This window comes from Vanellus vanellus (genome assembly GCF_965231255.1).
Source record: "Vanellus vanellus genome assembly, chromosome: 5".
Taxonomy (NCBI): Eukaryota; Metazoa; Chordata; class Aves; order Charadriiformes; family Charadriidae; genus Vanellus; species Vanellus vanellus.
In genome coordinates this window covers 18,017,126-18,289,455 of record NC_138910.1, presented here as the reverse complement: position 1 = coordinate 18,289,455, position 272,330 = coordinate 18,017,126, and the positions used below count along the sequence as shown (strand labels likewise).

At 56.4% G+C, this 272,330-nt stretch overlaps 19 protein-coding genes across 31 annotated transcripts in view; 7 read left to right on the top strand and 12 right to left on the bottom strand.

Moving 5' to 3' along the window:
* The window catches only part of STK36 (serine/threonine kinase 36), a 13,833-nt gene extending 11,171 nt beyond the window's left edge, over positions 1-2,662 (bottom strand). Inside the window, exons 1-2 of the mRNA XM_082484636.1 lie at positions 2,564-2,662; positions 462-602 (exon numbers count right to left, since the gene is read on the bottom strand). Coding sequence (XP_082340762.1) covers positions 462-602; positions 2,564-2,647 — 225 coding nt within the window. The 5' untranslated portion in view covers positions 2,648-2,662. The remainder of the gene's footprint in view (positions 1-461; positions 603-2,563) is intronic.
* Positions 2,663-3,117: 455 nt separating this feature from the next.
* On the top strand, positions 3,118-9,758 carry RNF25 (ring finger protein 25; the record flags this gene model as incomplete). The annotated part of the gene is made up of 10 exons (XM_082483904.1): positions 3,118-3,155; positions 3,255-3,329; positions 3,434-3,536; positions 3,649-3,716; positions 4,414-4,483; positions 4,610-4,681; positions 5,419-5,553; positions 5,885-5,974; positions 6,329-6,463; positions 6,580-9,758. The coding sequence occupies 10 exons, from the start codon at positions 3,118-3,120 to the stop codon at positions 7,303-7,305; spliced, it is 1,512 nt and encodes a 503-aa protein (XP_082340030.1). The 3' UTR covers positions 7,306-9,758.
* A 1,112-nt stretch (positions 9,759-10,870) lies between these two features.
* Positions 10,871-15,846, bottom strand: BCS1L (BCS1 homolog, ubiquinol-cytochrome c reductase complex chaperone). The gene is made up of 8 exons (XM_082484135.1): positions 15,800-15,846; positions 14,575-14,943; positions 14,159-14,298; positions 13,848-14,042; positions 13,391-13,454; positions 12,848-13,017; positions 12,257-12,374; positions 10,871-11,579 (listed from the first exon to the last, which is right to left on the bottom strand). The coding sequence occupies exons 2-8, from the start codon at positions 14,892-14,894 to the stop codon at positions 11,327-11,329; spliced, it is 1,260 nt and encodes a 419-aa protein (XP_082340261.1). The 5' UTR covers positions 14,895-14,943; positions 15,800-15,846; the 3' UTR covers positions 10,871-11,326.
* A 696-nt stretch (positions 15,847-16,542) lies between these two features.
* ZNF142 (zinc finger protein 142) lies at positions 16,543-26,166 on the top strand (the record flags this gene model as incomplete). The annotated part of the gene is made up of 8 exons (XM_082484444.1): positions 16,543-16,825; positions 17,422-18,063; positions 18,318-18,581; positions 19,087-19,899; positions 20,168-20,345; positions 21,029-24,260; positions 25,125-25,230; positions 25,584-26,166. 8 exons carry the CDS (start codon positions 16,543-16,545, stop codon positions 26,081-26,083), a joined length of 6,018 nt encoding a protein of 2,005 aa, XP_082340570.1. The 3' UTR covers positions 26,084-26,166.
* Positions 26,167-26,344: 178 nt separating this feature from the next.
* On the bottom strand, positions 26,345-36,648 carry PLCD4 (phospholipase C delta 4). Of its 2 annotated transcripts, none has more exons than XM_082484346.1 (16): positions 36,549-36,648; positions 33,820-33,872; positions 33,314-33,472; positions 32,571-32,799; positions 32,219-32,348; positions 31,447-31,678; positions 30,839-31,040; positions 30,365-30,509; positions 29,731-29,883; positions 29,232-29,372; positions 28,709-28,865; positions 28,120-28,236; positions 27,667-27,845; positions 27,366-27,501; positions 27,122-27,271; positions 26,345-26,995 (listed from the first exon to the last, which is right to left on the bottom strand). In XM_082484346.1, the coding sequence occupies exons 2-16, from the start codon at positions 33,842-33,844 to the stop codon at positions 26,889-26,891; spliced, it is 2,262 nt and encodes a 753-aa protein (XP_082340472.1). In that variant the 5' UTR covers positions 33,845-33,872; positions 36,549-36,648; the 3' UTR covers positions 26,345-26,888. The 2 variants fall into 2 exon arrangements, with proteins under 2 accessions (XP_082340472.1, XP_082340473.1); XM_082484347.1 differs by having other exon boundaries at positions 36,581-36,600.
* A 1,881-nt stretch (positions 36,649-38,529) lies between these two features.
* CNOT9 (CCR4-NOT transcription complex subunit 9) lies at positions 38,530-52,172 on the bottom strand. Its single transcript, XM_082483922.1, has 8 exons — positions 52,067-52,172; positions 47,116-47,295; positions 46,006-46,121; positions 44,426-44,535; positions 43,554-43,663; positions 42,519-42,617; positions 39,911-40,002; positions 38,530-39,193 (listed from the first exon to the last, which is right to left on the bottom strand). Exons 1-8 carry the CDS (start codon positions 52,088-52,090, stop codon positions 39,025-39,027), a joined length of 900 nt encoding a protein of 299 aa, XP_082340048.1. The 5' UTR covers positions 52,091-52,172; the 3' UTR covers positions 38,530-39,024.
* Positions 52,173-53,143: 971 nt separating this feature from the next.
* USP37 (ubiquitin specific peptidase 37) lies at positions 53,144-89,558 on the top strand (the record flags this gene model as incomplete). Its single annotated transcript, XM_082483405.1, has 23 exons — positions 53,144-53,299; positions 56,826-56,997; positions 57,550-57,650; positions 59,248-59,429; positions 59,795-59,869; positions 60,444-60,541; positions 62,082-62,166; positions 63,097-63,258; positions 63,734-63,865; positions 65,839-65,962; positions 66,232-66,437; positions 67,458-67,575; positions 68,785-68,864; positions 70,229-70,393; positions 71,764-71,829; positions 72,487-72,637; positions 76,403-76,655; positions 79,055-79,221; positions 81,040-81,100; positions 83,306-83,421; positions 84,503-84,572; positions 84,952-85,090; positions 85,872-89,558. The coding sequence occupies 23 exons, from the start codon at positions 53,144-53,146 to the stop codon at positions 85,957-85,959; spliced, it is 2,967 nt and encodes a 988-aa protein (XP_082339531.1). The 3' UTR covers positions 85,960-89,558.
* A 725-nt stretch (positions 89,559-90,283) lies between these two features.
* VIL1 (villin 1) lies at positions 90,284-95,995 on the bottom strand (the record flags this gene model as incomplete). 2 transcript variants are annotated; one of them, XM_082484238.1, is made up of 19 exons in its annotated part: positions 90,284-90,397; positions 90,486-90,623; positions 90,814-90,882; positions 91,039-91,227; positions 91,517-91,661; positions 91,784-91,929; positions 92,039-92,218; positions 92,309-92,467; positions 92,631-92,768; positions 92,910-93,010; positions 93,116-93,269; positions 93,365-93,463; positions 93,609-93,687; positions 94,199-94,401; positions 94,497-94,607; positions 94,889-94,997; positions 95,277-95,473; positions 95,612-95,686; positions 95,921-95,995. In XM_082484238.1, 19 exons carry the CDS (start codon positions 95,993-95,995, stop codon positions 90,284-90,286), a joined length of 2,481 nt encoding a protein of 826 aa, XP_082340364.1. The 2 variants fall into 2 exon arrangements, with proteins under 2 accessions (XP_082340364.1, XP_082340365.1); XM_082484239.1 differs by having other exon boundaries at positions 91,784-91,921; positions 92,049-92,218.
* Positions 95,996-99,229: 3,234 nt separating this feature from the next.
* On the bottom strand, positions 99,230-104,798 carry CTDSP1 (CTD small phosphatase 1; the record flags this gene model as incomplete). Its single annotated transcript, XM_082484341.1, is given in 8 exon segments — positions 99,230-101,206; positions 101,324-101,509; positions 101,733-101,825; positions 102,368-102,424; positions 102,686-102,787; positions 103,008-103,150; positions 104,508-104,685; positions 104,688-104,798. Coding segments are annotated over 8 exon segments (999 nt in total). The 3' UTR covers positions 99,230-101,077.
* A 4,231-nt stretch (positions 104,799-109,029) lies between these two features.
* On the bottom strand, positions 109,030-115,261 carry SLC11A1 (solute carrier family 11 member 1). The gene is made up of 15 exons (XM_082483472.1): positions 115,231-115,261; positions 114,515-114,648; positions 113,614-113,736; positions 113,134-113,253; positions 112,176-112,282; positions 112,008-112,078; positions 111,841-111,908; positions 111,554-111,709; positions 111,253-111,411; positions 110,987-111,076; positions 110,692-110,811; positions 110,022-110,171; positions 109,858-109,931; positions 109,241-109,394; positions 109,030-109,151 (listed from the first exon to the last, which is right to left on the bottom strand). The coding sequence occupies exons 1-15, from the start codon at positions 115,247-115,249 to the stop codon at positions 109,041-109,043; spliced, it is 1,656 nt and encodes a 551-aa protein (XP_082339598.1). The 5' UTR covers positions 115,250-115,261; the 3' UTR covers positions 109,030-109,040.
* Positions 115,262-116,299: 1,038 nt separating this feature from the next.
* On the bottom strand, positions 116,300-118,843 carry CATIP (ciliogenesis associated TTC17 interacting protein; the record flags this gene model as incomplete). The annotated part of the gene is given in 11 exon segments (XM_082483448.1): positions 116,300-116,338; positions 116,340-116,540; positions 116,752-116,840; positions 116,944-117,020; positions 117,112-117,236; positions 117,414-117,584; positions 117,762-117,848; positions 117,964-118,091; positions 118,155-118,217; positions 118,334-118,546; positions 118,768-118,843. Coding segments are annotated over 11 exon segments (1,269 nt in total).
* Positions 118,844-119,223: 380 nt separating this feature from the next.
* LOC309672438 (putative hydrolase PNKD) lies at positions 119,224-123,513 on the bottom strand (the record flags this gene model as incomplete). The annotated part of the gene is made up of 9 exons (XM_082483962.1): positions 119,224-120,033; positions 120,241-120,356; positions 120,466-120,552; positions 120,665-120,828; positions 121,092-121,184; positions 121,320-121,378; positions 121,620-121,732; positions 121,987-122,102; positions 123,329-123,513. 9 exons carry the CDS (start codon positions 123,511-123,513, stop codon positions 119,860-119,862), a joined length of 1,107 nt encoding a protein of 368 aa, XP_082340088.1. The 3' UTR covers positions 119,224-119,859.
* Positions 123,514-123,860: 347 nt separating this feature from the next.
* TMBIM1 (transmembrane BAX inhibitor motif containing 1) lies at positions 123,861-130,178 on the top strand. Of its 3 annotated transcripts, XM_082483961.1 has the most exons (12): positions 123,897-124,072; positions 127,129-127,391; positions 127,504-127,586; positions 127,679-127,743; positions 127,875-127,928; positions 128,063-128,113; positions 128,294-128,333; positions 128,511-128,548; positions 128,749-128,836; positions 128,955-129,050; positions 129,353-129,406; positions 129,491-130,178. In XM_082483961.1, the coding sequence occupies exons 2-12, from the start codon at positions 127,157-127,159 to the stop codon at positions 129,632-129,634; spliced, it is 948 nt and encodes a 315-aa protein (XP_082340087.1). In that variant the 5' UTR covers positions 123,897-124,072; positions 127,129-127,156; the 3' UTR covers positions 129,635-130,178. The 3 variants fall into 3 exon arrangements, with proteins under 3 accessions (XP_082340085.1, XP_082340087.1, XP_082340086.1); XM_082483959.1 differs by having other exon boundaries at positions 123,861-124,072; positions 128,955-129,406; XM_082483960.1 differs by lacking the exon at positions 123,897-124,072 and having other exon boundaries at positions 126,629-127,391; positions 128,955-129,406.
* A 277-nt stretch (positions 130,179-130,455) lies between these two features.
* LOC309672439 (uncharacterized protein) lies at positions 130,456-131,523 on the bottom strand. Its single transcript, XM_082483963.1, has 3 exons — positions 131,493-131,523; positions 130,946-131,147; positions 130,456-130,744 (listed from the first exon to the last, which is right to left on the bottom strand). Exons 1-3 carry the CDS (start codon positions 131,518-131,520, stop codon positions 130,585-130,587), a joined length of 390 nt encoding a protein of 129 aa, XP_082340089.1. The 5' UTR covers positions 131,521-131,523; the 3' UTR covers positions 130,456-130,584.
* A 243-nt stretch (positions 131,524-131,766) lies between these two features.
* Positions 131,767-136,520, top strand: AAMP (angio associated migratory cell protein). The gene is made up of 11 exons (XM_082483901.1): positions 131,767-131,899; positions 132,255-132,407; positions 132,829-132,948; positions 133,099-133,238; positions 133,354-133,498; positions 133,656-133,739; positions 134,016-134,131; positions 134,520-134,623; positions 135,104-135,194; positions 135,514-135,668; positions 135,942-136,520. The coding sequence occupies exons 1-11, from the start codon at positions 131,812-131,814 to the stop codon at positions 136,015-136,017; spliced, it is 1,272 nt and encodes a 423-aa protein (XP_082340027.1). The 5' UTR covers positions 131,767-131,811; the 3' UTR covers positions 136,018-136,520.
* Positions 136,521-136,643: 123 nt separating this feature from the next.
* On the bottom strand, positions 136,644-157,317 carry ARPC2 (actin related protein 2/3 complex subunit 2). The gene is made up of 10 exons (XM_082483902.1): positions 157,149-157,317; positions 147,184-147,218; positions 146,043-146,155; positions 143,937-143,982; positions 143,179-143,365; positions 142,651-142,744; positions 140,242-140,368; positions 138,456-138,556; positions 137,867-137,967; positions 136,644-137,088 (listed from the first exon to the last, which is right to left on the bottom strand). Exons 1-10 carry the CDS (start codon positions 157,220-157,222, stop codon positions 137,064-137,066), a joined length of 903 nt encoding a protein of 300 aa, XP_082340028.1. The 5' UTR covers positions 157,223-157,317; the 3' UTR covers positions 136,644-137,063.
* Positions 157,318-161,256: 3,939 nt separating this feature from the next.
* On the top strand, positions 161,257-163,178 carry LOC309672641 (C-X-C chemokine receptor type 2-like; the record flags this gene model as incomplete). Its single annotated transcript, XM_082484195.1, has 1 exon — positions 161,257-163,178. The coding sequence occupies one exon, from the start codon at positions 161,257-161,259 to the stop codon at positions 162,328-162,330; it is 1,074 nt and encodes a 357-aa protein (XP_082340321.1). The 3' UTR covers positions 162,331-163,178.
* A 1,144-nt stretch (positions 163,179-164,322) lies between these two features.
* RUFY4 (RUN and FYVE domain containing 4) lies at positions 164,323-170,422 on the bottom strand (the record flags this gene model as incomplete). The annotated part of the gene is made up of 11 exons (XM_082484533.1): positions 164,323-164,535; positions 164,618-164,749; positions 164,988-165,134; positions 165,764-165,870; positions 165,947-166,982; positions 167,587-167,730; positions 167,885-167,991; positions 168,263-168,388; positions 168,731-168,837; positions 169,211-169,272; positions 170,253-170,422. The coding sequence occupies 11 exons, from the start codon at positions 170,420-170,422 to the stop codon at positions 164,433-164,435; spliced, it is 2,241 nt and encodes a 746-aa protein (XP_082340659.1). The 3' UTR covers positions 164,323-164,432.
* Positions 170,423-189,029: 18,607 nt separating this feature from the next.
* On the top strand, positions 189,030-244,759 carry TNS1 (tensin 1). Of its 9 annotated transcripts, none has more exons than XM_082483232.1 (31): positions 189,030-189,148; positions 197,151-197,189; positions 202,179-202,228; positions 202,561-202,732; positions 203,089-203,139; positions 203,644-203,766; positions 204,074-204,138; positions 204,250-204,333; positions 204,445-204,557; positions 205,189-205,249; positions 206,548-206,623; positions 206,761-206,890; positions 207,199-207,264; positions 207,815-207,976; positions 216,857-218,554; positions 220,956-221,039; positions 224,774-224,952; positions 225,160-225,235; positions 227,678-227,770; positions 228,689-228,724; positions 232,659-232,833; positions 233,481-234,349; positions 235,730-235,816; positions 236,498-236,629; positions 237,059-237,151; positions 237,615-237,692; positions 238,032-238,103; positions 238,182-238,350; positions 238,600-238,668; positions 239,023-239,055; positions 240,112-244,759. In XM_082483232.1, the coding sequence occupies exons 1-31, from the start codon at positions 189,122-189,124 to the stop codon at positions 240,254-240,256; spliced, it is 5,307 nt and encodes a 1,768-aa protein (XP_082339358.1). In that variant the 5' UTR covers positions 189,030-189,121; the 3' UTR covers positions 240,257-244,759. The 9 variants fall into 9 exon arrangements, with proteins under 9 accessions (XP_082339358.1, XP_082339355.1, XP_082339354.1 ...); XM_082483229.1 differs by having other exon boundaries at positions 225,160-225,298; positions 238,032-238,097; XM_082483228.1 differs by having other exon boundaries at positions 225,160-225,298.
* Positions 244,760-272,330: the final 27,571 nt, after the last annotated feature.

The window sequence follows — 272,330 nt, the reverse complement described above, 5'->3', positions numbered from 1 at the left end:
AATAGGGAGGAAAAAGACAAGCCCAGTGGTTAGAATCGCTCCCTTGAGCTTGTTTTGAACCTGCTGCCCAATTACTGTATTTCATTCTCCCATGTCCCCTAGCACAGTCTTCAATCCTTTCTTATCACACTCTCTCCATGAGAGTAAATCAGCAAAAAGTCGGTCTCTTCAGAGACTGATGAGGTGACTGAAGAGCCACTCTCATCCTGTGATCCTAAACCACTCCTCTTCATCACACATACACCCCACCCAGCTCCTTCACCTCTGCAGATGACTCAGTATACCCCACACAGCCCAGATAGGTGCTGGCTCCCCAAACATCACATACTGGAGGGCTCTGAAAAACACTGACCAGGTCCTGGGAGGGTGTCACCAGCATCTCGTGAGAAAAAGGTCCCTATGACAGCAGGAGCCAGCCCTTGTCCCACGGCCCCCATCAAGAAAAAGCATCTGCCCTTCACCTCCTTGTCAGTCTCAAAGCTGTCAAGCATCTGGATGATGTTGGGGTGACGGAGGCCTCTCATGATCTCAATTTCCCGCTGCAGGTTCTTCAGCTCCTTCTCAGACCGCCCCACCTTGGGGATGAACTTCAGGGCCACCACCTTTCAAAGCAGGTAAAGCTGGGGTCAGACCAGGCTCCTACCTGCCCAGACAGATGCCAAACTTAACCTAAACAGGACTCAGCATTTTCCAGCTGAGCACACTGAACAAGACATTTGTTCACTGGATCCCTTGGAGCTGGGGCTCCCCCCCAGGCCCTTGCACATCAATACAGGTGGTCACAGTACTTTGGGCACTGATGTTTAAAGCAAAGAAATGTAATCAGTGAGCACAGACAAAGCTAGGACTGCCAGAAACAGTCCAAGAATGGGACAGGAGCTAGAGATGCTAGCGGATAGTAAGCCTAACACAAGCCAGCAGCATGCCCTGGCAGTGAGGAGTACTAGCAGCACCCTGGGCTGTATCAACAGGCAGGAGTTTGAACGAGGTGATAATTGCTCTTTACTCTTGTTAGACCAAATTGGCAAAATTGTGGCTCATTTTTCATAGAATAATAGAATGGTTTAGGTTGGAAAAGACCTTGAAGATCATCGAGTTCCAACCCCACTGCCATAGGCAGGGACACCTCCCACTAGACCAGGTTGCACAAGGCCACATCCAGCCTGGCCTGGAACACCTCCAGGGATGGGACCTCAACAACCTCTCTGGGCAACCTGTTCCAGTGCCTGACCACCCTCAAAGGGAAAAACTTCTTCCTAATGTTTAATCTGAACCTGCCCTCTTCCAGTTTAAAGCCATTCCCCCTCGTCCTATTGCTATATGCCCTAGTACAAAGTCCTTTCCCAGCTCTCCTGTAGGCCTCCTTTAGGTACTGGAAGGCCACAATAAAATCTCCCTGAAGCCTTCTCTTCTTCAGGCTGAACAGCCCCAACTCTTTCAGCCTCTCCTCATAGGAGAGGTATTCCAGCCCTCGGATCATCCTCATGGCTCTCCTCTGGACATGCTCCAGCAGGTCCGTGTCCTTCTTATGATGGGGACTCCAGAGCTGGATGCAGTAGTCCAGGTGGGGTCTCACGAGAGTGGAGTAGAGGGGCAGAATCACCTCCTTTGACCTGCTGGCCACACTTCTTTTGATGTAGCCCAGGATATGGTTGGCCTTCTGGGCTGCAATTGCACAATGCTGGCTCATGTTGAGCTTCTCATCAATCAGCATCCCCAGGTCCTCCTCCTCAGGGCTGCTCTCCAGCCACTCCCCACCGAGCCTATATTTGTGTTTGGGATTGCCCCAGCCCAGATGTAAGACCTTGCACTCACTTGGCCTTGTTGAACTGCATGAGGTTGGCCTGGGCCCACCTCTCCAGCCTGTCCAGGTCCCTCTGGATGGCATCCCTCCCCTCCAGCGTGTCTACCTCACCAAACAGCTTGGTATCATTGGCAAACTTGCCGAGGGTGCACTCGACCTCACTGTCCATGTCACTGACAAAGATGTTGAACAGGTGTCTTTTCAGCCCGCAAAGACACCGATAGGCCAGACTGGGTATAGCAGAGGCCACAGGGATTGTGAGGAGGCTAAATCACGCGTACAAGCAAAGGTTAACCTGGAGAAAAAATCCTTAGGGAAGCTGAATAGTAATATTGCGATTCCAAAAAGGAGGTTTCAGAGAATATGGAGCAGACATGTACAGAATATGTACAGACATGCAAGGTGGGAGGATGACTACAAACTGAAATAGGGGGGGCTTTCAACTTGATACGAGGAAAAACCATTCACCCCAAGTATAGTCAAGCACTGGCTGTGGGGTCTTTGTCTCTGTGGTTTTGCAGGACCTGAATTTAGTGTTGACTCTGCTTTGAGCAGGGGATGGCCCGGAGACCTCCTGAGGTCGCTTGAATTTGAATGATTCCATGCTAGTAGGAGCTGGCCAGGGATGTCAGCAATAAAATGAATGAGTGCTGAGTCCCAAAGCCCTAGCAGGGCCTGGAACCCAACACCTGCCAGAAATCAGACTCCAGCACCACACAATAGAGCCCCAACCCTCTCCCCTGCCACCTCTCTCCTCACCTGGGCGCTGTGTTTCCGGCGCCCCTTGTACACGCGCCCGAAGGAGCCTTCGCCGATCATTTCCAGGACATGGTACTTCTCCATTGCGGGGAGGGGGCTGCCAAGCTGCCGAGGCAAAGCGGCCGGTGAGGAGGAACGCTTCACCCCCCTCTCCCCTCCTCTCGCCTTCTGCTGCGGGGCACCAACCCCCAACCCCAGCCGCTGTAGGCCACGATGGAGACGGGCATTGCCAGTGCTGGGAAGGCAGGGCTGCACCCGCTGCGATCCCAAATCCAAAGGGCCGAGGCTTCCCCTCCCCGCGTGGGCCTCTTCCCCAGGGCAGGTGTCGCCGGGGCCCGCCGGCTCCACCCTCGCTCCCCTACGGCAGGACGAGACCCAAGCCCCGGGCGAGCCCTCCCCCGCACCCCTTCGGGTGGGATTAACCTCGCCCCATACCGCTCCCGCCGCCGCCCGGCCACCCCCGGGCCCACCGCCGCCGCGTCGCCTAGCAACAGCCCCCGCCCCCTGCGTGCCTGCGCCCTGGCTGCGCTTCCGGTTCCGGGGCACGCGGGAAGATGGCGGCAGCCGGTGAGGAGGCGGAGGCGACGGACTGGTAACATACACCCCACCACCACCCCCGCCCCTTCCCTGCTCCCGGTGCCCCGCACCTCCATCCCAGCGGGGCCGCTTGACCCCCACCCGGTCCCCGCAGGGCGCTGCCGCCGGAGGTGGAGGTGCTGGAGTCCATCTACCTGGAGGAGCTGCGGGTGACGCGGGGCCGCGGCAGGTAGGAACCGCAGCCCACAATTCCTCCCCCTCTCTGCCCCGGGCTCGGCCCGGTCCGGCCCTGACCTGCGCCGCCCCCCGCCCTCACCTGGGCCTGTCCCGCAGGTGGGAGCCCTGGGAGATCAGCATCACCCTGCACCCCGCCACGGCCCAGGACCAGGACTCCCAGTACGTCCGATTCACCCTGCTGCTCTCCGTGCCCCCCCAGGTAGGCTGCCGGACCTCGCTCCCCTGTTCCTTCCTGCCCCGGGTCTGTTTGCCTTCCTTGTGCTTTGGGTGTTTTGTTTTGTTCTTTTTTTTTTTTTTTTTTTTTTTCCTAGTATCCCAGCAAGGCTCCGGAAATCTCGATCAGGAACCCGCGGGGGCTGTCAGATGAGCAAATTCAAAAGTGAGTGCTGGGAGGGGAGAGGCCAGTCCTTTCCCCTGGAGATCTGGGAGGCAGATCTGGTGGAAAAGCCTTCCCTCAAATTCACATGGGTCCCTTTGTCCACTTAACAGATGGACACAGGTCCCTAAGTCACCTTGTCTTAAATCTCATGGGAGCCACTCGTGCTGAGTTTGACACAGAGGGGTCCACCCTGTGCTTGTTCCCCTGTGGTTCCCCTAAGTTATAATTTAAATTATCTGGGCCTTTGAAGCTGTTGGTCCTGCTTTGACAGAGGTGAGACTGAACCAAGTCCTTGGGCAGCCCATTGTTGCCATTGTCCTTGGTGCAGTGGAGTGTGTGCAAAGAGACCGTGGTACCTGCCAGCAGCACAGGAGTAATGTGGCTCCCACCAGACCTGCCTGGGGGCTGCCGTCAGATAAACGAAGCCTGAGATTTACCAAAACTGAAGGGTGCTGGGTGAGCTGAAGCAAACCTGCTCTTGTAAGTCCTTGAAGGACAAAGGCTTCCTGTGCACTGTCTTATGGGGAGCACATGAATAAGGGTGTGTACATGTGCCTGTCTCATGCTGCAGGCAAAGTCTGAAAGGCAGTGCTCTATTTCTTCCTCCTGTTATTGTGGTGGGGTGACAGGTATGTGGGAGAGGGAAAGAAAAGGTGTGGCTAAACTTGTGTTAAATATTGCTGCTGCTTTGCTGTAGGATTTCCCAGACCCTCAGAAGCATTGCTGAAGCCAGGCTGGGGACAGAGGTGCTCTACGAACTGATTGAGGTAAGAGTTGGGGGAGGTTGGGGGTGGCCAGCCACAGATGCTGGTTCCTGAATGCCGGAGGGGTGAAATAGCTCTGCACCCATGGGCAGCCCAGTCAGTAAAATGTTTACTTTAATGCTTCTGCAGAAGGGGAAGGAGATTCTCACTGACAACAACATTCCTCATGGCCAGTGTGTGATCTGCCTCTATGGATTCCAGGTAGGAACATGTCGCCCAGCCCTGCAAGCTGGCTGGGAAGTGAGGCAAAAGAACAGGGAGCATGGGGCTTAAAGCTTGGCATAGCAGCCTGGGACTGGAGTGTGCCTCAACAGCCGCCTGCTCCCCTGGTCTGTAGGCAGTCCCGCTCAGTATGGACCATCCTAAGGCAGTAAATGCTACTCTCCCAGTCAGCCTGAAGACAATCATCTACAGAAATGGGGCATAGGGGTAGTGAGTGATGCCGGAGTGTCTCCAAGGGAGTCGGTAGGATCTGGGGATAGTTACTGGTGCATCTCGGCTTCCCTGTATTGGGTCAAACCTCACCTGGAGTTCGGCACACAGGTGGTCAGGAGGGACTGGAACAAACCTGTGTGGGCGCTGAGATCTGCGGGAACAGGGGAGTTTGCCTTGTCCAGGTTGCCAGGAGAGGTGGTGCCTGCCTGGGCACACATCAAGTGAGATTGCTGCTTACACAGGAACATATGCAGATAAATCAATCACAAAAAATGCAGCTTGAGAGTAGGAATATTTCTCACTCTCAGAATAGGGAGCAGTGTCCCAGTAAGAGCTGAGGAGCTAGAGATGAAGCCCAGCAGATGATGTTTTGTGTCTCTGCCAGCAATAGCACTAGTTCCCCACTGCCAGCGCTGAGATGGGAGTGAAAGCCCACCTCAGCTGGTCAGGCTACACAACTCTGTGCTCAGAAACCCTTTAAAGCTGCCCTTTCTCCTCTACAGGAGGGAGAAGCATTCACAAAGACCCAGTGCTACCACTACTTCCACTCCCATTGCCTGGCCCGCTATGCCCAGCACATGGAGATCCTCATGCAACAGGAGGAGAGAGAGCAGCACCTGGCGCCATCCCCCAAACAGGTACCAGGCCCTAAGCTCCCCCCTGCTGGCCCCCTCCACAGGCCCTCATGACATCTCTGTCACACCCTCTGGGACGTGGAGCAAGGGCTAACCTGACCTGGCAGTCAGCCAACGGAGCACAAATCCTGGCGTGCCTTGTGGTGGAGACACCTTCTGTAGCAGTCATTGGGACACCAGGCTGCTTTCATGCTTCTGGAAACCCCCTGAGCTTCCCTGCCCTGGCAGAAGAGTGAAGAAGGCCACCCTGTTCCACTTCCAGGCTGGGTATTATCCAGCAGCGCGTGGGCTGGGTCACAGCCAGGATTTGGAATCACCTCTTGCCTCCCTGCAGGAAGTTGGTGTGCAGTGCCCCGTCTGCCGGGAGACCCTGGTCTACGATCTCGGTGCTCTGAAGGCAGCACCACCCCCACAGCACCCACTGGTAAGACATTAGGGCTCACCTGCCCAGCTGTGCCCGTTTGCTGGGTACCTTCAACTGGGACAATAGAACGGATGAATGAACACACGCTGCATGCTCTCAGGTCTCCCAGGGCAGACCACCCAAAGGGCAGTTCATAAAACCTAGCAGTGTGTCTCCTGATTGATGTGTCCACAAAGAGCAGACTTAGATGTATTGCCCTGAGTTTTCTTCTCCTAGACCATGAAATGAGCTCTGTATCCCATGTTCCTTGTGTGATCAAAGGAGGGTTTGGGGAATAGCTCTTAGCACTGCCAGCTGCATACCTATGCTAGGTGTCAAGAAAGCCCTTACCCTGCGTTGCTTTTTGCCACTCAGGAGCCGTACAGGCCAGATGCCAAGACCCTCCAGCACCAAGAAGAACTGCGCTTAATTTTCAAGAGACAGCAAGAGAAAGGGGGCATCATTGACCCTGAAGCAGAGAGGAACCGTTACTTCATCAGCCTCCAGGCGGTATGGCATAGGGGGCAGAGAGCTGGCAAGGGGGACCCTGGACTGCAGAACCAAGTGCTGTCATCTGCTCTGGGGCCGCCCTGTCGCTTTCTTAACAAGTGGCTTCTTTCTTTCAGCCTCCAGCTGCTGTCGATCCAAGCCAAGCAGCCACTGTATCTGAGCCACCGGTGAGTGCAAGTGCTGTGGACGCGCCCCAGCTGCCCAGCCAAGCCTCAGCTCCAGAGCCAGCCGGGGTGCCGGAGGCCAGGGCAGAACCCGGGCGGCCTGAGAGGCCTGCTGTGCCCAGGGAGCAACAGAGCAAGAGGGAGAGGCACAGAGGGGAGAGGCCAGGCCCCAGAAGCCAGGGCAGGCAGTCATGCAGCAGCTTGCAGGAACCGACAGAGGAAGGCTGTCATCTGCTCCACGGCTCCAGGGGGCCCAGGGCCTTCAGCCGGAGACCAGAGCGGAGACCTGGTGGGAGGCACAGCCAGGAGTTTCCAAAGCCTCACAGCAGAAGCAGGGCTGCTGCCTTGACGGAAAGAAAGGAGTTGTGCCCTGAAGACCCCTCACTGGTAACAGAGGCAGTGGACTTGAAAGAGGAGCACCATGATGTGGAGAGATGGACCCCGGAGGAGGGGGCTGAGGCCCGGGGCAGGGAGAAGGAGAACCTAGCGTTCAACCGCAGTGACCACAGAGCAGCTCCCAGCTGGCAGGGCCACCACAGGCCCTGGGATTGTGGAAGGTGGGAGAGGTCCAGGGTCCAGGAGCGTGGTTCCTACCCCAGAGCACCAAGAGGGCGAGGGGTGTTCAGGCCCAGTGGACGTCGAGAAGCCCATCTCCTTGAGAAGGAGAGTGGCTCCTAGCAGGAGTGGTGAGGGGCTGGGCTGGGAGAGGGAAGGGCTGATTCTGGGGAGAACAGTGAAGGCTCTGGTGGAGCAGTAGCAAGCAGACACTTGGGAGGGAGGAGGCAGTTGGCATGCGGCACAGCTTGGGACAGGCAGTATTTCCAGGGTACGTGCAGAGTGAAGCATCCTGGCATGAGCGACTGGCTGTCACCAGCATTGGAGAAGCTGACTCCTGACAGATCATGTCAGCCTTGGCCTTGGAGCACCTAGAGGGCAGAGGAAGCCTTGAACAGGGACGTGCAGCCATCATCCCTGTATGTGAGCTGCCCAGAAATGTGCACGCCTGCAGAGCAAATGGACTGAGCCCAGTGTGGTGCCACAGCAGTCAGAGTTGTGGCAGAACCTTCCCAGCAGAGCCTTGGTGGTGCCAAATGATGAGGCTGTGGCAGGGCAGCAGCTAGGAGCTCAGCTTGCTGTGTCCCCGTGTGCTTCTCAGAGCACCTTCTCAACTGCTGTCCCTTGGAGACACCATCACTTTTCCTGCAGCCCTGACTGCTGTTCAGCTGATTGGCTCAGCCAGAAAAGTCCTTCGTATGACAGTACACTTCCCAGTCAAGCCAGGAGAGCTAGATTAAGCTTAAGTCAACACATTGGCAGGTCAGGGTTGTCTGGTGGCTGAGGTTTTCAAGAACCCTGAATATAGTTGGAGCTCCTGCCCTGTCCTTCAGCTACTTTTGTGCAGGCAGAAGCTGATGGGGGAGACCTGGGAAGAGCACTCTGCTTTGCAACCTACATCTGTCTGGATCTCCCTTTAAAGCCAGGCTGTTTCTTGGAGCTCCCAACAGCCCAGAGTGAAGACATGCCCCAATACTTTGGATACTCTTGCCCTCCTTTCATCTTCAAACTTGTTTCAAAGAAATGAGGATTTGCTGTTTAAACTAACTTGGTGCAGTTCCTTCTGCTGCTGCTTCACAGATTAAAACTGTGTCCCACTCCAGAGCCACGATGGGTGATTCCAAGCCTCTGAAGTGAGACACTGCTATTAAATTAGTTTGTTGGGTCTTCTCCATAGAGCCTGCTCCCTTTGTTTTCTCTGTTCTCTCACTCCTGTTCTTTGCTGTTTGGAGCGAAGGTGTTGATCCCTGGTATTGCTTGCTCCCCTGCCTGTTCCCCATGCCTGGGACCAGGGCAGAGACCTTCCCCTGGTGCTCCTGGGTGGCAGGAGCACTCCCCAGTCCCTGCTTTGCCTGGCTCAGTGTAAGCTATCTGGCTAACCCAGACAGTATTCATTCCTTCACACTTGTTTGTGCCTTGTGCCCTTGCCTCTCTTTTGGCCACACGTGGGTTGTTATTGTCTTCCTCTCACTGCTAAGTGCAAAAATGGCCATGCTGCAATGGAATTGCCAGAGCTTTGGGTGAGAAACCTAGGAAACCAAGTGCTTTGTGCCAGCTCAGAGGGCATTTGTGCTGCACCTGCCTGGCTGATCCTTTGCCACGTGAAGGGTGCACAAAAGCTGTCTCTTGAACGGGTCCTCCTTAACTGCTGCCCTGCTCTTTCCATGTCTGGCCTTGTCCTGAAGGGGTTGGTTTAACCCATTTCCCAAGAACCTTCTGTGCTTAAATTTCCAACACTGGCCTATTTTCAACCCTAATGCTCTAAAAGCATTTTTTTTTTTTTTCCCCCTCCATGGTCTGAGTCTACACTACCTGTACTGGGATTGGGGATCTGAGGGCCAGACGACGTGCCCTGCTGGGGACAAGGGCTGAGCACTCACTCCCTGAAGAGAACCCTAATTTTTCTTCAGTGCTCACTCTGTCCTTCTTCCAACTGGTTTCTGGGTGAACGGCCTGTCTGTACTTGGGTGAAAAGGTGTACACTTTTATCTGACATTGGTGTCTGTTCTGCTGCCTCCTGCCTTCACTTTTGAAATTGCTGTGCTCCAAGAAAGTCGTTTGATCATGTCCTGAAAGAAATATGAAGATCTCTGCCCCTCGCAGCAGCTGAAGCTCCAGCTTCTTGGCTTCATCCAGTGAGCTAGGCTTACTCTCAGCAGGAAAACTGCTGTGCCCGTTGTTTGAAGCATGGGAATTCAGCCATGGAAATTGCAGTGAGCACGGACTTGGGTAACTTAAATCAAATGCCAGACATGTTAAAGGGGAAGTTTTTTTTCCTGGGAGTAGGTATTTAGGAAGGGCCCTCACCTTTCTGACTCACTACTGTCACCCTGGAGCAGAAGACATTTTTGCAACTGCGCATGGAAATGAATTTGGGCTAAGCAAAACAAACCTCTCTGTCAGAGAGGAGTAATGGAGCCTGCACCCTGCCCTGGGGCTCCTTGCTTGGTGTCCACCTGTGTCACCCACCTACCTCACAGGGTTGTTGTGAGGCTTAACTGGCAAAAGTGCTTGGGCTGTGCAGAAGGACACTGGCAGCGTCTGTAGCATTAACACTATTAAAAGCATCAGAGTGACAGATGTTGCCTGTGGTCTTGTGTGATGACATTGTCGTGGGAGTCCATGTCCCCTCTGGCTCTCCCTCACCGCTTCCCCATCTTCCCAAACTGCTGTGAGGCATTTGCCAGTCGCTCACTGGCCAGTTTTGACCCCCAGCTTTGTGAGACAAGGCTGGATCTGAGCAGTCAGTCTCTGCGGAATGGCCAAGCACAGGGTTTGAGATGCCAACAGCAGCACCTGCTCTGGGAGTTGCCCTGAGGCCCTGGAGACACCCCACCACTCCCCCCCGTGGCCACAGGATCAACCCTTCACTCACAGAAACATTTGTGGAAGTAAAGATGGGGGCGGAGCAGTGACCTAATGGTTTGCTGCTCCCCCAGCCCTGCCAAGGTGACACAGCCCCTGAAGCAAGGATGTGAACATGGGACCGGTTCTGGGGAAGCTGATTTTGGCACTCTGAAACAGGGACTGGGGAGAGGAGAGGCTCTGGCTGGCTTGTTCTGTGGGTCAGCGTGCACAGCCTGACCCCTGGCTCTGTGGCATTGGGAAGGAGGTGCAGAACCTGCTTGCTTCTTGATTGCATTTCAGGCACCTGTGGCTCTACCAGCCCATCCAGGACTTTTGTTCCTGGCAAGAAGAAAGCCCAGCAACAGGGGAAGGCTGTAAGGCTGCCAGCAGCAGGCCAAATCCCTCCTGCAGCCACGCAGGGCCTCGCGGCTGGAAGGAGAAGAGTAGTCACCTCCAACAGGGATTTCTGCGCCTTGAACCAGCCTTGCTTGGCCACAGAAATTCACATTGGGGTTAACATCAAGCTCTTGGGAAGATAATCTGTAACCAGACAAAGCCTCTCATCTGCCCCCCCCCCCCCCCCCCACGCCTGCAGTAGCTCCAGGGCCCCACATCTCCTCCTCTAGCAGGAAGGACAGTCATGACCACCCAGGAATGATGTCCAAGCAGATCTGTGACTTGGCATCGCAGCCCAGCAGGGCAGGAGCTGTGGCACCAGCCCTGCAGCCCAAAGGACAATGAGCTGTCTCTTGGGAGCTGCTTTATTCTGAAACACTCTGGATTTGCAGTACTGGGCTCTGGACCAGCAGCTAGATAGTGGGGCAACTAACAGGCAAAGGGACCAGAGAACCAAGAGCCATGTTGTACACTTCACAGAAGGTATTCAAACATCAGTGAAGACTGTTCTCCCTTCAAAGACCAGCAGATCTTTAGCAGTGCAGCACCCCAGTGTCCTGCCCCAGGGAAATTCCCATCTGGGGCATCCCCAGACTGCCCCACAAGGAAGGGGATTCACATCCAGGAGCTTCAGCAGCTTACGGCAATCCCAACAGGAGGCACACACTGGCAAGCAGGGCCAGTGTAGTAGCACCAAGCCTGGGGAGCCGCAAGAGCCGATCCCCTCTTCCTGCTGCAAGGCTGGCAGCTCTGACTCTCCACATGTTTTAATAAAAAAACAAGACCTTGGTGAGGAGAGGTGGACAGAGAGCTGTATGACTGGGCAGCTCAACAGCATCCCCAGGATGGTCAAGTCCTTGTCGCAATCCTCACAGCGTGGCAGGGGCAAGTTGGTCCCTGGTCACAGCAGGATGGAGCGTATGTTTGAAATGGCTCCTTCGGGGTCTGTCTTGTAGAGCATGAAGTGGCCCTGCACCTGAGCAGCACTGATCTGTTTGGAGACCGCCAGCGCCTGCTCTGCAAACCGCTCAGCTGCAGCCAGGGGCTGCTCGGGGTAGAAGCGCTGGAACATGCAGGCAAGCTGCCAGCAGGAGCAATGGCCCACGTACTGCTTGAGATCCACACGGCCAGGCCGCACCAGCGCTGGGTCCAGCCTGTTAAGAGACACAAAGGCGCCTTGAAAACCTGATCAAAGTGTCACTGCAGGGTGGGTCCTGCCGGAAGCCACCTTCCACGTGAGCACAGCCAGTGTCCTATCTGCAAGGTGCTGCACTGTGAGATGGTAAAGGTGGGGAAGAGGTTTGGTTCCTGGCAGGTTGAGGGGGGGAAATCAACCCAAAAGATGTGAGACAGCTGGCGAAGGGCTGGCTCCAGAGGAGGACAAGTGTGCCCTGGGAAACAGCTCTGCCCATTGCTGTCCCCTGAGCAACCCCTCTAGGCCAGCTCAGTCTGGAGTGAGCCAAGCCTGCCACAGAGCAGCATCTGGCCCGGTGCCATGAGCCCAGGCTGCATCCTGCCAACTCAATGGGCTGCACGTGGGGCAGCGTTTCACTCACAGCATGGCCACAACCCCCAGATCCACATATCCCCACGGGCAGGAAGCTGGCACCTCTTCTGAAGGGCACAACCCTCGTCTGAACAGCAAGGAAGCATCTGAGGCTCCAGCAAAGGGAATCCCAATTAGAGATCAAGGGATTTGCATCCCGAGGGAAACCTGAACCCCAAGTCCTCATACTGGAGGATACAAATAGCCATCCATTACAGGTCATCAAAAGGGAGCAAGGTTCTCCTGTGCTACCCTCCCTGTTCCCTCCCAGAGGGCGGCTCTGACCTGTCCACGTAGTTGGTGGTCATGAAGACAATCCTGGCCTCCGTGGAGGCTACACCATCCAGTGCATTGAGGAGGCCGCTGAAGGTCAAGCGCCCCATGCCTTGGTACACAGCTGGGTCTGGAGATAGAGGTGTCTGAGTTCATATCCATTGGCCACTAACCCACACAGTCTTGTGGGCTACCACCCTACTATCACCTGAGGCTTAAGCCAAGCTCCCCGCTTTCTCTTTCCCCTGAGGTTGACCCTTTGCCTCTTCCTGGCTGACAGCACATTCACCTCCCCTACCCACCTGCAACCCCAGGACACCTGGGAACCCAAAACAGAGAATGAGGGGGAAAGCCATCCCTTCCCTCATGCTAAAAAGAGCCGGGCAGGAGAAGCGTCTTTGCCTGAGGATAAAGTACCCAAATTTCTCTTTATATAGCCTAGTCAAAACTGGGTGAGGTCCAGCCTGGGCCCTGAGGCCCCAGAAAGCTGCCCACTCCTGGTCTCTGCTGGTGTGGCAGAGCAGCCTGGAGTCCAAACCTCTCCCCAACACAGCCAGCAAACCTCCCTTCCACTGCTGGCCCAGGAATGGGGGCACCACTCACTCTCAGCGGCAAGGTCCCGACTGACAAAGGCAGCGTCCACATCCTCCAGCAGGATGATGCTCTGCTGTGGTGCCACGCTCAGGAGATGATTGAGCCGGTCATCAGAGAGGCTGCGGTCACTGAGGCTCAGCAGGCAGATACTGTACTGCAGCTCCCCAGCCAGGGCTGTGCTGGGAAGGACACAAACCACAGGAGTGAATCACAGCAAGAAAGCCTGGAGCAGAGGAAGAACCGTGTCTTTCTGCCCAGCAGCAGGAGGAAGGGCAGAGGCATCCTCCCCAGGCAGGGATCAGATATGGGAGGGTGGGAGTCCCTGCTCAGGTCGCTGGTGCCATGCAACGCTGTGCAAAGCAAGGGCATGAAAGGATCGTCACCCTGACCTGTCACAGTGCCAGCAATGCAAACACACCAGAGACCGTCCAGGAGGCACAGCCCACTCCTGCATTTCAAACCCAAACTCACCCACACCCTCTCACCAGACTGCTGTGCCCCAGAGCAGGCAGCTGACAGGAAAACTGCTGTTAGCCAGTTGGCAATACTCACATGAAGCTGCTTTTCCCACAGCCGGGAGGACCATACAGCAGGTAGCCTCTTCGGTACGGGATTCCTAGGAAGACAGTATCCTTTTAGGAACCAGCTGGGTTGCTCTGAGCTCTCTCCCCCAGAGCCATGGGGCTGTGCTGAGCATGCATAGAGGATACACCAGGGAAGGTAAGCAGCAGGAAAAAGTCTCTCTGCAGCCATCTCCAGAGAGGACCACAGGCATCCTGCCTCACCCAACAGCAGCAGCGCGGGAGCAACGAACTCCACGGCTTATGATGGTTTCCAGAATTGGACTGAACCAAAGGGAGCCTGTCCCTTTGCAGACCCAGGCCTGACCTCAGCACCTGGGCTCACTCATTTGTGGAATGTGCCCAAAGTGGTACCCCACAGCTGTGGCTGCAGTGAGGTAAGGAGCTGTGCTGGGCACGATACAGAGGACACCACGCCAGAGCCTTGCCTCTCTCGCTGTACCACTTGGGGTTGTCGATGAACTCCTTCACATCCTGGACCAGCCTCTCTGACACACCTTCCTCCAGCACCACAGAGCTGAGAGGGCGGCGGCGGCGGGGGAAGCCAAACTGCCGCCACTCTGCTCCCATGGCCGTGTACATGATCGTCCTCCCCTCCTGCTGCTGCAACGCCAACTCCCGGGCTGCAGAGAAAGGCAAAGGGGACAGCTGGCAGGGAAAAGGATCTCCCGTGAAGCTCTGGGCGTCTCCAGGGAGCAGGCTGTTCCCTAGCAGGGCCCCACACAGCTCCGCTACAGACCTTCCTGGAGGATATTGAAGAAGATCTCCCGGTTGGTGCCCAGTGCAGTGAAGGTGACGGACTCCCAGGGCGTCCCCGTGTGCAAGTCAATCATCTGCTTTTCCCGGTTGCGCTCAATGCGAATCCATTTCCTGCGATACCTGGGGCAGGAAGATGGGGTTGGGGGACGGTGGTCCAGCACCACTCAGCTGAGCCCAGCCCGGGTCATGCATCAAAGGGAACACTCATCTCAGGCAGAGAAATCACTTCCCACTGGTGAATACAGACTCCTCTCTCTACTGTCAATCTCCTGCCCTAATCCAGACCCAAGGAAGAAGCAGGATCCTCTCTGCTGCCTCAGCATGCTCCCCCCAGTTGGAGTTTCCTTGCCACAACAAGGGTCAGCCCCCAGACTGCTTTCTCCTGCCCTCCCTTACCAGATGAAATGGTTCCCAGGACTGGGGACAAAGTCGAACTTGGTGCTGACACGCCCACTTTCATGCTGCAGGTACGACGTCTCGACGCTGAGGTGCTGTGTGTGCTTGGCGTGGTGGGAGATCCAGTTCAGCAGCCAGTGGTAGCTCTTATCCTTGCTGGGCACCTCCAAGGTGATCATATAATGGCGCCTGAAAGCCACCAGCCCGAACTGGGCCCCTTTCCGGGCTAACGCCAGGGCTGTGCCCACCCCAACGAGGCCAAATCCAGCCCCAAAGTATGGGTTGTCCTTCAGTGCTAAGACAAAGTCAGAAAAGGGCATTGTGGGAGGTTAAGCCGCTCCTTTCCACAGCATCTCTCCAGAAACAAACCTGTGTGGAAAGATAAGGACTGCATGGCAGTGGGGGATATAATGGATAGCCTGCAGTTCCCTGGCCTTTATTGTGGCCAGTTCTCAAGGTGAAAGGCTGCATGGCACATTTGGATGTCTGACACCCGCGCTTATCTTATTACCGGGGGTTCAGACTGCTGCTGGTCACAGCAGCCTCCTCCCTCTCTGCAGCCTCTGGGTGAGAGAGGCAGGAGGGGGCCAGGAGCTGAAGGCTCTCAAGAAAGCACAGGCGCATCTGTTGTTCCTTCAGCCATGACAACAAGCCCAGAGTTTTACATGGTTTTATTCTTTAAACAGCTAGAAATCATGAGCACTGCAATTATTTAAGGTTTATTGTTTGAAAAAGGTGAAGCGCATCCCCAGGCTGAGCTGAGAGCTGGTTCTTTGCTGCTGGCAATGGGCACGTGACTGTGGTGGAAGCACCATCTCCATGTCCAGATAAAGGGCACCAGCTGCACACTTAGAGGGCCTGAAGTTTCTGCAGCTCAGGGGTCTGTCAGACACAGGGATGAGGGGGAGCCTCCCCCAACAGACACGCTCTGTTCCCTCAAGCAGGATCTCACCTCCCTTAGAACAGGCTCTGACCCCGCAGCAAGGCTGCTTCCCAGGGCAGGGCGTCCCCCGCCCCACGGTCCCTGCCCCGCAGTGGGGCCTTCCCCCCCCACCAGCCGAGCCTCAGCCCCGCGGCAAGAGCCCACCTTCCCCTGCAGGAAGCTCACCCCCACATCGGCCTTCCCCGCAGCAGGGGCCCGGGTCCAGCCCCCGCCCGCTCCCCTCGCCCCCATGGCGGAACCCCCCGCCAGTACCGGCCTCGGCTCGGCCACACCGCCCCTCACCTCCGCGCAGCGCCGCTCTGGCCCGCCCCGCGCCGCTCTCTATGACCCCGACCCTCACTTCCGCCCGGCACCGCTTCCGGCCGGCTGCCGGCTCGCACCATAGAGCGGGGCCGCGGGCGGGCGGCGGGGCAGAGCAGAGCGGCCGCGCGAGCGGCACAAAGGGTGACGCTCCCTCCTGCCCGGCGCGCACCATCGAGATGTGTCAGGGCTGGAGGTACCGGGGCCCGGCTTGAGTCCCAGGCCCGGGGTGACGAGGACAGGCCGGCGGTACGGTGCGAGGGGGCTGGGACGGCCCCGGCCGTGCGGGGACTCGCGGTGGGCACTTCCTCGCCGGATGGTGGGCTCGAGCCTGGGGGTTGGGCTCGGGCGTGTGCCCACCTGCGCCTGGGTCTTGGGGGGCTAGGCCCGGGTCTGGGCCAGCTTGGGCCCAGTGAGCAAGCCCCGGCTTTTGGGCTCAGGCAGAGGGCCCTGGGCGTCTTTCAGGAGGGTACAGGGGTCCTTGCCCCCTCCCCCATCTCCCCCGTAGCAGTGGATTTTGCCAGCAGCCCACTTGGGGCACGGCAGAAGAAAGACAGCGTTCAGATACCCCAGTTCATATCCCTGCCTGGGGATTGGCACCACAGGCTGCCCCCCAAAATCCTGGAGGATCCCTGGGTGTCTGCGTTCTCCCTCGTTTAAAGCACTTTCTTCTGTTTCAGAGTGAGAAGCCCTCCTGCCTGGCACCAAGCCAATGCTAGGTGGCAATGAGTGCAGAAGTGGCTGTGTCTGAGGGTGCCAGCAGAGAGATGGAGGCCCTGTGCTCAGAGCTGCTCCTGCCCACACCAGGAGAGGCAGGAGCCATGGGAAGCCCTGGTATGGCCAGCACCAGCCTTGCTGGGACACCACCACTGACGGCCGGCCAGGACTTGCTGCTAGCAGAGGCATCGATGCCTGGGGAAGGAGCTCACGCTGAAGGAAGCAACGTGGAAATATTCATCGAGGCAGTGGCTGGCAATGTGACACTGAGCAACACAGCCAACGCCACAGGTATGGAGTGCAGGGAGGGCAGCACGGGCCCCGTGATGCTCAATGGAAGGGGAGATGTCTCGCCAGAGCCCTTGTCCCCTCCAACTGACACCCTAGGAACACCACCGTGCCCTTGTGTCTCTGACCCTATGTGCATCATGAGTCTGGTGTCACCATTCAGTGCAGTCCTGGCACTAGCTGGGTGTGTGTATGGGGAGAGGTGGCTCTGGGAGTTGTGTGCTGGGTGAGGGGATTGGTGAGGGCTGTCAGTAGTGATCAGGTGGAGATCTCCAACCCTGACTGCCGCCCCCAGCATGCTTCTCACTTGGGTCCAGTGTGGGCACTGTTAGGAATGGAGCCAAGCTGGCCTTACATCTCTGTGTGCCTCAAAGGTGCTAAGGGATAGACCTGGTCATCATGGTCACCTAGGTGGTGGTGTCCCCTCTCTTATGGGAGATGTCTTGGGATACCCTGGGCAGGGGGAGGGCTGTGGTTCTCCAAACTGTAATTTGTGGCAACAGGGGTTTATCCTTGTCTAGAGCTGGAACTGAACCACCAGTCCCAAGCTCTGGGCCTGGCAAAAGCCTTTTCTAATGCTGGCCCCATGGTCTCTGCAGAGGTGCTGGTCAAAGTGGTGGAGCTGTATTTCTGCGAGAGGTGCAGCCAGAGCTTCCCAGAGGCCTCCCTGCTGTCGCAGCACCAGTGCTTGCTGCTGCCCCCCTCAGGGCACCTGGAGCTCCCTGGGGCACTGTTGGCTTCTTCCAGCGAGGGCCAGAGCGAGCCAGGGGGCTCGGAGCCACCTGGAGCCAGCACGCAGGAGGACTCCGCTCCTGAGCGCCTGCTGTGCCCCATCTGCCAGGAGGTGTTCACGCAGCCCGGTGAACTCAAGGAGCACTTCAAGACCCACCGTGTCCCACCAGGAGCCCTGCCCTGCCCTGAGAAGGGCTGCCACTTCGCCACAGAGGACCGCAAGCAATTGCGCAGCCACCTGCGCCGCCTGCATGGGACCTCCCCTGTGTCCTGCTCCTACCGTGCCTGCCCACTGCTCTTCCCCAGCCGCCCAGCCATGGAGCAGCACCACCGCACTCACTTTCCCTTCCACTGTGGCCACTGTGACTTTGTCACGGCCAATGCCAAGCTCTTCTGGCAGCACAGGAAGGGCCACACCACAGAGTCCCCCAACGAGATGCCTGTGACAGGTGGCCCTCCCGGCTTGGCCCACCACGGTCTTGAGCAGCAGCGCTGCGTCCTGCTGTCAGGTATGGCTGAGTGGGGGGGTTGGGGCCTGTGGGTGCTGCAGAGGCTGACTCTGTCCATGTGTCCCAGTTACAACTGGGAGGAGTGAAGGGCAAGGCTGTGCTGCCGAAGGGCCGGGGAGCCCTGCGTTCCTTCCTCCCTGTGGCATGGTTTGTGCCTCCCATCTCAGCCAGAATGTTTTTTGCACGTGTGTGGGTGAGGGGGGATGGTTCCCTCTTGCCTGGAGCATGACGATCTCTGTCTTTTCCCACTGAAGCAGCAGAACAAGGGCAGGAAGAGGCGGGGAATTGCCACTCTGGCTGGGAAGCCACCACAGCAGAAGCCAGGCCGGCAAAGCTCACAGGCACTGGGGACAGCTCTTTGGAGGGGCATAAAGCATCAGCTGGAGAAGAGGACACAGACAGCGGTGGGAACGAGTCGCCACAGGAGGATGGTGAGAGCGCCTGTGAAGGTGAGGCCAAAGAGGACAGGAGGGCAGCTCCCGAGGAAGCCAGAGTGCCACGGGCACAGCACTTCAAAGGTAGGATGTGGGGCCATACCAGGATCTGCTCGGGCTTTGTATTATGAACAAGCAGCATGGCCTTGAGACTGGCGGGGAGATGTGGGCCAGGCCGGTGGGATGTGGGGGTCCTGTGCCATCTGGTAACCTCATATCTCCTGCATGTACCAGTGCACTGTTACCCCCTCCCTTGCCCTCTGTCCAAGCAAATGCATGCCGCCTTCTGTTGTCTGTCCTCAGCTGCTGCCAGGCTCAGGCAAAAGCAGGCAATGGCTTTGTGGAACAGGCAGGCCTAATTCAGGCTGCACTGGATGATCTTTGCCAGTGTTGAGCTGGAAAGAGCCCACCTGAACCATGCTGTTGGCTTGGGGTGGGGACAGTCCCTCCAAGTAAATGGCTGCTGTGTGACTGTGTATATGATAAGCCTTCACCCTGGCACAGCTGGATCAGAGAGAGAACATCTGAGCCTGTGCTCTTCTTCTTTGTCTCTTCCCTGCTGATTGCTCCTCCCCTTCTGCTCTCACAGGGGATGTTGCGGAGGGCTCCGAGTACCTCTACAAAACCCACATGTGCCCTGAATGCAAGCGGTGCTTCAAGAAGCGGACGCACCTGGTGGAGCACCTCCACCTGCACTTTCCTGACCCCAGCCTGCAGTGCCCCAACTGCCACAAGTATTTCACCAGCAAAAGCAAACTTAAAATCCACATGATGCGGGAGACGGGCGAGAAAGCCCACCGCTGCCCACTCTGCCACTACAGCTCGGTGGAGAAGAACGCCCTCAACCGCCACATGGCCAGCATGCATGAGGACATCTCCAACTTCTACTCTGATGTTTACTCTTGCCCTGTCTGTGAGGAGAAGTTTCGGCTCAGCCAGGCCCTCAAAGAGCACTTGAAGACTCACAAAGCTGAGCCCAAAAGGCTGAGCTGCTTCCAGGGGGGCTGTGACTACTGCGCAGAGGACAGGAAAGAGTTTGTCCGTCACCTCAAGGATGCTCATGGCATCAAGGCGGTGGAGTGCAAGTACCATGCTTGCTCACTGCTCTTCGGCACAGCTGAGGCCATGGAGGCTCACCGAAAAACCCACTACGCCTTCCACTGCCAGCAGTGTGACTTCATCTGCTCCAACAAGCATGTTTTCCGCAAGCACAAGAAGCAGGGGCACCCGGGCAGCGAGCAGCTGCAGTGCAGCTTCTGCCCCTATGCCACTTTCAACCCCGTGGAGTTTCACGACCATGTAGGCAAGATGCATGCAAACGAGAAGATCCACAAGTGCACCGAGTGTGCCTTTGCCACTGCACACAAGAGGGTGCTTATTCGGCACATGCTGCTGCACACCGGTGGGTGTCCACTGCAGGGGTCCTGGGAGCCGAGCTGGGATGGGTGGGGTTCTGCCCCAGCTCTGAGCTGGCAGGGAGGGCTGGGTTGGGGCTCCTGGGTCCCATCACTGGCTCTGCCGCACTAGCATCACTTGGCTGAAGTCGTGGCATGCCCTCATCCCTGCAGTTACCCCCAGCTCCTGCTGAGCTGGTTTCCCCACAGGGGAAGGCCTTATCTGGACTGCCTTATCTGGCTGTCGCACTGAGGGCATTCCTGTGTTGCTTGCAGGAGAGAAACCTCACAAGTGTGAGCTCTGTGACTTCACGTGCCGGGATGTGAGCTACCTATCCAAGCACATGCTGACCCACTCCAACGACAAGAACTTCATGTGTACTGAGTGTGGGTACATCACCAAGTGGAAACACTACCTGAACGTCCACATGCGCAAGCACACTGGAGATCTCCGGTATGACCCCCAGCCTTGCTAGCCTGGCAGTTTAGTTGGGGCTCCCCAAATCCTGCTCTGGGGGTCTGCTGCTCTGGGCTGCGTCGTGTGCCAGACTCTCATGCCTGGGGGATGGCTACAACCTGCTCTGTCTGGCACGTAAAAAGTGCAGTACTTGAGCTTGCAGGTTGATGCCAGCATGGTGCTGCAGAGGCAGTTATCTTTGGTGCGTCTGCACTGCAAAGGAGGTGTATTACCACATCAGTGCAGCTCAGAGCTCAGGTTCGTGGGCTCTGCTGATGTTCGTGGGCTAAGGCCATCTTGGACATGCGCAGGACTGACAAAACCTGTTTTTACCTCTATGTTATCAGCTACTTTGGGTCCAGTCTGCCTCCAGGGATGCTGGAGGTGCTGCTAGTGTGATGTGTGTGCGTGGGGGGTGACACAGTCACTGTATGGGATACCCAGGGAAGCTACTTCCCGTCCCCAGGCTGGGGGTGTAAAGCACCAGTGGCACCCAGGGCTGCAATAGGGAGGAGTTGCCTGTGGTAATACCTGCCTGGATGGCAAAGGTCATATCTGGCAGGCCGGACAGTACCCCTTCCCCACGTGTCTGGGACAGGGAAGCAAAACTCAGTGTGTCTGACAGGACTCAGCCTGCCCCAGTTCCAAATGCTTCCTGACCGATTCTGCTTTCCCCACAGGTACCAATGCAACCAGTGCTCGTACCGGTGCCACCGTGCCGACCAGCTGAGCAGCCACAAGCTGCGGCACCAGGGAAAAAGTCTGATCTGCGAGGTGTGTGCCTTCGCTTGCAAGCGCAAGTATGAGCTGCAGAAGCACATGCAAGCAAAGCACTCCCAGAACTACCAGGTGCCCATCTTCCAGTGCCAGTACTGCACCTACCAGACAAAGTACAAGCAGGCGCTATTGAACCATGAGAACTGCAAGCACACCAAGCAGAAGGAGTTTCGCTGTGCCCTCTGCTCCTACTGCACCTTCAGCAACACCAGCCTCTTCTTCCACAAGCGCAAGATACATGGCTATGTCCCTGGTGACAAGGACTGGCTGGAAAACTACGCTAGCAAGGAGCTGGAGATCAGCTCATCTGAGGTGCTCTTCGGCTATGAGGTTGGTGCAGCCCTGCATGCAGATGCCAGCTCTCCACTTGCCAGCAAGGAGCAGTGGGCAAAGGGGAAGCCATCCCAGCTGGAGTCCCAGGGGAAAGAGGGCTACCAGCAAGCGTTCGTGGTGCGCCTCCTTGGGCAGGGTGCCGCACCATCACAGAGTGGTGGTGAGGTGGAGGGAGGTATGGGCAAGGGGGAGCAGAGCCATCCCACTGCTAGTGATGCCCTGGGAGATGACTGCATGCAAGGAGACACTCCAACAGGCTCGACTGAGCTCGCTGCTTCTGGGGACATGGCGGAGAGCTGCACGTTGCACTTGGAGGCACTGAATGTCTCATCTGACCCCCTCGTGGAGCATTTGAATGGGGAGTCCTGCACGGTGCAGCCAGAGAGCATGGAAATGCTGTCCTGCAAGGGGCCTCCCACAGCCTATGAGATGCTGGACTCCCAGGATCACCTTGACTTGGAGGACAATGACAATACACTCGAAGACATCCCGGACTTTGAGGAAGAGGAGGCAGATGTACAGCAGGATGAGGCGGTGAGGCTGGAGGACAGGGTAGTGGCAGGAGACAGCCAGGAAAAAGATGCCCTAAGAAAGGCCACAGGCCACCTTGAGGGGTCGTGCTCAGAGCGCCACAAGCTGATGGCAGACACTGAGATGAGAGAGACAAGCCAAGCTGAGCTGCCAGAGGCCTGGCTCAGTGTGCTGAAGATGGCCAAGCAGAGCCACCCACCTGTCCCAGAGGACGTGGCTGCCTCTGGTGATGATGCCAAAGGTGGCTCGGAGTCGGTGCTGAAGGCACTGCGGAAGCAGGACAAGGAGCAGGCAGAGACGCTGGTGCTGGAGGGCAGGGTGCAGATGCTGGTGGTGCAGTCAGAGAGCCAGATCTTTAAGTGTGAGAAGTGCTCATACATCACACGGAAGGAGAAATCCATGTCCCTGCACTCCAAGGCCAGCTGCCAGAGCCGCCGGGCCCCGCTCGTGTGCCGTGAATGCGGCGCCAGTTTTAAGCAGCAAAGGGGGCTCAACACCCATCTCCTCAAGAAGTGCCCAGTCCTCTTGAAGAAGAACAAGATCCTCAAACCAGCTGGCCAGGAGCCACCTAGGTTGTGCCAACCTGCTGACCAGCCTGGTGATAACAGTATGGAAATGGCAGAGAGTGAGAGGGGAGGCTTGGAGGAGTCTGGGCATGCTGAGAGCCCCTGGGAAGCTGAGCTGCTGCCTGATAAAACACAGGCAGCAGGCAGTCCTGTGGCTGAAGAACAGGCCTCGGGCTGTCCTGCCTCTGAGAAATCTCTGCTGGGTGACAGCACAGAGGTGGCAGAAGAGCCTCCCCAGCAAGGGGATGGGACTGAGCCAGGTGGACCTGCTTGTCCCCCGCAGCTTGGGAAACCCTTGGAGAAATACCGGCTGGAGGGAGGGAAGCTGCACTGCAATGCCTGCTCCTTCGTGTGCTCCCGTGTCTCCACCATCACCTCCCATGTGGAGGATGGGTGCCGGAGCCTGGAGCAGTTCTGGTGCTCCCTGTGCCCTGAGGCTTTCCGCTCCCGGCGAGCCCTCAAGAGTCACTGTGCTGAGAAGCACATTGTACATCCTGAGAACAGACCCCAAAGCACCGAGCTCCCTGAAGGGTGCCTGTCCAGCATTGAAACAGGCCATCCTGGTGAGCCCCCCCTGGATGCAGCCCCCCCAAAATCCACCCTGTCCAAGAGAAGGCGTTTCTCCTGCCCCACCTGCCCGTTCACCTGCCACCAGGAACGGGCCATGAAGACACACAAGAAGAGGGGCTGCGTGGCACTGGGCGAATTTCGCTGCTCCTCCTGCCCCTTCACCTCCAAGGTGGCCAAAGCCCTACGGCTGCACCGCAAGCTGCACCGCAAGCACTACAGCAAGCGGCCGCAGCTGCAGTGCCGCCAGTGCGAGTTCACCTGCAAGCAGGCCCGCTGCCTGCGGCAGCATGTCCGCATCAAGCACGAGGGGGTGAAGCCGCACAAGTGCTGCTACTGTGAGTTCAGCACCACGCGGCGCTACCGCCTGGAAGCCCACCAGTCCCTGCACACTGGTGTGGGGCGCATCGCCTGCGGCATCTGCAGCCAGACCTTCGGCACCAACTCCAAGCTGCGCATCCACCGCCTGCGGGTGCACGAGAAGACACCCACCCACTTTTGCCCACTCTGCGACTACAGCAGCTACCTGCAGAATGATATCACCCGCCACGTCAACAGCTGCCACCGCGGTGAGCTCAACTTTGGTTGTTCCCGCTGCGATGCTCGCTTCAGCTCTGAGACAGCCCTCAAGCAGCACATCCTGCGGCGGCACGAGGAGAAGGTGTCCTATGGCTGCCCACGCTGTGGCTTTGTGTGCCACAGCGAGGCCACGCTCAAGTGCCACGTGCAGAAGCAGCACCCGCACCTGGAGTGCAGCACCTGCAAGGAGACCTTTGCGACCCGAGAGGCTCTGGAGGAACACAAGACGCAGCATTTCAGCCACCGCTGTGAGCTGTGCAGCTTTGCAGCCAAGGAACGGCAGCAGCTGGTGCGGCATTATGTGGAGAGCCACGAGCCAGCTGCCCCTCAGGACAAACCCCTACGGTGCCCCTTCTGCGACTTCGCCTGCTGCCACCAGCTCGTCTTTGACCAGCATATGAAGGGCCATGGGGGCACCCGCGTGTACAAGTGCTCGGACTGTGAGTACACCACCAAGAACAGGCAGAAGATCACATGGCACATCCGCATCCACACTGGCGAGAAGCCCTACAAGTGCCACCTCTGTAAATATGCCTGTGCTGACCCATCGCGTCTCAAGGTGAGAGCCCTGCTTGGGGATATATCCTACTGCATCTACATGGGATGAGGGGTGATCCAGATATGGGGATTTGGGGAAAAAGAAGAAATTCCCAAGGGGAGGTTTTGTGCTTTTCTGTGGCTCTTACAGGAATAGGAGGTGAGGGGATAAAACTCCTGTGGGTACAATATGTTTCTTCCCTGCTCCCTGCTGTTGCAGATTAAGGGGAAGGAGGATTTGCAGCAAAGCAAGAAGGTGGGCAGCTGTCCGAGTTCACTCCTCTTCCTGCTGGTATCTGTGGTGTCCTCTGGGTGCCAAGTTTGGCTGCCTGCTGGGTTGCAGCATTGCTCTGTGACACCAGTTAGACAGCGCAGGGAAGACACAGCTTCCCTGCAAGCAGCACCAGACCCTGCCTTCGTTTCTGTAGGTGATTAGCATCCTCATGCATGGTAAAGGGCCCTTCCTAGAACAGGAGGGCCAGGCGTGGGGTAAGGGAGGGGAAAATGGTCTGGTTTTGCTAAAAGAAATATTGACTTTTTTTAATGGCCAAGCTGAGCTGGAGCCCTTTGGGGCTGCCTGGGCAAGGCTGCATAACATGCTCAGCTCAGGGCTAGCTCTGTTGGATTGGGTTTTAACCCCAACTTTGCCCTAAATACCAAACTGGTGAGAAAAGCCTCGCAGGGTGGAACAGAGCAAGCTCAGCAGTATGGGGGTCTCATCCTGACCTCTGCCCATAGTTTGCCAGGCAAGCAGTCTTCCTTGCCCCATGCAGTTTGAGATGTCAGAGCTGTCTTTGAGCCCCTCGCTGGCACCCCAGAGTCCTGCACGTTCCCAGGGCAGGGGACATAGCCCTGTCCTGACCCTGCCCTCTTGCCCTGTGCTCAGTACCACATGCGGATCCACAAGGAGGAGCGGAAATACCTCTGCCCCGACTGCGGATACAAGTGCAAGTGGGTGAACCAGCTCAAGTACCACATGACAAAGCACACGGGTGAGTGCAGCCCACTGGGGCAGGCCATGGGGCACAGGGGAGGGTGTTGGGGCTGCGGGTATCCCAATTCTGTGCTTCCTTTGCTACTAGTGGCCCAGCTAGAGGTAGGGGAGGACCCCCAGCAGTTGGGGCATAGCACGTTCCTGTGGGCTGGTTGGTTGGGGACAGAGCCTCCAGGGTGAGAGGGAGCATGGGGTGGTATGGACCCCAGATACTGTTTGGCACCTTGGAAATGGGGGTCTTGGGGTGCCTACTGACACGATGGGGTGTAGGGGGGAGTCCCTGGGGATGGGGACTGATGCTCTGTTACAAGGATGGCAAGACGCGTGGGATCCTCTTCCCTGTCACCACAGGTGTGAAGCCGTACCGCTGTGACGAGTGTGAGTACCGCACCAACCGCGCAGATGCCCTGCGGGTACATAAGGAGACACGGCACCGGGAGGCCCGCTCCTTCATCTGCGAGCAGTGTGGCAAGGCCTTCAAGACCCGCTTCCTCCTCAAGACGCACCTGAAGAAGCATAGCGAGGAGAAGCCCTATGTCTGCAATGCCTGCGGGCGGGCTTTCCGCTGGGCAGCTGGCCTGCGCCACCATTACCTGACCCACACCAATGAGCACCCCTTCTTCTGCCGCTACTGCCCCTACAAGGCCAAGCAGAAGTTCCAGGTCATCAAACACATCCAGCGGCATCATCCCGAGCATGGGGCTGGTGACCCCAGCCAGGGGGTGGGTAAGGACCCCAGCACGCCCACTGTCCACCTCCACGCTGTGCAGAGGGAGAGCCGGGCCAAGGGGCCCCCTGGGATGGAGCAGGAACAAGGGTGCCCCGTGGAGAAGGACAGCACTTCGCAGTGAGGCCAACTCCTGACTGCTCTAAGGTCCCAGTGGTGCAGGCCTGCTGGGGAGATGTATGTGTGTGTATAGGCATATATGTATATGGGATGTAAACTATGCGGCTGTATAAAAGGAATCTCTCAGCTCCTTTTAATCCTTTTTCTTTGGGCCATTTGGAGCTCTGGGTGAGCCATGAGGCAGATGCCTGCAGAGAGAGTGTAAGCAGAAGCCCAGCTCCTCATACTTGTCCCCAGTGCCACTGCACCCACACCTGAGCCTGCCTGTCACCGAACAATTTATTAAGTTGCTTACAGAGAAAGGACGTGGCAAGGGTTAGTTATGGGCGCTGGCCAGGAGCAGCCCTAGGGTCTGGGGGCTGTGATGGGGCTCTGCAGGGTCGGGGGGGCAGTGAAGACTGACTCCTCTCCCAGCTCTGCCCAGCCCTGGGGTTTGCTCGGCTCCAGCCTTGCTCCCCTGGCTGGGGGGGACCAGCCCCTGCGGCAGAGCCAGGGCGCTGTGCACCATCTCTCTTCCTCCAAGCTGTGCCCATGGGCCAGGGTGGGCTGCATGTCAGGGTCACAGGGGGCTGCACCAGTGCAGACCCCACACTTGCGCATGCGAGGCAGTTTCCCAAACCTGGGAAGGGAAGGTCAGTGCCTTTTCCCAGCCCCTGGAGGCCACTGCAAACAGGGGCACAGCACCAACAATGACATGGGGATGACACAAACAGCTCAACAAGAAGGCGATGTGGTTGGGTCTGCAGCCCCAGCTGCTGGGGGCTGGCTCTATGGCTTCCATCCAGGCAGGTCCTGCTCGCCCCATGGACTCAGTCCTGCTCCGGGCTGGGCGGCTCGGTGATGCGGATGTGGACGAAGAGAGAAGAAGGTGGGATGCTGGTGCCATCCTTGGAGAGGAGATGGATGTGGCGGTAGCCTGCAGGGGCACAGTGACGGTCTGGCTGATGGCTGCCCCCCACCCCACTCTCTAACACCCAGCTGAGCCCAGGCAGCCTGCAGGGCTGTCCTGCACCGCCACCACCACTGGGCTGCAGCCACTCACCAGGTTTGATGTTGGCAAACGCTAAGGTGAACTGGCCCACGAAGTCATTCCTGGAGGTCTTGTCATAATCCTCCACCACGAAGCGGACGAGGGCCAGCTCGGGCACATGGAGCTGGAACTGGAGCGTCTCATCCCAGCGGGGGTTAAACCCTGGGAAGGGAGAGTGGGTGCTGGGAGGGGGAGGGAGGGCAGGGACAGGGCCACGTGGGCACAGCCGGGTCCCTGGTACCACTGTGGGGCTCACCGTTGTTCTCTATGTACTTGGTCTCCCGGTGTGCCTGGTCCGCAGGGACCCCATGGATCTCCACGCGCACCAGTGGGTCGATGACAGCTCCGTCCTTGCTGTTGGCCACTTTAGGCAGCTGCTGCCCACTGATCACCTGTGGGAAGGGGCAGTGACCCCATCAGCCAGGGAGTAGCTGAACTGCTCTGCTGGGAGGCTGCTCAGCCCTGGCATGCTGCCCAGCGATGTCCCCACCTGGGTGGGACCGACAGAGCGCCAGGACACTGTTGCGGTTCCCTGGGGTCCCTCTTCAGCCCCATACCTGGATCGTCAGGGTGATGGGGCCAGGGCCCTCCCGGCTGCCAGGGTCACTGGGGTTGAAGAGAGTCTCCTCATCCCTCATGAAGGGTGGTTTGAGCACGTAGCCGCAGCGGCCGTTCTGGCTGAAGAGCCCGTCACACAGGTCCATCTCCGTGCCAGCTGTCTGGAAGTTCAGGGCCACTGGGAGAAAGCGGTAGGGAAAGTGTTCAGAGCAGCTTGGAGACAATGCTCTGCTTGGAGGTGAGAATCAGCCTGTCCCTGTGGCCAGAGATGTGGGGCCATACAGGGGGACAAGGCACTGATACCTGGGTACCCAATGCAGGACAAGAGCCTCCAGCCAGACCTGGCTCTAGCCAGGGTCATAGCTGGCACCAACATGGGTGTTGATGGTGCCATGTGTCACGGGACCTGGGGCATCTCCCCAGCCCACAGCCCTGATGACCCCCAGCCATACCAATCTGGCACCCCACGTTCCACATCTCCTGGGGGCTGTAGTTGGAGGAGTCAGTCCGCATCCCGCTGGGGTAGATGCGTGTCAGTTGCCAGGTGTTGTGGCGGACAAACTCATTCCCTAGGGATGGAGCACGAGGGCCAATCATGGGGTCGTTCCCCGGCCTGCACACCCACCCACAGCATGTGCTGCCCATCCATCCATCCATCCATCCATCCATCCACTCACCTACTCATCCACCCACCCATCTATCCAAATGTCCATCGATCCATCCATCCATCAACCCATTCGTATATCCTCTCATCCATCCAACCATCCATCCTCCCATCTACCCACCCATCCATCCTCCCACCCATCCACCCACCAACTCTCATCCCTCTCCCCTCCCAGGAGCCCAGGCATCCTGCCTTGCTTTCTAAGCCCCCCCTCACCCACCAGAGCTAAAACACAGGGTACAGCCCCACTGGACCCTCTTTCTCCTGGACAGGGAGGGAATGGCAGTATCTGGAGGCCCTAGCCCTACACCTGCAGAAGCTGACTGCCCCCTCCACCCTGGCCTGCTCCCTCCATGCCACTGTCCCCTCCACCTCACCCGCATCCCGGATGAGCTTCCTGGCCTTGGCCTCAGCGAGCGAGGAGATCTCAGAGGGCCGGGAATGGCTGCGCGCCTCATGGAAGCCCCGGAAGGACACGCTCTTGCAGTAGACGACACAGTCAGACAATGCCTGCGCCAGGCTCTCCTTGTCCTTCTGCAATGCAGGGCCATGTTTGGTCCCCCCAATGGGTGCACTGTCCCCCAGCACTCATCCAGGACTGGGGTTGTAGAGCTCGAGGCAGCTGAGAACAGTTGGGGGGTGCTGGGGGTGGCAGCATCCCCACTACTGGCAGCTTTCCTGCCAGGAGTGAAGCAGGCAGGGGATCCCCAACATGGTGCCACCACAGGGATGCTGTGCAAAGAGGGGGCTGACTTGGCCAGGGGCGGAAAGGGTTGCCCCCCCTGCCTGGTGATGTCCCTGCAGTCTGTGCCTCTCCCCTCAGCACTGGGATATCTCCACGGCCCATAGTTGTGTCCAGGGCCTCAGCACTCATGGCTAGTCCCCAGCCAGGCCACCCACCTTCGCCCTCCGCCTCTCCTCCTCTGCCTCTGCCCCATTGTCATCGTCAGACACATCAGGCGCCTCATCCCCCGGCCCATCCAGTGTGTCCTCCAGCCGACCTATTTTCTTCCCCTTCAGCAGGATCTTGTGCTTCAGCTCCTGCGGGGTTGGGGATGGAGAGGTAGGCATGTTGGTGTGCCCATCTCCTCCATGGGACTTGCTGTCCCATGGGACCCCACACTGCTGGGGACCAACACCACCAGCTCCCTTCAACACCCAGGAGGGGATGGGGCAGGAAGGCTCTGTCCTGCTGTCTGTCTCTGCAGAGCATGGGGAGACAAACTTGGGGACAGCTTTGGGACTTCTGTGAACATGAGGACACAGTGTCCCCGGGGTTCCCAAGAGCTCCAGTGGAGCAGGATGATGCTGGGATACAGGTGGCCTTTCCTCTGGACAGCAGAGCCACCTCCTCTCCCCACTCCCAGCAATGTCCAGCATGGCCATACTGTGTCCCTACCTCTGGAGATGGGAGCTGGGTGGGGACACGCCCATCGGTGGTGGTGGTGAGGAGCTGTTCCCCCAGAATGGTCTTGAGCTGCTGGGCCAGGACCTCCTGCTGCTCCATGCTGCAGTGATTCTCCAGGGACAGGATCACCGGGTAGTCTGAGGTCTGGGGAGCAACATGCCCAGCTGGAGATCAGCCTTGGTGGGGTTGGGGAGCTCTCGCAAGGGCTTTGCCCTGGCATGGTTAATGCCAGGGAGGAGTGCATTGTTCACCCTTGTATCCCTCTGAGACCTTCACACCCCTTCAGCATTCCCCCATATTCCATCTCACCCCTACACACCCCTGCATCTCCCATGCCCCATGTCACCCCTGCACTCCCAGCGGACCATGCCTGCATAAGGCCCCAGCCCCTGGCATGGCCCAGTGCAGGGCTGTGAGCCAGACCCCCCCAGTGCTGTTCCCTGGGAAAGGACACAGCCACCCTCCTTGCCCATGGTGGGGTCAGGCCTGATGAAGCACCAGGTGCATGAGCGCCAGCACTTCTTCCTCTCCAGAGACCCACCACACTGCCCCAAATCACAACCTCATCCCCCCTGCCCACCAAGGGCCACCCACAATGCCCAGCACCCGGGGAAGGGTGCCCTACCTTGAAGGCGTACTTCCCCAGGGTGCTCACCACCTCCCGGAAAGGGATCTTGGAGGTGAAGGTGTGGCCGTGGTACACCATGGGCTCCCCGTTTGGCCCGTCCCAGCAATCCACCTCCAGGCACCGGCAGCCCCGTTTCAGAGCCCTACGGGTGGGTGGTCACCCCTGGGACCCCACACCCAGGCAGCGCACCAGCCCTCTGCCACCCCCTCTGATTGTGGGTGTCACCCCTGCAGGGACCAGGGGACAACCGCCAAGGGTGAGGATGCTGCTGCATGCAGGGTAAGTAGAGCTGGGCTCAGCAATGCCCTCGCTGAGCATCACATGGCAAGGCATAGAGGTCCTGGACCATGGAGAAGGCAAAGGAGCTTCTGGCTTTGCCCCATGAAACTGCCTGGGGCATGGCGCTGGGGCAGGAGGGTGCTGGGGGCAGGAGGGTGCTGGGGAGCAGCCAGGAGGGAGTAGCCCTTTTACCTGATGTAGCCCTCAATGCTGCTCTGGCCCCGGATCTGGTCCTCTATCAGGTAGGTGTTGTGGGAGGAGGAGATGAAGTAGTGGCAGAGCGGCTGGTTCATGTCCTGCCACAGCGCCCGGTGACGGGGGTTGAAGATGGAGCCCTCCGGGGAGCAGAGGTACATGAGGAACCCATCGGCACTCAGCGCATGGCGAGCCCGGGCTGCAGGCGGAAGGGGAGGCTCAGCGACAGCCAGGGACCCGGAGGGGACAGGACCAGGACAAACAGGGCTGCTGGTGGCTCCTGGTATCCCCAACCTGGTGGGCACGGCTGCTGCCAGAGACTGGGGCACAGGGAGAGATGCCCAGGAGCAGCAGCCATGGGAAGATGGGTCGGGGACACCAAAGTCATAGCTTGCACTCCGTGGCTGGTTAACCTTCTACACCAAAATAGTCCAGGAATGGACCAAAAAAAGAGAAACTGCACCCAGATCACACCACAGTGAGCTTTCCCCCTGTGCCCACCCACAGCAGGATGGGGCTGGGGGTGTCCCTGCCATGGGACTGTGGGTCTCAGCCCTCTCCTTCCCCCCGTGCAGAGAAGAGCCAATGTCCAGGCTGGCGCTCACCTGTCTCTGATGGTTCATACTTGTCAATGAGCTCCATGGCCAGCTCCTCTGTGCCCTCATCCTCCAGCTGCTCCTGCCGCAGGAAATCCACCAGCTCCAGCAGCGTCAGCTTCTTCCCATCCTCAGAGAAGTCCTGGAAGAGGCTCAGCACCTCCTCACGCTGTGTGAGGGCCTTGTAGAAGAGCACGAACTCCTCCCCTTCCAGCGTCCCTGACTCCGACTTGTCAGCAGCCTGCAAGGGAGTTCACTCAGCACCCAGCTGGGGCAAAATGGGGTGTCCTAGCCACCCCATGGGGCTGGGGGGGGGGGGGTTGCCCACCCTCAACAGAGGGCACAGAAACTCCACGCCAGCGGCAGTGGTAGGCATCAATCAATCCATGAATGGATGGATGGATGGATGGATGGATGGATGGATGGATGGATGGATGGACAGTCAGCTGGCTGGCTGGCTGGGTTGATGGATAAATAAACAGATGGCTGGTTAGCTGGATGGACAGATAAGCAGCTAGGTGGGCAAATGAATGGAAGGGAGGAACAGCTGCCTTGGCTGGTTGAGTTGACAGATAAATGAACAAATGGATGTTTATCTGGGTAAACAGGTAGTTGGGTCAACAAATAAATGGATGGATGGATGGATGGATGGATGGATGGATAGATGGATGGACAGACAGAAGAGAGTGAACACATCCTTCTGCAGAGGGGCGTTGTGCAGCTTGTTACAGCCCCTCCAGCCCCTCCCCAGTTTCTCCAGGCCCTCAGGTGCAGTGTTTACCTGGAAGAGCAGCAGGGCATGATCTTCATTCATGTCCACGTTCATCATCTTGAGAAGACGCTGCACCTCCTTGAAGTTCATGCGCCCATCCTTATTCTTGTCAGCTTTCTGAAACCAGTCACGAATCCATGTGCAGGAAACCAGGGCAAATGTTAAGGAAAAGGACCTTGGCTAAGAGAGATGGAGCTGGGGAGCATCAGAGGGCCTCTTTTTCTTTTTCTGTGGGCTCTCCCTGCCCTGATGTAGATGGTAAGACTCAGAAGAGCTAAGACATGCTGGGGCGAGGCAGGAGATGAGAAGGGAAGGGAAGAACTGGGTGTGGAGGGCAGAGTGGCGCCCACAGGAAGGATATTGGTCTATCTTCTCTCTTTGGTCCATGCTGGTGGCCACCTCGATGAGCTGGCGCAGGCCCTGGACCCAGCACTGTGCCTCCTCTGCTGAGCCAGCAATGAGGTCCAGGTTGCCCCGGCGGCCGTAGAAGACAATGGTGAAGCAGCGCTCAGGGGGGAACTCCTCGGCCAGGCTCTGCAGCACCTCCGACTGGTGCCCTTCCCGCACAGTCTCCACATCGCTGATGGAGACTGGGACAGAGGGAGGGGAGGTCTGTCTATGGGCGACAAGGACTGCAGGGCAGGGGACACTGCCCACAGACATCTATCGTTCCAGTCATCCCTTCTTCCACTCATCCATCCATCCATCCATCCACCCACCCACTGAGCTACTCATCCATCCATCTAACCATTGAGCTATCCATCCATCCATCCATCCATCCATCCATCCATCCATCCATCCATCGAGTCACTCATCCATCTGCGTGTCTGTTTGTCTGGCTAATCCTACACTGGCATGCCAGAGCTTCCACTGGTATCATCTGCAATTTCTACTCAGCCCTTGTGACCCATGGGTCCTGCTGGGGACAGGATGCTTCATGGAGAAGTGTGAGTGAGAAGACCCCATGCACACACACAGAGCCTCTCTTGAATGTCCCAGCACGCTTTGCAACCATGGCTCCAAGAATCTCCATACATTCACACTCCTGTTCACTCTGAACCCTACTGGTGGCCCCATGGATAACACACAGCTGCCAGTACTCACAGGCAGACTCAATTTTGCCCGTCCTCTTGGACTGGTACCAGATGGTCATGCAATCATCCTGCAGCTTGAAGTAACGCTGCTTCTTCCAGCTCTTGGACTTGACTTTGCGCATCAAGGTCCCTTGCTGCATCTGTTCCAGCGTGTCTGTGAGCTGGATGCCTGGGGGCAGCGTGGGCTGCATCACTGAGGATGGGTTATCCAGGCACTGCACCCTGCGACCTTGCTCCCTCCTGCCCCTAGGATCCCACGTGGTCCCTCGATTTGGGATGGAGGAGGGACAGACCCAAAACAAACTCCCTTCGCCACCCAAGGGGCAGAAGGCAACTCCCCATCGACCCTTCCCACCCGCCCTTGGTGCTTCCAAGCCCAATCCCAATGGCTGTGGTGGGGTAGAGATGCTCCCAAGTGTGGTAAGGTGAGCTCAACCCACAGGCCAGATTTGCCCCAGCATAAATCCGGGTGGCCCAGTGCCCTGCCCCGCACCTCCCCTCTGCCAGGGCACTCACGGGCGTTGCACAGCAGCGATGCCATGGCTCTGCCTCCTCTGCGCTGGCCACTGCTGGGGAGGGAAGAGAGAGGGAAGCTGAGGGGAGCGGGACCGGACCTCCCCACGTGCCTGGGTCCCACCGGGTGGGCTCTGGCCATGCCCACGCATGTGCGAGGTATGTGTGCCCCTGCCCGTGTGCGAGAGCGCACCTGCGCCTGTCTCCTGCTGGGTCATCGCTTTCCTTAAGTGTCGAGTTCACCCCGCCGTGCTCATGAAATATTAATTTGTGTTACCGGGAAGCCAGAGCTCGAAAGGTGTTGGAGGAAAACAGAAAAACTTGCCAGTGTGGCTGCTGGCAGCCCGGTGGCTACCGGAGCCCTGGTGCTCCCCCGGTCACTGCTCCCAGGGGAGAAGCAGCTCCAGGAGCTGGGAAAAACTGCCCTGGGGGTACCCGGGAGAGCCAAGAACGAGCACCCCCACTGCCTGGGAAATGGCCCCCAACCAGCAAATTTGGAAGTAAGGGAGAGCCTGACTTGGTGTAAGAGTGAGGAAAGGGGTGCAGAGCAGGACCCTCAGCTCCCCCAGGGAACATCAGCACCCCGGGGCCGCAACCACACCAGGAGCCGTATGGGGAGCGCACTGCGACGAGTGGGACTATAAATACAACTGGACTGACAATAAGGCTTTGATTAGGCTGTAAGGCTTTAATTAGACTGACAAATCGCTGGATGCGCCTGTCACCTGGCTGTTGGAGCTGAGCCCTCGAGGAGCAGATGCCACCACAGCCAGTGAGCTGGGATTTGGGTGCAGGAGGGGACCTAGGGGGTCCCTGGGGGTGAAGGGCTCTGTGCCGGGGCGCAGGGGTGGCAGCCATGCCCCAGGCCCCTGACTCAGCACAGGCACAGGCACTGGCGGTGCGGGGCTGGGAATAGCCGGTGCCGTCAGCGTGCAGGCAGCTGCCAAGCCCGGCTGCCAGACCCTCGCAGGCTCAGGGGCCAGATGGTGACCATCCCCTGCTCAGTGTGGGGACAGGCAGGGTAGACACCCCAGCACAGCGCTGGCTGGGGCTGTGGGGACTGCCTGTCCACGCTCTTGGGGACCTGACGTGTTGCTGGAGGCATGGAGAGGCTGGGGTCCCATCCCAGCTGCCTCCCAGCAGCACCCAGTGCCAAGGCTGCGCGTTCCCAGCACCGGCCCTTCTTGCAGGGCTCAGACCATGAGGACTCGCTGCAGTGCCTGCACCCTCCCGCATCCAATGTGCCGGGGGGGGCACCGACCCACCGGCCCAGGGCTCAGGGTGCCTGCACCCACAAATGGGGAGGTGGCACTGTGCTCTTCTCAGGCCCTGCAGAGTGGGTGCCCTGATGCCTGCTGGCTTGCACAGCCCCCGAAGTGCCCCATGCACCTCCCTCCAGCGTGCTCTCAGCCCCCCTGCACCTCACTGCCTGCAGGGAACCAGTGGGGGGACAACCCTGGTCACCCATCTGCCTGCACCCTCCTGCATTCTGGTAGCACACAGCCCGGCATGGCGGCTTTGCAGAGTCACAGCTCCAGGTACCCACCTGCCCCATGGCCCCTGTGCTGCAGTGGGTGAGAGGACGGAGATGGGGATGGTTTTGGGAAGCTGGGGTGGAGGGAGAAGCACCGAGGCTGGAGAAGCATCAGGAGATGCTGGCCTGGGACAGGGATGGGCTTGGTGCCACCATCGGGTCTGTCCTCTCTGCACCCTGACACACGTGTGCAAGGAGGCAGCGTGCAAGGGAGCTGCTTGCAGCCCCCAGGCCCGTAACCGCGCAAAGATTTCAGAGCTAAACTGATCTCTTCCAGTGCCAGCTCTTCCCAGCTCCCAGCACAGCCCAAGCACGCCCAGCCTTGCCCCAGCTGCAGGAGCTGTGCCTTCCCTGGGCACACAGTGAAGAAGAGACAATCCCTTCCAATGCAGGGAAGATCCCGGGAGTGCGGATGCAAGGATGTGGCTGTTCAGCTCACCCCAGCGATGCCCCAAGCCCAGCGCAGCCCGGCCCCATGCAGCCCCCCCTTGTTCCTGTCTGAGTTACACTGTCGAGGAGAGCGGGACGGGAGCCAGGGGCTGGAGAAACCCAACCCAAGAGCTTCCCACAGGGCAGCTGCCTCCTGCCAAGGACAGCCCCAGCTCCCCCCAGCACACGCTGAGCCACTGCAGCTTCTCTCCTGGAGGTGACAGTCCCCAAGCAGATCTGGAGGGCCAGCGGGTGTGAGTGCTCCCCAGCCGCTCCAGCACGGAGCCCCCCATGCACAACTAAATGCCACCATGGGGGTGGCCGTGCCAAAGCTGGGAGGGGTGCCCCCCCCACCGGAGACCCCCCCTCACCCTCCTGCTGTCCCGGTGTGCCCACACTGCCCGTGTCCCCAGACTCTGCTCAGCCTCACTGCCCCACGCAGCCTTCCCACCTGCCCCAGGACACGCTGCAGCGCCCGGGGATGGAGCCTGACCCATGGAGCGTGACCCACGCAGGGGGACCAGCCGGCAGCTGATGGGGTCAGAGGTGTCGGCAGGAGGGGGGGTCCGGGATGGGGCAGCAGAACCCGGGGGGGTGCGGGGCTTGAGGGACAAGTGACACCTTAAAGCAGAGGAAACAAAACCGCCGGCACTTCTCCTTGTACCCCACGCCACGCCACCCGTGACGGCGCTGCCCGAGCCCGGGGGTCCCAACCCGCCCCGCAGGACGCCCGGTTCCCCCGCGGAGGACCCGGCGCCAAGCCCCGTACCCGCTCTCTGGTGCCGCCGTGCCGTGCCGTACCGTTCCGTTCCGCTCCGCCGGCGCTCCACCGCCTGCGGCCGCACGGGGCCGGGGCTGCCCGGGCTGCCCGCCCCTCGGCAGCGGCGGGGCAGCGAGCCCGCCCCCCCGGCCCCCCGCCCCGACGGGACGCCCCCCCGGCCCCCGCACTGCCCGCAGCCGCCTCCGCTCAAGGTCGCCTCGGATTAAGGTCATGCCGCTCCCGAGGAACAGGGGCGGGCGGGGGGGGGTGGGAGGGGGGAGGGAAGGCAGTGGCGGGGCTGGCAGGGGTGGGAGCACCTTACAGTGTCCCCCACTTCGGGCTGAGCCTCCGTTCCCACCCTCCGGCAGTCTGTCCCTCCACAGACCCACTTGCACCCATCAGAGGGTCCTCAGTATGTCCTTGTCCCCATCCCAGCACACGGCGGTCCACATGCACTCCCAGAGCCAGGGCCCTCCAGTTGGGAAGAGATGCAGGACCCAAAGAGCAGGGCACAGCTTGAGCATCCTGGGGCAAAACCCCCATGGGGGATCCAAGCTGGGCCACCCTTGTGTGCGAGGGCTGCAGGGCAGGGACCAAACTTCAGGTGGCTGATGCTCTAACAGACCTGGACCCTGGGTGACAGTGGCAGTGCTTGCAAACACACAGCAGGAAGGCAGCAAGCGCTCTTCCCCAGTGGGCTCCATCCAGACCACTCGCTGCCTTCCTGCAAAGCACGACAGAGCAGTACGTGCACCCCAAAACCCCTTACCTGCTCCAGGAGAGATGGGGTACTGTAGGGATGCAGCCAGCTCCCACCGGGAAAGGCCACACGCTCCCCCCTACAGCTCACATCCCCACGCTGGCACAGCCCCCCTCCCTTCCTCCCGCCTGCAATAAATCCCCCTCACACACACACCGCTCGCCCTCCCCAAGAGACCAGACCGGGAGAAATCTGTGCTGGCTGGGGGTTTTATTTGTTAATCCAAACATACAAAAAGAAAAAAAGAAAAAAAAAAAAAAAAACACAAACCAAAACCAAACAGAAGCATTTTCACACCCTGTCAAGGTCAGGGTGGAGGGGAGGGAAAAGAAGGTGATGGTTATAAAATGGGACCCCGGGGGTAAGGAAGAGGCTGTGCTCTGGCCTTGTTACGCAAGGCTGCAAGGGGAGGAGGGAAGGGAAACGATGGGATTTAAGACACTGTTGGCACGACACCGCGGATGATCAGCAAAATGGGCTACTCGAGGAGGGGGGAGAAATCGAGTAGCTGCCCAGGCTTGCCTGCAGCCAAGCGCAGGCAGAGCAGGCTTTGCTGCAGCAGAACCCGAGAGCTCCTCGGCTGCTTCCGAGAGCCTGCTGCAGCCATGCTGACCCCTCGGCGCAGGGAAGGCAGGTAAGCGGCTGCTGGTCCAGTTTAATTGCAGTGGGGCCAAGGCAGACGCCAAGGCAGGTTTGAAAGCTGAAATGGATGCGGCCGGCTGGCAGAGACGAGCTGGGGGGGGGGGGGGGGGGGGGGGCAGGACTTGGAGACGCCTGGCAGGCGGCAGCAGGCAGGGAACCCGGCATACCTGGAGCCTGCTGGACATTGCTCCCAGCTCTCTTGCGGCAGGGGATCATCGGTGGGTGGCCTGCTGACCACCACAAGGCAGGTTCTCCAATGCTGTGCTGTTTGACGAGCCAGCCAGCAGCCTCACCAGGAAAGAGCTGGGCTAGATGGGAGACCAGCACACATCAGCCCCTGGTCAGCTGCGGGAGTGCACTATTTACAGCACAAGAGCCACAGTCCTGCTGTCTTCTCCTCCCTCAGAGCCCTGGGAAGCAAGCTTATGACGTGTGGGTTCATCGCAAGTAATCCACCCCTCCTCTTGGGGCGAGCACCGCGGTGGCCTGGCTCCAGCCGCTGCCTCCGCACCAAAGGAAAGGAAGAGAGAAGCTCGCTGCGCCAGCCAGATGCAGAGCCAGGAGTGAGGATGTGCTGGCAGGGAAGAAAGCTGTCCCCGGGCTACCTGCAGCTGAGTAGCAGTCTTAAGAGGGGATAAAACAACTGGATCGGATTTTATTCATCTCACTCATCTAAACAGACGTGTAAACAAGAAGTGACAAGGTACTGGAGGGATGTGGTGACAGCCTGTGTCACGCACTGCTTGGGTGGAGGCTGAGCTAGCTGGAAGTGCAGATATCTGCACTACCCCCTGCCTGGCAGTGCGGGCAGAGATGCCAGCCAAGCCTCCTGGACAGACAGGGATCTTTACAGATTGTTTTTATTGATTTTTTTTTTTTTTAAGCTGTAGTATCAGCATTTGCTGGTGTTGCGATCCCCAGAGGCATGCTGCATTGCTACAGAGCAGCCCTTTGGCTGGGCAGGATGGTCCAACAGTCCGGCAGCCAGCTGGCATGCCCAGTTTGTTACAGAAGAGGTCACCTGTTCCTGGTTCTTTGTAAACCTGAGCTGTTTCTTCCCCGGTCCCCCACCTCCCCCAGCAGTCATTGCGGAGGAAGAGGGATGCCCCGCGGGTCAGTGACTTGACCCTCTTGCAGGTTCTTGACAAGCTGAGCCAGCCAGCGCTTTGTGGTGGTGTCATCCTTCAGGACCTGGGCGAAGGTGGTGTCCTTCAGTTGGTCAGGAAGGCACTGCCTGAGAGCTTCACGTGCCCTACATCAAGAGACAAGAAATGGGGCCCAACAAATAAACTCACAGGGGCAAGAGGGGAGCAAACCCCATGGGGACACGATGCTCCTTTGCCTGGGGGTCTCCCTGGCAGGGCCAGCCAAGGAAAGCACCGAGCAGCAGCACCACAGCACGTGGTGCTCGGCCAGCCAGCACAGCTCCCATCCCCCACAGTGGATCCCACTGAGCCAACCTCTGTGCCCTGACACCCGTCAGTCAAGAGCAACGCAACGCCAGGAGAGACTGAGACAACAAATACATACCCAGCGGCTCTGGGCAGAGCTGCTGTCCAGCTGAGGGAATACAAACTGATTTCAAATTGAATTTCATCTCTTGGCTTCTACTGCCAGCAGCCCATATGATGCGGAAGAGGGAGAGCACAGCGTACCTTCCACACCTCAGTCCGTCCCTCCCTCATACCTACTCCAAGCTACATTTGAGCTCAGGCAGTCGTAACCTCAACAGCTTGAATCTGCACAAGTCCCAAACTGTCACTGTTTCTCCCATATACCATAAAAACTCCTGGGACTGGCAATAAAAAATAAATAAATAAATAAAACCCCACCCACCCATTTTCCACACTGAGTTCAGACTGATGGAAGGACAGACAAGGAACATTTACCCTCCCCGAGTGGGCACTGTGGAGAACTGCACTTCCAAGGGAGTGGGAAAAAACCCTGCCCAAACTCCTAAAATGTTTACCTGGGGTTATCAGAAAGGCGAAGGTAGCAGCGGACAACATGTTTCAGCAGCCGTGCCGATGGCTCCTTGGAGAGCTGCAGGACCATTTTACCCTGTTTGATAGAGGCCAGTGCCACCAGTTAAAGTCTTTGTAAGAAGAGCTACACAATCAAACAGAGACTGGGAAACACCATTAAATCACTCGCTATGGCTTCCCACACATCACAACCCATTACCTTTCATCTAGATAACCCTGCCTGGAGCCCAGCACTCTGCTTTCCAAGATGCCTTTGAGAAGAGCAGCTAGCCATTACTTGGAAAGGATTCTCCCAATAGCTTGGGGAAAGCTTGTCTCATCTCTGTTTGGTTTTTACCTCCCTAGGACTGCTTAGTGGTCCAACTCTCTGCTAGATTAAAGAGAACCTGGGGTTTCCTCCTCGCGGAGGAAGGCGAACATATCCCAAACACTTTGATAAGCTCAGGCTGAGTCACCCCATGAGGTGTGTTCCCGAGCTCTGCAACACTCCCTGTTCTCATCTGCGCTGCCTTCATTTCAACGTCCTTTTAAAATGTTAACTATAGCTTGGGAAGCCATGCTGAAGGACTGGGCTCACCCACATCGTGTACAGTAAGATCCACATCTGGTCTTACCGCACACTCAAGAGTTGTATTATTTTTTTTTTTCTGCTACATCCCTCATTAAGCCATGACTGGGAAGCAAGACCAGGGCAGATCTCCCTGGCCTGGCCTCCATTTCTCACACTAAGACTTGGCACACAGTTGCACCTTTGCATGCACCCAGCCTACTGAACAGTGTGGATGCCTTCACATGCCTGCTTTGAAGGACTTCAACAGTCTGCTTCCTCATATTTAGGAGTCAATCAGATCTGCCCAACAAGTTGGGGTTTTTCCCCTGTAGAACTACATTGACTAGCACTAATCATTTTCTTCATTAGCCAAATTCACCTGTATTTGGATATTCAGGCAGTTAGCAATTAGCAGGGCTGCCTCATCTGCCCTTTTGCAAGCTTCCGGTTCTCAGCAATTCCCCAGGATACTAGTATTTCTTCGAAATAAAGAACAAGCCAGAGAGCTCTTCAGACAGCTCCTACATGGGAATTACAACTTGCTCTTTTAAAAGCATCTAATACTTGCATAACATCTTACTCCATTATCATCAGCAGACAAGGAAGTAAATCACCACCTTCATGAAACAGGAGTACACTATCCCGATTTTTGAAATACAGAAGAGAAGTGTCTATGAATATTTTCATCTTTCTCTGTAGCGTTATGGAATATTAATCATGTCAGTGCTTCACCCACTGGTGGGATTATACCACAGCTAGGATTTCTCCTGAGCTAACACAGCTTTACAGGCCCACATCCTTCCTTCCGTGTTCGTACCCTTCCCAGCCACAAATTCTTCCTTGGTCTCCTTCTCTCCCCTCCACTACCCCAGGGTTTCTAATTGCATTCTTCACTTTGCCTCCGAACCAGATGTAATTTCAAAGTCGATCCTTTTCTTGAATGCAAAAATTATGTCACATTGGATATTATGGACATCAGCTCACAAATGTTCATATTTTGCTGCCTGTGGATGAATTAGGAGGTAACGTTTTCTTTACATTTGGGAAAACAGACAGACAAATAACTATTCCCAATGAAAACATCAACATTTAGGCACAGAACCAGCATTGCAAAGAGCTTAACTTAATGCTGCATTTTCTTCTCCTGAGACTGCTGTTTAAAAAGCAAACAAGCAACCACCAAACACAAAAGCAGGACAATAGCTATTCCAGGGTAGACATGTATTCCCCTCTGTGAGCTCAATGATAATAAAGCTCAAGTTGGGACTATTACTCCTGGGACAAACAAATTGTGAGTGCTCAAACTTCTCCTTTACAGGAGACAGGGAATGGACAAAAATTGTCTGCTGTCTCTGTCTTCCAACACAAGAATTAGAGTCATAAGCAGCAGCTAGTAGGAGCCAGGTTCAAAGAGGAAAAAAAAAGAAGGTTGGCCTTCAAGGCAGCAAACAGAAAACCCATGAAACTCCTTGGTAAAGGACATTGTGGACACAAAAAGTTTCCATGGGTTCAAGGGGAGGATAGGACAAACACTGGGGGTTATTGCATAGAAAACCCACAACTGGCCCAGAAATACAAAGCTGAAAACAGATAGCAGCTGTGAGATTGTTACAAGGGCAAGTATCATATATGCTTGCCCAGCTCTCACTCCTTTGCTCAGCTTGCTGCTCTTTCAACCTATCGTGGGAGACAGAGATGGGAAATGGATCCATGGTCTGAGCCGCGTGATCATTCTTATATAAAATTAAATCAATTCACATTCAACCAACAACCCTGAAAACTCTTTTTCTTCTGTGGAGATGTTTAGCCGGTTTATCTTGGGGATGTAGTATATTACAACTAATATGTGTTCTCTTGACACACAAACCAGAGATATACAAAGGAAACAGGCAGGAACAGAGAGCTACAGTGTCGCAAGCAGTAAGCCCAAGAACAACTTGCCCCTCTCAGCCTGTGCTCCAACCAGAGAGCAGTAAAGTAGCTGCTGCAGAAGCTAGAGCATTTTTTTCTTTTTTTAAAAGAGAAGAAACAAATAGTCTTACCAGTATCATGGCAACATGGGAAAACCGCTCGTAAGTCTGACAAATATATGCCAGCCCTGTGTCATCCAGGAGGATTTTCTGAAGAATAAAGGTAGCAACCTAGAATGGGGAGAAAGCAGAAAAGAAAGCATATAAACAACTCATCTATCCTGAAAAGGGACAGCCTTTGTGCTGTGTTCTTTTCAAGGCAGTCCCAGGGCTGAAAGGCCTTTCAGCAGGCAGCAAATGCTTTACTCAGTGGAAGTTTAAAGCCAAAAGAAAATGCAGGACACTACACAATGCTTGGCATCTCTGGCTAAAGAAAAGACATGGACACAAAGCAGCGTGTACAAGATGATTGGATGCAGGTTGTGTAAGATGGCAACTACTGCCAGGCTGCTCAGGACAGCCTCAGGATTACAGCCATGACACTCTAGTCACAGAGCAAGCAGCAGGAGAAGGATCTGTCCCTTGGCCCTCCTATCTAGATGGAAAGCTGATTTTGGTTTTTGTCTTGAGTGTTACTGATTCATCATGAGACGCATGACTTTCTGGAAGAACCTCAGCAAGCCGCGTCAGCAGGCTTCACCAGAGATGCACACACAGACTAAAACCTGTAGCCAGCCTACCTGGGTCATCAGACCAGCCTGACCACAAACCTGAGTTCATGGGGGAAAGGAGCCTCTGATCAGAGGAGACAACAAATCAGTCTAGTGTGGTGAACATTCCCATAACCACCACTAACAGCTGCTGCCCAACCATAGCTACAGCATTTGTTCTCTCAGGCCAAGGAAAGTTGATCCAGCTCAGCCCTGAAAGTCACTCTGCAGGGCTGCAAAGGAGGAAATGGATGTTGAGAGCAGCAAAACTACCAAGCTCAGGAACTCCAGCTTAGTTTGGTGGTTTGGGTTTGTTTGGTTGGTTTTTGAGGAGGTAAAAACTCCACCCAGAGTTGCTGCAGCATTTGCAACAGGACACGAGCCAATTCTGCAGGTTACTGGCTGCCTGGTCAGTCAGAGATAAACAAGTCTTAATTAAGACACAAAGAGTAGGTACCGTTTTGGAGAGTTCACTGCCAGACTCCATAATGCGTAAGCACAGGGGGATAATTTCTGTTGTCAATAAGAAATTTATCACTTCTTGCTCATCAGTTTTCACCAAGGCCCCTCGAAGGAAAAACAAAGACAAAATCAATAAATGATAAATTGTTTCCAAAAGTCTCACCTGTCAAAGAGGGCCTGTGCTGTGTCCTCCCCAGGAATCGTTAAGTCTGCATGGCAGGCAAAGCAACTGTCATCCTAAATATGCTGCAGCACATGGCTGGAGAAGAAATCATTTTGGCAACATAAAAGTAATGAAGTTGGGTTTGGGGGTTGTTTGTTTTTCAGAAAGGGGATGCATTCTTGGCTCTTCCCCAGCGGTAACAAAACCACAAAAGGATCATATCACCCACAGCAACCTCTGGGAAGAACTACATTTTAAGACCTTCTTTCTTCATGTGTTGGGAGAGAAATTTTTGGGGCAGAAAGAAGAAAAAGCCCAAACAACAGGATAAGGGGAAGACACAGCAAATACACCCAAGCCAATCAATGGCAAAAATGCAAAGAAAGCCCAGTCTGCGCCCACCCATCCCAGTGTCTAGCTGGCTGGGCTGAGGGGCAAGGCTGAACAAGCCTGCAGGTGCTTGTACTCACAGGAAACATTTTTGGCAATGCACTCAACTTCAGTGTTTTGTTATTAGCGAAAAGTCCAGTTCCTACACACTAAGAGGAACCTGCCTCCACAACTGATGGAAAAGGAACAGCTCCTCAGAAAATCCCAATAAAGAGAGACCTGTGATTTTGGTTGTGCTGGTCTCTATACCCACAGCATGAACTGCATCCAACTTGATAAGATACCTGTGCTCCAGCATTAATCTGGCTGCTTACCAATCACTCCGAGGCTCGTGAGCCGCAGGTACTCAAATGGACGTGTCTTGCTAACTGTGTGCAAGAAGGGGTACAGGAAGAGAGGGATATGAGCTGCCAGAAAAGCTGACCTGTAGGAAAGTGAGAATACCCAATGTGAGAGACAAGGAAAACAAAACGAGCACACAGTCCAGCATTACCATGCAAAGCCTCAGTCTGTTCCTGACAGACACCATTGCTGCTGCTCCTCAAAAGAGGGTAACAGTTCGTTCTCCGATGGAAAGGTATGAAGTAAATTCTGCACTGGGTGTAGCACAAAACCTAATACCCAAACTGTCAGTCACCTGCATCACTGCTTCCAGCTGACCAGGAACAGAACACATTCTGTTGTTTGTACTATCTCTTCCTGCCACTGAGACCCTCTGCTTTGTACATTCACTGTTATATTTCACCTTGCAGGCTCCCACGGGCACTGACAGTCAGCCACAATTCATGTGCAAAGCCTCCGCACAACGGAAATCCAGACTGGCTGATCTCTAGGCATTACCAGAGTTTAAATGTGCACAGCCACCTTTCCGCAGAAGTCCTCACACCGCCTTCTGACAACGGTGAAAAATACAGACTGCAGGGAGAAATCTGAAGGTTGCTCTGCCAGCAGAGGGAAGCTCTCTTGCACAACCTTCCAACATTCTTCCTCTGTTTTCAGTTTTGAAACTTTAAATCATAGAATGGTTTAGAGTTGGAAAGGACCTTGAAGATCATTGAGTTCCAACCCCCCTGCCATAGGCAGGGACACTTCCCACTAGACCAGGTTGCCCATTGAACACCTCCAGGGATGGGACCTCAACAACCTCTCCGGGCAACCTATTCCAGTGCCTTACAACCCTCAAAGTAAAAAAAAAAAATCTTCATCCCATTTCTTTGGATGTCATCTCACGGAGGGTTGCTGCTTAACGCTACTTTGCAGCAGCTGAAAAACAACTTCAGCTATGTAGCACTCTCTTCTCAGCAGGAACAGAAGCATGAGATCATGGATCTCTGGGTAATTTTCTTATGAGTTTTAGCTACTGATTCTGGATGAACCAAGATCATCTTTTCCCCTGCTAACATGGGCTGGACACAGACTGAGAAAACTCCAGACATGGCTCTGCTATTGCTCCCTTGCCAGACACAAACTCTGGGAAGGACAGTCCTGCTCATTCCACCCTTTGGACAGCTGGTCTAAATAACTGTAAGCTGCTGATCTAAATAACTGTAAGCTCATTAAAACAAGGATCCTGCACACAGCACTCTGCACAAAGGTACCCTTATCTCTGGCTGAGATCCCAGGAGCTGCCACAACCCAGTGTTTTGGGAATTTACAATATCTAAGGATGACCCAGGGAATGCAATGCATTTAGGACCACCATAAAGCTGTCATCCTGCTAATCCGTGCAAACAAGTGAAAGCAGCAGGCAGCTGCCTATCTTCCAGCTCAGTCCTCTCTTCCACTTCTCTTAGTGAAAAAGAAGAGAGGAGCTTACGTACTTCTGGAGTCAAGCAGACCAGGTGAGCTGCCAACATCAACACCTTAGAAAACTCACTCACTTGAAAACACTTACCTCGTTTCAGGATGCGATGCAACACACTGTAACAGAGCTAAAGCATTGCATACTCTGTTGGACTGATGGGCTGTCAAAGTCGGAGGGTTAATCGATGGATAAATATTTACAATTTCCTAAAAATTAAAAGATGAAGAAAAGTTAAAGGCGAAAGCCATCAGAAAGCTGCACCAAAGCACTTGCCCAGCAAGGAACTATGATGACAGATGACAGTCTGCTTTCACTAAGCAGCACTTTGAAGTTACATGGTAGCCACCACACTGCTCAGGCAAGGGCAGATCTGGGTCAGAGTCAATTTGACAGGGAGTCAGAGGAATGCATTCAAACCTTAATTTCAGTAAAAAAAAGGGTTCATTTGATTTCCTGGCTCTTTACTAGTGTAGGAACTGCTTTGTTTTGAACTTTGGAGTGTTGTTCCTGTGCCTAGAAGCAAAACACACCCACTCTATTCATACGGTAGCTGCTGGTACTCTTCTAACTCAGTGCAGGGGAAGCAGCTGAGGGCGACAAATACAATTCAGAAATCTGCCTGCTTCCAACTACAGCTCCCTTCTAATTTGCTTCACTTGTTTCAGGGCCATTCTGAGAACAGTTTAACATTGCCAATCTTGCACTCTTTTCTTTCCTTCTTCAAAAGGAATTACTAGATTCGGCACTGAGAGATAGCCAGTCATCAGCTGTAGAGTAGTTTGCCCAGAGATAAGCTGAGCTGCTCGGTTTCACATGAAATGCAGGTACATTCCCTTGCAAGGATCTCTGGAGCAGTGAGTAGCATTCCCCTCATGCCCTTTCAGCACGCTCCCTGCAAGGGCAACCTTTTGACCCCGAAGCCCTCAAGCCCATGCAAAACAAATCAAACCAGAGATCTTAGGAGTAAGACTGTTGTGGCTTTGCTACAACATTGTATGAAAATAAGCTGAATGTGATCCACAGGGAGGTCATACAGTCAAGAAATTGCCTGTTCCCCTTCCAACTATGCATACATCATACTCCCAGCAATGGCAATAAGAGACCCCACCAGTGCCTCCCCAGATCTGCCCCATGGACGCACAAGCTCTGCAATGTGCTGGTGCTGCACCACGGAATAAAGACACCGCCAGTCCTACCCACCTGAAGGAGCGCTGCGATCGTGCCAAATGAGTGCCACAGCATCGGGGCAAGGTCAGGAACAGACTCACGCTTCTTGCTCAGTTCCAGCAGCGCATTCTCCCGTGTCTCAGGGCTGGACAGCTCATTGATCCACTGATAGATCTTTTCGCGGTCAACCTGAGCCAGCGCTGTTGGCACAGGCTGGGAGGGAGACAAAAAAAAAAAATCAGTCCAAACATTTTATTCAAATCTCACCCAAACCCTTCCTACAACCTGGCAGATAAGCAAAAAAGTGCTCAAGAAACTCGTGACTGGGGGAAGGAAGAACTAAAGCTGCATTAAGATGCTCTGGTTATGGATCCCTTCCTTAGATTAGTTTATTTCACCTATTTGAAACGCAATGATTTTACTTTCTGGCCTGACTTGTTAGGACAGTCTCTCTTAATCCGCCTGTCAAGTAGTATCTTGTAACTTCACTCAGCAATATAAGAAAGTCATGCTGCTGCCTGTCTGTGCCAGCAGAGCTCCCAGGTAGGTCACACATACTTTAGTCAGCTATCATTTGCTCCACCTGTATTTAGCACGTGTTCACTTCACGCTTCAAGTGCAAGCTTCCACAAATTCAAAGGCAGATGCTACCTCTCCAAAAATATCCGTGACATTGGAACCTGCCAAAGGGATTCACCCAACATACATGAGAAAAACATTCATACAAATATGAGAAAAATTCTCACTGCTCCAACATCAGCATGACACCATCCACAGCCAGTGAAACCTGCTGTTAGAGATGCCCTGTATTCATCCCATGTATCTTTTTACATGCATGGAGCTAAAAGGGAATTTTTCAAAACTGATTTTGTGCAAAATTTCCTCTTCAAAATAAATCCAGAGAAGGGCAGATCTGTATTCACAGTCAAGGCACATTTTCTACTACTCAGGAGAAATGCAGGATTTCTCTTCTGCCTTTCTTGGAACATCAGGGAAATAACAACGTCAAGGCCAACAAGTTTTCAAGCCAAAAAAATGAGGGAGGGCTGGGAAGGAAAGGAAGAGAAACAGGGACAGTGGAATTGTAGCACAGTTTCTGTGGAGAGGGCAAGACACGAACCTGTCAATGGAAGTTTGTCTCATTCCTCTGCTGGCACAAGCAGCACTCAAGGTGGAAACAAATGCTCAATAGGCTTCCTAAGTAGACAGTTTGGTGATTCAGATACAAAATTTTGAGGAAGACAAACATCAACATTAAAACCTCCTGTGTGAACACTTCCAGAAGCCTGTTCAGAACGTATCCAAACATTCTGCCACAGTGTTTACTATTCAAGTAAAGCACAGCCCTGTTGGTATGCTGCTGCTCCTGAGCTAGCCTGCAGGCAACCAGCTCAGCATCCCCACATGTATGGCAATCACAGCTGGGAACAGCGAACGGACAGTATTTCTTTTTTTTTTTTTTTTTTTTTAACCCAGACTAAAACTCTTTATGCGCTTACCACAACAGATGTGAGTGCTGCCTGTACTGCACTGACAGCAACACTACTACTAAGTGGCTCATCACCAAGGAGCTGAAGAGAACACAAAGGAGTTTAGGAATTGAAAGTGGCTGGAACCAAACCTGAAACCATATGCCAGAGGCAGGTTCCCAAAACTGCAGGAGGGATGGAGACTTTTTAACTTTTGGCAGACACCTCCAGAGCTTTCTGTCTCTATTTCTGCAAAGGTTTCCCTCCTCCATTCATCCACATGTTATATCCATAGTCACATCCAAGGACATTCTTCCCCAGTTGTGGGATTTCTCTCTCCCCCAGCCACTTCCATCATATTATTTAACTTAAATGCCTATATATAAGCCAGTGTGCTGTTATCAATCCCTATACTCTTAGGGCTTAAATACCTTTTTAGCTGTTCATCTTTCCTCCTATCCTCTTTTTTTCTCGTCTACTCAATTTTACTTTTTTTTTTTTTTCCTCAGAACCTCACACTAAATTAGTAATCCTGACAAATGCATTGTGCTCTTACAGCTGGGAGTGCAATTCCAACGGCAACTCCTACACTGGAGCACAGAAAGAGAGGGAGAATGAGCAGAGCTCATTTGTTTTCATTTGGGCTGGTAGAGTGACAAGCAGTGTAGCAATAATGTTGTTATAATTGTGTTATCTAAAGCTTTCATCTATTTTTCTAGACTCACTGGATGTTTCAGTTCCTGTAAGCTTAAATACATCGACCCTTTAAAAGCACAATCATGTGTTTGTGATCCCTAGAGAACACTAAGTAGATTTTCCACACAATTAAGTTTATGATGTCCAATATCTGTCTTAGCCAGAACCAACCGCTTTTCACAGGCTCTACAGTGGCTCCTCTCGTTTTAGTTTAAATTGAAAGATGTATTTTTCCCAATTTCCTACTTTATTGTTGTCCCCCCTTCTCCCTCTAAAACCTAAAATTCTGGGGAACCCTGAGGGCTACATACCAATCTTGCAAGGTCTGACACAGAACCCTGCCAGGCAGACCTTTTTGCACACAGGGAAAGCAAAAGTTACCAACAGTATCTCAACACAGCACAAACTAGCCACCTCTGCATCATAAAATATCTTGTAACATCTTCCTCAAGAGAAACAGCATTACCTCAAACATCCATGCTCAATTACATCTCCAGAAAAACCACATAACAAACTGAATTTAGGCAACTGGCTTTCTCTTCCAAGTTGAGCAGTTGCTGCTAGGCACACTGGTAAACATACTTGTCAAACAAATTAGAACACTGACTAACTGGATACATGTGCTTTTTAAACTATTCTGACAGATCACCAACTCAAAATGAACTTTGAACTTCAGTAGCAGCAAATTAGCTGGTTTGAGTTGGGCTTTCAATACCTTACTGTTAGTTACAGCTACATTTATTGGTTTTAGCCTGTTCTCGAGCCTCTAGCACCTTATGCTGTCTTCAGGTCTGAAATAGAAGTGTCAGCTCTGCCACCAGCATGACTGTTGTCACTGTTTCAGTTGGGACAGAGTTAACCTTCTTACTAGCAACTGGTATAGTGCTATGTTTTGGATTTGGGATGAAAACAATGTTGATAGTGCACTGATGGTTTTGGTTGTTGCTAGGCAGTCAAGGCTTTTTCTGCTCCTCAAACTACCCTGCCAGCGAGCAGGTTGGGGGTGCACAAGAGGCTGGGAGCAGACACAGCCAGGACAGCTGACCTCAATTCACCAAAGGGATATTCCATGCCATATGATGTCATGCTCAGTATATAAAGCTGGGGGAAGGAAGGATGGGGGAACATCTGGAGTCATGGCATTTGTCTTCCCAAGTAACTTTTAAGCGTGATGGAGCCCTGCTTTCCTGGGGATGGCTGAACACCTGCCTGCCAATGGGAAGCAGTGAATGAATTTCTTGGTTTTGCTTTGCTTGCACGTGCAGCTTTTGCTTTACTTATTAAACTGCCTTTATCTCAACCCACAAGTTTTCTCACTTTTACTCTCCTGATTCTCTTCCCCATCCCAATCAGTCGAGTAAGCGAGCAGCTGCACAGTCCTAACTGCCAGCTGGGGTTAAACCATGACAACTGTACAAAGACCAATGCTCTGGCTTACCCCAGCTTTATCGTGACAGCATTCACAACACCCAAATGGATTTCTGAGCCAATTCATGACCCTCCTAAGAGTTAACATTATTTACTGCAGCTCCCAAGCACAACTCCAGAGCCAAATACCCTCCCCTGTCACCTTTAGTCTATGCGTACAAACCAACTGTGATAGGAAACATTTCAATACAGAACTACCAGGTGGCGTGAATTATGTAGAAATTAAATATACAGTCAAATAAGTCCCAAAATAAAGTTGATTTCTATTCTTGAAACAGATTATTTTGTTAAAATTGTCTTTAAAAAAGTTCCTTTTATAGAGAGGTAACTAGAACAGATAGAAGATTAATGGGAAATACAACAGTTCCTCGTGCATTTTGACAAGCACTTAGGAATTACTTTGTTATAAAAAATGTAAATGCTGATTAAGAGAGTTCTCTATGATCTTGCACACCCTCCTATGCTCCAGAAAGTATCACTTTAAATCAGAAGTATTTGCCAGCACTCCAAGGACCAATTTAAAGTCATGAGCACTTAAACAAAGTGGGAAGACTTAAAAAGTTCTCTCAACTCCTGTTCATAAGTACTTTACCCGCTCTTGTTAGTCCAAGCAGACCCTTGAGCTAAGATCATCTGAAACCAGTTGTAACCACTGGTCTTGCAGTACACCTCCCAAACCCAATACACGCCACAGACTCAACCAACTCTAGAAAAAACACATTGTTCAAACTCAGCTTCCGTTTTTGAGTACCATTCTACTCCCACCAGCCTGAACATCAGCTTCCTGAGGGGGAGGATGGCAAGCACCAACTATGGACAGCACTGCAAGGTACTGGGGAGGGAAACGGCAGAAGGAACAGGCCGTCTCTGCCTTTCCTACTGCTTGCCTGCTGCCCTGAGGAACTTTTCACTATCTCCTCTTTCCCTCTGCAGTCAAGGCCAGAAATAAAAGTGCTCCCCAGAGGACAGAGTAGGTGTCTGGGCATGCAGGAGGTGTCCAGGCGCTGGGAGGGAGCGCAGTGAGCAAGAGGACGGAAAACCCTACGTGATACACACCGGGTGGGAGGCGCACAGCTCGGGCACTCAGAAGGGAAGCCCTCCAGGCCCCTGGGCGAGCCACCCCATCCACACGAGCAACAGAGCAAGGCACGGCCGCCTCGGGAAGGCACAGAGGAGTCCCCAAGGGAGCAGCCCGGAGCAAGAAAGCACTCGCTCACCGCCTGCCCACTACCAAAGACATCCCGCCGCCCCAGTCGGCCACCGGCGTGCTGAGGGGAGTACGGCCGCAGCCCCGCTCCCCGCGCGGCCTGCGCCAACAGGGCCCGCGCCAACGGGGTCCCCGTCCCCAGCCCCGTCCACCCGCCCCATCGGTGCACGGAGCCGCGCCTCACCGCGGCCGTGGCCAAGCTGTGCATGGTGGGAGCGCTGCCGATGCTGCCTCCAGACTCGCCTCAGAAGGCCGCCGCCATCGACCCAAGGCCCGCCCTGACCCCTCACCCCGCGCGCGAGGGAGGCTGGGATAGGGGGCAGAGCGAAGAGTTCCTCCGCCACTGCGCATGCGCGCAAGGCAGCGGGCGGCCTCCCCTCTCCAAGCCGGTCGGCTTCAGCGCATGCGCGCCCGGGCAGGGCGGTGCCGCCGCGCTGACGTCAGCTCATGCGTGCGTGCGTGCGTGCGTGCGTGCGTGCGGTGTCTGGCGCTGCTGGCCGGTTCCCGCCATCCGCCGCCGCCGCCCCCCCCTTCCCCTTCCCCCCCCCGTCCCGGGCCTCAGCGGCGCCGGGGACGCGCCGGGACGCAGGTACCGGGGCTTGGGCCCCCCTTCCTCTTTCCTATCTTCCCTTTCCTCCCGCCTCGCCGCTCCATGGCCGCCCCCGGGCCGGGCCGCTGTGAGGGGAGGCGCCGTACGGCGCCTCCCCTCACAGCGGCCCGGCCCGGGGGCGGCCATGGAGCGGCGAGGCGGGAGACGCAACTCTCACCCCCTGTCCGGGAAGGGGGGGCCCTCCTCGGCCTCCTCCTCCTCTTTCATTCATTTCTTCTAATTTCTTCTTTTTCTCTCTTTTTTTTTTTTTAATTTAAAATATCCCCTGTGCCGTGCTAAGCGGGAGCCCGCGGGGGGGGCGGTGCGTGAGGTTGGGAGAGGGGGGCTGTTTCTCGTTTTAAGTTGCTTTAAGGATTTGCGAGAAGTTCTGCGTCGGTGGGTTGGGTCTGATCGGCTTTCAGCTGTGAGGAGTCTTCGGCGCGTTGCTGCCCAAACTGGGAGAGATTTTATTAGCCCAAGTTGCCTTGTGCCTCACTTCGCTGTGTTTAAAAACATTAGCCAAACAGTTCTGCTGATCTCCTACAGAAACTTCAAGCTACGCTGGTGTCTGTCTGTAGAAATACTTTGGCCTGCCTATTTATGAATTTCTCCTTTTTAGCAGGTTTTAAAGGTGGACTACGCTTGCTCGTTAGCTCTTTTCCGTGAGAAAGCATGGCTCCGCTAAAGGTGCACGGACCTGTCCGGATGCGCAGCATGCAAACTGGGATTACAAAATGGAAAGAAGGGAGCTTTGAAATTGTGGAGAAGGACAACAAAGTGAGTCTAGTGGTTCACTACAATGTTGGAGGAATTCCAAAGACGTTTCAGGTACACCAAATATTAAGGCTTTTGTTTGAGCAGTGCATGGATTGTGCTCTTTTGTGAACAGCTGTACTCTTCAAGGCTATTAAGTGTCATGCAAACTTCCTTCTGTCACTGTTTCTTGTTCCTCGTTTCCTGAACACTAATCCCTTTGTATAACTCCCCTGTAAATTATTCACGTGTATTGTTAAAGGATCTGTTGAGGTCAGCATTGAGATACCACTGAATGGGAAGAACCAAAAAGCACAAAAAAAGTTACCAAAGTATATAGGATTATGGTTTACATGTTCAGATTTTTGGAATGTGTAACTTTCTGTTACTGGTACATTTGCAGAATCTAGAGGTGAAGATCCTGAACACTTTGTACTAGCAGTTTTCCCAGCTGAAGAGCATCAGTGTTACACACTTGTAACCTTTCTGCTTGTTTATACAAGACTTTGCTGAACAGCAGTTGTTCCAGTTTTAGGTTTTTAAAATGTGAGGCAATGTGGTTTCCTCGCTGGGGGACTGATGCAGATCACTGTTAAGGATTCTCTTGCAATCTTCAGCCTAAATTGTCTTTTTTTCATTCTACAGTCATTTTCAGCTCAGTCTTCCTATTATTTTTTTTTTTTGTGCAAAATGCCGCAAATTGAAAGAATGTGAAAAAGTGTTTTTCTGTAAGAAATTTTTATGATTTAAAAATATGTAGAGTATATAAGAGCGGTTGGGAAAAAAATCCTTATTTAGTAACTTTAGGAACTGATCTAATTGTTGGCTTCTGCTTTTTCGAGCCACTGTTTTTTTTTTCATGAGCAGTGTTCACCAGAACTTTCTCTAATCCATTTATTTTAGTGTGTGGACTTGGTGGAAAAAAGTTCATTTTATTTTTGGAAGATCAGGTTTTGTTGTCTTAATGTACTGGAAAGTATCAGCAAAGAACCTGGCAGCCTGTGTTGCCTTGGAATCAAGGTGTGAGAAAATCATTAGCTGTGGATAGTTCCTACCTCTGTTACTGTAGACTTGAAAAGAATCGTCTGCCTTCTTGCATGCGATGCTGTGACTGCTTGTTTGATTTAATTCAGCGTTGGACCACATTGTTTTTGAGAAGAGCAGTCTCTTCTTCCCTTTGTGCCTTCCCTGGGTGCTTGTTCTCACACGCTCCTTTCTGCCTGGACAAGTGTTGACATGGTGTGACAGTGGTTCGAAAGGTGATTCCATGGGGAGGATGAGCCTATAGAACAGCTAGCCATGGCCTAAAGGGGCAGGTTTTGCTCCCTGCCTCTTGCATGTGCTGGCTCTGGCACGCTTCAGATCTCTCTGTGAGCTCAGTGGAGGGTTTTCACGTGAATTAATTTGGGGAAAGGACCAAACACAAGATCTGGTGGAGGGGCTGATATGGCAGCAGAGGAGGAGAAGGGAATGCCGCATCTTTAGACCTATTGTTTTTGTTTGGATGGTGGTTATTTTTCAGTGGGATCTGCTTTCTGTTCCTGTTCATCTTGAAGCAACACAACGCACGAGCGAGCAGCAGGCAGGGAGAGCTGCCTGCCCCTTGCGCTGCAGGCTTGTGCTTGAGTGTAGTTTGTGTGAGCCGGCCCCAGTCTGTCACAGTGCTCCTGCGTGCTGCTTCAGGCGTGACAATTTCCTGATAATTTTGCTTTAGAAGTAGCATTCCCTATTTTTGTCAGGTTGCTCTGGGAGAACTGTGGGTGATTGCCCCATGTTTTTTTACTTTTCTGTAATGAAACATTTGGATGGATCCAGGGTTGTATTTCTTACTACAGTGACTGGTGTGTCATCAAATATCTTATGTCAGATGATATGTTTTACTGATGTTTCAGGGCTTTGACTAAGTTGTCCTAGAGGCTAGATATGTATTAAGAGAAATACTTTGTTTACGCCCACCTCCCAAGAATTTATGATGCTGGCTGGCTCGTAGCAGGTGCACAGAGAGTATGGATGGAGCCCTCTCGTGATAGCATTTTGAGTTTAAATAGGTTGTTTTGCACTGAGATGGTGAAGTAATGGTAATCCCTTTGCACTGGACTCAATGTTTTAGGAAAGGATGAAAACTTTGGAGCCTCCTTTTAAATTCTTAGGTCTTTGAAGACGTTTTTCGCTTATATTTAAAAAAAAAAAAAGCACCCTCCCCCTAAAAAAAACCCAAAACACAATGACCGAGTACAAAGTATTACAGAAGTGTAATTTTCCCAGTAAAATAGACCTTTAATTTCCAATTGAGGTGGTTTTTCAGCCTCTCTTATAAACTTCTCTTGTCTAGATTGGCTTTCCAAGAAGCTAGAGATCTGCATGGAAACAAAAGAAATCTCGCTGATGGACATGGAGGGCCTTTTACTATCACAGTCTTTCGTATACCTGAACAAATTTAAATAAAAATTGTGAACAATTTTTATTTTTAAACTTATGTATAATTTGAAGGAGACAAGACAGGTTCTAGAGCAACGTATAGCGAAACTTTGGTGTTAGAGTATAATTAGTGTTCACATCTATTAATTCAGCATTGTTATTTAGGTCAGTAGTATGGCAGTATGCAGGTCAGGCCAAATTAGGAGAAGACTCCAGCCTGATGGGCAGTCCTCTGTCCTGTGTAGTGCCTGATGACCTTGGCTGTGGTTTCCAATCTTGTATGAAGCATTGAGGATAGCAATATACTGGCACAGAGGTCATTGTGTAGCTAGTGCTTGATCTTAGGCAAGGCTAAAGAAGCCCCAGCAAAATGAAGAATTAAGCAAAAAAGGACAAGGGAATTGAAAATGAGAGTGTGCTTAGGTATGTATTGTCAAACTTCCATGCAGTCTGCAGATGTGAGAGATTCTTTTGCTTCCTCTGCTTTAGGAGTTACCCTCAACCTGCGTGAACAGTAGAGCCTTTACTGAGCAGCCAGTTCTTGTAGGTGACTTAGCATGAAGTAACAGTTAAGTAATGGTATAATAAAGCAGCAGCATTATTAGGGAGCACAATTTCTTATTAAAATTGTCTTTGTGCTTGACCATAACCCTGAAAGTTTTGACACCACTTAATTGTTATAATGTTGCACATAGACTAAGCATGTTTTTTATTGACTTACTCCCTCAGCAAAATTTTTTAAGCTATGTCAAATCTGTCTTCCCTGAGAGCAAATTATAAAGTGAGTAAAAGTTTGTACTTCACATTTAAAACTTTCCTCATCTTAAACTATATTTCAAACTTGATGTAGAAGTTTCAGACAGCTAAATGGGACTGTATGAAGCTCTTGCTCCTTTACATTCAAAAATGTCACACTCAATAGCAAAGCAAGTTTCAGAAAACTTTTCCAGTAATATAGGGGCTGTTGAGCTATAGTGATACTGTCCTTTCAGTTCTGTTAGCTTCCAAGATCACCAATTGCATTCATTCTGCAAGGCTTAATGTTTGCTCGAAGTGGAGCAAGGAGAAGTACTTTGGTGTGAGTGCCTCTTACCCTCTCTATTTGAAGTGTTTTGTTGGAATTTGTAAGTGTTTTGGCCTTTAAAAAATGGATTTATGTTTATAGTCAATTTCTTGTTTTCAGCTAAGCCATAACATTAAAACTGTGACCTTAAGACCAAATGGTAGAAAACTGTGCTGCCTGATGCTAACGCTAAAGGATACCAGCTTCCTGACAATTGATAAGGTACCATTTAAAGATGCAAATGAAATGCGGATGTATTTGGATGCAGTCCATCAAGACAGAGTTCACACTGGTAAGTGCAATTGTTATAAATCATGTTAATAACAGTTTGGAGAGGGGTTGGTGCTGTGTTTTCTTTTTTACGTCTTTAGCCATTTTGTCCTCCTTGCGTTACTGACTTTCTTTGCCTTTGTGTAAATGCTTCTTTCTGGCCCTGAACCCCAATTTTTGCTATATACCTTTCTCATCATGTGCCTTTGTCATGCTGAACAATAAGCAGAGATTAAACATGTAGGAATTGTTTATGTTGTAAGTATGTTGGTGTTTGAAAAACTCTTGTCTGTTTATCGCACATGCATAGTCTCTTTCCTTTTTATTTTACCTCTTATTTTATTTTGTTCTTTTTAAGGATAGGAACTTTACTGCCAACTGAGTAAATTACCAATATAAGGAATATCTGTAAACATGTGCTTATGTCTGCGCATTTGGAATATCATACTGTCTGTTGGCAAGAAATCTAGTGTGTTCCTTCCAAAATCAACTCCAGCTAAATAACATCTTACAAATAAAAATTCCAATCAGTTAAATGACAGTCATATCAAATGTTGTGTACTTTTCCTGTCAGCTGGGAAACCCTCTCAGGGATCTGGCAGCTTTGGAGGTGTGCTGGGCAGCAGGACCACACAGAAGGAAGCTAATAGGCAATTCTCTTATATAGAGAACCAGGTTTGTTTAATTGTTTGAATTTTTCCTCTCCCTTAATTTTATTTAATTCGTTTCCTCCTCTCATGCTCTTATTGCATGTTGTAATAGCACTGTAAATACTCATTTTGCATCCAAAGTCTTTGTAATCTAGAGGGCTTGGAATAGATGTATACCAGGTGGTTGGCAATGGTGTGTCTTGTTCATGAAGAGCCATGTATGCTGTGTGAATAAGAAAGGTCAGTGTCTGGCTGTTGAAGACAGAATGTTTTCTTCATGCTGAGCTATCAGTCAGGCAGAGAAGCAACAGAAATAGAGGAAAAGTACATGAGGGGAGACCTTATTGCTCTCTAAAACTACCTGAAAGACCAACTACCGTTGGTCTCTTCTACCAAGTAATAAGCGATAGGACAAGAGGAAATGGCATCAAGTTGCACCAGGGGAGGTTTAGGTTAGACATTAGGAAAAACTTCTACGCTGAAAGGATTATCAAAGACTGGAACAGACTGCCCAGGGAAGTGTTTGAATTGCCATCCTTGGATGTATTTAAAAGCCATCTAGACATGGTGCTCAGGGACATGGTTTAGAAGTGGGCCTGGTAGAGTTAGGTAATGGTTGGACTTAAAAAATAAGTCTTTCCCAACCATAACGATTCTATGATTAAGACTTGCTTCTCGCATCGTTCTGAATATCTCTTTGTTTATACTGAACACCTTACGTAGCAGCTGAACATGTTATAATCAGCATAGGTCTTAATGAGTTTAGCAGACTTCAGCCAAATGTATATATTGAAAAGCTGTTGACCTAGTTTTGTATCAGGATAAAGTTATTGAATTTCTGGCGTTCCGCTCAGGTTTTTTGTGTAAATTTTGCAGACTTTTCCCCAAAAGTGGTTTTCCTTCAAAATTTTTTAGTTCTTCTTTTTCTCCCCGAATAACACAGGTTTCATGGTGTATCTACTGGCTATAATTTACATTATCTCTGTGAATATACATGTATTACCGCCCTGAGGGAGAATATTTTTGATGTTGTCCCAAAACAAACTTTACATGTTGCTCAAAGGCAATCTCACAGTAAAAAACGTAAGGCTGTGTATACAGTGGTAAGATTAGATGTGTTTAATTTTCAAGTCTAAAATTGACCAACATTCTTTAGTCAACCAACTATTAGCTCTTTCCATTGCATTACATGTGGCACTTGCTTGGCCTGAGGCTGTCAGGGCACTGTTCTAATTGTGTGGGTTTTAATGTGGCTGCTTTTTTTTTTAATACCATCCAGGATTGATCTGGGGATAGTTAGGAATCGTGCCTTGGGTTTTGTAATGTCAAATGTCAGATTTTAAAAAACTGAAGTTCGACTGACTTAGCATTGGAAAGTGAGAAGGGAAATTGGTTACTGCAGTAGAGTTTCATGTTTATGACTTGCATCGATACAGTCAAAATTTTACCTATGACTAATTAGTGTTAAACTCTCTTAATCTGTTACAAGTAGCATTTTTCTGCTTTTGGATGCTACGCTGTAGCAAATAAAGCAGTGGCGTAAATGCTAGGTTAGACTAAAGAAGGTCATGTTTTTCACTGTTTCGGTTGTCTCCCTGACACACTCCCCTTGGGTTTTGCAGACTCCTCCCAAAAGAGTGACCGTGGAAAGTAAGGAGGAAAATCCGTTTCGCAAGGTGCTGGGTACCCCAGCAAGAGCGTCTGTTAAGAATTCTGCTGGAACTGGAGCACCTAGCAACAGGGTGAATGTTTCAGCATCTCCTGCGTCATCAGTCCCTCACAGAACGGGCTTGTTGGAGAATCGGTAGGAGTATTAGCCTCTTATTATGTTATTGTTAAATTTTAGCTCTTTATAGAGCTGCAGGTGGAACTCAGTATCCCTAGAAGTAAGAAGGGAATATGTTTCTTCCTCTGGTTTTGCTGTTGCTTTTAACAGGATGTTAATACGTGCTTTTCTAGCCTCTGGCTGGTACTGGCACTAGAGCTTTATCAACAACTTAAGAGTTGGGCAGACCAAATTCTTCTCTGTATGCTATGTTATAAAAGTGGAGATTGTGGAAGATAGGTGCAAAATGCACAGAAAGCATTGAGGAGTTCTGTTCAGTTGGAAGAGGATCCGTTACTAGCCTTTCTGAAAGAATGACCACTTCAAAAATTTTCTGTCATCAGTGAAAAGAGGAAAAGAACGCAACTTCCTGGTTCAGAAATGAGTGAAGATTATCCCAAAGAGAATGATTCTTCAACGTAAGTAACCGTTGTTTCTAGTTTTTGATTTTAAACTCTTCATTTGTTTGTAAAGGCAAATTTTTCTGAAAAGAATGCTTGGGTATTTCCTGTCTCAGCAACATGGTACAGGCCTGCCACTAGTGAACTTCTGAACACGCTGGGTGCTTGAAATGTGGTTTGCATTCAGGATTAATGAGGGACATACAACCTGCTCTAGTAGTTGATTTATGGGAACTAGCACATGCAAATTTTGTCATCTTTCTTTTGTCATTTTAGTCAGGATTGTCATATGTGTGTAGCAATAGGTGCCTTCTTTATTGAGCTTGCTTTGACCCTTTACAAAACAAAATTCATAAAGGGAAATTGCCATTTGGAGAATAAGCTCCATTTGTTTGAAATCGCATTTGATCCTAAGTAAGAAGGCTTGTTTAAATGAATTGGTTAAATTTATCTGCGCGTAAAGTTTAACTGTTCCATAGTCAAGCATTAAAGGTGACAGGAGAGAAATGCTTTAAAACAAGTTGTAAATATCAAGCAGGAATATCTTGTATCTTCTGTAACTGCACTGACTTCCACTTTTGTTTATCTGTAGGAATAATAAAGCCTTGAGTGATCCAGCATGGAAGTACTTGAACAGTAGCAGAGAGAAACAGTTGAATCTGAAGCAGGCAGAGGAAAATAGGACATCAGGTAAAAAAAAAATTAAAAAAAAAGAAGTAAAGCCAAATAATACCTGGCTTTGATTAGTACGATTTTACCCATTTGATATTAGTTTAGAAAGTTGTTGCAGAGGTGATTTTCCTAATCTGCTTTCCCTGTACCGCTAACTTTCTTGCTTCCTACAGAGCTGTGTATGAGACACAAACAACTTGCCTTCGTTTTCAAAGCCTCGAGTGTGACCCTGACCTTTGTACTTAGGTGCTGATGCCAGCCCGTGTGCCGCCTTGTTTGAAAATTCAATAAGCAGCTTCAAACTTTGCTCCAAGCTGCCCTTCCCCTTGAGAGGGGATTCCTGTAAACACCTAAGGGTTTTCTTTTTGCTTGATTTCTTGTTTATTTTTAAAGCTCTCCTTTGCTGTTAATGCCCACATGAATTGTAGGCTGGGTTTTGTGCTAAAAATGTGTACTGTTTGCTTTTACTTCCCTATCTCTTCCCCAGGGCTTAGCCGGGGAACTCTTTGGGGACAGGACTTTTTGTTCTGTTTGTACCAAAGTTCTATTGGATACCAGTGTGTGACAAAGCTTTATAGACAATATAGAAATATTGACAGTATGTACATATGCTATTAACAGCACCATTCTTCAGTTTTACTAATAAATACCGAGCCTCTTTCCCCATAAAGGGGAATGCATTCAAGATCTTGTTTTTACGGGGAATGTTGCTGAATGCCTTCTTTTTTTAGTGCAGCTCTGATGGTACAAACATGTTACTGGAGGATCCAGTAACGCAAATGTTTATCTCTGAATGAAAATCTGGTTCGCTCTTTAGAGTCAAAATTAAATCTGTGAGTGTATACCTGCAAGTTCAGGTACCAGTATTGCAAAATTCCTTCATATATCTGCATTTTTGAAAGTTGCATGGCTCAAACCACTTTGAACTGGGATAGAAGCAAGTGTTTATTCATTATCCAAACTGAATTACACTGTGATTCACTGTAATAGGTGGTTTTTTTCTCTTGAGAGCATTTTTTTTATGAGGCACCATCTGAGGCGTTAAGAGTCTCAGGATCTGACACAGTGATATCAGAACAATGAAACAATCCTATTTTGCCCCAAGCATATAGTAATTTACTGTGGAATTTGGAGTGGGAAGGGAAACTGTTCTCGTTTCTGCATATTTACCTTGAATTTTGAGAGCGCTGTACTGGAAACCATTGGTGAGCTTTGTGTTATGTATATCTTGTATATTTGAACAAAAGGTGGATTTTTATTATCTTTCAGATAGTTAAGATGATTCGATGACTTTTTAATGCTTCATATTGCAATTTGGATTTGATGAAGATTATGGTATTAAATTAAATTAAAACTCCAGCATGTCTTTACTTACATATTATTAATATTCGCATTAGTACTTCTAAGTATGTGTGTCAGCACTTTCCCAACCAATTCTGGAAAACAGTATTTGAGGGTTTTTAAACCTTTTGACTCAATACTTTTAAACAATTGTATATTGTATAAATAGCTGAGTTACCTGGAACAAAATGACCTGCCTCTCTTTCTGTTTTTCAAGGTATTTTACCACTGCAGTCATCATCCTTTTATGGTAGTCGGTCTTCATCAAAAGAGTACTCCACTGGCAGTTCCACCCTGGACAGGTAGGACTGATTCACTAGCATGAACTGCAAATGACAGTTCTTTCCCAGGAATTAAGATCTGCAGTTTCCTGTGTGTTTATCATGTGTTATATAGCTTATATGCATAAAACGTTTAATTTTCTTTTCCCCCAGGAGTACAACCTAGGTGTTCAGGGTGGCTACAATTGCTCTAGTTACATCTACAAACTCCAGTTACTGCTTGCAATAGACTTTCTAAAATCACTTAAGTTTCTTAGAGTCATTGTGAATGACTGATCCAGATGATACGTTAACTCTAGATGATTCAAATTCTATATAAACTCTGGAACTTTAGAATTAATCCTTGCATCATTTTTTCCAAAGTAGATAAATGGCATGAAACTATATTTTTAATAACAGTATTTTAGTAATACTGAATCCTGCTGAGGTTGGGATTCTTCTGTGTTAGATGCTGTGCAATCACACTGTCGGTCTCTGCCCTAGATAGATGAGATAGAAGATCAAGGAAAAAAAGAAGCATTGTCCATGCTTTACACATGAGGGACTGAGGTCCAGAGTGATTAGGTTACAAGAACAAGAGGCTGAAAATTAAGACTCTGGTCCAGATGTGAATTTTAAGCATATCTTAGGAGTGGTGATCTCATGCTATGTGATCATTCTTCCTCTCATCATACAGTGGGGGGAATTGTTAAATATCTTGGAGACAAAGGACTTGGTTACACTGCCTGCACACCTGTGGATGCAAGGAAATTTAATCAAACAAAGTATTTAAGTGCTCTGGAAAGAAGTTCTCTCTCTCTCACCTCTTTCGCATTACGGCACATGCCATTTATCTTGTGTGACTTTACCAGTCCTTGTCTCCTATAGTGATACAATTCCAGTGTCATGGAGTATGGCTATTTTAGGAAGAGTATTAGAAATCTTACACGTCTTATCCTTTTATGTTTTTAGGTCTACTGTATCCAACCAGACCCCTTCAGCCAAAAGAAGCCTGGGTTTTCTTTCTCAGCCTGCCCCTCTTTCTGTTAAAAAAATGAGATCTAATCAAGATTACACAGGGTGGAACAAACCCCGAGTGCCCCTTGCCACTCATCCTCAACAACAATTACAAGGGTAAATTTAATTTTCTTTATCTGACATGTACACTTTGATCATCAGAACATGCACATTCTTGTTGTAATTATTTAATGAAAAAAAAATCCTGAAATTAATGAATGCTGAGACAGGGAACACTCCTCCTAGTTTGGAAAATATGTATTCTTAAATTTACTTCCTGAGTATTTTAGAGATACAATAATTTCAGGTAATGCATACTCCTTTCTTACAGTTTGCTGATTCATTTCTCTATCTTGTGTATATGCGCACTTTTTTCTTTTAAATTTTGATTGTAGAAACTCATAGGTGCTTTCCTGATAAATGCCGCCTTCCATGAGTTTTCAGTTTAGTGTGAAAGGTGTGAGGACAGCGCCAAGAAGCAGCTTTGCGGAGAGTGGCTGGGATGAATGTCCTAAATGTTAGTAGTGCTGTGTTTAACATTGGCGTGTTTACACATTGACATGCATACCGCGTTCAATCTTCTTTTTTTCAGATTTTCAAACTTGGGAAACACCTGCTATATGAATGCCATTCTGCAGTCCTTGTTTTCAATTCAGTCTTTTGCTAATGATTTGCTCAAGCAGGGTATCCCATGGAAAAAAATTCCACTGAATGCTCTGATCAGGTAAAATTCACTTTCTGGGAAGGATATTTTCTCTTTCCTTATTGAGGAACTAGTTTTGTAATACTGAAGCACTTTTGTAGAGGGTAATTTGCATGTGTGGATAAAATAAATCCTAGAACTCTCTGTATTTTGTAGTTTTACTTTATAATAGGAAGTAGGCTCTTAAAAATTGCAATGCCTACTTACAGGCAGTCTTTTATATCTTCTGCTGTATTTCTAGTGGCAGAATTAAATGGTTCAGAAGAAATGCAAGAAACTGCAAAATAAATAGATGCAGAATAACTTCTTTTTAAAACATTATCAGCTTGGGTTTAAGCTGGTCACTAACTTCACCTGCTATATGAAGGCTAATGCCTTTTTGAAAAATATCCTTTGTCTAGTAGCTGTGGAGAGTGTTCCAGTTCTGCATACTTAATCTTTTTCTAAATTCAGCTGAACTCTCAGCTCAGTCAAACCTCATGTCAAGAAATTCCAAAGGCTTCTTTAATACGTGAAACTTTTCTATTTGAAATTTTTGGGTTCTTGTGCCGTTTAGATTCCATTATATGTCTCTCAGAAAGACAAACTGTTGTTTGCTCTACGTACTGCACTCTCTGCCATTTGTTTTTTTTTATTATATATGCTCTTGCGTACCTTGTTTCTTTTCTATCACTGAACAAGACTCAGGATTATCAGAACCATTTCTGTTTCCATTTTAGTGTTTTATCTCTTTTGGAGTCATTTCTATTTTTGCTGTGTTTTCTTGAACTCGTCCTACGCTACTCGGGATCGGAGGTTGTTCCGTGTTCCTCTCGAAATGTCCTCTCCATAATTTTTGTAAAAAGACCTCTGAAGCTTGTGCCCCATATACCTGATGGTAAACTGCGGGTAGAGCTTGTGCCGCAGTACCTCTGATGGAGGGCAGTGTGTGCTCCTGTGCCTAAGTACAAGTCAGAGTTGGTACTCAGTGGCGTCTACTTTGGCTTTTATTGGTTTGGGTATGGGCACCTGATCTAACATGATGAATGTTTTTCTGGTTGAAAAGCGATTGCCTGTCAACTTCTTTGTGGTAAAAAGGTGTGTTTCCTAATATGCTTCACTGAGCAGTTGTAGAGGTTTAGGAGAGCATGTAGCTCAGCAGAATAGGAGAAACTTGTTGAGCTGCAGTAAACTGCCTGGCTTCTTTGGGTAACTGCGTATTAGTTGTTGCTTTGGGATGGGAGGGGATTGCACAGGTCTTTTCTGTCTTTCTTTTTTTGCGTGTGTGTCATAGAACATGACATCTTCCTATCACCTTCCCATGTATGTATTATGACCAAAACTGTTGTGCTTGGAATATATTGGGTGTGTATTTCCTGTGAAAATGATAACTAATCACAATAACTGAGAGGCACAGGTAAAGTAAATTTCAACAGTGTTTTAACAAATTTCAGTAACACTATCTGTAGCTTGAACCCAGGAACTCCTCATGTTACAGCTTTTTCTACTCTGTTGTAATGTTTTACTTCCAAAAGAAGTACGGCTTAAAACAGAGCGGAAATTTAAAAATAAACAAATAAATAGAAACCTGTCTGACCATGCAAGTTGAATCTAATGATTTTGTGTTGCACCAAAATAGGTGCCATGTGATTTCATATCGCTTGTCAGTACAAATGTTTTAAAAAAGCATTGTGAGGGATTTCTTTCTCATTGTAAAAGATATAGCAGAAATAAGTTTATAGAGCTTTATAAGGCTCTTCTCTTTACGTTAAAAGATTGTGGAATTTTTTTGTTCATTTGGGTCCTGTTCCAATGATGGCCTTAAATGAGATTTCAAAATACTTGAAATGGAAAAGGTTAATTATATATGAGATATTTTCATACAGAACTCCTAAACCACTTTATGACAGGAGAAAAGCTTTTAGGGACTCTTAGAATGAGGTATCGTTAGTTTTATTTTGTTTCTCTAAAGTCCTGGAAAGCCAATCAGTGTTTCATTGTATTGACTTCTGCAGACGTTTTGCCCACCTTCTTGCTAAAAAGGATGTCTGCAGCCCTGAGGTTAAGAAAGAGCTGCTCAAGAAGGTGAAAAGTGCCATTTCAGCTACTGCAGAGAGATTTTCTGGGTACATGCAGAACGTAAGTACCACATTGTCTAGAAACAATTATGTGTAATTTGTTCAGTGTTTGGACTGCATTGAATTCCTGTCAAGCTTCAGCTCTGTTTGACAGTGACTGGAGCTTTAGATTGAATGACAACAATTGCCTGCTGTTTGGTAGAGCAGAACTGCCTTAGTATTGCTGAATGCAATGAACTAAAACATAATTTCCCCAGTCTGTTTGTGTGTTTGAGAGAAAGACACTGAATGAAGTTGTACAAAATCACTTTGAGTTTGCCCCATTTCTAGGATGCACATGAGTTCTTGAGCCAGTGTCTGGATCAGCTGAAGGAAGACATGGAAAAGTTAAACAAAACTTGGAAGAGTGAGCCAGTCCCTAATGAGGATAACTCACCTGGACGGGCTTCTGATGACCTCTCAGCCACCAAAGTTTATACGTGTCCAGTTATCAGTAACTTAGAGTTTGAGGTTCAGCATTCTATCATTTGCAAAATGTAAGTACACTTCAGAGCTTTTCTTGGACTTACCTTAAAAGTCTGGGAAGCGTTTCCATCTTACATGACTTTATCTGCAGTCTATAACTAGAACTAAGAACTGTGTTTTTTCCAAAGCTAGGTATTTAGGAAATATTCTGTGGTCTAGAAATGCTGTAACCTCACACCACGCTGTCTGCAGCTACAAGCCTTCTTTCAACGGTCTTGTACCATCTAGTTCTTCATTACATATGCAGTGGAAAGACTCTGTGATTTGCTTTTTGTGTACTGGTTGTATGAGAATAGAGAGAAAAGTGGGGTTCAGCCAAGTAGTGTTTCCTCTTAAAAAAAAAAAAAAAAAAAAAAAGCCATATTTTTAATTTGTTCTTTCTAAGGGCTTCCAGGGCAAAGCATTTTCTTCTGTCTCTAGGTTATCGTGGAAAAGATATAAGCCAGTATGTCTGGCCATTCATTGTGTGTGATCTATGCAGCCGATTCCCATTCAGGATACATTAGTTCCCTAAAATAATAAAAAGTAAATTGCATGCAGGTAATAATTATTGAAAAGAAATTACTGTAGGGTCTTCCCTGACCCCCTCCAAAAAAGCATAAGAAAATTGAGATTTTTTTTTTTAAGACGGACTCTACTTTTTTGTTTCTAAAACCAGTTTGAAAGTATTTCTATGCTTTCCCTTCCTCTGGGCTGGGCTCAATTCTTTTCTCATAAGAATGCTGAATGAAGGAGGTGTGTTCAGCTACGTAGCAGTCACTTTGACTTCTCGTATACCTGATCACTTTCCTCTCCAAGGCAGTCTGTTTTTTTGTTCTCACCCTTACACAAATGTTTCTTTCAACTTCTAAAGCATCAAAGTGAAATCCCAAAATTCAGCTTTTTTATGCATCAGTTTCATTTTGATGAGTAAAAATACATTGAGGTGTATATTTACTGAGAAGTTAGTTACTTCAGCCTAAAAAAAAAAAGTTGTCATTAATTTCAAGTATATTTTTCATCAGACTTACATAACTGTGTTTCTTTCTTAGGTGTGGTGAAACAGTCACCAAACGAGAACAGTTTAATGACCTCTCCATTGACCTTCCTCGAAGAAAGAAATTGCTTCCTTCTCGATCGATCCAGGATTCCCTTGACCTCTTTTTTCGGGTACATAGTTTTGGGATTGTTTTTATTCACTGTGGAGTATGTGTAGGTTATGTACCATATGGAAATTTTGATTGTATAGCTGATTATTAGTTTCTGTGACAGTGATTGCAGGCATGCAAAATAATTAACTTTGCACTTTTTTGAGGTTTGCACATTAATGTTATACAGGAATTTTTGTTGTAAAGTGCGGTGCAGAAATTAACTGATCTGTGAAACAGGTAAACTGCCCCATTTTTTGGTGGAAGAGTTGAGGCATAAACAAATACAAAGGGGAGAAGGGAGGCTGTCAGATTGAGATAATCACTTAGGAATTGCTGCTTCCTCTCCTGAGCTTCGATGCTTCAACAGCTTATGTAGTGGCCTAAATTAGCATACAGGAAAAAGGTCATGCAGATTTAACAATTAAAAAAATACCTGTAATGTGTGGATGCTCATGATGTAAGTAGAGTTTCAAGGTGAGGTTTCTGAAAGCTAAAAATGAGCCTTACGTCTGTGAATTAGTGTTGTATATGTTGGGACAGACCTGTGTTTTTTCTCCATTTACAGGTAGTGTTTTCAGCAGATAGAATGACAGACTTACTCTTCTAAAAGCTGGTGGAGGTCTTATGACTTTAAAAAAATCTTAAAATTATAGCAGTGTCGTTTGGCCTCACTTAAAGAAAAGGGCTGTAGAAATGTTTGATGGCTAAGTCATGTAATTTCAGCACAGTGGTGCTTCCCCTTCTGCTGTCTGTTCAAAACTCTACTCTAGTGCAGCACATCCTTGAAAAGTTCAGATGAGGATAGCTTTTCAGGAACAAAGTTGAGGTTTTGAACAAAAGAGAGAAAGCTTCATGGCAAATTATGTTCTACCAGAGGTTATTGGGGGGGAAAAAAACAACTGACTGTGGGAGAGAAAACTGTAAGCCTTGCAAGATTGTCCCTTCTTGTTGGAAGCTAATTTCTCTGAACTGTGGCTAATTCGCTGGTCTGCAATAGACTTGCAGTAAAAATTCCACCTGTATTAGTGGATATGTTGCCAAATTATGAGGTCTGCTAATTGTCCTCTTAGCAGATGCCCTCTTGTTAGGTCATGTTGAAGGTGATTATAATTTTAAGTGTGACTGCTGTTTGGAAGAGCTTTTGTGACAGCCAGAAGCAATGTGCTTTCTGTCAAGATCTGTTTGTTGTGTCTTCTGTTCTCAGTCATTTTTCTGTTCTCTTAAACAGGCAGAGGAGATCGAGTATTCCTGCGAGAAGTGCAATGGAAAGTCTGCTGTTGTCACACACAAGTTCAACAGGCTTCCCAGGTAAATGTTGACATCTGTTCCTGTCTTTTCTGGAAGCACATGTTACAAAATTGCAACCAAAAGTTCCTCTGAGAGTAAAGCTGGGAAAGCGGGTAGGACAGCATGCATGGTGGTCAGCGCATGAGAAGGATGCATGTGCAGACACTGGTCTTCATGCTGTTCTTCAGTTTCCCTCTAAAGAAATTCTCTTGGGCACCCTCCGCAACACTGCTTTCTTCCTCCTTATCACTACACAGGAGGCCTGAGTTTTCCTCTTCCCCTTTTCTTGGGGTTTCTGAGGTGTGAGGGAAGTGGGAATAGTAAATGTTTTCTGGGATTTTAATATTTTGTGCTCAGCTGACCTGATGGGCAGGACTGAGTTGGAGGCGTTAGTTCCAGAAGGTACATAGCGGGTTTTACTTTGATCAGTTAATTCTTCCCATGCTGATACCTGTTTTCTGTCTGGGTAACTATGGCACTTTGAGGAAGAAGGCAGACACTGAGGGTTAATGGCATGCTCAACAGTTTCTGACCACGTGGTTGGGTTCAGTTCATGATTTAGAGTGGAAGTGCTTGGAGGCAGGGATCATTTTATGGTGGGATGTAAACCTGAAAGAGTCTGTTGGTTGACTTTATCAGGCCTATGTCCTTGTCCCAGGTATACTCACACTGAACCCAGTAACTTGGTAGTTAGCTTGCATTTTGCTTAAATAGTGTATTTATGCTAGCACTGCAAAACCCTTGTCATAGGTTTTGAATATTAGCTCAACATAAGTGATGACACAGCTGCATGATCTAAATAGGCAGTACAAAGTGCAGCATAAGGGAGAAGATTCAGTGTAAGGAGATCTTTTCAGGCTCTTTATACTGTTGTGATCAAAAGCTCTTTCAAAGAGAAGGTGTCGTGACAGATAAACCAAGTACACATCTTGCCGTGGGCACAGTTCCTCCTCGGTTTTGGGCACCTGTGTGATCCCTACCTCAGTCTGGAATATCTGGGAGTAATATACTATCATTCTGGCCTATAATAGTAGTATTTCAATTGTTTCCTACCTGTCACTGCTTTCGAGAAATAATGAGTTTGGTAAGAGCTGCTTGCTTCTGCTTGACTGAAGGTTGACGTGATACGGATCAAAACAGGAAACCTCTTGAGTCAGCAGAGTCTGCACTCTGCACCTTGCACAAAGTTGAGTGATGGTCAGGAGAGTAATTACATGTCTCTTGCCAGATAAGAGGTGGATAGTGTTTCCCTACCACCCCGAAGTAATAATCTGTTTTAGAGTCGGGTGACTGCAATTTGTAAACAGGGCTACTTGGATTTTTGAATAGGTTTTCTCTGATGTCTGTCTTGAGATTAACATTTGTCCTTCTCTCATATCTCTCAGGGTCCTGATTCTTCATCTGAAACGATACAGCTTCAATGTAGCATTGTCTCTCAATCATAAAGTTGGGCAGCAAGTGGTTATTCCAAGATTCTTAACCCTGCTTTCACACTGTACGGAAAGCACTAGACTGCCGCTGACACTGGGATGGAGCGTCCATTCTGCAATGTGAGTGTTCAACTTGTGATTGATCCATGGCATGTTAAGCACATATACCACGAGGTAGGCAGTTGTCAGATCTCTTCCAGAAGATGTCTGCGCAAGGAAACATTACAATTATGCAGCTTCAGATGTGCACCGGTAGTTTGTAGCGATGCCATCAAAAGAACATGTATGGAAAGGAAGCATGATAAGAAGCAGTAGGAATAGTTGGGGCATTATGACTCTCGGTCCAAATTAATCTAGATTACCTTTCCCTTCACAGGGCACACAACTTTGCTTAGGAGACATAACATCCTGCCTCTTTCTGCTAATTTCCACTTGCACCTCCTGTGCAGTCATTCGTTTTTCATTGTTTCCTGTGCCACTGTAGTATCTGAGCACTTCACATGCTGAAAATACTCTCTCCTTTTCACTGTGACAATTTTTTCTGTACAGCAGCTTGTCCTGAGACACAAGAGATTAAATGTGCCAGTTGTCACATAGGAAGTCTGTGGCAGAACAAGGAACAAGAAAACCTCAGGTCTCTTGTGGTCCCTGCCTAGTTACATAACCACAGCAGCCATAATGAGTTAGGACACATCTGGTGTATGTGTTCAGCAATGTGGCATGTGTTCTGGTGCTGAAAGCTTAGTGGTGTTTGAGATTTACATGGATGTTTCCCAAGAGTTTGCTTTAACAATAGAAATCTTAAATGCCACAAAAAGCTTAAGCTAACCAGAGCAGAAATACTTGAAAATATGTTTGAAATAGCTTTCCAATGTTTTTTTTTTTTGACATTGAAATCATTCTGATTGACCAGAGAGTAGAAGGGTAAGTAGGCTGGGGAGAAGCAGCCCTGGTTTGATGGGGAAGATTAGAAAAGATTTCTGCATTGGCAGTTATCTGGTGGATAGATGTGTAGTGATAGTGGTGGACTTTGAGGAGCCCATGAAAGGATTAAATGGAGCAGGAAGTTTATTTAGAAGAATCGAGGTAAGGGAGGAGAAACAGAGAGGTGGGACATGCCAGAGAACCGGCTAATCCAGACAGCAGCAGGAGACTGTGGTTTGGGAGCAGGAACTCAAGTGTTGGTGGGAATAAAAAAGAAAGGAATGAGTTGTCTTGACATGGGAGCCCAAAACCTTTAATTTGTGAGCTTGTCCCTAAGGGTGCATCACTAAGAAGTGAATCAAGTTTAGAGGATTATATATGGTTTTGAACAACTGTTGTATATTTATAGCATGATGGAGTTATTACTCTAAATCTAAGCAATTAGCAAGTACATAATGGTATTCTACTTGTTTCTTTGGTTATGGATTTGCGTGCATAGCAGACAAGTAACCACTTATTTTTTAAAGAGACTAACTGCTGCAATAAATACTTTGCTTTTTTAATAGTTCCCGTCCATTGAAAGCCTCTCAAATGGTGAATTCCTGTACTGTAAGCACTTCCACACCTTGTAGGTGAGTTATAGCTCTGAAATGCCTATGGCCTGGGGTTTCATGGGATAATTTTTAAGGCATTTTAAAGTTTTCTAATTATGCTTCTTTAATTTTTCCACCTTTTCTATTTGTTTTCTTTTCTTTCTATTTTTTCTATTTTTTTATTGTAGTAAATTATTTCAGCCACTATTTTTCATATCTGAGTTTTATTGGTGTTACATGCTAGCTGAAATATTGATGGTACAATTTGCGTAGTTGGCATGGTCACCTTAGCATTTCATTGAGAACCTTTGGGGATGTGTAAGTAAGCAAAGATGATTTTTTTTTTTTTTTTTTTTTTTTTTTTCAGACAGAAGGTTGAGCATCAGAATGAGAACTTGATTTAGTTTGTACAGATGATGTGTTAGTACCAGCTATCTTAAACTAGCTTGTATTTGTAGTTGCAAGTTGCAGAGTTGCAGGCTTGAAGTAGAGATGTCAGTTAACCTAGTAAAATACACCTTTTCTGAAAACCCTGCTCTCTATGTTAATTAATTTTCATTGTCAATTGTTGCAGTTTGTTCCCCAAATTGTACTGGCCCACAGTGTGAAAGTTGGCTGTAACACTTCTTTAATGGTTACTTCAAAACAGATTTGTACAATGTTATGAAGTTTTATAGCCGTGTTTTTAATTTACAGAAAATACACTTTCAAGTCAAAGAGCTCTGCAGCACTCTATGTAGATTCTGACAGTGATGATGAGCCGTTGAAGCGCTCTGTCGCTCATAGCCAAAGGTTGTGTAACATACAGAGTAGAGATCAGCAACAACTGCAAGAAGAGCCAGAAAAGGTAAGGGAAAAAAAACGCAGACTTTCATTTACGTAGATCCTATGTGTGCTCATGTCTGGCCTGTGCTTTTCTTACTGTGAATAAAACTGATGTAAGATAATTTTTTTTTCTCCTAATTATCACTGCAATGCCGGAAGGGAGTGCTTGGCGAATTGACCTCTCTGTACACTTCTTTTGGGTTCCCACTGGGAACAGAGGTAATTGCGTTGCAACTGCACTTGAGTTTTCAGGTTGTGTATACCAGCTGCTTAGCAGTTTTGTCCCTTGTGTAACTTTCACCAATAACATTTCCAGGCTGAAATATAATGGGCTGTCCATAGTAAAATCATGCAGTAAAATCCTTCATGAAATTAGATCCAGTACAAGTTGGGCTAGGCAATATTTGGTTGAGAGAATGTCTTTCGCATCCAATCTGTGTCCCCTTTCAAGTGTGGCTTTTTAAAAGCTTTTAGAAACTGAAGCTATCAGTCTTTGGAGGTGGGCAAGTACAAGTGTGTAGAGATCAAGCACATTGACGTAAAGGCGCAGTTAACTTCAAATTTGAGCTCTTCATTGTGACTACTGTATTAATGTTGCCAAGATATTGTTTTGCCTCTATCAGGGCAGTGTATTAGCAGGTAGGTGAGTTGTCTGGGGAAGAATGGTGACCCAGAAGGGAAAGCAAGAAGCTTGGGGGATTATCTTGCAATACCACTTTCTCCTGTTAGAGTATTGCAGGCCTAGTGCTTAGGACAAGTGTCCTGAATCTCGGCTTCTCTGAAGTATTTGACAATGTTCATGGGGTTATTTCAATCAAGCAGAGACTTGTGGCCTTGATTGGGGCATGAAAGGACAGGCGTGAACCTGGCTGAATAACAAGAGGTAGATATCGAGTTTCTGATCTGATGGGAAGATCAAACCAAGGGAGGATCCTGATCCACTTAGTATTTAATAAATGATAAAATAGATAATGAGTATTAAATTTTCAGAAGATCCAGAGATGAGAAGGGCTGCAAGTACGTTGACACTCAGAACTACAGTTAAGAACAAAGTCTGGAGAAATCTGAGAAATTGGCTAAAAATAGGAGGGATTGTTCAGTAGGAACAGATTAAAGGTGCTAATCTTAGCAGGACTAACGACTGTAAATGCGGAGTGTGAACAACTGGGAAAGCAGTGGGCCTTCAGAAAGCCAAAGAGTGACAGTTGATGACAAGGTCTGGCTGGTTGAAAACAAAAGTTTATAGACAGAGGCATAGCCTGCAGGTTTGCATGAAGTAATCCTTTTTTTCCTCAGCATTGAGCTTCAGCTGGAGTTCTGCATCTAGCTTTGGGCTCTGGAGTCCAGAAGAGTTATAGATTTATTGGAGAGGGGCCAGAGGAGATGAACATGAATGGTCAGAGAAAGGAAGAATTCGGGGGGAAAGAGCAGGCAAGTGAACTTAGGTCCTTAGTTTGAGGAGAAACCTAAGCAAGGCTTGTGTCTTCAAGGAAGGGAAAGAAACGAATGGAAACGCTTGTGTTGTTTTCCATGCTCGTGATGGATAGGACAAAAAGTAATAGACTAAATTGCAGACAGTGATTTTTAGATTAAATATTAAGGAAAGCTTCCTGATGCTTAGGATGTGTAGGAATTGAATTAATTGCTTTGGGAGAACACAGAAAACCCTTTGCTGAATGTCTCAGGGACAAGGTAGGCAACTGCTCTCCTGCATGGCACATCTATAGCTGGCTGTGGTGGAGGAAGGAAACTAGCTTGTCTTTGAAGTCCCTCACAGAAAAAAATATTCCAAACTGTTCTAAATTATTCTTTCTTGAGGTTTTTTTGTGAGGAAGTGTAGGTAGTCTCTATCACACAAACCCTGTGAACACAGAAATTGTGGGAATAAAACCTATTAATTTGAATAGCAATTTAATTATAGGCTTTCCAGCCCGTTGTGGGAAAGAGACAGTGGTGGTGATGATTCCACAGAAGTAACTTTATTCTTTGTGGCCATGCACCTCGGCTACTCCTCAACCACAGGCCTGACCAGCCATCTGTTATCATTAACTAGATCCTCTGCCCTTCTCTGTGTTTTCTGGGGAGGACCTGGCCCTGGTCCTTGGAAGTGGCATTACTGCTGCTTCACCATTTCCCTTGGTGTGCTTCTTGTAGCAGCTGTGGATGGGGTTGCATTAGGGGCTTGGCAGTCACTTCATATGGCCAGTATATCCCCTGCGGGGCACTGCTTGCAAAACAGTCCTGCCATGTGGGAGAACAGCTGGATCAGCGGGTGTATACAACATTGGGTTGTAGAGGCAAATAGCAGTTATCCAGCTAAAGTGGGGAGAACTGCAATTTCTGTGATTTCTGCCTCTGCAGATGAAGTAGTATTTTAAGTACTTCTTAAAAATACTTATTTAAAGCAGCCTGTCTTAGAGCCTGAGCTACTTAAAATCTATGCAAATAATTTCTGATAGAAAAGTTGTATTCAAATAATGCACAGATGCTGCCAAGTCTTTAAAGTCCAGCCACTGAATTAGTGGTAATTGTTGGCAAAGTGCCCAGAACTAGAGTTTGCCGAACAGCTAAACCAGTTTTGACAGTAGTAGCCTACAGGTGCAGAGAAAGAAATCGGAACGCTTAAAAAGCAGGTACTCAGCTTTCCATTTTCAGTGCATGAATAGATGTGAGGAAAGAGGTTTAAATTTGTCAGTTCTAATTCTTGGAGGGCATGATGTTTAGAAACAAGCAATTTAGTTGGCTAATTCATTTGCTAGTCTTGTTTGATAAGTCAATTTTAATACAAAATGTTTGCTATATAAAACTAGTCTTGATCATCAAAAGCTTGTTGTATTTAAGTAAAAAGCGGCAGTGAAAATGTATCCTTGTTCATTTTAACAAAGTTCTGAGACCCGTCTAAATGCAGTTTGGAATAAAATCTGGATAAGTACATTCGAATAGAAACTATTTTCCCCAATTTTTAACATAATGTAGGAAAAAAAAAGCATATGGTAAGTAGTGTAAATATGTATACATGGAGGTTAACCACATGATTAACAGTTGATATCAAAATTATTGAAATTACTGTATTAGATGCAAATCAATGTGGTTTAGGAGTTGATAAGCGTCGGTTTTAGGAAAATAACTAAAAAAGGAAAAAATCAGATTACAACTAAAGTATTTTTTCCTTTCTTCCCTTTTAAAGTCATTCTGTTCCCTTTAAGAAAGGATGATCCCCTCTTTCCCTGGTTAACTGTTTTCTTCTTTGGTCCTTGTCTTGTAGACTCCCATCCCCGCACAAGATTTTGTATGGCAAGTCTGCAGCACTAAACTTAATTTTAATTGCTCTTCGAACTACCCTGATTTCAGTTCCTATTCTTCCATCCCTGTGTTCAAGTTCAATTACGCTCATGTTGCCGCTTCTCGTTGCTTTGTTAATAAACTTGCAGTTTTGCTCTTTGTGCCTCAGTGTTTTAGCACTGACTTGCCAGAGGCTTGAGGATTTATCACAACCTAAAGGTGGAACACATGTGTTGAAGGGAAGAGTTATCTTATGTATGTTAATCCACAGGGCCTGTAAAAACTGGTTGTGGTTTATATTTAAATATTATTCCTTGGAGCGAATGTAGCTACAAGGGTTGTGTCTCCATTGAGTCTCATATAACTCACTGTTTAACGTTGAGAGCGCCAAGCTCCCACTCCCTGGGGTTAATAAAATAAATGAAAAAAACCTCCACAGAAATGTAAAGCTGATGTTATATGCCTGTTTATTCAAGCACTTAATCATAACTCCATTCATCTCTAGGGTTCAAAAAGAAGTAAAATGGAGGGTGATAAACCTGAGCTGGGTAATGCTGGTTTTGATGGGATGAGCGAAGACGAGCTGCTAGCAGCTGTCTTGGAGATTAGCAAAAGGGAAGCTTCTCTGTCTCTCAGCCATGATGAAGATAAGCCCACAAGCAGCCCAGACACTGGTTTTGGAGATGATGAAATTCAGGAATTGCCGGAAAACCTGGAATCTATGGAGACAGAGAAACCCAAAGCAGCATTAGACTCAGGTAAGGCGAAATAACCACCTTAATTGGACTATAGCGAGCTAAAGCGGGTTACTGATAGCAGCAGGTTGGTAATGTATGGTGGCAGAATCTGGGTGCAAATGCACTGCTGAAACTGCCTGACTTCCTCAGTTTTCTTAGTTTCCCTGTGTACAAAGCATTTAATTCTCTGGACTGTGAAAATGTATGTTCTTGTGTGCCTGTCGCCTCTCTGATAAAGGTGAAGTCATCTTCAGAGTTAATTTCCATTTTTTTTCTCTCCTGATAAACACGTGCTTCTACTGGTTCTCATACCAGATGAGTCAATTAACTAAGATTTGGCAGTGTCTGGAATTTCCATAATCAGAAAGTATTTTCATTTCTGTAGCTGTTTTAGCCTGGGCAGCATGGTAGCGGTGTTCATATTACTGGTGTGCAAGAGTGATGTCTGGGGTGAATGAGACTAGAATGCTTTCATAAACACAGTTATTCTGTCACTAGTTACTAATGAATTTAGCTCTATCTCTGTAATTTTTTCTAATACTTCTTTATGTGAGGGTAGACCCTTAAGCATAAGAGACTCAGCATGTGAATTATGGCCTCTGACCCAAAAACACAGTTAAGTACAAGAAGGAATCTGTTTGATCTCAGTGTGGGGAAATTGTGTGTCTTCCTTTAGTTTGCTAAAGGAAATTTAAGTCTTTATCATTTGTTGTGTGCTACATGATTTTCAGTCAGATTTTTAATTCTATTAGCCTGGAAAAACAGGCCAACAATATGCCCTCTTTCTCGGTTAGGAGCCAGGAGGTTAAATATTAACCACAACCCCCCCACTCTCCTACCAAAAATCACACTTGTTTCAATGGACATCTCTTGACAGCTTTCATTTTGGAAGGCAGTGTATAAGAAAACTAAGTCTGTGGTCAGCCTTGTTTGTGCCCTCCTTTATATACACTACTGTTGTATCGTTCTGTGAAGGAGAGTTGTGAGACTGTGGCCACGTACATGTATCTCTCCAGGTTTTGTTTGGAAAGTATAATGTAATTATTTGAAGGCTCTATCGTGACACTTAAGCAAAAAGTGTGTGTTTAATTAAAGTTTCTGTATTTTCCAATTAAGAGTGCAGTTAAACAATCAACATTGCATTTAGCTTTCTGTATTTGGCTGTATATGACAGCCAAAAAACCCAAGTACTACTCAAAGCATACGGTTTGGCATTCAGATGAAGTACGTATCTGTATATGTTGAGGTACCAGTTATGGCAGCTGAATGTAACGCACCATGAGTTCACAATCCTATGTTCTATTTAAAGGAAAGTTAATTGCAGAGGGTGCTTTGCTATATCAGACAAGTTGCTTCTAAACATGATGGATTTGGCTTGGTTCATTTCTTGTTACCACTTGTAATACTATTTTTTTTTTTGTAAACACTGAAGAGTTTGTGATGCTTTCAAAAGCTAATTTAGATATGACAGAAGATGTCTTTTCTGCTACGTGATCCTCAGATAACAGTTGTATGAGTCAATTGAGAGTTTTCAAAGGTCATGTAATAAATTCTAGTTTGTTTTTCATCTTAAAAGGATTAGACTGAGGGATTATAGTTGTGGTTCTGGTGATCTTGTATTTAAGAGGTCACAGATGCTGAGACTGCCTTGTATAATCCCTGCTAATAACTAATGAGCAGATGTTGAAGTCTGCATAGGGCAAAACTATAAAGTTTCACGTGTTGCTGCATGATTGCTGTTGGAGCACGTCCTGACTCTTTCTCAGCTGCAAGCAAATGGAGAATCAAAGAAACTGCAGAAGATGTATGCAGTGGTTGAATGAATGTTCATTCCAGAACTTTTGTAAAATAATTCTGCCATAGTGTTCACTTTAAAGGTGAACTGAAAAATTACAAACTTCTTGTCCTTTTAAAGCTGAGGTTGAGACTCTTACCTGAAGCAAAAAGTGAACAAATTGAAACAGTGCTTGAGATTTGTGCTTCCCTCCATCTTACATATGATTTCGCTTTAATTGTGGCTTCATCTGTAGTACTCCGAGGTATAATATGCAATGCAAATTTTTATAATCCATGGTTCCTTCTGAGGAAATTCAAGCGTCAGCTTCATGGCTGCAGAAACCTAGTGGTGTGTGTGACATCTTCCTTTAACTAAAGTTGCTTTTTCTGAGTGATCATAAAAGGCTAAGAAGAAAACATGTTCAGGGATTAATGAAATGATTCATCTTACACCTGTTAAAATAAGTATAAGGCTGTGCTTTGGAGTTTTTTTCCATTTGACTCGTGTGGGTTTTTTATGGCTGGTGAGCTCTCCCTGTCAATAGATGTCACTGTGCTGCAAGGATTGTGGTAATTTGAAGAGGATTTAGCTGGTAACAAACGCAAGACCCGGGAATTCATAACTGTACTTTCTGATTCCTCAGGTCCTGCCAATTTCACAGAGATAACTAAAGATTTTGATGAGAATAAGGAAAACAAAACTCCGGAAGGCTCCCAGGGGGAGGTCGACTGGCTGCAGCAGTATGATATGGAGAGAGAGAGGGAAGAACAAGAACTTCAACAGGCACTGGCTCAAAGCCTTCAAGAGCAAGTAAGAAATAAAGTTTGCTTCCTTGAATTGCCTTCCCCAACACTGGAAACCTGATGGCTAAAGGTAAAGCCTGTGTTCAGGCAGTAACTGCAAGGGGATTCTGCTGCTTTTTTGTGAGAACGCGATGAAAAAAGGTTTACATTTCTTCTAGGTCCAGTGTCAGTAGAGTGATGGCACTGGATACATCTGGGTGCATTTTGTGTGTCCTTTGGAAATCATATATCAAGTCCCAGACCTGAAGATTTCTCAAAGCTTTCCATGCACATTTGTACACTGGCTTGTAACATTATATAACACGATGATAAACTGAACTAAACTCTTGCTATCTGTCACTGAGAACCAAGCCCACCTTTAGCTTCCCTGGCAGTTGCTTCTTGCAGCGTGTCATGTCAAGACTCGAAGTGAGAGAGGCATGTTTCAAAGCAAAGGCTAAGAACAGCTGTGCCAGGTCAGGTTAAATATCTGTCTATCCCGGTGTCTTGTTTCTGCTACTAGCAAGTAGGAGATGCTTAGTGAAGAATATAGGAATTGAGCATTTATGTGATCCTTCCTTGTTAGTAAATTGGAAAAAGGATCCCAAATAATTTAGTCAAAACCAAGTCCTTTAAATTAGACTTGGAAAGAATTGGGATCTCAGATTGTGCGCTAACCGTCTGTATTCCACTTGAATTTCAAGACCTGTAACTGATTTCCACAAGTTTAACTGAGCTGCTGAGAGTGAAGCAAGCGCCTAGCCAGGTCTTTCTTTAAGTAAGTGCCCTTGTCTGCTCTCTATTAATGCTAAAGCTGTCATGGTTTTCCTTATGAGATCTGATGTTTCCATGGCTCTTGGATTTTTCTCTCCTGTTACTCATTATGAGGTGCTGGTTGGTATGTTCCATGCCAGATGTAGCTTTGATTCAGAGATGCTGAGTAGTTTAACAAAGATTCCCAAATGCTTTAGAAATAGTAAGATAAAAGGCCTCATGCTAATAATGTAAAACTGCCCTTTGAGTGTTGTTCTGCTACAGTTCTGAAGCGAAAATCTGCTCTTCTAATGATTCAGGCATGGAAATGCAGTAGCTGTGGTTATCTTGATTTGAAATACGTATTTAGGGTTCTGTGTTCAGGTGCACTGAAAGCATTCAAACCCTGAATTAAGAAGCCAGCTCATTAAATATTATTGACTGGTTTGCTGCAGCTCTGAGCTTTCAAGAGTGGTGGGAGGAACAGGGGCATGATATTATCCAAAGATTAGAAGGGTTTGTTGACTTGAGGTTTCTTTGCTACTTGTTCATGGTAATATTTTTAATACCTGGTTGTTTAGTGGTGTCTTTTTTTGCATCCTGCCTTTGTGAATTACACCTGTTGCATAGAACCACTGGCTGTACTTTCAGATGGCTTAAAAATAATAAAATCTGTCGGGATTTAATGACTCTGTCTTCAGCTGGCTTTGGGGAGAAGAAGTCTAAATTTTGCCGAAGTGTGAGGAGCTTTGTGTGTAAGTGACAGCTTTCCTTAGCAAAGGGTTGCAAATTCATTCAGATGCTTTTCAAATTAACGATCCAGAGAAAGCGTTTGGTGTTACTAGAGACTCGCTCTGCTGCATACCAAACTTCAGGAGCTTTGAGCTTTAATGAAGGTTTGTCCCAGGTTCTGTTGCACGGGAACATTGGACTCTTGCTGGTTGCAAACATTCCTTCACACAGAACCTTTAATTTACAATGTCAGGTTTGTTGTAGAAACCAGAGCAGCACAGTTTCAATGGAAAAAGAGCACCACGAGAATTTTAAACAGTGAAGTGTCTCAATGAGCTAAGTTTTGTTCTCTTCCCATCAGGAGGCACGAGAACAAAAAGAGGATGATGACCTTAAACGAGCCACGGAATTAAGTCTACAAGGTGAAACTTATTTAACTTCTTCCAGGAGGTTGCTTTTGAGGGAAAATAGATCTGTATGTATGAGTGCAGCTCCTGAATGCCTGTTAAGACAGCTGGGATTTCATGCTCTTTTACTGTGCGCTTTGTTGTCTTTGGCTTTGCTCAGGTCGGCTTTCCTTGCTCTGGCTTGTGAAAACAAATGCCAGGAAAAACCTAGTATGAAAAATGACCCATTTCAGTCTCTTGGGTTCTAAATTTCTTTTTTATATACAAACAAATACATAATTATATATGTAATATTGTATTTATATAATATTAAATGTACTGTGTATAATTAATATATTATGTATAGGAAAATAGACCTTAAAATTTTGCATTCCCAGCAAAAGCTGGTATGCTAATGGCTCTAGTCAGAGCATAAGGATTATTTCTTACTTGCATTGATATTTTAGTGCTGATTAATGAATGCACTGGCCTTACCCAGGAAAATGAGTAAGTGCTGTCTGATACACGATGAGAGGGAGACAGACCTCACTGCAAGGTATAGCTGTTGAGGGTGAAGGAAGAAACCCAAAATACACTATCTATCTTCTCCAAATCCAGACAGTGTAATGAGCCTCAGGCGCTGTTTAACACTTGTGCGAGGCTGGCATGCGAGTGATTTCATACAACCTGGCAGAGCAAAGCGTAACCGAGAGAAAATTCCTGCTCCAAAGAGGGAGAGGGAAGGGTGAATGAAGTATTGTGTTAAGATACTCGCAGTTGCTCAGACACCTTTAAAGGCCCTCAGGTATTACTGGATGAACCTGTGTCTGCTTCTGAAGAGGAGTAAGTTGAATGCTGCTTAGGCATCCCTGAGCCTGAGTCCTGTCCCCTGATGAGCTCTGGCAGACTGAGTGCCCTGTCCCTCTCAGGTCTTCCTTGATTCATGGCCAGGAAGAGTTCAGCACTAGAAATCCTTCCTTCTCCTGATTTGCAGTCGCTTGACTTAATCATGAGCATTACCTTGTGCTTCTCAACTTGCTGCTGTGTCATTTGTAAGGCATCAGCCAGCAGTTGTTCAAGGAGACGCTAATAATCTTGAACGTATAGCTGGTAGTATTTATCTTAGGAAGGTTCCCAGTGGTGCTGCAATCAAAGAACCACTAGTCATCTGAGGACCGTTGGTGAAGTGGCATTTAGCAATACCCATGGCAAGTGCTTCATGCAGAGACCTACCCAAGTGGCTGCATTTCTTGGCTGTAGTCTAGTTTACAACAGCCCAAATCAGTGTGGAAACCAGCAGTAACATATTCTCAGTTAAAAGCATTCATCTATAAACTTCACGAGAAGATTATACTAATCCAGCATCTGATGATTTAACATAGCAAGCAGTATGAGAATCTCTTTGGCAAAACATCGCCATTATAACTGACATGATAGTCTCTTTAAGGAAAAAAAAAAAAAAAATATCCTGAGCAGTGTCCTGTTCATCTCAACTTCTCATCCACCCAGGACTTTGTAGCTTTAATTTAGGTGGTGAAAGCATAGCTACTTCTCATTATGAGAACTGTACAAAATCTTAAATTAGTTGGGTAGCTGCAGAATCCCAGGAAGTTTGGAACAGCATGTACAGGGAGCAGTGGTGCCTTCCGGCTCTTTACAGAAATCTGCCTGAGTTTTGCTCAGCCAAGCAAACTGGAAGTTCCTGTGGTGAGCAGCCTTCTTACCATTGAAAACAATGAAAAGATGCCTGCTGCCAGCAGTAGCATTTTGATGCCAGTTTTAATTAAGAAATGCACTTTGTTAATGCAACTTATAGTTAAAAATGTAATTCATAGCTTCTTGTTGCAGAAACTTACAGTTCACTGAACAGACTGGCTGTACTTCTTTTAATGTCACTTCTGGCTGCAGACCACTAGCGCTCTGAAGCGAACTGGGTGTTTAAATGCTCTTTTATCACCCAGCTGTCATTGCCATAGTGCCCTTTTGTAAAAGTATGAGAGAGATGATGCTAAAATTAATTCTCTAGTCCAAGATACTTTTCTTAACTGTTGCTCTGACAAGTTGGGGAAGGGAGAGAGTTTTTATTTGGAAATTCCAGTATGTCCTGCTTTCCTTGGAAAGGAAGCTTGAAACGCTAGCATTTTATTGTGTATGTTTGTGAGGGTAGATATACCTCAACCTGTTTTGAATTCCTGTGTGTTTCACAGCTTCTCACTCAGTATCGTTTCCATGTATCTATAGAGTTCAACAGCTCTCTTCTGGACAGTGTTGGTTCTGATGAAGACTCTGGGAACGAGGATGTTCTTGACATGGAGTATTCAGAAGCAGAAGCAGAAGAGCTGAAAAGAAATGCTGAGGTGTGATCTATGATTTCAAAAGCCAACTAAGAAATATACCCCTTCTTTACCATCGGTTCAGTGTTGGAGGTAGTTTTACAGAGCAGGTGTAGAGTCCAGAAAGGTCTTTTATGTTCAAAAGTGAAAAGAGAGAAAATTTCTATCCTTAAGAGTCTGTCCTGTTGTTAAATTTTTACTTGCAGAGAGAGAGAGGACTCCAGCCAGTGTGGTATTTTAGATGCAACGCCATGGGCTTCTAGATCCTGTACCACCGGAACTGAGAAGTTGTGGCAAGGCCTTATTCCCATTAGGTGAAATGTGACTGTAACCTAGGCTGTGCTGCCAGCTGCTAGCGCTCGCAGACTCCACACAGCAGCGTTGTGAAAGTTGCCTGCTTGCCTCAGTGGCAGGGATACTGTGTAGAGTGGAAAATGTGGAATAATTGGAGTTTCCTTGAGCAGTTTTTATTTTCTTACAACTCTTTACCAATTTCCTTACCCTTAAACCAAGACTTACATTTTAAGAGTATTGTCAGTGAATCATATCAATAACATTTCCTGGTCAGAGAGGATTAAAAACCAATTGTGAAAAGCCAATTACATTGTTTAGTTTTATTGCCAGTGAATAGAGAGAGATTGTTTCCTGCATGCAAAGAAGGCGTTGTCTGCTGACCTTACAGGTGCAGGACAAGAGAATCTGGATGGCATATCCAGTATTTGCCGTTAAATCTGTGTGCTGCTATCAAGGGTATTTCTTTGATATTGCAGAAGTAAGCATGGTGTGCCCTTTTGCTTTTCTCTGTTTATTTGGTTGATTAATTCTGACATCAGTGGAAGTCACTCAGGAAATGGTTGTTTAGAAAACTGCAGTTTAGAGCTCATGTCAGCATCTGTTCTGAGGTCAGAGTGGCTCCTTTGCGTTTTCATTGGCTTGCTGAAAGATTAAATAAGATGGGAGGCATTTTCCCACTTCTGGAAGGACTCTCTGTTTGGTCTGAACCAGGCTGTCTGTTTATGTACTCTTGGATATAAATCAGCTTATCCATAAGCTATGTGGGGGAAAAAGTGAATGCCTAAAAGCTTTAATTGGGCTTTATTTTCAGACAGGAGAGCTTCCTCACTCTTATCGTCTCATCAGCATCGTCAGCCATATTGGAAGCACATCATCTTCAGGTAAAAGATACCATGTTTTATTCTTCATCTCTTATCTAGCTTAAAAAATCTGTAATACAGAATTACCATAGCATGATTATTTGGAGAGAATAATTCAGCCAGCAAAGAAAGTCTTCCATGGTGGCTTGCAGGTGGGGGAGCAGGTTGAGGATGTCACGGTGGTGCCAAATTGCAGGATGTGGAATAGTACTGCTTATGGGGTCCGTGGAATTGTTTGTGCTTGTTACCAGCTCATTGACCAGGAAGGATGGAGGGACCAGGATCTTACGGGTGTTTTAGCATTTAAATCTGACACAGGTCGCTGGACTGGGGTATGTACCTAACCAGCTTACTGGTTGAACTGCAGCATGAAAAGAAAGGTGCTTTCTCTGTTTTTAAGGTCATTATATCAGTGATGTCTATGATATCAAGAAGCAGTCCTGGTTCACCTACAACGACCTGGAGGTGTCTAGAACTCTAGAGGCCACCGTTCAGTGTGACAGAGACCGAAGTGGTTATATCTTCTTCTACATGCACAAGTAGGTGTCTTGGGGAATTTTGGTGCTAGTAGTTACCTGATGTTTGTTAGGAAATGGGCTTCTCCTCTTCCTCTGGTCCTCTTTGCTGGGTTGAAAAGTATCTCTGTGTATTTGTCAGAAGAAATCTTAGAATTATATGCAAGACTGACAAAATTGAAGTGCTCTTCATTCTGAGGCATGGAGTTGTATGTCACTAATACATAGGGTTTTAACAAGATGTATTAAATCCTCTTTTAAGAAGGGGATTTAATGCCTCAGCTGTATGTTTTTTGCACCAGCAATCATAATGCAGCTTGGGGTTTTTTCCTTAAGTGCTGTGATATTTGTGTTGCAGCAGCCATGGTCATCTCAGGACATGGGCAACATGAGCTTTGTAGGTAGAAGTGATAATTTTTCAGGCACACGGAACTGAAGAAGGGTTTTTTTGCCTCAGTTTGTCCCCTTCTTCTGTCTTTACTGGTCGTTCTAATAAAGAATATTACAGGCTATCTTGTGTTACTTCTGATCTTTTTACCAGCCAGAACTTATTTTCACTATTGTTACTGTTCTCTGAGGCTTACCACTGACCTTATTCATTGTAATAAATGGGAAAAAAAAAAAAAAGTGCTTTGGGGTTCAAGGAGCCTTGCTTAGAGATGCCAGATAAGACACCTTTCTCTGCCAGGATCTGTGACGCTTGCGTTTGTGGATTAAATCCAGTTGCTGATTCCCTCAGGGCTATCTTATGTAGCAGCTTGTTATTGTACCTAAGTTTCACTGTTGGCCTTTCCCTCTGTCCTAGGGATATCTTCGATGAGTTACTAGAAACAGAAAAAAATGCACAGCCACTTAGCATGGAAGTAGGAAGATCGGTTCGTCAGCCTCTGTGAAGAGTAAAACACCTTGTTCCTCCTGAGGAACAAGAAAGATTCTGAACTTGTGCCAGACACGCAGGAGTAACAAACAGCTCAGGGCCAAAACAAGAGACAAAAGGTAGAAATATGGGACGCTCAGTTTGTTGAACCATCTGTGCAAGTCCTGGGCCTGAACCACGTGTTTAAACCTTGACATCCCAGAGCAATCCTCCTGTGGTGAAGTTTTTCTTGTTCCTCAAATAATTTTGTCAGCATGGAGCCTTAAAGAGTTGCATCAAGCCACAAGACTACAGCTGCTCATAAACTGATTTAAAAATAAAGAAGTGCAAAAAGAGACTCAACTTTAAAAGCCCATTCACCTGTGAGACGTGAGTGGCGAAGATTTACATATCACTTGGCTTTTTTTTTTTTTTTCCTCTCCGAGAGCAATTTAAGCAATAGATTCTGTAACCCTGGCGTGTGTTGTGTTAGTAATATTCACTGGAAGCCCACATCACTGAGTACACTCTTGCCAGTCATCTCGCAAACAGGCGTTTTGGAATCACTCAAGCTGGTGCGTTCTGACATTCATGGGTTTGTAAGCGCTCCGCTATTTACATACGGTTCCAGGAAACAAACTGTCGGTGCTGTGGAATGTATTGCATACCTGGTGGCAGCTCTGTTGGGTTTGTGTTTTGTTTTTTTGGTTTTTGTTTTTTTACACCATTCACTGTCATCCTCCTTTAGATGTGAGATTATATATGTGATTTCTTTTGTTTTACAAGTTCTATTATTTGATTGCATTTTCTTCATAAGGTTGTTGCGTTAAGTACCGTTTGGAGAGGAGAGGGCTCTCTTTCGGGACGTGCAGTGTTTCGCACTGAGGTTAGATCGCTTAAGGTCTGCTTCAGTGTTAACTCTGGAGGTAGGTGAACACCTGGAGCAGACTGAATGCAGTCGCAAGAGGTGAGCAACAGCCGCTTGTCATCTTTTGGGAGGAAAAGAGCATTCTAGTGTTACCCTTTCTGTGCAGGCCTGAGTCATCATGAAACGGGAACGGTGGGAAAAGGGTCTGTAGAATAGCGCTTGGCACATGAATTGCCCTTTGATTTGAACCGTGGTCTTGCCTTGGTCTTCCCCGTAGCCCAGGGTGAGAGGGTTTTTACTGCAGCTATGCCTCTGTTCTCCTTTCTGAGGAGCATGGAGCGCTCAAACTGTGAAACTAAACCAGGTGGAAAGCTTTCAGAAAGCCCATATTCAGCATTAATAGAACACGGTTAGGAAGAAGTGTTGCGTTTTATTGGATTTAGAGACATGATGCTTCTTTTATAGCTTGTTTCAAGCGGGGGGCGGGGAAAGCCTAGTGATTTCACTTTTTCAGCACCTTCACACTTGCTTAGCAGGGGCAGATGTTTCCTTTCACTGGCATTTACTTGTTTCAGAGAAATTGTTGCTGTTAAGCAGAGTACTTGCTCTTGTTTTGGCCTCTAGTTCTGATTTCTGCAGCTTGAGTTTCAGAGGTGAAATACTCCTTTTTAAAAAACAAAACAAAACAAAAAAAAAAAGAAAAGAAAACCACCTTTTTTTGCTGTCAAGATAGTTTCTGGGTTTTTTAAACTATCGTTAGGAGTTTCTCAGGAATAAATCAGCTGAAGCAAAGCAGACAAAACCATCGATTTAGGAGACAGCAGGCACCTCTTTCACGGACGCTTCCACACTAGAGTTTATCCTAGCGGGCCGGCAGGAGGATGCTAACCTCAGCGGCCTCTTCTCACTTCTGTGCAGCAGTGAACAACAGCCGCCGGGTGTCCTCCCCATGCCAAGTGTTTTGGGGACCCCAGCGTGGTGAAAAGACTGACTGACCTTCCAGTCCACAGGCTGGATGAGCCCAGTGGACCCAGTCAGGGTGACATCTTTCTGGTTTCCGAGCTAGGAGCGAATGTTTGGTTGTAAACGTGACAGAGCGTTTATCTTGCGAGATGCAGCCCGAGTGGGTGTATATGTTAATTTATTACAAAGCATTATACTTTTCTATTGTTGATACTAATTTTGGTAGAATCCTGGGCGATGGGAAGAGGCGGTGACATGGGAGTTGTCCTTTGAACTGATTGCCCCTGCAAAGGTGATGAAGGGACTGCTCCATCCAGCGAGCAAATCTGTTTTCCCCAAGCGCGTCCTATGCTAGTGCTGTAAATAACCGGTGTTCCTGTAGTTATCAGAAGTCAGCTCTGCTTTTTTGGGTGGCAAGGTTGTTTTTCCAAGGCGCTGCACTCCAGTTAATTTATAATAAAAGCAAACATTGCCCAACTTCTCAGTGCACTAACTTTTATTTAAAACCACTTCTTGTTTGGATCGAGGCGCAAAAGCTGATGCTTGAAACCAGCATTCGTTGTTTTATGAAGAGTTCTTGCTTATTAGTCCAGCCATTAAGAATTTGCAGGCATCTATTAATTAATTAAAGATTTATTTTCCGTTTGGTATATGGCAGCTCAGTTGCACCTTCACCCTGGCAGGAGTGTCCATGGAGCACCTTCCTTGCAGAAGCCGTCTCTCTCCCTGTCAGAGCACGGCAGGGGGGAAAATGGGTATGTGATCCTCAAGGGGTGTGCTGCCCATCAGCCCAGCTGGAACGTTTCCACCGCTCATGCTGTCACAGCAGCAAGTTCAGTAAGGTCGTCCCTTCCTGGTGGGTTACCCATCCTGGGGTATAGGTGAGGCAGGTGGAGAAGTTCAGTCGCGGTTCCTGATGACGTGCAGCCTCTTCCTCAGATGTACAGAGTCACAGTTAAACATTTACCTGCTTCCGAGTCAGCTTAGTTTAGTCCATGTGTGATTCAGCATATAAAAGCAAGGAACTCCCATCTTGTCGTTTCTCTCCCCCCTTCCTTTTTTGACTGCAATAGTTTGGTCTTGATTTACTCCCCTGCTCCGAGAGGTGCAAAACTGTTTTCGTGTCGATGAACTGGAGCTTGTCTGCGTGGGTCCCTGGGGAGCCCTGGCCAGTGGGGCTGCACAAAGAGCCTTTGCGAAACAAGGACTGGTTGCCCGACTGGTGTGGCAGCCTGAGACCGCTGCGAGGAGCTGAGCTGGAGGAGAAGCGGGCTCTCCAACACTTGTGGCTGTGGCATCGCCTTCCACCTCCTGTGCAGCGTGGATAACCATCGCCTGTGCATCTTCCTTCCCGTCCCGCATCCCGAGGAAGGGCTGATGTCCAGCCCAACGCTTCCTGCTGCGCTTCACCCCGGTGTGGGGCATGTGGGAATCGCTGTGCGTCGAGATGGGGGCGGGAGCTGGGTTTAACTCATTTGCTTTGTTTTCTTTTTAATGGAGGTAATTATCCCTGTAATCGCCCGCCAAAGAGAGAAAAAGGGGTGCGGGACCCCTGGCAGCTGCTGTTCGTGTAGCTCTGCTGCCGGACTCCAGCCTTGTCTGCTGTGGGGTGGCTGCTGTCAGTTTCTGCCTGCACCCCGACTTTGTTTCTTTACACTGTTGATGTGGAGCAGCACTTTTCTCTGTGTTTTAGCAGACCTGTTCCTCTCTATTCTTTGCGGTTTTTGCTCTTGGGTTCCCCCTGCCCCTTTTTAAATGATGTGTAGATAGATTTTTGTGAAATTAAAACCTCTTTATTAACCCTCTTTTGGTTTGGGATCTTATTTCCGTGCCACCTGGGCTGCTGCCTGTTGAATGCCGCAGATGGTGGGTACCACACCTCCACCCTGCGTTTGCCGTTGGGACTTTGCTCCATTGCCCAGGAACTTCGTCTGTGTGTTCAGCACCTCCTGGCAGATGCAAATCCTGGCTTCCCTGCTAGAGATGTGTCCCTGCGGGGGACCCCAACCCCTCTTCAGGTTCCCCTGGATCCCAAGTGGGAAGGAGACGCCCTCCTCCCCTCCCGGGGAAAGGACAAGTGGGTCCCTGCTGGCTGTCCCCAGCAGGTGCTGTCCCCACAGATGTGCCATCCCCTCAACCTGTGACTTGTCACTTTTACCTTTGTTACGGCACATGTTTACTGAGGTTCAGGCGATAACAGAGGGAGCGGCTCCAGCTGTATACCAGACCTTTAGCCCCGAGTTGCAGCTGCCGGGGTGGGATTGGGGAGCCCTGGCTCCCCAGGGGGTGGGCAGCTTCTGCATTGCCCCTGAGCGTGGTGGGGGTGAAGGACCTGGAGGAGAAGGAGCTGAGGGTGCTTCTCAGTGCTCAGTCAAGACCCATGTCCCCGGCGCGCTGTCTCTTTGCCAAATAAGCCCCGCAACTGGGCTGAACCCAGGTGTCAGGGAAGAAGACACAGTCCCGCTTTCCAAATATATTTTATTTAATAAAAATAACAAGCTGGGGCTGTCCCCGAGCGCAGGCTCTTGCCCTAGAAGAGTCCTTTCTCCTTCTTGAGTTTCTGTTGTTTCCACAGGGGCAGGTTGCCAAAGGCAGAGCGGTTCATGCCAAAGGTAGCCTGGAAGTCCTGGTCGGAGAGGTGGTACTGGGAGAGGAGAGAGATGGGAGGAGGCTAAGCCAAAGCTGGGGCGCTTTCCCAGTCCCCCCCAGTAGTCCCCCTGGCCTTGGCTCACCTCCTTCCTGCTGGGGTCCACGCCTTGTGGCAGATCCTCGGCCGAGGTGTTCACCAGCACATCCAGGGGGAAGATCTCCAGTTTGTCTGGGAGGAGGGGAGTGGTGGTGGTGAAGACCTGTTCCCTGGCCGTGAGCACCTGGATGAGGGAGGACAAGGTCACATGACGGGCTGCCTCATGTCCCCAGGAATGGAGGCACAAGGATGGCTGCAGCTGCCCCCTCTCTGGAGGACGTGTCCTTGCAGCTCCTCTTGCCACCTGCCAAGGGACAGAGGGGCTTTCTGTGCCCACTCTCACCCCAGCCGCCCTCTTTCTCTGTACCACTTACTGAGGTGAGGTGCCCGAGGCTGCTGTCGTCCCCCAGCTCAGCTTTCAGTGCCTCGTAAGATTTCTTGTCCTGGGAAGGGAACAAAAGCACTCAGCCCCTTGGCACAGACAGGGACCAAGCAAACTGCTGCCCATGCCCTGGAGATGCTGGCTGGGGGCCAGACCCAGACTTGGTCCCCTTCTGTGAAGGGCCCCCCTGGTCTTTGCAGCCCCCTCCATGACTCACCTCCCAGTTGAGAGGGTCCCAGGCAAGGAACCAGCCGGTGAAGGTGGGGGGCTCGTAGCCCTGCTTCACCACGATGATGGGGGTGTCGAGGTCGCGCCCACTGGGGTGGCTCCGCAGGTACTCCTGCACCATCACTGCCGCTGCCTCCTTCTCCGACTCATTGGCACCTTTCCCGATCCAGAAGAAAACCTGCAACAGGGTCACCATGTCCACCACTGGGGTGGGACAGGGCCCTCTGGGGCCGTGCCCAACCTATGGTTGGGGGCACGCAGGACCTGTCCATGGGAAGAGCACTGGGAGTCCATCCTCAGCCATCTCTGGAGCAAGGGGGCTGGAAAAAAACAGCATGAGGCCAGGAACATTGGGGTTTCCAGCCTCCCAGTCCACCAACTCTGGCTGCTGCAGGTCCTCTACCCCTCTGGGGATATCAGCTTGTGGGATCAAAGGTGTACCCTGGCCCTGTGCCTCCCCAGCTCACCTGGTCCCAGATGTCCAGCAGGTAAACGTCGTTTTCCTCCAGGTCGTCCTGGGTGAAGTCCACGATCTCCGTGGCCAAGAAGGTGCCTGTCTTGTTGGAGCACTCAAAGAGACGGGGGGACACGGAGGGGTTCTCCTCCTGTAGCCTGGCAGGGGGGGAAAGCGGTGGTGGTGGTAGGAATGGAGCTCACCTGGCTTGGAAAATGGTGGCCTACCTTACCCCTAAGGGTGGGTAGGGACAAGGGACCCCCAGGCACAGGGCTGGTACCTCTTGCTGTTGGCATACTGGGACTTGCCCCCCAAGGCCACCCAGAACTCGGGTGGCTCCTGTCCCTCTGCAATCACTGGCTTCTCTGTCTTGGAAATGATGTCGGCCACCGTCTTGCCCATCTCACGCTCATCCCCACTGCATCCCTGCCAAGCAAACATGGCTGCTCCATCACTGGCCCCAGCCAAGGAGGAGGTCATGGGGACATTTCTCTTGGGGGTGGCAGCACCCACCCCAGTGCCTGGCGGTACCTACCTTCCCATACCAGAGGTAGCAGCAGCTGGGGGTCTTGAGCACGAAGACATCGTTGGAGTTGAGGGAGGAAGCACGGACAGGTACCTCGAAGGCCTTGGTGTTGTACTCATTTGTGCCGTGGACATGGAAGAGGCGGGTGGAGGGTGTGGGCTCCTTGCTGCCCGCCCGTGAGGTGCCACCCTGGGGGGACAGAGTTGGGAACAGGAGCTTACCACCAGTGCCGCAGTCTCACCCACCTGTGGGCTTCCCCCCTGACAGCCCCGCACTCACTGCGTATACCACCATCTTGCCCTTGAAGATGGCCATCAGGTGGGCTGGCTCCTTGCCCATGGTGACGCGGACCTGCACGGGCTCGTTGTTGTACTTCTGGTCCAGGATGACTGCTTGGTAGGCGGAGGCGGCCAGCTCATCTGCACTGGCTTGGCGGCCCTGGGCAAGGCAGAGGGGGGCTCAGCGCCCACCATGGCACCCCTTTCCTTCTTGGGAAGAGGGAACCCTCATGCCGTTCCCATGGGGTCATGTGTAGGGGCAGAGCACCTCCAGTATGGTGCCCCTGTCCCCCACCCATGGGTCAGTGACCTGGAGGTCTCACCTGCCAGATGTAGATGATGCGGTTCACCTTGGGCCCCACGGTATAGGTGTAGAGCACCAGATAGCAATCCCCACCGTAGAAATGGCCCAGCCACTTCTTCTCCACAGGCACCAGCTCCTGGTTCTCCACACGCCAGACCTGGTGGGACAGGGACGGGGATGTGCTGCTGTCAGGGCTGGTGCATCTCCCTGCCCTGCAGCCCCTGGACCCAATGGCATCCCCCAGTACAGCCCAGAGGGTGGCCCAATAGGGTTCCATATTCTGCCCCAGCAACCCTACCTCCACCTCCCCAGATCCGTCATCCACCATCTTCTGCTGGGCAGCCATCTGGGGTTTGGCATGCAGCGTGGTGGCATCAAACTTCACCTGTTCCACCTTGGCTGCAGGGAAGGGCAGAGGGCTAAGCCACGTCCCGCTAGCTGTGAAGGTCCCCATACCCCTCCCATCCCAATCCACCCCCTCCGGCATCGGAGGCGGACACTCACCCACTTTGCCCACAGTATGGGTCTTGCCCAACCCGCTGGTCTGGTTGGGGATGGTCCATTTTTGGAAGAGCTGCCTGAAGATGGTCGACTCGGACCCATCATTCTCTGTCTCCACGCTGGTGCTGGCTGGGTAGTTCTTGGCTTTGATGAAGCCCTGAGGGGATTCAGACCCAGAACATGGGTATAGGGTGTCTGACACCCTGGGGAGCAGCCAGGCTATCCCATAACCAACCTCTAACCAACACCCACCAGTGCCCTGCTCATTGCCTGCTGCTTCTCCTCCTTGTTGGCATTCTTGCCCTTCCACACAAAGATCTTGAGACCTCCTTGATCAATGATGTAGCAGTCCTTGGAGAGGGAACAGCAGCAGAAATTAGGACTTTGGGCAGCTTTAACCCTTCAGAAGCCAATTCGGTGGGTGAAGCCACAGCTTTTGAAAGGTTAAAGCTGCCAAGGAAATTGGGCACCTCCAAGCATCCCATGGGTGACAGACCTCATGCAGGAGCATGTCTTGAATCAGGGGTCGAATCGCCACCTCCTGTATGACCAGGTTCCCGCTGGCATTGGAGATACTGGCAGGGGAAAAGAGAGGAGGAGGGGTTCGAAACAGGGCTGGAAAACCCTTTTCCCATCCCCACCTCGGGTTGACAGGGTTGGGTGAGGGTGTCCCCTCCCTATCTCCTTCCCCACCCTGATCATGGCAGAGGTGATACCCAGGGACCCTCTTGCCCTGACATGTTGGCAACCTGGTTTGCAACTTGCCCTGCCATGCAGCTCACTCACGGCCGTGAAGAGGGATAAAGTGGTGTAAGATGTGATGAGGCCACCCAGGGACATTGCCACCGAATCCAAAGGTGACACTTGCATGAGCATCTGTCCATCAGGTATCGACCCTATTGGCACTGGGGATTCCCCTTGCTCCAACGGCATCCAAAGGACCTGTCCCTACACCTGTGGTGGCCTTGACCCCTCTTGGTGGCTGTCCATGGGGATGGGAGTTGTGGGATATAGCAGAAATGGGTGCTGGGTCCCTCTGGCACCCTGCGAGATGGCCCCACAGGTGACCCAACCCCAGCAACTCACTGGTAGAGCTTGAGAGAGGACTTGAGCTTCTGGTCCACTTTGTCATCAGGGATGGCTGCCTTGATGTCCCTCTTCTCGCCCAGCACATGCATGAGGACCTTCATGAGCTCTGGCGAGGCACCCTCATTCTCACCATCCACTACGCCCACCTTGGCACGGCCCCCGCGCTCCCGGTCCCGGATGTCCTTGGCCAGGGTCATCGCCTGCACCGGGAAGAGAAGGAGTCAGCCCAGATCAGGGAGGGCATGGCTGGTCACCCCCTTCCTCCAGCGGGGGACCCTGGGAACCCCTGCCGTACCTTCAGCCTCTCATTTCGGTTGCTCTCAGGGCCATTCCACTGGATGATGAGCTGGCCCAGATCCAGTAGGAACACATCTCCCCGGTTGAAGCTTTTCCAGCTCATCTCCACCTGCAGCAGGACGGGAAAGCGGGGGGGACGTCAAGCAGCAGGACGCCTAGGTCTGCCCTGGCTCAGTGCTGATGCGTCCAGACTGTATTCCTCCTCCCTAACGTAAGAGGGGCTTTCTGGGATGAGGATGCTCCTGAGGCAAGGCAGCAGTGGTCCCATACCCACTCTGTCCCCTGCTTGAGGGCAGCTGTGTACGGGGGCCTCTGGCCTGAGCCTGACCCCAAACAGCATCTGTGCATCAAGGTTGGTGGCTAGGGACACCCCCATATCCCGTAACTCACCTCTCCTGCCACCACATTCTTCTTGCCCTTCACGTGCAGCAGGCGCTGGATGTTGTAGGTGTTCGTCTCCACATGCTTCATGCCCGAGGCCACACCACCCTTCTTATAGCTGGCAGGAGACAGACATGGTGTGAGCCCTGGGTTCCCCCGTTTCCCCCTCCAGCAGGGTCCCCCTCCCACCTCTGTGTGCAGGGAGGTGTTCAGGGACCCCACTCACCCACCCACATAGATAGATGGAGCAAGACCAGCTCCAGGTACTCCTCCTGCCTCCCCCATCCCACTGGGACAGGGCTGTCCCCATCTCCACTGGGGATGTCCCTTGTGGGGGGGCATGCAGAATACCCCCCCCTCCCCTGTGGGAACAGGTCCCTGGTGGTGACTGACGTACATGAGTCCCTGCTTGAAGTAGGCGCGGAAGGTCTCACTCTCGTGGCCCTGGACCTCGCGATGCTGCACGGCCACCATGCCCAGGTGGTCATCCATCTGGGTGGTGTAGATGGCAGCCGCCCCCTGCTCGTCCTGGGTTGACTCCTTGCCCAGCCAGTAGTGGATGTTGTAGCTGAAGGTGCTCCCAGTCTTGCGTGTCTGCAGGACACAGGTCCCTGCTAGAAGACCTCCCCATGTCCCCAGACCACCCCAGCCAGGGACACCCTTCCCTGCACCCCAGTTTCTCCTGGAGCAGAGCCTGTCCCCGATTCCCCATGGGACCCCAGGCCTCCATACCGACAGCAGGATGTAGCAATCCCCCTCATAGAAGTTGCCGTAGCTTTTGATGGGCACTGGCACCATCTCCAGGTTCTGCAGAAGGAAGGGAGATGTCAGCCCTGGCAGGGACCCCACCCACCCCACCCCTACCCAAGCCCCAAAACCTGGATGGGTTTAACCTTGGGTGCCACACTGAATCCCCCAAAACCAGGCACCAAGGACACAAAGGGGGCGTCTTCCCTCCCGCAGTCCGTGTCCTCGTCCCCCCCCCAGCCCGGTGATGGGTGCCTGGGCAATGGGTGCCCAGGCCGTGCCCCCTGTCCCCACCTCGATTCGCCATATCTGCAGGCCCGGCGTGGTCTTGTTGAGCGTCTTGGCGACTTTGGTGCTGAGCTCCACCATGGTGACGGGTGCTGCAGGCAAGGGGTCCTGCCAAGGTATCGGCAACACCCTCGTTAATGGCAGGCGGTGTCATTAAGAGCTGGGACAGAGCCAGCCTGACATGCCATCTGCTGCCCTGCCCCATCTTCAGCTGGACGGGCCATAACCCCCCCCCAGTCCAGAGCTGCATGGGGTAAGGGGACCCCCAGCACCCCGGTGCCAGGGCTGTGGGCACACAAGTGGGGCTACTGTCCCCCTTGGTGTGGCTGACACCGTGGCTAATGGGGGCTGTCACAGACAGGGTTCATGGTGGGCAGGAGCAGAGTCCCATGAGCACCCCGGTGCCCCGGTGCCCTGCCCTGTGCCCGGGCATGGGGTAGGGCTGTACAGGGCGTCCCCAGCGCAGCAGTGACAGCTAAGTGACACAGCTGTGCGGTGGCCTGCTCCTCCCCAGCGCCAGCAGGAACCGGCCCTGCTCAGCCTGGTCCCGGCACAGCTTGGCACGACATGGCACAGCGTGGCATGGCCACTGCTGGTGGCCTTGTACACACACACGCACACACACACAGATGCGTGCAAGCCCCCACCGCCACTCCTGACCCCACTGCCAGATCTGTGTCCCCCAGGGAGGGCACAGCCCGGCCCCACAGAGGTGATGAGCGTGCCAGGGCTCAGCCCCGGTGCTGCCGAGGTTGCCCGCAGCCACCCCGGCCAGGCTGGCAGTGCTTGCCCGCAAGTGGGCAGGGAGAGGTTGGGCAGCGGCACTGGGCAAAGCCCCCCCCCCCATGTGCCCTGGCAGGGAGAGCCAGCGGTGCCCGACAGAGAGGTCTCATCTCCCTCAGCCCCACTACCCCCCACCTGGTCCCACCGTGTTACCCCCAAAGCACCCCCATCCCATCCCATCCCAACCCTCAGATCCAGGGCAGAGGGTGACATTCCCCCCCAGCACAGCCCCACGGTGGGGCACAGGTGGGTCCCCAAGCCCCATCCCCAGATGACCACGGTGCCAGGATTTGTGGCGGCTGTGGAACCTGCTGCCTCCCCCCCACCCCATGCCCACCTCCCCGCACCCCTGCCCCAGCCCCTCACCTTCCCTGCGGTGCTGGGCACAGGTGAGCGTACCTAGGCAAAGTGCTCAGGTGCCAGCACCCAGCAGACCTTTGTCCCCTCCTGTCCCAGCCTATATTCACCATATAAGGGCAAGAACAGCCCAGAGTCAAGGTCCCCGTGGCCCTTCGAGGCTTCACGGGACCTGAAGAGCCCCCGTTACTCATGGGGTAATTCCCCCCCTTCCAGGTGCTATTGCAGCACCAGGGCAACCCCGGGCACACTGCCCATGAGCCAGCTGTGCCCAAGGTGGCACCTGCTGCCCTTTCCCAAGCCTGCTCCCTTCTTGTCCCTTGTCACCGAGCCTGTGGTGATGAGGTTTATGATGCCTCCCCCCCGCCTCCCAAAAAAGGTTCCCCAAAGTGATAGCAATAGGCTGAATGAGGCCATGGGTGGTGTCACCCACAAACATGGAGGTGCCCTCATGCCACAAGGATGGGCTCTGCCGCTGTCCTTGGCTCCCCGGTCCCCTGAAAGCCCCAAACCCTCCCAGCCATGGAGCACAAAGCCTGTGGCGATGGCATTTTTTGGGGGGCCACCAGCTCAGAGCCACCAGCAATGCAGCGCCACCTTCCTTGGGCACCACTTTCCCATCCCACATGTCCTCGCGTCCCACCCGTTAGCTGGCACATCACTTCCCTGCCCATGGGACTGTCCCCAGGCTGTGCCACCCCACCCCAGCTGGAAGCTGGATCCCTGCTCGCTACCTGATGGGCTTTGCCTCCCTGCGTCAGGGGCGTCTCCACAGCCTTGGGGACGGGAAGGGGGTGCAGGGATGGGGCTGGGGTTTGGGGACATGGGATGGGGCTAAAGCCGTGCCACCACCCTAAGCCCCGTCCCGTGTCCCCAAACCCCAGCCCCAACAGGTGGTACCTGATGATACCTTTGCTGTTGGCAGAGAGGAGAAGGGACTGGAGTCCCACCCAGTGGCTCCCAGCCCCGAAGGTGGTTTTGCGGGGCAACCAGGGAGTTGGGAGAGTGTGTGGGGGGGTTCCCAGCAGCAGGCAGCTCCCCGGGTTCCCCTTCCCCTTCTTATCTCTTCCCCAGCCCTGCAGGATTGCTGCAGCCTTATCTCAGCCACCTTGCTGAGCCAGCAGCCCTCGCCGGGAGCTCTGGGAGCATCCTGCACCCCGGCCGTCACCCCAGCGCCGGGCAGGTGCCCTGATGCCACAGGGATGGGCTCTGCTGCTGCCCTCCACTCCCCTGGCCCCCAACCCCCCTCAATCCTCCTAATCGTGCCACCCAGCTTCCACCCCCTGCACCCCACACCAGTGACTGTCCCCCGTGGGACCCTCACCTGGGTGCAGAGCCCCTGGCAGGGGTTGTGGGGCTGAGTTTTGGGTGGGGTGCAACCCCCAGGTGGCCGCTCTCCGCTCGGTGGCCGAGTCCCAGGGCTGAGCCCGCCGGTGTGGCACAGGGGTGGGGGACCCCACGCCAGCCCCAGAGGGCTCGCCCCCTCCCCGGGCCCCCCAGCTGGACACGGCTGGGCCACTAATGAACTCAGTAATTAGTGCAACCATTAGGGAAGACAGAGACTTCGTTAATGAGGGGAGGCACGGGGCCAATGAGGGCACGGGGAGGGGGCAGCTAAAAGACCCCCACTGCCTGCAGGGGGTGTCAGAAGTCCCTCCCAGTGACCCCCAGTCTACGCAGGGGGCATCTGACGCCTAATTTGGATGAAATTGAGGGAGTGCTTGTGACGCCCCCCCCCCCCAACCCTGCAAGCCCCAAAGCTGGGGGGCACAGCCCACATAGTAAATTCAGCCCCTCTCCCCCCTGCCCCGTCAAAGGGCAGGACACCCATCCCCGTGGCATCAGGGTCCTTTTTCCAGGAGGAAGGAAAAGGGTTTAGGATGGGGGTACCAGGGTGACCTCGGGGGGAGGGGGGTCCGCCCTGGAGCATAAGGGCATCCCCTTAGCACCAGGCAAGGGGTGACCCCCCAATGCTGCAGCCTGAGGGTGTTCCCCCAGCACTGACCTGCAGCATTCTCCCTTCCCAGGAGGATTTAGGGGATCCAAGGCAGTCTCTGTCCCCCCACCCTGTGCACACCCCACCAGTGACACGTATGTGGCACTTCCCCATACCCACACGTGCCCACACTCACGCACACACACAGGACACCCCTTTCCAAGATGGTTTGACAGCTTTAATCACATGAAGGCACTTGGATCTGGTCCCCCAGCCCTCCCCAGCCCACCCCACCCCCCACAGTGCTACCTCCAGTCCCCCACCGGACCCCCCCAAAGGGTGCCCAGCACAGGGGGCTGTGCTCCTCGGGTGCTGTAGCACCCACGGGTGCTCGCTGGGCATCGGGCTTCGCTGGTGCCGTTTGACTTGTCGAATATAAAGTGCTGAGTTCAACCCTCCTGGAGGGGCAGGATGAAGCCCGGGGTAGGCAGGGGTCCAGGGCGGGGGGGAGGGGGGGCGGGGGGGGGGCAGGTGTGCTGCAGCATCCCCCATCCCCGCCGTGGGGCAGGGGGTGGAGGCAGGGGTAGGAGCAGGCTTGGGGGACCCCCGCCTGCCCCCCGGCACCCAGATTCGGGAGAAGGGCAGTGCCGGCAGGAGCCGGCCGGACAGCACCGGAGAGCTAAAATCCCTCACATTATTTCCCCCCTCCCTCCCTGTTCCCTGGCACAGCGGTTAAAAGGCACCCATGATTTTTTGGGAAACCGTTGCTTTTCCCCCCTAAAAAAAGGTATGAGACATTGTCCATATTGCGATGCTAAAAAAAGGCCTGGCTGAGCTCAGCTGCCCCCCTCCCCCCCCCCAAAAAAAAACCTCCCTGAGAGCCCCTGACCCCTCAAGGCTGGGGGACACCCTGGCACGAGCCCAACCCCACGGGGGTCAGGGTAACCCCAGTCTGCAGGGAGGGGGGGGGGGGGGAGGCTGCTGTGCCCCCCACCTCCTGCCCCAGCTGGGGGGCTGGGGCTGGAGTAAGGGGGATGGGAGGGGGGCACGCTCAGGCTGGTACGGGGGTCCCTCCCCCCTGGGAGTCGCAGCCTTTGGTGAAGCTGCAGAGGGATGGGGAGGGGGTGCATGAGTCCCCCCGCACGGGAGGGGAACCCCCTCTTGGTGACTGGAGTGGCTCCCGCTGACACAGTGTAACTCGGGAAGGGGGCAGGAGGTGGGAGGCCACCAGACCCCCCCTCCCTCCATGGGAAGAAACCGAGGTTGGAGGGGGTGAGTTAAGAGCCCCCCCTCAGGCACACCCCTGACAGGGCTGGGGCACGTAGATGTGGTGTCCCAAGGCACGTGTGGGGGGGTCATTTGTGGCCAGAGGTTCAGCCCTGAGGCCAGGCTGCCCCCCCAAAAACACACCCCCTAGGCGGAGGGGGGGCAGCAGAAGGCACAAGGGAGGGGTAGGGACTTGTCCCCCCCCGAGGTGATCAGCTGCACCAAGGGCAGAGTTAAGGGTTCGGTGGTGGCCCCATGCACCAAGGCCAATAAGACCTGCCCCCCCCCCCATTTTTGGGGGGTGGTAAGGGGTTAACCCTTCTTGTGCCTCCCTGCAGATAGGGGCCGAGGGCTGCCAGCCCCCCCAGCAGGCAGAGCCCAGATGGGGGGGGGGGGGGAAGTCTAGTTCCCCCCCCCCAAAGGCAGTGGAAAGCAGCAGCTGCTGACCCCCCTCTCCCCACTTGGGGGGACACGGAGGGGAAAAGGACCTGAGAACCGTTTCAGGGAGGGGGGACGCAGGTTGTTGGGGGGGACAGGGGGATGGGGCAGGGAGGACTGGACCTCCACCCCCCAACGGGTCCCCAGCACGGCAAGGCAGCGGGTCACCCATGGCCCCCCCTCCTCCGCAGGAAGGGGGACACCCAAGTCCCCAGTGGGTCCACCCACATCTCCCACCACTAACAGGTAGAGGAGGGCACCCGCCCCCACGGGGGCTGGGGAGGACGATAGCGGGGAGGGGGCACAACATGGGGACACCCCCCTACCCCTCCAGGCCCCAAAATAAGGCACCCGGCTGCCACGGCGGTGCCGGGGGGGGGGCACTAGCTGTTAGTCCGCTGCTTCTTGAGCACTGCGTACACGTCCTCCACCTTGCTGAGCCTCTCGAAGAAGGGCAGCAGGTCCAGCAGCTCCGTGTCCGCCATGTTATCGAACCAGGAGGCCACCGGCACCTGCGGGCAGTGCAGCGGGCAGCGGCTGAGGATGAGGGGGGGGACGACAACCCACCCGCCACCTCCCCTCCATCCCCTCCATTCCCCCACCCCCAGCCTCACCCCGGGGTTACGCACAGCGTTATCGGGGTGGAAGATGTAGGATGCTGGCGAGTTGTCCACAATGATGATGCGGCGCAGGTCGCGGCCCAGGCGGCTCAGGTCCTTCACGTAGTTGCCGCGGTGGAAGACGCAGGATTCCCGGAAAAGCCGCGCTCGGAAAGCCCCCCATTTATCCAGCAGGTCGGCCACGGGGTCTGCATACTGCAGGCAGGGGATGGGGGGGGGGGTGTCACCAGGGCACGCTGTGCCACCGTGCCCACTCCACGGTGACGATGGCACCCAGCTCTCCACCAGTGCCTCAGTTTCCCTGGCCAGCCCCTTCGGAGGGGACAAGGGGCCGGCAATGCCCATGGGTGGGCAGGCAAAGGGGAGTCGTGCCACCCCAGGGGTGGCCGATGGGGGTGGTGGGGGTGGCAGCACCCACCTTGGCCAGGCTGGCGGTGAAGAGCACGCACTCAAAGAGCTCTCCCATGCGCTGCAGGAACTCGTCCACATGCGGCCGCTTGAGCACGTACACCTGCGGGGACGGGGTGGAGGGCAGCGTGTTGTGGCCATCACCAACCTGGCCCCCAGCCAGCACCCCCATTGCCCACCCCAGGGGACATACGTGTCCCCAAGCCCAGCCGGCGGCTCGCTGCTGGGGAAGCGGGGGGCAGAGGGCTGCCCGTGCCCCGCGCCGTGGGGGGTTTGCCCCGCATGGGCTGGGGGATGCCACCACGGACCCACTGGCATATCCGGAGCGAAGCATCCGGCCGGCTCCGGAGCCAAGTAACCAAGAACAGGCTGACTGCCCAGACCACAGCCTATCCTGGATTACTTGAACCCGGGGCCGGCCACTGCAGGAGGGCACCGTGCCAGGACCGACCTCCCCCTCACCACCCCCCCTTTCACCACCCCACCCCCACTGGGAAGAGGGACACCCACCTCTGCCCCCCCCAAAGTGCCAGCCCCGGCACCCTGATGCCCTCGACTGCCGCTCGGTGCAGCTCCCGGTTCCCAGGGAGGGGGCAGAGGGGTCCGTGCTCCCCCCCTGCCCCCTGCCGGGCACCCCCCTTTTACCTGGTGCATGATGCCATCGATTTCCACGGGGATGATGAAGTCGGCGTTGTTCACCGGCTGGGGAGGGCACAGGGGGGGGGTCAGCGCCGGGTGGGCACCCCCTGCCCAAATGCTGCCTGCCCTCTGCCCACCGCACACCCCCTGCCAGCCCCGCTGTCCCCTCGCAGGGACACCACAGATCACCCAGCAGGAGCGTGGGTGCCTGGGCATCATTTGGGGGGGGGGGGGGGGGTGGACACAGGACGGGACGGCAGAGCAGGTGGAGGGGGGGGATGGACATGGGGCAGGAGGGGTGGGGTGGGCCGGGGTGTCCCCCACCTTGAAGGAGCTGTGGACCAGCGTCTCGTCCAGGTCGATGACCACGCAGAGCTTGCTGGCGTCCTGTGGCTTGATCTCGGGCAGGAGGTGTTTGACGGCAGCCTGTGGTGATGGGGGGAGCATCAGCGGGGTGGTGGCAAGGGGCACCCCCACCCCTCCTACCCACCAAGACGGGGAGCACGGTGGGAGGATGACCCCTTTTCACCCCCATCCTGGCATGGGGGAAAGAAAGCGCTGGGGATGGGCACCACAGCACCGTGGGGGGGTGTGTGTGTCCCAATGCCAAGCTGGGGGGGCGGGGGGTTGCCCGGGGGGGGGTTACCTTCGGCAGGGCCCCATTCTCCTCCACCAGCAGTGGGGCGCTGGTGGTGCTGGCGCGGGGCTCCCCCTCATCCCGGCACAGGCAGCAGAAGAGGGACTGGAGGATGCTGCGGCTCCTCGGCTTCTTGGCGGGGGCCTGGGTACCTGGGGAAGGGGAGGGGGAAAGCGGGGGGGGGGGCAGGGGAGGTCAGGGGCACCCACGGGTGTCCCCCCACCCACCCCGGCACGGTGGGTGAGCCGAGGTTGGGGTGTTGGGAGGTGGCGGTGGCGCCCCCCCCACCCTTATCGGCCCCCGGCACCCATCCGCCCGCCCTTCCTGCCCCACCAAGCGCCGGCGCCGCGCCACGGACACGAGTGTTTGGAGACCACCCACAGCCAGCCCCCACACCCCGTCCCCACGGGTGACCCCCCCGTGGACACCCCCTCCCCACGCGGCCGGAGACTCTACAATAACAGAGCGGGTCCTGCCCCGAGGGGTCGGGGGGTCGTGGACCCCCGGCTCATCCCCGCTGTCCCTCCACGGGGGGCACAGACCCACGCGGGTGGGTGGGTGGCCCCGTGGGCGGGGCCTCGCCGGGGGAGGCGGGGCTTAGGGCCTCTCTTTTCCCCACCTCCAGCCCCCCACCCCCCGCCTCATTGGCCGGCTCGAGCGGAACGGAGGCGAGAGACCAATCGGGACCGAGTGCCCGCCCCTGGGCGCCGTTCCCACAGCCCCCATTGGCGGATCAAGGGGAAACTGAGGCAGAGGGGCAGCGCGGCGGCTCCGGCCCCTTCCCCACCGGCCCGATCCTGCCCCCAAGCCCCGGGCCAGGAGCCGTAGCTCCCCCCTGGTTGTGCCCCCCCCCCCCGTCCCCCAGCAGCCGGGCCAGGGCCCGTGGCAGGGCGCCCGTGGGGTAGGAGCCCCCTCCCCACTGGGGACGAGCTCCGTTCCCACGCTTGCACACACTCCCCCCCCCCCCCAGCTCCCCAGGCCGCGGGCAGCACCCCGACATCGCACAGAAGGACGGGCAACGCCGAACCCCCCTTCGCCGGGTGGAAGGACGTGGGGGGGTCCGGGACACCGGGCCGTGCCTCGGGTCACCCGGCGGCACTCGGACGCCCCCTCCCTCTCCCTGCCTCAGTTTCCCCACCGGCGCTGCCTGCACGTCCCCCCCCCCCCGCCCGCCTCCGGAGGAAACCGCGCAGATAAACCGAGCGCCCGCACCCGACGGACACCGACGGCGTTCGGAAGGAACGGGGCACTACACACACACACGTCCCCTCTCCGAGCCCCGGTCCCCCACCTACCCCGTGCCCCACCGCATCCCCCTCCAGCCCCCGGGGCAGCGGGATGCGCGGGGCAGGCTGAGACCGCCCGCAGCTCATCACACCCTCCGCCGGCCCCCGGATACCGCAGACGCCGGGAAGGGGGAGTGGGAGGGGGGTAGGGAGCGACATCCCCCCCTTCTCCCGCACCGGGGAGTAGGGGGGATCCCCCCCCTCCCTTCCTTTCCCGCGTTACCTTTCTCCTGCAGCGGGGCGCTCCCCTCCTCCCTGCTAACCTGGGCGATGATGGACTGGTGCTCCATGGGCGCCGGGGGAGGAGGGGGGGGGAGGGGGGGGGAAGGTGGGGGTTGGGGGGGTGGGAGGGGGCGGCCCCCCCCGGCGCGGCCCCCCGGGGGGGAGGGGAAGGGGGGGGGGAGGCGGGGCGGGGGCCGGCGGCGGCGCGGGGCGGCGGGCGCGGGAGCGGCGCCGCGGAGGAAACTTTGTTACAACATGGAGTTTCCTCCGCCCGGGCTGGGGCTGCAAACATGGAACCCGGGCGCGGTTTCAAGGAACCCCTTAAAAGGGCAACGCCGAGATGGGGACACACACACACACGACACCCCTCCGCCTCCTCCTCCTCCCGGCATCCGCCCGGGGGGAGGGTTATGGGGGGAGCGGGGGTCCCCGCCGAGCCGCCCCCGGGGTTGGGGGTGCAGGGGGTGGGCGGCTTCTGGGGGGGGCGGGGGGAGGGGACGGCTGTGCCGCAGGTTTGGCTGAGAAGGAACACCCCACCACCACCCCTTGCGCTACGGTGGTCGGTACCCACTCGGGTTCCCCCACGCACCCCCGGCTCAGGGATGAGCCCCCCCAGGTGTCACTTCCCCCCCAAGTGTCACCCCCCTCACGCATCACCCCCCCCCCCCCCCAAGTGTCACACCCCTTAAGCATCACACACCCCCCAAGTGTCACACACACCCCCAGTCCAGCGCGCAGCCCCGGGGAAGGAGGGAATTCTCCCCCCACTGCAGCCGCCCCCGGCATATGAGGGATGCCTCCCCCTCTCCATGCTGGGGGGGCATCCTCCCCTGCAGCAAAGTCCCCCTCGGCCCCGGGTGACTCCAGGCTGGGGGGGTCCCCGTGCCCCCCTGGGGACACTGGCCAGGGCAGGCCAGTGCCACCGGACAACAGGTGCTGTGGGGCTGCACCAATAACCGCCTGCTTTTTTCCTTCTTCCCTATTTTCCCTGCAATTCCCCAATTCTTTGGGGATTTAATATATATATATAATCAATATGTATAATTTCCCCCGCAATTCCTCCCCCGCTGCCTTCGGGGGCGAGCAGGGCTGTTCCCAGGTGCTCTCCGAAAAGCAGCTTTTACCCGGAGTTCGAGGATGCAACAACCCCCTCAGGAGAAACTCGTGTGTCCCCCCCAGAAGCTCCCCATGTGCTGTCACCCTCCATCCCCAGCCCCTTCCTTCCTTCCCCCCCCCCTCCCCCCCCCCCCCCCCCGCAGCCCCGGCCGGGCCCTGCCAGGGCACCTCTGCACCGCGGGTGTCCCCAGGCATCGTCTGGCCCCGAGGAGGTGGGATGGAGGGATGTTTCCAGCCGGTCCTGGTCACCATCTCGGTGGACAGGAGATGCTGCTCCCTCCGCCTGTGCTGCCCCGGGGGCAGAGCAGGTTGGAAATTCCCCATCTGAGCTTTTTTGGGGGGGATCTTTCCATCTTTCTCAGCTGCGGTTTGGGATTTTCAGGGGCTGGAATCGTCCTTTCTGGCCCGGAGCGGGGGTCACACATACGACACCGGGGGCACTGACGAGGCAGCCGGTGGCGGCATCCCCCCGGGTACCGCTCTGCGCCCCCTCCCCCCCCCCCCCCCCCCGGTTCTCCAGGACTGAGCCATCCCCCGTACGGGAGGAGCAGCCCCGGGGGAACGGGGCTGGGAGGAGACTCGCGTGGGGCACAAGGGGGCACGACACATGCCCACAGGTGACCCCGCAGGAAAATGGGGTCGGGCATGGGAAGGTGCCCCCCCGGGGGGAATGAGGATGCTGCGGGGCCGGCGGTGCAAAGGCCGGCGGAGCAAAAGCCAGTTCCCGCCTGCGTGCGGCTCCCGCTGCTCTCCGCGGGGGTATCCCGGCACCGGGAGCCCCCGCGGGAGCCCCGGCGGGCTCCAGGCTGCGGCGGGGAACCGGGACACCTCGCCCTGCCACCTCCCCCCGTCTGCTCTGACGGTGAGCGGCGGTCGTGCCTCAGTTTCCCCATCCCTTTGCAGCGCTGGACGGGGATGCAGCCTGCTCCCCTGGCCCGGGAGCCACCGCTGCTCCCCCCCCGGCTCTGCCCGGCGGGAGGAAGAGGAAGGAAAAGGCTGTACGCTTCCTCCGCTCTCTATTTTGGGCTGACCTGTGCTACTTACTCCTTCATCCCAGGTGGAGCCGGGCAGGATGCCTGCCCCATCCCCAGCGGGCTGGCAGGGCTGCCAGCGGGTACCAGCGATGCTGCTCACCCTGGGGACAGCTGTGGAGGCCACACACTGTCCCCTCCAGGACCCCCTGTTCGTCTGGCCGAACCTTCCTCTTGCCTCCCCGGTGAGCCACATGCGCAGGCGGCAGCAGCCCCATCTCAGCCAGGCCCCTGCCTGTCCTCTAATTAATGTAATTAGCAAAGTCTCCCGGCCAGACGCTTGCAGCAGCACTTGGAGCATCATTTCCAGGTTCACTGCCCACAGGCTTAGGGACAGAGCTGGCAGCAGCGGGGGGAGGGGGGGGGAAGATCAGGGGGATGTTGTCCTTGTCCTGGGGGCTGTGGGACAGGTTGGGGACGTGGGGCTTGTGTGGACAGGGGCCTCACCCTGCGTCCCCAGCCCAGGAGCAAGCAGAACCCCAGCGGGACGTGTGGGCTGCAGGGTGCAGGCACAGGGCAGAAAGGCATCGGGGTCCTGCCAGCGAGTCCCCAGGGACCCATCTATGCCACCCCACTGCCCCCGGGCTGGGGTCCCCGACGCTATTCCCCCTGTTCCCCATGGCCCTGGGAGTGCTGCCCCACGGGGGCACTGCCCCACGGCTGGGGCCTGGGGCTGGGCACCTCCTGCCAAAAGCTGGGCCCAGGAAGGTGCCCCCGGGTGTGGGGATGCCCCCAGGGTGGGGGTCCTGGCCGGAGAAGGGTGCTCCCTGCAAGCACAGCCCTGGGGATGCGCCACCCTCCCAGAAGAACCGCGCGACCGGTCCCTGCGCCCCGCAGACCCCACCACCCCCCAGCCCTGTGCCCGCTGGGGACGACCCCGAGGTCACCGCCCTGCCCCCCCCCCCCCCCCAGCCCAGTGTGCCCCCCCCCTCGGGCAGGGGCACCCCGGGGCTGGGGACGACTCCTGCAGGCGCAGTGTGGGGGTGACGGTCCATGTTCCTCCTCCTCAGAGGTGGTGGCAATTGGGGTCGCCTTAAGCCCTTTTTTTGGGGGAGGGGAGGTGGGGACGGGACACCCCACTTTTCGGTGGGCCCCACCACTCCGGCTCCTCCTTCAAGCAGCCAACGCGGAGGCGGGAGGGGGGGGAGGCACCGCCCCACCCCGTCCGGCATCGCCCTTTTAAGGAAGGGGAAATTCTTCACATAAACAAGCGCGGCCCCCGGGAGCGGGGGGGTGTCCCTTCCCGGGGGCGCGTCGGGGGGGGACGGGACCACAGGGTGGGGGGGATCCGCCCCGCCCCCCGAATTTCCCCCCCATTCACCCCCCCCCCCCCCCCCCCGCCCGGGCTAGTTTGGGAAGGGGGATTTTGGGGGTACGGGTCTGTGTGTGCTGGAGAGAGGGGGGAGCCTTGAAACAGCCAGGGAGCGTCTCGCAAGTGCGGGCCGCGGCGGGGGGCGAAGAGCGACAGGACCCCCCCCCCCGAAATCTCCCACCCCCCCCCCAACCCACCCGGGGCGCGGAGCAGGAGCGGGGGCGACGGCCGCCCCCGGGGAGGGCCCGAGCGGCCCCGTATCCGCATCCGGCAGGCGGGAAACGGGGCATCCGGGGCGGGGAGGGCACGGTGGGGCTCCCCCCACCTCCCCGCTCCCTCCCCCCCCCCCCCGGGGGAATGCAAAAGGCTGGGGCTCAGTCGTTCCCCCCCCCCGTGTTCCCACGGCCACGCGTGGGTGTATGCAACCTCCCCCGTCGAGCCCCCCCCTACCCGGGGGAAAAGGGTCCGGCCTGGGGTATGGGGGGGCCGCGCGTGTCCCCTCCCCGCCCCGCGGCGCGCAGCAGCAGCGAGGCTGAGGGCAGGTTACGAACACGCCATTTATCACCCCCCCGACTCGAGTTTAGGAGCCCCCCCCGTGGGGCTCCGGCCGGTCCGGGTACCGGGGCTGGGCAGCGGCGCTGGCGGCTCCGCCGTCCCCCGGCGGCGAGCGGTGAGGGATGGTTAGCGGTCCCGGGAGGTGATTAGCGGTCCCCGGCGGTAATTAGCGGTCCCAGGGGCCGGCGGTTCCCGGCACTAATGAGGAGGAGAGGTCTCCGGAGCGGCTCATTCACTGAAACCTCTGTGCCAAGGGCTGGGGGCGCCTCTCTCTGTCCCGTATCCCCGTGTCGTGTGTCCCCTCCTCCCTGCCCCCCATCCAGCTTGGACCAGCACTCCTGAATTGGGGGGGGACGCTAAAAATCCGGGGGGAGGTCTGCCCAGCTGTTAACCACTTCCTTGCTGGGTGCACCTTTGGCCAGAACATCATCCATGGGCTCGGCGTGGCATCAAATCAGTGCCCGGTGCGGGGTCCATGCTGGGCAGGTAGGGGGGGGACAGTAAGGGGGGACCAGGTCTGTCACCGGGTCCCTGCCAGCGCCGGCGGGTCAAGGGAGATGCCGAAGCTGAACCTGCTGTGGTGGCCCCGGGCCAGGAACCGAGCTCCGTGTGCGATGCTGCACGTCCAGATCTGTGGGGGGCAAAGAGGGCAGGATGATGGGCACCCACTGGGGACACTATCCCCCACGCAGCCGCCCCTTCCCGCGGTGCCAGCCCTACCAGGTAAGCGATGAAGGCCACGTAGACAACCAGCAGAAGGCCCAGGGGGATGTAGTACCCCAGGCCCTGCAGCGTGGGCAGAAAGTCCACCACGAAGTAGACGTTGATGGCACAGACCAGCCCCGTGATGAGGGTCATCAGCACCTTCCCTGGGCTGCGGGCAGGGGAGCGGGCGTCAGCGCCAGGGCAGAGCCCCCACCCCATGTGCCACCAGGCACAGCGATCCGGAGGATCTGGGGTTGGAGGTGAGCAAGACCCCAACTGGGACACCCCTGCACCCCGTGGCCATACCGCACCCCCATGATGGGGCTGTGGATGTGGGCTTTGGCCACCCTCTGAATGCAAGGCTAGCAGTGCCAGGAGGATGCTGAGGACCCAGGGGTACCCAAGGGGAGGGTCGGATGTGGCATTGGGATGAGGATGGAGATGACAGTGATGGCACCTGTCCTGCTCTGGCTGCCTTGGGCACGTGGGAATGAATGTGCACCCCCCAATGCCTATAGACATCTGCCCCCATGGCGTGGTTTGGGGGGGCAGGATGGTCCAAAGGGAGGGTGCCTGCAGCCAGGGCACCCCGCTTTGCCCCCCTGTGTGTGTCCTCCCGCCCTGGCACTCACAGGCCATTGGTGAAGTCCTGCATGAGTGGGCGCAGGCTGGTGAAGGTGAGGACGGGCAGGACGGCAAAGGGCAGCTGGAATGAGAGACGGGTGAGACGGGTGCAGCTGCCAAGTGATGCTGTTGGGGGCAGGCGGTGCCCCCCCCCCCCCCCCCCCCCCCTTACCAGGATGCTCTGGAGGACGTTAAGCAGGTCGTTCATGCCCGTGAGGTGGCTGACGTCCTTGAAGGCAGCCACGAAAACGGTGGGCAGGATGGCAAAGGAGCGGGTGAAGAGCACCCGGGCGAAGCGGGACCAGCGGAGCTGCAGGAAGCCCTGGGGACACGGCAAAACCTGGGCCCTTGCCCCTCACTGTGCCTGGGGCACTGCGCCAGGGTGGCCCCCCCAGCAAATCCTGGCTCGGAGGGACATGGGGGCATCACCCCCTTCTCTGTGCTAAGGCACTGAGCAGGCCCTTGCAGGGCTGCCGGGCCCCGCTAGATGTCAGCTCCAGCTCATTAAGCAAACAAACTCATTAGGGAAACACTGTGGGGCACCCATAGGGTGCCTCTGGGAGGAGGTGTCACAGGGGCTGGAGGTGGCTGTGCAGCGGCAATGGGTGGGCACTGTCCCCATCCCACCTCCTGGGGACCCTGGTGCCAGCAAGGTGCCACCCACCGGGGGGTAATACCCCATGCCCAGCTCCCTGTGGGCACTGGTGGGCAATTAACTCTGCCAAATACCCCTGGGGGGGGGACCACCTGCCCATAGGACCCCCCACCCAGAGCCCACCCGTGATTCCCCTCCCTCCCAGCTGCTCCCCGTGGGGGTGAGGACCAGCATCCTCATCCCTCACCTCCATGACGAACTGCCCCGCGTAGGTCCCGGTCATCGTGGAGCTCTGCCCTGCTGCCAAGATCCCGACGGCCCAGATGTACAGAGCCACCGCCCCGAAATAGCAGCCCAGGATGACACCCTGTGTGGGGACACTCACATGGGGACCCCAAAGTGTCCCCCTCCCTGACCGCCCCCATCAGCTCCTGCTCTCCCAGCGGGGTCGTGGCAGCCCCCAGACCCAGGGGCCAATGGGGGAGTGCTATGTCCCCCAAATGGGTACAGATGCCCACTGGGCACAGCCCGGGGCCACTCACCCCCTGGTAGATATCCACAGAGACGGTCTCGTTGTTGGTGGGGAAGATGTTGGCGTAGCGGCTGACGCTGCTGTTGATGCACTTGTGGTGCTGCAAGGCACGGCGGGCACGAGCGTGACGGCCACCTGGCAGCCCCCACAGACACAGGGGGACCCCCCCACATCCCAGGAGATGAAGACACCCCACCCTCCAAGGGATGCTCGCCCTGCCCATCTCCACAGCCCCGCACAGCCATCACCTCCCCGCGGGCGCGGGGTGACCCTCACCACGTCCTCGTTTCGCTGGCGGTAGAAAGCCTCGCCGAAGACAGCCATGACGAAGAGGTTGATGAGGAAGGAGACGAAGAGGGCCAGGCAGGACTCAATCAGGAAATACATGTTGGCCTCCTGCACTGCCTCCTTCTTGGACCGGTCGATTGCCCTCGTCTGGGCACAGTGGGTGACATGGGTGCCATGGGGTCAGGCGAGCACCCTTGGCCCCACAGCCAGGACCAGCTAGCTGGTCCCCACCAAGTGTCCCCTGAGACACCCTGGGATGGCAGTGCCCATGGCAGTGCCTTAGTCTCACCTTGACCAAGGAGGAGTGGAGGAAGATGTTATGGGGCATAATGATGGCGCCGACAATGCCCACGGCCTGGAGCAGCTCCTCTCGCCCGCAGCCCGGGCAGTAGGGCAGGAAAATGCCCTTCAGCACCTCCACCTGCCCCGGCCTCACCACCACATACTGGGGACCAGTGGGAAGGGGTACTGTGAGCTGACACCTCCCCACTACAGCCTGGTGCCAGTGGGGACGCCCCGTGGGGGTCCCCTGCCAGTGCCCTGCAGGGAAAGGGGTGTCTCCAGATCCTCCTTCACCTCATAGCCGAAGGTCAGGGCCATGATGGTGATGAGGAGGCCGAAGAAAGCCTCCAGTTTGCGGAGCCCTAGAGGGGTCAAGAGATGGAGTAGGACAAGATGAGGGACACCAATGCCACATTGACACCAGGGCAAGTGTCCCCCCGTCTCCCCACCCTGGCACTCACCGTACTTGTCAAGGAAGAGGAAGAAGAGGGTGTCCACGATGGTGATGAGGACCCCACCCCAGAGAGGGATGCTGTGGGATGGCAAGGGGGGGGGGGTGTTAGCTGTGTGACCCTTGGTAGAGCAGGTCCATTGGGTGGGCTGGGGGGGTCCCTGAGGGGGTGGCTCACCGGCCAGCCGAGAGCAGGCTGAAGGCGATGGCTGTCCCGATCACCTCCTGCATGTCGGAGCCGATGATGGCGATCTCGATCATGAGCCAGAGCAGCACACGAGGCACCTGGAGGGGCCAAGGCCAGGGCCCGGTGAGGTCCCCGAGTGTGCAGGGGGGGCTCGGCCCCAGGTAAGCGGGCACAGCCCCCAGGGTGGAGACCTCTGTCCCGTCCCCAGGCTGTGGCAGGCCATCTAGAGCAGCGTGGGGACCCCGGGAGACCGTCCCCAGCCTCTCCCACAACACAATCTCAGTGTGCAGGATGGATCCTAAATCCCAGCCCACCCCCCCCTCCCCATGCCTGCCCCAGTGGGTGCTGAGAACAGGACCCAGCTGTTCTGGATCATATGATCATATGATGCTCCTGGGGGGGTACTGGGGCGGAGAAACATATCCACCCCTCTTTTTGGGGATGTGTCATTCAGCCAACATCTCATCTCTTGTTTGCTCCCACCAGGATCCTGCCATCTTGATGGCACCCCTAGCTTCCCTCCTTCCTTTGCCATGTGACACCCCCCCCCTGGTCCCTGAGCCCCCCCAGCTCCCCACACCAACGCGCCCGGGCTCGCCCCGCGTCTCGGCTGTGCGTCGCTGCCCCGACGCCTGGGCTCACCCCCCCCGGGGGATGCGCTCACATGTCCCCGCATCGGACCAGGACACTGAGACAGCTGCTTCCCCCACCGTGTCCCCATACCAGAGGGGCGTGTGGGTGCTAGATGAGCGGGGGGACTGGGGGTTGGGGGGCTTTGGGGACCCCCTTGGGAGAGGCAGGTCTCTGGCAGTACCTTCCTGCCCCTCTACACCCCCCAGACAGTATTCCCCCCCCCCCCCCCAGTCCCTGCCAGGACCATCACAAGCCCAAATGTGTGGTCACCCCAGGCTGTGACCCCCCGGGGGGGTGTGTCCCCGCGGCTGCTCACCTTGGGGTAATAGAGGTAGCAAATCTCACCCAGGTCCTTCCCCGTCACCACCCCCAGCCGGATGGCCAGGCGCTGGCACAGCAGCCCCAGGACAGTGGCCCACAGCAGCACCCACAGCAGCTGTGGGGGGACAGGAGGGAGGGGGGCAGGTGGGGCTGGGCACCAGGCAGGATCCGTCTGCCCGGTGCTCCCAGCAAGGTTATCTGACAGCCCGGGGACACAGGGGAGGAGAAGTCCGGAGAGGCTGGAGGTGGTCCCCAGCCCAGGCAGAGGTGGTGGCTTTCCCGCACCCCAGGGTGTCCTCCCCCAGTGCCAAGGGCCCCCCCTTTCCCCGTTCCCTTCCCGCTCCCCGAGCTGGGGAAGCCAGCTTGCCATGGGGCTGGGCGGCCGTTGGCCCAGAAGGGGTTACGAAACCCCCGGCTGCTTCCTGACGCCGGGGCTGGGGGGGTGGTGGTGGGGTGGTGGTGGTCCAGGGCTCACCTTGAACCCCGCCACCGCCCCACACTGCAGGTCCGACTCCACATTGCCCGGGTCCAGGTAGGCGATGCTCATGAGGAAACCAGGACCGGTGAAAGCCCAGAGTTTCCTAAAGCTGAAACCGGGCTGGGACGAGGCAGCAGGTCAGAGCACGGGAATGTGTGTGCTCCCATTCAAAACCAACGTCTCCCAGTGGCACTCCCGGTACCCTTTAACCCATTGCTGAGAAGCCCTGTGCTGCCCACATGGGCACTTTTTGAACGCGGAGGATGTCTCCTGACTGCTTTGGGGAGGGAACCACTGCCCCCCGCCCCCAGCCCCTCTCTTAGCAGTGCTGGGGGGGTGGGGGGCAGCAAGACCCCCATCTCACACGGGGACAGGTTGGGCAGTGATTTGCAGGGGGGTCCTGGGGCTGTGAGGCACCATTAATTGCACCCTGTGGGATCCCACTGCCAAACCCGACTTTTACCACCCCTCCTGGTAGGGGAAATCCCGTCCCTTCCCCTTCTCCCTTCTGTTCCCCCTGGGACCGGCTGCCGATTGGGGGGGGGGGGTGTGGGGGGGGTGTGGCAGGGCGCAGGCTGCCTGGGGGTCCCCCGCTGGGCTGGGCAGGGGTGGCCGAGGACAGGGAGCCCGGGAAGCATGTGAACAGTGGGGTGATCCCCGTGTTTGGGTAGCACCTCACTGTGCCTCAGTTTCCCTATCTGGAAAACTTTAAGCATGGAAAAGCTCAACCCGGGGCTGTGATTTGCCTGAGCCAGGTCTGGGGACACTGAGGTCCTCAGGGCATGTCCCGGGCACTCCCCCTCCCTGTGGTGGCCCTTTGCCCCCCCCCGGCAAGCTCCCTGCGGTAGCCCCGTCTCTGCCCACCCTCAGACAGAGGTGCCAGCCTGGCAGCACCTACCCCTCTGCCCTTGGGGATGCTGATGAGTTCATCCAGGTAGGTCTGATCCCGGGTGCCAGGGCGCTGCGGGGGCACGGGGCTTCCAGTGGTGCTGTAAGTCTGGGCTTGGTCCCGGTTCAGGGACCCAGCGAGGCCTGGGGGAGGGCGAGGAAAAGGAGGAGGGAAGGTGGCAGCCCGCCTGGGGTACAAGGACTGGTGGGGTGGCAGCCCTGCTGCCAGCTTCTGTCCAGTCCCACCTGCCCTTGCCCTGTGAGCCCCATGAGGGATGACTCCCATTTTTCCAGGGGGGCTGTGAGGGTGGCTATATTTGGGGCTGTCAGTGGCTACCCAAAGGGTCAGATGCCACCTCCAGCTCAGACATCCCTAAAAAACCCTGGTCCCAGCCCCAAATTCACTAGGCTGAGAGCCAAGTGTGTTTCTGGGCAGGAGGGGACCCTGCCCCAGCTCCTGCTGCTGGGTGGGTGTGGAGCAGGGACAAGTGACTGGTACTGGCCCCATTCACCCCAACCCATGGACAGGTCCTGAGAGTGTGGGTGAATCACGAGTGGGCTTGGGGGGAAAAGAGGATGGGGCAGGTGGGGAAACTAGGACAGGCTAGGAGGATTGGTGCCCACTGGGGGGCGGGGGGGGGGCAGAACCAGGGGTCCTGGGGCAGAGGGAAGGGGGTCTGGGGGAGGAAAACAGGTGTGGGGGGACCCAGGTGTCATGGGGCTCACCTGGTTCCAAGGATGCCATGGCCGGGCCTGATCCAGACACGCTGCTGGGGAGCCCTGATCTCCACACTGGGTGCAGTGCCCGCCACCCAGCTTTTAAAGAACCCCCCCAGTTGCCCTCCCCCGAGGAGGAGGAAGTGTTCCTTCCCCACCCACTGACCTGGGCTGGGAAAGGGGCCCTGCCTGGGGGAAGTTGGGTGCTATGAATGTGCAAGGTCTCAGTTTCCCCACCCTGTGCCGGGAGCTGGGGGGGGGGGGGGGGGGGGGGGGGAAATGCAGTGCCTCCCTCTCCTTAGTGTGCACACGCACATGCAAACACGAGGCACCCACACCAGCGTGCCCAGGGGTGTGGGAGCATGCCTGCGTGTCACCCTCCATCACTTGTCAGGGGTCCTGCTCCTTGGGCAGTTGCGGGGGGGACAGGGGACAGTGTCCCACACTGTGGGGAAGGAGGATTGGTCCCATGGGAGTAGGGGAAAGGCCGGAGGAGCGGGAGTGAGGAGGAAGCAGGCGTGCGTTGCACAAGCACGTGAGCAAGTCAAAATGCATCCTCAGCTACTGGGGAGGGGGGGGGGGAGCACCCAGGCAGGCAGGCTCTGCAGCACAGGGTGCTCACACCACCCCCGGGTAGGGAGATCCTCACCCCAAAGATGGGGTGCTTAGCATCTTTGTAGGTCAGGATGCTCCCACAAAGCAGGACATCCCATCCTCAGGACCCTTGTGGCTGTGGAGGTGGGAGGTGCACCCATGGGTGCTCAGGCAGTACTGGCTGCCTCTCTGGGGCACCCCTCTGCCACCGGGCTGTGCCCCACAGAGAAGTGGACATCGGGGTCTGCCCCAGAGAGATGTGGGGTGCCCCAGCACAAGGGTGTGAGCCTGGCTCTGCCCCAGGGTATGTCCCTGCCACCCCTGACCCCAGGTGGGGGCCAGAACAGCTGTGAGGAGGGCAGGATGTCTGGGTTTCCCCCAGACTGGCATGGGAGGGGGTTAATACACAACTCGGCACCACCTGCCCTCCCCATGCCTCAGTTTCCCCAAAGCAAACAAGCTTGGACAGACAGCGCTGGCAGCTTTATTCCTCATTAGCCAGAGGGTGGTGAGGTGGGGGGCTGAGGAGGGGGGCTGGCAGCCCTGGCAGAGGCGAAGCGGGTCCCAGGGGGCTGCTGGCGGGCGAAGGGAGCGAAGAATTGGGCGGCGAAGGAGAGGGGGTCATGAGGCTGACGCAGGAGCAGGGCCTGGAGGAAGTCAGCCAGCAGCGCCCAAAGCTCGGGGTGCTGCCGGATGTAAGCAGTGTGGGATGCTTTCAGCTCCTCCTGTGGTGGGGTGGGCAGGGTGAGCACAGGAGCCGATGTCCTCCCCCAGCCACAGTGCCAGGGTGGGACGGGGTGGGGTGGGATGCCTGGGTACTCTTCCACACTTGAGGTGCTTGGGGGGGCTGCTGGCCAGCCTGATCCCCACTGTGCCACCTGGGAGACCCTGCTGGGGGGTGGCACATCCCCATGTCCTCTTGTCCCACCATCTCACCTTCCTGTCCAGGAACCAGGAGTAGAGCTGGACGTCCTCCTCCCAGTCCAGGGGCTGTTTGGGGAAGGGGGGTTGGGGCTCGACCCCACCTGGCAGCAGAAAAGCAGGGCAAGGTGTTCCCCACTCAGCTGCCAGACAGCAGGCAGGGGCTGCCCGTGCTGGGGGGCACAAGCCTCCCCCCTCCCCCAGTACCTGTCTCGTTGAGGACTGACTCATCCTGCAGAAGCACCAGCATCGGGCAGCCAACCTGCACCTGCCGAGCCAAACGCCTGCAGGGGGGAGAGCTGGTGACCCCCCCCACCTGGGTCCCCACCAGGCTGGCAGGGCTGGGGGTGCCCCTGGCCAGACCCCCACCCATACCCGTTAGGGAGGAAGCTGCTGTGCCAGATGGTGGAGATGCCCGTGGTGGTGTGCAGGGCTCGCTCGATCACAAACACCTCCGTCTCTGTTGAGCCCACCGCCTGCTGCTGGATGCCCAGGGCACGCTGGGGGGGGCACAGCCAGGAGTCACCCCTACCCTGGGGTCACCCCTGCCCTGGGGTGCCATCCCCATGGCTCCCCCATACTGTCAACCACACTCTGCTCACTCCCATCTCCCACACTGGCACCCTCAACCTGACCCAGACCCCCCAGCCCACAGGCCCTCCTGGCCGGAGGCTCACGTAGCTGGAGGTGCAGAGATGGCCCTCGGTGTCGATGGCTGGGAAGATGAGGTCAGGGTGCACTGCCCGTCGGCACGCCAGCACCCGCAGCAGCAGGATGCTGGCACCCTCTGGCAGCAGCCCCTGCAACTTAGCCCGGCCGTAGGAGAAGCTCCAGCACTGTGGCTCTGTCTGCGGAGAGACCCGGCCACCTCGTGGGACAACCACAGCCCCACTGTCCCCAGGGGTGGCGCCTGCTGGAGCCTAGGAGCACCCCTGGGTGGGACAGGCCAGTCATGCCACCCCCTCCCAGGATGTGTCCTATCTGGGGGGCAGAGGGGAGACACCTCACCCCACCCCCATCCTCACCTCTCCCTCCTGGATGGTCCTGGTGACAGTCATCCCATGCTGGTGTCTCACCATGTGAGTCCTCCTCTCTACTGGGTGTGTGCTGAGCTGTGGGAGGGGTGGGGGGCACAGGGTGGAGGGCAGAGCCAGGGCCCCCACTCTCTGAGGTGGCACCCCTTTCAATCAAGGTACCACTCCAGATGCATTGTGGGAAACTCCCTACCCTGGCTGCTATCCAGAGCAGGGGATTGGGACCAGGATGGTGGGACAGAGCTGCTGTCTGAGCTGGGGAGGGGGCACCAGGCTGCCCACCATGACCTCGCATGGGGCGCAGCCCCCAGGAAGGCATAGCTGCAGGGCACACCCCAGGGCAGGGGGGCAGAACATGGGGAAGGGGACACGCCACTGCCACACCAGTCACCTCCACACGCTCCTGCTCCTCCTGCTCCAGGGTCTCCAGCTCCAGTGTCACATAGGCTGGTAGAGCAGAGCCACACTCAGCCCACCCCGCTGGTACCATCCCAGCCGTGGGGACCGGTGGGATGAGGATGCTCCAGCCCCGGGGAAGGCGGGGGGGGACACCCCAAGCTCACCTTTGAGGGTGCTGGAGCAGGGCACGCCATCCTGCCTGCTGCGGGAGGAGGCTTGCACCAGGAGGCAACTCCGCACCGGCTCGTCTGCCCGCTTGTAGGGTGCCCACCGGGCTGACACCCACCACCGGCCCCCTGCCCGCTCCCTCGGCTGGTCCCCCGCTGCCACCACCGCCAGCATCTCAGTGAAGAGGCACCGCTCCAGGTCCTCCGGCCCTGCCCCGAGGGACGGTCACCCCTGCTCAGGCCACCTCCCTGCCCTGGTGTCCTCCCCTTCCCGTGCATGCCAAGCTGAGCCCCTTACCCGGCTCAAGCCCCCCCCCCCCCCCCGGATCCATCCGTGGACCCGGTGCGCCCCCCATCCCCGCACCAGGGACCCCCAGGGCACGGCGTGGGGAACAAGGGGGAGGCTGGGGCGGGGGGGTCACGATACCCACCGATGAGGCTCAGGAACTTGGCGGCTGCCTCCGTGAGGGATGGGGTCTCCTGCCGGCACTCGAGGGGGGGCTCCATGCCTCGCCTGGGGGGGGGGGGGGGGGGGGTCCTGCTGCCGGACCCTCGGGTGAGGGGGCAGCGGGTCTCCCCCAAACCACGGTGCCCACCTGCCTAACTCGGGGGGAGGAGCACAGCGACCACCACCCCCCTCCGGCTTCTGCAGCCCCTCAGCCCCTCTCGCCCCACGGACCCCCCAACACCTGCCCCCAGACCTGCCCAGGCCGGACCCAGGTGCCCCCTCCCCCAAAAACGACGCCTCAGCAGTCTCCGTAGCAACGGCCTGGCCCCGCCTCTTAAAGGGACAGCGCCCCCTCACAGGGGTTTCGCGCGGGGGGGGAGGGAGTGACGACACCCCCCTCCGGCCGCGGAGGGAAAGGGCCAAACAGGTAAAAATCCGATCGAGTCTTTTATTTTGGGGGGGGTTCCAGTCCCCAGTACAGCAGCACTCCCTGACACCCCCCCCCAGGGCAGCCCCATGGCCCCATCCCAGTGTGTGTGCGTGGGGGGGGGCTCTGGCACCAAGCATGGGGTCCCTTGCCTGGAGGTAGTATTGCCCCCCCCCCCCCGCCCCCCGCTGGTTCCATCCCAGCTCCCCCCCCCCCCCCCCCAAGCAGACGCACAGCACTGGGGGCTGTCAGGGGAAGGGGGGTGCTCCCTGAGTGCTGGTGGGGGGGGCAGGGGGGGGAATTAGGAGCTCCCAGAAAAACAGTGGGGGGAAAGTTAGGAAAAGCCCTTGGTGCTGGCTCTGCAACCCCAGCAGTGGGGTGGGGGGGGCTATGGACCCCCAGAAAGGGGATCGAGGTGCTTCTACGTGACGGCTGGTGACCCCCAAGTCTGGGGGAGCAGTCAGGGATCACTTACAGGGTGCCCATGGTGGAGGGGTGTTCACTCTTCCCCCCCCCAACCCTGTACCCCAGGAGAGAGATTCACAGCAAAACAAACCACACAGTCTCGGCTCCCGCTCCTGGCACCTGAGCGGCACCCAACCCCATGGAAATGGGGGGTGTCCAGGGAGGAGGGGGGGACAGATGGGTCTAAGTAGCTTTGTAGAGGTCCTTGCGCCTCCGCACCTCCTTGAGGACGCGGGCGCGGAAGGCGTCGGGGTGCTCCCCCCCACCTCGCCGCAGCCCCAGCGCTGCCTGCAGCTCCGGCCGGTGGGTCCGCAGGAAGGGGTTGTAGGTCTGCTCCTCGCCCAGCGTGGAGGGGCACTGGGGGGGGGGGGGGGGGAGGCAAACGCTCAGCCCCCCTGCCAGAGGCAGCACCCCCAGCAGGGAGCTGAGACCCCCCCTTACACCCCCTTCCCCTACGGCACCCGCCATGCAAGAGGGTGTCGGGGTGCAGCATCCCCACCAAGGGAAGGGGAACCCCACGAGGGGCTGGGGTGGGCTGCAGCTAGGAGACCCCCCCGGCCTCACCGTGCTCCTCTTCTCCTGCCGCTGCTGCGTCGCCCACTGAAGCTTCTGCTCCAGCGCGGGGTTGTCCAGCTCCAGGAGGCTGGCGAAGGTCAGGCACTCCAGCGCGTACTCGTGACCTGTGGACCCCCATACCCCTTAGCATCGCCCCCGCTTGCCCCCCCCCAGCTCAGCAGCAGGGGCTAAGGGGGACATCGGCGGCTCTGCCCTGTTGTTGGGGACACTCACCTGGCCACAGCAGCGTGTCCTCACCCAAACCCACGGCCACGTCCAGGGAAGCGAGCATGGTCTCAGGGGAGCCCTCAAACAGCCTGCCTGCACCCCCACGCAACAGACTGTCATGGTGTGGGGGGGACTGGGTGTCCCCACAAGCCCTTCTTAGGGTGGGAACCCCCTCCTCCAGGCACCCAGGTCCAGGCGCACTCACCGCAGCCAGCGAGGAAGAGGAGGTCCCCGGAAAAGAGGCAGGGGGGGCTACCGAAGGGCCCCCCGTCCAGCACGTACACCATATGGCCCACGGTGTGGCCAGGCGTGGCGAGCGCCTCGAAGGTCAGACAGCCCACGTTCACCTTCTCCTTGTCAGCAAGTGGGCTGTGCCAGGCACAGGGGAGCACCGGTCAGGGTGCCCCCCCCTCCCAGCCCCCCCCTCAGCACCTCAAAACACCCACCCTCCCCACACAACCCTTCCCTGCCGCACTAGTGTCATGAGCGTGCCAGGTCTCCATGAGGGGGGCAACATGGTACTTATGGGATGGACTGGTGCACCAGCGGACAGTGGTGGTTGGAGGTGAAGCTCCCCCCCCAAAAAAAAGTTTACAGGGATGCTGGGAAGGGATGTGGGGTGCAGGACTTACTTGGTGAGCTCTGGGATGGCATCCAGGGCGCTGCCATACACCTTGCAGAAGCTGTGCTGCTGGCGGAGCGCCGCGTTTCCCCCGCTGTGGTCCCTGCGGATGAGGAGGTCAGTGCCCCTAAATGTATCCCCCCCCCCCCCCCCCCCCACGTGGAGTGGGGCTGGGGGGCGCCTCAGCTGGGGTCCTTGGCAGCCACTGACCCCCCCAGGGCCCCCTCTTGTCCCTTACCAGTGTTTGTGGGTGCAGAATATGGCCTCCAGCATCACACCCTCTTCTTCAATGGCAGCCTGGGAATGGGGGGGGTGGGTGGAAAAAGAGATTTGAGGGCATCACTGACCCTGAGTACCAGTTTCCCCCTAACCCCCCTCCCCCAGGCACTGAATGAGCCCTGCCACCCTCCAACCTTGCCCTGGGCACTAAGGGCTGCAGATTAGGGGCAGAATTGTTGCCTTCTGCCCCCCAAAAAAGCAGAGAACCTCACCCGGGGACATCTGAACACCAGTGATGGGGGGGCTGTGGGGGTCTCACCTGCACGGCCAGTGGGTCAGAGGGGTCGACGACGGCCGCCCGGCCGGAGACAGTGTCGATGACCAGGTAGCTGTAGTTGTTGGAGAGCACGGGAATGGGCAGGATTTTCAGCCCTGTGGGGAGGACAGAAGACAGACAGACAGACATCCATCAGGGCATGACACACACCCCTCCCCCCCCAGCCCAGGAAAGCTGGGGGAGGTCAGGCCAAACTCCCCGCATCTCAAATCGAATTCTCAGTTAAACATGCTTCTGGCAATTTGGTGTTGGTAACCCCTCCCCACCCCAAAGTGCCGGTGTTGGGGGACACGACGTGGCCACGGCAGCGGGGGGTGGGGTGGGGTGGATGTGTCTCGCCAGGACTTACCGGGGAAGCGGCAGGGTTGGGCCACCGAGTGGCCGTGCGGGTACCGCTCCCGGGCCTTCTTCACTTGCCGCTGGTAGAAGAGGTAGCCCAGCCGCGTGTGGGCATACAGGCTGTACCTGGGGAGGGCAGACACCCCCTGGCATTAACCCCCAGCCCCCTTCCACCTCCCCAAGGAGCCCAGCTGGGGAGGGGGCTGCTACCAGGGCCAGGACCCCCATGGGGAACACATACAGGGTCACTTTCCCACACGTGGGGGTTGGAGGTGGTGTGCGTGTCCCCCCCTCCCCCCCCCCCAGATCTGCAGTGAGGGCAGAATCGGTTCCTCTGGCAGGTTCCCTCCCCCTCCCCCCCCCCCCCGCTGCAAGTAGCAAGGACTGGAAGGGGGGAGCATTGCTGCGGGGGTGTCCATCTGTCTGTCCGTCTGTCCAAACAGGCTCTGCTCACTGGGATGGGCTGGAGCCCCTGGGCTTTGCTCACAGCAGTGCTCTGGCTGCCAGGCGTCCCCTGCTGTCCCCCTTCTCACCTCAGGGGCGGGGGGGGGAGCGCATGCCCAGGGCTGACCCCGCTCCGAGGGCCTGCCCTGGGTGCCACGGCCCCGGGGAAGAGGGAAGCAGAACGGGCCGAGGAAAAGGAAAGTAAGAAATGCTCCCGTGGCATGTGCTATGCGGGGGTGCAAGAGACACAGGCTGGAGGGCTCGAGGGGACACCCCCCCATTTATACAGCATCGTTTCGAGGCTGGGGACAATGTTGCAAAGCCCATCCCCGGGCCAAGGGCATCTCCCTGGATGGTGACATCCTCCACGCTGGCACCGGTAGGGTCACTGGGGAAGGATCCCGGTAGGAACCGGGGGTTCCCTGCATTGGTGGGGGGTGGGACGCGAAGCCGGGGGGGGGGAGGAATCCTGCCAGCATCGGGCAGCAAGGCCACGGCCCGGGGCACCGGGCTGGGTTAATGAGTAGACCCGAGGGAAGGAGCCCCGGAGGGGGTGCCGGGAGGGTGTCAGATCCGAGTGTAACTGTCACCGTTCCGGGGGAGCCGGTGGCTGATTCCCGGCACTGCGAAGCCTCTCCGGTAGCCGGGCTGACACCGCCTGCCCTCGCCGCCCCCAGCTCAGGTGGGTTGAGCACCCGTGGAAGACTGCCTCCCCACTCCCCCCCCCCCCGCCCGGCCTCCCCGTAATAGCGGGGCTGGAGCACACTGGGCTGGCCCCGGTCCTTTCCCGGCGTGGGGGGGGCTCCGCATAAGCAGGGGGAGAACGGGCCCTTCCTCCGTGAGGCAGAACAAAGGCGGGCGGCGATGGCTCCCTCCCGGCGGGGGGCACCGGAGCGGCGGACACTCACCCCACGCGGAACAGCAGCGGCCCGGCAAGGGCCATGAAGGCGGCGGCGGCGCGGCGGGCGAGGCGGTGGAGGAGCAGGCAGCGGCGCAGGCAGGCGGCCCCCAGCCCGCGGGCACCGGCCACCACCGCCGCCCGCAGCGCGGACCCGCCATCTCCCGGGCGCCGCCCCCCGCGCCCCGCGGCCATGCCGCCCCGGCGGCCACGCCCCACTCCCACGCGCGTCACGCCGCCGCCCTGGCCACGCCCCCCCTCCGCCGTCGCCGTCGCGCCCCCTGCTGGTCACGCCGCGTCACTGTCCGCGGGAACCGGGGAAGGCGCGGGGGGGACGACGGACACGACGACACACACCGACCGCGTCACCGGCGGAGAGGAGGGGATTCCCCCCACCTCATCGCTGCAAAGGGTGTCCCCCAGCTGACGTCACTGCGTGGAGAAGGGGGGTCCCTAAGTGACGTCAGAGCCGGGAGGAAGAAGCTCCCGTGGGTCCCCGGGGAGGGGGCGGTTGGGGTCCCATTCGGCGGGCGGGAGGGGTCCGTCCCGGGGAGCAACGGGGGGGGGAGCGCCCCCCCCTCCCCCACCGGCTCACCCGACCCCCCCGGGGCGCAGCGGCGCGGAGCCGCCGCGGGAGGGCGCGGCGGGCGGGGGGTTTGGAGGGGGGCGGGCGGTGTTTTCCCCCGCCCCGGCTGCCCCGTCCGCCCCGTCCCGGCTCGTCGCGGCCGCAGCCCGGCGGGACGTCGCGCAGCAGGTAGGGCGGCCCGGCCCCGCTCCGTACCCCCCGTTCCCGCCTGGGGTGGGCCACGGGGACACCCCCTCCGTTCCGTTCTCCTGACTTCCCCCCTCCCGGTTGCCCCCGCCCTCGATCCCCCCCCGACCCCCCTGTCCTGGCCCCCTCCGGTGCCACAGCCGGTGGGGGGGTGTCCCAGCGCTGGACGGAGCGTCCCAGAAGGCGGCGGGGAGCGGGCGGGGGTGACGGGCTGGTCCCTGAGCCGCGGGGACGCGCCGCGACCCCCCGTAGCCCCATCCCCGGAGTGGGTGGGGGCGCTTCGGGTCGGGGTCCGGGGCGGCGGGGGGAGCGGAGACGGAGGGGGGTCCCGCGGGAAGAGGCGCGGGGGGACAGTACCCCTACGGGTGGGAAGCCACTTGGAGGGCTGGTGCCGCTTTCTGGACCCCACGGGATCGCGTGGAGGGGGAAATCGGCGGGCACTGTGGGGTGGTCCGGGGGTGGGGGTGGGGCACCGTCCCTTGTGCGGTGGAGGGTGTCCCCACGAACTCCGTGGGGTGTCTCGGGATGTGAGGGCACGGGTCTGTGCCTGAAGGGGTGTGGGGTGGCACCGTGTCGGGTGTGTAGGGACCGGCGCTGGGTGGTGTGGGGGCGCCTAGCCTTGGGGACAGGAGAGCACCTCAGTCACATGCCCCTGCCCCCCGGGAGGGGGCCTCGGATCAGGGGGCAGAGAGGTGGCAGCGGTGCTGAGGTCTTGCAAACTCATGTCCTGTGTGAGCAGTGTAGGGGCAGGCAGCAGCTGGGGCAGTAGTGGGGGAACCCGCCTGGGTGAGCCTCCCTGACACCCACCCACCCCGACCCCGGGGTGAGCCTTGCCGAGCTGGGCTGGGCTGGGCTGGGCTGAACTGGGCTGAGCCAGGATGAGTTGTGCTGTGTTGGGTTGTGCCGTACTGAGCCGTGCTGTGCCATACGGAGGAGCTGTGCCGTCCCCAGCCGTGCCGTCCCCAGCCATGCCGTGCCGTCCCCAGCCGTGCCATACTTGGTGGGACCTTCCTGGCTCTTCTGGGAAGTCAGATGCTTTCTCAGGCAACCTCACCGTGGGGACTCCTGGCCCCCTGGCTTCCATCCCAAACCCTGGTGTACCCCCTGGTGATCCAGGGTCCCCGTGGAGCTGGTGGCAGGGGCCTGAGCCCAGCAGGAGCGCTGGGCTTCCTATTGGGGATGCTGCCCTGTGCCACCCACGGGACTGTGCAGGGGGTGACAGCCGCCTGCCCCCATGTCCTCACCACATGGGCCTTATCTGTGCTGAGTCACGGTGCCAGCACAGAGCAGCACCCTGTCCCCAGAGACAGCGTGTCATGCCGGGGTCACCGAGCTTGCCTGGGTGAGCCTGTGGCTGGTGACCTCTAGTTTCGGGGCCCTGCTGTGCCCCGTCCCGGGGAGGCTGTGGGGTGCTGCCTGCCTCCCTGGGTGCGGCGGCCGCAGGGACCCGTCGGGCTGGTTCTTTCTGCATCCCCAAGGCCAACCGCTGGGGTGGGGACAGGAGGGGCTGGGAAAGCCGGTGGTCCCTTCAAGGGGGTGCTGGCCATGGGTGCAAGGTGGGACCCCCCGATGTTCGTGTGCCGGCTGGATCCACCCCGCTTTCCCCAGACACCTGCGCCCCCCTCCTGGGGACTCCGCACCCCCCCTGCCTGGGTGCCAGTCACAGGGGTTTTCCTGGGGTCAGGCTCCTATTTTGGACCCTTCCCTGGCACTGGGTGCTTTTTGGGATACCGCAGAGCAGCAAAAGTGAAACTTCCTGGCCAGGGTGGTCACCGCCACTCTGGTTATTTTCGGCACCGCCGTCATCGCCATGGCGGAGGGCGGCGCAGCCGTGGGAGCTCCACCATGGCTGGGACAGACGGACAGTGGGAGGGATGGAGGGATGGACGCTGAGCTGGGGCAGGCATGGGTGGCCCGGGTGTGCCCCCCCCCGCCATCGCTGCCTGCCCAGCCTGGCTGTGGGAAGCACTGGCGTCATGCTGGAGGAAGCGCCCGGTCCCCTCCCAGCCTGGTCCCGGTTGGGATCAGATCCTGGTCCCTTCCCGGGGTTGGTGCCGGCGTCATGTCACCGCTGTGGGCAGGGGGAACGTGGGGGGTCCTGGCACCTGCCTGGGGTGTCCACTGGTGCCAGTGCCGGGGGGGGGGGTGGCAAGCGCGTAAAGGTCTGGCACTGGCTCCTGGCAGCGCCATTGTTTTCCTGGCCTTGGAGATCCTGCCTTCCTCCTCCTCCTCCTCCTGGGGCCGAGCCCAGCAGCTGGCCCTGAGCCCGGACAGGCTGCTGGCGGCTGCTGGGGGCTCAGCGAGGGGGCCCGGCATGGCCGGGGAGGGGAGCTCAGCCCCAGGGAGGGGTCCTGGCTCCCTTCCCAGGGAACGCATCCACCCCCCTCCAGGGTGACACGGATGGCATTTGTCCCTATAACTCCTCCGGGGGGGACGACTCAGGAGTTCTGGAGCCCCTGCATGACCCACTGGGCTGCTGGGTTTGGGGCGCCCCCGAAATGAGGGGGGACAGTAGGGTCTGCGTGGGTATGATCAGTATAAGGCCCTGTGTTTCCATCCCAGGCAGTGAGCAAGGTGATGTTGTTTGTCCCCAACATGGTGCCACCAGGAGCCTGGGACCTGCCAGGGTGCAGGGGGGAGGATGCTCCCTGCCCCCCGGTGATGGCAGGGTGGGCTTTAGAGACCAGAGAGGTCACGTCCCTGCCGGAGAGGTCACGTCCCTGCTGCGGCTTGAGTCAGCGCGTGGCCGTGCCCTGCCCGTGGCTGGCCACTGACGCAGGTGCCGGGGACTCAGGGCACAGGAATGCGGGTGGCCCCGGCCGAGAGACAGTGGGGATGTCCCTCGCCTCTCATTGACCAACTGGCATTGAGGCCAGCTCGTCCTTATTAATTAGAAGCCGCTATTAAAGTGGGAGGGGGAGGTTTTGCGGTTCCACTGTCCCCTGTGTCCCAGCACCTGTGTCTCCACTTGCTGGGGACACGTCCTGCCTGGGGAGGGGGACCTGCACTGGCAGCCCCCTGTCTTCTCTCCCCTCCAGGTGACCACAGGAGACGCAGGGAGCCGGCATGGCGCAGCCCAACGCGCCTCCCCCCTACGATGACAAGAACCCCCTCTATCCCCCACCCCCGGGGGGGTACCCTCAGCCCCCCCACTATGCTGGGGGGTACCCGCAGCCCGGGGGATACCCTGCAGCAGGGGGGTACCCCCAGCCAGGGGGGTACCCGCAGCCAGGGGGGTACCCAGCAGCAGCAGGATACCCTCAGCCAGGGATGGCCATGCCCACCATGCCTATTCGATTCGGTAAGTAGGGGCATCTTGGTTTTTTTCGGGGGGGGGGGGGGGCACTAGAAACAGGGGTGCTTTGGGGGGTTGCGCAGCCCACCCTGGTACTGAGGGGTGTCCCCTGCCCCAGGTGACGATGGCATCGGGGACGGCTCTCCCCTCCAATCGGCTGACTGGGATGACAGGAAAGTCCGGCACACCTTCATCCGCAAGGTGAGACCCGGGGGGGCCGGGGGCACCCTGTCAGGGTGGGAGGGTACTTGTCAGGGTGGGGGACCAGGTGCTGACACCCCTGTCTCTCACAGGTTTACGCCATCATCTCCCTGCAGCTGCTGGTGACGGTGGGCATCATCGCCATGTTCACCTTTGTGTGAGTGGAGGGTCCCCCCTTAGCCTTGCCCTGAAAAATAGAGGATCCTGGCCTCATGTCCCCTGGGGGGCTCCCAAGGGGACAGCACTTGCTGTCTCCCCTCCCTCACACCCATCCCTCCTGTCCCGCAGCTCCCCCGTCCGCTCCTTTGTCCGGAGGAACGTCGCCGTCTACTACGCCTCATAGTGAGTAGGGGGTCCCCCGGCTCACGCCCCCCTGGAGGTGTCCTCTAGCAGCACCCCACAATCGCAGCCTCCCACACCAGGGGTTGTTCCGGTGCGGGGGTCTCAGGGCTGACACCTGGTGTCTCTCTCTGCAGCGCCGTGTTCTTGGTGACCTACCTGGTGCTGGCCTGCTGCCAGGGTCCCCGGTGAGTCACTGGTGGCTGGGACCCCTGGGGTGGGAGGGTGTAGATATGGGGGGGGGGCGGCATCTCCAGGGCATCAGGAGGTGGGTCTCTGTCTGGGGCTGCCCGCGAAGGGTGGGGACCAGGGGGATATGACATGGCCGGTGTCACCTGCTCATCTCTCTCCCCCTGTTTCGTTCCCAGGAGACGCTTCCCCTGGAACATCATCCTGCTGAGCCTCTTCGTGAGTGGGCCTGGGCTCGTTTGGGGGGGGTGGTGTCCAGCAGTGCCCCCATGGCACTCCAGCTCCTCAGGCAGGCTGGGAGGGATGGGAGGACATGTGGGCAGGTGAGGGACAGCCAGGAACTGCTGCCCCCCATGGTGCCACTTGTCCTGCTGACCCCACCCTTCTCTCCCACAGACGCTGGCCATGGGGTTCATGACGGGGACGATCGCCAGGTATGCCCCAGGGACCCCATGGTGACAGGAGCTGGGGTCCCTCCTGTTCTTCACCACGTGGCCAGCTCAAATGAGGGGCTGCTGGGAGCTGGGGGACACCACAGTCCCCTGGGCTTGGGGGCAGTGGAGACCCTTCCTGGGATTTGGGCTGGGGGGGGGTCACGAGCATGGGGTGACTCTGTTGTCCCCTCTGTCTACAGCATGTATGAGACCAGTGCTGTCCTGATTGCCATGCTCATCACAGCTATCGTGGCCATCATTGTCACCATCTTCTGCTTCCAGACCAAGGTGAGGAGGGGGATGTGCCCTGCCCTGCCTTGGGGGGGGAGGTCAGGCAAAGGGAGCCAGGCAGTGGGGACCCCCTGGGCTCTCCTGTGACATATGTGTGTGCGTGTGTGTCCGGCAGGTTGATTTTACATCATGTCCAGGGCTCTTCTGTGTGCTGGGCATTGTGGTCATGGTGACTGGGATCGTCACTGCCATCGTCCTCTCCTTCAAATATGTAAGTGGGGGGGGGACACAGAGGGGCTGTGGGGTGCCACGAGTGTCCCCAGTTGGGCATCAGTGTCCCCAGTTGGGTGTCCCCAGGGCTGGTACAGGCAGGAGGGGTTGGGTGGTCCCCCTTTGTCAGGAAGCAGGGTGGTGCCTGCCACGGCAGAGGCAGCTTGCCCGCAGGGAGAGGGTGCGTCAGCGTCGGCATCAGCGGCATCTCCTCAGGAGCCGGGTGCAGGCAGGACCTGCCCTGCCTTGCCCGCTGCCTGCCAGCACCCGGCTCACCCTGCCCGTGTCCCCTTCCCTGCACAGGTCCCCTGGCTCCACATGCTGTATGCGGCCATCGGCGCCATCGCCTTCACCCTGGTGAGTTGATGGCTGGGGTGGGCAGAGGGTGTCAGGCAGGGAACATCTCCCCCGGTCCCTGCCTGACACCATCTGCCCCCACAGTTCCTTGCCTATGACACCCAACTTGTGCTGGGGAACAGGAAGAACACGCTGAGCCCTGAGGAATATGTCTATGGTGCCCTCACCATCTACACTGATATCATCTACATCTTCACCTTCATCCTGCAGATTGTGGGCCGGGATTAGCCCCGAGACCCCTCCTTGTGTCCCCCCTCCCCCCTGACCCCCACTGCCCCTCACCCCATCCTCTGGCCTCTGTACAGGATACAGCTGCTTACTGTGACTCCTAACGCTTTGGCATCCCTACCCGTAGGCTGCTAAGGAAAGGGCTTCCCTTGATCACCCCCCCGAAAGCCTCCAAGGGCAGTAGGGGGGACCGGTTGCCGGTGTTTAGGCAGTGCCTGGCCTTGGCACCACTCACTGAGGCTGTGCCGGCAGTGCCAGGCTGGTGGCAGAGCACCACGGTCCCGCCTTGGCATGGGGAGTTGGCAGCGGCCGCTGGAATCGTGTTGGGATTTTTTTTTGGCAGAGCCCGGTCGGTGTCATTCACTCAGTGCCTTAAACGCAGCTCTGGCTGTGCCCCCCTCCCTGAGCTGCGGCGGTGCCCAGTGCAGGCGGGGGGCAGCTGGGACCCCTGTGGCGGGACTTGTGGCAGAGCTCACATCGCAGAGGCTCTGCAGCCACGGATGCGGGCAAAGTTGCACTTGCTAAATAAAACAGTACTTTTCCAGATGGTCCCAGTCTTACTGGTGTGGCAACTCCCCCCAAAAACCTGTGGGCAGCCTCAGTGGGGGCTGTGGCCCGGGGCAGTGCAAACCTTGCTTTGGGGCGGAAAAGCCAAGGTCGAGCTGCTCCAGGCCTGGCCTCTCCTCCACTGCTCGCACTCCTCCTGCCCTCGTGGGCAGGATCCCAGCTGGGGAGCAGCTGCCCCCCCCACCATCGTGGGGACAGGCAGAGCCTCAGGCTGAGTGCTGAGGGAGTGACCACAGTGGCACTGCACTGAGCTGTTCCGCTCACCAGGGATGAGGTTTATTTGTCCCCATCCAGCCCCATGACCACCCCCACGGGGCTGACATCCCCTTGGCCAGTCACTTCGAGGTGCCACGGTGCCAGGCTGGGGGCAGGGGGCAGGCTGGCTATGTCCCCCTGGCCGCCCGCTTGTATCGCTCCGACTCATACTCGCCCTGGTTGGCTTCCATCATCTTCCGGCGGATTTTGAGCTGCTCCAGACGGTTTTTGTCCACTTCCCGCTTTACCAGGAGGAAGAGGATGATGCTGGAGGGCAACCCGATGGCCCTGCAGGACAGCCAGAGGGCAGGAGATGGAGACAGCTGGTGGGGAAACATGGGCCCTGTGCCACCCTGGGGTGGCACAGACACCCCCCCCCCACCCCTCAGTGCTGCAGCTCAGCACTGGGACAAGAGGGTCCCACCCCAGCCCCTAAAGAGCTCCAGAGCCTCCCAGTGCCAAGCCTCTCCTGCCACCCTGGCCACTCACCAGGCCACCCCCACTGGTTTCATTGGGTTCTTGCCCTTCTTGCGCGTGGGGATGTACTCCACCCCCTCGGGGAGCCCCCCGCTGCTGGGCTCCGGCTTGGCCTGTGGTCCTGCCGGCCGGCGGCAACTCTGCCCCAGGAGCCGTGTGCCGGGGGGGGCCAGCCTGGCGGGACCCACTGCTGCTCCTGCGGCCGCCAGCAGCCCTGCGGGGAGAGAGATGTTAAGGAGGGACGGACATGGGGCAGCGTGCCGGCGTCCGGCCTGAGGCTCCTGCTCTGCCCCTGCCCCGGCGGTAGGGGGAGCTCGAGGGCGGGGCTTGAGCCGCACGGGGCGTGGCCAATGCCGAGGGAGGCGTGGCCAACTGCACCAGGGGCGGGGCTCTAGGACCTCTCCTCAGCCGGGCGGGGCGGGGCCGAGGCCCTGCGGGCCGGGTCTGGCAGCGTCCCGGGGCATGTGCCGGGGGCCGCGCGGTGAAGGTGACGGCGGGATGCTCCCGATCCCCCCTCCCCCCCACCTTCGCCGCCCCGGGGCCGCCCCCTCGCCGTTACCCCGCAGTCCGCCGAACGCCGCCGCCATGGTGGGCCGTGCCGGTGTGCGGCAGCCCCGCGGCATGCCGGGAGCTGCAGTCCGCAGCGTGGGGGGGCTGCCGGACCGCGGCTCGGTCGTAGCTGTGCGCGAGAAACTACAGTTCCCAGAGCGCACCGCACAGGGAGGGTGTCAGCCTACCCTGCTGGCGGAAGAGGCGGGGTTTAGGGGAGGACGCGGGTTCGGGTTGGCTGAGACGGGACGGCGGCGGGCGAGGATTGGCCGGGGCGGGGCGAGCGGCGGAAGCGGTGGCGGCGGGGTGCGGTGCGCGGGCAGGCCGGCATGGAGCCCGCCGAGGGCCCGGGGGCGCTGGGCTTCCACGGCGACGAGGAGATCATCGAGGTGGTGGAGCTGGGCCCGCCCGGCCCGGGTGAGACGGGGCGCCCCGCGTCGCGCACTGGGCAGGGCCTACGGGGGCTCCGGTCTCCCGCCGGGGCTCCGGGCCCGCTCCGACCCCGCCCCAGCCCTAGCAGCAGACTCGGCCCCGGGGCCCGGCCCGTGTTCCCCCCCGGGCCTGCGGCCTCTCCCAGCGTCGCGCCACGGTCCTTTGCGGCTCCTCTGCTCCGGGTCTCCCCGCCGCCGCGGCGTCGGGATGGCGCGTCCCCACTGCGCCGCTGCCCCGTCCCCCGGGGACACCCGAGGTCCCTCCGTTCCCGCTGCTGCCTGCCCTGGAAGGTCCGAGCCAGGCAGGCCGCGAGCTGTCTCCTGACCTTCGACCTCTGCAGATGACCTGGCCGACGAGATGGAGGATGTGGACTTCGATGAGGAGGGGGCAGAAGAGCCCGACGCCGAGGCTTGGGAGACAGAGGACGACGAGGGGGTGGAGGACGGCATGGAGGCGCAGGATGACAGCGAGGTCACGTTCTCCCTCCACTCGGGTGAGTGATGGCTGTGGGCAGCGGTGGCTGGGGTGTCCCCTGGGACCTGTGCCCGCCCTGGCTTTCCTCAGAGTAAGGGGGTGCAGCCGGTCCTTGCCATGCTGCTGTGTCCCTGCTGTTCCTGGGACAGCCATCGTGACTCGGGGCTGCGATGCTTTGGGCTTTGCTTGTTTCTGACTTGCGCTCTGGTGGAGGAGCCCTTTGAGCCACCTCCTGTAGTGGCTCGCCCTGAGCTTGGCAGGAAGCTTGTGCTGCTCTTCCCCCATGGGAAGAACTGGTTCCGACTGGTTTGGGTTGAGGGTTCAGCTTGTTGACATCCCGCCCAGACCCAGGGCTGCATGGGATTTGGATCCCTTGGGAATGTCAAGTGGGCTGTGAGCAGTGTCTGAGCCATGTATCCTCTCTTTACTCTTCTGTGAAGCTTCTGTTTTCTGTGTGAGCCTCGACCCCAAGACCAACACGCTGGCGGTGACGGGTGGAGAGGATGACAAGGCCTTTGTGTGGCGCGTGAGCGATGGAGAGCTCCTGTTTGAATGCTCAGGTGAGGTGCTGGAGGCTGTCTGGGTGAGCGGTTGTGTCCCCTCCCAGCCACGTCTCTCCAGACACGCTCTTCCTCAGCCTATGCTCTGCTGGAGCCAGGCTCCTGACTGTCCTCTGTAGCTTGGCATGAGCAGTCTCCCAACATCTCTAGGACACAAGGACTCAGTCACCTGTGCTGGTTTCAGTCACGACTCTGTGTTTGTGGCCACGGGTGACATGTCTGGGCTTATCAAAGTGTGGCGGGTGGACGCCAAAGAAGAAGTGTGGTCCTTCGAGGTGGGGGACTTGGAGGTGAGTGGTGGGACCCCTGCTGCCGTGGGGAGCTTGTAGGCTGGCAGCTGGAACTCAGCTGTGTGGTGGGGAGGATGCCACCTTCGTAACACTGCCTGTCTCTCCCTCTGCCCAGTGGATGGAGTGGCACCCTCAAGCCCACGTCCTTCTGGCGGGGACGGCTGACGGCAACTCCTGGATGTGGAAGATTCCCAGCGGAGACTGCAAAACCTTCCAGGGCCCTGCGTGTCCGGCCACATGTGGCAGGATCCTGCCTGACGGTGAGGCACAGGGGCTGCCTGGGGTGGGGAATGTCACCAGCTCTGTGACAGATCTCACTACCACCATCTGCCCTCCTGCTTCTGCCAGCCTGTGCTGAACGGGAGGTGGAGGGGTGACGGGAGCTCTGGGTCTAGCCACTGGCTTTGTCTCACCCAGGGAAGCGAGCGGTGGTGGGGTACGAGGATGGGACTATGCGCATCTGGGACCTGAAGCAGGGAACCTCGCTGCATGTCCTGAAAGGTAGGAAAGAGGTTAATCACCTGGGGTGTTCCCTAAGTGGGGAATGGCCCTTTCCACTGGGTCTCTGGTATCTTCCTGGGTGGAGAGGTGGCACCCTCTGAGGCTGGGGGCTGACGGAGGGAGCCTGGCGCTGAGTTTTCCTGTCCCCATGGGTGGCTGCTCCTTGCCACCGGGGTGCTGGCAGAGCTGGGCAAAGTGGACGCTGCAGGAGGGTGGGTTTCGAGGCCTCTGCAGGGAGGACAGGTGGAGGTCATGCTCGTCCTGTTCATGCCCCAGGCCAGGATGGCCACCAGGACCCCTTGACGTGTGTGGCCAGCAACCAGGACGGCAGTTTGATCATGACGGGCTCTGTGGACTGTCAGGCCAAGCTGGTCAACTCCGCTACGGGCAAGGTGGGTTCATGTGGACGGGGGCAGAGCCAGGAGCGCTGAGGGACGGGGGACAGGCCTCCCAAGTCGCTGTTCTGGGCCAGGCCCGTGTTCCTGGGTGGTTCAGGGCTTTGCCGACTTCGAGCAGCCTGTGGTGGCCACCGGCGGCCAGCAGGAGGCGCCCTTGGCCAACACAACTGCTTCCTCCCGGCTGCTGGTGGGACTGGTAGGTGGGTGGTCCTGCTCGAAGGAGGTTCCCCCCTCGTTTGCTCTGAAGAGCTGAGGTTTTGGGGTCGGGCCTTGGTGTCCAGGCAGTGTGAGCTCGATCCTGGGTAAGGAAGGGTACCTCGGTGTGACTGGGGGGGGTCTCCTTCCCCTCCCCTTGGGGACTAGTTGGCCTTCCTCCACCCAGGTGGTGTGCGTATTCAAGATGGAGAGCATGGCTCCCAGGGCCCCTGCCGGCGAGGGTGAGGAGGCCGAGTCCAACTCGGTGGAGTCGCTGGGCTTCTGTAACGTGTGAGTGCAGGGGGATGCATGGCATGACAGCCCCTCTTCAGTGCCAGACCTTATCGGGGGGTGTTTGTTACTAACAGACCTGTTTCTGTCTTTCATGGTTGTTCTGTCTCACCCCCGTCCTCCCCAGTTGGCTGTGGGTATTCTGGGCCACTTGTGTGTGACAGGGAGGATAAGGGACACCAGCTGCTTCCCCCAAACTCTTGGGTCTCTAGCCCGATGGACCACTGTTTGGCTGGGACACCCTCCAGACATGCCTGCTGGGTATCTTTCCTACCAGGACATTATCTTCTCCCTTGTGAACCTTGGGTCCCTTGCTGGTTCTTGCTGTCCTGTTGGTTTTCTGAACTGAGTTTTTTCATGGCTCTGGTCATTGAAGCGTCCCTCATCTTCTCAATGTGCTTTGCCTTCAATCTTTCTCCTTTACACACTTCCATCCCTGCTTCCCCCAGGCCCATGTAATGACTGTTCCCCTCTCTGCAGGATGCCACTGGCTGCTGTGGGCTACCTGGATGGCACGCTGGCTATCTATGACCTCTCCACACAGAGCTTGAGGCATAAGTGCCAACATGAGGTACTACCCTTCCCCATCTTCCCAGGCCTGGGGGGAGGGGCGTGGTGGTGTCTCTAAGCCCCTCCAAGACCTCCCTTGGAGCCCAGGGGCTTTCCTGGGGCCAGTTCCCAATTTGTGCTTCTCCCTCAGCCCCTTCAGCTTCCTCAAAGGCAGCCACAGTCCCTGCACAGAGGATGTGCCCCATAGCTTGGTCCTGGGGGGTGGCTCTCCTGTTTGTGGGGATGGCAGACAACACTTGCGGGGGGGGGGGGAGTGGGGGAGCACATGGAGGAAGCTGGGGGGGCCCCAGTGCTCACCCCATGGCTTCTCTGTGCCCCAGTCGGGGATCGTGCAGTTGCTGTGGGAGGAGAGCTCGGCCGTGGTGTACACCTGCAGCCTGGACGGGGCCGTGCGGCTCTGGGATGCCCGCTCGGGGAAGATGATCAGCGAGTACCGAGGGCACTCAGCCGAAATCCTCGACTTTGCAGTCAACAAGTGAGAAGGGAACCCCCACACCCCTTCCCCCCCAAAGACTGTTGGGTGGAGGGACCAGGGGTGGCAGGAGGCCCCAGCCTCAGGAACCTGAGTCACATGCTGTTTCTCCTTCAGAGGCCACTGGGAGCTTGGGTGATGGGGGGGGGGTGACAAACTTGATCTGTGCTGAGACTCAAGGGTCTCTAGGGGGAGTAAAGCAAATCAGAGCTGGGCTAGGGGTGTGGGATGCCTGAAGCCCCCAGCCCCATCTCTGAGCTCTGTCTCCCTCCCCAGGGACGCCTCCATTGTGGTGACGACCTCCGGTGACCACCAAGCCAAAGTGTTCTGTGTCCAGCGCCCCGATCGCTAGGAACTGTGCTGAGGGATGGTGTCCTGGCTCTGCCAGCTGGCTTGTGTACAGAGGGATGAGGGAAATGGGTCCCACCGCCCTTCTCCAGTGCGTGCTTTGTAATTTTCCAGACTGCCCCACTTTGCCCCCACCACCTGGGAACCAAGCCTGGGGTTTTGTATGAAAATGTCTTATAATTATATAAATTATTTCACTTAACTGGATGCCATCCACTCTGCTTGTTGGGGAGAAGAGGACCTGGGGAGCTGCGCTCCCTCCCTCCTCAGGGATCTCCCCAGCATCCAGCCATGGCCTGAGGGTCAATGGTGGATAATTTTATTTTGGCAGAGACCCCCAGCCTAGCTCTCCCTGTTAGAGGGAATGAGGGGGTCAGGGTAGGAGGGAGGGGTGGAGGTTGCTTGCAGAAGGTAGGAGAATCATGCTCTGTGCAGCCCAGGAGTTTCGTAACGCAACAGGATACTCACTCCTAGGCCTGGGCACAGCACCCCTGCTTTGGCCCCCAGGACACAGAGCACCAGAAGTAATTTGCTCCCAGATACAGTAATTACCTCCCCTTGCAGCTGTGACTTCAAACACCCCTTCCAGGGCAAGGCCACATGCATTGACAAGCCAAAGCCCCACAGCCCTTAAGATAGAAAGATCTCCTTTATTAATGAACCCCAACAGTATTTCTTCAGATACAGGAGTTTTGAACTCAAATACTCAGAAGAAAACAAGTTAATATTGCATTATTCTCATAAGAAATACTGCAACTTATTTCCGGTAACATATTGCAAAGCGAAACAGCTTGAAAAGAAAAAAAAAAATTAAAAAAAGAAAAGAAAATAAGTCAATCAAACTGGAATTAAGGTTTTGTTTCTTGGAACGATCGAGTCCTCGCAAGCACAGCTCGTTTCTGCAGATTACTCCCCAAACTGTCGTACAAACAGACCCCGATTGCTTGAATTCCTTATGAGCCCCACAGAGGTGCAACATTAAAAGCTACGATTATCGGGTAGCAAGTGCCCCAACCTTCGTCCTCCACAGCAGCCTCGGTGACCCTGGCGTTAACGGGTTGTGAACGTCTTCCCCCTGAAAGGATGCAGAGAGAGGTCAGCACAGCCCCTGGCACTGTTCTGGGGTGCCCCAAGGTGGCTGTGGGGCTTTTTGTGGGGCACATGCTTGCACTGAGCTCTCAAAGCCAGGCAGACACCACGGGTTCAGAGCTCACAGGTGTTTGTGGCTGCAGAACGGGGTTATGGGACTGTGGGGAGGGGTTGGCTTTTGGAGAGGGGACAACCCTGCTGCCCTGGAGCAGAACACAAAGGTGACATACCAGGATGCAAAGAAAGAAGACATCAAGGGGCTCTGGGATCAGCAGAGGGTAAAGGACACAAGGGAAACATGTTCACGCAAATGGTCTTCCTCCACCTATGTCACTCTGGGCTGCTTTATTCACAAGAGGGAGCCAGCCAGCCAGCCAGCCAGCGCAGTGGCCTGGGCGTGCTCCTGGCCCCAGCCATCTGCTGGTCAAAGGGCCCAAGAAACTGTAGACCTACCGGACAGCACAATCCCACTCTAGCACCCACAACCCCCCGGGAAGGACCTGGCCACTCTCCCTCATGAGCTGGAGCTGCCCCCAGAGCCAATCGGGCAGCTTTAATACAATGGGGGAGAAGTTCTACAAATGTCACCATGGTCTCTGGTGGGGACAGTGGAGACACCAAGGCTTGCAGAGCTGTGTATGGGCCTACTTTTGCAAAGGACCTGCTGGCACAGTCCTTACTGGACTGGAGTATGCCGAGCTGAGAAGGAGCGAGTTCGTGGCTGGCAGGGAAGCACAGCCAGACAGACCCACTTTGCTACTCACGTGATTGTTTTCATTTCTTTCTTCTCTGCATCTGGACGGGCACGATTCAGCACCTTAAGGAAATCTGATGTTTTCGCCCTCATACGTGTGTGAATATAGGCCTGCGTTTCATTGGGACAAAAAGGGGACACGTCAGGATCCTGAATTCATAGCTGAGATTTCAGGACACAGGGTGGGAGCTATGTTTCTGCTCCTTGTTGGGAAAGCACCTAGCTCTGCACAGCCACAGTGCTATGAGGGGAGTTCAGGAGGGAACAGTGAAAATTTCCACCTGAGCCCTGGTGAAAGTCAGGTCTCATTGAACAATTACCCTTACTTATGTTCCCGGAAAGAAAAGCAGATTCAAAAGGGGAAAAAAAACCCCACCCTACTTCACTGCTAGGATAGGAAGCAAACAGGCACTGCCTGTGCCAAAGAACAGGGAGAAGGTAATGATGCAACATTTGCCAACCCTGTGTGATCGGGGAGGGCAATGCCAGTCCTTAGTGAGTTCTCAGGGGGGCACCACTGCCTCGTGCTCCTCCCCTGCAGCACCCAGGTTAGACGGCCTGAAGCTACCCTGTATTGCCCAGCCCCGTCCCCTCGGTACCTTCGAGCACTTGATGTGATAGTGCAGGTAGTCCCGGAATGTGTGGATCAGGTTTATGGTGTTGTCTCTGGCAGCAGCATTGGTGTGACGGGGGAACAGCACTGAAAGAAGAGGGTGACACAAACCGTTAGTGCCTCCTGAGGCTACCAAAGGGCTTCAGGTTCCTCCAGTGCTGGAGGCTCCAGGGTGTGCTCCTCTGAACAGCTACTACAGTCTCTACGAAGAGCCCTTTACTGCGATACACATCAAGATTAAGCAGCACTTGTGATTTTAAACACAGTGCTTAGCAGCACTTTTCCATGTCGCCCGCAGCAGCCTGGACACAGCTGTGCACTCTGCAGGACGCAGGTAAGGCCAAGTGCCCAGAGATGACAGAACTCTAGGAAACTGCATGATGTTACTTCAGTGCTTGGGAGAAGCAGAACGAAGGAGAGATCTGGGAGGCAGACAAGGGCAGCCAGGCTGCTCAACTGATCTCAAGATCCAGTCTGCCCTTGGATCTTGAAATCAGTTGTGGATCCCTGCTGACAGCTTGCTGGAGCTGTGACAGAGCCAGACATGGTTATTGCAGGGGTCCAGTGGCTTGCTCTTTCCACAGGCTGGTGCTGTGCTAAGCGTCCCAGATCCATGAAAGACCTTTTTGTCTGGGTGATGATCTCACCTGGGACTGTCAGATCAGATAACAGGGAAATTGCATCTCAACAAGAATGAAGTCTTGCTTGCAGTCCCAGACCTGCCATTAGACAGCCCTCCCACAGCTGAGGAGCTGCCCTAACCTCAGGGCACCATTCCCAGAACGGGAGGAGGGCAGTGCTTCACCTTCCACTGAAACGTCTGTGCTCCACCTCTGAGGTGCAGGAATGCCAGCCTGAGAGAGCCCCTAATGGCAGATATAACCATGACCCCCAATTTCTCTGGAAGAGCCCTTTCTCTTTGAACAGAGCAGGCTTTGGACTTCTCAGCTCAGCCATCAGCACAGCTGCCCAGGAGGAAGCGGTGACTCTGCTGGCCAGCACCTCTGCAGGCAGGGGAACATGGCTCATCAGAGATGGAAGCGTTTGGCCCAGAGCAAAGAGGCAGAGACGGAGAAGCAGAACTCACTGCGCTGCTACTGCCCTTTGGTTGCCTCTACTGATCAAACACTACAGAGGTGCCTGCAGCTGGACAAGCTACAAACACACTCACGTGAAAACTCACAGAATGGTCAGGGTTGGAAGGGACCTCTGGAGATCATCTAGTCCAACCCCCCTGCCAGAGCAGGGTCACCTACAGCAGGTTACACAGGAAGGCGTCCAGGCGGGTTTTGAATGTCTCCAGTGTGGGAGACCCCACAACCTCTCTGGGCAGCCCGTGCCAGTGCTCTGCCACCCTCAAAGTAAAGAAGTTCTTCCTCATGTTAAGATGGAACTTCCTATGCTCAAGTTTGTGCCCATTACCTCTTGAACTCCCCACAAGAAACCTCCAGTTTCCACAATATTGCAGCAAAGTCTCCCTTCCCTTGATCCCAAATGCTGAACTTTAATTTTACAGGGAGACACTAAATGGTTCACTGTCTACTTTCATGCCTTCTTGCCCAAAACAGAGCTGAGGTGAGCAAAGGGACACACTGAACACTGAAGTGAAGGGGACAGATGATGCAGAATGTGACTCCAGAGTCCCTTCAGCCCCCAGTGACCCACTTGGTCAGGTCCACTTCAGGAAAGGCAAATTCCTTTTAGTTTTTCATGCAGCAGCAGGAGCCTCTCTCCTCCCTGAACGTCCCCAGGCTGCAGAGCTGCCTGCTTACCAAAGGTGATGTAGCCAATATTGTCGCCGACGGCTGCGTCTGTGTCTTTCAGCTCCAAGGGTGGCTCCCTGTGGCTGAAGAGCACCTGTGGGGCTGTGTGACTGGCCCGGCGACCCTCCTTGAACTCCTAAGCAAGACAAAGTGAAGGTGAGTCCCACTGTGACACTTCAGGAAAGCAAATGGGGTGTCCCCACACCCACAGGGCAACTGAGCAGGAGGTTTCCCACCTTTCCCTGCATGGGCCAAATCCACCAGGCCAAACCTCTGGAAAACAATCCTTTTCCCCAGCAAAACCAGACCAAAATGCACAGTTGTCCCTAGCACAGCCCCTCAGCTGCGGTGGCTTTCGGTGTCACATTTATTGCCATGGGTGTTTTGTGGAATTGACACCTCTGAGCAAGCACATGAGACAGTATAGCACCTGTCAGAAAGTCAACACCATCAATGCTTCCAGTGAAGGCAGGAAGCGCCCATAACCCCAGATGGGGTGGAAGGGAAATTCTCAGAAAGGGCTGCAAGGTCTCCATTGCATCCAGCATAAAGGCTCTGCTATTTGAGAAAGCATCTCCCACCAGGAGTTTTTGCCATTAAGAGGCACTAAGAGGCATCTACAGGATGTGAAGCTTGTGTGTGAAGCCTGCTCCTCCTAACACTTCTCTATGTCTTTAAACAATACCTCCAGGCAGGGAGATCCCTTCCGCCAGGGAACCTCTCCGACAGCAGCATGACCCCAACCTCACGTGAAATGAACTAACTCTGCATTTCAGGAGTTACAGGACTGTCCCTACACAGGGCTGGCAAAGTCCAGGCACCACTCCACTGCCTCAGGGAAAGGCAGCCTCCCCTTTGCCTCACTGCCCCCCAGCCCAACCTATACATTATCAGCCACCCTCGGCCTCTCCTTCCTTCTGAGCACACCTCATCCCAGGAAGGGCAGAAACATCTGTGCCCCTTTTAGAGAACAGAGGAGTTCACTGGGGTTTCCTTAATGAAATACTCAGCTTGCACTGCCGCCTGCTTATGCCAGAGGGTGAAATGGTTCAAACAGCTTCACTGGTTAGTTAATGGTCAGATTTTCTCCATGAGAGCCCAGATGAGCAGCCACCATGCCCGACTGGGCTGCATTATGCAAGAGTAATAGCTGGAGGGAAGGAGCCAGCGTGACTCAGAGTGGAAATTCTTGTGGCTGAGCAGGAGCAGGGTTTGCTGTTGTAAAAACCAAGAACTCGGGACATGAAGACTCTGGGACATCTGCTGCCTTGAAGCCCTGCCACCTCCCTGGGAGCCTCACAAACCCTATTTTGTTCATCTTGCACCTCCCTCCCTGTTTTAAAAGCTGAATTCCAGGCTGTGGAATAAGCTGGTGGGGATGCCCTGCCCATAGCTAAAGAACACAGACAGTGGAGCTGCAAGGTAAGACTCTTCTCACAACAGATCCTGTTCTAATGACCCCAAACACAGGTAAACTGCTATCCAGCAAACTGGGCCAGTAACTTGACTGTCAGCAGCACAGCCTAACACCCCTGAATGGACGTGCTAAAGCTCCTCCAGCCCTGGAACACCCTGCAGGGCCCTGCGCCACAGCTGTACCTGTGCAGGACGCTCCCCAGGTGCTTCAGCAGACACAAGGTGAGCTAGGCAGGCCAGCAACACAGATGAACACACATACCAGCATGCACTGAGCCTTCCCCAGCTGTAAGCAAATGTCTCAATCTCCACAGGCTGCACACGGTCGCTAACAGACGTGCAAAGTGTTTACTACAGGCCTCTGAATGCTTCCCACCTAAGTGGCAGTTGCAAAGGGTATCTGAGTCCCAAAGTACTTGGCATTATGATGATTGATTCAAGCCAGCAAACGAAGTAAATTCATATCTCTGAAAAGCTCAAATTCGAGCCCCTCACAGCATGTGAGAGCAGCCACACTGAGCCACTGAGTCTCTCTGCAGCATTTGAGCAATAGCAGGAACAAACTTTGAGATGAAGACAACTCCCAGCACCATCCCAGGCACAGCACATCGCCTCACCCCTTCTCCCTCTACAGCCTCCCCACCATGCTCAGCTCCTCAGCTGGGGCGATCCTTACACCACAGGGCCTCAAAATGGATACTGAAGTATTCACCGTGGTGTTTCTCATCTGTAACACATAGTATGTTTGATTGTCCATACAAGCAAGACCATTGATAATAAAGATGCCAATGCAAGAGCCTGGATTAAAAAAAAATACACCACCTACGCCTATTAACATGGTTCTTCCATCCCAGTGCAGCCTGGAGCCCTGCAAAGTATTTACGTGCATTGAAATGCCTGTGAGCTCACTTCAGCCTAACATCTGCTTGTTTGGCAATGCTGCTTCAAGCAAGGTGTCCGAATTGAAGACCAGCCCCTTTCCCTGTAATTCAGTTTCCATACCTGCATAAACACCTTTCCGATCACCACATCATCGTCATCCTTAAATACTGTGCTGAACACAACTGTGACGCGGTCCTTTTTTGCCTCGACATACCTGCAGGTGGGTGAGAGAGGAGAACCCAGCTGTGAACAGGAGCCAAGAAGTACAACTGGATAAGGCAGCAACCATGTGACAAGGTCAAGTAGATTCAACAACCATTCACAGACCTGGCTGCTTGAAAATTTCCCCTCCCTCGAGACAGTATTTACAGGGAGCAAAACACTTCTGTTGGGAGTGGCCAGTTCCTCTCCTGCATGCAGCCACAAGTGCTGCTACTAACAGAGACTCTTGTGTAACATCCCTGCAGCCCAAGGCATGAACATTACCCTCAATGGATACTTCTGCCAGCCTAGGACAGGCCCTTATTACTCTGCCAAAGCATGGAGCAGTAGGATTTCCTGACTTTCCACCACAACCTACAGCTGTGAGCAGGAATAGAGTGTACTGACAGCTGTCCGACTCCCGTGCTGCTTGGTTTGAACACTTACATTGTCTCATCGTCCCTGTAGTGGATGACCGCTCTTTTTTCTCCTTCTTTGCCCTCTTCCTGGAATTTGAAATACTTCTCAAAGACTGAAGCAAAGCAGTTGCGCTTCAGCATGCCGGCTTGGTGCACGATAGCATCCTTGTCTGCAGGAAGGTTCTCCAGGTCGTAGAGCAAAGAGACATTATAACCTAGGGAGGGACAACCACTAACCTTAATAATCTATGCAGGGCCTTAATGAAGCCAGAGAAAAAAGACACCTACAATCCCACCTTTGCCTCAAGCCCTCCCAGAAGCCCCAGGGGTGAGAGCTTCCTACTCCAAGCACTGCCAGAAGCCATGCCTGAACTTGGCACGTGGCTGTGGCAACACCCCTGGGGCTCCTTCCCGAGCTCCCAGACACGTGCTGGCTGAGCTGCTCCCAAGTTTTTGCAGTGAGTAGGAAGAGATGCTGTCACAGGTAACCATGGTTTTCCTGCGTCTCACAAAGTGTCTTTGAGAAGAACAAAGACTCCAACCGTGAGGAACAGAGGCTTCCTGGAGGAGGGCTGCATCAAGAATTACAACTTGTGCTGCAAGCTACTTCAGCCCTGACGCACCTGAGCCACCTTTTAAATTGCCATTCATTGTACAGAGAGTCCCAGATATCAAGCTTTTGAAGTGCAGCCTTCATTTGAGCATTTCTGAGGTGACCTAAGTAATTTTGGAATTGCACTCATGCACACGTGCACACACATAGAGTAAATGTTATCGCAGGGTTACCTGATTCAGGATTTACCAAGTAGTTTCCATAGACTTTCTTCAATACCTAGGAAAGAAATTAAACATTGAGAGCACAAGCTAGCAGAGTTGCTTCCTCCTGCACAGCCCAGGCTGTGTTTGGTCTTCATTTAGAAACATCAAATTACAGCATCTGCCTCCCCTAGTCTAAGTGAACTTGGACAAATATTAAGTCATCGGCTTCTAGTATTACTGGCTGCTCCTGCTCTAGGCAGAGCTCCCTGAACACCGCTGAAAGGGGATGTACTGCAGGACAGGGCTCAAAACTGGAACTTTTTAAAGTTCTTGCTAGTCCTGAACTTGTGTGGGGAAGAAAACCCCTTCCATACAACCCATACCTTCAAAGAAGAACTGTCAGCAGAGCTCGACACAACAGATCTGAGGGCTACAACCCTTCTCCCCATTCAAAGGCAGATGCAAAGCATGCCCTGTCCCCCTCCTTGCAGGAAGGCAAGTGCAGAGCAGGGGTCAGGTGCAGCATGGCCAGGCGATCGCCCGCTCTGTCTCAGCTTATTGCATGGGACAGATGGGGATGGAGAGGAGACTGCCAGGCAGCTTGGATGCCTTCCAGAAGCAGAGCCGCCTACAGCACAGCAAAAACCTTTCTTCAAACATAATCACTGCTGAATTTTACATCAATGGCAATTTTCAACTGAGCCATAGCTCTGTGTCAATGAGGGGGCTGGGAACAGGAGGTATTTCACAGAGAACACAACAATGCTGTAGCAGAACTGGCCCTCCTGGGATGACACCCACTACCACGCAGAGAAGGATGCACAGGCTCTCTGCATGCCAAAACCTCCTCTCAGCAGAGAACCTGCCTGCAGCAGCCCAGGGAGATGCATGCTCTGTCTTAGCAGGAACCTCACTTTGTGCTCTTCACAGTGGGGTTTCATGAAAGACGGAGCAGAAACAAGCTCCATCATCTCCAGGGAAGCACAGAAAGCAACAGTTTGCTAACTGGCAATTTAAAACATAATTTGTATTTAGTCAGCACTCCCAAGGCAGTCCTACAGAGATTGCACTTTCCTTTAAAAGCTTAGGAAATTGCCTTCCACCACCACTGCGGTGGCTGCTGGATCACAGTGGTGTCAGCCACTCACCTACCAGAGTGGTTCTCTTGGGATTACACACCGTACTGATCCTCGCTAAATGTGCTGGGGAGACGGCTCCACCATTTGGGCTGCTTAACTCCGGTTTGCCAGCAGCAGTACCTTCAGTAGTGGGCAACACTGCCCCTAGAAAGCTCTGCATACAGGAACCAGGAAAGCAGGACACTCAAGTCATATTTATTCTGACTTTGGTAGCTCTTGCAGCAACTTGCAGGAATTCATGTTGGGTTCTAATCGTCTGTTTTCTGTCAGACCCACAACAAAGTCATCGAGCAGTTTCCTTGTTTTCCTCCAAGGACAGACACTCAGAGGCAAAAGCCTGCTGAAGAGCCTTGGGTGAAGCCCATTTGCTACCATGCGGAGATTTGAAAACTGACTCAGGAACTGAGTCACACTTCCTGCCTCACCACCCAACCACAGCTCAGAGAGGCTCCTTCTTTCTACCATAAATGGCTCTCCGCAGCCCCGGCCCATTCAACAGGAACTGAACCTGCTACTTCACACAGCAGCAGCAAAAAGGGAACCAGACAGTCTGCAGATCAAGGTCTGCACACGCAGCAGGAGCCCATCACTCACTCTCAAGTCTGGTTAGATTCAGAAGAGCAGTGCCACGAGACTCTGGATTTGTCTTGGTGCCTCCCTTAACTTGCAGGCTGAGCACATCAGTCAGGGAAACTATTTCTAAATGGTCAAGCTTCACTCATTTGGACTTTCAAAATTAGTGGTGCCTTTTGCCTTTCAGACTGTAGGGTCATATAAGATGACTTCTGATTCATGAGAGAGTGTGAACACACTTTGCCCTTGTCTTCCAGCAAAGTGGGACACTCTGTTGGCACAGGGCTGCTCCTTTAGCCACTGTGAGATGGGAATACAGATGCTTCTCTAAAGGTTAGACATTAGAGCCATCAACATCGTGAGGACATTGCCCATGCTAAGACAGTATTTGTAGGCTCAAGGCCCAAAGATGCTCACTCACCTCATCAGCACCGTGTTCCTGGAGTTCCTTGTAGAATTTCAGAGAAATACTGACCATCACTTTTGTCTTGTCTCCATTGGGGTTTGAAATATGGTAAAGGACTCCATCAAAGTCTATAAAGCAGGTGAGAGAAACATGAGGGAACTGGAACCAGTTCCTATTTCTGAGGAAGGTTTTCCCTACGTGTTCTAGGAATTGCATAAAGCAACACTGTTCCCTCTGCTCCAGCTCTTACACATACACCAAGAGACAAACCCGTAATTAAGGAAAGTGGTAATGTCGTGTAGGAGACCTCTTATCATTCACAGGGCTGAAATGGTTTTGACACCTGTCCATCACAGAAAGCTTTAGTCTAGTGTCATTTAGCATCCCTGGCAAATCTGCTTGTGCTCAATGCACGAGGATACAAACGCACAGAGACGGGAGCCTTCTGGATGGCCAACACAGAAAGTGACTGACATGCCCACCAGGCCAGAGTTGCAGCCTTGAGGAGAAAACATCTCTGCCAGCAAAGGCAGCTCAGCTGCTGCCTGCTGAGACAGCTTCCACTTCACTGCAGAATGGGCAGGGAGGGCAGGAGGCAGGGAAAGGCAACCCTCAAGCTACCTAGCAAGCTCCACTTCCCTGCGGAGCTCTGCAGCTTACACAGACTCATGATAACAGAAGCGAAAAAAAAAAATCAGTCGCTGAATGAACGCTTGAACTTCCTTGGCACTTCTCATGCTGGAGAGCAAACTTCAGGCAATGAATTCATCTTGCCTGTCACCCTGAGCCAGCTTTCTAACAACCCAAACCAGATGGTGCTAAAGACCTAATATCAAGTAGCATCAAGGGCAGGACTGGAGAACAGGCGAGGTAAAAGAGTGATGTAGCACGCACACACCAAACAAAGTGCTGCCACCACTGAACTTACTGCTGTGGGAAAAGTCTCAGGGAAGGCAGACAGACAGAGAAAATATTGGGGCAGTCTACAAAGCCTCAGTTCCAGGGATGCTGCAGGGTGCCCACACTGTCTGCCCCTGCATGGCTCTCTTCCCCCCACAGTGGTGCTGGGTGAATTCGGGCACACTGGGCATAACCGTGGGCAGACCATTTGAGCCAGCCCTTTTTTCAGTGAAGTCAAGAGAGCTGCGGAGCTTACCTGCAAATGTGACTTCTACTGCCTCTGGTTTATTTCTAAAAGGCAAAGAAAACAAAGGAAGTAAATGAGAACTCAAACAGTAGCATCCAAGCTGTGAAGGAAAGAGGATTAATTTCTAATGCTTTATTTCTCACAAGCTGCTCTACCTGAAAACCCTTCTAACTCCAGCTGTTCAACTAGCAGATAACCTTTGACAAGAAATCTCAGAGTTCCTCCCATTCCTATAAGCATCAGTTTTACCCCAGATGATATAAAATAGGCCACAAAGCTGGCAGAGATCATTATTATTTGTAATTTATTAATAGATTTTGAAAGTGCAGATTTCCAGTTAGAAATGTCTGAGAAAGCTACTCATCACTAAGGAGTTCGTTTTAACAAGCGCATTCTCCATACAGAACAGCCACGACACAGGTTTGGGGACGGAGGCTGTTTTCCAAGTTCCTGCGATACCAGTTCATGGAAGGGACTTAGAGGCTGAGTAACCCTTCCTGAAACAGTGCCTCCTTCCCCAGTGGCAGCAGCTCTGCAAACACGTTGATATAATTCACTCGCAGAAAAGACCCCTTCTCCAATTTCAGGGCTAACAGCAAACAACAGAAGGAAACTTTCCAGATGTGCATTTCATTCTGACCCCCCACATCCCTTCTGAAACACCCCAACGCTATGTCAGCTATCTCCGCAGGAAAAGCTGTAGATCTGGGTTTGCCCTAACACTGCCCAGTGTGGTCTTTGGGATTCCTGATCAGCAACAAGAGCACCTTGTGAGCCAAAGGCACATCATTTCTCGTGCTATGGGTATCAAGATTCAATAACATCTTAAGAAACCCTATTTACCAGTTTGTCTGTGATCTGTAGGACAGTAGCATCCCGTGAAAGATCTAACTGCTTCTGGAAAGTCATTTTGTTGGGAATGGCACTAAATAACTGCTTTGGCAGCTCTGAGGGGACTGGTATTAATAGGTCATTCTCCAACAGTGAGAAATGCAAAGGTATCTCCACCACTGAGAGCAAGGGTGGAAAATGAGAACAGGATAAAAATGCCAGTCTGCTACTGCTGTTTCACAGCATACCTCCGCTTATTTTTCAAAAGTGGCTGGTATTAAACAGAGTACAGGCTAATGATGCTGCCAACAGAAATCTAGCCTCTAAAACAGTTCATTCAAACCCATTTGAACCAATGAACTGAAATAAATCCCCAAACCAAAGCCCGTGTGTTGAGGCAGCCTTGTGGTCTCAACTACACTGCCGCTGTCCAGAGACAACCTTTTTGCTGAAACTTTCAAGCACACATATGCTGCTGGATACCAGCTACACCTTGGTACACACACCCAGAAAAGCGGGGGAAGTAATGACTCAATTTCTACTTTCCCATACCACATTCTGGAAAGGCTTTAATGATATTTTTTTTCCCCCAGCAGAAAGCACTGTTCTTCCGTCAGTTTTTCTCCAGACAGTCTCATTCCTGGAAGCTAGGAATGACCATGATGTGCTAAAACTCAAGACAGGCACTGCAGGGAGAGCAAGGCACTGAACAGCACTGATCCCAGATGATGCACCCAGTCAACATTTTACTCAGGTAGAAAGGGAGGAATTAACCCCCAGCCAGAGATGGTAAGTGGAAACGATGAAGTGTTACTGCTTCTTGAAAGTTATTACCTGTGAAAAGCAACAGCCCTTTTTGTCAGGAGGCTGGAGAGCCTCCGTCTTTAGTGCTGCATCGCTGAAGATAAAAACCACGCACTTGAAAGGAGCAGTGCGAATGCACCCAAGGCAGGTCCTTTACTTGAAAAGCTGTGCCAGCTACCTGCGACCTCTCCCGCTCTCATCCTCCCCTCCCAGCCAGGCTGGAGATGGAGGGTCACAGGGTATCCCTGGCTGCATATTCAATCTGGGCTCTTGGAAAGGGAGGCAATTCCCCAAGCCACATCCAAGCCACTCCTGCTGACTGAGGACTGCTCAGAGCAGAGATAAAAGAAAATCCCACTGATCCTACTCGGTCAGTCGACGCAGACGTGTTCTTCTTTTAGAGCACCACACTCAGACTCGGGAATCAGCTTGGAAGGCAGCATAAATTTTTATAAAAAAAGAAACCTATGTAGGAAGCTTTAAAGATAGCGCAGTCAGGCACACGAGAACTTGAAATATTAAAGAGGACACATCCTTAAATGTCTGTTCCGTCTTCTCAGAGTTACACTGCTCAAGCCCCATTATTCCCCATGCACATGGAGCTGACACCTCCCAGAGCCCTGGTTCCCAGCAGAGCCTCCAAACACCGCATCTCCCTCCGAGCAACGCAGGGAAGCAACTGACAGCTAGTGAGCACTGGAGAGGTATTGCCTAGGAAGGACAACGATCTCCTGCTCCTTCACCCAGTACCCCAGGGGATGGCAGGAAGATCACTCGTCGCCTTATTTAAGAAGCGGTGTGAAACAACGTACCCAGTCAGTTAATGGCTCTGCACGAGAGCCTTTGTTCTGCACACAAAAGCTTACGGCTGACACGGCCCCATTTCTGAACATTTCATCGCTCAGGCATGATTTCTTGGAGAAGTTATTTTAACACCGATTTCCCAAGTGGCTTGATTCTTGTACTTGGGGATGGTGAGGAGGGGAGATATTTAAGGGATATTTAAGGGAAAAGCAGGTAACTGGGCAGAACTTTGGGTGCTGAATATTCAACCGCTTCCCAGCGCACAGCCTCAGTGAAGGGAGAGCTCACGTGAGCCGCATACAGAGCTCCTCGCAGCCACCCTGGCCCCATCAACTACTGCAGGGTGTTTTTTCTGGTTCACCTGGCACACACCTAAGTAACCCTCGCCTGGCCCAGCCCAGGGGAGGACAGGGAAGGTTATCAGAAGTATGGCCGGGAGCGAAGCAAGCTCTCTTAGCCCTTCACAGTTCAGCAGCCTTACAACCCCAAAGTTTAAAGTGCTTCTATTTATTTCTCTGTCTCACCTCACCAAAACTATCCTGGCTACTTAAAACATTTCTATAACTGAAAAATCACCCCTTTTGCTACCTGAGTTGTTGTTCCTCCATCAAGAAGTCCCCAGGCAGAAGGGAGAGGAGTTCTCACCTCCAGCCTTCTGTGGCTTCCGGACACTGCAGGTCGTACACACGCGATCACTTCCCCTCGACCTCCCACCAACCCCATCTTCCGCCAACAGAAATAGCAGTGGGGACGTGCCGAACACCCTGCGGAGCCCCAGCGATGTCCTCTCCATGTTTGGCCCTCCCAGACTGCCCTGCTCTCATGAGGGCAAAAGCTTCACGGAGGGGATGCACAGCAGGCCTGGGACTGGGGCTGTGTCACTGCGGGGTGGGTACCGGCTACTGTCTGGTTACTGGTGTGATCCCAAAGAGCTCTGCCTGGTCTAGTGCACACCAGTGTCCCCTGCCTCCGTGATGAGGCTCATCCACACCCATAGTGAGAATTGGCAATTGAGCAGCTCGGCGCAGAGTAACTGTAAATCTCATCTGTCCTTTTTTGCGTTTTACTTCGAAGTGGGGCTCTGGGCAGCCGGCAGCTCGTTTGGGGTTCACTTCCACCCCCGATTCACGTCTCGGAGAACCAGACTAAGCCTGGCTATGCTTAGAGGATTTCAGACAGTACAGCCCAGCCGCTCCCAAAGCGGAGAGCTGCTGTGACTCCTGCAAGCTCCTTACCACCAATGCTACCTGAACCAGAGTGTCCCCCAGCAACCTTCCCTGTTTGCTGCCCTCTGTCCCAAATGTAAAACCAGCCCATACTGGGAATAACTGAGATGGCTCCTTTCTGCACTAAACACCAAATCCAGACCAGACCTTTCTGCAAAACTCTGCCTGAACTCAGACACTAAAATGGCAGCTGTTCCAAGCAGCGGCAGCGGTCCATTTTCTGATAACACTTACCAGATCTGAAGTCAAATCCACACCAAATCCCATCTGCCCTCTGCTTGTAACAATAAAAAGCCCTGACAGGTTTTACGTCTTCTTGCCCGCATTCCTCCTATTCATCTCCAAATGGCTCCTACGCTCTATCTAATACAGAGTCAGCTCCAAATCAGATTTTTCAACCCGGCAGAACATCCACAAAGAGCCACAGTGCCTGTGGAGAGACGCCAGCGAGCACTTAAGAGCAAGAGCAAATCTTTTTTTCTGACAGCATTTCCTCAATTTTGACTCGGACAACTTCCAAACTTCCCTGCTTCATTCTCAGGCCACGGAGGCTCTTAGCCATATGTTACAAGAAATTTAAGAACAGAAGAACGAAGACTGTAATTATACAGAGCCCTCATTTTCTGTATTAAACAGACCTAAATGCAAACTTGGCCAACAAAATGTATTGAAGCATCTCCCACATCACAATTAAGGCCTGTACCAAATAAAGGAGGATGGCAATTATTTTAAAAGCTGCAGGCATGCAGATATTCTAATCTCTTGCCCCAGAGGAGAGGGGAAAAAAAATGAAAGGGGGTATTTCAAAGCTTAAAGCTCTGAGCAGAGCTTTCAGATCACCAGAGTCGACACACAGTTTGGAGAGAGTGAGACAGATTCAGTGACAGACTGCAGGCTCTTGCTACAGAAAGGTCACCCCAATAAAAAAAATTATGAGCAATGTCTAAAATTATCCGAACAGTTCCTCCACTCCCGGGCTCTGCTCAGCTAACAAAAGCTACTCTGCGTAAGCTGCGGGAGTGCATGAAATCAAAGAGCTCCCGTAGCTCTGGCAGCACACCCACCATGAACTCGAGGAGTGCTCCGTCAGGGCGATGCTAAGCTGTGTACAGCAGCCCCCAAGCGTGCGGGCTCTCCCCTCTTGGTTAGGTGACCCCTCTGTGCCCAAGCTTCTCCCTCGCCTGTGGGGCCCCACAGCCTGTAGGAGGCTGGCTGCTAGCAAGGTCTTGGGATTCCCAGTGGACAAAGCATGGGCTGGTCCCGCAGCATGCAGGTACAGGCAGATATGCTTCCAGCCAGGTCTTCCCCCACGTGTCTCCGTTCCAGCTGCAGGCAGGTAGCCTGCGGTTCACCGCTGGAGTGATCCAGCGCTGCAGCAGGTCTCTGGGGAAGAGCCTCATTTTGCACACACCAGTCACTGTGTTTCTTTAGCATGGTGACTGATACCCAATTTTGTCTGGTGTCAAGCACTGGTGGCTGCAGCGAGAACTGTTCTTGGAGGATAATACCGAGCATGCCCCTCTCAGGAACCCAAGATGAAAACTGAGGCTGGAGCAGTGACAGAACAACCTGTGAAATCCTAACACTTTGCAGACCCAGGTTGCTCTTCCCTTCTGTTACCTGCGTTATTGCTCAAAAGCAAAGCACTGCTGAGTTTCAGACAGAGGTGGTTCACGATCCACCATTAATGTAAAGTCACCTTCCCTGGTGGCTGAGTCCAGATGTGCTGTGGCAGCCCAGGAGCTATGCTCAAACACCTACAGCACACTCAATCAACATGGGCAGACAGCCAAGGTGTACAGTGCCGCCCATGCCACGCTGAACCTGCGGGTACCACTTTCTGCTAGTGGCATCGCCCAAGCTCTCCTCAGAGTCAGGCAGATTGAGTTCCAGCAGGTGAGGTTGGGCCGGGGGAGATGTGCAGCTCCAGGCTGGGCTTGGGAGGACACTGAGCCAACACCTGCCACTGCTGCTGAAGGAGGGAGATCTGATCCCTGCTCCTCAGCTGCCCCATGGAGAGCAGCCTTCGCACAATGAATGGGATGAGGAAACTAATCTGGGCTAAAAATACCCAGTTTTGCCTGTTTAATTTTAACCTAGGTCACTTCCCCAGTCCTGTTTCCCCTGAAGCCAGAAAAATGCCTGTGTCAGCAAGAAGGTGGAAGAGGAGCAATCTCTGTTTTCAGTGAGGCCGCTGAGCTCCCCTGAAGTGCCAGAGCCACAGATCTCCACAGCCAGTCCCACGGGGAATTTCTCAGTAGTGGCCAGCAGGACCCGAAGCTCCTCTACCTTTCTACTATGCCAGACAGCCTCCACACGCTCCTCAGTCTCCAACTCACTTCACATGTCACATCATGAACGCAAAGTTCATGTTACCCAGTTTCACCCAGTGCTCAGCCTGTCTGTCTGAAGGACTCAGCTCTACAGCCGACAAGCACCAAAGTGGCCGCAAACGGGAAATACCATAAAGCACGCGGGCGCAGCCTCAGCCCAGCTCTCCAACCAGCTCACAGGAACCGCTTGACATCAGGGAAGTTCAAGCTTCAGTTGTTTTCCTACATAGCTAATAGTCATGAAGCCCTGCAGATTTGTACCTACTGAAGGCTGTAAAGAAACCAACAATTGAATTTGAGATTCTCTTCCCTCCGCCCCCAACCAAAGGAAAATGCATGCTGTTCCCCAGATATGCAAATCTGTTTTCTTTTGCGCAGTGGGTAAATACTAAGTAACAATTTGAGATAGATGATTAATTTACTGGGAATTCAGGGCAAGCTATGTATGGCTAGAAAACCAAACCCCATGAATGAAGCCCTGTGCCACTTTCACTGGGGTCAGTTAAACTAGAGCAGGACAAAACTGGACAGCAAATCTGTTTTGGGAGGCAGTTCCTCCCCGTGTGTTAAACAGAATGAGTATTCACCAGACACAGATGACAGTCATCAAAATGTTTTACACTGAAACGGCTTTTTTTTTTTTGTTTTTGTTTTTTTTTCTTTTTCTGCCTGTGTGGTTAGCAAAGGGACGCAATGATGAGAAACAACATCTTCTAACTGTTAGGGCTCATCCCCTCACATCAAGTTTCTATCAGAAATGGGAAAACGCGAGCGTGACTCCAGCTTCTAGGCAACATCTCAAGTCAAAATGAATTAGTCAAAAGCTTATGGAACAGTTTATTCTCTTGACACCTATAAAAACTCAGGAGCTGACTCATTTCAACACACTTGTTTCCAGGTACTGACCAGGTATTACCCACTGCAGCAGTTTGACGCCTGAAAGTTTCGGCAGCAAATTCCTAACTCAAGTTAGTTCAAGGGATTCTGGTAGCTTTAGGCCTTTATTTAAAAAATGTGGTTGGTTTAAGGAAATGGATTTAAAACAAGAAATTACAATGTTAAAAACAGAAAAAGAAAAAAAATCAGATGCATTGAAGTCCATTACCTGTCAGCACTTTGATCAAATACCACTGTTCGATGGTGGCTGTCCAAGGTGAGACTTCCATGGGTTTTGTCCACAAAACCAAACTAAATTTGGAATTACCCTACTCACAGGCAAATGCTGCCAAGACCCAAGGACCTGGTCAAGAAGGACTCTTGGACACAGGTTAGGCTCTGCCTTGAGTTCCGATCTCTGTCTGCAGTCTGCCAAGGCACCTTCTACACTGGGAACTCCAGAGACAGCTGATGGACCTCCACACAGAGCAGATTTCAACATATAATATATGACAATAACGTTATGATCAGTTAGTAGCTCCAACTTCTAGATGTGACCTAGTTCCTAGTTCGATACAGTGAAATTCAAAGTGTCTCTCACCTGATGGTCAAGGAAAGCTCTGCTGAATCACGGCCACAGTGTGGGCACGGGAAGCAGAGGGGAGCGACACAGTCCATGTCACAGAACAAGTCTCCGGCAAAGGATTTGGAAACAAACCCCGCCTTGCCCGACTCCCAGGCTGGCGCTGAAGCCACCAGTCACACCTGGCTCTGAGACAACCATTATGGACAAATACGTGCATTGCATCTGCCTCACTCCTGGTTTAGACCAAATAACTCAAAACCAACTCTGTCCGAGTGTCCAGACTCACTCCCGCAAGTCACCGAATCCCTCCAAGCTTGACCTTGCCCTGACTGTCCTGTGTCCATCCCCAAAACACGCCTTGGGAAAACCATCACCAAAACACCCAAAGACAGCAAATCCTCTACTGCCTCCAGGCTCAATGCCACGGGAATGACCCCAGAACTGTGGCCGGAGGGAAAAGAAATTTCACATGAATAAACACTGCATAACACCCATTCACTAAAAGATCTGAAACCAAGAGGAAAAAAACATACACCTCCCCACACATCTCAGACCCTTGTCTCCACCCTGCACTCGCCTGGACAGGAGGGCCCCAGCAGAAGCACAGACTAAATGCAGAAGTAACTTACTTCCTCTCCTCCAGCAATATGCTTAAGGCACAAAACTTACCTAGAAACAACATCTAAAGAAGAGAACATGCTGTAGATGAGTACGAAGCAGAGCACCATCAGTCGCACTACAAATTGATCCAGGAACAATCGGTATGCCAGGCAAGCGGGCTGACAGAGAAGGGAGAAGGCTTTGCCATACAGCAAAACGGAAACTTTGGGGGCCTGCAGGCTGGTGCAGAGCGAGCAACCCCAGCTCTGGTCACACAGAGTCAGGGTTTCAAGGTGTGTTTAAATGTGCAGACTGCCACCTCCACATTTACGCCATCACAGGGACGCATGGGCATTCTCCTCTTTCCAGCAGAAAGAGTGCATTGGTATGGGCTTGTGATGAATGAGTATTTTTGACACACACTATTAACCTCCATACATGTAATATTTTCTAATAGATGCAGCTGCAATACCATAGCAGTCACCTGGGAGCTCTCTCTTCCTAGTGTGGCGCCTTTGCTCTGGGGAAACTTGTTGTGGTAAACGATCAGGTTCAAGAAGAATAAAAAGCCTGCAAGAAGCTCAGCTATCCTGCAAGGCAGTGCAGCCTGTGAGGTTATTTTATGAAAAAAATAAGATAATAAAAAAAAAATCCCCAAACAAACTCGAGCAAGAAGTCAATTGAGAGGGGAAAGCAGAGGAAACAGCCTCTGTCAAAGTTCTGCACACAAAAGGCTGAGAGCTTTGAAAGCCACTGGAGGAAAAGGTGACACAGAAAAAGGCACCTGTCTGGGGAGTCCCTTCCCAGAGCAGGCTGGGCCCTGCTCTTTGAAGCGCCAGGGCAGGCTCCACCCCAGAGATAACACCACTGCGCTTTGCTTCTCAAGGTTTTGTCTCTGTACAAAGGTGCCCCGTGTAGACAGCGCAGGCAGCCCACAGGTAGCTCGTCTGCAGATAAGGACGTTTATATGAAGGAACTCTCTTTTGAGCTAAGCTGTGCTCAGATAAGCACCTTTACAGCCCTGGTGCAACACTTGCATTAAAACAATCACTGGCTCCCCAGGGACTGAGCTGTCCCAGCCAGAGATGCAGGTGCAAACCAGCCCCCAACCCACTCCCCGAGGCCAGCACACCCACCAGCGTGGCACTACGGGCCACGGCAGACCCGTGGGCCCGCATCCCTCCTGCTCGGGAAAGCAAAGGGGGGCAGGCTAGAATCTGCTCCCCACCCCCAAAGCAAAAGGCTGAGGCCACGGCTCCCCCCACAGGCTTCCTGTTTCTCGGCTACCCCCACACATTCAGCACAAGCACCATGCTGGGCCCGTTTTGATCAAGGCTGCTTTACCCGAACCAAACATCCCTGCAAATCCACCTTTCTCCCCTTCCTTCCTGACTCTCTCCTTGCCCAGGCTCTCTCCTCCAGCTCGGCTCCCCCAGCCCGCCCCAACACTACAATCTCCAATACCCTCCCTGGCTCCCTCCGCATCCCCCGGCTCTCCACACTGCCCTGGCACTAACCACCCCATCAAGCCCCACTGCCCCCTCATCCCCTAGCCCTTCACTCTGCCCAAGCTTCGGCCAACCCCACCGCCCCCAGCCCAGACCACCCTCCTCCAGCACCGACCCCAGCCCTCCCACCCCGCAGGCCCCCACCCCGCCCCAGCTCTGCTCTCCTCGCTCCCCACACCCCCCAACCTACCACACTGCCATCCCCCATCACTCTCCAGGCCCCCATCCTGCCTTGTCACCACCACCCCACACCCCCCCTACACCCCACCCCCATCATCCCCCGGGCCCCCATCCTACACCGGCGACTCCCGCCCCTCCCTCAGCCCGCCGACCGGGCACGCCCCGTCCCCGCCGCTCCCGTCCCCGCCCCGGTCAGGCCCGGACCGGCCCCCCGCCTTGTCCCTACCCGGCGGCCGCGCCCTCGAACTTAAGCGTGAGGGTCTCCTCGATGATGCGGTTGTTGACCTCGAGCAGGATCATGTCGGTGCCGGGGAGGGGAGGGGCTCTCAGGGCGCCGAGGCCGGAGGGAGCCGAGCCCGCTGCGCGCACCGGGGACCCGCCCGAGCCTGCGCCGCCGCTTCCGCTCTCGCGCCCGCGCGTCACTTCCGGCCCCCGGCGGCGGCGGCGACGGCGGAGCCGGCAGGCGGTGGCGCAGGCGCGGCCGCCCCGCCCTCCGCGCTGACGTCACAGGGTGCCCCGCCCACCGACCGGCGGAGGGCGCGGGAGGGGGCTGCGGCGGGGGAGTGGGGTACACCGGAGGTGCCCCTAAATGGGGTGGGGGGGGCACGGGGAGAGGGGTGTCCTCGGGGGCTGGGGGGTGCTCCTGGGTATGGGGGACCCCACAGGTGGGGGGGGCCAGGAATATGGCGTGCGCCTGTGACAAGGGGGGTGTCCCCAAAAGTGTGGGGTGCCCCCAGGTGGGGGCGGCAGGAATATGGGGTGCGCCTGGGGTAAGCGGGTGTCCCCAAAAGCGTGGGGTGCTCCCCGGGATATGGGGTGTGTCTGGGCTGAGGAGCGGGTCCCCAAAAGTGTGGGGTGCCCCCTGGGATATGGGGTGCACCTGGGGTAAGAGAGGGGTCCCCAAAAGTGTGGGGTTCCCTCAGGGATATGGGGTCTGCCTAGTGTAAGGGGGGTCCCCAAAAGTGCGTAGTGCCCCTCGGGGATGTGGGGTGCGCCTGGACTAAGGGAGTGTCCCCAAAAATGGGGGGTGATCCCAAGGATATGGGGTGTATCTGGGCTAAGGAGGGGGTTCCCAAAAGTGTGGTGTGCCCCTGGGGATGTAGGGGTGCCCCAGGCACATGTGGGCATGCCCCAGAGTATGGGGGTCTGCTCAAGAATGGGGTGCTGAAGGGATATGGGGGTGCCCATAAGGAAAAGGGGTGTCCCGAGGGCTGGGTGACCCCAGGGTTATGGGACCCCAAAAGCGTGGGGGGTCCTGAGGGAACAGGAGTGACCCAGGGTGATGGCAGGATGCCCTAAAAGGATGGGGGGGGGCAAAAGCATGGGAGTGCCCCAGGGAATGGGGACACCCTAGGGGGGCCTGTGAGGGCGCTCTGGAGCTGGCTGCCCAAAACTTTGGGGGTGCCCCAGAAAAGCATGGGGATGTCCTCAGGGAATAGAAGCGTCCTCGGGTCTGTGGTGACACCCAAGAGGTATGATGGTGCCCTACAACTGTACGGGCGCCCCCACGGAAAAGAGGTGCACCAAAAGTGTGGGGTACCCCTAAAACTCACAGGCACCCAAAAGCAGTGGGTATGAGGGTGCCCCAAGGGTTTGGGGGTGCCCCAGAGTGATGGGGGTGCCTGAGGGGTGCCCTTGGGTGCAGGTTTCCCCCAAAGGCAATAGGGGTGCTCAGGGGAGCAGGGGTGCCCCAGGGTTACAGCATTGCCAGGGGCATCCCCCGAGTCACAGCTCAGCTCAGCATGGCACAGCCAGCGCAGGAGGGACATGGGGTTCTGCTCTTGTGGGGGTCCCCCACATCACCCCCTAACGGGGGGCAAAGCAGCCCCACAGTGCTCCTGTGCCCCCCAAAACCCCGATGCTGACCCCAGCTCTATCAATGGGGAAACTGAGGCATGGAGCCCTGCCCTGCCTTCTCCCCACCAGCCTGCCCTCCAGAACCCCTCATGGCCCCAGGAGGCCTCCGCTTTCCAAGGGGGGCTGCAGCACCCGTGGGGCCTTGAAGGGGAACCCCGCATCGACCAGGTGCCAGGGGACACAGTGATGACCCCCCGCTGGAGACCCCCAGGGTACATCACTGCAGGGGGGGGCGATATCCCCTGGGTGCACCCTGGTGTCACCTGCTGCTGGGTGGCCCAGGCCACCCTGGGGCAGGAGGGTGGCAGGGGGCCTGTGGGCTGTCCCCAGCCCCCAGGAAGGCATCTTAGGGGGGCTGGAGAAGGGTCCCTTCTGACTGTCACTTCCCCTTCACGCTGGAAGAAGGTTTTGCAACCTCGCTTCCTCCCCGGGCGGCATAAAGCGGGCGGCGGAGGGAAGGGGCGTCGGGAGGCGGCACGGCAGCAGGTGCAGGTGAGAGACCCTCCGGCTGGCCTGGTGGGACCCCTGGGCCTGGCGCTGCCACACTCTGTGCCAGAGTCATTTGGGGCTGACGCCTGGATTCTTCCCTGTGCACCCTGGTGAGAACCAGCTTGGGATAGAGAGAAGACACCAGATTTGAGGGGACGGTGTAGGCAGCAAGCGGTGAGTCTCCCGGGGTGACTGGGGCTTTCCTCGGGCTTTACCAGCCCCCCAGCACCCGGCTGAGCCCCCTCACATGCGGCATGGGCTGGCCTGGGGGCAGGGGTGGGCTGCTCCGGCTGCCCAAGGGGCTGCCTGGTGCAGGGGAGAGCAGGAGACGGCACGTGGGGGCACCCAGGGCTGTGCTCGGGGCTTTTCTGGGGTGCAAACCCCCCGTGGTCCCGGGGGACATCAGATGTGGTTGCCCCAGGGGGGAAGCGCCCGCTCCTGTTTCCTTGCACAGTGATGACTAGGAGGGTGCTTCCCATGGGGTGTCCCTCCTTCCTCCCTTTGGGGACCCCCAGGACCACCCCAGTGTCCCTTAGCCCCTCCAGGGTCAGAAGGGGAAATGGGGTGCTGCTTGTTCCCCCAGCCGAGCCGGCTGTGGGGTACCCGTGGGTGGGGGATACCCGGTCCCAGAGGAACCACTGGGATTTTGGAGTGGGGAGGCAGAAAGCAGCAGACAAAAATAGATGGAGGGGAAGCACTGGTGTCCGGCTCTGCCCCGTGCCAGTGGTGGCCCTGCTTAGGGGAACCTTTCCCCATCAGCACTGGCAGTGTCACCAGCTGCGGTCCCCTGAGATGCTGGGACATCACCATCCCGGGGTCACCGCAGCAGCGAGGCTGGCAGAGCCAGGGAGGGATTTTTCCAGGTAGGGGCACCAGCCCAGCTGCAGTGGGGGGAATCTCCACCAGGCAGGAGGGAAAACATGGTTGCAGGGAGGGTTTGGTTTCAAACGGAGCCAGTTTGGTGTGTCCCCCCCAGCACTGTGGGGGCTCAGCACCCTCAAGCAGCCCTGACATCGCCAAGCCTTGAAGGGGCTCAGGGGCTCAGAAACAGGGCAGAGGGATGAAACTGGAGTGAAATGACAGTCTGGCTCCATACTGGGAGAAGGCTGAAACCCAAGGGTCTTTGGGGAGGCAGGGACAGACAGAGCAGGGAAGTGGTGTCCTATGTGTGAGGAGACAGGAAGGGCAACTGTCACCTGTGATTTCCCCATCGTGGCCGAGCACAGGGGACATGGGGATGCCCGGCAGCGCCCGGCTGACCAACAGGAAAACCAGAGATGTGAAATATTTCCAAAGCTGCTTGTAAAGGGTGACAAGTCTTTCCGTCTGGGGGGTGAAACCGCTCACACATGGACAGAACTGGGAGGGGAAAAAGGGCATGAAACCACCTTCTCAAGTCCCTGCCTGTCCCAGGCACTGTGACCACAGTCTTGCTGGTGGCTGGGGTGGCAGGAGGGGCAGTGCCAGCAGTGATGCTCAAGGGGATGAGGAGGCCAGAGGGATCCAGAGATGCTCAAAGGACTTTGGAGGGGCCCAAGGGGCTCTGAGATGTACCCAAAGCTCAGAGTCTTTGGAAGGACCCACACAAACCAGGGGGACCCAGGGATGCTGGAGGGGCCAGGTGTCTCCTGGAGGGAGGTGATGTTGCATTGATGGGGAAGCCCCCCCAGTCTGAGACAAGGTGGCCAGTCCATGGGGGAACTCCTTCCTCCATGGGGCACAGGGTTTGGATGAAGTGGAGCAGACCAAGGGGTGCTGGGGGCATTGTACAAGGGGTTGTATGAGGGACAGTGTCCACCTGCAGCACTGCCCATTACCTGGCACAGCATGTACACAGGGCATGGTGGAGTGATGGAGGGGGGCTGCCTACTGCCTGGGACGGGATCTGGGAGGCAATAGAGATGCCAGAGGACCCAGAGATGCTGTCACCCATGGCCCACACCACCCTCCCAGCCCACACTCATGCTGCTTTGTGCTTCGCAGGCAAAATGGAGTCCTTCTTCAGTGGGGATTTCTCCAACCTCTTGTCCCACTACAACTACACCTATGACTACAGCACAGCCATGCCTGACACTGCTATCTCCTCTGCCCCGTGCCGGCCTGATGGCTCTGCCCTCAACAAGTACCTGGTGGTGTTGATCTACTGCATCGTCTTCATCCTCAGCGTGGTGGGGAACAGTCTGGTGGTGCTGGTGGTGACCTCCAGCCACACCAACCGCTCTGTCACTGATGTCTACCTGCTCAACCTAGCTGTGGCCGACCTGCTTTTTGCCCTCAGCCTGCCGCTCTGGGCTGCATACCGAGCCCATGAGTGGGTCTTCGGCACTGTGATGTGCAAAGCTATCTCCATGCTGCAGGAGGCCAACTTCTACAGCGGCATCCTGCTGCTGGCTTGCATCAGCGTGGACCGCTACCTGGCCATCGTCTACGCCACCCGGGCCGCCACCGAGAAGAGGCACTGGGTGAAGTTTGTCTGCTTGGGCATCTGGGTCTTCTCTGTGCTGCTCTCCCTGCCCGTGTTACTCTTCCGTGAGGCTTTCCCCTCGCCCAGCAACGGCACTGTGTGCTACGAGCGCATCGGTGGTGAGGACACAGCCAAGTGGCGGGTGGTGTTGCGGTTCCTGCCACAGACCTTCGGCTTTGCCCTGCCCCTCCTGGTGATGCTTTTCTGCTACGGTGTCACCATCCACACCCTCCTGCAGACCAAGAACTCCCAGAAGCAGCGGGCCATGAAGGTCATCTTTGCCGTGGTGCTGGTCTTCCTCATCTGCTGGCTGCCCTACAACATCACATTGGTGAGCGACACCCTCATGAGGACCCGGGTCATCGCTGAGACCTGCGAGAGGAGGAACAGCATCGACACGGCCCTCTCCGTCACACAGGTCTTGGGCTTTGCCCACAGCTGCATCAACCCCATCATCTATGCCTTCATTGGGCAGAAGTTTCGCAACAGCTTCCTCAAGATCCTGGCACAGCGTGGGCTCATCAGCAAGGATGCAGTGACCCGCTATGGCCGTGCCTCCTATGCCTCCACCTCTGGCAACACTTCCACCACCCTCTGAGCCCTGCTGGGACCTGACTTTCACAGCTTCTAGCAGATCCTGGCACCCCACGTACCTCAGCATCCTCACCCAGCCCCCTGGGCTGCAGGCAGTGATGCCATGGGGATGGACAGGGCCGCCACTGGATCCCAGCTGGAAGGAGGCTTGGGCAGTGAGGGGGTAGGACCCCGTTGCCAGGGGAGCGATGCCAAGTGCCGCCCACCCTCCCCACTCTTTGGGGTAGAGTCTGTGACTTCAGGGACTCCATGACTCTGCTGTGGGGACGGTGTTCATGGCTGACAGCCATCCAGCAATAAAGGAGTTGTCGGATTGGTCATTGTCATGGTTTAACCCCAGCCGGCAACTAGGACCACACAGCTGATCATGTAGTCCCTCTCCCTCCCAGTAGAGTAGGGACAAGGAAAGAAAAAGAAAAAAAAAAACCAAAATTCGTGGATTGAGATAAAGACAATTTAACAGAACAGTAGAGAAGAGAAAATAATAATAATAATGCTAAAAGAATATCCAAAGTAAGTGATGCAATACAATTGCTCACCACCTGATGATCGATTGCCCAGTCCATCCTGAGCAGCGATCGTGAATTCCTGCCCACCAGCCAACCCCCATTTATATACTGAGCGTGATGTCTATGGTATGGAATATTCCCTTGGCCAGCTTGTCCCGTCTATGCTCCTTCTCAGCTTCTATGAGAAGCTGGAAAAGTCCTTGGCTTAATATAAGCATTACTTAGCAACAACTAGAAGAATATGTGTTACCAACATTATTCTCATACTAAATCCAAACCACAGCAGCTACTAGGAAGAAAATTAACTTTATTCCAGTTGAAACCAGGATGGTCACCCAGGTCTGGCACCTCTTTGCCATGGGGAGGGGGATGGCGGAATGGGGCCAGGGCACATCTATGGGGACGGTGGGTCCTGGGCTCGCCACCTCAGTGCCAAATCTGCGGTGCCAGTTGAGCTCAGTGGGGTGTGGGTAACCTGCTTCCAGGCTAGAGAGCGCCTGTTACCCAAGAGGCTGTTGCAGAGAGTTTGACATCCTGTTTGTCCCCAGAGGGGACCCAAAGGGATTGGTCCCCACAGCCACCCAACCACTGGCACTTCCCCAGTGTGGGCATCTCCATGCAGCATCTGTCCCACCTGGGGACAAAGCCACCCCCTTTCCCGACCCTGATCTGAGCCCCAGTGGAGCAAATCACTGCATAATCCCTGGGCACCCCATTGCTGCCACCGAGACAGCTCTGTGACCCCTGCCCTGAAGGGTGCTGGTACCCGTGGCTCCCCCTACCCCCCCGGTGCTGTGGTGCCAGGACTTCATTGTGCAAAGGGCTGGGAACCTGTCCCTTACACAACCGTGATGTTTCCGCCCTGGCTTGGGCAATTGGGGCTGGCACCGGTGTGGGGCAGAGGGACTGAAGAGGGGACTGTGACCCTGCTGGGGTCCCTCCCGCCACCCTGTGTGCCAGGTACTGGGTTGCCTGTCCCAGCCAGTCCAAGCATCTCTCCATGGGGTACCTGTACTGCATCCCCCCTGCTCCAGGCTCCCGGGGATCCATAACCATGGGGGGCATCAGTGGGCACCAGCTGTGGGCTGGCTCATGGGTGGGTACGGGGGACCCCTGGCACCCATGCGGGGAACCCTGGGGGACTTGGAGCTGGGCAGGGTCGGGGGGGGAGGGGGGGGAAGCTGGGCAGGGACAGCCCATCACCCTTGCATCTGGGAAACCTCTTGCCCAAGTGGTTCCTCGCAGCCTGGCAGGAAGCCGGGGCTGTTGGCCAAGAGCTGTCTTCCCTGCCCGCTGTTGCCTCTGGGGACACCCCTTATAAGGACGATTCCCCCCAGGAGGGCTCGGACACCCCCATATTGTCATCCCCCCATCCCCCATCCAGCCGGGGGATCAATCCGGCGATGACCAATAGACAACACAGGAGCCACAGGGGCAGCAGGAGCAGCTTGTTTTCTTCTCCGTGGACCAGCCACAAGAAAGACATATCGCAAACCCTAAGTGTTGGGCAGCAGGACCTGCCTGCAGGACATGGATGCCTGGGCCGCTGGTAAGTCCAAGAGGGGTCCCAGGCACGGTCGAGGGCTGCGGTCCCGGCTCAGGTAGCCTGCGGGTGCCTTTGCTGGTAGCAAAGCAGGCAGCAGCGCCCCTGCTTGCCCACGTCCACAGAGCACGCGTGGCACACCTTGCCCTGGCACACCCTGGCAAGAGAGCAGGTGGTGAGAAAAGTGCCACCCCGGTGCCACCCCAGTGTCACCACCCCCAATGTCCCCCATAGCCCACCTGCAGTTGTACCGCCGGGACAGGAGGCGGAAATCTTTATGGCAGCGGGCACAGAGCCCGGCATTGTGGGGCGCCGGGCTGGGCATTGGGGTGTCGATGCCCTCTGTCTTCTGCCACAGGGCATCCTTCTCCCTGTGGAAGGGGATAGGTCAGCCCTGGCAAGAGTGTGCCTGGCAGCGGGGGTCTGGGAGCATTCCCTGGCATCCCAGACCCAAGGTGGGCACCCAAGTGGGCACTCAAGTCTCCCCCTGGGTCTCCCAAGGTGGTGAACAGGATTCGCCCGTGCTCTGGTGCCCTCCTCTGGACAAAGAGGTTTGGGTACCCCTGCCTGCACATGGCCCCAAACCGGTGGGTTCCCGGGGACTCTCACCGTAGCAGCTCCAGCAGCCGCCCCTTCATGTCGCGGATGAGCTCCTGCTGCCGTGCCTGCTCGGCGCCACGTGTGGCCTCCCGCTCCAGGGCCTCCCGCTGTGCCCGCTGCAGCGCCGATGCCCAGCGCTCCCCGTCCTGCCGGGCTCTGGCATGGAGCAGTGGGGAGATGGTCTCCCTGTCCCTCAGCTGCCCGTCTCTCCCTCCCTCCCTCCCTCTATCCACTGCCCATCCATCCCAAAGCTGGCTCCCCATCCTCATAGCCACCTTGCCATCTGCCGGGCCAGCCACCCATCTGTTTCCCAGCTGTTCATCCGTCCTTCGCTACACCCATCCCTCTGTTCTTCTGCCCACCTGTCTATCCATTTACTCACCCCAAATTCATCCCTCCATTCCTCCATCCACTTGTCCCAAATTCATCCCTCCGTCCCTCTGTGTGCCCACCCACCAACTTATTCACCCCAAATTCATCCATCCATCCACCCATCCCCCTATTCATCCCAAATCCACCCCTCCACTCACCCTTCCCCCCCTCCCTCCATCTACTTGCCCCAAATTCATTCTTCCACTGCTCTGCCCACCCACCCATCCACTTACCTATCAGTCCCCAAATTGATGCCTCCCTCCAGCCCTCCCTCCCCAAATCCTTCCCTCCTTCCCCCTGCCCATCCTCAGGTGCTCCTCCCCTGGATCCAAGTAGGGCACCATGCAGGGTCCCAGGGGAAACCCTGCATTAGTGGGACAGGGGATGGTGGGAGCAGGGGGTTCCTGCCCAACCTGCTGAGCTGCTCCTGCAGCCGTGCCACCTCCTGCCGCTGGACCTGGAGCTGCTGCCGGCTCTGCCGGGCCTCATCCCGTGCTGCGGTCACCAGGGCGGCCAGGCGCTGCAGGAGAGTGGGAGCTCAGCCCTGGCACTGGACCCCCTGCCCCATCGTAGGGTCCCCTCGGGCTTGTCCGTACCATGGCCATGCTGGCAGCTGTGCCAGGCTCCCCCTCCGCCTGGGGGTCTGGAGGGGGCTCCTGGGGGGCGTGGGCGAGCTCCAGCGCCCGCCGCAGCACGTCCTCGATGGCAGCCACCTTGTCTGGGGCACCAGCATCCTCCAGCGCGTCTGTCCGTCCTGCCGCCAGCGCTGCCTGACAGTCCCGCAGGTGCGAGGCCAGTGCTGCCACCTCCGCCAGTGCCCTGGCCAGCTGGGCACTCCGTTCCTCCGCCACCTCCCGCCAGTCCTGCGCCTCCTCCTGCGCCCGTGCCAGCGCCCCTGGGTCCCCCGCTGCCACCGCCGCCACCAGCGCCTGCCCCAGGAAGGTGTTGGTCTCCCGCAATGCCTCGGCCTCGTGTGCCCGCAGCTGGGCCTGCCGGGCGCTGCCCTCCTCCTGATGCCGGTGCCGCCGCTGCTCCCGTGCCAGGCGGGAGGCCAGCACCCGCGCTGCCGCCTCCTGCTTCCCCAGCTCGGCCCGCAGCTGGGACACCAGTGCCCGCAGGGATGCCTCTGTCTCGCCCGGCTGTCTGGGCACCGGCGGTGAGCAGCCTGGCATGCACCCTGTGCTGGGCAGCGGGGACGTGCCAGCCTCCTCGCCACCATCGGGCTGGGGTGCTTTGCCAGCACCGTGAGTGTCCTCCAGCTCCTCCACATCTATGTCCTCCATCTCCTTCTCATCTTCCTCCAACTCCTCTTCATCCTCCTCTTCCGCATCCTCCTCCACATCTACCTCCACATCCTCCGCCTTCTCCTCCTCTTCATTGTCCTCTATCTCCTCTTCATCCTCCTCTTCCATATTCTTCTTCACCTCTACATCCTCCTCCTTCACCTCTACACCCTCTGCCTGCGGGGCAGCCAAGGTGGGTGGGCATGGGTGGGCTGGCACCCCATGGCGTGCCACGGTGGGACGGGTGATTACATCAGGCCATCCATGCGCCCCGGTGCCAGTATCATCTCTCTGCAGGGCCATCTTTGCTGGGCTGCTCCCAGCCACTGGGTTGGACCGTACCAGTGTCCTAGAGGGGACACGGGGCTCAGGGCCACCAGCTCACCCCCAAGGTTAGCCAAGCGCTGCCACCCTCCCCACAGGGCTCCCTGGGCATGGTCAGCCTTTGGAGATGGAGAGGGCAGCAGGGCTGGTGACACTGGGTGGCACCTGGTGACAGGGGACCAGGGAGGCTATTGCCATCAGCCCAAACACCTGCAGAGCAGGTGGCACCCAGAGACCCCCATGGTGGTGGCAGGGGAGAATTGGGGACTGTGTTTGTGCTTGTGGCACTGCATGCCCACGAGTGTACGAGCAGCAGAGCAGGTGTGAGTGTGCCAGAGGGGCTGCATCCATGAAGTGCTCCCCTGAATTGTGCCCTGGAACAGGCGTGTGCACACACACGCATGTGTCCCCATGTCTCAGATGTCACAGTGTCATGGTGTTGCAGCAGACCTGTGCCTGAGCACGTACATTGGCAGAGGACGGTGGCATGTGCGTGCACATGTGGCATGTTTGTGGGTGCGGGGAGCCCGGGGTGGCAGGGGGATGCCCGTGAGCTGCTCTGCGATGCTGATCCCCAGGTGGCCCTGATGCCCCGATGCCCCCGGTGCCTCCCGTGTCCCCAGGCTCACTCAGAGAACATGGGCCAGGCGATGTCCAGGTCAGCCCTGCGCAGGGCCAGGCGGAAGGTGACGCCGTCCAGCTCGTAGAGGCTGCCCAGGATCTCTGCCCGGCGCTGGGGGCTCAGGAAGGGGCTGCGGGCGTAGTACCACTCGCTGCAACCACAAAACGAGCTCACGCACCCCTCCGTGCCCTGGGTGGGCACAAGCTCCTGCAGCATCCTTGCCAACCGGGTGCTGCAGGGCGCTGCCCGCCCTGGCTGTGCCTCCCGTCACCCCGAGCATCCCTTCCCCGTTGCCCCACTCTCACCGCAGGATCTCGGGGTCGAGGAGGCAGAGCTGCAGGGACTCTGCCAGCTGCCGGTGCACCAGGCAGTACCGCAGGAAGGCTCGGCCCCTGCCCACGGGGGTCTTCAGCTGGGGGGAGAGGGGGTTATCCAGCCCTGTGACACCAGCCCTGCTCCCCACATGCCTCCCCATCAGCCCATGCAGGAGGGAAGGGGGTCCCCAGGGTCAGGGCTGGGGGGGCAGTGGGGCACCCCAGAGGGGAGAAAGTGCCAGTGGGTGAATCCTCAGTGCCCGGGTGAATGTATGCCCATGCACAAGTGTGTGTGCACCCGCAAACAAGCACAAGCGCACACATGTGTGCGTGCATGAGGCTCCAGGTGCCCTGCCAGCCCGTGCCCACCTTGTCCAGGGAGGTGACGAAGCGAACACCCTCGTGCTCCTGCCGGCGCCGTGCCAGGCCCTGGCACAAGAAGTCCCAATAGTCTTTGCGCTGCCCGAAGAAGCTCCTCTTCTCCTTGAGGTCGAACTGGCAGAGACACGGGCACAGGCTTGCTCATTTGGGAGGACAGGATCCAGCCTGTCCCCTGTGGGGCTGGGATCCAGCCAGCTCCCCCTGCAGGGTGGGTCTCAGTGTCCCCGCTTTGCTGGCTCCATGCCTCAGTTTCCCTTTTGCAGCACATGCAATTACACATGCAGGCATGGGTGAGCCTGGTCTGGGTGTTCGCATGGCTGGGGATGCTCAGGGTCAGACAGCGCTGGCTGGGGTCATCCCACTCCCCGAAACGGCTGGCACGGGGTCCCATCTGCTCTGAGCTGGGCCCCAGGGGAAACTGAGGCAGGGAGCAGCAGGGATGGAGGAGAAGGGTACCTGGAGGAGGAATTCCAGCTGGGCACAGAGGCTGTGCAGCTCACGGCTCCCATCCGTCACCGGCAGGTTCTGCTCCCGGTAGCTGTGGTTCAGCTCAGCCACGGTCTCTGTGGGATGGTAGGACTGAGCTGGCATCGGGCATGCTGTCCCATCCCTCCCCCCCTCTCTGCTGCCTCCCGGCTCCCAGCCACGGGGATTTCTGCTGGCGGGTGAAAGAGGAACCTGCCCTGGGATGAAGCGGGGGAGCAGGGGGAGCGAGGGGCAACAGGTACTCGCCGGGCACTGCTGGTCCCCTGGGGCTGGCAGCGAGGACCACAGCAGGCAGCTGTGGCAGGGTTGGCACCGGGGTGCTCTGGTGCACCCCCGGCAGTGACAGCCCCCCGCTGCCCAGGGACTGGGTATGAGGAGAGACCCGGCATGACCAGAGTGAGATATGCCATGCAGGGGACATGCTGGCAGGGGACAGGCTGGCACACTTACTCTGCAGGTCCTTGATGACGCGGTTGAGCTCCCCGTCCCCCGCCATGGCTGTCCCCAGGCGTCTGCAAAGGCAGGGACAGCGATGAGAGGTGCCAGGCTGGCACTCACCTGGCACCCCCAAACTCTCTGCCCCAAGGAGAGGGTCTCCCCCCGCCAGCTCCACTCCAGAGCTGCCTACTCTTAAGGGAAGAGGAGGTGGGCTCAGACACCCTCTTTCCTTGCCCATGTGCCCCCACTGCAAAGATGCCCCATCCTGTACCTCCTTAGCTGTCCATGTGCCCTATCCCAAAATGCCCCCAGGATCTGCCCCCACACCATGCCCAGCCTCTGCCCCCATTTCTTGGGGGGCTGCTGGGGTTGGGCACCCCCCCCGGTCTGTCCCTGTCCTTGTCCCTGTCCCTGTCCCCATCCCCCAGGATTCAGGATGTGGGTTTGGCACAGGGGAAGCGCTGCCTTTGCTTCTGCTCTCGCTTCCTTCGCTCACAGCACGAACAATGCGAGGGGCTCCCGGGAGGGTGGGTGGGAAAGGGGGGGCACACAGCCCCCAACATGCAGCCCCCCAAACTGAGCTTCCTCCCAGGCAAAGCCCCCTGGCACAGCACGTTGCCTGCAGGGCTGGCATGAGGTTTGGAGGTGTTGTGGGCACGGGGTGGGGGGAAGGAAGGTACAGTGCAGCGGGGCGGTTTTGGGGGTCAGTGAGTGGCACCCTGGGGACAGGGCAAGGGACCGTGGCCACAGAGGTGGCAGGTCCGTGGCTTGTCACTGCAGGTGGCGGCTGGGCACAGGGCTGGGGGAGCACGTGTGTGTGTGCACAGGGGTGCACACGGTAGGGTGCGTGTACACTCACAGCACCGTGTGTGCACAAGTGTGCCGAAGCGTGTGTGAGTGCCCTGTGCCTCTGCCACGCCAGGCAGAGCAGGACACGGGACTCCGGATGCCTGGATTTCTGTCCCGGTGCCCTTGAGTGACGTTGGATAAGCCATCTTCCTGCCTGCCCACCCTGCCCGTGCCTCAGTTTCCCCCGGGAAGAGAAGCCCCTTACCTGTGGCTGGGATCTGTGGGGTGCCCCGAGGAGCTCGCTGGGTGCCAGGGGGATGCTGGCGTGTCCCTGTGCCCACGCTGCGCCCGCCCGCTTCTCCTTTTGTACCTTGGCCAGGAGGAAGTGTGGGAGGTTGGGAGGGCCGCAGGAGCCACCCCCTGCCCGCCCCACATCAGAACCGTGGCTTGGCCCCCCGGCACCCGGCTCCCTGGTCTAGGGGGTGCCAGTTTTGGGGAGGGGGGTCAGTGAGGCTGGTCCCCCTGTGCAGCCCCTGGGGGGGTCTGGGGGAAAGACAGTGCCAGGCATAGGAGGAATCCTGACACCCTCCCATGGGAATGAGGCTTGGGAATCCTTTGAGGGACTCCCCTGCAGTATTTGGGGAGGGGCTCTGGGACCCATACCCAGCTAGCAGCAGCCAACAGCACCCCTGGGGCAGCAGCAGCCCCTTGGCAAATAGTCCCCCCTCCCATGTACAGCAGCCCCCAAGTCAACAGCCTCTGGGCACAGAGACACCCCCAACCAGGAGCTGCAGCCCACCCCAGAAGGCCCCCCCCCCCCCCCCATGGGGGCTATGGCCGGAGCTGGGGTGCAAACTCTTCCCAGGGCACTCTGGGCAAGGATACCCCCTTTCTATCTGTGCCTGGGGGGCTCCCAGCCCGGCAGTGCCCTTCAGCCGCTGTGCCTGTCCCCCTTTGCTGTGCTGGTGGGCTCCTTCTGAGGTGGGGACTAAATCCTTGGGGGGGGGTGCAGGGGTGATGCCAGTTCAACACCCCACCCCCCCCATGCCAGGCATGGGCACCCACTGCCATCCCGCTCCCCACCACCATCCAGTTTGGTGGATGCCCCCAGGATGCCCTGCTGCCCCAAGTCCTGTGTCTGCCCCCCCCTCCCCCGCCAGCAGCACCCCCTCCCCTTACCTGTTTCACCCTGGGGGACCTGGGGGGCACCCGCCTCCTCCAGGCCAGGCCTCGGCTCCGCACCAAAGCGAAAGTAGGAAGTGATGCCGAGCGGGAGCCTGGTCCTCCCCACACCCTCCTGGTTCCTGGGGGGGTGGGGGGGTGTTGGGACGTGGGGTGCCCCCAAGCAGCTGGGGGGCACGGGGGAGCCGATGGCAGTGCTCGGGGTGACCCCCAGCCTCCCTAGCACCCTCTTGCCCCGTGCCACCCCACAACGGGCATCCCCCATGGGCATGGCGCACAGCACCCCATAATGGGGTGGGGTGGACAGGGTATTGAGGGGGTGGCAGAGCATCACCCCACTGTGCCAGAGGGGATGCATATGCATGTGCATGCATGCGTGTGCATGTGTGTGATTGCGTGTGTGTGCAGGCTGCGCGTGCAGGGCTATAGGGCAAGCTATATACATGTGGCAGGCGTGGGCGCGGGGCTGAGAGGGCACCTGTGTGTCCATGCACACACCTGCATGGGTTGTGCCCACCAACCAGCGCCGCCTGCCCCACGTCAGGCACCCCACGGGCACAGCACTGACACTCGTGGGGGGGTCTTGCCCCTGCCCACCCCTCGTCAGGGCGGGTGCCACCCCGGCACCCTGGCACTGGGGTCCCCTGTCCTTGCCCCAGCCAAGGGCCAGGGAGGGGGTGCTGGGGGGTGTGAGGGGGTGAGAAGACACCCGCCTGTCCTTGGCGCGGGTGCAATTCAATTAACGAGGCCTGGCCCTCGTTCAGCGCAGCCAATAAAGCTAATGGCCCCGCACAGGCCTGGCGCTGCCTGCCGAGGTGGGGGGGTGGGGGCGGGGGCGGGGGCCATCTGCTAATTAAATAGGGGTGGGGGACGATGGAGCCAGCGGTGATGTCACCTCCCTGGTGCTTGGGGGGGGGCTGTACCCTGGCACCCTCTGCCCGCCAGCCCCAGGGTGCCAGGCAGGGTTGTGGGGGACAGCTATGAAGTGTATGGGACCCCCCCTGCCCCCTGCACTCCTCCCTGCTGCTGCTGCTCATTAGGAGCCTTCCCGGGGCAAATGCAATTAGTGCCCAGGCCTGGCATGGCTGCTGCCCACGCCTGGCACCGGCAGCCACCCCGCAGGGATGGGTCCTTGCCCAGTATCACCACGGCATCGTGGCGGCATCCGGGGGTGCTGTCACCAGCCCCCCTTGGCACCACCCCGACAGGTGGGGGGGATGGTGTGTGTGGGGTCCCTGGTGCAGCTGCAGGGTGGGCTGTACCCCACTCCCCTGCCCTGCACATACTCCATAGCGGGTTTGGGGTGCTGGGTGGGGGTGTTGGGGTGTCCTGCGGCGAGGGGTTCCCCTGGGTAACACTGTGCCCACAGCACAGTGCATCAACCAGGCACCCTCTCAGGGAGGGGACCCCACTGTGGGAGGCTGGGGGTGTCCCTGAATGTGTCCTCAGCTCCTGGGGAGAGGCTTGGCGGGGTTCTGGGGCTGGGAGGCTGGCGGAGGGGCAGGGAAGCCCCCCCTCCATGTGCAGTCACTGTCATTTAGGGCTTGGGGTGGGCAGGGGGTGCTGGAGGGAGACTGAGACAGGGTAAGGGGGTACGGGGGGGGTCGCAGGTTGAGCTGTGATTGAACCCAGGCACCCGGGCTCCTCCACCCCCAAACGAGAGGGGGGCTGCAGGGGGGTGGTGGGGGTGGAGAGAGCACTGTTGGGGTCCAGCATTCACCCCATGGGATGCCGTGCCCGGGGGGCTGGCGGGTGAGCCCGGGGGGTGCCGAGCCCCGAGCCCCGTGTGCGGGGAGGAGGAGGAGGAGAAGGAGGAGGGGGGAGCGTGGCGGAGCTGGCTCCCACCCAAGCACTGCAGGACATGGGCGGGCACGGTGCTCCCTGCCTGGCTGCCAGCGCGCAGGCGACGCTGGGGGACCGCGGGGCCCGGGGTGCGGGGGGGGGGGGGAGAGGGCCCGGTGGGACGGCAGCCCCCCGGCCCCATCGCCGCACAGCCCCGTGCCCACCGCTGGGCACCTCCTGGGCACTGCCCGGGCACCGGAGCTTGTTGCAGCCGGGGGAGCACGGTGGGGTTTGGCCGCTCTCCCGAGCGTGCCCTGGGCAGGGGTCGGCCCCTGCACACCCCCCGGGCCGGGTGACCCCCGGACAGGGGCACCATGACCCGGCTGAGCTGGTGCTTTGCCACCTTGGTTCGCTGGGGGAAGTCCCTGGTGTTCTGCCTCCTGCCCCTCCGCGCCTGCCGCCACCGGGAGGTAAGCGGGGACCGCCGGGCATGGCGTTAGGGTCAGGGTCTGCGGGGGGGGACGGACGGGCACGGAGCTGGGGAGGGCTCCGGGGGTGTAGGGGGATGGGGGTACAGGCTGGCGCTGGCCCTGCCTGCTGCGGGCAGCAGGGGGTTAAACCGTCTGTATGCATGCCAGGGTGGCGGGCATGTCCTTTGTCCCTCCTTGTGTGTCCCCCCCAGCGTGGCATTGTGACCCTCCCCCCACCCTATAACCCGCACCCCCCGGGCCCCTGCAGTGCCTGGCTGGAGGGGATCTGCTGTACAGCCTTTTCACGGGAAGGGATCTGCTGGGATCCCTGTGTCCTTACAGAGCGAGTGTGGAGGCAGGGGGCGTCCCTGTGTCCTTACAGCTCCCACAATGAGGGGACCCCTGTGCCCAGCGTGAGGGGACGCCTGTGCCCATAAAGCAGCTGGCAGGAGAGATCCCTGTGCCCATAAAGTGCCCAGCGTGAGGCGTCCCTGTGCCCGTAAGCACTGGGGAGTTCTGTGCCTGTAAAGTGCTCAGTCTCCGTGGGATCCCTGTGCCCAAAAAAGCACCCAGTGTGGAGGACCCCCGTGGCTGTAAGCACCCAGTGTGGGGGGCATCCCTGTGCCCCTCAGCACCTGGTGTGTGTGGGATGCCTGTGCCGAAGGATTGCCCCGCACCGGGGGGATCCCTGTGCCCATGCAGCGCCTGGTGTGGGGACCCATCCTGCTCTGCCGTCCGTGCAGGGGAAACTGAGGCAGGGAGGGGAGACACTGATGGAGGGTGTGGGGGTCCCACTCCCCACCCTCACTTGGTTCCTTAACCTTTGGGAAGCTGCCTCGTGCCTGGTGGGGTGGCACAGGCCACTCTGGCTGCACCGTGCCAGCAAAGTGGGTGCCAAAGCCACTGCCAGGCAGCGCCTGGGGGAGTGTCACTGCAGGGTGGTGACAGGCCAGTATGTGCCAGGGCAGGGACACAGCCTGGAGCAGGGAGAGGCCCCTGGCTGCTTGGGGACCCCAGCGCGTGCCGGGGACGCAGGACCGTGAGCTGCCGGGGGCGCGGGCGGGTGGGTGGCACTGGTGGGGTGTGCGGCAGCTGTTGTGTGGTCCCTTGTCCATCCCTTTGTCCATGTGTCCCTGACGTGGGTGTGAGAACAGTGTAACACATGCGTGTGCTTGTGCGTGTGTGTGTTCATGAGCGTGCAGATTGGGCTGGGGTGACAGTGAACTGCAGCTCGCACGAGTGTGGGTACACAGCAGGAGCTGCTGTGGGGTGCATGTCCCTGCATGGGTATGTGTGCGTGCCCCCTAACACGTGTGTGTGTGCTGGGTGCAGTAGCAGTGGGGCTTTACACTGGTGTGAGCTGTTAGAGGGGTGTCCCCCATCCTTTCTTGTGCCCAGATGGGTGCTCACACACACGGGTGCCCACCACCCACGCGTGACATGGGCTGTATGTGTGGTGTGCATGAGTGTGCCCTGGTGTGTATGCAGGGGGGGTGCATGTGCGACATGTGCGTGTGCCCTGTGCACCCAAGGGCAGTGCGGGGACAGCTCTGCTGGAAGCAGTCATGGGGGGCTTGGGAACACGGTAACCCTGGGAGGGGGGATGCAGAGGATTCCTGCCAAGGCTGGCCTGCACCAGTGGTACCCATGGGGGGGGGTGTGTGTGTCCTTGGGCTAAGTGCCCCTGTCTGTGCCCCCTCCCACTGCCTCCCGCTGAGAAAATGAGCCCTAAATGATGCTCACGGGCAGTGTCCCTGCGGCCACCCTGTCCTCGTCGCATGACCCTGATCCGCACCCTTCTGAGGGGCCTGGGCTTGTCACAGCAGTGAATGGGAGGGGGTGATTTATGAAGGGGGGTGGGGACACCTCTCTCCACTGGGGCTTTCATTTGTAGGCAGTAATGAGGCTGATTAACGAGGGCTGTAATGATGGGGGGGGTGTGTGCATGGACAAATGCTCCCCCACCTGTTTGGCGCTGTGAGCAGGATCAGCCCCCCCCCAGCCTCACTCTGCCCCTGGGCCTGGCTGGCTTGGGGGGGACGGGTGGTGCTGTCACCATCTGTCCCCTGTCCCAGCTGGCACATCCCCACGGGGGTACCTCCACCATGGGCCGGGCAGGCACAGCAGAGCAGTGGGGTGGAGAGTGGTGGGACACGGATGTTTTGGAGAGGGGGTGCTGCACTTTGGGGAGGGTCAGAAGCCACCCTAACAGTTGGGAAGAGCAGACACCCCCCACCCCTCCCCCCTCCCCCCCCGATATCCCACGCTGCCCTTCCTCTCCAGGCTGGTGGCTGAACGCAGCGTACAGATGGGAAACGGGGGGGGGGAGACGACGACACACGGACATTACAGTGCCCACGTCCCCGCCGTGCCCACGTCCCAATGCCAGCCATGGCTCGTCCCGCCAGCGTGTCCTTCCCCCCAGCGTGTCCCCCACCCTGACTCACACCCTCATGGTCACGGCCAGCTGAGCACAAGTTTCCAGACTGGAGCTGGATTCGGCGCTGGTCGGCGGGGGGTGGTGGGGGTGGTAGAGCGGGTGCTGCCTGACCACCACCCCCCGCAAACCCCCCACGAGGGGCTGGGGTACCCCCTGCCAAATCCATCCCCGTCAGGGCCGTGGGCTGCCAAGCCACTCTCTGTCCCGCCTGGAGGTTGTCCCCCCCTCGCTGAGGCCCCCCAGCTCGGATGTCCGCCCATCCCTCCCCGTCTCCCATTCCGGGACCACCCAGGGGACATGGCTGGGACTGGGGGGGGACACACCCCACCGCAGGACCCGCTGGAAGCCGGAGGAGGGATGGGGGTGAGGTGGGTGGCGAGTGCCCCCCCCCGGGTCAGCGGAGAAAATGAATCCCAAATGGGGGGGCGGGGGGAGCTGGGACCAGACACAGCCCCACGCCGCTACCCTCCCCAGTCTCGCAGCCCCTCTGCTGGGATGGGGGGGGTCCTGGCCGCCCCCGGAGCCACCTCGGTCTGGGTGCCGGTGAGCGCTGCGGGGGTCGGGCCGCCTCCCCTTCTCCCCCCTTTCTCCCCCCCGGCTGGGGGGGGGGGGCGGTGTGGGGCCGGGGCGGGGCGGGCGGGCGGAGCGAGGGGGCCGGTGTCGGCGGGGGTGGGGGGGCTCGGCCGGCCGCGGGGCCGCGCTGCGGGCAGCATGACCGGGCTCTGCCTCTCCTGCCTGCTCTGGGTACGGCCATGGCACCGGGGAGGGCACCGGGGGGAGCGGGACAGCGGCGCGGTGGGGCCCGGCAGAGGGGTCTCGGAGCGGGGCTGGTCCCCGGAGCGGGCGGTGGGTGGGGGCTGGCTACGGGGGGGGGGGGAACTGGGACCGGGACGGAGCGGGGGCGTTTGCACCGGGACGGGGGGGACTGGGAGCGGGGGGAGCCGGCGGTGTTGGACCGGGACCGGCTCTGGGGGAACCGGAACGGAGCGGAGACCGGCAGGGACGGCTGGACACCGGGGCGGGGCTGGGGGGACCGGACCGGGAGCGGGGCCGGGAGGAGCCCCGGGGACCGGAGGGAGTGGAGTGGGACCCATCCCGGGAGAGCGGCGGCGGTGGGTACCGGACTGGGGGGTGCGCGAAGGGGGGACCGGGATGGGATACGGAACAGGGACACTGGACTGGGGGGGGGGGGAGGTGTCTATGGAAGGGGTGTAGGGTTGGGGACGGGGATGGTGGGGGGCTGATCCCCCACGACACCCAGCCTGCGGTCCCGGCCAGGGCCCCCCACCATTCCCCGGGTCAAGGCTCTGCTGCTCCGCTGGAGGGGAGAGAAACTGGGCAGACTGGGGTGGATTCAGCTTGAGCTGAAGGTTGGGGCTCTGCCCCCCCTACCCCCCCTGCCCAATTCATCACGGCGAGCAGTGGGGGTGCAAGGCACTGGGTAACGCTGAGCCCACAGGGCTGGACCCGGGTGTCCCAGTGCCCCCCACCCACACCAGCTTTGCAGCCTCAGGGGGACTGGGTGTCCCAGTTCACCCCCAGCCCTGCTGCACCTCTCTGCAGTGCTGGGCAATGAACCCAGGCCTCCCAGCTCCTGATTAATCTGGCATCTCTCCCCGGTGCCTCTTCCAGCCCAGGACACCTGGATCCCCTTGCAGATTTCTTGGGGGGGCCCATGGCCAGAGATGTCCATGCCCCCCCTCCCAACCCCGCACCGTGTGATGGTCAGCCCCTGGAGGTTGGTACCCATAGGTGGGTACCCAGCTGGCATCCTAAAAAGCCCCCCCCCCGCCCCCCCCGAATACCCACAGCAGTTCCCAGCCCTGGGGGCAGGGAGGCTAACTGGGATCCTGCCAGTATGGAGCTGGGACGGGGTTGTTTCGTGGGAGGGGCTGGTTCCCCGGCTGGTGGGGTGGCACTGTGTGGGCAGGGTGCCCCCCCCCGGTAGCAGGGAGGTGGGAGCGTAAAGCTGGGTGCTGCATCGTCAGCCCCCCTGGCATGAGGATGGTGTTGGCAACGGGACAAGCAGAGGGGGCTCTGTGGGGTGGGAAACCGGGGGGGCGCAGCTCTTTCCCTAGTGAGGATAATTGCTGTTAATGAAGCAGGCCTATGCTAACGTGTGGGGCCAGGGCAGAGGGGGGGCGGTACGTGTGTGGGAGACACGTCGGCATCCCCGGGCATCCTGGCGGGGTCCCTGGGAGCCGAGGGCAAGGCCTCTTCCCGGGGCACCCCGCAGCAAAGATGCTGCTTTGCATATGCAAACGAGCTCATGGCATCGTTAGGCCTTGCTGTCACCCAGCAACTGCGACGTGGGAGCCCCCGGCCTGGGGGAGCTTTTCCCACGGCTGCCGGATGGGTGACTACATGCCTGTGCACACGTGTGTGCAGGTGTGTTTATACATCCATCTGTGTGCGCCCTGGTCCCTAGTAGGGTGGCACAAGCGCTGAGAGCTGCTGAGGGACCATCGAGTGGCCCTGCGGGAGCAGGTGCCCAGGGAAGAGGGGCTTGCACACGCGTGTGCACACACCAGTGCAAGCGTGCACACGATTAACACATGGACCACACGTGGGAACATGGAAATCTGCCCACACATCTGCTGCTGCTGTGACTGGCGGGGATGTGCACGCTCGCACACACTTGCACGCTTGCAGGCGTGCGTGTGCATGCAGCACCCTGACACACGCACACCCTCACAGCCCCGGGTGTTTGCATGCACGCAGTGCATGCGCGCGGCCCTTGTGCCTGTCCATGCATACAGTGGGGAAACTGAGGCAGGGAGGTTGCAGGGGGGGTAGCCGGTAGCCTGACATTTGGCACTGTTGTCCCCCCCCCGCCCCCCTCCCAACCCAGCTCTGGCACAGTGCCGAGGCTGGGGGAGAGCGGGACGCCTGGGCGAGGGGGGGGCCACCGGGCCTCTGCTTAATCTCATTAGTCTTGGCATGAAAAGGCGGATTTACGGGGGCTCACGTCTTCATCTGGCAGCGGGTGGGTGGGCAGGGCTGGCACCCTGCCAGGGGGTGTCCCCCCTCCTCCCCGCCCCCCCCCCCCAAAAAATAGCTGGGGGGGTGGGGATCAGTAGGGGTGCTGGCTGCCTGCAGCTATGCCAGGACCCCCCCTGCCCCTGCCCTTAGTCCTTGAGCGTGAGCGCACACACACACTTGCACGCTCACACCCCGGCGCCTGTCACACGTTCGGATCCGTGGGCTGTGCCAGGCAGGGTGGGCACAGCCACTCACGCTCGGGGGGCACTGCACTCCCTATGCCCCCTCCCCCCCGGTGGGACACTCCAGCACAGGCTGCCCGGCGTGCACCCCGAAACACAGCGTGACAGTCACCCCCCTGCACGGGCACCCTTCTGGCAGCACCTGCACGGACCCGGCTTTGCACACTGTCTGTGTATTCACACACATACACACAAACACGTCCGTGCGTGCACACGGTGATGTATATATGCTCACGTGCACACAAGTTTGCACACACATGTACATACAAGCATGTTCGCGCCCCCCCATGCATGCAGGCACCCCCACATGTGCCCTCACACGCGTGTGCACATAAATGCTTGTGCGCAGGCACGCAGGGTCACGCAGGTGTGAATGCACCAGCATGCCGGAAGGCACAACTGCACACCCGTCTGCGTGCGCACGCGTCTGTGCGTGCACACGCACACACGTGCACACGCACACACATATCTGTGCCCACACGCGTGTGCACACGCACACGCAGGTACGTGCCCCCGTGCTCACACACACGCACGTGCACGCCGGTGTGGGTACGTTCGCGTAGGGGCACCCACGGTGTGTACACGAGCGCGCGCACACGCGTGTGCACACCCACTGCCCTCCGGCGCGCCCCGCCAGGGGGCGGCAGAGACTATTTAAAGGGGCCGCGGCGGCACGAACCGAGGTGTCACCTCCCCCCCCCCGCCCCCCCCTTCCCCCCCGTCCCACCACCCTTCCACGCGGGCACGACCCCGGGTGATGTGGTGCCGGGGTGGGGGGTGGGAAGACACACGTTTATTCATATGGGGTGGTGGTGGTGGGGTGTAAGATGACCCTCCCTCCCAGAGGGAAACTGAGGCAGGGCAGGGTGGGTGCCCGGCACTCCCCGCCACCTCGTTCCTGCTGATGAAGTCCCATGTGTCCCCCCCACCCCACCCCACCCTACCCGCCCCCCTCAGCCCCAGGACCTGGAGGCCCCCCCGGCACACGCATTCAAGATGACAAGCTTCAAGAAGGTGAAGGCGTGCGGGATCTGCCGGCAGGCCATCACGCGCCAGGGCAGCACCTGCCGAGGTGAGGTGGGGGCGCAGGCACACGCATGTGCTTGGGGGTGGGTGTGTGTGTGTGTGTGTCAGGGGAACAGTGGATGTGCTCACATGGAACTGCCCTCGTGCACCCGTGCACAAGGCTGCGGGTGAGCGTGCATGGTTGTCAAAGTGCTTGCGTATATATGAGTGGTGTCAAAGTCTGCGCATGCCCTGTTGCGCGCATCTGCGTGTGCAAGCGTGTGCACAGGTGTGCACGTGTGTGTGTGTGTGCCTGCATGTGCAGCTGCGTGCACGAGGATGGGGACACGTGCCTGTGCCAGCCTGTGTGCACAGGCGTGTGTGTGCGTGTGCCGGCGGGGGAGCCTGTGGGTGTGCTGGAGCGTGCAGGGACGCCTTTGCTGGCGGGAAGGTGGCTGGGAGGCGAGGGCGGCTCGTGGACACACTTGCACGCGCGCATGTGTCCGCGTGTCAGCTGCACGTGTGTGCAAGCAACTGTGCAACGGTCACTGCACGAGTGTGCACGTGGGTGGGTGCTCACGCCGCCCGCCGTGCTCACTGCCCGCTGGGACACAGGCGGTGCCGCGGCCCCTGGCACGTGTGCGGTGCTGCCGAGCCCCGTGCGAGGGGCGGCGGGCGGAAACGCCGCTGGCGGCGGGAACAATGCGGCTTCCTTCGCCGCCGGAAATGGTCCTGGGGGGGCCAGAGCCTGGGAGGTGGCCGTGGCCAGGGCCACGCCATGTGGGGACCCCCATGCCCCCTGGGGATGGGACATGTGGCTTTGCAGGGCTGCCTGGGCAGCATGGCCGTGCCCTGTATAAGTGTGTGTCCCCAGCAGTGGCAAACAGACACCCACACCGACGCGTGGGCACGTGCTGTCCTCCGCAGGGGCGCGTGCATGAGCGTGCAACAGCACCGTGTGGGCAGGCGGGGGCATGGGCGCTGGCATCACCCCTGTGGCACGCTCGTGCATGCTGGTGCACGTGCGAAGCCTCGTGAGACGTGTCCGTGCGTGGCCTCCCCTCCACGCTGTTAACCCCCGGGCACTGGGGTTTGCACGCGCGCACGCTCCCCGGCATGTTGGCACCGTGGGGGGACGGCTCCTGCGTGTGGGGTGTGTGCCCGCCTGCCACATGTGTGTGCACAGGGTGCTGTGCCGTGCTGGTGTGTGCACGCGCGTGTGCAAGGCATCCGTGTGTGTGTGTGTGTGCATGTCCCGGCAGCCTGTACCCTGTGCTGAGGTGCTCCATGCAGTGTGGGGCGCCCCCAACGTGGGGTGGCCGTGGTGCCCCATGGCAATGTCCCCCCTCCTGCCCCCACTGACCCTGTGTCCCTTCTCCCTCCCGCAGGCTGCAAGCTCTCCTGCCACACCAAGTGCCAAGCCAAGGTAAGGCCGGTGCCCGTGAACGTCCCTGTCCTGGGGGGTGGCACTGGGGAATGGGAGTGGGGATGCCACGGTCTGTGTCAGCTGACCCCACCGCATGGGGCACCCAGATGGGTTGGTGGCCGTGGGCTGGTCCTGGTGGCACTGGTGTCACCGTTGGGTGAGGTTGGCAGTGCCACCCTGCTGCCTGGCCTCTGGCACGTCCTCATCTGGGTACAGGGCTGGATTTTGGGTTGCAGCCCAGCTCAGAGCGGGGCCGGCAGGGATCTGTGCCCCAGTGCCCGCAGCGGGGTGCCCTTTGCCAGGGTGGGTGCTGCGGCATGTGGGTGCCATGCGCCGCAGCTGAACGCTGCCGGCAGCGCACACGCAGGCTGGGCACCTCTCCCGATATCCCAGCACCGCCAGGGGTGGATCTGGCTGGCAGGAGAGAACGGAGCCGAGGATGCCCGGTGGCGATGTCCGTCTGTCCGGCTGCTGCGCTGGCGGAGGGGAACCCTATAGCAACCCAGGTTCTCCGGCGAGCTGGAGGTGGGCATGGCGCCTGCTGCTGCTGCTGGGGCAGGGGAAGCTGCACGTTCCCAAATCCCCGGGGAGGCATGCGTGCCAGCCGGCTCTGGGGCTGGCATCTCGGGCGGGAAGAGGCTGGCGTGCCCCGGGCGGGCAGCGTAGGCTGGGACATGCCCGTGCCCGTGCCCATGCCCGTGCCTGGCTGGGCAGGGAGGGAGAGGAAGGGCCTGAGGGGGCCTGTGCCGGGGGCCAGGCACGCGTCGGGCATCGCAGCGTGCCGCGGCGTGGGTGGCGTCGCTGGGCAGGCACTGGGAGCAGCCGTGGCACACGGCCCTGGACGGGGTGTTGGGGGAGGTGGAGGCTGATGGGACGTCCTGGGGATGTGCTTGGCATCTTGGTCCCTGATCGGGCAGGGCAGAGGTGGCCGGGAGGCTTGGCAGGGCTGTGCCAAGCTGGGGGACCCTGTGCTATCCTGGGACTCTGTGCCATCCTGAGATCCGGTGCCAACCACAGGGACCCTGTGCCACCCTGGCAAACCCTGTGCCACCCTGGGGAACCCTATCCCATCCTGGGGACTCTCTGACATCCCAGGACCCTGTGCCAGCCTCAGAACCCTGTGCCACCCCGGGGACCCTCTGCCAAAGGCTCCCGGGGGCTGAGGCCAGAGGAGGTGGCTTCTCCTTGATGCCGGGGTGCTACGGCGAGAGGTGAGGGGGGTGCGGGGTGAGGGGATGCCCGCAATACAGCAGGCGGTGGCAGGGAGCATCTGCCTGTGGTTTCCAGGCAGGAGGGAGTGCCAGGAAGCGCATGCGTCTGGGTGTGTGCCCGGTGGGGATTCTCTGATGTCTGATACGGGGTTGTGCACCAAGGGGTGTGTGTGTGTGGGTCACACCAGGGTCCCAGCATCTGGGTAGCCTGTGTGCAGCAGCAGCCCATGGCTCGCTCCTGCAGCCGGCTGCGTTTCATTAGCCTCCGTCACCCTTCCCACGCTCGCTGGAAGCTGGAGCCGCCTCAGTGGGGCCAGCTAGCCGAGGGGCGTGCTGCTGGGGGGTGCGTGCATGGGGCCAGGGCCAGGGGCCTTCTGCAGAGCTCCTTTGGGCCAGCGCCCAGGGAGGGGCTCCTCCGGCCGGGCAAGCGGCCAGCTGACTCACACGCCGGCTTGTTGTTGTAGGGTCTACAGGGAGGGCTCGTGTGGGGAGGGGGATTGGCACAGAGCAACAACAGCCTCTTGTCTACCTGAAGACCCTCACGTTTAACCCCTGCACCCCCAGGATACCTTGGAATGGGAAGATGGGCTCGCCCTCAAAATGCTGGCAGCTGCACCCCCCCCAGCACTTCCTTCTCCTGCCCTGGAGATGCTGCCAAGGACTTGGTGCCCCCCCCTCTGGTGGCTCCTGGCCCTGGACCCTGTTCCACAGGAGCATATTGGCAGCATCTTCCCCTTGGTCCCCATATTTACCCCCTTGGGACCTGCCCTGACCCCTTGTTCTCCCCCCCCCCCCCCCCCCCAGCTGCCCCCCAACACAGCCGGTTCCTGGCCAGCTGCCTCCTTGCCCAGTTGGGGGGAACCCCCCAGTTAAAAACCCCAAATGGACTGAGTAGGGTGGGAGGAGGGAGAAATAGGTGTGTAGGTAGGGGGGCTGGCGGGGTGTAAAGGGTTGTACCGAGGGTGATGGAGTGCGGGGTACCAGGAGATACCATGGATATGGGGGATACGGAGGTGTGGACACTGGGGTGTATGCGGGGGTATCGGGGAGGTGTGGACATGCTGGGGAGTGCCATGTCCCCAGGGAGGTGGTGAGGTAGTGAGTGGGCAGTGCTGTGCCAGGGCAGGCAGGACCTGCACCCCGGCAGGGACCTGCACCCCTCGAGGTCCCCCCCCGCCCCAAGGGACAGCGGGAGGACAGCGGTGGGACCCATGACCTGTGGTGGCAGTGATGCTGGCGGGGTGCCCGGCGCCCGTGGGTGGCTCTGGGGGGGCCGGGGCAGCCGCACACACATCAGCTGGGAAGCACGACGCCGTTCCCATGCCCATTTAAGGCCCTTCTCGCTCCGGGCCCCTCCGCTCAGGGATTTTTCCTGGCTTAGCAAACCTCTCTCCCTCCCTCCAAGGGGGATGGACAGAAGGATGGACACTGGCGTGTATCTGACCGCCCCCCAGCCTGCCCCCTCCCTCCGTCCCCGCACCAAAGCTGCCTGCCCAATGCATGGGGGGGGGGGGTGTAGCTTCCTTTGAAAAGTGGGGAAACTGAGTCACAGGGCCCTGCCCGGGGGTGGCCGGATGCTGGGGGACACAGCATGGGGTGCTGTGCTTTTCCGTGGCAGTGGTGAGCCCGTGTGTTGGCATGTGCGGGTCGTGGCACAGCCAGGATCTAGTGGTGACACTGTCCTCCCAGCTGGGATGAAGGCATGCACCCGAGGATGATCTGGGCAGCGGGGCCACGGAGGCGTGTCCCAAATCATGGAACAAGGGAGATGCTGGGGGCATCCCTGTCCCTCAGGATGTGCTTACTCCAACTGGGGTTGGATTTTGCAATGATGCTGCTTGGAGAGGCTGAGAAAAGATGGGGGACGAAGCTTCTCCCCTTGGCATGAGCTGACCTGGTGGTGGCTGGTTTGACTGTGGGACGGAGAAAGCTGCGGCGTTTGGCTGCCGAATTGGCTGGCGATGGCTGGCGGGTGGTTCTGGGAAGCGGCAGCGGCGCCAACCCCTGGTCCTGGCGAGGCTCCAGCTTGCCCCACACAACCCATGCCACGCTGGCACCCACAGGTCCTGGGGGAGGTGGGGGTGCCGGTCTGGGCCAAGAAGGGAAACTGAGGCACGGCACGTAGCGTGGGGTCGAGGTGTCTGGGGGCTGCCTTACTCCCCGGTGACTCCCCCTGCGAAGCCGACAGCGGGCGCGGGAGCCGTGCCGGGCTGCTGGGCCGTGTGTGTGAGTATGCGTGTGGCCGTGCGTGTGAACTCTTGTGTGAGTGTGCACGCGTGTGCCTGCACACGAGCGTGTTTGCGCCACCATGTGTGTGCACACGCACGTGCACGATCATGCGTGTGCGCTTGAGCCTGCAGGGGGAATGCACGTGCGTGCGAGAACATTCATCCGTGTGCACAAACGTGCTCGCACACGGGCGGGCGGTCACAGGCGTGTGCTCCCAGCTCAGCGCCATCCATCCCCGCTGGCCTCCTGCCAGGCCCGGCTTGTTTTCCGAGTGCCCCCCTGCGAAGGGACGCCGGGGGCTAGGGGGGTGGGAGTTTGTCCATCATTAAACCGGGGGCTGGAGCGGGGCCAGGGCCAGGCAGCGAGGCGCATCCTGGCCAGAGCAATCGCTCCCAGCACCCGCGGCGCTGACGGGCCCGTGGTGGTGGTGGTGGTGGTGACGCAGTGGGACCCGTGCCGGGGCACGCAGTGCTGGCAAAGGGGACGTGCGTCTCCTGGCCTGGGTTGGTGCTGGAGACCACCCCTGCCTGCAAATCAAGTTATGGCCAAGAGGGGAAACTGAGGCAGTGGGTGGTTGGACCTTTCTGGGCAGGCTTGGCTCATGGTGATGGGCATCCTGCAGCCGTGCCGTGGCTGGGGGTCCGGGCGGTGCTGGGGGGCATGGCCAGGCTATGCATCGCGGGCTGCCCATGGCTGTGCCGGGCATGGTGCCTGCAGGGAGGGGACATCCGTGTTCCAACTGCGGCAGGCTCGTGCTAGGGGACATGTGGCTGTCCTGTCCCCCGCTCTGCACTCCAGCCACTCTGATCCTGCCTCCTCCCCGCGCAGCGGAGGGGATGACGTGCCAGTCACACGGGGAGCTGCCTGTCCCGTCCCGTCCCTGTGCTCGATGCCCCGTTAAAAGCCACCCCTCCAGTGCTTTGGGACAGCTAATTAGCAACACCCCTGGTCTCCACAACAGAGTGGGTGGCAGGGGGGAGGAATGCAAGCAGGAATGTGTCCTTGGCCCTGGCACGGGCCCAGCTAGGGTGGCGGGACAGGGGGCTGCGGGGGTCAGCCCTGCACCGGTGCCATGCCAGGTCGTGTTTGTGCAGCAGGTCCTGGAGGGGGTTCTTTTTTTTTTTTTTTTTTTTTTCCCTCCTTCTTTCCTTTTTCCCCTCTACGTCACCGCCCAAATATTCGGCCTCTCTCAGCTCCTGGGGGGGGCGGGGGGGGAGTCGGCTCGGCTGCTCGGAGGAGCTGGGGCCCTTCTCTGCACCCTTCGGGTGCTGCCACATGCAGGGAGGGTGGGCAGAGGATCAGGGATGCTGAGACCGCCCACATTCACTACACTGGTGAGGGCTGGCAGGGGCTGTCCTGGGAGGTGTCAGCTGAGGCTGGGGGGACCACCAGCCTCCCTCCTTGGGGTATCCCAGGTCTGGATCCAGCCCCTCAGGGCCCTGCGGTGGTGGGAGGCAGGACTGGGGATGGACAGGGGCTCCTGCGGGGCATCTCTGCCTCATTTCCCATCAATTTTCTCCCTTCCCAGACCACTTTTCATCTCCCGTGGCCACCTCTCCTGGGATCTGTCCCTCTGAGGTGTGGCACTGACCCCAAACCAGCTGAAAGGTCTGGCTCAAGAGGGGTTCTACAAACCCTGCACTGGTTCTACAGACCCTGCTTCATCTCCTCCCATGTGCTTTCACCTATGGAGATGACCCCCCCAGGTGCCTGATCCCCAGGTCCCCCTTCTTCCCCTGACATCTGGGGTGCTGATGCTCAAGGGTGCTTGTTTTGGGTGGTGAAGGAGCTGATTCAGGTGGGGGGTGGTTTCTCCAGGGGTGCTGGGGGGAATCCTGCCGAATGCAGGGGCCACTGGACCCACTTGGCCAACTACTGGACCTGCTCCCACCAGCACATCGACCTGATGGCTCCAGGAGCTACTTGGTGGCTGGATTTCACGGACATTGTCAGGACTTCTCTGACCATGTCCTGTGAAGGCGACACGTCACCTCCCCAAGGGACAGCTCCCGTCACCTCCCCAGGGACAGGGATGTGGTGTCAGTGTCCTCTCACCCACTCATCCATCCTGCTTGGCTGCTGCTGCTACTTTCCCATCTGGCCCCAGCTCTTCTGCTGATGGTTTTTCCCAGGGTCTGGGAGCCGTCCCACCACCACCTCCAGAGGCGTCGGGGCTGGGGGGGTCCATGCGGGAATCTGTAATGGAGATGAGCTGGCATCTGTGCTCAGCTCCCCTGGCACAGGGTGTTCATTGCCCCTCCATCCCAGTCACAGCGCTCCCCTCTTTTTGGGATGCCTGCTTTTTGGGGGCTGTGGTGGGGCTGGTTTAGGGGTGCAAATGGATCCTGGTGGGGGGCGTTTGCCTTCACAGCGGTGGCTGTTGGGGTCCATCCCTGTGCCCTTGGGTGCCAGGGAGGGCAGCAGCATTAGCGCTTGCTCATGAAGGGGGGTGAGAAGGTGCCTCACAGGGGTGTTGGGGCTCCAGCGCTTTGTCCTCGGCAGTGGGCAGGATCTGCCGGTGCCTCTCGGTGCTTGGCTGCTAGAGAAACTGAGGCACGGAGGGGCTGGGCAGGATCTGCTGGAGTGGGATTGAACTCACGGGGGTGATGCATCTTATAGAGGTCTTGGAGAAGTGCAGAGAGAGAGCCCCTTGCTGCCATCCCATCCCTGGTGACTTTTGAGGGGGTGGCGAGGCAGGATGGGTTCCCGGGGTCCTGCCCCACGCCAGCAGAGCCAGCCCCAGCTTTTTGGCTGAGCCTGCGGCGTGAGGACGGAAATGCAAACAGAAACGGGGAGGCGTTGGGCGAGAAAATGTCAACAGCACTGGGCCGGGTGCCTGGCTTGCTGCCTCCCCGTCTGGCTTGCCGCTCTGTGGGCCACTGCCGGACAGGCTCCCCCCTGTCCCACATTTCTGGGGGCTTCCTCCCCTTGGTCCCGGGTCTTCTGGCACCGAGCATTTGCTCACGCAGCAGGGCCAGGACTGGGCTGTCCCAGGGGTGGCCGGGGAGAGCAGGGCTTCATCCATCACCACCCAGAGACCCTGAGGAGGACGAGGAAGGGAGACAGGAGGAAGGCAAGGGGGATGCTGGGCACAGCCTGGGTTTGGGACAGGCGAGCTGGGATTGGCGTGGCTCGACGTGCCAAGGGACAGCCGGGGATTTTCCAGCATTTTGGCTTTGCTTTCTAACTGGGGGGTGGGCTGGTAAATCTTCACACAGCCCCAACACCGGGGGTGCGGGGCAGCCAAGGACCATTAATTGGGTACCCCTTCCCGTGCGCGGCAGGGAGACATCAAGTTGTGCCAGGGGGTGCCAAGCAGATGAAGGCCCCAAGAAGGGCCCCACAACCCTGTCCCTGCCACAACCCCCCCCCCCTCCAAGGGCACGGGGACGCCGGTGGCGTCACGCGGGGCGATAAGGCCCCGACCCTGCTGCGCCCCGCCGCCCGCTGCGGCCCCTCGGCACGGGGTCCGAGGCGCTTTGCAGGGGGGAAGCAGCGGAGGTGTGTGCGGGGTATGTTTTTTTTTTGGGGTGGGGGTCAGCCCACTTGCCAGTACCCCTTGCCCAGGGCCGGCTGCCCGAGCCGGGCTCCTGGTTGCCTTTAAGGGCGTTTTTGGGGGAGGCGAGGGGAGCGGAGCGGGGCTGGACTTGGAGCGTGCCGTGCAGCTGGGGAGAGAGGGAAGAAGAGAAGAAAGAGGGAGAAGGAGCAAGAGGAGGGAGGGGAGCGGTGGAAAAAGCCGCCCGGGACCCCCTTCCTCCCCAGGGCCGGGGCCGGCGCCCCCGAGCTCCCCAGCCCCCGGCCGCCCCGGGGGTTCGGCGGGGAGCGGGGGTCCGGCGGGACCCCTCTGCGCCCCCTCCATCGCCGGGGTCCCGTTTGCGGGGAGCGAAACCCTTCGGCTCTCCCCCTCCCTTCCCTCCCCTCCCTCCTCCCTCCCTCCTTCCTTCCTTCCTTCTCCAGGCTTGGCCCGGGGAGGGAGGGGGGCTCTGCCTGCAGTCTGCCTTCACGCCTGCCCGCCCGGGCGACGCCGGGCTCCCGCCTGCCCCCCCCCTCCCCCTCCCCAACCCCCCCGGGCCCCTCCGGCCGCCCCCCGGCCGCCCCCCGCGCCCCCAGGGCCAGGTGAGGCTGCTGTGCCGTCCCTTTCGGATGTAGGCAGGCGAGACCCCGGATGGATTTCGGGAGCGTCATGAACCAGGTACGGGCGGGCGGCGGAGGCACGGGGGTCCCCAGCACCCCCCGAGTGGGGGGCGGGATGCTGTGTGTGTGTGTGTGAGGGGTGGCATCTCGTCAGGGGGCCGGGGGCCACGCGTGACATCTGAGCGGTGATGGGGTGGTGCGTGGTTGGGGGGGTGTGTGTGTGTTTCCCCCTCGCGTGTTGGGGGGTCCCCTGTTGTCGGTCCCCGGTGGGGGTCTCGGGGTGCGGGAGGGTTTGAAGGGGGCAATGCGGTGCTCGCAGGGAGGAGGATTTGGGGAGGGCGTGAGGGCCGGTTTGCTGCCAGATGGGAGCTGTGAGCGGCTGAGGGGGGCCGTGCCCCCCCCGTGCCCATCTCCCCACCTCGCCGGGGCGGTGACCCGCAGGGTGCCTGGGAGGGGGGACACGCAGGAGCTGGGGTCTGCGTCCCCGCCGAAGTGCGTAGGGGACCTGTCCCTGGGGACCGAGGGCTGCGCGGGAAAGCGGGGTCCTCCCCCGGCACCCCGCTCCCACCCCGCGGCCGGGGGGTGGGGGGGGGCGATGCCGGGCGGGTGCCTGTCACCCGGGGGAGGGGGGGGACACGGGAGGGGCAACCCCTGGGCCGGGACACCCTGGCAGCCCACGGGTTAACCCCCCTCCCCGGTCCCGCCGCGGGACCGTCAATAGTTAAACCCCGGGTTAATGAGTGGCGAAGAGCCCGGCAGCCCCGGCGGGTGCCACCCCCACTGCCCCCCCGCTCCCGATCCCCCCTCCCGGGCAGGGACCCCCGGCCCCTCGGAGCCGCCGGCCCCGCAGAGGGTTAAATCCGGCAGGGCAGGTCCCGGCGCAGATGTTTTTGGGCTGTGCTCCTGGGAGAGGAAACGGCCGAGCGAGGCATCAGCCCTCTTGGTTTTAAGGGGAAAACAAGAAGAAAAAAAAAAGAAAAAGAGAACTGCTCCGTTCCCGGGGCACCCGCGGGCGATCCCGCTCGGCACCGGGGTCAGTCCCCGGTGCGGGACCGGTGACCCTGCTGTGGATGCTGGGGGGTGGCTGGCAGGGACAGGGGGTGACAGTGTCTGCGCCCCCCCCCCCCCCCCCCCCCCCCGGGTCCTTATGGAGGGTGCTGGGGTGGCATCTGCTGCACGATGAGTTTGGGGGTACTTGGGGGCACCCATGTGAGAACCCCGTGTCCCTACAGTGTGGTAGCAGTGGGAGGGCTGTGCGTGTCTAGCCTGGAGCCTGATGCCATCCCTTGGGGTGACACCCCCGGGGAAGATGGGTCAGGACAAAATGAGCCCCCACCCCTCTTGCTCTCTAACGAAGCCTCTCCATTAGCGATCCCACTTGCTCTTGTTTCAGGAAAGCCAAGGCTAGTGGCACCCTGCGGGTCTGCTGCTCCCCTCGGGCAGGGCACTGTGCCCCTTCCCATCCCCCCCCCCCCCCCCCCTTTTGGGGTCCCGAGCTGAGGGGTCTGTTTGTGCCCTGGCTTATTCATGGGGAGCTGCCAGAACAGAGCTGTACCCTGCCCTGGCCACCCTCCTGCTTGCTTTGCCACCGTCCTATACCTGGCCTTGTGCAGCCCATCCCTGGGGCATCCCGTCGCAGTGCTGGCAGCCCCCCATCAGCACCAGAGCTGCCTTACTGGGTGTTGGGGTGCAGGGAGAAGAGCAGCCCCATGGCATGGCCCCTGGGCATGGGGAAGCGGCTGTGTCCCTGCTTCCACCTCCTGTTCCCATACCCCCTTGACCCCATAGGTGGGGGATGGCAGTTTTGGGGGTGCTGCTCAGCGATTTGGTTTCACTGTGGCATCTTCATCTCCATCCTGTGGGGTGAGGACACAGCACTGACCCTGGTCTCCATCTGCTCCAGACTTTCTCCCATGAGGGGAGCCCCCAGGCTGGGTGCTGGGGGCCACAGACCCCCTGGGGCAGCCAGGGCTTATTTTGGTACCTTGATCTCCCCTTGAGATGGGTTACAGCCCCCCTGGGGGCTGACAGGTGCCCTTGATGTCATGGGGCTGCCCAAAGCCTGCAGTGGGATCTCTGTGCCGCTCTGGGATGGGGCTGGTCTGGTGGTCCACCAGAATGGCAGACAGGAATCTGTGGGGCAGAGAGGATCTGTGGGGCAGGGTGCCCCACAGGGCTCACTATAGGGCACAGGCAGCCAACTTGGCTGCTGATGGGCTCATGCGCTGGCCAGTCCCACAGGAGTACCTGTGCTCTAACCAATCCCATCCATTTATTGACCGGTCCCCATGTGAGAATCTGTGTGCTGACCAATCCTGTGTTGGAATCCCTGCTCTGGCCAATCCTGCTTGAGAATCACTGCTCTGACCAATCCTGTGTGAGAATCACTGCTCCGACCAATCCCAATTCAGAATCCATGTATTGACCAATGCCATATGAGAATCCATGCATTGACTAATCCCATCTAAGAATCCATGCACTGACCAATCCCAGGCGAGAATCCAGTTGCTGACCAATCCCATGTAAGAATCCACACACTGACCAATCCTGTGTAAGAACCTGTAAGACCAATCCTGGCGATCCCTGGTGTGGGATCTGCTTCCCAGCCAATCCCTGTGGCTGGTTTGGGGCCGGGGGTGTTGATGAGGGACCGGGAGGACCCCCATCCCCTCCTGTGGGGCAGGCTGGTTGTGGGGTCACCATGGGACTGGGGTGTCCCTGCAGTGGCGTGGCAGCACCCACGGGTGGGTGCTCCAGCAGGGCATGTCTGGGGTTGCGGGGCCGGTGCCAGGCAGGCGATGGCCTGTGGGGCTGCATCCAGACCTGCTGCCTGCAGATGTTGCCTTTTTAGGCACTGGAGCACAGCATGTCCCTGCCCGTGGCCGGCCCCGTGCCGAGCCAGTGCCTGCTGGCAGAACGGGGCCAGCCCCTGTCCTGGGCATGTGGAGGCCCTGTCCCCCTCCTGACCCCAAAACCCCCCTTTTTCCCCGAAACAGGCATGGGGATGCTGCCTTCTCCCCCTTCTCCTAGTCAGCACTTGGCAACCCTGGGGCCGATTGCTCAAACCACCCCGGAGCTAGGACCTGCCCTTATTTGGGTTGAAACTGGGGCTGTTTTGGTGCCGCTGCCTCCATCGCAACCCTTGGAGCTTCCCTGTGTGTTGCCTTCCCCATCCTGTCCCATCTCCTCGTGCTGGGGCTGCTGGCCTCGTCCACTGTGGGCTGCTGGGGGCTGTCACCCTCCTGGCCATGCCATGCGTCCCGGAGTGTGCTAGGGTGCTGGGGTGGCCCCCAGGGCTACTGCGGGGTGGAGCGGCTGGTGTCCCTTGCAGTATCTCAGTCCCAATCAGCAGGGCTGGGTGCACCGGGTGACCTCTGTCCTGGCCCTGCTGCCGCCTTCCTGGTGGGGATGGGTCATATAGGGTGGGTCCCTGGGGACAAACCGGGGAGGGAAACAGAGGGGATGGGGTCCATCCCAGCTGGGGGGACATGCGCAGCATGGTGGTGGCTCTTTGCCGTGGTGTACCCTCCCTGAGTACCACCAGCATCTCTTGGGCAATGCAGGGACAGGATGGCATGCAGCCCGGTGGCCTCTGCCCTAGCACGGGCACTGCCAGGCATCCCAGCATGGAGGGGACAGTGTGGTGCCGGTCCCTAACCCAGCTGCGGGGTGGGATGGGGATGCTCAGAGGGAAGCCTGGGAGCGGCGAGACCTCTGCGCCCCGGCGTCAGCCCAGCCTGACTCACCCCGAGCCGCCGGCCAAGCCGCTCCCCGGCTCTTCGGCACAGCTGACGGTTACCCCCGCCCGAGGGGAGAAACCCCAAAAGCTACAGAGCCCCTGAGCACTGGCAGGGGCAGAGAGGGTCTGCGTGGTGTTGGGGTGCTGCGCTCTCCCCAGGACCCCTGTGCCGGGGTTCCGGGGCTCCGTGCAGCTGCCCCGTGCGTCGCACACCGGGGCTGTGCTGGGCAGGGTGGAGCTGGGGCGAGGGGGGAGCAGGCGCGGATGGAAACATGCCGTCCTCCCACCACGGACTTGTTGCATAAACAGGAGATTTGCCAGAGCCGCGAGAAATGTGAGGGCAGGAGGAGCAGGCAGCACGTGGTATGGGCAGGGGGGACCTGACCCCTGTGCAGGGCAGCGGGGTGGCCGGAGGGGCACTGTCTGAGCCTGGACCCTATAGTGCCTTCTGGCTGGCAGGGGGGAAGGATACTGCGGCTGGTCCCACCGGGAAGGGGGAAACAAGGGTGCTGGAGAGGGGAAAACCTTCCCTAACATCCCCAACTTGGTGGCCCCAACTTGTCCCTTTAAAATGCCTTCTGCTGTGGGGTGCTGGAGAGGGGCTCCACCTCTGCCCCACACAGCGTCTAAGAGAGGGTTCGGCAGGACTTGGTGGCTGTTGCAGGGCCAGAGGGGCCGGTGAGCAGGGGAGGTCTCTGGGGACGGCTGGGGGGTTACCGTGGCCCGTGGCTGTCCTTGGCCCCCTCTTCCATGCCAGGGGCAAGGTCTCAGGGTGAGCACAGAGCTGTGGGGTGCATGGGAACATCATGCACAGCCCAGCTGGGATGTGGGTGGCACAAAGCTCAGGCGACCTTCCTAGGCAGGAAGAGGTCCCCCATGGAGTGACATGGGACCCCATGAGGTCCCCTGTGGGGTGACGTGGGCTGAGCTGGCGTCACTTCACGTGGTCTCTGTCAGTGCCACCCCAGTGTCGTCTTGTGGGACACCAATCTGGCCACTGAGTCACCATCCTCTTTGGCAACCACGTTTCCAGCCCACAGGGTGGTTTGGGCAGGGGACTCCCTTCCTGAGAGCTGGAGGGAGTGGTGTGCCGGGCTCCCTTCTTTTGGGGTCTGCATCCTTTCTGGGTGGAGGGACCAGGAGGGCCATGCCTGCCTGATGCTGGTTTGCTGTGGGAGAGGTCTGGGATGCCGGGGGGGGGTGGATCCATTTTGGCAGCACATCTCCGCTCCGACCACATCAGCCGGGCTGGCTTGCTGGTGTCTTGGTGCTTGGCTGCGCGAAGTGGCTCCGGCGTGCCGTGGTCTGCACGAGGGCCGGGTAGTCTGGCGCTCCTGCTGCTCCCGGCATCGCAAGGGTCAGCACCGGCCCGGATATCGGCCGGCTCGGGAATGTTTATCGGAGCTCCTGGGGAAGGGAAAAACAAAAAACGCCACCCAAAGGAAGGGATATGCGTCAGAGATGGGCCTGCATCGCCCACCGGCAGCCGGGAGGGCTGTGCCGTGGGCTGTGGGCCAGCGCTTGCCTGGCTCCGGCAGCCCGGCTGGGGGGAACCCCTGCACTCCCGCAGCCCGCCCCGTGCCCAGTACTGCACCGACCCAGCCCGCTGCTGAATCGCAGGGCCCCTCCATGGAGGTTTGTCTCCCACCAGCCCCGCTGGCATCCCGTGGGCTGGGGCTGCAATCTGCTGGGATGCTCCAGCTGGAGCAGGACCTGCCTATGTCCCTGGCTACTTCCATGGCTGCAGGGGTTATTTTGCTGAGGGAGGAGGAGGAGGAGGGAGAGGAAGGATTTGGGAGGGACGGAGATGCGGGTGGTGGCTGCAGCAAGGAGGAGACTCTGGGGTGTCTCATCAATGGGTACATGGTGGGTGTCTGCATCCCTCCAGCCTTGCTCAGTGCTTGTGAACTGGTGCTGAAGTCCCGGCAGGGATCTGGGGTGCAGAGGCCAGTCCCCGAGCTGCAGCCGGTGAGGGGTCCCGTGGGCTGCTCTGCCCTGGGGTGGTGTGGCCAGGGGCTGCCAGGGGTTTGCTGGCCAGGTGTTTACTTCTGGGCTTAGACATCTTGAGGGTATCGAGTTTCTTTAGGTATGGTGACAGCTGGCTGTGAGTGAGCAAGCTCATTGCTGCTGTCCAGGGGAAGGCTGCAAGGTGTGCCCAACCCTTTACGAGACATCAGAGAGTCCACGCCACTCGTGGCCGTGGGGCCTCATTTGCTGGGGAAGTGATTTTGCTGCTTGGCAAAACCCAGGTCTCAAGTCAGCGGCTCGTGGGATGTGGCTGCTGGGAGGGATGGGGCTGCGACCTGGGGGGCCGGGTGGGCAAGCGGGGGGCCGTGGGGGGCTGGCGGGGTGGGCGGCAGCCCCACTGCGCCTCGTTCCTCGCATTCCTGGGCAGGGCTGCCGGGCGGTGGGGTCGCAGCGGCAGGGGCCGGGCGGCAGGAATGCAAACACTGGTTGGGGGGGGAGAAGAAAGGCCGCTGTGTCTGCCGCGGTGAGGCGAAGCGCGGACTAGGGGTGTGCAGGTCCCCCCGCCTTTCCCACTCCTCCCTGCACCGGGGAATATGGGGGTCCCTGGGGACAGAGGTGGCAGCGGTCCTGGGGATCGCTGTGGTCCTGTGCGGGGTGATGCTCCCACCGGTCCTGTGAGGCAGGAGGGATGCTCCCGCACCCCTGAGCCAGGAGCTCGGCTTCCCTAGGAAGGGGTTCATTGCCCGGGGCAGGGTCTTCCCTGCTTCAAACATGAGGCGTGTTTGAGCCAAACTTGAGAGGGGGATGGAAGCTGAAAACATCGTTGTGTTCCTGCAGTCCTCATAAAACTGCCTTTCTGAGGTGAGGGAGTGCCATACAGCCCGGTTTGGTGTCTCCTGTGGATGGGAGGAGCGGTGTCGGGTGAGCACAAGCCCATATTAGACATCAGAGAATCCGCTACAGCAGGGAAATACAACAACGGGCACCCCAGTTTTCTCCCTTTTCCAGCCAAAAAAGCATTTGTAGCCTGCAAACCTCCCGGTGCTGACAGCAGAGGAAGGGTGGGCACGGACCCTACCTGTCCATGGGACCACTGTGTCCCATGGCAGAAGCTGTGGGAGCTGCACATCTTCCCCCATCACCATCCTCGGGAGCTGGGGCTGGGTGGGGGCCGGGGGCCCGTGGTTAAGCATCCGGGGGGGAAGAGTGCGGAGGTGTGCGGGCGTACGGTGTGGGGTACGGCGCGGCCCTCGCCGGCCCCGTCCGCTCGGCGGCTCGCTGCCGGAGAACATTCCAGGGAGGCTGGCGCGGGGCCAGCGCCGCGGGGCAGGGAAAGGGGCCTTTTATGGAAGCGTTTCTGCATTAGAATAAAATCATAATAATAATACGCAGGGGAAGGGAGCGGGAGGAGGAGGAGGAACCCCTGAAGAAAACAGGGAGGCGGGATGGGAACGGGCCGGTGGCCGGGGAGGGGACAGGCGCTGGGCATCACCCTGGGTGGACCGGGATGGGGTGGGATCTGGGTGCTCCGAGTGGGGTGCTTGAGGCAGATCCTGCTATTTATGGCCGAGATCAAGGGAGGCTGAGTGGGGTGTGGGGGGTCCCCATGTCACCGTAGTGAGGGACCAGTCTCTGAGTGGTGTTTGGCATGTTGGCTCAATGCTGGCATGGGGCAGGTGATGGCTGGTTGGGGGTCACCGCTGGTGGGGACACACAGTGGGGTCGGAGGGGACGAGGTGTCCCGAGTCACACCCTCCCACTACTGTCGGCGTCTCCGGGCCAACGTGGGGCTGGAGCGGTTGTTCCCGCTGCCCCCGGCACCGACAAACAAGGCGCTGCCTCTCCCACCCTGGCGTGCTGCTGCTTCCCCGGCGGACTGGGGTGCACGCAAAACCCAAGGTTAATTGTCAGTAATTGCCGCTGGTAATTAAGGTAACAATAGCCGGGCTGTTCAGCTGGCGGCTGCAGGAGCGCTCACGAGGCCGGGCTGGGGTTTGTTCCAGGAGCTGCTCTTGGCATCAGGCAGCCGCGCCGCGCTGCGCCGTGCCGTGCCCCGCCGTGCCCACCCGGGGCCGGGGCTGCCCGGGGTCCCCGGCCAAGGACAAATGGCACCACCGCTGTGGCCCTGAGCCCGTGGCTCCTGTCATCTGGGAGCCCAACCCTGGCTTTGAGATGCTGCCTGTGGGCGGCAGGGCCGTGGGCCACGGGTGTCCTTGTCACCCCCTTGAGCGGGCACTGGGGTTTGCTCGGAGTGTGGTGGGGGGTGGATGCTGCAGCCTGACCCCTTCCCATACCCCATGCTGGACTGGGGGCTGTGGGGACTAATCCTGTTCCTCTTTCTGCTTCCTTACAGGCTGTGACCCCCTGCACCCCCGCTGTCAACTATGAGCTGGTAAGCGAGTCCCCCCCCCCCCGCCCCGGCCACCGTGAGCCGTGGGTGGCAGGCAGAGCTCTGGGGACGCTGGGTGGGATGGGACACCCTGTTCTGCACCGGGCATGGGGCTTTCTCTGCCTGGGGGCTTCAGGGTGTGGGTCCCTCACCCTCAAAACCACAGGAGTCCTGTGCTGGGGGTAACACCCAGCACACCCCCCCCCCCCCCCCCCCCCAATTTTCATGCTGGCTTCAGGGCATCCCACATCCCAGCAGCACAACTTAGGGCAGCCCAGCTGTCACGGGACTCCTGGAGCTGGAGCTTTTGGGGAAGAGGGCCTTGTGGGCTTGCTGGGGGGGGACGGGACAGGCAGATGAGACGTGACCCGCCTGGGCTCTGGGGTCCCTCGGCGCCGAGGACCTCCCCTCCCTGGCTGGAGCCGAGGCAGTTTCTTGCACACCCGGAGATGGCTCTACCAGATGTGCCTTTGGCTCAGGGCGTCCAAGGCCGCGCGTTCGTGTCCCTTGTTATTGTCACCCCCTTCTTTTGTCCCTCCTGGGGACCTTTAACGAGCAGCCGGGGTGACGCACAGCCCTTTCCACCCTGTCCTCTGTGGGAAAACAGCTGGATGCCCTATCTCCAGACACCCCGTGCTGGGGGATGATGGGCGGGGGGGCACTGGGTGGGCAGCCATGCTCCTGTGCTACACTGCTCTGGGCCACCGCAGGGCTCTGGGGACGGCAAAGCACCATGGCAGGACCATGCCTGAGGCAGAGGTTTGGGAAACGTGGCACGGTGGTACCCACCAGGCAGCATCTAGCTGGTGGAGCAGCCCCCCCTTACCCCGTCCCCAGCCTGGCCGTGCCCGTGGCGGCGGGCAGAGCGGGCACGTGGCGGCAGGGAGGCTGGCATCGCCCGGGGCTGGCATGGCCGCCTTTCCTTCTTGCTCCGGACGTGTGCCAAGGCTTGCTGGGGCAGGCGCCGGGGAGAGGAGGCCCTGGCAGGGCTTCAGCTCCGGGCTTGGCAGCCTGGCAGTGCCGGGGGTGGCCGTGTCCCACGCGGGTCCCTGGGCTGGGGCAGGGGTCTCACCTGAAAAGTGGCCTTAGGAAATGTCCCCCTGTGATCTCACGAGGGCTGTGCGTGAGCCCGAGCGAGGAGATGGGCTGGGAGCAGAGCCTGCTGCCCGCCCCGGGGCCCCGTGGTGGTTATCTGCCCCGAGTTTAATCTCTGCCTGTACCCCCCCCCCACCCCCGCCCCTGCCAGCCTCCTCGGGCACTTATCACCAGCAAAAACATGTTGGCTTCGAGCTGGGACCGTTACTGTGGCTCAGGGAGGAAATTGAAAGGCGTTTGCCCTGTCCCGTGGCTGGAAATGGCAACTCCAGCCTCTCTGTTGGGGCTGCGGCAGCCTGGTCTCGGGGGTCCGCCTGGTCCCAAGACCCTCCATGAGCCACCCAGCTGGGTCCCTTTGCTGTGCCACCACCAGGCACCCCAACCAGCTGTCTCCAGGCAGAGCGGTCTGTCCTCTGCTCCCTCTATTTGGGGTCTGAACACTCTCCCCCAGCCGGGTAAGCTAATTCCCGTCCCCAGCCCCGTTTCAAAGCTCTCCATGGACTCCAGTGGTGTGTCACCAAATTTGCCCCCTTTTTGAGCATCTCGGACCCCTGCTCTGCTCCCACCGGGGTCCTTCACCGGCCCTAGCAGGAGCTGGGCTTGCTGGTGGCCAGGCTGGGTGTGGGGCTATGCCAGGCTCACCCCATTGTTTACCTCCTGGCTGTGGGGTCTGAGCATGGAGGATCCAGATGGGACTGTGGAGGTGCTGAGGGCACCGGGTGCTTTCTGTGGACCGGGCACAGCGTTGGGCAGAGCACTCTCCAGTGTGGGATGCAGCTGCTGGGAGGGGAGATGGCAGCATCCTCAGTACCCCGGCATCGCCCCGTCTCCGTGCTTGGGTTTCGAGGGATTCCCGACCTTTAGGAAGAGCGGACACATTGGCCGGCAGGGAAGGAAGTGGGACCGCAGCGCGTTTCCTAGGAAGGGCCAGAAATAGCTAGGGGGGAACTTTTGACCCCAGCCCCTGCTCTGCGTGTGTGTCTTTTCTCTCAGTCTCTCTCTCCTTCTCTCTCGCTTTGCCTTTTTCTCACCCTCCTCTTTCCTCCTGCCTGCCTGCCTGCAGCCGTCCCCGGGGGAGAGCATCACGAAGCAGGTAGATGTCCTGGTAAGTGCTACCAGCCGCAGAGGCTGGTCTCTGCCTCGAGACCTTCCAGGGGGTCGCTTGTGCCTGTCCCATTGCCGCAAGCCCCCCGCCTGCAGCCAAAATCCCTCAGCCTGGGATGCCCCTGTGGTTTCCCAACATCCCTGGGACCCCCCAAGCCCTCCCTCCCTGCCAGCCAAGGTGATGATGGCCGTGCCGAAAGCCAAGCGAGGTGCCCAGGGTTGGTGGCAGAGGCAGTGGCAGAGCCCAGTGGAGCGGGGGCCAGGGCTTTTGCCACAAAGCCGGCTTTCCTGTCCCGGAGCCGGGGATATGTTATTTAATCTGTGGACATGAAATTGCTAAGACAGTGTAGACAAACGCCCAGCCAAAATCAACGCGGACGGCTTCCCCCTACCTGCAGCCAGCTTGCCGGCCTCCCTGTGCTCCCGGGCTGGGACTCGAGGGATGGAGGTAGAGTGGTTCCCATAAGGAAGAGGGTGAAAGCCTTCCTCACCCAGAAGCCAGCTTTGCCCCATCCCTTTGGTTGTTCAGGGTGTGTCGCTAATCCCTCTCCGAACTGGAGAAAGAGCCTCCACAGCTAGAAAATTCCAGTGTGATAGTCAGGAGTACCCTTTGCTGGCTTTGCTCTCTTTTGGGGAAATTTCCTGGTATTTCTGCATCCTTTCTTGTACCTCCGATCACCCTTTCCAGGAAGAAGGGACCTGTGGGTTTCGGATGCTGCTGAGCCAGCCTGAGGCTGGGAGGCAGATGCTCAATGAGGCAGGCATGGGGATCTTCAGCCCAACGTGGCTGGGACCAGCCTGCCCTGTGCTAGGCTGGACTGGGACATACTGGCTTGGCTGGGGTCTCTGCTCCAGAGGGGACCTTTGCAGGGTCTCCTAGCCTGGTGGTGGGCAGGAGTGTTTAATAACACCAGCGCTTGCTCCTATCAGCTGATCGTGGGCTGACTCTTCCTCGTGCAGGGGCTGGCGGCACAGACGGCAGCGCGGCTGCGGTTAGATCGGGGGGGGAGCGGGGCAGAGCCGGAGCGCTCCTGCCGGTGTGGGGGACGCTGGAGGGCCCTGGCCACAGGCACCCGCTCCCCTGGGCCGGGAGGGTGCCAGGAGCGGAGCCACCATGCCCTGGAAGTGGATTAGCAAGGGTCTCGCTGCGGCCAAGGTATGGAGAGGGAGAGGGGGTTTGGTGTCCCCACCTCCCTTGCCCTCCTGTGCCTCAGTTTCCCCAACCGGGAGAGGGGGGCGAGTCCCGGTTGCCCCATGGCAGCTCCTCCGCTGGGCAAGGCTGTGGTTTGGGAGGCTGCTGCGGCCAGATGGGGTGACAGGGGCTGCTGGGACTCCCCTCGATGGTGGGTGTGGGTGGGGGACCCCAGATGTCTCCTGCTATGATGGTTTAGGGAAGAGCAAGCAGAGCCTGCAGTGAGGATCCCCTCCTGGTCACCAGTGGGTGACGCAGGGACAAGCCCATGCTCGGGTTCAAGTTTGCTCCACGCACCCTGACTCTGCCCAGGGAAGGTTTTACCTCCCTTTTTGCTATGTTTTAACTTCTTCTTTGCCTCCATCAATGCTGTGTGTGTGTGTGCTTCTGGGGTGAGCAGGAGATCTGGGGGGACCCTGGGGACAACCTGGGGGAGGGTGGGGGGATTGTCACTGCTGCCCATGCACCCCTGGGTGCTCGGACGGGGCTGCTGCCTCCTGGAGTGGCTTCAGCTATCGGGGGGGAAACTGTCATCCTCAGACCCCGTGGGCTGCTGAGCAGCCTGACCTTGAAAGGGGGACGCGAGGCCGATGGAGGGTGATGCCGGCTGCCCATGGGAGCAGCCCCAGGACTGTGCTGGGTGCGAGACGGTGGGTGAAGAGCACTGGGGAAATCTCTCCCACCTCGTCCCGTTGCCTCTGGCGTGCTGGCTGTGGGATGCCGCAGCCCCGAGGAGGGTGGCAGCAGGTCCCGAAGCTCCGGGGACAAAAGGGGCACCTCGGGAGCTGGCTGTAGGCTGCATCTCTTGTTTCTGGATCCTTCCGGGGGCTTGGGACGTGCTGCCTGCATGAGATGAGTCTTTAAATGACTCCTGCTTGTTAACTGGAGATACTGAAACTAATGAGGTGTGAGTGTGTTTTTCCTTAGCGGTTTTTTTTGGAAACCCTGCTTTGTTTTTCGGCTGAGGTCACTAAGTCACCGAGCAAACCGGCTGCAGATGAAATTCTTGAGGCCGGAGAACATGCATAAATAGAAGTTTCCTGCTCCGAGAGCTCAAACATTTCCTCCCGGCGTTCGGCTCTGCGGAGCCAGGGCCAAAGCAAACTGTCGTGCCTGGCTGGCTCCTCGCCGCCGCTCGGGCAGCGAAACTGCCCCTGCCCCGGGCAAGGCTAAAGCCACTCTGTCCTGCCAGGTGTGTGCCCACAGCCCCGGCTGAGACCGGAGGGACTTGTGACATGCCTGAGACTGTCTCCCCACCCCAGCACCCTCCTCAAAGGTCCTCTGGGACCCTGTGCCAAGGCGCCGGTCCTGCAGTGCCCGTGGCGGCTGGTCTCAGCCGTGCTGGGGTTGTGAGAGATGGGTTTTGCTTGTGGCTGTGGTGGGGGGGACAACGGTGCCGTTGGGGGCATTTGGTGCCACCGGGATGCTCAGGGGATGGAATTTGGAGACAGTGGTATTTTGGGGGTGTTAGAGTGCGCAGCACAGCGTTGTGGGGATGGGATGCTCCGGCAGCACCATCACACCTGGCTCCAGCAGGACCCCAGTGCTGGCTGTGGGCCGGGTCCTGGCAGTAACTCACTTTTCCTCTCCCGATTCTTTAGGATGCCACAAAATCCCCCAGGAGCGGGCAGTCACGCCGCAAAACATCCAGGTAGGTGCCTCAGTTTCCCCTTCTGGTGACCATCTCTGCCCTGCCTGAACCTTCCCCTGCCCCTCCAACACTTTGCTTCTCCAGATGTGCTATAGCTAGGAGATGCCCCCCGTGGAGAAGACACAGGGGTTATAACCCACCATTCCCAACTTGGGGTCCTCAAAACACCCCAATGGGGCTGGGAGCAGGGGAAAGGCTGCGGGCAGCCCTGCTGCTGCATTCCCATGTGTCCCAGCCTGTCTCGCTTGACCCCAGGGGCAAGCAGGGGGGCAAAGGGTCACCGCATGCCCTCCCCACACCACGTCCTGATGGTGGTCTCTTCCCTCACCCAGGAGCACGAGCCTGACCACGGCCATGGAGAGCAGCTGCGAGCTGGACCTGGTGTACATCACAGAGCGGATCATCGCTGTCTCCTACCCCAGCACGGCCGAGGAGCAGAACTTCTGCAGCAATCTCCGTGAGGTGGCCCACATGCTGAAGTCCAAGCATGGGGACAACTACGTGGTGAGGGACACGGCCGGGTCCCCTCCAGGCTGGGGAAGGGGCTGGAGCGCTCAGGTCCTGGGGCTGGGGTGCTGCAGGGGATGGGTGCTGCATCCTTGCCTCTGGCTGGGCTTGACTCTGGTGAGAGGGGTCTTTGCACCAAGATGGATGGATTTTTTTACCTTCCTTGAAGCTTTTGGACCCCCTGGGAGTTTTTGGCCATTGTGTTGCCTTGTGCCAAGGTGTCACTCGGGTTAATGTGTTTGGGGAAGCCTCTCACGGGGGAATTTGGGGGAGGCTTTGAGGTGAGGAAGAGGTGGGGGGCGGCAGCGAGGGAGGAAGGTGTCCCCTCACTCTGTCTTTCCTCTTCCCTGAAGCTTTTCAACCTCTCCGAGCGGAGACATGACATCAACAAACTTCACCCCAAGGTGGGTCGCAGCTGTGGGGAGCAGAGGGGCTCAGGGCAGGGCTGTCTGTTTGCGGGACCAGCTCCCTGCTGCAAACTGTTTCGGGGAGGAACAGCCACCCTTTCTATCCCACCCAGCTGGTGGAGGAGCAGAGGAGGGAAAGCACTGGGATTTCTCGATGAGTTTGTGGGGTCTCGGCTTAATTGCCCCCACCCTGTCCTCAGCCCAAACCTGGCTGTTGAGGCCTCTTGGAGACCTCCCTAGGGCATCATCCCCATCTCTGTGAACATGGGGGAACCCTGGGCAGCTTAGCCAAGGGACCCAGAGAGGGGCTGAGATCTGGGACTTGAGCGGCCCCCCAGGGCAGGGGTCTGGGTAGTGGGGTTCAGGGTTGGGGAAGAGGCTAGGAGGGGCACGTCAGGGCAAGGCAGTGGTGCCCCCTCTGGGTATGTGCCCCGAGACCGGGGACTGCGGAGGGGGCAGAGCCCGGCATGGATGTGATCCCGGGCTGTCCCCCCCTGCCAGGTGCTGGATTTTGGGTGGCCCGACCTGCACACCCCAGCGCTGGAGAAGATCTGCAGCATCTGCAAAGCCATGGACACATGGCTCAACACGGCGGCGCACAACGTGGTGGTGCTGCACAACAAGGTTGGCCGGACCCTGTCCCTGGGGTGCACAGTGATGGGAGGCTTGGGGGGCCAGGGGGCTGCAGGGACAGGGCTGGGCAGCCTCGGAGGCCGAGGGACGCGGGGAATGTGGTGGTTTGTGGCTTGGGCTGTGGGTACGTGTCAGCATATGTGTGTACATTTGTGTGTCTATAAGGGTTGAGGTGTGCATGTGGGTTGGTGCATGCATATAGGGACTGGTGTGTACCTGCCCATGTGTGGGGTGGCCGTACCGGAATCCTCGCAGGCACCACTGCCTCCGTGACACCCCTTCTGCTGTGTGCCCACAGGGGAACCGCGGCCGGCTGGGGGTGGTGGTGGCTGCCTACATGCACTACAGCAACATCTCAGCCAGGTGAGAGGGACACGTGGTCCTGGGGTGGCTCAGGGCCCCACTGCCAACCTCCATCTTGGCGGTGCCAGGGTGCTGGTGCCGATGCTTTCCTTCAACCTTTTGTCCCTGCAGTGCCGACCAGGCTCTGGACAGGTTTGCCATGAAGCGCTTCTATGAGGACAAGGTAGTGCCAGTGGGGCAGCCATCCCAGAAGAGGTGGGTCCCGGTGTGCATTTTGTCCCTGTGGCCGGGGTGGTTGGGTGCAGGGGGGCCAAGGGGGATGCTCTGCTGTGGGTCCTGCCCCTGACCTGCCTGTCCCCCCTCTAGGTACATCCATTACTTCAGCGGGCTCCTGTCTGGCAGCATCAAGATGAACAACAAGCCCCTCTTCCTCCACCATGTCATCATGCACGGCATCCCCAACTTCGAGTCGAAAGGCGGTAGGTGCCCCCATGCCTCCCTCCAGTCTGGCACCCACGCACACACCACCGCCCCACGCTGCCTGGTCGGGCTTGCTCTCCACGGGGGATATTTTCCACAATTTCCTCGGCCATTTGAATTTTCCTTTCCCTCTTGGGGACTGTTTACTCCTATTAGCAGGATGCTGCCCTTTTCCTGCAGAGATGCCCTCGGGGGCTGTCCCCCGTCTGCTGGGCACTAACCTGAGCTGTGGGGTGACAAGACTTTTCTGACAGCTTTTGGGAGGATGACATCAGATTGGGGTTGGGGTTTGGGATGTACTACCGGCTTGATGCTGGTACCCAGAAGCAGTCCCTCTCTCAAAGTCCGTCATCCCATCTCTGTCCCTAGCCCAGTGCTTGCTGCAGGTCCTACAGGACCCAAACTGGGCTATAGAGGCTTTCCCCCTCTTCCACCCCATCTAGAGCATCCCTTTCTTCCCGTCCCAGATGTTGCCCATGGCCGGTGCGGGCCGTCTGGGGTGGGGAGTGGCTGTTTGCCTTGGCTCCCTCCCTGTTTGGATTTCTCCCCCGTGACTAATCCCTGCCCCGGCCCCTCCGCCCTGCCGGCTAACAGCAGCGCGCCTTCTTTCCCCGCCTTGATGTCTTCCAGGTTGTCGGCCCTTCCTGAAAATCTACCAGGCCATGCAGCCCGTCTACACCTCCGGGATCTAGTAACTATCTCTTCACCGTGGGGCTGGGGGGGGTTCCCTCCTCCCCAGCACGGGGGGCTTGGCAAGCTGGGGGAGATGGAGAGGGTCAAGGCCATGTCCCTGTTGCTCTGTGCTTAAGTCTATTTGTGGTCCGGGAAACCAAAAAAAGGGAATTCCTTTTTCTTGAAAGTGGTAACTGGCTGTACTGGGCCATACTGGGCCCTTCTGCTGGAAGGGCTGTAGTGACTCTGCGTATCAGCAGAGGGAGCCTGGGGCTGTGCAGAGCCTGGGCTGGGTGTCCCTGGAGGGAGCGGGGACAGGGATGGGGACACCTCGCCCTCCCTGGGGGATGGAGGCGTTTCTCCTCTCCCTGCCCAAAGAGCTGCTCCTCCTGTCCGGAATCACCCTAAAAGCTCTCTTTCTCTCCCCAGTAAAGACTTTCCCCCCATTTTAACCTCCCTGTGATTTACCCCAACACCATTTTCCGACACTGCTCCCAGAGCAGGCGTTGGCAAAGGCAAAGCAGGAGCCCATTTCTCCAGCTGCCCCGATGCTCTGCCGGGGCCACATCCCAGCCTGGGACCCCCGGCTCCTGCCCCCACCCTGGAGGGAGCAGAGCCCCTCACCTCAGAGGCATTCCCATCTTACCCCCCTGAACTGAGATCTCCCTCCCTGCAGCCAGGCGTCCCCATTAGCCGAGATTTACTGCCATCCCAGCCTCGCCTTTCAGCTTTTAATAGACTGTTTATGGGATGCCGGTAATAAACTCCAGGTTTATCTTGCCTGTGAAATCCAACTCCCTTCTTCCCTCATCCCCCACTGCCGACGCCACCACCCGGAGGCAGCCCCTTCCCGCCGCCCCCCCCCCCCCCCCCCCCCAAGCACCCCTGGGAGGGGAGGGCATCCAGCAGGGAAACTGAGGCAGGGAGGAGAGCCATCCCTGAGAGCTCTCCCTCCGTGTGCCGTGCTCTGCTCGACCCACGTGAGGAGGGTGGACAGCCCAATAGCCCAGCCCCAGCACTCAGGCCCTGGTTGAGCCTTCCCACTCAGGGTTTTGAGCATCCCCATTGAGCTGTGCTTCAGTTTCCCCCTCCTGTCTGCCTCCCCCTGGGAATGGGTGCCCTTTGGGGTGAGGGACGGGACCCTCCTCTGTCACCTGGAGGGCCAGTTTCCCCCTCCTCTGTCACCTGGAGGGCCAGCTCTGTGCTTTACACCTTTCCTGGCTGGGTTTGGGTGGAAGGGGCTGGTGGAGGCGGCGCTGGGAGGTCCGGTGGAGCTCTGCACTGCAGCTCATGTCCTCCCGCTCTCCCTCTCTGCAGTAATGTGCAAGGAGACAGCCAAACAGGTATCTGCATCACCATCGAGCCTGGCTTGCTCCTCAAGGGCGATATCTTGGTAAGGAGCCTTGGCTTAGCCCTCCACGCAGGGAGCAGCTGGGGAACGGGTGGTCCTCATGCCCCAGGACCCCCCAGTTCCCCCTTGCCCAGCCCTGGGGACTCATCTTGATGGTCAGTTCCCACTCCCTTCTGCAGCTGAAGTGTTACCACAAGAAGTTTCGCAGCCCAACCCGTGATGTGATTTTCCGCGTGCAGTTCCACACGTGCGCTGTGCATGACCTCGATGTCGTCTTTGGCAAGGAGGACCTGGATGAGGCCTTCAGAGGTAACCGCCCCAGCACCCTCCCACCCAAACTCCCTCCTTCTCCCACCCCTCTGATGCCGCTCCCATCACTGGGAATTCTGGGCACCCACCCCAAATCCAGGTGGCCCTGATGAAGCAGGCCACCCCTGCTCCATGGTTGGCTGGGAGCTGAAATGCGCTGGTGCATGCTGGGATATCCCCTACCAGCTCCTATCCTTGTGCTGGCTGGGGCAGGTGCCCTGCCCTCCGAGCATGTTTGGGGTGGTCATCTGCGTGCCATTGGAGGGATGGATAGAGATGGTCCCTTTGCTCTGCTCTCTCCCTGCCAGATGACCGCTTCCCAGAGTATGGGAAGGTGGAGTTCGTGTTCTCCTATGGCCCTGAGAAGATCCAAGGTATGGCTGGCTCACTACTTTGGGGCTTAGGAGCTGGGTGCTGGCTCCTTTCTTGCTCCTTAGTTCTATCACCTGCTGCCTCCCTTGTGACCTCCCCCTGCCCTGTTTGCAGGCCCTTTGTCACCAGCGTGGGATGAGGGGTCCAGGCAGTGATGTTGATCTTGGAGCACCCATGGGTGCCCTATTGACCTCGCTCTCCTTTCCAGGAGGCCTCTTTCTGCAGCACTTGCTGGCCCAGGAGAGAGGGAAGGGGTGCTTGGGAATGGAGGACCACCCACCCAGAAAGTCCGTACCTAGGCATGCTCGCTGTCAGTCCGTCTGCCTGTCCCTAGGCAATCCCAGCCAGCCTTGTACACCTTGTTTGTGTGTCTTGGTGTACCTGCCATGCTCATCCATCCCTCTCAGTGCCCCCATTTCTACGTGACTCTCCTACCTTGTCCCGCGGCTCCTGCCCTTTTTGTCTTGCCTGTGCCTTCTCACCATCTCCTCCCTCCATCCCACCTGTGCTGGCTCCATTGTCACCTCGACTGACTGTCCTGCTTCTTCCCAGGCATGGAGCACCTTGAGAATGGGCCCAGCGTCTCCGTGGACTACAACACGTCTGACCCGCTCATCCGGTGGGATTCCTACGAGAACTTCAACATCCAGCGTGAGGACAGCACGGAAGGCACCTGGGCTGAGCCACCCCTGCCCAGCAAGCACCTGGAGAAAGGTTAGGGCTCAGAGGGCGGTCAGTGGCCAAAGTGTCCCCATGGGAATTCCCATCACCCTGGGGAAGGGGCCACCGGTGGGCAGCAGAACTAGGGGCAGGTGGCTGCTGCTAGAGGAGCGTGGCCATGGGATGGGAAAGGAAGATATTGTGGACTTTCCCTCCTGGTCTGGTGCCAGGGAGCTCAGGCTCTTTTTTTGGCACTTTTGCTCTCAAAGCCCTGTTTGCATGGAGCAGGGTCCAGCCCTGGTTCACACCCTAGAGCTTTGGGAAACCCAAACTCTCTTTCGGGAGCAGGACATAATGGGGGGACCATTAGGTCTCCCAGCTCCTGGCTCACAGTACGAGCGTGGTGTGATGTAGTTATGCCTCAGTTTTCCCTGGGGGACCTGAACACCTCACTGGCCCTGGAGGGTCCACACCATGGCTTGGAGCTGGGAAGAGCCCCTTGAGCACCCGCCTGGATGGGGCAAGTCGGCTGCCCTTGCCCGTTTGGCAGGAACAGGCCGGGCTTGTATGTCGAAGAGTGGTGGGCCCCGTCCTGGCGGTGAAGCCACCTGTGGCTGAGCAGATGCCTGAGCTTTCCTGGCCTGGTCCGGACAGGCGTCCCTGGAGTGGGGACAGCTGCGGTTCCTGATGTCCCTGAAGGTCACTGGCTGCTCCGAGTGGGAGCTGTGGGCAGCCGGGCTCGCTGGGGAGGGTGGGGACTCTGGGTGCCCAGGGTGAGCGTGGGGGTCCGTGCCCACAGTGGGGATGTGGGGCCAGAGCCGGGGTGGCTGTGCGGAGCTGGCATGGTCACCTGCCTTGGCACGGGGCAGTAAACAGGCAACTCGTGACACGCAGGCTCAGCTATGCAGCTGTCGGTCCGTCCCTGGGGGGAGGGAGTGCTTGTCCCCACCGTGGGCTCAGACCATGGCTCTGCCCCTGCTCTGAGCTGGTGGGACTGGCTGACAGCCCCCTCCTGCCTGCAGAGACCCGAGTGCCTCGGTGCATGGGTGTTTCCCTCTGGCCCCTGGGGCAGAGCCCCACAGTGCTCCCAGCCCCTCGCAGGGCTGCAGAGGTACCCTAGGGCTCCTCTCCGATCCCTCATGGGGGTCTCAGCGGGTGTTGGGGCTGTGGAGGTCCCTCCGTGTGCTGGTCAGGCCGTCCTCTCCGCAGGGAGAGTGGTGATGGGGAGCAAGGGCACCTTGGATTTGCAAACACTTCCCAGGTTTGGGGATGATCCGGGACTACTGGAGGGTGAAGCTGTAGGCAGGAGACTGCTCTCTGGCCCGTGCCAGCGCAGGCAGCTGTGAGACAGCCCATCTATAGGGGATCTCCCCCTGGCTACCCCATGGGGCACCTTGAGCAGCGGTGGGGAAGAGCCAGCGTGGGCTCGGGGTGCTCCCGTATTCCCCCCCCTCTGTCGGCACTTTTCCTCTTCTCCAACATGTCCCAGGCCAGGATGAGGACCCTGGTGCCCGGCTGTGCCAGGGGGGGTCCCTGTTTATGGTTGTTCTCACCTTATTTGGTCAGGGAATTGCACGCCACATTTTTGGCACCACCAGGCGCGAGCGAGCGGCGGCCGGGGGCGGAGGAGGGTGAGACTGGCACAGGGATCCGTGCCGGGGTGGGATCAGCTGCCGCTCCTTGTTGCTGCCACTATCCGTCCCCGCTGCTTGGCGAAGACTCCCCGCAGACTGGTGCCGCAGCCTGGGCTGACGGAATCGGGATTGCCTGCCAAACGGTGGGTCCCCCTCGCGCCGCGTCTCTGCTGGCCGCAGCTGCTCTTGGTGGAGGTAGATACCCTTTCTCCAGCAGCTTTGGCTCAGCATGGGGCACCCATATGGGCTGCGGGAGGGGTCCCTGGTAAGGTGGGGGTGACCCTGTGAGACCCCAAAGCTGGAGGGGGCAGGTGGATGGCTGGGGATGGTGCCTGTCCTGGTGTTACCCTTGCCTCTGCTGTGCTTATCCCTGGGGGCTTGGGGAAGGGGAAACTGAGTCGCAGCTGGGTTGACAGCTGACCAAGCTTGCCCAGGACAGGGGGCATGAGAGGGGGATCTGAACCCCCACATCTTGCTGGGTCCAGCAGCTGGGGGCTGCTCCGCAAACCACCCCCACAGCACAGGCTGGTCCCGTCGTTGGGCTCACCCTCTTGCCTTACCCGGGCAGGGTCCCTGCTGCCCGCCGGAATTGGGCTGCTCCGTGGTCCTTATTGAGAGCGGGGTACCCCTGTGGACCCATCCTGCTGCCTGTCATCCATCCTTGCACGGCACAGGGGAGGCGAGTGGTGTCCCCAAGCGGCTCATGGCTTCGCCTGCCATCCTTCCTCCTCCTTGAAGGGGCTTTGGGGTTGGTGCTGGCTGCATGTCAGGTTCCTGCTGTGGTCTCCATAGCCATCAGTTGGCTGAGAGAGTGTTCGGAGGCTGAAGGATGGTCATGGGGTGCTTTTTCCTTTGGCTGTTTTGGTGGTTCAGATGTCTCCTATGCTGGGTGGATGAAGGATGTTTTGCCAGCACTGTGGTGCCTCTCCTTGAGGACCAGGCTGGCTCCAGGAAGGCAGGAGGAGACCTGTGGCTGAATGCAGCACTGCTGAGTTTGCAGCTGGTTGGAGGCTCACTGCAGAGAAATTTTTGGGGTATTGCAGAAGGCAGGTGGGCAAAGCTGGATGGGAAACATCTATGGCCTGGTTTGGTTTTGCTGAGAAAATCACCGCTGATGGAGAACAGGGTGCTGGGGCTGGCACAGAGCCGGTGGAAGGGTCTTCCCCAGGGTCTGTGTGTGTGACCATGGTGGGGGGACACAGGGGTCTGCCATCCTGGTGTGGTGCAAGATAACCCAAAAGGGCTGCATGTGCCCCCTGAACCAGCAGCTCCCTGTACTGGCCGTCCCTCGGACCCGCTCTGGCTGGTCCTGCTGCACCCAGTGTCCAGTCCCCCTCCCTGCCTCCCACTTCTGTACCATCCCTGTCCCCACCGCAGGCCGGCCCTGCCCGCCCCCACTTTTTGTTGGGGCTGGAAGGGGGATGGATGGGGCCTGGCCAAATCCAACATCTGCGGGAGACTTGCTAAATCCCCACCTGAGTCATGGTTCTGGCGCGGGGCTCCCCTGCAGCTCAGCCCCGTGCACAGGGCAGGGCTGGCCGGGGTGGGGAGTGGGATGAGCATCCCACCCCTCCAGGGATGAGAGGTCATGGCACAGCCTGACTCCTTGCCTGGCAAAAGTCGGGGGGGGATGTCCCAGAGCCCCTCCAAATCGATCTGGATGCTGGTCCTGCACCTTTCCATGGGGCAGCGTGCCACTTGGATGGGGTCGCTGTCAGCCATTTGTCCCCCAGCATTCAGCGTCCCCCAGGAGGGTGAGCATCTTGTAGGGAATGTCTCCCCTTAGCGGGGCCGAATCCTGCCCCACGTATCTGGGGCTGAGGCTGTCCAGCCCGGGGCAGGCAGAGGAGGGTGAGCCGGGCTGTGTGGAGGCAGAGCGCCAAATGGGCCAGGCCAGAGCTGTTAAAGCCATCGCCGGAGCTGCCGGCGGGGCTGCTTCTCTCCCCCCGCGGCTGGATCCGTCCCCTGGCCGGACTCGGCGGGGAGGGGAGCCGCTGGCTCTCCGCTCGTCTTCGCCAGCTGACTTAAAGCCCAAGGAATCTGCTTCCCTCTCCCCATCCCACCCCTCTCCGCCACTCTCTGCTCCGGCCACTGCAAGGTAAGGGCTCGGTGGGGTGGGTGTTCTTGGAGGGGACCCGGCTGGGCTGGATAGAGATCCATGGGGAGCGTCTCCCCCTTGCTTCTGGTGATTCCCCGTGGGAGAAATGCTGGAGCATCCATGGGCTTGGCTAGACATTTCGGCTGGAGTGTGGCTGCTTCCAGGGCACAGTCTGTCCTCTGACCTGGTATTTGGGGCTGTCATATGGCAGGGTGATAGGGTTCAGTCCCTCTGGGATGAGGAACTGGGCAGGGCTGGGATGCAGGGGGAGAGGGCTGGGCTGGTGAAGCTTCCTTTCTCTTCCCCCTTTAAACCGTCCTTGAATTCAAAACCTGCTGGTGCGTGTGTGTGGGGGTCTGGGCTGTCCCCACACAACCAAGCTGGAGGGGGGAGCCCTCGACCTGCCCTCCCGTGGGCTTCCCGCAGTTGCTAAACCAGAGCGAAAAATAAAAAGTCAGAGAAGCAAGCAAACCTCGGAGGTTTTGGGAGGATGCTGAGTAGGTGTGTGCCACTATTTGGGAGCAAACAGGGCTGTGAGTCAGGGGGCTGGCTGGAAAAGCTGCTCTCATCCCCTGCCATCATCTGTGGGGGTGTGGGAAACACAGATTTTGGGGATCAGAGCAGGGGGAGCCCTGCATTTTGCTGAGTATGTTGGATCAGTGGAGGTGTGGGGGCTTGAGCACGGGTTCAAGCAGGGGCCTGGACACAGGGTGGGCTCGCTGTCACCTGGACCAGTGAATTGTCAGCACCATCCCAGAACGGATTTTGCCTGGGATGGAGCAGCACGGTCACAGGGTGCTCTGGGATGGACGGGATCACGCTGCGCCTCTTGCCACGGGACAGGGCAGCACATGCCACCCTGAAACCAGTGCCGGCGTGTCCACGTTGTGCTGTGGTGCTGGTGGGGCAGAGAAAGGGGGTTGTAAGAACGGGTTGGGTTTGGTGGAGAGTGTGGTCGGTGACTTAGCTGCAGTGGGTTCCTACTCCTCGTTGGCTGCGTACTTATTTAAGATGGAGAAACTCAAGTCTCCAGCAAGACGTTTGGGCTTGCAGTCCCGGCTGGGTTACAGCATCACGTGTGGCCTGAAAGGACATCCTCACCCCGAATGTGTCACTGCTTTTTGGGGACATGTGTGACCTGTGTGTACACAGGAGCTGGGCAGGGCTGGGGAGTCTCAAACTTGGGGAGGGGGGGTGTCATCCAGTGGGGCGGTGCTCAGCACCTGGTGCGGGGAGGCAGGCAGGCTGTCCAGCTGTCTGTCCGTCGTGCCTAGGAAACAGTTAACGCTGGGAAGCCCTGCCTGTGGAGGAAGTAGTTAATATTCATAGCGAGGAGCTGTCTGTCCTGCTGTCCTCCCTCCCTGGCTCCCGCCCTCCCCGCACCTCGCTGGGGTTAACCGGGGCTGGGGCTCAGGCTTGGGCGGCCCCCAGCCGCCTTCCCCGACGCCTCTCCCCTTCCCCTCCCGCTCGGTCCCTGTGTGGTCCGGGGTGGAGGGCAGCACAACCGCACCTCCTCGCCTCCAACCCATCTCCTGCCTCCGCCGCCTTCCTCTCCTCCATCCTCCTCTCCGGCACCCCGTGTCCTGGGGGTACCCCGTATCCATCTGAGTGCCTCCGGCATCCCGCTGCTGTCAGGGTGCCCCTCTCGCTGGCCCCGCGGGATATGGCGCTGGGGAGGGAATAGCTCCTTCTGCGAGAGGGAAAGCAAAGCCAAAGGGACAAACGCCAACCAAAGCCAGCCCCGGGCTGTCGGCTCCTGTCCTGGACGGACACACGGAGCCGGCTGCAGACACCGCTCGAGCTGCCACCGCACCAGGTCCCCCTGGAAGGCTCTGGTGCTGGAAGGAGCGAAGGAAAGGGATTTTACTGCCCACTCCTTCTCTTCGCCTGGGATCTTTTCTTCCCCGTCCCCTTTGGTAAGTCCTGACTTTGCTTTTCTTTGAGCTGGACGGGATGGGGGAAAGTTCTGGGAGTGGGTGGGAAATTCATGGCCACGGTGACCCACGGCTCAGGGGCTGTGGTTACTTCTTACTATCATATCTGAGCACAGGATGAAACCAGAGCTGGGGGGGGAGTGCTGAGTTCTTCCCCGTGGGACTCAGCCTGTATCCTTCATCTTATGAAGGGGTCCGGGACCCCAGGATCTTCCTTGCTGGCTGATGCTCTGGAGATGCCCCAGGACCAGGGCTCTGGCTGGTGGGGAGCGGAGGCAGCGGGTGGGCTGCTTCAGGGGGCAGGACCAGGGGAGACAAGGTGGTACCCCAGCCTTATCCTCTACGCTGGTGGAGAGTCCCGGCCAGGATTTGTGCCAGTGCATGATGCTGTATGGTGCCACCTCACTGGGCATGAGGCATGGGGCTGGGATCTGGGGATGTGAACTGACCCTCCATCCCCTTGTCACGCGTCCCCTGGACCAATTTATTTTCCTGGGTTGACCTGCAGGGTGCTGGGGAGGGAGAGGACAGAGTGTTGCCCTGCCGGGACAGCGAGCCTGGCAGCACGGGTAGGACCAGGCTGGGCTCAGCGCTTCCCCCAGCCGCCTGGATATACAGCCGGAGCACATAGAGCCGGAGCAGAGCTGCGTCCGGGGTTAAACCGAACCCAACCCACGCTGGGATGGCACAGCTTGCCAGGCTGGAGCTGCTATGACCTTCAGGGACGAAATCTGACCTTGCTGGGAGCTGCAAACATTTTGCAAACGGCGACCTGGGAGCCTGCTGCTCTGGGGACAGCTGCTTCGGCTCAGGCAGCCTGTCCCCGCCTTCCCTTGCTCTTTTTTGGGGGATTTTATTCAACTTCTCAGGTGACAAGTGATGGGCAGCCTTATAAATGATACTATGGCCCAGGAGGGGTCCTGGGAGTGGCGGGGAATAGCAGAATTTGGATCTTGGCGTCCGAGCCCAGGGAACGCTTAGGGACAAGGACAGGGTGGGCAGTCAGGTGTGGGGCAGAGCAGCCCATGGGATGAGGGCCTGGCCCATGGTGGAGGTGTCATGGCCTCTTCCTTGCTTGCTACCCTGGTACTGCTCTTGGGGTGGGGGCCACCAAACCCTTCATGTCCCTGCCTGGCTGAAGGGTCCCGGGAAGGTGGGATGGGACAGTCGGAGCTTTCTGGCTCTGCCATGAACTGTGTTGTGCCCCATCCTGACCCCGCTTTCGAGATGTTTCTCCCAGCCGTGGGGCGGTGCTCAGCCCAAATTCTAATTAAAGCCTTTCCCAGCTATTTTCTCCCTTGGTGCCACGTGCTTTCATTTATATTTATTTATTCCCTTTTCCTTTCTATTCCCCTGCCCTATTTATCCCAGCCCCCACCCTGGCTCTTGCCCTGTTTCCCGGGACTGGCCAGCACCCATCGCTGCCATCAGACAGGAGGGCTGGGCGACGGCCCGGCTCCAGGCAGTGTCTCAACCTCTCCGCCTTGACATTGCCCCTGGACACGCTGCTTTTTCCTTTGTCCATGGGAAGGGATTCCCTCCCTCTCTCCCCCTTTTCCACAGTATGGGAGGTGTTGTGGAGTCAAATGCTGCCGGTTCCTGGCTACACCATCTGGATGAAGGAGCTCCGAGTCTCCGGGAGAAATTGTGGACTCCATCCTCATCCTTAACTTGCGCTGAGTGCCTGGAGAGGACCTTGCTGCATGGCCCTGGGGCATCTTCAAGCCAAGGGGGAGCTTTGGGGCTCGGCTGCCTCCTTGGGATGCTGCTGGCAGGGATTTGGGAGTGGAGCAGCGAGGAGGGGGCCCTGACTTGGTAGGACACATGCTGGCTGTTATTGCCCCCCTCCACTTTACGGCGAGGGGGATCAGTGGCACAGGAGGTGCTGGGGCACAGGCACCGTGGCATGGGACTGGTTAAGCCATCCCCAGCTCAGGGTTGGCTTTCGGAAGTGTTTTGCTCGCAGATAGGAGCGCTCTGATTTCACACTATCGCGTTAGGGCCGTCTTCCGTCCCTGAGTCAGCCGCCTGGCCCCCCGCCAGAGAAGAGTCATTTTTTCCTCCAAAAGAAAGTGTTTAACGCTGCTCGCAGGCCCTTCCAGGAAACCTCGGCAGGGAGCTGGAAAAACAGGAGTCTGTAGCCTGGCCAGTGCCGCGTTCGCTCTGTCGGGGGACACACAGCTTGGGGACCATCCCCATTGCCATCTCGGTGGCTGGGGTCCCCCCGTGCCCCCCAAATCTGTCTGCCCTGTTTGGAAAGGTTTAAAGGGTGCAGCTGGCTGTGGTGTTGGGGGTGGTAGGAGCTAGGAGGGGGCTGGGATCTGGGATGAAGGGTTGCCGGTGGTGATGCTGCTGTACCCCGGCTGCCCTGAGCCTTTCATGGCTGTGGAGTGGAGCCGGCTGCTCGCACCGGCCCCAAATTGTGGGGTCGGGGTGCTCGGTGCCTCTCCGGGGAGGAGATGCTGTGTGTTTGGGGTTGGGCAGAGGCGCTGCCTGTGCGGGAACTTTGGGGCAGTGTCCGGCTGCGAGTAAAGGTCTGGGGCAGATCCACCCGGGCTGAGAGAGGGAAGGGGAAGGAGAGAAAGGGTGGGAGCCTGTCTGTAGCCAGGGAAGAAAATGTCAAGGATGGGCGGCTGGCTGGATCTGTGCATCATCTGGGCAGAGAACGAGCAGGGCGGGGGAAGGTGGGTCTGTGGTTCATCTGTCCTTCACCCGTGGGCTGAGTACATCTATCCAGCTGGAGACATGCTGAGCTATGAGGCCAGATCCTGACTGCCTCTGCCCGTCCTCCTACGGCCCGTGGTGCATCTCCCCCACCCTCTCTGTTCGCCTCCACGGTGCCCTGTGGCCCTTTGGGGCTGGCTGAGCCCTGCGGAGCAGTGGGGCGGCAGTGAAACGATGGCCGACTGTGTGGGCAACCCCGTCCCTCACCAGCCATGGAGGGGAATTGCCAGGAATGATGCCTGGAGCCAGGGCGGGGGGGATTTTGGTGGATCCCAGCGGAGCAGGCGGTGCTTGCCGGGCAGGGCAGGACGGCATGCAGAGATGGGGGGCCGCGGGGGCACGGGGCTGGGGGGGGTCTGGCTCCGGTGTCTCTGCATGGTGGCGCCCGTGGGATCGCGGAGGGTGCCGAGGAGACGGCGATGCTGGTCGTTAAGCATTCCGGCGGCACGGAAGAGATCGAAACCACCGGCTAATGGGACCCATTAGCTCCGTGCAGAGCGCCAGGAATTGATCTGGGGTCTCGTGTTCGTTTCTCCCCTTGCAGAGGTTGGGCACACACAAGGGCCCCTGGACGGGAGCCTCTACGCTAAAGTGAAGAAGAAAGACTCCCTCCACGGCAGCACCGGCGCAGTCAACGCCGCCCGCCTCCCGCTCTCGGCAGCGCCCAACCACGTCGAGCACACACTCTCGGTGAGCAGCGACTCGGGCAACTCCACCGCCTCCACCAAGACCGACCGGACCGATGAGCCGGGGGTGCCTGGGGCACCCGGTGGCCAGGCGGTGCTGAGCCCCGAGGAGAAGCGGGAGCTGGATCGTCTCCTCGTCGGCTTTGGCTTAGAGAGCGCGCCGCCCATGCACAACCACGCTCCCGGCCCCGTGCCGGCGCGCCTGCCTGCCATGCCGGGCCGCCACGTGGTGCCGGCTCAGGTGCACGTCAACGGGAATGCCGCGGCGCTGGTGGCCGAGCGGGAGACGGATATCTTGGATGACGAACTGCCCAACCAAGACGGGCACAGCGTGGGCAGCCTGGGCACGCTTTCCTCCTTGGATGGCACCACCACCGCCAGCGAGGCCGGCTACCAGGAGGCGCCCCGGGTGGGCAGCCTCTCCTCCCTGCCCAATGGCCCCTCGAGCTGCAACGGGGCCGAGAAGCTGCTGAAGGAGGGGCTGTATGATGGCGAGCCACTCTCCAATGGCGGCTACCCCTACAACAACCAGAACACCCTGATGGGCCACCACCTCCGCGACCCGCTGCCTCCCTTGCGGCCCTCGGCATCTGCTCAGGACCACCTGGCTGGCTACCCCCAGCGCCCGCCGGGCTCCCATGCCCCGGGCTGGCTGCAGCCCCAGCCACTGCCTGGCTCCCAGCCCTACCTGTATGGCTACGACCCCCCTGGCGCCTATCGCTCCCGGTCCTTCCCGGCAGTGGACACGGCCAAGTACGACACGACCCCAGTGCTGCCCCAGGCCCCGGCTCGCAGCACCAGCAGCCGGGAGGCCGTGCAGAGGGGCTTGAATTCCTGGCAGCAGCAAGGAGGGAGCCGGCCACCCTCCCGGCTGCAGGAGGGTGGCGTGGAGAGCCACAGCCCCAGCGTCTCCAGCTGCAGCCCCCAGCCCAGCCCGCTGCAGCCGGTGCCCCCACACAGCCACAGCATGCCTGAATTTCCCCGGGCGCCCTCCCGCCGGGAGATCGAGCAGTCCATCGAAGCGCTGGACGTCCTCATGCTGGACCTGGCGCCCGCCGTCCACAAATCGCAGAGCGTGCCCACCGCCTCCCGCCAGGACAAGCCGGCGGGACCCCTGCTCTCCTCCCTCTCGGCCCAGCCCATCTCCGGTCTCTACGCCCGACCGGCTCCGCAAGTAGCCCAGCCAAGGTCTTTCGGCACCTCTGTGAGCCCCGTGGTCTCCGAGGCTGGTGGGAAAGTCTATTCTCCTGGGGAGCCAGACTATGGGGTGCATGAGTACCGGGAAACCTATTCACCCTACAGCTACCAGCCGGCACCGGTGCCGGAGCCGAGGAGCTACAGCCATGCCCCGGCCGGAGCACCGATGGGCATCCTCCCGCTCAGCACCTCCTACAGCCCCGTGGGGTCTCAGCAGCTCCTTGTGTCCTCCCCACCTTCCCCCACCGTCCCACCACAAACCCAGATGCCACCCAAGGGACCGGAGAGCTACGAAGACCTGTCGAGGTCGGCAGAAGAGCCCTTGAATCTGGAGGGCCTGGTGGCCCACAGGGTGGCAGGTAGGATGCTTTGATTCCTTGGGGGGACGGGGGGGGACTGCATGTCCCAAGAAGCCGGAGCCCGCGGGGGTGGCATGCATGGTGGAGCTGGGGATGGGAGATGTGGCAACTCCTTGTCCGTGCTGGATCTGGGCTTGGGACCGAGCCACTCGCCGTGGGGCATGCCGGGCAGAGGGGCAGCCTGTGCCCCTCTCCTTTGCCAAGACCCCCCCTTGCAGCTCGCCGTCTGCAGCAGCATCTCACAGAGGAGGGGAGAAGGGGTGGCCAAGGGGATCAGGCCCCCCCATCCCACTTTGGGGTATGGGGCTTGTCTGTCCCCTGTGGCAGGGCCACTCGCTGGGTCCTGGGGGGATTTCTCCCTTTCGGGGAGAATATGACTGAGTTTGGGAAGATGTTTTCAGCTCTGGCTGAGGGTGTCCTGCCTGGACCCCGCCTTGGACATGATGCTCTCCCTGCCTGGAGCGTGCTCTGGTGTAAGGTCCCAGCAGAGCACTTGCCTTGTGTTTAACGTAGCTGAGCTCCTCCTTGATTTCAGCCCCTGCTTTCCCCGCAGTGTGCTGGGCTTGGTGCTTGGACCTCCTCCCTGGGCAGCCAGGGTGCTGCTGGAGTTGGGGGACCAGGGTGCGGGCTGGAAGCAGCCTTTCTGCCCAGGTGGCCCAGCCGTCTTGGCCCTGGGTTGGTTTGAAGCTTGACCTGGCCTTGACCGATGGTCAGGGGCTTGGGAAGGCATTTCCCAGCTCTGCCAGAGGGGTTTGGTGTGATGCTTGGCTGGCTGCAGCGCCGAGCATCGGTGCGGTGGCTGGATGAAGGCGTTTGCTCCGTCCCGCAGAGGGGAAACCGCGTCCTCCGACTCCTTGCCGTCCCACGGCTCTGGCTTGGGGGCTTTGGGGACGCAGAGGGTCCCAGCCCCCCGGGAAGGAGGTGCCGTGGCCCTGCGGCAGGGTGGGTGCCCTCCCTCCCCGCTGCTTCGGCTGCAGTTGTTGAATTGCGGAGCGACACTTGGGAAGGGTTTGGGGCTGCGGCCAGGCTGGGGGCCAGCTCGTGATGCTGGGGCTTGGCAGCTCCGTCCCTTCCAGCTCTGCGCTCAGTCCAGAAACTCGCCCGGCATTAGAAGGGGGGTGGGGGGAGAAAAGGCTTGGCTGGAAAAATCCAACAGCACCAACCTCCCAGGCGTGGGGGCTGAGTCACTGGGGCACCAGGGCGGGGGGGGGGCAGGAGGGGTGCCAGCGGTGGGGAGGGGGACAGGGCTGGGTGGCAGAGGTGTTGTGGGGGCAGTTTGCATCCATCCGAAGCCGACCTCAGTGATGCAGGCTGGATCCACAGAGGGACCCAGGGCACACAACGGATGCCCAAACTGCGTTGTATGTCTGGACTGATAAGGAGCAGATATCCCCTCAACTATGGAGGGCAAAAAAATGGGGTGGAAAAGAGGAGAGCCCTGAGGAGAGGAGGAACAGAATTTCTGGGTGGGAAATGGATATTTGATGGTGTCTACCAAAAAATCCATCCTCCCTAACCCTGGGGTCAGGTCCTCAAGGCTGGGCTGGGGTGACTCTCATTCCCCCACAACTGCTGGGCTTCCTGGGGAGGAGAGGTGTCCCAGGGACAGTCCCCAGCCCGTGGCCACCTGTCCCCACTGAAGCCTGGCTGTCTGTGCCGAGGCGGGGACAGTGCGGGCGGGTGGCCTGACCTCCGTCGGGAACAAGGTGTCCCGAAGCCAGTGCTGGGAGGGGATGGCCGATGGGGATGATGGGGCACGGATGGTTTGTTTACATTCCCTGCTGCTATAAATTGCCTCCATGTCCTGGCGCGGCAACGAAGAGCATCTCACACCTCCTCTGTGCCTGGCAGGGGATCGCTCCCATTCCCGCTTCCCACCGGTGATGGTGGGGAAGAGGTGGGGTGGGGCAGCACTGGTGTTCCCAGCTCCTCCCTGCAGAGAGGAGCCCGTCCTACCATCCTTTAAGTCCCCCCTCATCTCCCAGCGAGGCATCTGAGATCATCCCTTCTTGTCCCAGCCCTGGCCATCCCATGATGGAGGGGACCTGCACGGTGGCACCTCTGAGGGAATGGTGATGGGGCATTTGTGGCATTGCACAAGGCCATGTGTGGTTGGCAGCCACCATTGATTTCCCATGTGGGTTTAAGTGGTGCCTAGAGCCAGGTAATTTGGGTGATGGGAAAGCAGCTCCAAGCAGGGTCTGAGCTCCCTCGGACACCAGGTGACCCTGGGCTCATCTGTTGGAGCCCAACTAATATTTTCTCTTGTTTTCTCTCTCTGTCTCCCTATTGTATCTTGTGACATTTGTCCTGTCTGTCCCTTCCTCTCCCCATGGGGAACCATGTCTGTGCCCTGTGACCTCCCACCCTCCTTGCACCCCCTGTCCTGGTACGCTGGCAGAGTACAACGCCAAGCTCAGGGAACTCAACAAGAGCACCAAAGTCCCCCGCCCTCCTCTGAACCATCAACGGTCCTTCTCCTCCGGTTTGTTCATTCCACCTCCCTCCTTCCTTGTCCTTCAACCTTCCCCATCCATACTTCTCCTTCCCTCCCCTCCATTCTTCCTTCTCATCCTTCCTTCATTTTCCCTTCTTCTCTCTCCTCCCTCCTGCCCTCTCATCCCTCCTTCCTCCCCTATCCTTGCATGCTGAGTGCTCTGTGTGTTGCATGGATGTGGGATGGAGGGAGGCTCGGGAGACCCTCCCCATGCAGGCTCGATCCCCTTTCTCAGCAGGGTGATGCCCAGGGCCCCACCTCAACCTCCTCCGGCGATTGGGGAGCCCCTGGCCCTGGGCACAGTCTGCCCTGCCCACGCTTGGTTTTGCGTCTCATCCAAGCCTGGCATTGCTCTCTGGTGGGGTTTCATTGCTGGGCCAGATCTGGACCCTTGCTCCAGCCCCTCGGAGCTTTGCCCTGGCCGTGGCTCACCCTTCAGGGAGGCAAGGGCTGGAGTGCAGCTCCACAGACCCTTAATTCAGCCAGTCCCTGGCCTGGCAGGGTCTCACCTGCCTCAGTCCAGGGGTTTCCTCCGTGGGTCCATCTGCAGCCGGGGGGGTAGGCGAGGGAGGGCCCCTCGCTGTGCTTTTTTTGGGGTGAAACATAGACATACACATCAATGAAGTACCCTGGGAGGAGGGGAGCAGTAGATGTATCTGTGCTGAGTGGGATGGGGCGAGCTGGGCTCTGGCAGAGAGCGGTACAGGGCAACGTGCACTGCTGTTTGTGCAGGGAGGGAGCGAGTCTGCGTCTCTCTTTTCCCTGGGCATCGTGTGTCCCTGTGTGGCTTTAACTGCTGGGTGACACGTCCCGAGGGCCGTGGGATGCTGCTTTGCCCCTCTCCTCTCCACTGTGGGGGCATCACCCGGCTCTTGCCTGGCAGTAGCTCCAGTATCTCATGCTCCAAAAGAGGCTGCCTCCTGGTTTGGCCCAGAAACCCGTCTCCCCAGCCGCAAAACCACCTGGATTTAAATCCCCCTTGTTTCCTCCTCCCCCGGCTGTTGTGCTCCTGCCTTTCCTCAGCCCTAGAGCTGTGTTTAATCCAAGGGCAGGACTTTGCTGGGAGAGGGTTGCTGCCAGGTTAGGGAGTTAAATGGGCAGCAGAAGGGGTGGCAGTGCCAGAGGTGATGGGGGGCTAAGGGTGGGGAGTGGGGTGGGGGCTGCTGTTCCCCCTCTCAACTGTGGTGGGGAACCCCACCTCCTGCAGCTGGGCAGGGCGTCCTGGGGGAGCTGGTGGCAGGGCCATGGCTAAGGGAGGCTGTACCTCTGCCAAGGGGGCACAGTGAGCAGGCGAAAGGAGAGTTTGTTTTCCAAGAGTAGTTTCCAGCCCATAAATCACCTGGGGGGTCGAGGGAGCCGTGCTCAGAGCCTGGGTTTCCTCCAGGCTTTGCTCCGGGCGGCCCGTGAAGTTTCCCACTCTCAGCTCCCGAACAATGAGTCCCTTTTTTCCCTTCTCCTCCCTCCCCTCCCCGCAGCCCCGGCTGCTTTCCACGTCTGAGGAGTGGAGCAGCCAAAGCCCGGTGAGCTCCTGGGTGTCCTGATGGGCCAGATCCAGCACCCTGCATCTGGGTGACGCACAGCCCCAGGATGGAGCAGGGGGTCCCACGCTGCAGATGTGTGATATGCACTGACAGCCGGGCTCTGGCGAGCTGCTGTTTGTGCTTCCCAAATGGAAAAATGCAAAGCGAGGCAGGCGTATGTGACTGGAGGAGCCCGGTCCCTGCCTCTTCGCAGCACTCAGTCGCTGCAGCTCACTTTGGGGAGGGCCAAAGAATGCTCCTGGTGATGCTCTTGCAGTGTGCAGGACACCCCACAGTGCACAAAGTGGAGGGGCAAAAATAAACTATAAGGTTTTTTTAATTTTATTTTTCCTCCCCCATTTTGTTTTTCCCTATTCTTGCAACTCGGGGCTTTGTTTGCTTAAAGCGAGGAACAGGGAAAAAGATGTAGGGTAACCCTATAAGATGCTGTCCATGGCCACCGCACCTGCAGAGACCCTCTCGGTCCCCCTGTCCCCACCATAGGCCTTTTTTAATGGCTGTCCCCTGCGCCGGTGAGCACCTGCAGAAGGGATCGGGGAGTTGTGTTTCAAAGCTGCTCTTAGTGGAATTTTCCAGGCCGCCTCCGCGGCTGGAGCCAGCCCCGTTGGCTCACGTCCCCCGCCTCGCAGCCCGGCCGCCTCTCCCCCCGAGCTGCGATTTTATTGTTGTTGCCATTCACTGGACTGATTATTTAGAAATGCACCCAGGCCACCTCCCTCCCTCCCGCACTCCCAGCCCTTTCCCTGCTCCTAGCCCTTTCTCCGGGGTTGGGAAAGCTCCGGTGTGGGTGCCGGAGCGGTGAAGAGAGGAGGTCAGCGGGCGTGAGGCGTGGGTCCCGCATGGAGCCCCGGGGAGTGAGGGGAAGCAGCTGATGGCTGGTTTTCCTCCGCCAGCCCGTGGGAAAGGAGTTGGTGTTTGAAAAGTGCATTTCCTGGAACATGATGCTGGCTTCGTTTTTTTTTGTTTTTTTTTTTTTTTTCTTTTCCTTTTTCTCTTTTTTTTCCCCCTCCATGTGCTGGGCCAAAGGAGCATGAGCACTCCCCAGCTTTGCGGAAAAGGTGGAGGAGATGGTGCTGTCACCTCTGCTAATAGGGCTGAGACTGAGGGTCACTCCGCTGCCATATGAGTCCCGCGGGGCTCTGAGCTGCGCCTGTGATGCTCTGTGCAGTTCCCCTGCACGGAACCCAGCACCATCGTCCCTGAGCCCTAATTAACCTCTTTGTCAGGCGAGATGGAGCAGAGGATGTGTTTGAGCCCTGCTGGGTGCTGGGAGAAGTTGCACCCCTCATCCCAGCCCCACAAGCGCCCCTGCCCTGCGCTGGCTTTGTCCCTGCTCCTGGGCTTTCTCCCAGCCCACTGGGATCACCAGTGGGATCTACCCAGATTCTGACACCCATTCTCCCATGGTGACTTGCTCACTCCCTTCTTCCCAGGGTGTCGGAGCCCCTTGGTGCTCCCCAGGCTGAGGGCACTTGTGACTCATAGTGGTGGAGTGTAGGAGGGGATCTGGGGAGAGACAGTGTGGAAATGCCAATCTCCCCTGTTAGGAAAGTGTCATGCTGGGGGAAGGAGATCAACAGTGGTTTGTTGGGGTTCCCTGCACCACCCCTCTGGCTGGGGTCCTTCCTCCCACCCCGGTGCTCCCGTTACCTTGGGGACTCACAAAAACAGGCTTTTTCCTCTGCTGTGGTTGGAGCCGCATCCAGCTGTGGGAGGTAGGTTGCCTGTGGCAGCCCCTGGTGCTGGGGGATTTGGCCCTTTCCCACTGTGATGCTGTTGAGAGGTCCCGGTCCTCCCCAGTTCTGTGAGGCAGGGGCTGGCTGGGCTGCTCGCAGGATGCTTATGCACCCACTGCCAGGGGATGCTGTCCCTGAGTGGAAGACTCGAGGTGCTTTGGAGGGCTAATGCAGTGATCCAGCCACTAGCCACAACCCTGCCTTGCTTTTTTGTTTGGCCCAGGGCCAGTGCTGTAGGGTACATCTGCACCAGCTCAATGCTGACTGTGCTGGTCCAGGGTTAGGTGCAGGTGAGTGCTGAAGCTGCCATCTCTGCCAGGCAGAGCCCCCTCTGCAGCACACGGCCCCGGTGAGACCTCTCAGATCAGCCCCAGAGCATCTCCTGCTGGTTCCCATCTCAGCCAGCACCTCCTCACCCATCTCCCACCCTGTGCTTGCCCCGCAGGGGTGCAGTCCCGGGAGAAGCCCCCAGAGGAGATTGCCGTCCCTGCCCGCAAGCGGACCCCCAGCGACAGCCACTATGAGAAGAGCTCGCCGGAGCCCAGCTCGCCCCGCAGCCCCACAGTCCTCTCGCCTGAGGTGGTCAGCACCATCGCGGCCAACCCTGGAGGGAGGCCCAAAGAGGTGTGCTGGGGCTCTGCGGAGTGCCGGGGGGGCTGTTGGGGTGCAACCACGTCCAGGGAGGGAGAAGGCTTGGAGTGGGGTATGGGACTTTTAGCATCCATGGCACCCTGGAGGGTTGAGGGTTAATGATGCTTTTTGTGGTGGTGGTGGTGTCCTGGAGGTTTGCACCCGTTGCAGGGACTAACCCTGTCTCCTGCTCTCCCCTAGCCTCACCTCCACAGCTACAAGGAAGCCTTCGAAGAGATGGAGGGTGCCTCCCCTACCAGCCCACCCTCCAGCGGTGGTGAGATTTCTCCCCCCACCCCAGCCTTCCCCGTCTCGCCACAAACCCCTTACTCCAACTCCCGTAAGTGCTGCGGCTCCGGGAGGCGGAGGGGCTCGGTGGGTGGCTCTCGGCAAGCCAGAAATTTGCCAAGGGTCAGACAGCTCCGGGCTCCAGACACCCACCACCATGTTAATCACGCTTCCTCTCCATCCTCCTCTCTTCTCTGCATCCCACCACTCCACGCTGCCATCAGCATTCCACTCTCAGCACCCTTCTGTTGGCTTTTGCCCACCGTCCACTTGCTGGGGTGTTTCTCTGATGGGATTCCGAGGTGGGATAAGGAGAGGGACAGGGCCCAAAAGACAGCATCCTTTCAGCCCATCCTGGTCCTGCACCTCCCCATCTTTCCTACTGGCATGGCAAGAAGCGTAGCGAGGCTGCAGTAGAAGGCTAGCAGGGGGGATGCAGGAGGGACTGAAGACCGGGAGGGGGTTTAGGGCAGATCCTCGCTTGCTCTGCCATTTCTCACTCTTTCCAGGGCAGGAGGTGGAAAAGGCTGGGGGGTGCGAACCCTTTGCATGCAGCCTGTCTCTGCTGCTCTGGCACAGCATGCCTCCCTTCTGACTAACCCCGACTGTGCAGTCGTGGTGGTTTTGTGTGGACCGGGTTTGTGTGACCAGCTTGAGTGATGAACCCTGATAAGCAGCCTCACGTCAGCACAGAACGACTTGGGCTGGACCGGTGCAACGGAGCAGCTGGTCGACTGGGAAACCCATCAAAAAGACGGCAGCCCTCCACTTTACCCCCCCAAAATCACTTTCATAGGCTGGATGCTGAGGGATGCTCTAGGGCTGGGGATGCTCAGGCTGGGTGCAGCCCCCTCTGATGCCACGTCCTGGTCACAATGGGGCCGCCTGACCCCCCATAGCTCAGCCCATGGGGCTGGAGGATGTTTCGTCCTGCACTATTGCGGTTCCTCCCCTGCAACCCACTGGTGTTTGAGCCCTGTCTCATGGGATGCAGTGACTGGAGTGTGGGAGTGTCCCTAGGGCATTTGGAAGCTTGGAAATGGCCCTGTTGTTCTGGGGACCCGGGGAGCTCCGCCCTGGGGCAGCAGCTCCTTGGCAGTGGGACAGTGGCTCATTTTGGGGGATGAGTCACTTGCAGAGGTGACAGGAACAGCCTGGCTGGGGACGTGGCTCGTAGGCAGTGTTTCTTAGCCAGCGCCAGCTGGGGAGGCCTGGGAAGTCTGAAGCTGCAGCTTGAAGGCTTTGGCAAAGTGCCCCCTGGGGGGATACAGGAGCGATTCCCCTCCATGGGGAGACAGCAGTCCCGGGGGAATTCCCGGCCCCGGGAGGACCCCGCTGTTCGTCAGCCAACTGAGGTGCGAGCTGACATCGTGGCTTGCAGCCGACCAGATTTGGGGAAATCAGACACCCGTCAGGGAAGGCGCTGCCGTCTCGGTTTCCCAGGGACTCGGCTGCTCGGCTGCGTCAGTCCCAGGCTGCTGGGGGGGATGTGGTCTTGGGGCGAGGGTCTGGCTTTCCTCTGGAGCTCCCACCACCCGCTGCCTCCCGGCCTCGCCGCCGTCCCTGCGCCCATGCCGCCAGCTGGAGACATAAAAATGCTGATAGAGGGATGTGCCCTCTGGTCTCTCTTGCTGGAGCTGATACCTAAAGGTCTCCCCCGGGGAGATGCAGCATCAGGGAGACAGGTCAAACCTGGAGGGCAGGAGGGAAGAGGAGGCGCAGTCGCCTCGGGGGGATGTACTCTGCTTCATGAAACCCTGCTGCCGGTGTATCCATACCATAGCCATACATACATCCTCCTGGTATGTACGTATGGGCCCAGAGGTACAGACCTCATGTGTGCATTGCTGCCCCTTGGGGAACATGCTCTGTGTGAACATCCTCACCCATCTGTTGAGCTGGTCTGGAGGGTTGGAGGAGGTTGGCAATGCTGCTGCCCCTTTCATGGGGGGGATGAGCTGCTCTGGGACAGCCTGGTCCCAGCTCGGCCAGATGTGGGGATCGGCAGAGGGAGGTTAAGATTTGGGAGCGCTAGGCTGGGGGGGCAACTGCTTGCACAGGGGCAATCAAAGAGGCTTCATGCCTACGGTGGGACCATTCCCTTGTGGGGACGCTGCTGGGAGATGGGGTCTGGGCCCCCAGAGTGGGAATTGCCCCCTTTCTCCACCCTGCCCCGCAGCGGGGCAGACTGCTTGTTCCTGGGCACCTCCTGCCCTGTGCGCATCCCCAAATGTAGAGTGGGATCAGTGCCCTTCCCTTGAGGGTCCTGCTTCACACAAGGGTATCTCCTCTTCCTGGCAGCGCCCAATTGCAGCAGGTGGGTGGGATGTGTCATGGAGGCTCTGAACCCCTGGGCAGTGACAGCTCCAGCCTTTCTGAAGCTTCACCTCCCACCCCTCCACTAACGCTGTTGTGTCCCCCGTGCTGACAGTGCGTTCTCCTCCCGGCCTGGCCAAGACCCCGCTCTCAGCACTGGGGCTGAAACCCCACAACCCGGCCGAGATCCTGCTGCACCCGGTGGGAGGTGAGTGTGGGTACAGGGGCTGCAAGTGGTTTTTTTTGGGGGGTGGCATCCATGAGGATATCCCTGGAAGGGTCCCCTGGCTGGAGAAGGCACTCCTTTTTGGGGCCAGTTGGCCCTGGGGTACTTGTCACCTCCTGTGGGGACTCTGGTACTGTGTGAGGGTGGGGGATGTTGGCGCTGCCCTGGGTGGGTCAGCCCTGCAGGGTCTTTAGTGGTGGAGGCTGGAAAATCCCGGGGTCCTGCCTCCTGCCCAGCCCCACGTTCTTCCCTCCCTCACCCCCTTCATCCCTTCTCCTCCCCAGCTGGAGAGCATTTGCTCTCCGAGAGCTGAGCCTGTCAGTCGGAACAGTATCCAGAGCTCTCTCCATCCTGGAGAGTGGTGCCCGGGTGCAAAGGCCCTGCTGTCCTGGGCACATGTCGCAGAGCTGCCTGCCAATCCACACCTCGCTGCTCCCCAGCACCCGGGGCCCCTTCCTGGGCCATCTCAGGGCTGAGTGTCACCTCCCCAAAACCCACCTGAGCCTGGGGGGAACGACTTGGTGGAGCCTGCCCAGCAAGACCCTTCTTGCTCTGCCCCCAAGGGCGAGCTGATGCATTTTTGGTGCTTGCTGGGCTTCTTGGAGCAGCCTTTTGTGGTGGCTCCCTGCTGGGCTGTTCCCTCTTCCCCACCCAAAACCAGCCTCCTGGGTTTTGGACATCATCTCTGGGATGCCCCGGTGGACTCTGGTGGTGTCCGAGGTCGGGGTCCTGGTTTGGGGTGCAGTGTCGGGGAGGTGTGGGGCTCTCCTTTGTGCTCTGTGTGCCCCTGTCTAAGCAAGGCAAAGTTGCTTAACTCAGATTTCTCTTTCTTTCTGTCTTGCACTTCTCTTCTTCCTCCTCTTCCCTCTCCCATCGCTCCCCTGCCCCTCCATCTATCAGAGTTAGAAGGGGAGGCGGGCGGTGACTCTGAAGAAGGTAAGAAAGGCTTTTCTTTCTCTGTGTCTCTCCTCCCTGCTCATCCCCGCTGTCGGGACTGTCTCTCAGAGCCGGGTCCGGCTGTCTGCACCAGCAGCCTTCCCTCGCACTGGCCCCCAGGGATGTAGGAGCCTGAGTCTTGCCCGTCCTGATCCCTTCTGAGGAGGGGAACATCAAGGCTTATGTCATGGTTGGATTCCCTGATGTCCAAATTGGAGCTGGAGGTCTGTCACATTGGGTGGTGATAGTCCATAGGAGCTGAGAGCTCTTTGTCGGTGCGTGGCATCCTTGCTGGTGGCACACCAGGGATGCTGGCACATCACGGGCAGCTTTGGATGAGCCTGGTGGGGGGCTGGGAGCAGCAACCCTGGTTTTGGGCTCCTGCCCTCCCCTTCTGGCTTTTCCGCTGCTGTTCAGAGCAAAAATAAACCAAAGTGCAGCACAAAAGGTCACCAGGCGCAGAGGCCACCAATGTGCTGCCGGCTCAACCGTCCAGGCAGCGGCACAGCGCCGGCAGCCGGTGTGTGTCTTCTGCCGGCCGGGAGGCCAAATTCCCCCCTCCTCTCCCATCCTGGGGCTGCGCCTCTCCTGGAATGCCGAGGACTGGGCTGAGCTGGGACGGCAGCTGGGAGGTGGCTCTGCCGACGGTGTGGGCACTGTAGGCTCTGGGGTGGCATGTCTTCCTGGGGGATGGAGGCTTTGGGAGTGGCTGCGATTCCCTGGAGTGCTGCCTGCTATCTAATGGTTGTTGGGTGGTTTTGCTTTCTTCTTTAATGAAACTTCGGGCCCTCAGGGCCGGGATGGGGAACTGTGTGTTCAAGATGGGTTTTGGGGAGAGGATGTCTTTTCTCAGTGAGTTTGCAATGCTCACCGTGGCCCTGGGAGCCATCAGCATTTCTCCCTGGGAGTTCTTCAAAATGCACGTAGCCCAAATCTGAACATTGTGTAATATTGGAGGAAGTGTTTGCTTGAAGAAGCTGCTTTCAGAGCTGATTTTTCAGTGATAGCTTCTTGGGTACATTAAAGGAAGAAAAGCTGGGATAAAACTAGGCTTTTCCCTCCTAAGTCTCCCCTAGCTTTACCACTTCTGTTAAGCTTTAAGTTTCCAAAGACTCAAACATTCCCCCTCCTTCCCATCAAATCCCAAGGAGCTCAAGCTGCACTGCTTCTCTGTTCCCATGGTAGTCCAGCTTGCGTGCATGATGGTTGGCCTGGATGAAGGACATCCAGTGACCCCGTGCTGGCTGGACTGAGTGGCCACCACCAGCCTGCTTTTGTCCTTCTTCATCCTCTTGGATTATGTGATCATAGAATCATAGAATAGTTTGGGTTGGAAGGGACCCTTAAAGGTCATCTAGTCCAACCTCCCCTGCAATGAGCAGGGACATCTTCAACTAGATCAGGTTGCTCAGAGCCCTGTCCCACCTGACTTTGAATGTTTCCAGGGATGGGGCATCTACCACCTCTCTGGGCAACCTGCGCCAGTGTTTCACCACCCTCATCGTAAACAAATTTTTCCTTATATCTAGTCAAAATCATCCCTCTTTTAGTTTAAAGCCATTACGCCTTGTCCTATTGCAACAGACCCTGCTAAAAAGTTTGCCCCCATCTTTCCAGTAGGCCCCCTTTAAACACTGTAAGGCCACAATAAGGTCTCCCTGGAGCCTTCTCTTCTCCAGACTGAACAACCCCAACTGTCTCAGCCTGTCCTCATAGGACAGGTGTTTCAGCCCCTAATCGTTTTTGTGGCCCTCCTCTGGACCCGCTCCGACAGGTCCATGTCTTTTGAGTGCTGAGGGCTCCAGAGCTGGACGCAGTACTCCAGGTGGGGTCTCACCAGACCAGAGTGATGGGTTTAGGGTGGGTTGAATCTGCAGTCCTGAGCAGGGACCATTTTTTTGGCTTAACGAAGCTTTGGCTTAGCACCCTCTGCAGCCAGCTGCACATCCCATGAGGATCCCTGTCCCACCGGGCTCTGCTCAGCTGCTCCTGGGGCTGGGGGATGCTCTGGTAGTGCAGGACCTCAGGGCCTGGCTGCCACCTCCGAGGAGGCTTTAAAACAGCCCAGCGCAGTCGCAGCAGTGGGTGTTTCTGGCCAGAGTGCAGCCCTGCCTGGATTCAGGGTTCCCGAATGACTGCCCACCCCCTGGTGACTCAAGGCCTCTCTATTCTCCCACCGTCTTCTTGTCTCCAGAGCCTCTTCCAATAAAACACTAGGAGGCAAGAAACTTCCCAGTTTTTGTTTGTTTTTTTTTTTTTTTTTTCCCCTGTATTGAACCAAACAACTCAAACTCGTGCCCGCAGTCACACACCTGGCTGTGGCACATGTAGGCTGTCCCCTGTCCCCAAGCCATGGTCTCCTGCCTCGCTTCAGCCCCCACCTTTGCAGGAGGGTCTGGCATTTTCGCAGCCGTTTGGTCTTAACCTCTTGCAGGCTGACTCATATGTACTGTCTGGCTAATTTTAGTCTGGGGTGGGGAGCTGGGGGGAGAAAAGTGAGTAGCTGTGAAATTAATTTAATTACCTAAGCGGCGATGAGTTCCTTGCAGCTGCCCTGGGCGTCCCCCTCAGCAGTGCCTCATCCCTGTGCCCCAGACGTGTCTCCTGCCTTGGATGCTGGTACCCTGCCCGTGTTGAGGTCCTCAGCCTGGTTTTGGCTCAGATCTTTCCTGGGGTTGTTGAGCAGGGCTGGGCAGGGAGGTCAGCCCGAGGGATGGATGCCTCCTCCCCTGTCTGCAGGCGGACAAGGCATGGAGGTGCTGGAGGAGAAGGAGGGGGACCCGTGACAGTCTTTTTCCTTGCAACCCCCTGGTCCGGCACCGAAGACGGACCTGTGCATTGGCATTGCTGGCTGAGCAGGCCGGCTTGCCAGCAGGATTAGCCAGAGCCAAGCTGTTATGACTAATAATAATAATAATAATGTTTGTCATGCTAATTACTACTGCGAAGCCGCCTCAGGCATGGTCAGCCTGGAGCCGGGGACCTGCAAGGATGCCTGGCCCATAGAGTTTGACGCCAGCCGGGTCTCACTTCGGGTGTTGTGCCCCAGCATGGAGGCAGTCGGTGGCAAGTGCCAGCCGAGGTGTGACACGGCTGCGGGGGCACAGGGGGATGGGGCTGAAGCTGCAGCCCGTTCATCCAGCATGGCTTCGGGGGATGCTGGGGGCTGCGGGGGCTATCGTAGGGATGGGGACCAGCCTGGATGGAGCAGGAGGCAGAGGAGAAAGGGAGGAGGGAGGGCTGGGTCTGGTGGTTGCCATGGCTGGTGACAGCCAACTCAGCCCCCTGCTCCTGGCATGGGGCAGCTCGGCAGCTCCAAAGGAAAATTGCTTTTCTTGGTCGTGCTCGTGGGCTCTGGTTTCAAGCCGGGCTGGGAGTGAGAGTGTTGGATACGGCAGTGGAAATAGCTGGAGCTGCTCTCTGGTCTGCTGCTGGAGATGGCTGGCAGAGGTGGGCCGCACGGGGCAGGGACCGCTGGGCATCGTCATCAGTCCCGTGTGAGTCAGTGCAGGCTGGGCAGTGTCACCGGCTCTATTTTTAGGGGCTTGGGGATGAGCAGGGAGCACGGCGTGTGCTGTGTGGCATCCTGGGTGGGGAGGGACGCTGACTCAGAGCAGGGTGGAGGGGCCGTGGAGCGGGAAGGGACTGTGGTCCCATGTGCTTTGGGCTCTTTGGGAAAAGGGATGGGCATGACATTCTTCTCTGTGCCCTGGCCAGGGTCTTCAGCATCTCTTGGAATAACCTAAATGTCCAGATGAGCCAGGTGTGGTTTTGCACAATCCCTGGAATAGGGGAAGAGGGATGGGGGAAAAGTGCAGCTGGGGGAGCTCAGCTCAAGTACCTTCACTGGCTGAAACAGGGATACTGGGAAGGGCATGGCCCCCTTCCCATGGGAGCAGTGGGCTCATCCGTTTCCCCTTCTCTTTTCTCGCAGAGCCCAGGAGCTATGTCGAATCGGTGGCCCGCACGGCCACGACAGGCAGGGGAGGGACCTTGCCTGCCACCCAGCCCGGGGGCCCAGAGGTGCCTGCCAGGAACGGCACCTTCGCCAACTCCTTCACCGCCCCCAGTCCCATCTCCACCAGCAGCCCCATTCACAGCGTGGACGGGTAAGGCAGTGGGTGCAGGTCCCGGGGGCTGGTGGGGCTGGGGCTGAACCCTGCCTGGTGCACAGGCTTGCTCCTGCTTTGAAATTGCCTTTGCAAGGACCCCCATCTCCCCATGCAGGGTTTAGGGGTCCTGGCTAATCACGCGGCTCACTGCCCTGAGGACACAAAGCTGGGTCACTGGTGGTTACTGGTTGTCACTGTTCCTCAGCAGCATCTCACTGGGAACCTGGCCCTCAGGGCAGGAGGAGGGATGGGGTCTGTGCTAACCCTTAGTCCTGGGTTGGGCTGGGCATCGGTGCCTTGTGGTGCAATGGCGCTATCATCCCTCTCCATCCAGCTCTCCACCCTGCCCATGGGGTGTCCTGCACCAGTTCACCTGGTGAGGCTGGCAGGGAGGGACGAAACAGGCGCTTTACTGGGGGGAGAGCTGGAAAAAGGCTCTGTCTCCCAGAATGCCATATTTTGAGAAGGAATTGGGATGTATGGGGGAACTAAAGCTGCCTCCAGTTGCTTTCATGCAGCTGGCAGGACCCATCCCACTGAGCACCCGAGCAGCTTGCTGGCGCCGTGCCTCAGTTTCCCTGTGGCCCAGTCACAGGAAGGTGCCAGCCAGCACCTGAATCCTCCTTCTTCTCATCTCTCCTCAGGGCCTCCCTCCGCAGCTACCCATCGGAGGGCAGCCCCCACGGCACGGTTACACCTCCCCACGCCTCGGCTGAGCCCGTTTACCGGTCACCTGTTGGCTCACAGATGCCGTCTGCTCACAGCAGCTACCAAAATTCGTCTCCATCTTCCTTTGCCATGGTCCAAGGTGGGGTCCCGGGCTCAGCGTACACCAGTCCCGACTACCCCGATGGCCGAGCCAGCCTCCAGACAGACCCCCAAGCTCGGCCGCAGCCACAGGTCAACGTGGTAGGGGTCCACGTCCTGCCGGGGAGCCCCCGCACCCTGCACCGGACAGTGGCTACCAACACACCACCCAGCCCTGGCTTTGGGCGAAGAGCTGTCAACCCCAGCGTAAGCGGTGCTCCCGGCAGTCCCGGGCTGGGCAGGCATACCACGGTGGCTCACGGCAACCTGGTGGCCCCACCAGGGAGCCCCAGCCTGGCCAGGCATCAAGCCATGACGGCTGTCCCCCCTGGCAGCCCCCTGTACGGCTACCCCAGCCCGGAGGAGAGGCGCCCGACGCTGTCTCGGCAGAGCAGCTCCTCTGGCTACCAGCCTCCCTCCACACCGTCCTTCCCCGTCTCGCCGGCGTATTACCCCGGCACGAGCACACCGCACTCCTCCTCCCCGGACTCGGCTGCCTATCGCCAGGGCAGCCCCACGCCGCAGCCCGCGCTGCCTGAGAAGCGGCGGATGTCGGCCGGGGACCGCTCCAACAGCCTGCCCAACTATGCCACCATCAATGGCAAGGCGTCCTCGCCCCTCTCCAGTGGCATGTCCAGCCCCAGTGGTGGGAGCGCTGTCACCTTTTCCCACACTCTGCCGGACTTTTCCAAGTTCTCCATGCCAGGTAAGGGATGCTGTCAGAAGTCCCCGTATCCCCCTGCCCTGCCCAGGGCTCTCCCCTCCTTCTGCTCACTGGCCGACAGGGAAAGGGTTGCAGCCGCGTCCTGATTTACCCCTCCTGCCCATCCGCAAACGCCGGGGCTCGGGCCATTTCCTGCGCTTTCTGGCAAATCCAAACAGGAAAAGCACCGACCCAGCATCGCTGGTGTAAACAGCGCTTGGAGTTGTGTATGGGGGGATCAAAGTGCCCAGAGGCGGCTTTTCTCTGCTGTGGGGATGCGCTGACCTCCCGGCCCCATTCCCAGCGGGCTTTATCCTGCCGAGACCCTGTTGCGGTGCTGCTTCCTCATTTCAAATGGTGTGCCATGCCCCGGGTGCCGCCGCGCCTGGAACGCCTTCTCTGGCTCCCGTTACGGGACACCTCGGTGACGCCAAGATCGGGCTGATAGGACGAAAGGAATAAAGCCGTGGGGCAGTGGTGGCTCCGGCTGCCGGGCCAGTTTCGCTGCCGAGAGGACAGCCCTTTGTGGGCACTCTGGCGCCCACCCTGGCCCCGTGACTCGCCATGACTGGGGACTTTTCCCAGTGGGGAAGCGCGAGCAATTAAAACCCGTAACAATTAGTGAGCGGGCTGGGGAGGAGAGCGAGCCCCCCGCCTCTCCGAAGGAGACCAGATTGCAGAGGGCTGATAACACGTCTCCAGCAGAGATGTTCTCCAGCAGAGATGTTATCCGGCCTGCTGGGTTATTTGCTTGATTGTTTTTGGAAAGCAGGTGGTTGGAAACATTGCCTGAGCAAAGCGGTGGCTTCATGGCCGGAGGAGTGGGTCCCACTGGGGCCATACCACCAATAGGCACCGAGCAAGGCAGGGTTGGGCTGGGGCTGGTGGCTGTGTTTCCAAGGGTAGGTCTACCTGTCCAGTTCCTGTGCATGGAGCAAAGATAAGGGAAGGAATTTATTTTTATGATGGCCAAATCTCAAACATTAGAGAGCAATAAAGGTCCTCTAAAGTCAGGGGATCTCTCCACCAACCCCTGGACACATATCTTTCCTCCAACAGCTTTCATTTCACCTGGCCAGCTCCCTTTTTAATGATGAATTCCCATTTTGTCTCTGGCTGTGTGGCAAGAAGGCTCATCCCACACACAGCCCTTCAAGGGCCCTCGTGCCCAGGTTAAATTTAGATGCCCAGCAGCCCCATATGTTCCAGGTGATGATCAGCCTGCCTGGGTATGGAGGATTGGGTTGAGGTTAAAGCAATGTGCCGGGGTGGAGAGAAGGTGGAGGTATTAATGCTTTAGCCAGATTTGCTAAAAACTCATGGAGTTTTAGCTACGAGATCTTTTGACTTTATTCTTGTCTTCTCCTCTTCCCTTCCTTGCAGACATCAGTCCCGAGACTCGTGCCAATGTCAAGTTTGTGCAGGACACTTCCAAGTACTGGTACAAACCGGAGATCTCCAGAGAGCAGGGTGGGTAGATGGTACAGGGCAAAGGATATGGTCAAGTGAGCCATGGTTGGGAGTTGATGTGTATCTGGGATGACAGGGATTAGCGAGGATTTCCCTAAGGGGTTGGATTAGGAGTGAAGGTAGATTGTGGATGCTCAGACCGCGGCAGAAGGGGGTTGAAGCCCAGCTCAGCTGCAGGCTTGCATGATGCAGGCTCCCCAAACCTTCCCCTTGGTGGAGGAACACTGGTCCCCAAAGCGTGCAGTGGATCTATGTAGTTTGGGGTGCAGAGCAACCAGATCTTGAGTTGAGAGAGCTCAGAGGGGTCTTGGAAACATGGCTAAAATAGGGGAGGGGAGAAAAGGAGGGGGCAAGGTGTCTTCAGGGCCAAGGTTCCAACATTTGGCCCCTGGTTCCTGCCTGCTCTCCAGTGCTTGGTTGCTCAGAGCTGGGCTGGGTGGGTATGGATTCTCTGAGATGCCCATACAAGGGCAGCGGAGGCCAGGGGGGAGATGAGCACCTGCCTGTCCACAGACTCACTTGACACCCCCATCCAGACGTGCAGGGGGGACAGTAACATCGTGGTGCCTGGCTGTGAGGCCGCAGAGCCAGGGCGCCCCATCCCAACCCACACCTGCTGGTTTTGGAGGGTTCATCAGCTCTCACTGTGCCATCTCTGAAGTCTGCTGTTCTCTCCCACAGCCATCGCGCTGCTGAAGGACAGGGAGCCGGGGGCTTTCATCATTCGAGACAGCCACTCCTTCCGGGGAGCCTACGGACTTGCCATGAAAGTAGCTTCTCCGCCTCCCACGGTCATGCAGCAGAACAAGAAAGGTATTGTGTGTCCTTCTCCATCCCACGCTGAGATGCTTTCCATCGTTCAGCCAGGGCGAGCGGGCAGCTGGGTCTGGTGAGCCAGTCGTGCTCTTGGGTATGTGCTGATGCGGCAGGATCCCTCCCTCCCAGCCCTCCCCTCCCAGGTCACAGGAGATCACCACACATCCTCTGCCCTGAGCTGTGGAAGGCTCAGGGGCATCTGCATCTTGGGCTTTGGGATGGCAAAATGGGCACAGCCTCCCCGGCCCACCAACAGCATGGGGGTGCCCGGTTTGGGGTTGACCCTGTGCAAAGGGCCGGTTCGAGGAGGTTGTGCAGAGTGGCAGGGACCCTTCCCTGGAGCTGGGGCACTGTTTCCCCATGGGACTGCAGACTGGGAGGAGGAGTGGGTTGGCTCTGATGTAAGAACATCCTGTCTCTTCCCAGGAGACATGACCAACGAGCTGGTGAGGCACTTCCTCATCGAGACCAGCCCGCGGGGTGTGAAACTAAAAGGATGCCCCAACGAGCCCAATTTTGGTGAGTGCCCCCAGTGTGCTTTCCACATGCGGGGTTGGGTTGGGTTGGGTTGGGAGAGCCTTGCCTTTGCTGGACTATCAAAGCAGACTATCTGGGAGAGCCCCCACCTCTGTTACTGCCTCTTGTCCCTGTGCACGTGTAGGACAAATGATGCTGCTGGGCAGGGTGGCGGGCAGGGGCTCCCCTTGTTCCAGTTATACCATGGCTAATATGCTCCAAGGTGCTGCATGAGGACCTCTGCCCGATTTGTTGTTCCTAAGGTGGCCCTGGCATCTGTGCCTCCTGCCTGAGCCTTCTGTGGGCACGGTGGTTTCAGCAAGAGGAAATGCCACATGAGAGATTAGGACCACAGTGAAGAACCACGCCAAAAAGCCTGTTCCCATCCACCCAGAGCAGCAATGACCTAACACTGGGGAAACCCGTGTCCCCAGCCCTGCGCTGACCATCTCCCCTCTCTCCCCAGGCTGCCTCTCGGCGCTGGTGTACCAGCACTCCATCATGCCCTTGGCCCTGCCCTGCAAGCTGGTCATTCCCGACCGAGGTAAGAGCCAGGGCCAGAAGGGAGCGGTGGGAGAGCTTACCTCTCTGCTGCTTGGGATGGGGTATGGGTTCCCAGGCTCAGGGCTGTATCTCCCCAGTGGGGCCAGTCCTGGGGGTGTACCCCTCTCACCTGCATCCTGGGTGCTGTACCTCCTTGCTAGTCCCCTCATCCCTGTGCTCAGACAACTTGGAGCCAGACTGGGCTTTACCCTTTATCCCCAGTGCCACACCTACACAGTGCTCACCAGTTGGAAAGGGGATAGTGCATCCGCCCCTACAACCTGCGGGGACAGGGCAGGTTTCCAAGCAGGGAGCAGCAATAACATCCTGTCTCTTCTAGATCCCATGGAGGAAAAGAAAGACACCGTGTCGGCCAGCAACTCAGCCACCGACCTCTTCAAACAGGGTGCGGGTGAGTAGAGAGGGCTGCTGCAGGGTGAATGTGGCCCAGGGCAGTGGATGACCCCATTTTTGCTGTCTCCCCTTCCAGCCTGCAACGTCCTTTTCATCAATTCGGTGGAGATGGAGTCACTGACGGGCCCCCAGGCCATTGCAAAGGCTGTTGCCGAGACACTGGTGGCTGACCCCACACCTACCGCTACCATCGTCCACTTCAAAGTCTCTGCACAAGGCATCACTTTAACCGACAACCAGAGGAAGTAAGACACTCCATGGCCATGTTCCCAGGTCCCCAAAGCCAACAGGGCTGTGATCCAGGGAGTGTGTTGATGAAGGATGTCCTTGGGCTGGCATGAGCCTGGTCATGGGCAGGACTGGGCTTTGTCCTTCACTCCTGGAGCATCCTAGGGGAGGCCTATGGGGATATCCCCCATGCCAGTGGGACCGGGCTGTGGAGGGGCAAGAGGTGGGGGCTCCCTGGCCCTGATGCTCCCTGCCTTGTGTTTCAGATTGTTCTTCCGACGACACTACCCCCTCAACACCGTCACCTTCTGCGACCTGGACCCCCAGGAACGAAAGTGAGTGCCCTAACCTGGGGGGAGCACATGTCCCCTGCCCCTTTCCCTCCCCCAGGCTCCAGGGCTGCTTGGAACAGGTCTTTGTTTTCTCTGTCATCCTTGATCCTGTGGAGGGCAGGGATAGAGGGTCCCCTTGGATAAGGAGGGGCACCACCAGCTTCTCCTGGTGACTTCTTGGTGTCTCCAAACATCTTCATGCTGGGGAAGAGGTGCATCAGGGTTTTTTTTCCATAGAGCCAAGTCTGTGCAAAGCCAGGCTGGCCCTCCGGTGTTGGTGTGGTCACCCCATCACGGCCCTGTCTCTCTGCGGGGTGCAGGAGGCACTATCCCTCACACCTCTTCTTCTCCTTGCAGGTGGACTAAAACTGACGGCAGTGGCCCAGCCAAGTAAGTGCTTTCTTGTGCCCAATTCCTCCCAGCCGCTGTCGGAGTGGTTCCTGCTTGTGTTTGAGCATTGGTTGGGAGATGCCCCACGCAGGGCAGCGTGCGAAGGGCTCAGCTCCTTGTTGCAGGAACGTTTCGCCCAAGCAGGAGACCATGGTTCTGGGGACTAGGGAAACATCTTTCAGCCCCAAATTCCTGGTCAGAGAAGGCATGGTCCTTGCTGAACTGGCCTTACTGGAAACTCTCCTGGTGGAGTCAGTGGGAGCCAGCTCATGAAGCAGAGCCGGGGGATTATTCTGATGGTGTGTGAGCCACTCACCAGCTCTTCCCCTACCTCCTGTCCTCCCCATTCTGACCTACAAGAGTGCAGAGCTGCCGGCTGAGCCCATTTCCAGGGGCCAGTTACCACTAATTTTAGCCATTGTGTTAGCAAAGGGGTTTTTATTAGGATGTCCAGCTGCTGGGATATTTCCCCTCTCCAATTAGAAATACCATGGCCTGGGCCTGTCTCACATTCTGTTCTCCTGTATTTATAACTTGAGTTTGCACGTTCTAATTAAAAAAAAAGGGGGGACACACACGTTTTATTTATCAGAGAAGAGACAGACAGAAATAATCTCATGGTCTCACCCAGCTCCCTGTGTCCCCACACGGCCTTCCCAGTGTTACAGGATCCTTCATACAGGGTCTACCCCAATGGCCAGCCCATCACACCTCTGTGCTTTCAGGAGTCATCACCCAAACTGAGGCAGTGCTGTGGTCATCTGGAAGGTCCCTTCCTGGGGACGATCTAGGGAAGGGTGGCAGGGATGGTTGGGGCAAGGGGGTTTTGGCCAACAGATGATGGAAACACAGTGCTGGCCTTGAAAGAAATTGCAGCAAAGGGAATAGTGGAGTGATCTTCGTGCAGGCTGGTTGTGATGTCTCACTCAGTGTTGTGCGAGGTGGATGTTAAAGAGGGGGAGGTGGACAAAACATGTGCTAGAAGAGGGTGGTGATGTTCTTTAGGTGAGCAATGCTGGTGAACCTCACCGAGCCTCTTGCCTTCTCCCCACCCAGGCTCTTTGGCTTCGTGGCCAGGAAGCAAGGGAGCACCACAGACAACGTCTGCCATCTCTTTGCCGAGCTGGACCCAGACCAGCCGGCTTCTGCCATTGTCAACTTTGTCTCCAGGGTCATGCTTGGCTCCGGCCAGAAAAGATGAGCTGGCGCTTGCGGGTGATTCTTGAATTTTGGAGAAGGACTTGGAGCTGATCCGAGAAGGAGTGTGAGGAAGTGCATTGTGGGAGAGGGAAGTGAATTGGGGGGGGAAAGGGTTGGAATTTTGGAGGAAAACAGCAAACAACAAAAAAACCCCAACGAAACCCCTAAAAACTCAACACAAGCCAAACACACACATAGAGGAACCAAGACCACGCACCTACGTAAGAGAGCCACAAAATCACGCCAGAGAGGATGCATGTCCCGTCGCAGGGAAGGTGACTAAAGCAAAAGCGGCAGTGAGTGGCATGTTCCCAGCTTTTGGCATCATGGTTCTGAGTGGTTACGTCCACTTGGGACCAAACGTGGGATCATGAATTGTGTTTTCCATCTGGAAAAAAGGAGAGAACTGGCAAAACCCATGGAAGAAGCTCCATCCCAGCAGCTCCGTCAGTGAACGTCTGCTGTGTGTTTGAAATGAACTGTAGGAGATGATGACGTGAGCTGGGTCTGTGGGACACTGGAGGAGATGCCCTTGGAAACCTTCTCTTGCCCGGCTGCAGTGGAGGGTCCTCACCGGTCCCCATGCTTCTCCCGAAACCTGCCAGCTACCTGGTGACTTGCTGGGGGCGTGGGGGGCGCTTGGTCCTGAGCCCTCCCGTCTCCGGGGAGCTCGGTTGTGGGCTGATGTCTGTTGCTGACCCAGAGCCCAGCGCTGGTCACAGGTGAGCCGCTGTGAGTCCATCTGGAGAGGGGGGTGATGGCATTTCCCTGCCTCCCCGGTGTGCCCATGGGAGGTGTGGGGGGGCTCCTGCCATCCCACGCCTGGGGAAGGCAGAGGCTCCCTGGGAACTTCCCGGGAGGATGCAGAAAATCGCCTCCTCTTCCATCTTCCCCTTTTCCCTCCCACCACTAGTCCTCTTTGGCGGTTTTCTCCTGCAGCCTGTCACATGTTCTCTTAACACAAAAAAAAACCCCAAAAACATTAAGGAAAGAGAAACATTGTAATAATAATAATACTAATAATTATAATAATAGCGGATGCTGGCACAGGTGTGTTCCCTGTGCAAAGCAGCAGACCCGTGGCTACCCCTATCTCTCTCTTCAGAGATGCGCAAGCGGTTTTTAAATTGCATGGACGTTCAAGTTGCACGAAAGGCGAATGACTACAAGTAACTCAGGCGCTTTTTTCTCCTTTTATTTTGGAGGCCACGTTAAAAAAAAAAAAAGGAAAAGAAAGAAGAAAAACAATAATAATAATAATAAAAAAAGATAAAAGGAAAGGACCTGTAGTTGCTGGGCAACTTTGGCTCGGTGGGGAGGTAACAGGTCCTCTGAGAGCCACCCTGCTCGGCACACGTGTACCCCCAAAACTGGCTGGCAGGAGGCTCATGCCCTCCAAATGCACCGTAGTTTTGCAGTGGCTTCGGTGCCATTGGCTTTTCCCTTTGCTTCGGGAGGTGAGAAGGGCCAGCCGGGGGGGCGAGAGGGGCGAAGGGCCCCGGTGTCCCTGCGGCAGGGGGGAAACATGGTTGGGGGGCAGCAGGCGGAGGTCCCAGCCCCACTGTGCCAGGGGGTTGAGGGGGAAGCAGGGGCAGAGGATGCTTTGGTCACACGTGCAGATTTTGGGGTGGGGGGAACGGTCATTGCCGAGCCCTCTGCTGCAAATATCCCCCTGAGAGCCTTTGGGGAGAAGTTTTCAGTGCAGAGTGGCCCAGATAGTTTATTGGGGGCAAAAACTAGAAACATAGCACTGCAGCCCCCCCGAAAGCTCACCTCCCGTGGACCGCCTTTGCCTTGAGAGCTATAATATATATACGAGCTATACTGACGAAATACTGTAAGCTAACGAAATTTTAAGGAGGAAAAACAGGTTAAATTTACGCTCCAAAAATATTTATTTTTGCCATATTGCTTTCCGCGCATCATATCTCCCCCATCATATCTGCCCCCCCCCCCCCTCCACCCCCCGCCCTCTTCCCCTGCCCCGGGGAAACACCTGCACGTTAAAAGAAAATCCAGAGCAAGGAAAAATATGGATGGGGGAAGAGGCGCGGGGTGTCTTCCTCCCCCCCCACCCCCCCCGTGTTGGGACGGCGTGCGTGTGACCGGTGTGCATGTGCGTGTGCGTGTGTGTGTGTGCGCGTGGGGGAGCGAGCGGCGTGGGCGCCCGGAGGCTGTACCGATGTACTGAAGCGAGCGTGTAAGGATGCGTAGCAGGGAGTTGGTTGAAAGACGGTGGCGGGACGGGGGGCTCCCGGGGCAGGGGGGGGCCTTTTCCCCCTCCCCGGCTCCCCGGCTGCACAGATGCGGAGACCTTTTTGTTTTTGACGTTTCCAAAAAGCGATTCCCTCCTTCTGCGAAATTCAAGCGAGATGAGAGACGATCTCACCCGTAATCTCCTCACCCTGCCGGTCACCGATTAGAGAAAACACTGTGTTTATAGATATATAAAGATATATTTTTGAAAGCCTCTATTTTTCAGACTTGGTTTTCTCACTGCGAAGAAAAGAGATGATAATAATGTAATTTTATTTTAATCTGCTGCCTCGGAAACCGGTGCTTGAAACTCCTATTCCTCTTTCTCTCCCCGTACAAATGAAGCAGATCTAAGCACCCCAGAGATGTTGCATAGAAGCTGACCCCAGCAGATACCTGCCGATAGCATCACGCCAGCTTCAGGCCCCGAGCCGCCCACGGCTTCCCCACTAACCCACTAGCTAAAGATTTAGACCGTATCCAGATCTCGAACACTAACAAAATTATCCGATGATTATATTATTTTTTTTAACACAAAGCTAATCACCTTCCAATGATGTAGCCGGGTGTTTGTCAGCTCCTTTTAAAGGCACTTTTTTTTTTTTTCCCCTTTTATCTCCTTTTTAAAGTTACATTTTTAGGTGTAACTACCCTTTCTGTCCCTGGGAGAGACTGTCAGCTGGCGTTGAGGATCACCCAACTCCTGGGGTTGGCGGGGACCTAGTGTTGATATTTTTTTTCCTTACGAAAGGAACAGAAAAGACTCTTTTTTTTTTTTTTTCTTTGGTTTTTAAATGCAGTCATGGTATTTGAGATTCGAGCTTGCGCGAGTTAAGCCCAGCATATGTTTCGTTGTAATCACACTGCCGTTGTCAGCAGCCGGATGGTATCTCTCTCTCTCTCTCTCACACACACACACACATACCACAAACACATCCCTCCTTCCTGCACAAAGAACTGCATATATTCTTGCCAAAGATATCCTTAAAAACGCACTTTCCCCCACATATATATATATTTTTTTTTTTCTGCGTGTGTAAATTTATTGTATGTGCCCTTTTTGTGTCGGTTTGTGCTTCGGAGAAGCCCCTTCCCACCCGTCCTCCCTTTGCTGTTGATGTTGCTGTCTGTTGGGAAATGCACCCCAGGGGGTTTCGTTTGCTGCCTGTCCCAAACTTGCAAAATGTGGGGTTCCCAGTCAACGGGGGTGCCTCCTGCTCTGCCCCTCTCAGGAGCTATTCTGGGGGATGATGCGTGTCTTCATCTGCTGATGGGATGCACCCATCTCATGGTCTTTGCCGGCCCACCTGTCGCCAGCGGAGATGGGGGGCTCATGGGGTTAAGCGGATAAATTGAGCAAAGTTTGGGTTTGCTCTGGATGCAACAGTTGTTGGCTGCCCCCTGGTCAAACCACACATGGAAAACAAAACCAGGTAGGGAGAAAAACCCAACCCAGCCTCCGGGCATTGGTTTTCCAGCCAGCGAGTTCAACTGACTGAACCGAAGCGCAAAGTAAATGCCCACCCAGCAGGTCGGGCAGGTAAAGAAACCAGTTGCCCCAAAAACCCCAGACAGCAGCGTCAACAAAAGGCAACCCTTCCCGTTGGAGCAGGCAGGAGGATCAGACAGCAAAGGAGCCCGCAGGGGCTTGTTTCATTTCGTTCGTTTGTTTTGCAAATTGCGAGGTTGGTTTGGGGTTACTCCTTTTTTTTTTTTTTTTTTCCTTTTCCTTAAAAAGGAAAAAAGAAAAAAGAAGAAGAAAAAAAGGAAGCAACCCAACGATTCTGTTGGCAGATCGTGTGCAGCTGTGTTATGCGTGGGGTTTTTTTTGTTTGTTGTTGTTGTTGTTGTCTTTGTTACTTTGGGAACGTTACAGATTTATTTGCTAATCAGTGTTAATGAACAGTTTCAAACTTTTAGACTCGCCCATTTCTGTGTATTTATATAGATGGAAAAAAAATACGTTATATTTTGTATTTTTGTGCCCATAATGTTGTCGCGCGTTTAAGGATGACTTCGGTCGCACCATGTCCGTGTGTGAATGTGACTCCGCTGTTGTCTTCCCGTTGTACAGATGTCGGATTCTTTGCAGTTCATTGTATGGCTTTATAAAGTGGTAAAAACAACAAAAAAAAATCAGTTATATAAAATATACTGTTGCTTGGAATGCCAGCTTGGTGTCTGGATCGCTGGAAATGTATCTTGAAATTTAAGGGAGCGCAGGAATAAATGCTCTGTTCTTTTTGCACAGGGGAAAAAAACAAAACAACCAAACCAACCTAAACCCCAGCGGGTGCTGTGTTTTCTCCGGGCTGTTGTTCCCCCCGTTCCTCGACGGCAGATTGGGGCCCCCAGACAGACGCTGGGCGGTGGGCGTGGGAAGAAGGAGGGGTTGTGCTGCTGCTTGTCAGCCTCCAGCCGCAACTTGTGTTCACCAGATGCTCGCTAACCAGACAGACCCAAAACTTCCTACATGGCTCCAACTTCAGCTTGGGCTTTTTTTTTTTTTTTTTTTTTTTTTTACCAGGAGGGATCTCTCCGGCTTGCCCTGCAGTCACCGGGTGCTCTTCAAATTCCGCCGCTTTCTCCCAGGCTGCCTTTAAGTGCCGTCTGCTCAGCCCTGGACATCCCCTTTGAGTCCATCTCCTGCAGGGGAGCGGGATGGGATGATGCTGGTACAGGGTCTTTTGCCTTTGTGAAGATCTGCTCCCATTAAATCCCGCTCCCTGCCCCTTTTGGAGCCATCCTGCTCCTCCGTGCCGGGCAAAACTCCCCGCTCCGAAGTCTCAGGCCTGGCTTTCCCAGCATTCACGGAGCAATTCCCAGCATCCGTCAGAGCCCTCAGCCCCCGGCTCTCTGGCTCCGCTCCTTCCCCTCCTCGCTGAGTTGGTGGCCAAGACCCGGCCCCCGGGATGGATTGAGTTTAATTATACAAGAAATATCAGCCAGAGCAGCGGCAGTTTCTCTGGCGCCAGCGCTGCTGCGGCTCAGAGGCTCAGAGCTTCTCCCGGGAGCCGGCAGCACTAAAAATACCTCCTGCCTTTCTCTAAAATAGCTGCGGGGCGAGGGGCGGATTGAGGGGCTGCTTGCGCCGGGGACCCCGTGCTGTGGGGCTTGTGCTGGGGAGGCGAAGGCGAGAGGGGTTAAAAAAAAAAAAAAGAAAGGGGAGGAGACGGGATGGTTTTGGTTTCTGGCCCCTCAGAAATAGCTGCGGGGTTGTGGGTGGGCACCCAAGTGATGTGCCCTCCGAGCCAGGCGGTACCGCGGGACCTTGGGAGGTACCTGGCGTCTTCCAGCCTTGGCCTCGGCTGTCCCCCGTCTACCCGCTGGCAAGATGGGACCTGCAGCCTCCTCTCCCTATCTGACACAGCGGGGATGGTATTTTCTTGCCAGCTGCTCTTGGTTTTGTTTCTTCCCCGGTTCCTGCTGGAATCGGCCCCCCCAGGAGCTGGCACCGGCCGCCTGCCCATTCCCAGTGCTCCTGCCTGGCCAGGGTGGCTGTGGCTCGATGTCCCCTGGGCAGGAAGGAGAGGCGGCGAGTGCCTGGCAAGGTGGCACGGACAGACTATTCATTGCGAGGCATAAACTGCCAAGCATTTTTCCTCCCCCCCCGCCTTGTCCCTTTTCTGCAGTTAATTCCCCATTTCCTTTCCAAAATTCCTTGGGAGCTTCTGGTTTGTGTTTTTCCTCGACATGTTCTTATCTGCCACCCGCTTCCCCTGGCTGTCACAGCACAGGCTTTTCACGGTCACCCTCTTTGCTGCTTGCGGTCTCCAGAGCATGCTGGTGGCTCTGGTGTGACCATCGGGAAAGGCAGGTCCTACCAGCTCCTCGCCTGGAAACGTTTCCCCCATTGCATCTCTCCATGTCTATCAAGTCTCCACCTTCAGGTTCCCCCAAAAGTCTTTTTTTTTCTACTTCCAGCCCTTGATCTGGAGACTCTGGGCCACCCAGGGAATGTTTCTGGTGGGGCTGTGAAATGTGGTGAAGCTTCTCGCTCATCTCTGCCTTCTGCTTCTGGAGAAAAGGGTGGGCGCACTGTTGGACAGTCAGGAAACCCTGTGTTGGGGTCGGGGCACCAAACCTTCAACGAGGGCAAGTATTCCTAGCCGCTTCCCATCCAAATGTGGTCAGACTCCCAGCAACCTTTATATAACAGATTTTAAAGCCCAGACCCCAGGACTCACAAGCTTATTGGGTTGTGGGGTGTTGTTGGCAGATAAAGGCTAGCTGGAAAGCCATGCTGAGTCCAGGGGGAGCCCCAGCAAGGTGGCGTGCTCCCGAGGAGAAACTCTGGAGGTGTGTCTTTCCCCCCATCACCATCATTTTCCATTGACTAAGCTAGAAACAACCCTCAGATCTGGAGTGAAACTGGGGTCATAGTGGTGGGGATGGGGCAGTTTCATCTTCCTTCACTTTTGCTGTTTCCCAGGCTTCTCAGTGGTGCTGGGGCCCCCTTAGAAGTGTCCCCAAGGGACAGAAAGTGTGACACAACCTGGCTTTTCCCGTGAATGTTGTCTGGGCAAAGGCCAGGAGCCAGCCAGCCTCCCCAGGGTGGGAAGGGTGGATCAGACCTGATGTGAGAGAAAGTCACCCTGGGGCTGGGGTGACCTATGCTCTCGTCTGCACCCTATTCAGCAAACAGTGTCCCCATCCCCTGTCCCGCTGCAACCACCGATGACAAACCAACCCAGCCATGTCCTCCCTGCCGGTCCGAACCTGCCTTTGCCCTGTCACCACACAAGGGAGGGACTTGTCCAGGTGGACCTGGACCTGACCAATGGCGCATCGCTGCCGGCCGAGCACCCGTGTCCCATTTCCCAGACCGGTTCAGGCTCTGCAGTGTTATGGGCAGGATGGACTGGGACCTGAAGTGAAAAACAGTCTTTGGGTGTTGAAGTCACTCAAGCGTGCTAGAAGGTCTGATCGATGCTCCTCTCTGGAGAGGTGGGTGTGCTGGGCAGAGTGCCGCCTGCCATGCATGCGTGCAGCCCTGTGCAACACACCACACACAGATGAAGGTGGGGACACACATGAAGGTGGGGACACACACGAAGGTGGGGACACACACGAGCTTGCCTGGGGGGGCTGCACACGTGGGAGTGGCAGTGCCTCCCTGCAGGCTGCACATCCTGCTGTGGTGTCCGGGATGCTGCTGCTGCGTTACCGCATCCCTGAGCTGCTCGGCCACCGCTTGAGATGGTGACACCCCGAGCCATTGGCGGATGTGCAAGGGCCCCTTGCCCAAGTGCCTGGGGCTCCTATTGTCACACAGACTGAGGCTGGGCAGCACCAAACCAGGAGCTTTAGAGGTAAACGAGAGGGGTCAGCCAGCTTCCCTAGCCCCAGCAGCCCCCTTGGAGCTCCCTCTGTTCCATGGGCCGGATACTCAGCCCTTCCCTGGGAGGGGACCAAGGCAGTTCTAGGGGATACAATGTGTGACTGTGTCCATCCAACCCAGCAGGGCCTGGGGAAGTCCATCATAGGGCTGGTGGTGAGAAAAGCCATCCCAAAGACGGCTGTAGGGGCTTCATCATCATCCCGGGGGATGTTACTGCTCGGAGGGGTGTATAAACATGCAGCCTGTGGTGCAGGAGTTACCCACTCTCCATGGCTGTGCTGAACAGGAAAAGGCAACAAAAAGGGATTTGGGTTAAATATCGAATAAAGAGGGAAAATGTGGCACTCTGGAATAGTTTACCTGGAGAGGGAGTGGTGTTGAAACCCTAGAGGTGTTTGAGGGCAGGGAGGAGAGGTGCTGAGCTAGTCCCTCTTCAGAGCAGAGCAATCTATAGGAGGTTTGGGCTGTCCCTTGGAGAAGGGCGAGGGGTAGGACTGGGCTGTCCTTCTGCCTTGTGAGGTTCTGGCTCCATCTACAGGGATGTGCCTCCAAGTGATGGAGGCCTTCAACTGATGCATGCCCAAAGCAGGCTGGGCAGGAGGTGATGTCTCCTTGCCTGCAGCCAACTTCTCCTGTGGCTCCTCTCCCGGAGAGCACCTCTGAGTTGTCCTTCCGCTGCTCTGCATTGGGGGGATGAGCTGAAATGGAGATGGGTTTGTACGTTACTGAGATAAAGGGGCTGGGAGTCTGCCCGGGGGCTGCAGGACTGGAGTGCAGTAGGGCCACCCTGAGCTGGGTGCAGAGCGTTCCCAGCACTGCTGGTCCATGACTCTCATGCTCTGCACAGCCTCTGCCAGGCCCTGCTAGCCTTTCACATGAGCACAGCCCAAAGATGCCCCCGTGCAGGCCTTCAGTGCCGTCAGTAACTGTTTCCACCGCCATGACAGTACCGTGCAGTCTTGGCTCCCAAGGGACCACGTAGTCCAAGCTAAATCAGGCAGCAGCCTAATTCAAAAGCTCAAGTGAGTAAAAGCAGCATTAGCCAGGTCTCTTCTCCCTGGTTAGTTGATGCTCACCATGTCACCATCCGTCTTTGGATGCCCCTTACGCCAGCAATTTTAGGCAGGTATGTGACAAGTAAAAGTCCAGACTGTTCCAGCATGCAGAACAGGTCCATGTACAGTCATGCTAAAGAAAGCAATGTAGGTTAGAGAAGGATCGTGAATCACCTTGTTCACAACCGGTCTGCCCCAGCCCAGGACAAGGATGTTCTTCTAACATGCTCCATGGCCCTTCATGTCTCACCTCGTTCATGCTCTGCCTTGTGTCTACTTCAAACTACAATACCCAATGGCCTCCAGCTGGCTGTACCCACGTGTCCTTTTGGTGGGATAAACTGAGTGGAACTGGCCTCTGCCTCCTTGTGTCTTGATGGTCTCTGGGTGACTCACACCTGCCTACCTCTTGGCTGCCACCCTCTGCCACTGTCCCATTGCTTGTCCCATTCATCCCTACCTGGGGCTCAGGCAGTGCCCAGCAGAAACAAGCATGCAGTTCATCTCTAGTCAAAACCAAGCTTTCCCCACACACCACCTGAGGCTTAGGGCATCAATATGTCCTGGTCGCAACCAGTGTCAGCAGAAAAATCTTATTTAATGGCAGGGAAGAGAGTGTTTGGCCCCAAAATGGGAGTCATCCTTTTGGACTCCAAGCTCTCTCTTCTCCACATGTCTGCCTGCCAGACTGAAGGCACAGGGGGATGTTCCTCTGTCCTGGTGACACTGGAACAGTGATGTGGCCTTGGCATGTGGCATCTTTCTGGTGGTGGCGATAAGGGCCCCGCTCTGAGCTTTCCTGCCTGACTCAGGGCAACGTACATGTGCAGTTTGTAATGGTTGCCAGACAGCTGGGACAGTCAGTCCTCCAGGAGGGCAGGTGTGGGACACACGCACATGCAGGCTCACATGTGTGTGTATTCACAACAGGACAGAAGTACGGCAGAAAAACCCTTCTGATCTCTTTTTCTCATCGCTCCTAACCCCAAGCTCCAGTGCTATCTGCTACGTATGTCCCCCCTCTCGCCTCAAAAAAAAAAAAAAGACCGAAAGAAAGAAGGAAAGAAAGAAAGAAAAAGCGCAGGCAGGAATGCAATATTTGCAATCTCATTGTTTTAAGCCTCCAACAACTGGATAAAACAAGCCACCAGTGAACAGCTTCTCGTGACTGTGCACGGCGCCCTTGCCAGAAGAGCCGGCCTCTAATGAAAACAGCATGTGGGAGGGGATGTTGCCTTGAATCAAAGCAGAGTGCAGCAGCGACCTCAGCCCTGGTGTAGCGGAGCTCTGCTGGGATGCACTGCAGTCGCTCAAGAGGGCCGGGGAGGAGAGGAGAAGAGAGGTTTATTGCTGAAGCACCTTGTTGTCTTGGTTGTCTGTGGGGCTGCTTGTGTGAGAGCAATCTGTCCTAACAGGAGATGCTTAGCAAACATCTTGGGCTCTACGGAGCTCTCAGTTTTTCCAGCGCTGCTGGGTGTCTTTTCTGAGCCACTCTTGCCTGTTCCTCCAGCTGGGAGAACATGGGGAAAATACTCACCCACCAGCCTTGGGGTAGTTTCAAAAGGCTTCTGCTCACTTGGGCTCCCCCTCTGGGCTGGGATTTTGCAAGTGCACTAGGCTGAGAAGGGCAAAACCAAGGAAAGATGGGATGGGGTGGGAGGAAACGGTTATGGTGACTCAGGATATAGTCTTCTCCCTTTTAGACAGCTCGGATTCAGCCAATATCTCAAGACAGCATGAAGGGACTCTGTCAGGTCCCTCTAGGATTTGGATGGCACCTGGGAGATATGTGTTCTCGGACTTCTCTGGGAGCTGCTTGAAGCACGCCACGCTGAGGGACAGGACGGAGCGGGTCCTGGCTGCGCTGCAGATGGCCTTGTACCGCTCTTCAATGCACGGGCTCAGCAGTGACTTCCTGGTGCCGAGGCCGCTCAGCTCCATGTCCACGGCGACGAAGGTGGCGGTGCGCAGCGCCAGCACCATGGAGGGCCAGAGCTCCGTGAAGTTGTCGCTCTGCAGGTCCACCACCGGCACCTGCCGCCGCGCCATGGCTGCCCCGCCGCTGGAGATGACTCCATGGTTTATGTGCACGCAGCAGTTTCCAAAATGCCAAAGCTTTGCCAGCCTCTGGCTTGTCAGGACCATTCAGAGTTCTTGGACACTTATGGCTGTGATCTCCTTAGCTGAAATCTCTATTTCCACTTATACTAGACAGTCAAGTTCATTCCCACCAACTTTGCCTTGTGCCCCTTCGTTCCCCATGGATCCCTTGTGCTCAAGCAGAGGAGAGGGAAAAAGAGGGTCCCTGCACATAGTTTGGCAAACACTGTCTTCAGAGACCTTTTCATGCATGTCCCCAGCCTTTGTTTCTGGCTCTTCAGGAAAGAGACTCCTCTTGCTCCTCAGCTGGGGAGATGGTGCTCAGGGGCCACCGGGACCCTCTGCAGCTGAGAGGAGAGGCTGTTTGTGGATGCAGTGATCTCCCTGGGAGCACCGGAAAGGTTTGTAGGACATGCCTGGGATGCCTGGGACATGTGGAGCAGCCAGGCTGACATTTTGGCACAGTGCCACTCAGTAAGACGTGAGGAGAAGCAGGAACCTGTGCCAAGGTCCTATTTTAAAGCAGCCCCCCTTGAACCCTTTGATATGGATACCATTGGAGATAGGGTTTCGCACATCTTTATAGCTCACACTTCCACGTGAGAGAAACCTCAGCCTTGCTCAGGCAGGCTGTTCTCTGCCTCGGCTTGCTGGGTTGCAAGTGATGGCTGTCCTTCATTCCCAAGGGACCCGGCTCCAGCCTCAGCCCGATGCAGAGGAGAAAGTGCTTGGCTGTAAGATTTCTCATGGCCTGGTGCTCATTCCTGGCCTTCCTTCCCTTCACTGGGAAATAGGGAGACACCTCATCCATAGACACTTCAGAAACTGCTGCATGAGGGAAAGAAAAATGGCTGTGCAGAGCATGGGGCATGAACCCAGGGACCCTAACCACAGTCCACCTGGCCTCACAAGCCCCCTCCGAGGTCAGCACCCTGCTATTGCATCTCTGCTCTCTCCCTCAACCTCATTTTGACCAAGAATCCTCTCAGAACCACCAACCCTTGGGGAACATCTCAGGTGGAGACGCTGAAGGGTTTGGTAACGCAAGTCCCAAAGCAACGCTGGTGATCTGAGTTCCTGCGGCTGCTTTCCTCTGGTCCCTCAGATGCTCTGCCACCCGTGTCCTCCCTTTTTGGTTTCTCCAGTCATGTGGGACCTTTTATTGTCCAGGGGAGAAACCCGCGCACAGCTAAGATGCTCTGCTCTGCGTAGGCTTCCTCCCGGCCCGAGGAGAGTCTCGTCGCTAGCACTGTGGGCTCACACCACTAGAGGTCGGCCGGTCCCTACCGATGGCACCGCTGAAAGCAGGCGAAGGGAGCAGCAGGCCAAAGATGACTTCAAATACCTTGGCTGATGGAGCCCTGTGTGTATGTGACAGACACTTCCTCTCGTATTGACATTTCTCCCGGCCCTGGGCCAGCTTTCCAGGCTTGGTACTGCTCCTCGTATATTTGATCGGTGTATTTGACACGCTAGAAAAAAAAAAATCGGGTCTTTAAGGGCAGGGGAGTGCTGGAATAGCTGGAGTGCTAGCTTTTCCTGGAAAAGAAAGAGATTCAAGCAGGCAGGCAGTGCACACAGAGCTCTGGCAGCCTCAAAGGCAGCCCCAGCCACCGGGAAGGTGAAGAGAGTCACCCTCAGCCTCATAGAGAGGGCTCTCGGCACTGGTTGCACTCCCCTATTGCTCAGTGACCTGTAGGAACTCAGGACCTGGTCATGCCCTCAGGACCTTTAATTGAGAGTGAAACCCTTATCACCAGCAGGTCTGGGTCCCACCCCCTGTCACTGCAATTAGGATTAGGGATTCATAGCAGGGGCTTTAATGAAGATCCAGCTCCTGCTTTGCTCAGTGCAGTCCATCTATAGACCAAGGGAAGAGGCTGGCCTGGTGGACCTGGAGAAGGCAGGTTGCAATTAAACTTCATGTATTACTGGGAGTCTTTCTTCAGTTCAGCAAAACCGTGAACAGCAAGTGACGGGTTGTTTGTGAATGTTGTGTTAAGTGGATAATGAAGGACAGGAGCTTTGGTACATCAGCTACTCCTCCTGGAACCACCCTTCGTGCAGCCCTCCTGCTGGCTGGCTGGTATGACCCCAGCTCTTCTTGTCGGTGCTTTAGCCAAATAACACCTGAGACAGGCCCAACACCCACAAGCTGGTTGGAGATGGGCTACTGGCCATGCCATAAGTAGCACAGACCCACACTGCTTTGCTTAAGTGGGCACCACAACAATCTTTCTCATCAGTTTTTAAAATCCAAGGACCCTCTCCCCGTTCTGGAACATGACTCCCAAATATCTGCACAGAAGCTTTCCTGTACTGCCTGCCCACAGCTAGGTTGAGCTTAGAGAAGTCTGGTTTTACTTCTATTTCTTCACAAGTTGCTTGTTTGCTTGCATGTCTGAGGTGGTATCTATTACCGTCATTGGTTTCTCAGTTGCCTTGCAGGATGTTACACACCCACAGTGTCAATGAACCACAGTTCCATGAAGAGCCCACTGGACGATATTTCACCAGGGTTTCAGGTCTCAGGGAATTGTTGGAAGGGAGATGGAGTTCCCTTATTTACCTGTCTAAGTTTTAGGTCACTGCAAGAGTGAACCACTCAGAGGATGTGCCTCAGTCCTCTGGGTAGCAGCCAGACCTGATTCCGTCCAGATGCTCTCTAAATGGCTTTCAGATGTCTCTCCTTTAGGAGAACAGCTTGGTACCTAACACCCAGTTTGATGAGTGGCTCAGACAGACTGCTCCCCGTCCAGAGCTTCCAAGAACTCAGCGATCCAGCGGCTTCCTCAAGTCGCCAGGCGCTCAGCCCTGCCAAGCCTTCTCCGAGGAGATGGTGATGACAGAGTTCACTTTACGGAAGGGGAGAAGCGCGCCTACCTCCAAGTGTTGTCCCTGCCAGCTATGGAGAATTGGGTGAAAGAAACTGCAAAACGCTGGAAAATCAGACCTCTGCACTGATCACGGCCATCCTAGCAGCCGAGGGAACCTCGCTGGATGGAAGTCAGCCTTCTGCTGCTGGACTTGGCTCTCAACTTCAAAAGGGGCTGAGCCTTAGCTGGTTTGAACTCAGTATCTCAGTTCTTCCATTTGTTACCTAAAGCAGGCCAATTTTTGTAATTTTTGGAAACTCATTTCATGTAATCATAACCCTACGGTACAAGAAAAAAATACTTTAAATAAATACCGGCGTGTTTTGTGACACAAAAACCAGATACAGTGTATGGAAAATATAACCTCCTTCCATCTGGAAATGGCTTGGGATTATCTACTTTTTCTTGTAACTCATTTTCTACATGTCTCTGCTTCGAGGGTGATTTACTGCAAACATCTCTGTGTTCTCTTTGCTGTATTGATTCATAAGAAATCCTTTCACAATGAAATCATATTTTCCATGCACCAAAAAAAAGTCAGATAGAAGATGAAGAATATTATTGTAACAGGAAAATGGTTAGGACAAAGAAAGCTTATAATTTTGTAAACAGAGGTTGGGAGGAGGCTTTGGGGATTGAGTTTCTGGGCAGCGAGTCAGAGGGTTTTTCTTTTCTTATTTTGAAGACTCTACTGGCAATGTCCACAACCCAGAAAGAAATAAATATAAACAATTCTCCCCTCCAACACAGCTTTGATAGCTTAATTAGCAAAACTGAGAATTTGATAAAGGATGCGCCAAGGAACCTTTGCTGTCTTGGAGAAGTGTTATAAACGTAGAGGTCTTGTCCCATCACTGATAGTTTGCCAAAGAGGACTCAGCTAGATGTGATCTTCTACTGTTGAATGTTTAAGTGACCAAAGCCAAAGCATTTCATGCCACAGATGCGATGGTGTCATTATCCTGGGGGGCAAAGAGGAGGCGAGGAGAGCACTTTCCAAGTAAAAAGAAAGTTTTAGAGTTAAAATCCGTTGAAAAAAGGGCAACAATCTCCTTCCCCTCCCATTAGTCACAGTGAGTAACAGAGAAGTGGGTGATGGTTGTGCAAAGGAATTATGTTTGGCTAAGAACAACAGTTTATGGTATTTGCAAACACTTAGCAGAGCAGGTGATTACTGTTGTTTTGCTTGCTAAAACCATTCTTCTCTTTTCGTGTGGAACAATCAGAAAAAATGTGCAGGAAATTGTGAATTTTTTTTCTGCTACTTTTGTCCATTTCTACAATTGCCAGCGATGACCAATTTGGTTTCTAAACATTGCCACTCTGCTGGGACAGCTTATTGGGAAGGCATGTGTGGAATGGTTCCTCTGAAGGGAACCCTTCTGTGTTGCCTGTGAATCCTCAGCTTCAATGTGTTTTGGCGACAAGGAACAGGGAGAGAGAGAGAGACAAACTAGCAAGCAACTTCTGGGCAGATCCACGCAGCTCACCTGGAATTGATTTTCAAGGGACCCATCTTCATCTCATGTAAATCAGCACATCTCCATGGTCTTTTCCTGGTTGGGTATTTTCCAAAAGTCTTGTATCTGGGCAGGCAAAAGGTTTGTATGCCGTAGATGGTCTTTTTGTCCCACTGTCCTGCCTGTACCCCCTGAGGCCGTGTCCTCTGGTAGGGTTGGAGATGCTTAAGAGTTCTAAGCATCTATTTTGGGTTTCTACAGCAGTGGGGGAGACAGTTACTTGGCTGGGGGACTTTATTTGTGTGCAGAAAAATTCTTCTTGGGCAGAACCAGGGAAATTCCTTTCTGGGGCACACGGCCCTTCTAGGTTCAGTGCCAGTGACACATTTGGAGCTCCTGATCTGGGGATCTGGGGCCTTGTAAGCTCTGGCTCTGGTTTCACAGCTTTTGTGAGCTGCCTTGGAAAAGCCTCCAGCCCTCTCATCCAGGTTCACCACCTCCTTTCCCAGCTGTAAAAATAACCCAGGGTGGGACGGAGAGCTACACCCTCTCCCCTTCCCGTGGACCTCAGCAGATGTCGTGATGGATGGTGAAAGCCAACTCTGTGGAGGTGTCAATGGAATTTGGCTGCAGAAGGAACTTGGTTTATTCTGTCATTCATCAGGTCTGTGATTGCTGCCTGACAACTGGCAAAATCAGCTCATTTCATTCAACCAACAGTGAAACTCTAGATCTTTCCCTGAACTCTGCTTGGAGGTCTTTTCAACTGTCTGCATGCCCCCGTTCTCTGGCTGGCTCCAGCCACCCAGGGGTGGGCAGCAAGTGACATTTCAAACTTGTGATGAGATTGAGCTCTGGCTCAGGCAGATATGGGGACAGTTAGTCTTAGATCAGTTTGGCAAAGTTGACAAATCAAATTATTCCTTCTCTTTTGCCTCCTTCCCTGCAGACAATATTTGTTGCTGTCAACTGCGATCCAGAAGGATGCGGGTGTTTCAGGACTGATTGGAGAAAGGTTTGGATCAATGGAAGTAAAATTCTCACATTCATGTTTTCTTGGACCACGTGTCTCTGCTGTTACCTGCAGAGCAGCAGTGGGGAAGAATGAATTCACCCCTGGCATTGAGACAGCAGTGATCTCTTGAAATCACTGGTCATCTGGAAACACAGGTCAGAGTTCCCTATGCATTTGGGTTGAATCTGAAAAAAAATTGTGCTTTCTCTGCATCTTTCTCTAGATTCTCCTGTTATTTTCTGACCTTCCCAGATGTGTAGGTAGGAATGTGGAAGAAGAGCATCTTGAGAGTTGGACACGGGGGATTGGTTCCACATCATGGCATCATTTTATCTTCCTTGGAAGACTCTCTGGATTAATCTGGGATCTCTCTCTTTCATTTCCAGTGCAGGATCCATGCTCAGGAAGAGGACTGGAAGTCCTGAACTGTGGTAGGAGCAGCATGTTTCTTCTAGCATGGATCTCATCATTAACTGCAGGAGGAAACAATACTTCCCATGGTGACTTGTCAGGGCTCTTCAAGATGGCTTTCGGATTCTTCTGCACTGTTCATCTGTCTCAAATCACAGCTGATACACCTGACTTTGGCCTGATGAGACAGCTACTGCTGCAGTGGGCAATCCAAGAGAGAGCTTGGGGAAGCTGCCTAAGTCCTGTGCATTGACAAAGTCTTCATGGTTTTTGTCCTCCAGCTCATTTTCCACTTGTAGTCCCTGTCCCTGACATGGGCAAGTTTCTGCATCCCACCTTAGTCCCAATGAGATTGCGTGGGTTCACTAAGCCAAGATGTGACAGAACAGTGAAGCAAAATGCACTGTTGCAATGATTTTTGGTTCCTCAGCTCATCCCAGCGCCTTATTTCATCTTTCACTTTGTACATCCTTGGAAATGGTGATATTTGGCTCTGTGAGGCCAGACTGCCTAGCCTGCTTCCCACAGCTCGTAGTCTCAAGCTCCAAGTTGATGGTTATCCTTGCCCACTCTCCTGTCATCACTTGTGATCAACACCCAGGGCTTCTGAGAGAGAGATAAAAATACCATAATGCATATAATTGAGCGGCACCATAATATAGGTATAGGGAAATCCCATGATGCTGCATCTTGAGCCCAGGCTAGTGGTTTGGAAAAGGTTCGTCAGCTTTGGATGGCTTTCAGGGTCTGTTCTGCTAACAAGATCTCTGTACATGTCAGAAGATGTGTCTCTTAGTGGAAGTGACAGGCAGTGTGGGCTCGTGGTCAGAGCACTTCCTCATAATTGCCTTGACTCTACCCATGACCCCATCCAGGCCTGAGCCGCTCACTGAACTCCGTATTTCCTGAAGCATCTCCTTGACTCAGCTGCCCCCAGCTCTGAGAAACGGGTCTGATCAAGTGATGTGGTTTCTTCGTCTGCATGGCAAAGGCTGACATGACCTGGCATTGGGCAATGTGGGAGAAGTTTCAGTTGTCCTGTCCATTACGAACACGATGGCTGGGGTGGAGGAAGAAAAGTGCTCCTGTGTTAGTTGGATAGTTCTGCCAGACCTGCTTGTGCACTCTGATTGTGAAGACTTGCTGAACTTTGCTTGTTCATCTGAAACAGTTCCCTTCAGTCCTTTCCCAGTCCCCTCATCCCTGCTGTCCCTCCGCTTCCAATCCCACCATGTGCCTGTCGGTTTCACTGGCTCCATAGATGTTTCTGGGCATCTAAGTGAGCTGTACGTTCCTGCCTGCAAAATGCGGCCCCACAGCTCTGTTGTAAACAGGTGGTTGGGGGGGTGGTGCCTAACCAGGGGATTTCTCTCTGTGTTGAACCAGATTTCAAACACAGACCCCTCTCCTGACCTGGGGTAGGACTGAGTGGGGAAAGAAGGGTCAGATATGGGAGATTTGCACAGGTGATGGGTGAGAACCTCCAGGCCCAGGGGATGAAAATGCCTTTTCTCATGGAGCTGAAACCACCAACCTATATGGCACCAGACTGATGTTCTTGAGCTTAACCCAGGATAGGGTTGGGGTGAGCAACCATGAGAGGTTTTGCCAGGGTTTCAGTGGGACCAGGATTTCACTGAGATTGAAAGTCCTCATTCTGCCACTGCTGTTTTCTGTTTCCTCCCCCAAATACTTCTGTGTCCCTTTCTCTTGAGCACAGTTCCTGCCCTTCAGCTTAACCTAGGGGCTATTGCAGTGTGTGTTGTGTCATTAAGTATTAGTAAACTCGTAGAGATGTGTCAAATATATTTTTTGAGATCTCTATTAATTCAGGCCTGACTTTGACTCTAGACACAAGCTCCTGGTCTCCTGCAGAAAGCCCTGAAAACATCACATGGAAGGAGGAGCCCCTCACAAGAGGACCTCCTGAACGCTGTGTCCTCAACCCGCCTCAAAGTCTTTGAGCTTTGCATTAATATAGTGGAAAAGCTGAGAGTTGGATGAATCTCTCCAGGATCCTCAATGGGTAAGGATTCAAGATATTTGTGCCAAAGGAATTGGAATTTCTTGGACTCTTCATCTGATTGCATAGCCTAGACCAAGTATGAGCCCTTCAAAGGACAAGTGCTGAGCACAGCCCATTTATCCTGAGTACAGCAGGCTCCAGGCAGGTTAGAGCATAGGGTGCTCTTGGGAGTCCAGTAGCGTAAAGTGTCTGCAAGGGGAAGAAACTTAGAATGTTCAAATAGCTGAAGAAAATCATGTCTCCATCACTCTCTTAGGCATTGTTGGAAGCCACGCTATAAATTAAGGAAGGATCACCAGATGTACATGGATGGGTGAAGGTAATGAGGTCATGGGTGAAAGCAATCTTTTCAGGACACAGCATGGTGTAAAGGAGAACTGGCAGTCAAGAAATGATAGAAAGATCAGTGTCAAAGGAGGGAAAGAGGCATGGGTGCAAAGAAAGCTGTGCATAGAAGAAGAGTGAGAGGTGGGGAAAAGCTTTAGGGAAGACGGAGGATGGCTGGTGAAAGTGCTGGGATGGAAGAATGTGAGAGTAGCTACTGTGTTCAGAGTAGAGGACCAGATGGCATCTGCATCCTTGCAGCCAATACGGGAAAACAGCAGCAACTGCGTTTGGGAGACCTTCAGTTTCCTCCAGGGATGCTTGAGATAGTAGAGGTGGCACATTATGAGGACCTCTTTGCTTTCAGACCCCATCCCATCCCCACACAGGACAAAGTGGAACCTGCTGACCCCCAGCTGCAGAGATGGGCACCCTAGCCAGCAATGCCATGGCTGGGAAATATCTCCCAGGAGCAGATGCCTTTAAAGAGAAAAAAAAACAACCAAAATCCTATGGGTTGGAGGAGGAAAGCAGAGAAGTCCCTTCAGCTGTTGAAATTGCCTCGTCAGCATCCATGAGCGGTTGGCTGGCTTGCTGGCTCTGACAAAAATTGATGGGGACCATGTGGCAGTCAACACGGGAGAGGGTGGGAGGGTGCCAAGTTTTCCTACGTATGTGTGTCTGTATATAAATGTGAGTGTGTATTTATTATCCCATCTCTTCTGCAGTTGCCTGTGTGACTTGTGCCAGCAAGCTGTGGAGATGTGGCCTTTCCCTGGAATGAGGAATGCGTCAAGGAAAGTGCGGTTGCATATACTTATGAACATATGGAGGCCCTGGAGTCACGCCACACGTTTTGCCACTAATTGAAATAGGCTGGCTAACCTCGTATTGTGGCCACCAGGAGCAACCCTGGGGGAGGGATGGCAGAGGGGGAGGGGAATGCCATGCATGGGCACAGTACATCTTCCAAAATACGACTGGGAGAAAAAAACACCTCCCCTTCCTCCTCCACCTCTTCCAGGATGGAAAGAGGAAGCTGCAGAGATACAGTGGGTCCAGAAGCAGAAAGGAAAAGCTGTGCCCAAAGGGTCAAACATGGATTGGAGCCCGCCCCGAAGTAAGGTCCTTTTGTACTTGGATTAGATCTGTGTTCCATCGAGCCCATGCCTGGCCACCTCCCTCAAAAGTGAAGTGCTGCATGGGCAGTAAGAGATGGAAAGAGGTTCCCAGTGGAAGGGGAAGGGACGGGAAGAGGGCAAATAGGAGGCAACCTGCAGAAACAACTTGGGTAGTTCGTGAAAAGGAATAACATGGGAGAAGAGGACCGGCAACACATGGGCTGTTCTATGGGCACAGCAAAAAGCAGTCACAGAGGCAGATAACTTCTGGCTGCTCCTGTACTGCTGAATTTCTGGGTATGTTCATGTATGGCCAAATGCTGACTGTCCTCCTTGTGCCCACGCAATCTATGAAGCAAGCTTGAAAGAAGAAGGTCTGCTTCTAATATGGGCTCAAAGACATTCTGATGCTTCACAGACAGGTTGCACAAGCTGGGTCTACACTGAGAGACTTCTACACTTGAGTAGTGTAGAAGAAGAGTGCATGGTTCTTCCTCTAGGTACCCTTCCTTCAGATTCCAGTGCACCTGAGCATCTCTTCATCTCTTCACTTCTTTTCTAAATCAGTCTCTCTTCTGCCTGCTCCTTCCCACAGATGCCCACACGACTCCTGAGTGCTCAGACACATCCAGGTTGAGGTGCTCCAGTGGCTGTTAAAAGGTGACCTGCTTTGTTTCTTGCATGTATTGCAAGAGGCAGCATTTGAAGTGGTGGAGGTTTTGCATGACCTGTCCTTGGGCTGTATTGGTGATGTGAAATCTTGGACTGAAGACAGCCAGAGAGAAATACCTCTGGGTATTTTAACCTAGAGATTTTTGGATGGTCCTGGACCCAGCATCACACCCTGTTCAGCTTTTTCCCAACTATGAGTGGAGTACCCCCTTGGACAGCTATTGCCATCTCCTGACTGTGGACTTTATCTGAAGCTGTCTTGCGCCTCAGCCCTCAGAGGTTCAGTCTATATCTCTTGGCCATGTGGAGATTTGGGTCTGGCAGAAGGCTGGCTGCCTTGGGGAAAAGTCTTCCAACTTTTGGTGGTATGTCAATCACAGTGAAATACAGCTCACGCCACCCCTACTTCATAACTGTGTTGAGGGGTGAATTCCCACCAGCTTCTCTGCTATGTTTCTTTTCCCATCTCTTGTGTTCATTTTAGAAGAATTTAGTCTGTCCTTCAGGAACAACTGTGGAGGGGAGGACTATCAACACCCTTGTGATTTTGTCAGATCCTTTGCTTCAGAGTGGGAGAGCTCTGATGAATACCTCAGGCCAGCTGAAGCCTGTTCAGGTTCAAGGCATCTCCAAACCCAAGTCCAGGATTTGTTTTTCTTTAGAAATGAAACATAGATAATAAGCTAAAATTGAGACAGGTTCTGAAGTACCTGTGCAGTGAGGACATAACATGCAAGGAAGCAAAGAAAGATGGCGTGGTTTTCTAGAAACAAAATTCACAGGAACACAGGGAACTTACATAGGGAATTTCCAGCAATAAAATGGGATGCCACTGTTATTAAGGGAAACTAGACTTTTAAAAATAAATTTTCAGGAATAAAATGTTCACAAGATGACAACAAGAACATACTGCTCTTGTATCATCAATTTTTCTAATGCAGACAACCATAAAAGGTCCCCCATGTCGTTAATTGGTTGTAAAGGGAAACAATACGTGATATGCTTTTCTATCGTATTTATAGTTCATATAACAAGCTGAATGAGTATTTTCCTTGAATTGCTCTAGGAATTTGCTTACTGAAAAAGAATAACGTCTGATTTTGATGTATAACATTGTTAGAATATTTTAATGAAGGTTCAAAGGGTTTTCTAAAACATATGCAGGCTGATCCATTCATCATCAGACACTCAAGATGTGCCCAAAATATCTCAGGGCACTTCATTGCTGATGGTGTGAATCTGTACTTTACAGTTCCTTAATTCTATGTTTCTTGGGCTATTGAATCTTGGGTAGATCTCTAACTTTCTGTTTATGTATATCAGCATAGGAAATCAAGTCTAACAGTGCCTTTGAATGGAAATGAGCATGTAAATATCATTACAAATATGCATGTTATGAGGCAGCTGAAGACTCCTACATGGCTATAACCATCCTAATTGAATCTCCATGTCCCAGAGATCTAAAAGATGAGAAGCAGCAGCTGGACGATGGGATAAATAGGAAGGAGGAGGTGACAGAGGGCAGATGACCAATAAATATGATAGGAGATGTGCAATTCCCAGCTGGCTGGGGACAGTAACCACAACTCACTGTCTGTTCACAGCCAGCCCTACTCTATACTTCATCACCCACAACACACATTGTCAGAGTTTTTTTCATCATTGAAATCTTTAGATGATAGAAAACAAAGGAAAGTAAAAAGAAAAAAAAGTCTCCATCCCTCCCTCAACTTCCACACATTTATGCCAGGTCCAGAAGGAGATCAGGGAAGGAAAAGGCTTTTTGCACTTGACATAGCTGGGCAAGGAAGCCCAGGATAAAGTAGCAGAGGTGGCATTCCAGACGTTAATACGCGAGAAGTATCGGGTGTGCGATGAGAAGCAGCAGGTGGGACGAGGAGATCAAGTCCTCTGCTCTATATGGCCACATGCTAACTCTGGTGGGTCTCCTCTTGCATCAGCCTCTGGAGGGAAAACTGGGGAAACCTGTACTCCAAGCCAATGATGCGATCGGTGGAAAGATGGCTGCTAAGAAGGGGAGAAAGAAGATTGTGGCTACTTTAAAACCAAGAAAGGAGTTTTGTTTGGCATCAGCACTCTGCTGCGTCCCCAGGCATGTAGCACCAGGTGCTACCATGAGAGTTGTGCTGCAGTGTTCCCCTGTTAGCACCAGCTACAGTAATTAACACCGTGGTGATCCCTTCGGCGCCGGGGTCTGCAGCATTCGCTCACCTTTCCATGTTTCCTTCCCCACCACCCAGAGCACCATTTACACCAACATGAGTGTGCTCGTGGCAGGACAGAATGGTGGTTCTGCAAATGACGGTCTGCAGCACCCATTTTGAGAGCCCTTTTCAACCTTATTTAGATTGCTTTTTTTTTTTTTTTTTAACCACTGCTTTTTGTTCCAAAGGAAATTGCACTGAATGTGTAAGTACATGTTTTTTAGGCAAATAGATTCCTTTACATTAGAGCTTGTGGGATGAAAAGCAAACAAAGTTCAAACACAAAAATGAGATGAGTGTGCCCAAATCTGCATCATTCTTTTGGGGTTTAAGAAGTATATGGATTTTTCCTTTGCTGTTTTCCAAACATGAGTTCCACGAGCCTTACCTGCTTATGACCTTATATGTCCTGCATTGCAACATCTTTTGAGCAGGCTTGATCCAACTCTGGCCTGACCTGAACAGACAGATGCATTACATGATAAAGGGGACAAGGGCACCCATTTATTCAGCACTTGAAGCCTAAAGGTGTCCTAAATCATTGTGTGAACAGCAAAACCAAGGAAGCTCTGTTTCTCATGCGACTTGAAGGTGAGCACCTCTGTAGATTCTCTGAAGCCTTGTAAAGGGTTGAGCTCATGCAGCAGTGGGTGATTTTATTAGACCTATACTTTTTTTTTTTCTTCCACTTGGCCAATCATTTTCACGAAACTCATAGCACGTTCCTATTTTGGAGACTTATACTCTTCTGTTATATTTTCTTAAAAGTGACCTTTGAGTTATAAAGCTATTAGGAAGGACCCAGACAAATGTATTGGCAGACTAAAAGACAGTGTGATCTCACATGCCTGGTTTCCTAAGTAAACCTGTCTAAAAGCCCCAAGGATCATTAGTACATCATCTGTTACTTCCATCAGCATTTTTTGAATGTGGGACTGTGATTTCTCCCAGAGCAGATGGGACCTGGCATCTCGTTAGAAAGATTTCTTTGTAGTGACCTGTGCAATATTCGTTTATCCCAAGGGAAATAGTGAACAGGAAAGGCAGCTCTATTTTCCACATGTCCAGCTACTTTGAACCCAATGATATAGTCAGCTAAGGTGGCTTGCAGAGCCAGCCTACATGAAAACTGCTGCCTACTGCTGCAGCTCACTACAGTTCCTATGGCTTTGTGATTGCTCAGCAGCCACAGACCATATTTCTTTGACTGTCATGACACCAGTAACCCAGCCCCCTGGCTCTCTCTTGTGTCTGGAGATTTCCCCATCAGGCATATTTTGGAACTTTGTGGATTTCTTTGTGGAAAAAGTCCCCGCAGAAGTAGTTCAACAAGTGGCAAAGGTAAGGCTGGCTGACAGGTGCCCCTGTAGGGAATTCTAACTGGCTTGGATGGAACTCCAAGAAACACCATCTCTAACAGCTCTGAGACGTGTTAGGCTGCATGAACATCTCTCAATCTCTCTCCAAGCAGGGGGTTCACATGGCTCCAGCCTAAAGTAGGGAGCTTCCCACTCATCTCAATAGGAACCAGAGTAGTCCCTGTCACATAAAACACACAGGAGGCCCAATGGTGGCAAAAAAAAAAAAAAAAAAAAAAAAAGGAAATATTTCCAATGGCTTTTGCTGAGGTTTGAGTTGTGTTGTGGGCAAAGCTTGTTTCTGATTTTCTGATTGTTTTTGTCCCTGCCTGATGACCACATTGCATAGCAAAGCCAAACCCTTAGCCCTCTGGCCTGACACTTCTCCTCTTCACCTCTTGTTTCTTCATAGGCAGATCGCCTCAGTTCCCAGCCAAACACACCCTGGTCCAAGCTCGCTCAGGAGGTGCTTTCTGCCAGAAACTTCCCCTGGGAGATTTAAGAAACAAACAAACAAACCAAGCATCCCTCACAACATCCCAATGACAAACAAACAAACAAACAAGCACACACACCCCGTGTTCCTGAAATGGCATCTGACCCTGCTCTCCAGAGCCCGGGGGCAGGAGGCGTACCTTGGCATTAAACACAGAGCACTTGTGTCAGGGTGAATACTTGGAGCAAACTGCAAATCACTGACTTCTTCCCTGGGGGAGTAAGAGGAAAACTCCAGCAAAACCTGTTTCGGGGCTCCAGTCCTTCTGGAACAGAACAGGGTCAGAATCATAGAATCATCTGGGTTGGAAGGGACCTTTAAGATCATTGAGCCCAACCATCAACCTAACACTGCCAAAACCACCACTAAACCATGTCGCTAAACAGCACATCTACCTGTCTACCTTCAGGGATGGTGATTCCACCAGTTCCCTGGGCAGCCTGTACCAATGCTTGAGAACCCTTTTGGTGAAGAAATTTCTAATATACATCTTAAACCTCCTCTGGCACAACTTGAGGCCATTTCCTCTTGTCCTATCGCTTGTTACTTGGGAGAAGAGATTGACCCCCACCTCTCCACAACCTCCTTTCAGGTAGTTGTAGAGAGTGATAAGGTCTCCCCTCAGCCTCCTTTTCTCCAGATTAAACAACCTCAGTTCCCTCAGCCGCTCCTCATAAGATTTGTTCTCTAGACCCCACACCAGCTTTGTTGTTCCTACAGTTGTCATTTCCTACTGGACCAATGCCTGTTTCCTTTACCTCCTTCTTCTTCATTCTCTGTGAGCAAGCTAAAATGGTGTTGATTCTCTTTTGGAAACCTGTCTCTCCACCACTTCAGGTAGGAATGACAGGTGGTGTGTCCCAAGGGTCAAAAGGTCACATGCCATGACTGTGGGCTACTTGTGTGTTCCTCCTGGTCAGAATTGCCCATGCTTTATATTAAAAGTGCTGAGATTCTCGCAAATGGTTCTTCTGAAACTTGCCTCTTGGAAAAAGCCCTGTCCTTGGGCATGGGAAGATGGTTTGGACATTCAGAGTGGTCCTGTCTCTGCTTCCTGAGCCCAAGGTCCCTGTAAGGAGGAGTTCCCATTGGTTTGGTCCTGTGTTTGCTGGATGGATACTACATCAGGAAAGCATGGTCCCACATCGTCTACATGGAGGACTATGCTGTGGGGAGGGTCAGACAAGGCAGAATCTATTAACAAATCATCTAATTGTCTAAGACAAGTGGTTGTCTAAGGCAGGGAGTTGTGCAGAGCAGAAATACCAGGCTGGCTGTCTCTGGAGAAAGAACAAGGTTTCTGTGCTTGAGACTTTTCTGCAGCCCGTCTCTTCCCAGAAGGGCAGTCACTGCCCCTACCTTCCACCTCCCAGGGCAGCTAGAGCAACAGAGTCGTCTCCCTATGGTTTGCCACCAGTTCTTCAACCTGTCTCTGCATGTGTCCACACCTCCTCTTTCAGCAGAAGCAGCCAGGTCCTTGGAATGGCAACATGCAGCCATGCCCACGCTCCTGAAATGTTTGGAGCCAGCTGTGGGTTCAGAGAAACCAGATGGAAGGACACAGTTGTTCTCACTGTTGTGTTTGAAGGCTAGGAAGACACTGTGGGCAGGAATTAATTCTGGATAAAATAAGCTGACTCTCTGGAGGATGCAGGCTGATGGAGAAGGGAGAGGAGAAAGTGAAGAGTAACCTCACCAGGTCACCAGTGCTATTAAAATTCAGTTTTCTGCAGTGGAAGATGCTCTTGGAGAACACCTTTTGTAAGCACTTCTCAGTTATGCCCAGTCATCCTCTTCACAGTTGGGCATATAGGGAGTCACATACATCACACGTCACTTTCTGAAATCCAGAAGGCTGCTTCTTGCTTGAGGTGGGGGGAAGGGTGTCTCTTTATGGAAGGGGTGGCATAGTTACAATACATCTGTCTTGCCATGGTGAGGTAGGAGATGCTCACATCTGCCCATGGTTTTGTCTATCGAAATATTAGCCTAAGCTTGGGGGGTGGAGGGAGGTTACCTTTACTGTGGGCCCTTTCAGGAAATAAGAAATCAGGTTAATTTATTCCTGTGGGAGCCAGCTTCAAGGAAGGCCATTTGCCTCTAAAGAGCATGTATGTTACAGAAATCAAACGCAGGTTAGTGAAGCCACTACACAAATTAGAGCAGGTGGCCTTTACTGATGTAACATGAATAGGTGGAACCATGACTGTGGACAGCACACCTTGTATGTCCCTTTTTCTCTCGTGGAGAACATGAGATAATGAGATAGATAAGATAACAAAAGATAACGAGCTCTATTCTAGGTGGCAGGTGAAGTGCTGATGTCAACACAGAGATGTAATGCCTTAGTTTCGATTATTCTCCTTGTGGAAAATAAGGCACCCATAGAGGGAAGCCAATTTCTTCTACTATATCTAGGTGGGCTGTGATGTTCTGGATGTGTTTGAGCTGTGTGGTTGAGTGTGCTGGGGCTGTTTTGACCTGTTGGAAAGGAACAGGCAGGGGTCCTCTTGGAGGTCTAGCTGGAGTGCTTAGAGATTACACTGAAGGAAATGATTTTGTGAGTTGTTCCAGTGCAGACTCAATGCTTTACTGAAGTCACTCCTCCTCTCACAACACCTCTGTCTCAACCTCCATTAGTACAGAAACTCTTCTGCCAAGGTCCCTCAGTGTACTAATAGGTATTAATTACCCTAAGTAGCCTCACCTGGAACCTCTACCCACACCCTCTGCCCATGCCCCAGGAGCCCCATTTCAGCTCAGCCCAGGGTATTTAATCCTTTCCTGAGTAATATTGTAGGTATGCCTGGCTGCAGCCTTGCTTCTGATTCTGCCTTCTGGACAGACCTTGAACCTCCAGGTAACTTATTTCCTATATATGTTCCTCTGCTGTGGGTTATAGCTTGTCTCCAGCCCTGTCCTTGGCCCTGTATCCTTTTGATCCTGATTGGGCTGTTTGCACAAACCCCAAACAGATTCATCATTTGCCTCATCTGGGCTTGTTGTTGAACCCTATAATCAGCACGTGGCCTTGCTCCCAGGCATAGTCCAGAGGACAAACTTCTCTGCGGATAACTCTTGTCAGTGCACACCTTCCTTACCTGGAAATGGCTTCATTTTTTTCTACAAAACCCCTTCATCCTAAACTTTGCAATTAACAAATACAAAGCCTTGTCTTGTTTGTTTTGTGTTTGGGTGTGTTTTTTTTTTTTTTGTGGTGGTTTTGATCCCTTTTATTTTCTACATAGAAAGTATTTTTTTTGGCGTATTTGGAGGATTTCCTGTGTTGGGATGGGATTTCCTGTCATATTTTTGATAAAAATCTTGATGCCTCTGCATGTAGGTTTGGTATTGACAACGTGGGTATATTATTCTGCTGAGGCTGCCTTGGGACAAGAAATCCCTCGTGGAGTCTGTGCTTGGTAGCTAGGTGCCACGTGCGAGTCCAACACCTCTAGGAAATGTTAGACTTATCAGGCTAGTGTTTATTGGGGATGGGTTCTTGTCATTCACTTTTCTTCCGTGGTGCTGATATCCTCTGTGCTTTTGCAGTGCAGGCAGTCTGGGGACGCAGCATGTGGCGTTGGTCTTGGGATCACGCTGTTGTGGCTCGGGGTTGAAGAGCCTGGAGCCCCTGGTCCAGCTGGGGTTGCTAACTGTGTGTGCTCTAGGTGTGCTGTGGGCACTGGGCAAGGCGGAAAGTAGGGATGAGGTAGAAAGATGAGTGGTTTATGTTGGCAGACAGACAAAGAAAGTGAGTGCTGCAACAGAAATACCAGGCAGGGGTGGATAGAAGTCATGGGGATAAATAAAAGAATAAGGAGATATATGGACAGATGAGCAATGTGGGAAGAGCTGATCACTATCACCTAGAAATCCTACACCAGCATAGACCCCCTACGCCTCTCCCCCGACCATGCCCTTTCCAGACTTTGAGTCTCAGCTGATGTTGCCCTTTTAGGGGCAGGCAGGAGATAAGCAGATGTGGAGCACACAGTGGATTTTATAATAACACGGTGGTTATAGACAATTGCCTAATGAGGACCAGATGGTCAGTTTTATTTTAAGTTGCCCTTTAACAACATTCCCATCTAAGCTGTGTTTTTTAAGTAATAGGTTTTTAATGAGATGCCCATAAGATCTTACAACACATCGGGTTTTAATCATGCCGACGTATTTAAATGGCAGTTTATGTCTTTAGCACTCCTTCTACGTTTTTATGGTGTTTAATTCCTTTCCACCACTGTTCCTCACTCCAAACCTCAAATGGGCTGTGTCAAAGGGACCGTTCCTCCCAGCACTGGATGCTGCCCCTGCTGAACTCATCTTTGTCATTCCAGACTGAGACTGAGGACAAACCTCCTTCCAGGAGAGAGGAGACATCTTCTCCTTCCTCTCTGAGGTCGGGGTGCAGCTCTGCTTCACAAAATAAAAGCTCTGATTATAAATGCTGCTCTTGGATGGGGAAGGCAGGCAGCGGTGTGATTTGTCTTGCAAAGACACTATTATGAAGCCAAGCAAGCATTTGCTTTGGAATGATGCCTCTAAATCCCCTGGGCAGCACCATGTGGCCACGCTGCAGAAGATGTCTGGGAGCCCAGTCAGTGGACATTTCAATGGTGATAAGCCATGAGGGATCACTGAGAAAATATGCAAACCCCTCACTGTATTTTTACTTCAGGAGGGGGATGTAACTGCACAGGATATAGGTAGATCATCCACACTTCTTAGGTGGGGACACTGAGGTGAGCTACCTGCCCAATGTGTGAGAACTGAACAGCAACACAGGTTTCTTGCTTCTCTACCTCCTGTCTACCAAGTTAGATCCTGCATAGCACAGGTAGCTCATCTGTCTATGGGTGCTGTGTTACAGTAACCCCATGTCCCATTACCCCTTGGACAGGCTCATGGCTAGAACATTGCTCACTCATCTGGGCAGGGAGAGGCAGATGGAGAGAAAATTAGGAAATCTGGCTTGGTGGCAATCCTAGGTGAGCAGATCTGGACCAGACTGCAGCTCCCCTGCTTCTCATCTCAGTGTGAAGTCCATGGGTTCCTGCTGTTTGCCTTCACGATCCGCATCAGTCCTCCAGCGAGCCAAGCCTTCCATGGCCTTCCCAGTAGAGACTAACATGACTTGTGCTTCCCTTTGCTGGTGCTCAGCCCAATAATGAAATACACTGCTATAAGGAACCAGTTTGCAGCCAGGCAGAGCAAAAGACTGCTGCCAGGACTTTTTTTTTTTATTTTTTGACCAGGCAGTCATCATGTAATATTTGTGGGGTCCTTTCCTGCCTATCCCACTCTTACAGACATCAGCAAACACTGGACAAAGCAATGCATGACTTTCACCTCTAGCCCATCTGGGGATTTCATTTTTCCTGTTGATGTCAGAGGCTCTGTGAAATTGCAGATGAGATCAAGCTCTGCTTTCCTTCCTGGAGTTGGCTGCCCTTTGGTGCAGCTTACACTGAGACTGTGACTGCGTTGGTTAAATAACATCAGCGTGTTTCAAAATATTATTATTTTTTTTTTCTTGTTTGGGTTTTCTTCAGGGTATTTTGCACGTTTACCCAGTCACCTTCCAGTAGCTGCAAACTCAGATGCTTTCCACTCATTGGTGGGTGGGTGGGGATATGCTGGGGAATGACTCTGAGGTTTGGGGGGCATTCTCAGCCTTTCCTCTGTTTGAAGTAGTCCACTCAAAGTCAGCTCCAGCAAAATACACCTCTCCCTTGCACCAGACTCAGCCCTGTTTCCTTAGCAGTTCTTCTGGGTTTAAGAACTCTTGTGGGTAGACACTAGGAGGCACCAAGAAGCCCATCTTGGGTAGGGCATAAAAGGAGCAGAGAAGAGGTTGTAAGCATTTATTTACTGAGGAGTTTAAGACCAAATGTGACATTGGTCACACTAACAAGTTCGGCTCAGGTGGAGACTCTGTACTCTCTTCTGAAGTCTCAGTGTAGTGACCAAATTATTAGGTGCTTTCCTGGAGAAATCTGGAGAAACCCAGGCTTTGCTGATTTAGCTCTGAGGAACGGCCACGGTGGAGTGTGAACAGCAATGGAAGATGCGACAATCCAGGCAGGAAGAGCTGGGGTGCGAATTCAACTAGTAGAGGTCTGCTTCACACCAGCCTTGACTACCCTGGGCTGGGCTTGACAGCAGTATGTATATGAAAGGTTTCAGTGGTTTTAGGAGAAATACCAGCTTTTGCATTTTATCTATTTTGAAGGAGCCTGTGAGCACACTGAAAACATAGTTCTCTTGAGAGCTCTCCTAGCATCTCTCCTCACCCTGAACTTACGGGCAAGACATTTCACCTGGTCCCTCTCAGCAGGAAGGAAGGGAGTCTGGAGTTGCTGATGCGGCTCAGTTCTAGCCTGGTAAGTAGCATAAACACCTCAGATCTTCCCAGATAACACTGTCTAGTCTATTCTTCCAGAGGTTTCTGGCAGATTAGTCCTCAATGGCTAATATTTTTTGCCTTTCCAAGGCTCCCAGATGAAGACTCTGCCATTGGCCTCAATTCCAGTGACATCCGTGTGAGGAAACGGGAGAGAAGCAAAGCTCCAAGCTCTGAACCTTCTTGCAGCTCCTCGGTGAAGGAGGAGCAAGAAGTGATCTTCTCCGTCCTGGAAAGGCCAGCAGATAGCTGCAGTCCCAGGAAAGGGCTGATGGGATTCAGCCGGGTTGCAGAGTTGTCCCAGGGAGAGTGAAGGAAGACATTGGCAGTGATTGAAAATTGCTCTGTAGATAGTGTGGGAAGGTAAACTGGCTGCAGACGGAGGTTTGTTCTAGAATCACACCACCAGCAAGATGGTGAGGAGGTGTTGCCTGTGGAGGCACCTTGGTATGCAGCGCTGCTCCTTGCTGAGAGGTGTACTCAGCCCAGAGGGGCTGCTTGCCCCAGAGCAAATAGCAGCCCCTCCCTCTTCCTTCGTGGCCTCCCTTTTGGAGGTTTGCTGACTCCTGCGGCCTGGTTAACTGAGCAGCATCTGTGTGAAGTGGAAAGTGTGTGTGAGCACAGGGGCTGGGGCAAAGAGCCACAGCTGGACCCTGAAGCCGTGTTGTCTGAGCCAGCAGTTGCTCTGTGGGTTCAGGGAGCTTTCCTTGGAGCCGTAGCAGCCTTGCAAGGAAAGCAATGGCAGTTGGAGGGAGCACTGTGTGTGTGTTTGGCACAGAGCTAACACCCCCTTCTCCTCTTCCCACCCACCCCCCAATGATGGGGAACGTTTCCTCCAGACACATGGAGACAGTAATTTGTGGTGAGCTCCACTGCCTGATAGCGGATGGAGGAGCCTTAGCCCAGCTGGGAACGAGACAGACAGCAGAAAGA

What these genes read in the sequence shown, in the direction of transcription:
- TNS1 (XM_082483228.1), top strand. Translation starts at nt 189,122, where the DNA reads ATGGATTTCGGGAGCGTCATGAACCAG. An exon ending in CAACTTCGAGTCGAAAGGCG is followed by an intron (nt 204,558 to 205,188) that starts GTAGGTGCCCCC and finishes GATGTCTTCCAG; the next exon opens with GTTGTCGGCCCTTCCTGAAA. An exon ending in TTAACCGACAACCAGAGGAA is followed by an intron (nt 238,351 to 238,599) that starts GTAAGACACTCC and finishes CTTGTGTTTCAG; the next exon opens with ATTGTTCTTCCGACGACACT.
- TMBIM1 (XM_082483959.1), top strand. Translation starts at nt 127,157, where the DNA reads ATGGCGCAGCCCAACGCGCCTCCCCCCTACGATGACAAGAACCCCCTC. An exon ending in GGCACACCTTCATCCGCAAG is followed by an intron (nt 127,587 to 127,678) that starts GTGAGACCCGGG and finishes TGTCTCTCACAG; the next exon opens with GTTTACGCCATCATCTCCCT. An exon ending in TCATCCTGCTGAGCCTCTTC is followed by an intron (nt 128,334 to 128,510) that starts GTGAGTGGGCCT and finishes TCTCTCCCACAG; the next exon opens with ACGCTGGCCATGGGGTTCAT.
- ARPC2 (XM_082483902.1), bottom strand. Translation starts at nt 157,222, where the DNA reads ATGATCCTGCTCGAGGTCAACAACCGCATCATCGAGGAGACCCTCACG. An exon ending in CTTGGTAAATCCTGAATCAG is followed by an intron (nt 143,366 to 143,936) that starts GTAACCCTGCGA and finishes GTCCCTCCCTAG; the next exon opens with GTTATAATGTCTCTTTGCTC. An exon ending in AAAGAAATGAAAACAATCAC is followed by an intron (nt 137,089 to 137,866) that starts GTGAGTAGCAAA and finishes GCATCCTTTCAG; the next exon opens with GGGGAAGACGTTCACAACCC.
- AAMP (XM_082483901.1), top strand. Translation starts at nt 131,812, where the DNA reads ATGGAGCCCGCCGAGGGCCCGGGGGCGCTGGGCTTCCACGGCGACGAG. An exon ending in GCTGGGCCCGCCCGGCCCGG is followed by an intron (nt 131,900 to 132,254) that starts GTGAGACGGGGC and finishes CGACCTCTGCAG; the next exon opens with ATGACCTGGCCGACGAGATG. An exon ending in TGGCAGGATCCTGCCTGACG is followed by an intron (nt 133,499 to 133,655) that starts GTGAGGCACAGG and finishes TGTCTCACCCAG; the next exon opens with GGAAGCGAGCGGTGGTGGGG.
- LOC309672439 (XM_082483963.1), bottom strand. Translation starts at nt 131,520, where the DNA reads ATGGCGGCGGCGTTCGGCGGACTGCGGG. An exon ending in GGCGTTCGGCGGACTGCGGG is followed by an intron (nt 131,148 to 131,492) that starts GTAACGGCGAGG and finishes CTCTCCCCGCAG; the next exon opens with GGCTGCTGGCGGCCGCAGGA. An exon ending in AAACCAGTGGGGGTGGCCTG is followed by an intron (nt 130,745 to 130,945) that starts GTGAGTGGCCAG and finishes GCTGTCCTGCAG; the next exon opens with GGCCATCGGGTTGCCCTCCA.
- SLC11A1 (XM_082483472.1), bottom strand. An exon ending in AGCCTGCTCTCGGCTGGCCG is followed by an intron (nt 112,079 to 112,175) that starts GTGAGCCACCCC and finishes GCCATCCCACAG; the next exon opens with CATCCCTCTCTGGGGTGGGG. An exon ending in TCCACTCCTCCTTGGTCAAG is followed by an intron (nt 111,412 to 111,553) that starts GTGAGACTAAGG and finishes CACTGTGCCCAG; the next exon opens with ACGAGGGCAATCGACCGGTC.
- PLCD4 (XM_082484346.1), bottom strand. Translation starts at nt 33,844, where the DNA reads ATGGCATCGCTGCTGTGCAACGCCC. An exon ending in GGGCAAAATTGAGTCTGCCT is followed by an intron (nt 32,800 to 33,313) that starts GTGAGTACTGGC and finishes CCTCTGTCCCAG; the next exon opens with TCTCCATCAGCGATGTGGAG. An exon ending in CCATCACCCTGACGATCCAG is followed by an intron (nt 27,502 to 27,666) that starts GTATGGGGCTGA and finishes CCCTTCCCACAG; the next exon opens with GTGATCAGTGGGCAGCAGCT.
- CNOT9 (XM_082483922.1), bottom strand. Translation starts at nt 52,090, where the DNA reads ATGCACAGCTTGGCCACGGCCGCG. An exon ending in GCATCGCATCCTGAAACGAG is followed by an intron (nt 44,536 to 46,005) that starts GTAAGTGTTTTC and finishes ACTTTCCTACAG; the next exon opens with GTCAGCTTTTCTGGCAGCTC. An exon ending in CGCCTTTCTGATAACCCCAG is followed by an intron (nt 39,194 to 39,910) that starts GTAAACATTTTA and finishes CTCTTGATGTAG; the next exon opens with GGCACGTGAAGCTCTCAGGC.
- BCS1L (XM_082484135.1), bottom strand. Translation starts at nt 14,894, where the DNA reads ATGCCCTTTTCTGACTTTGTCTTAGCACTGAAGGACAACCCATACTTT. An exon ending in CCTGGGAACCATTTCATCTG is followed by an intron (nt 14,299 to 14,574) that starts GTAAGGGAGGGC and finishes TTCCTGCCCCAG; the next exon opens with GTATCGCAGGAAATGGATTC. An exon ending in CTTCAATATCCTCCAGGAAG is followed by an intron (nt 14,043 to 14,158) that starts GTCTGTAGCGGA and finishes CTTTCTCTGCAG; the next exon opens with CCCGGGAGTTGGCGTTGCAG.